The 288358-nt window shown below is 37.3% G+C and overlaps 7 protein-coding genes and 1 long non-coding RNA gene across 13 annotated transcripts; 2 read left to right on the top strand and 6 right to left on the bottom strand.

Moving 5' to 3' along the window:
* Positions 1-32229: 32229 nt before the first annotated feature.
* abhd15a (abhydrolase domain containing 15a) lies at positions 32230-48578 on the bottom strand. Its single transcript, XM_030152952.1, has 3 exons — positions 47658-48578; positions 35538-35890; positions 32230-33988 (listed from the first exon to the last, which is right to left on the bottom strand). Exons 1-3 carry the CDS (start codon positions 48204-48206, stop codon positions 33340-33342), a joined length of 1551 nt encoding a protein of 516 aa, XP_030008812.1. The 5' UTR covers positions 48207-48578; the 3' UTR covers positions 32230-33339.
* Positions 48579-103677: 55099 nt separating this feature from the next.
* Positions 103678-104496, bottom strand: LOC115431469 (uncharacterized). Its single transcript, XR_003937103.1, has 2 exons — positions 104386-104496; positions 103678-104039 (listed from the first exon to the last, which is right to left on the bottom strand). It is a non-coding gene; the product is annotated as an uncharacterized LOC115431469 (long non-coding RNA).
* LOC115431462 (cGMP-inhibited 3',5'-cyclic phosphodiesterase A-like) lies at positions 104410-175967 on the top strand. 2 transcript variants are annotated; one of them, XM_030151838.1, is made up of 16 exons: positions 104410-105350; positions 134282-134332; positions 141649-141894; positions 148414-148559; positions 148647-148762; positions 150133-150376; positions 150617-150693; positions 150928-151124; positions 152423-152560; positions 154614-154725; positions 155576-155683; positions 158961-159160; positions 161221-161424; positions 161593-161754; positions 165352-165634; positions 170769-175967. In XM_030151838.1, the coding sequence occupies exons 1-16, from the start codon at positions 104442-104444 to the stop codon at positions 171083-171085; spliced, it is 3510 nt and encodes a 1169-aa protein (XP_030007698.1). In that variant the 5' UTR covers positions 104410-104441; the 3' UTR covers positions 171086-175967. The 2 variants fall into 2 exon arrangements, with proteins under 2 accessions (XP_030007698.1, XP_030007699.1); XM_030151839.1 differs by lacking the exon at positions 134282-134332 and having other exon boundaries at positions 104442-105350; positions 170769-171085.
* Positions 175968-187418: 11451 nt separating this feature from the next.
* On the top strand, positions 187419-232733 carry LOC115431464 (solute carrier organic anion transporter family member 1C1-like). 3 transcript variants are annotated; one of them, XM_030151844.1, is made up of 16 exons: positions 187419-187675; positions 189922-190094; positions 201375-201516; positions 205460-205592; positions 206638-206759; positions 206832-206978; positions 209289-209387; positions 213302-213550; positions 214621-214785; positions 220086-220281; positions 224417-224582; positions 225202-225374; positions 228611-228675; positions 228844-228961; positions 230755-231037; positions 231084-232733. In XM_030151844.1, the coding sequence occupies exons 2-15, from the start codon at positions 189999-190001 to the stop codon at positions 230990-230992; spliced, it is 2109 nt and encodes a 702-aa protein (XP_030007704.1). In that variant the 5' UTR covers positions 187419-187675; positions 189922-189998; the 3' UTR covers positions 230993-231037; positions 231084-232733. The 3 variants fall into 3 exon arrangements, with proteins under 3 accessions (XP_030007704.1, XP_030007702.1, XP_030007703.1); XM_030151842.1 differs by having other exon boundaries at positions 230755-232733; XM_030151843.1 differs by having other exon boundaries at positions 187419-187836; positions 230755-232733.
* Positions 232734-233059: 326 nt separating this feature from the next.
* Positions 233060-237354, bottom strand: bcap29 (B cell receptor associated protein 29). 2 transcript variants are annotated; one of them, XM_030151850.1, is made up of 8 exons: positions 237247-237354; positions 236690-236795; positions 236462-236562; positions 235687-235834; positions 235439-235574; positions 234716-234818; positions 234448-234548; positions 233060-234304 (listed from the first exon to the last, which is right to left on the bottom strand). In XM_030151850.1, the coding sequence occupies exons 2-8, from the start codon at positions 236779-236781 to the stop codon at positions 234269-234271; spliced, it is 717 nt and encodes a 238-aa protein (XP_030007710.1). In that variant the 5' UTR covers positions 236782-236795; positions 237247-237354; the 3' UTR covers positions 233060-234268. The 2 variants fall into 2 exon arrangements, with proteins under 2 accessions (XP_030007710.1, XP_030007711.1); XM_030151851.1 differs by having other exon boundaries at positions 237303-237353.
* Positions 237355-238039: 685 nt separating this feature from the next.
* On the bottom strand, positions 238040-240290 carry dus4l (dihydrouridine synthase 4-like (S. cerevisiae)). The gene is made up of 6 exons (XM_030151849.1): positions 239973-240290; positions 239702-239823; positions 239384-239501; positions 238969-239091; positions 238572-238798; positions 238040-238441 (listed from the first exon to the last, which is right to left on the bottom strand). Exons 1-6 carry the CDS (start codon positions 240062-240064, stop codon positions 238176-238178), a joined length of 948 nt encoding a protein of 315 aa, XP_030007709.1. The 5' UTR covers positions 240065-240290; the 3' UTR covers positions 238040-238175.
* A 1841-nt stretch (positions 240291-242131) lies between these two features.
* rflnb (refilin B) lies at positions 242132-245522 on the bottom strand. The gene is made up of 3 exons (XM_030151852.1): positions 244885-245522; positions 243764-243858; positions 242132-243480 (listed from the first exon to the last, which is right to left on the bottom strand). Exons 1-3 carry the CDS (start codon positions 245080-245082, stop codon positions 243165-243167), a joined length of 609 nt encoding a protein of 202 aa, XP_030007712.1. The 5' UTR covers positions 245083-245522; the 3' UTR covers positions 242132-243164.
* Positions 245523-246303: 781 nt separating this feature from the next.
* On the bottom strand, positions 246304-270810 carry vps53 (VPS53 subunit of GARP complex). 2 transcript variants are annotated; one of them, XM_030151840.1, is made up of 22 exons: positions 270680-270810; positions 270190-270270; positions 268919-268968; positions 268749-268815; positions 264860-264946; positions 264183-264298; positions 263464-263583; positions 259563-259641; positions 259310-259453; positions 258700-258842; positions 258093-258234; positions 257452-257550; positions 257190-257284; positions 255894-256136; positions 254096-254243; positions 253863-253945; positions 253705-253783; positions 253256-253404; positions 253100-253169; positions 252137-252274; positions 248142-248246; positions 246304-247037 (listed from the first exon to the last, which is right to left on the bottom strand). In XM_030151840.1, the coding sequence occupies exons 1-22, from the start codon at positions 270764-270766 to the stop codon at positions 246867-246869; spliced, it is 2496 nt and encodes an 831-aa protein (XP_030007700.1). In that variant the 5' UTR covers positions 270767-270810; the 3' UTR covers positions 246304-246866. The 2 variants fall into 2 exon arrangements, with proteins under 2 accessions (XP_030007700.1, XP_030007701.1); XM_030151841.1 differs by having other exon boundaries at positions 257452-257547.
* Between the last annotated feature and the right edge of the window lie 17548 nt (positions 270811-288358).

Genomic DNA, 288358 nt, shown 5'->3' with positions numbered 1-288358 from the left:
AGTATCAGTACACCATCTTATATGATATGAAGTCATGCAGGGAGCAGCTCCTCTAGGGGATAGGAAACACCATCATTTGTTTCCAATGAAACCTAAATTGTTTGAGGGTGACTGAGGGTTTGATTTGAGCTGTAATGGTCTTTCTCAGTAAATGTGACTGATGTCTAAAGTATGATTAAGAAAATACACAAGAAGACGGAGAAAGGATTAAATCTGAGAATTGTTGCCAACAATAACATATCCCAACAGGCCAGACTTTGAATGAGCTGGCTGACACAAAAAATGGGAAGCCCCATGAATCATTCTAGGAATGTTACTTTTTGCCCAAAATCACTAAGAAAAATAGCATCCAGACCGTACTGTAGCGTTTGTACACATTATGGGTATTAGTGGAAATACAAGGAGTGCCTCTACGGCACCAGGAAGCAACCAAAACCTAGCTGGGGAAACTACAAAGCAACAGACTAATCTGAAAACCACATTACTTTGCTGTGATTCCAAGTGAAGCTAATACTACACTTCTGCTGAATTCTATATGAACAGGATATTAGGAGCTTGTTATGAGCATGAGAAGACAAGACAGATGAGGAGATGACAAGTAACATCATTCCAGCCTTCATCTCTTTTGCTATCAAAGTAATGTAAAATATTTTCCCTTGAAAGCCGCAAGCTTGGCAGAAAAAATAATGTTAGCTTTAACACAGCAACTTTATGGCACACCCCAGTATAATTAGCTCACTACTAGAATAACAATTGTACACGTCCATGCCTGGTTTCTCTCATTTCAAATGTACTTCTATCACACAAAAAAGGTTGAAACATTTACTATCTATCTATATTTTCCATTTGTAGGATTCAGAGACAGGCGTAAGGACAAAAGAGCAACATGTTACCCAACGAGAAACCAGTTACCACTTAAAAATTACATGAAACAATCAAATCAAAACATGTTCACTTCTAGTCTTTTTAGATTTTACTCCACAATATAAATAATTACCATAACAGTAAGGTGTACACAGGAATTTAACATTTAAACAACGTCAAAAAGACAAAAGTCATCTCAAACTGCACGTTTCACATGCTTGTACATTCTTTCCAAATCTGATTTCCTGTTGACACTGGCTCCATTGTTAATCACATCAAACATGAGGTGACTATCAGTGATATAACCAGTCAGACTGACTGCTGTTACGTTTTTGTACCGTTTCCAAGATCATTTACGTCTGAATTTTTAATCTCATTCTCATCTATCATTTACTTTCTTTAAAAAACACACAGCTCCTTTTCAATATTTGTAATGATTCAAAATGTAAGATTGTACAGTCACATTTAATGAACATCTACTGAAAACTATTTCTGCATGCTTGTCAATGCTGCTAATTTTGCCTGGTATGTCCAAATCATATGTGCACTCCCAACCCCCATATTCCTTCTTTCAAGGCTACAATAAATTGCTATAAAGTCAACAGTGGATCAATATATTTTCCAGTGCTTTTCTCTTACAGCCTTGAATAGGATTAGTGAGAAGAAAGGGAATGATTTTCCTGAGAATTATTGTAAACATACACACAAACACGAGCAAATACTGCTGAAGTATAATTTTAGTAAGAGTCATGCTAACACTAGCACTCTGTCAGAACAGGTTTATCACTCTTAGTGCCGGCCTCTCCAAAAGACCAAAATAAGAAGACAAGCTAGAGGTGACCATTGTGTGTGTATGTGTGTATGAAATGGGAAAATGTGTATGCATGAGCTATGTAAGTGAGGAAATGTATGCATGGGGAGAGAAAGAGAGAGAGAGAAAGAGAGAGAAAAAAAGTCCACACCCTGTTTTATAGAAGCACTCAACCAGCTTGTTCTCACTACACGCACACACGCAATGTGAATTATGAAACACCTCTTGAACAGAATAAGACTAAGCAATATATGCTTTTAATTTGCGTTATCAGTTACTGTTAATCTGACAATTAATTAATGACTCAAACTGAAACCGGTTACTGTTGAAGGTGGATGAACAACTTCCAGAAGTGGAAAACAGGAACATGCATCGGGCATAGTTTAATCGCAGAGTGAAACCCCATAAAAGGCTAATGCATTCCTTATAGGAGGTTTTGTCTAGTGCAGCTGTTTTCCTGGTGCGAAACATCCAGTAATGTCTCAAAGTGCGGTAATAAGAGGTTAGGGGTAAGGAAGTGATGGAGAGGTATGCAGAGCAAGAAACATGGCACAAACAAGTGACTCAGCCACAGACAATTGTATCGCAACAAGGCGTTTTTGCTCCAAAAATACTCTGCAACTAGAAAAATCTGACTGCAATTATGCCGTGTCCATTATGTAGACATGTGATACTTTACGCTCTCCTTTGATCTGGTGAGAACATCTTGTTAATGCACTGATTTCATTCAAGAGCATGACGGTATTGCTGCAGGAAGAAGTGATGTCAATAGGCAGGAAGTCAGCAGGTGGGAAAGAGGAAGAGGAAATGACCCTTTCAGTAGTCTTGGAGAGCGTTTAACAGGATTTTCATACCAAGCATCTGGAGCCAGGAATGCATGGGAACAGTATGGAGTGTGTGTTTGTGCATGTAGAAAGAAGGGAGGAGGGGTGGTATCTGGCTCCGTTATGTCATGAAGTGAGAAGCAGAAAAACCTGGTCCTGGTGTTCCCACCACGCACAGATGAGACGACGCAGCATGAATCTGCTTATGTGTGTGTGTCTGACGCAAGATCCCTACGAAAGACACCAAGTATCACATTTTACTGTCAAATGCACACACATACACACATGCAAAGGGATCAAATCATCTTCTGGAAAATATAACTGAACAAGCAGGGGAGAGAAAGCCCCCCACCCCCCACCCCCCAGACAGTGAGGTACAGAAAAGAGGGGTGGAAGTCAGGGTGTGAACACTGAGTAAAGAGATCCAACATAAAGAAAAGATTTGTGCGCTTCCTCCGGCTGTCATCTCTCTTCCTACCACTGCGAAGAAGTGTGTCAAAGAGTACATTGTCTTTCTCTATGTATCTGTTTGTGTCCATCCCTTGCTTTGGCTAAATGCCCCTGTAGTGCCCATGAATTCATCCTCGTTCTTTCTCTCTCTCCCTCTCTGTATATGTATCCTTTGTCACCCTCCCCCTCTAACTAGCAGTTTAGCTAGCGTGCTGAAAGACAGGAAATGCCTGTAGGGCAAATGAATAAGAAGTGGCAGCTGCCCATGCGTGGTACGAATCCCGAGATTCTCCTCAGTATCATCCCTTCACCCCACCCATCCTCCCTCTAGAGAAGGAGAATAAGACACAGAAGGCTGAAACGTGTCATTGACCATGCGCATCTCTCCACTGACCAATGTCCTTTCCTCTCCAAAGGGTAACATTTTAAAACCACAGGTCGGTGTCCTACCGAAATGCAAAGTTAAACAACAGACACAACTTAGTGAGTATTCCCTGTTTGTTTTTACTCAACACCCACAAGAAACATACTGACGTTGAACTAAAACTGAAAAATTACAACTCTACACTGCATTAAAGATTATCTATGGCGCTAAATCTTGCTGGAAAAGGATGTAATAGGAAACCAAACCTGATATCATATTGGATTTGTTTTTAACCAGCTACTGTAATATTTCCTCTGGGAGGTAAATCTGGTTTCAAACATTTACCATGACACTTGTGAAGGAGACATTTGGTTCTGCCTGACTGTTAGGCCCTTTTACCGAAATAATGATCGACTGGATGAGGAGATGTTACTTCATATTTAGACTTTTTATGACAGTTTTCATTTTATTTTATTTTTGTATTGTGATTGACTAATGGTTCTCTACTGAACACTTTCACATCATTTCCTAAACCAAGTCTACTGCCTTAATTCAATCTTTGACCTCGGCCTTTCACATAACATAACCCAGGCCAAACTGTCTTTATTAAAGCTCCTCTCTGCAAATCAGCATCCATTAAATGTTACAGTGGGAGGATCCCGACATGATACAGCGACTGCACTATGGTCTGTTGGTCCCCGAGCTAAATTTCTGATTACACTGAAAAGGATTAAAAGCCCCATGTCTATTTAATGGAAATGATAAGATGATGACAAGCTGAGGGTCTACTGCCATTTGTCACAGACATCTGAACTGGGTGTTTAGATCTATATAGGGGACGTGGCTTGGTATGTAAGACAAAAAAAAAAAAAAAATGTTTGTATAAGTGTGTGCATTTATGTGTGAGTGTGTTTCCTGCCGTTCTGGCCCCAGCTGTACCCAGATGGCCTGGGAGCAGAGTGTGCTAAGCTAACAGAGACAAGAAGGAGATATTCACCCAGAGTATGTGAGCTGGAAGAACACTGTGGTCTGACACCCCTCAAACAACCACGCTGCCTCATTTATCTTGCAAACCAGAAGTCTAAATGCTCATAATAGTACATTTCACTACGAGGAATTGCAGCTTGACAGAAGAGCCCTATTTCACAGAACTGGGGTTAACATCCTGTACATTACATATCGTGAAGAAGGCTCTGACTGTTCCATTCCCTGAAAAATCTAATGGCATATGTTACCACATGACTGTATAACCACAGGCAAAAAGCACTTCACTGTAGCAGTTGTTTGTATCCTAACATTTAAGGCATTTAATTAACAACTTCTCCTCACAGTTTTAGTCGTGGTAAGGTCAACACTTAAACATATTTTTGGAATCTTGCATCTACCTGTCTTCAGTACCACGTATCCTTTCAGTCCATTCATAGACATTTGCTGTTATCTGACTCTATTTCTCCATCCTTTTATCCATCCGTATTCACCCCTCTTAAAACTCCTCTTTTTAATTCTTTTCTGTCTTAAATATCATCATCCACCTTCACTTCATCCCGTCCTCTCCCTCCCGCCCTGATACTGCTCCGTTCTCTGTGTCTTTAGGTTGGTCAGTTCAGCGAGGCCGAGTTACATTCCTGAGATGCCTGCTACATATGGTCCACATTCCAGCCGGTCTGCCGAGAGGCCCACTGCTCCTCACCGCTGGCCCAGTAGAGACCAGCTCAAAGCCGAGCGCACTACAGCACCACTTCTGCCCAAAATAATCTTAACGCCGTTTTAGATTTTGACTCAGCCTGTGTCTGTTTGACAGTATTTAACCTATGACTGAAGGACCTGTCGTAATGTCTTTTCTCCCTACGCCTCTTATCTTAACCTCCTCTTCAAACAGATAACCTAATATACATAAGTGAAAAACTTAACCTGGATGCCACTTATTCAAGGAGATCCCAACATACACACACACACACACACATTAGGGGTAATCATCCCAAGAAATCATTTCAGCACTAATTATGTCCTGTCTGGCAACTGTAGGTAAAAAAAAAAAAAAAAAATGCTGGCTGCTATTTGCACAGGATGATCTCTGAAGGCCAACAAACTGTCCAGGATAATTTTACTAAATACCTATTCCTTCTTTTAACACCTGCATTTAGAACTGTACATAAAACAATTCAATTCTTGTCAGTTTTGCATTTCTTGTACAGAAAATAACTGCAAGAAGGAACTTTTCCAGTCAGGCCGCAGCTCTAAAAAGACAAGCACACATAGTGCAACATGTGTTATACATATGAGTACGGGGCTGGTTAACCGCACAGCCCTGTGACTGCTCTCTCTCTCCATATGCAGAATTGAAATAAAGTCCGGGACACAGTTGAGCTGTTAGTGCAGCATCACCAACTACTATCTCAGAAATCACCATTCCGCACACACACTCCCATCTTTGCCCTGTTCATGTCTGCACATGCAAGTATACATTGATCTTTCAATCAAACGACGCATACACGCCTACTCCAGCATGACAACACCTGCCGAAAAGCCCCAGTAGTCTTAACCATGTGCAGACACACCCTACTTAAAATGTCTATTCTTGTTAACTACTTGTAAGGGCAAATGGATATTAGAGACTATGTTTTGACATTTAACAAACAATGCAGAGTTCATTGTGGGGTATGTTAATAATTTGTCTAAGCTGGTCAAAGTTATCAGCTCACAGCTTCTTGGGAGCTGTCTGGGTGTGGCCATAAAATGTGCAACCTCACTGCAGCTACCGCATTTCCACCGCAGATCCTCCCCGCTTTGATTGGCCATCAATATCAGTCAATATACAGCCCTGCTCAGTTACACAAAGTCACTCAAAGGCCTGATCATTCACAAGCTTAAATTGGCACAAGACGAGTGACTCAACAAATGACCCCATTTTTTCATTTACATATATTCTTAATCAATGTCAGCAAAACTGATGGGGCAAAGCGTTTCCAGATCTTTCTGTGGGATTTTTGGAAAGTTAAGTAGAGGGCCTGCTCATCATACTAAATCCTGGCCAATTTGCCGACTTGCAAGCATACACATATTTGCATAAAAATGAGGCAAATTGTAAAACACACACACAAATGTATTCACATGCAAACAGAAATCATGACTTTCAGGATGACTTCACATCTGACTATTTCACAAGGCACAGGGGCAGCAAATTACCGGCACAAACACTAGATTCCAATCTTGCTTTCATGCCGTTTCTGTGTGTCTCTGTCTGGGGAGTGGCACAATGGACGGTCTACTGGACGGCTGTATTAATCACATCTAGGTGTGTAGAGATAACCACTGTGCCGATTTACCACTAAGGCACATAGGTCAGTATGATGTGGTTAAATAAGACCACAAAAAGCAAATATTCAAGTAAAATCCCTAAGCACAGAATGAGCAGAAGATGACCCATAAAGGATTAATTTATTAACATTATGGGGGATTTAATGTAATAAAACGGTTTTAACAGTCGATGGCAACAGTGGTGGCTCTGAGAATGCCACATCAGATGAGGATTTTAATCCAATTATTCATGAATCAATGGCAATTATTAAGAAATTTGAAGAATAGATAGATGCCACTGAGTTTGCAGATTAAAATGCATTTTAGTCAGAAAACATAATGATGCTCAACTCTAACCTGCATATGTCACACAGTTAAGAATCACTTTGATTTCAACATAACGAGTCGCAGGATATTTCATGATTTTTTGCATACCAGCCCATTGACCCTCAAGTGACATAACTTTAGTCAATGAGGGATAGACAATGCATTATTACATTTATACTGTACGTCCCAAGATAGCACTTCCCGAATGGAGTGTGGATGGGACTTGTGCTCGGACTCCTACATAATTACAGCGTCTAATTCTCCTTAAAACAGCCAAGGGTCTAAGCATTCAAATGGTGGCATCCTGATGATTCAGATGTGTCTAATGGCCTAGAGTCTGACTAGTACGCAGTATTATGTATAATTCACTGTTCATGTAGCCAAAGGGGGAATATTACAGCAGACTGGGCACTTTTCAGGAAAGGGTGGGCAAAATGGGGGCATCAGTAGTGAGCAAAGCAACTAACAAGCATTTCCAGGGATCTCCAGCCAGGAGGAATGATGAGGGGAAAGAAATCATATTGTTACTTTTGCAAAGCATGCCATCAGAATGTAAGCAGTATGGCTGTGTCTAATGAAGCCCACAGATCTGGGGTGGAGGGACGATTTATTGTCCGGCAAAAATGGCCTTGATTTGCACAAGGTCAAGTTATGAATCAGGGGGTTTCATGCTTGGCAAAGATCAGAGATGACGACGTCTGAGCTCCCGTATGTCTGACATAAACGCCTAATGGTTAAAAAAAAAAAAAAAAAAAAAACATCCTGGAAGAAATCAAATATAATGCGTAGGGAAATAAATAGAAAGCAAAGGCAAGGGGCTGCAGCCAAAACCAAAGACGACATCACTGAATAGCAATGAAAGTGAGCCGATATAATAAAGTGTCTGTCTTAAATTTGACATCTTTAAAGTGAGATTACATAAGTGAAGGTTAGAGGGCCCTGAACACTGCCTGTAAAATTACATAACCCCTGCCACTACAATTCATAGAAAATGGGGGCAGAGTGCAGAGAAAATTTCAACAGGTTGATGGACATGGTAACACAGTGTGAGGAAAAAAAGGGAAACACAAATCTAAGCAGTGACAAAAATGATGTTTGACATAAAAACACAATACATCCTTGAGTAACTTTTCCTCATGCTGATAACTTCTTGATTGTACTGATTCGTCTAGTAAATCAGATCTTGTTCTATACTTGAAACAGGTTTAGGCATTCCACAGGTTGACTCAGATACAACCCAGTCTTACCTCTTGACAACTGGATCCTGGAAGTAGGTCCTGATGTGTGATCCAAACTGGTTAAAAGACAAGACGATGGGTATACTGCAGATGGATCTACTGTGGACACCTGGAGATACTGAGGGGAAAGAACAGCATAAGACAGGCTTGAAAGGGGAAATGAATGACGCGGAGGGAGAGAGAGAAGAAGAAGAGGAGGAGGAGGAGGAGGAGGAGGAGGAGGCGAGGGAAGGGAAGGGAAGAGAAGGGAAGGGGTGGGGGGCAACTCCACATCCATGTTGCGCTACAAAGGGTGGGGCCTTAAGGAATTCACTCTATCTGCTTTCCTCTCGACTTAAAGCTTATCTTAATTAGACTATACAAGGTCAGTCTGCCTGTGCACTCAATTATCACTGAATTATTGTGACATAAACCCATCGCAACACTGGGGAATGACTCCTCCATATTTCACTTCTTTTGGACAAGTCGATCACACTACTGTTATACAGACCAACTCCACTGGATCCGGATCCATTCAGCAGCGCACAGACGATAAAAGACGCACCCTCCCCACACTCCATTTCTGGACATAATATTCTCGCGCTGGATCCGAGACAAGTATAAATATGAAGCTAAACACTCGACTGCAAATAAAGATTTCATAGGCCTGTGCTGACCGACACAACAGCGTATAGTGACAAGTCTTCCTCTTTTCTAATGGAAAATGTCCTAAAAACCCCTGCAAGATAACATCGAAGCACACCCTCTCCAGTCGCCCTTAAATATCGCTACCGTAAAAAAAAAAAAAGAAAAAGAAAAAAAGTTTGCACAACATTATTTGACAGTCGCACTTACTTTGCTTTAGGTATAAATCCACTGGTTCCACCGAAGCACTTGACAGTATGTTTGCACTGAGGCATATATGCGCGATTTTGCGTGCATGGGTGAGATTTGAGGATTATTAGGTTGTGTTCGGAGTGTTTCCCCCACGCCCAGTTTGCCTGTGGCATTCAGCAGGGCTGGCTACTGTAAAGTTGCCACGTCCGTTATATCTCATAGATTTATGAAACCAAAACGACCACTACAAAAAAAAAAAAAAAAAAAAAAAAAAAAGCCCTCCAACACTCGACTTATTTCTTCACTAGATAATGGTTTATTTAACCTCGGTTACTGCTTGGGATTGAAGCCAAAAGGTGCGCACATCAAGATGGCAATACATTTGTTATGTAATATGCTCCTTAATGAAAATGACTGAACATATTGTGAAAAGCTGCCTCTACATATAAGAGAAACGACCCTGGCTTGTCCACTTTCGTCTAAATAGTCGATTCTGAACCCATCTCCAGTGCAGAAGCCTTACATTACACAAACCCTCAGCCACACCTTAACTCTCAATCAATTTTTTTCTGACACGTCCAGAGGTTTCGACGAGACACGAAGACCACAAGTTCACCCTGATACAACCGCCGCTCGTGTGTGTCCTGAACTCCGCTGTTAACGTTTACACACAGAAAATATAAATAAAAAAACCATCCGATGTGAGTTTCCGGTTGGCCGGTCCCACCCCGTGCTGTTCGCTGCTCCTCGGGGCTCCCTCCCCGGTCTCTCTCTCCAGTCCAACTCCTCTCTTCAAACCGGCTTCTCACTCCGATCAGCTGGCAGGGCTGTGACGTCAACGCTCACAACCGTCCAATCACAGCCGAACCGGAAAATCACTGCTGACGCCCACCACGTACGCACGATGACGACCAGGCTCTTCATCCAATCACAATGCGGTATTCTGTGAGAACTAAGGTGGGCTTTAGATGTGTCGACCAATGGGGTTACATCCGCCCATGGAAGGCGTTTTCCCCCTGACCTATTAGGTGTTGGAAGTAGTATGTGTGAAGTGCTGGGAACTTTTCCACACCTCTAGGCCACAGATGAAATTGAAATTTAATATTTTAAGAAGAAGAAAAAAAAAAAAAACGTTTAAAATGTGTTATTGTCAGTCAGTTAATATATTTCATATGTTGTATTTTTGCCTAGGTGTCAGATTTACAGTTAACACCTTCTGTCCGACATTTACCAATCTGACCAAAGAATACTTGCTCTAGTTTTATTTATTTTAGAAATCCACAGCTCTCTGGAAGAAAAGTTCGTATAAAGAGCCTTTGTGTGATCAGGTGCAGGACAGTATATAACATCTAAACCCTTATGTAATGAGAGGCCCCTCATTTATGTCAATATGACCCTTTAAACGGCTCTGGCTTCCACGTTAAAAACTACAGGTGATCAAGCTTTTGTTGCACTTTCTTATGTCTGGAAGCTTTCCTACACACATACAGGTGTCATTACAGTACTTACAGACCTTAAGGAGACTCTGAGAAGCCTTACTGAGAGGTACACTATAAATAAATGAATGTAATTAATGCTATTGTTTCAACTTTTGTGATGTGGTGCCACATTACAAACTATTCTGCAGGTGCATTTGTGAAAAATATTGCTTTCAAATTTATGTTGGCATGATATGACATGGTTGCTGGTTCCTTAGTAGTACAATGCATTATGTTGCTCAGTTTCTTTTTCTTAAACTTCCACTGCATGTTGGAAATGAAACACACACCAGCTGTGCTTTCATTATAAACTATACTGTATGTTTTTCATCCACAATCCCCCCAAAAGTTTCTATCTTCATCTCAAAATGAATATCACTTGAGCCCAAACAGCAAAAACTATAGCAATTTAAATTGTTTTTCATTCCTCAGTTATGCATCTTTTTTAAGCAAACAAAGCATTCCTGTGGTTTAGAGTGGAGTAGGAATCAAGTTCTACTACCAAATAAGTGATTGCGCTTCTCGTGGACGGAAACCTCAATTGGAGGCTTGCTTGTTGAAGTCACTACAATTCCGCATTTGGAAAAGAGAATGGAGTGTGCTCCATTTTCCATTCCCACTGGAGATAAAAATGAAGCATTTGTGTGCCAGCTGTGAAAGTAACTCTTTCTGTAAGACTCAAGGTGAACTGAAATTGCATGTGATGCAATTACATGATAGAATCTTTGTTGAGAAGATTATCCATTCCACTGTCCAGATACAGCCATCTTAGTGAAGCATTTTGAGTATTGAACATGACATGAAGACATGAAGAGCAGGTTTATCCTTAAAAATACAGTGGAGTCTTTGATACTGACATGCACTGTCCAGTGTTGCATAATTTAAGATACCTGTAGACTTCTCAAGCCTCTGCAGTACACGCATGAGAGGAAGCAAGTATTTTTGCATTACTTTTTAATGTGGTGGATTTTCTGGTGCATGTCATGCATGGATATTTGCATAGTAGGGAGGATTTTGAGAGGGGTTTTTTTCATCAGTGGGTTTCGGCAGATGCAATATGTATACACAGATGCTATTAAAGGTGCTGGAGACTTTCGTGACCAATTTTTCATCAAATCTGTAAAACCTCAGTCATAGCCTAAGTATCATGAATCTGCAAGTCTTTCTGTGATTACTCACCTGAATCTCTTGCATTATGGTGAACAATTTCGACTTGCCATCCATCATAAAAAAAATGTGTGTTTACATTCAGAGCCAGTAGGTCACTCGGGCATCTTCGGAATTTTGTCGTGACGTGCACTGTGGGAAACGTCGGCTCGCGCTGCTGTCTGGCAGTGGCAGCTGCTACAGACGACGCAGAAACAGGAGGAGCTCCCTTCCTTCTATGCATATTCCTCCAGCCGTTTCCGCGTTTCAGTTGTTTCTGCGTTGTCTTTCATCCATATATCATACGCCTGACAGCGGCAGTGCGAGGCTTCACTTCCCACAATGCATGTCATGACAAAATTCCGAAGATGCCCAAGTTACCTCACGACTCTGTAAACACACGGTTTGTTTATGGTGGATGGCACGTCAAACTTGTTCACCATGATGCAAGAGATTCAGGTGAGTAATCACAGAAAGACTTGCAGATTCATGATACTTAGGCTATGACTGAGGTTTTATAGATTTGATGAAAAACTGGTCACGAAAGTTTGTCGTGACGTGCACCGTGAGAAGCGGAGCCCCACGCGGGTGCAGAAGCAAGAGGCAATGAAGTCATTTCCATGTTTGTTGCCACTGTGGCCATAATGCGGCTGCATGAGGCTCTGCTTCCCACAGAGATTCATGTGCGTAATTGTGGAAAGACTTACAGATTCGTGATATTTAGGCTATGACTGAGGTCTTACAGATTTGATGAAAAATTGGTCAGGAAAGTCACCCGCACCTTTAAGGTTTACAAGCATTGCAACATCCATGATGTACAAGTATTAATTTCATTCCACTGCCAGAGCCAAGCATTGTTGCAGAACCATATCAACCCATCTTTGGCTGTAGCACGAAACAGCAACCTTACCCAGATCAAAGGTATGAACCTGTCAAGCCTTTTGTTGTAACATATTTTAAACAGGCACTAACACAATGCAGCCTCAGCACAGTGACACAGCTTTTATTCCTTGACTCAATTTATGTTGATGCATTCACAAAGGTGGGCAGGAATGTGCCACAGGCACACATCATTTGGGAAACTAATCCTGTCAGTTCATCTTATATGGTACTAACACATCATGATGTTTCCTTAATTTACCTTTTTCTCTGTCTGTGAACTTCAAGGGCATCAGGACAAGGGGATAAAGTCCATATCTGAGTGATGGTGCATTCCCACATACCCTCCTTTCCCACATCGACTACATAGTAAATACAACTTAGAATATTATACTCTTCATGCAGAGCCAGAAATCCAACTCATGGATACTTTTATGTCTTTGAGAGTAAGTGAACATTTGATATGGAAAAGGTTAGCTCAGCATAGCTTTGTTGTGTTCATTGAAGACTCCCACTTCAAACACTGACATTTGTTAGATTTTATTCAAGTAAATCCTGTATTTTTTCAATCCAGGCTAGTGTAAGTGTGAACATTTGGGGATGTGATGCAGTCCATGCAAAAGTAGGTTTCACTTTATGTTATAGCTCCATAATTACACGGTAACAGTGATGGTAATCATTTAGTACTAAATCACAATTTAATAATATAGCTATTTAATAAAATAATAACCAAGTCAGAACTAGAGGAATAATCTATGACAACTCTTGGATGTTACAATGGTAATTACCATTATATAGTGATGGTATTCCTCTTCCCTTATGTTCCATGCAGGCCCTTTTGCGGTACAGTTATATTGTATAAATTACAGGTTTGGAAACACTTGTTTCTAAAGAAGAATCAGGGATGTAAAATGCAAAACTACCCACTGTTTCAAATTTTCCTGTAAAATTAGACTAAACCAAACTACAATTCAAGAGAAAAGAACCAAGCAGGACTTTGAATCCACTCAAGAGGACCAGTTAGGTTCTGCTTGTTTGAGTGTTTGCAGATCTTGTGTTGAAACAGATCCAGAGACATCTGAATTCATGTGGAGAGCTCTAATTCCAAGTGTGAGCACTCTGGATGCATTAAGGATATGTTCAAATCCAGTCACTCAAGAGACTTGGAGATGTTATAGGATGCATGAGGTTCGCATTCTCTTTGCATTCTGAGAAGGAATGCATCCTGGGGCAGATTGAAATCCTTCTCAGGTGAAATCTTCTGAATCTGTGAAACTCAATGAGCCAATTGATACAATACATCTTCTGATGTGAAGCCAAGGCACATCATCAGTGATGTATCCTGAGGTCATCGGGTGTTTCGGGTCTCTTGAACATCACACGCCCTCACTCAGGCGACCGAACCAAAGTTGATCAGGCCTCAGCATGTGTCATATTCAAGTGATTTAAAGACATCTAAAAAGATCACAAAGGTCCCAAAAATGCTTCATATGTATAATTCTGCCTGAGCATCCAGCAAATATACTTTGACTGTCAGTAACTTTTACTTTTAGTAAATACACAATTAGCATTTGCACATAGCACAGGAGGAGTGAGCTGCCACTGAAGGTGCTCAAAGATGAACTCCAGATCTGGCAAGTGGTATTCTGACATCTCAGGACTGATGTAAAATCAAGGTCTGAACAGAACTTTTGTCATGTCACCACATTGTTCAGTAATGTTTAAGTAGGTAAATTTAAGGATAGAACCACTCATAATTGTATAATTATAATTTATACAATAGGAGCTATAAAATTAGATGTTACTTTTAGTCAGTGTTGGATGACTACATGATTGAGTGTTCATGTTAGGTTTGCTTTTTAAATCATCAGTTGAAAAACAGGGGGCTGATGTTTAAAATCACTGAAGCATGTTAATTAATTCATAATTTTAGCTGCAAAATGAGTCAGAATTTCACTCATACTATACAGCTTTGGTGTACAGAGCCTTCCAAATGGTAATTACAGGCCTTTGATTCTGCATCAAATCTGCAACACATTTATAGGAGTCAATTCAAATGTTTCCACATACAGTACAGTTTGTACTTCCCACATCTCAGTGTGACTAAAAAAGTACTGCAGAAATGAGTGATCATAAAGCAAATTTGGTTTTCCTCTCATACCTAAAAACACACCCTAAAACCACCTAAAAACACAATTTTCAATAATAAGCAGGATATGCATGTAAATCACATCAGTATCCACAAGAATATAACCAGCTTCTGTTTAAAAATATACAGTGAATGAATCAGATATGAGAAAAGGCTTGAATAAGATTCTTTACACTCTGCCTCCGGTGTGATGTGTTTAACTGTACTTCCTGTATTTGTTGTAACCACACTGCGCTGATTCAAGAACAATGCAGGGATTTACAACTTGTTAGCTTAAGCTGCACATTTTCAATTCATGTTTCACACACTTTAACACATGCTTCACTTTTCTGTCTCTTTGCCAAGTTCTCTCTCCCCATTCTTTCTACCCCTCTCTCATTTGTGATCTTGTTCTCAGAGTACATAAATCCCTTTCTTAAATAGATTCGGAGAAGCAATGGGCACCTCCACTGGGCAAGGAGCAGTCTGGAAACAATTCAAGACAGGTAATGGCTCTCTACAGCTGAACAGAGCACACTGCATAGTCACACACAAAAACAGGTGGGGGACTTGGTGCTTCGGGTGAGTGAGACCGACTCTCACAAATGAAATTGAGTGCCTGAAGCCATGAGTCATAGAGTTCAACACTGAAAGACTGCAGAGAATATTACCAAAACCACCCAGGATCAAGGTATTATAGTCCACGAAAGTGCACCTTAGTTTTAAAGAGGTTTCAGCACAGAACCAAGGTAGCATGACTTTCCATCAGCTTTTAGATGAGAGAAATAAACTGAGAAACAGCATGTAGCTGTGATATGATTAAGTATAATGCCACTTAGTTAAGTTCTTTCATAAAATTAGCTGAAAAATGTGAACTCAGACTAATGTTAGACTATCGAGTAGTGGAGTCAGACAGCTTTTAAATGGGTGGCCATGCTGAGAACATTAGGGTGGCAGATACACTCATGTCTCTTTTCTCTTCCACAACAAATCACTGGAGACCAAATAGCAATTAATCTTCTTTTCGGTCACTCACTCATATTATTTCCCTGTGTAGACAACAATGACCATCATGGTGAAATACTTTATGACTCATATACCATGACCTTTTATGTAGTCCTCAATTGACAAAACAAAAACAGTCTGGAATTGGTTAATTTAATATTAATATAAAATTTATGCCTTTTTAATTTAATTACCTGAAAAATAGTAGTTAGTTAGAGGTAATTCCAGTGCTATGAATAGGTGTGTATCCCTCTAATGGTTTCACTATTTATTTTGTTCAGGGGCCAGATTTTAGTCTATGGTGGCCATTGCGACCTCTTGGTTCCACCAGTTTTTACCTTCAGCCCGCACCACAGGGTATTGTCATCAGTTTGTTGTTTGTCCGTCCATCTGTCTAGCCATCTGTCTGTCCATCGTTCGTCCGTCCATCCATATGTGCAAAAACTTTGGTGTCGACTGAGGGCCAAGGGTTTTCAAGTGCAGGCACATTATGTTTAGTATTTATATTGCCTAAGAACAAAAACGTCACACACACAATATTTCTCCAATATTTCAAATTGATGATCACTGTGGCTTCTCCAGCAAATCCCAAAGATTCTTAATGGGGTTCAGGTCTGGACTTTGTGGTGGCCAATCCATGTGTGACAATGATGTCTCATACCCCTGAACTACTCTTTCACACTTTGAGTCTGATGAATCCTGGCATTGTCATCTTGGAATATGTCTGTGCCATCAGGAAAGAAAAGAATGCATGAATATTCAAATGTGGTCATTCAGTATGTTCAGGAGAGTTTGCTGACTTAGTTTTCAGGCACATATTGCTTCTGATTCTAGACCTGACCAACTGAATCAATCTCAAATCATAATACTGCCCCAATAGTCATATACTGTAGGCACTAGGCATGATGGGTAATCACTGCACTACACTATTTACTTACTTAAATCTAGGTGATGGTTTTTTTTTAGACCAGGCATTGTATAAAACATCAACACATTATCAATTTTTATGAGCTTATATAAATGTATATTTACAGCAACTTGATCACATTGACTTCAGCTGATGTCCAGTGATGTCTTGGCCTTTTCTACGCAAGATGTGTCACATGCTGTCCATCTATTCCTCTGTCACTCTCTTTAATATCCCGCTCAGCAGTGGTGTAGTCCAGGGTATACGGCGGTTTATGGAGTATACCGACTTATTTTTCAGTCAGCATTGGGTATACCCACTTCTAAATCCCCCTGATGTGAACCATTCAGTAGTATCTGTGAGACAAATTGCCCATGTTTTCCCCTAGGATGGTGAAGCCATGACCCACCCTACCCTGCCTCTAATTGGCTAGTACTTGGTACCTTCATTGATTAGATTGGTGAACTTTAAGCATGAGGACTAATGAGCCAATCAGAGGCAGAGTAGGGCGGGTCATGCTGAGGAAAATATTGCTAACTTTTTTTTAATTGTTTTTTTTCTCCAAGTATTTATTTATTATTCATCGATAGAACATACAGCTCAGGTGCCAGTACCACCCCAGTTGATTGACAGGTCACTGCATGCCTTGTTGAAAGATGCGCGATTACTGGAAATGCAAACAAGAAAGGCAGGAAAAATGTCTTTCAAATGAGTGACACATCAACAGAACCTACTTTCATGGAATACATAATTCTGAGGTAAGTTTTAAGGTGGTTTCAGAATAAGTCACTGTTTTAAACTACAGGCTATTTTGAGAATAGATTTTGTCGCCAACAGTTCAACTATACAAGTAGGCTAATGTTACGAAAGGCTAACATCCTGTGTTTGCCTCATGTTGAATACATTTACATTCATGCAGCTGCTTGTGTGACTGGTAATACCTACAAACTGCTCCTGATCAAGTCACGATAATTTTATAATAGTGAGCAAATACTACTGATGGATTTTTGGGTAAACTAAATAGAGTAGTCTGGTATGCCACTGTTTCTAAAACTGTGTTTTTCTGGACTACTTAAAAAAAAAAAAGGGCAAAAATTGAAAGTATACCCACTTCTCCAGGGACCACTACACCACTGCCCTTCATTGTCTGATTTGGTCAACCACAAATGTTTTTCTCTCCTCTTCACCACATCACTATCCATTTTCTGTCTTTGTAGTTTTTCTCCTTCTGGTGTCTTCCCATACCCTGATAATTTAAGTCCTATGGGCTGCCTGGGTTTGGTTCTTCCAGACTGTCAGTTAGACGTCAGTCACAGGGGATTTAAGGGAGCACCTCTGTCACTTTAAGAAATGCCTCTGGCAAAAAAGAAACTGATTAGTAGTGCTGGCAGCCAACCGTGTGGAGTGCTGTGTGGAGACTGAAGCCAATGAGAAGCCCTGCTGGGTGGAGGTTACAAAAGCAGCCTGAACCCAATGACTCAGCAAAGTTGGGTGCGTGTGAGATGACACTTTGCAGCGTTTTAAAGGGCCAGTGTGTTGGATTGCAGCCCTCTGAAGGAAGCTGAAAAATGCACTTTAAAAATCAGGCCAAGTGTTCACTCCCTCCCTCTTGTGCAAATCATGAAAGTATGAGGCCCATGTTGTTCTGCAGCATTGTCAGTAAATCCTGTGCAGAGTCCAATTGTAGGGCTACACGTTTCTTTTTACATCCAATGGTCACTGTCTAAGAACATAATGCTTGTTGTCAAGTTACACCACATTATCCTTGGTGACATTTAACACTACTGAACTCTTCTGCTTTTAATGTTTTTAATTCTGCAGGAACAGCATGATGTTTATATATGGAGTATTTATTTACACAGGGGTTCTCTCTTTAGCTAACACTGATCCTCTTGCTGTAATGATAAATGGACTGTATGCCATGAAAGTTGTTAATTTAGTTTTGACCTGATTTATATTTTCAGCCTCTCTCTGGAGATGATCACTCTAAAGATGGTGTTCATTTCTCACAATAAAAATCCATTTCATCTTCCCATTTCCATTCAACTGCAGACCTTTCTGTACAGCTGTTAGTGACCTTGTTATTTCAACACTTTCTCAGTTCAATGACCTATATTGTGAACTTGTCAGTCATGGTTGCTTCTTCCTCTTTACATTGCCAGCTGAAAGGAAAGTCAGGTGTTTGAGCTGTGTTGGAAACTTCCATTAGGCTTTGAGAGAAATGTCCTCATGGGTATTGTTCCGGTTAGGCCTGCAACAGTCAGCATGGCACAGTACACCTCTGTGATAAGACTGGGCTATATATACTGTAGCTAGTAATTCAGCAACTGCAGCCATCGCCAACATCTCAACTACCACTCCACTGCAAGAGGAGAAGGGGCCTCTTAAAGGCACAGGCCATGAAACGATGCAGTTTAATTTATTAACTGGTTAACATACAGGTTGGAACAATATGACCTTTAATACCACAATAAAAAACCATAGTAGAGGTTACATGAGAAAAAGGATGGAATTATATTAACAGCCAAAATAGGTTTACTTGCTCATTATGTGACAGATTATATCAAACTGTAGGTTTTACTGTATTATGTAATCATTATTATGGAAGCAAAGCAAGGCAAGGCAAATGTATTTATATAGCACCATTCATACACAAGGCAATTCAAAGTGCTTTACAAAGGCATAAAATTACATTAAAATCATAGAGAATAAAATATTAAACAAAAGGAAAGTGCAGAAAAAATAGAACATTTTAGCATGAGTGGTTGCTGTAATTTTCATAGCATCATACTAAAATCAATATTACAATGAGAGATGTATGTGGATTAAATCTGAGTCTGCAAAGCACGTACTTAGATTAGTTTAATTACACAAATATAAATCCATGAAAGGAGTTATCTTCACTATTTAATGAAAACTTATATGAAATTTGTATTTTTACTTACTCTTTTCACATTGGAAAAGACATTTGACAACTTGCCCGAACACGAAAGTGCGTTGATCGTGATGTCATGTAGTAGTCTGTGTCACGAACTCAATAAAATCAATGGAATGTTATGCTGTCACTGATGACTGACAAAAGCATCTCCTGTTTTAGAGTTCATGGCTTTGAGAATAAAGTTGAGGTCGTGTTGTCCTGAAAACCACTCAGGTAACATCTGCTGGTTTGAATAGTTTAAGAAATGCTACAGGGGTTGTAAATGCTGAAATCAATACCACTTACATACTGCTGTTTCTTTTTATTTGTGCTACAAGGTGAATGCGTGGTCGGTTTGTGTAATAGTCTTGACAAACTCTGATAAAATGATTCTTGTGCTCCCAGTAGATTAGACATTGGTCCAAAGTGCCTTCCTCCTCGTGCTCCTCTTTCTGTGCTCATTGTACTCTTGTGCAGTCAGTGAACTATAACCGCTGCCCTTGCTCTTTGTCACTGCTCCATGTTTATTTGTTCCAGAAAATCCTCTCCCTTGAACTCTGACCTCCTTTAAGAACTCACCTACTTTCCACTTCCTAGCTCAAACCAGAAAACCAAATTAGCTGTTTCTATGTTGATTTCAGTGATCCATACCCCGCTGTTTCTTTAGGTTTTGATGCATTAACAGTATAATATTGAAGCAGACATTCAAGGTTTAAAGGTAAATCTGACTGTTATATCACTGTTCTGTACTCATTGCCTGTATCCTCAGCAGCGGGCACAGAACTCTGATCCCTTTGCACATGAATGAGGAGGCCATGGCAATGTGCAGTCGTGCCCAAACTCCCAGAGAACAGCATTTCCACAAGGTCTATCTTGGTTGCCTCATAGAGGGCCAAGGCCTACTTACTGATATGATTAGCCTTGGTGGTGGAAAAGGAACACATTATCCTCAGACAGTCTGATCCAGCCTCCATTCTTTCCAAACACCCTTATTTGTCTGATGCTTGGGACGACTAATGATGATAGAATCTGAAACGCACCTCACTCTTAAGTGAAAGAGAAAAAAAAAAAAACAGGAGGAGGAAAGCTGTTGAAGCTAATTGATGCCGACAGACTGGCAGGACTGTGGCTGCAGAGAGTGATGACATCAACCGATAGTTTGAGAGAAGACGTGTTAGTGACAAGTGGTAGTTATTACAGCTGACAGGCCACTCTCAGGCACTTTCCTTTTTCACAGTATCAAAGTGTCGGGGCTTGCCTTTCCACTCCAGCAGGTTAAATATTAATACTATCCAACTCTCTTGTTTCATTGTAACTGAAAATCTCATCCTCATTGAATCAGTTTGTGCCAGTCAGTTAGCACCTCCAGCATTTTCTGACATGTCTGCTTTCCATGCTGTGACGCCATGTGACAGTGCTGCAGCAGGCAAGACCAGCAAGCTGCCTCGGCCCCCGACTGGCACTCCATTTTCTGACATGCACTCTCATGGATCAATAACCTCTTACATAACATTCTGGTTTGGACTGGAGGCGAGATTCCAGCTGACTGGAACATGTGACAGGGCTTTGACTGTGTTGACCCACATTTTCCCTTCCTCTTGAGATCCCTCCCTCCCTTCCAGCCCTCCAGTCTCCTCTTCCCACCAAGTCCTCCATTAGCCCAAACCCCTCTCTACCCCTTCACACCCTTCATGTAAGCAGTCGCATCCAGACCTGGGTAGGTCAGACCCTAATGTGACATGTTCAGACATGTACCCAGACAGAACTAAAGACACACACCAGGGAACTGCTGGTGGCTGAGCAGTAGCTTTTATTTGGGAAAATGACATAAGTGTACAAAGAAAGTCAAAGAAAATGTTCCAGACAGATTCAGTGGGTCAAAGTTGTGCTGGGATTTTCTGTTTTTTGTTACAGTAACTTAACTTGTTAACTTAACTTGATGTTACAGCATAATGAACTCTAATGAATCCTTTTAAATGTTATCTGTCTGCTGTTTGTGTTAAGATGTTGGCATGTTAACTAACAGTGGTGACTAACTATTTCCATTCACAACATGACCTTGTTGTGCCTTCAGCAGACAGGGCAGGCCAAACTGTATGTACGTGTGTATATGCATGCACACACGCACGCACGCGCACACACACACACACACACACACAGACACAAATGGATTTATGGGTATTCACGTAGTAGTAATTTACATTCATTTTGTGGTGGATAACCCTAATACTAACCACAGGATCAACATCTCTAAATCTAAACCTTCCCTTGACCTTAACCTTGAAGAATTAAGAACTCTTATTCCTCAAATGTAATGATTTACATTGTGGAGAACTGTTTTACATCTCCACAATGAGACTGTAAACAGATTTACACCCACACAATACACAAAAAAACTAAAGGGATGCACAAACACAGATACATTAGGGTTTGTGGAGCAGGTTGAAAGCCACATTGTGTTTGCGAAGCTTTGATGTTCCAAATGCAAAGAATCAAGACAAGCTTGAATGATGTGAACACCATCCTGGTTTCCTGCCACATTAACCTGTCTGACTTTGCATTACAGTAAGCTGATTACGTCTCCACAGGTGTCCTATTTAAGTATTTGTTTCGCTAAAACTCCATGTACACAAGTAATTCTTGTGAATATGTCTCCCAAATTGATCAGTTTACCATCAGCATCTGAATGACGAGTTGTCTCTATGACATTCCTTTGGCTGTATTCTTGTTCATGGCTAGCAGAATGTAACTAAACAACCCGGTCAGATCATACCCTTGCATCATCATGACTCATCCCTAAGGAAAAACTTGCTTGATTGGTCCTACATAAGTTAACACAGAAAGATGTAGCCTAAGCCTAATTTTCTTTTCGATAAGTTGAGTACTTATTTTGTCCTTCCGTCATCTGCTTAGATACTGTATGTCGGTAATTAGATGATTGTGAATTGCACTGGGCCTGCAGATACGCAGTTCTTTAAGGAAGTAGCAGTGACTCATCAGAAGCTTGCTTCCTGCTTCTATAAATAGCCAATTATTCACTAGAAACACGAGGTACCAATCAGACCACAGAACCATCTCTTTTTTCCTGTTTTGTGTAAACTCTAGCGTCAGTCTGTGTTTTTTTTCCTCTCTCATTCAAATGGAAAAAATGGACTGTACTTCTCAAATTTAATATTTGAATTTAATCAAATCTTTTCCACATCTTGTCTGATCAGAGACAATCAAAAACTATTATATGGTTTTATTTTTAAACCCTATAAAATTTTGTGATGTTCATTTACATTAGACTTTACAGAAGTCCAATGTCAAATATGTATTCCCTGATCAAACTGTTTCCGGTTTGAGAACATTGATATTGATAAGTTTAAGCACTCAAATATCATGAAATGAAGTATTTTTTAGGTTTCACAGTGGTTCATATGTATTTAAGCAGCGACTGAAGTCAAATCCAGAACAGTGACATCTTGAGGCTGTGCTTCTGTCTAACACTCAAAGAAGGAGAAAAGGAATGAGAGGAATAAAAAACTGGGTTTAGCAGACAGGGTCCCATCACCAGGGTGTTGGGTGAGTGTCCAGCAGGACAGCCAAATGGACTGTGATGACAGACATCAGTGAAGGACGTGAGAAAGAAGGCTGGTATTTTTCCACGGAGGCTTGCTTTGCACGTGCATGCACATACAAATGCTGCAGCTAACACACACTTCTCTCATCTCTCCTGTTTTTCTCTAGGCCCTAATTTCTCACTTTGTCTCTGTCCATTCGCTCTTATTCGTTTTGTTATTTCCAGTTTGGTATAAATATTTGTCTGTCTTTTATATTATCTAAACTGCTTTCCCTTCTCAGTCTTTCCATTTTTATTCTCATCATCTCTTACATTGTCCTCTCTCTGTCTCTGTCCCTGTCTCTTCTGTCTCTGTTTCTGTTTCTGTCTCTGTTTCTGTCTCTGTCTCTGTCTCTCCTCCCCACCTCCCTTTAGTCCCCATCTGGGGCCCTTGTCAGATCCGCCCAGTCCAGACAGGCACCAAGGGCAAGAAAACATCCTCTAGTGATGCTATATCACACGCAGTGATATTTCAGAATTAGCCTGGAAAAATATATTTCAGAGAAAGAAAATGTTGCATCTCAGACTCAGATCAGCTGTAGTTCAGTCACCTACATGTACGTGTGCTTACATGCATGAGAAGAAAATGTTCACTTGAGTCCAGCTGCTCTTGAGCTGTTTGCTTATGTAAGCCTGTACTGTAAAACACAGTGGAACAAGAAGACACTGGCTGCCGGGGACAAAGGCCCTGCCCTTGGTGCTGCACTGTGATGTTTTTCTGTCAGTCTGCATCTACTAAAGACAAAATGAGACACAGAGAAATAAAATTCAGTAAAGAAACGCAGACTGTATAGCGTGATGGTGTTACAGTAGGAGTAAAAACATGATCCCTGTGCCCTTGTTGACCGTCTGCTACACTATAGCCCTCACATCCTGGAGCTCTGACATCCACCACCTTACACCTCTAGCAACTGAGCAATTAAAAAAAAGCCCATCACAGGCTTGAGGAACAGTGAGGAAAAAATGTTAGAGATCATAAAGCTTAATTATTTAAAGTGTGATTCAACTGCAGCTGCTAATTGGAAGACTTTTGGTTTTCTGTTTTGTTTGAACCTGCTCCTTGTACAGCTCTTGAGTTCCTTCAGTCATCTGTTCTGTTCTGTTTGACATTTATTGGTTCATTTGTGTAATATAAGATAATTTGTTCTGTGACCAAATGACTTTCAAGAACCACTGTTTTATTTGTTTTAAATACAGAAAACCTGGACAAAAAGCATTTTGCTTGCCCAACTTCCAGGTAGCTCTTGTTTTGGACTCTCATAGAGATGCTTTGGTTTTAGCAGCCAGAGCTGTTTGTCCTGTGCACAGTTGGGCAGACCAGGCAAACTGTCATGATGCATTAGATCTTCCAGTGTTAGTTGACTCCAATTTAGCCTGAAGGTGAGGTGGTTACCTACCAGCAACCTCAAATCATACAGAGAAAAAGACATGCACATACATGTAACATGTGCAGATCCAGATGCACAAACAGACTTATTAGCATAGTTTTATGTCGAGTAATATGCCTTGTAAATGTCTTCGTCCTTTTTCTCACCCTCATTTCTCTCCTTTGTGTTTGCTTCTCTTGTCCCTTTCAGGCCAAAAAACAATAAAACTAGCGCACATTAGCAAGTGGATAGGCTCCACTACGTTTTGCAGAGAATGGCCACACCCTGTATAACCCATGTAATGTGACAGTTGAGGAATTTGCTCCAGGCTAGCCACAAATACTTGCAGCCTGAGTGTAAGATACTTGTACGTCACAATTTCCATAAATGTCAGGAAAATTGTGTGGGGAGAGTCAGGCTTGCTGAAAACTGTTTTCAGTTTCATGCCTGGCATTTTCAAAATGCTTCAAAGGTGTGTTTAAGTGCTGCACATCTTTTACATTTTATTAAAATGCACCACAAAGGTGATCTCTTTTTAGATTTCTGGGTTAGGATCTGTATCACTGTTAACAGGAAATGTCACTGAGTATATGAATTTCTGTCTCTTACAATGCAGACAGAGGTTTTGTAGACTACCCAGGGGGAGGAAGAATGAAAGTAAGCTTGCACAGAAAATAACCATTTTATTAATAAAATCAAAATAATAAAAAGTATAAACTCTTTTGTTACAGTCAAATTAAATTTGTGGGATATCTTAACTTCCTCTGGCTAGAAAAGTGGAGTCTCACTTTGGAAAAATACAGCACCACACCCACCAAGCCACATGACCAACAAAGCTGACATCACAGAATACAAATACTGCGCAGGTTCAAGATTTTGTAGAATGTATGCCATGTGCATTTTTAACTGCTCTCCAGTAAGTATAAATAAACCTAATCTCTTTCTGGACTAAAATGTGAAAACATGTGCTTTTTAGCTGTATTTACTGACATACTGTGAATAACAACCATCAATAAACATCAGCAAGAATAGTGATGATATTAAATTTATGCAAAGATTCAATGTAAAACTGTACAGTATGGTATCTTAACCCTTTCATGCATGAATTATGAGAACCTTAATCAAGATTTTTTTTCTGAGTGTTTTTATTCCTCTTTAGACATGAAAAAACAATGTGATTGAAATTTTTTTATGAGCCTATTTTTTTCACAAAGTTACAAAGAATGTCCACTCAGCTGGACACCATGTGTTTCATTTTTGAAGCAACATACTGTGTGAAAACTATGAAATAAAACATTTCTAATGCTGCTAATTTGATGTTTTCTCACATTTTAACATACTATAATACTAGTTACTACACACTCAGATAATGTGCAAAAAAACACATCTTTTTCTTTTCAAAAAATGTTAATTACAGTCTAATAATAATTAGCACTTGATTATACTCAAATATGTTACTGCAGGTCAGGTTTATCAAGAACAGGAAAGCTACAGTAATGGTATGAATTACAGTGTATGGGATGGTGCATAAGCGTCCACTGTGTTGGTTGACATGCAAATAAAACAACAAAATGAATATACAAGAGAACAGCTGTAGAATAGCTGTCCACTGTAGTGACCACTGTGCATGAAAGGGTTAAATAGTCTAATCACAAGTTACGAGAATAAATAATTAATGCGCATTTTGTAAAAGTCGGGGGTTTTTTTGTTTGTTTTTTTTAAATTATTTTATTACCTATAACTATTATTGTTGAAGAGCATGTAAACAAGACATTTGTGGTGACTTAATTGACTCCCTCTCCTTATTCTATACTCTCCAATTCTGTAGATTATCTGTTCTTTATACACTGACATCACATGGCTCATGGACAATGACCAGATCATCAATTATCCACTGATTTATAGACCAAGCAACGACACATAATGAGCAGTTTTTATATTCTCTTTTATAGTGAGATGATAAACATGTCTGTTATTAAGATGATTAACGGCACAAACAATGTTCAGTGTAAGATTCTAACAAGTAAAAACTGCACTGAATTTAAATGGTATATAAACAGTTTAGTAAACAATAGCAAGTTCAAAGACATAATGCTGGGGAATCTAAGGAGTCCACTTACATACCAGCATATAAATGAGAAATTAGTTGATGCAAATAGTTAACTATAAATTAGTTGTAGGCTAATTTAAATTATCAGCAAACTATAACAAAAGAACGAAGAAAAAAAGAGCCAAAAATAAATAAATAAATAAAAGGAAATGGCAGTAGTGAGTGCTACAGTCAGTTTTCATTCATTTCTTTATCATCACCCCTTTATCAGTTTTAGGTAAGAATGTCAATTTGATTATGTGGCTGTATGAGTGTATGCAGTTGTCGTAACTAATAGATACACCATGAACAGCACATTTTGTTCACATTGCTTCACTGGGAGTCATGTGACATGAATAACCTTTGTAACACATTTTATGAATGCAGAAGGAAAATGACCCCTTGTTTCCTCAGAAATGGTACAATCATGACACACTGATGAATATGCAGTGAAAAAAAAAACTCTTACAAGCTTCTATATATAACTTCAAACTCCAAGACATGTTTCAGTCCCCCCGTGCATCCACACAGGATTTATGAACATATGTGTGCTCATTTGTGTGACATGGCAGATATCTATTTAGACTGACAGTTAAATGGATATCTGCTGAGCTCTAGTTTTAAACAAGGTGCTAAATATAAAGACAGTTTCCAAGCCAAAAGCAGAGATAGCTGCGTCATTATGTCTGTCAGAGTCAACCCTTGGAAAAGCATGGAACAGGCTGAACCAAGAACAAGGACGAACCCTTGCTGATGCTGCCATCTGCTGGATGCTGCCTCAGGAGGAGGAGACAGAGGTCTCCATGGCGACGTCAGATGACATCCTAAGATAATTTGGATGGGCAAGTAGGTCGAGTAATCTTGATAAAGGCATCATTGTGAAACCAGGTCACAGGGAGGCAGGCAGACCTATGTATAGGGTTGTGGATGCAAAGCTTCACTGAATAATGATGTGATCCAAACACTGTGGTGCTTATGTGTCCTAAATGTTCACTTACCTCGGTCTGCTTCCAAGATAAACTAATAAGTTGCCAGTATTTTCTGCTCCACTCTTTGCCTGAGTAAATATTTGTTGCCATAAAGTTAGCTAACAAAGGCATGATTAATATTTTTCTTGCAATCATATTGATGTACCAGTATATTTCATTTTTCTTGATCAGTTTTGTGCTATATTTTTAATTTACAAACAAAGAAAAATCAGCAAAGTTTTGAATTAATGCGACCATCTACACATGAAAAAAAGGAATCATGTTCTATTTCACTCTTAAAATAGCTCTTACAAACAGGATTCATTCTCCTCCCTTCAGTATCCACAAGATGGTGCTCCTGATCTAAGTATGTTATGTTGAACATCTCCAAACTTCAATAACATATAGAGGTACTTTCTGCTTAAGAATTACTTCAAGCTTATTCTAAATATTTTACAAATCTGCAAATACTAAAGGATAAAACTATTGATTTGTTGTCAACAAGTAAACAAAAGTGCACTGTTACTAGTCTCAGTAAATAACCCATCCCTGCACAGAACAGAGTTCCTCTTTGGTCAAATAACCAAAGGTTTTGTGCTAAACTCCAGGACAAAAAGCCAGAATGTTAAAGAGAACAGCATGGTAGGTTAAACTTTGTTACCTCCTGACAGGCATCCTTTGGAGACTGAGATTCACCAGACACAAAGTGGACTCACATAAATTCTAAAACACAAATGCCTGGGCTTCATGTGTGACAAAAACACTATCTCTGGTGTTTTGTTTAAGTTTTACACAGAGATAAACAACAGCAAGACAAGACATTTTCGACTATAAACATAAACCTTGTGGAGTGTAAGTTTTTGAAGAAAGTGAAGCCAGCAAAGAAACACCAAAACACTCCTTTTCTTTACTAGTTGATTACCTTCCAAACCGAGTACAATTAGAGTGTCAGTGACCTAAATCTAAACATCTGCTTTATATTTTTGTTGGCCAGCTGGTTGCTAAGTTCTCTTCCCATTTTGTTGTCTTGGCTCGAGGGAGACTGATAATGTAATGCCTTTAGCAAAGATATCTTTAAAGAGGCTGCACAAAAGCACAGGCATGTTGGCTTTTTTCCTTGAAACTGACAAATAAAAGGCTGATACACCTAGTAGAAATATAGTAATAGAAAATATGTCCATAAGGAATCATGGAGGGATCTGTGAAGGTAATTTGACAGGCGTTCTTTTTATTTACTGTACTTTTATTACAATTATTGTGACTCTTACTCATAGATAGACCTTGATTTGCATTGTAGATGGGTTTGTAATCAATACACATACACATATACACAGATAGAAATGTGTTTATACTAACTGTTGTTTAATATAGCCAAGGTAAATTCAGATTAAAAATATCTGCATTTATATCTTTAACCTCCACCTCCAAATAAAAGCAATAGTTTCCCCACTTCTATTTATGCTTAAACCTGTGAAGTTCTTTGGCTTCAGCATCGTTAGTGTGATCTGAACGCTATGTCAAGTCATTTATAACACTGACAGAAAAAAAGACAGGGATTTATGAACCTCACAATTCTGCAAATATTTTCTTCTGATACTCATTTTTAGTGTTGTTTTAGACTGATTTGTACTGATGGCCATATATGGTGATTAGTGTTGTTAAAGATACATTATTTATAGAAGCAGATTAACAAAACAGGTGACGATGAAACAAACTCCTGTAATGGCACTTTTTTTCAGGGGAATTTCTCAAATATTCTGGCATTATGTAATGACAAAGGAAATATTTAGGTCTAAAAATGGGGCATGGGTATTGTTTTTTTTTTTTTTTTTTTTTTTTACCTATTTGGAGGTTTAAGATGTAGTGTTTGTATAATTTTTGTCCTGACGCATTGGAAATATTGGTCTTTAATATCCTCCTCTGCTGCCCATATGTAAGCAGAGATTATGTACAATACAAACAGACGCATATGTTTTATATACATTTGTGTGCAGCCATATTTGATCAAATAGATATTTTATTAAAAACCCAAATCTAAGAATTGTCTATTATGCACAATACAGTATATGCAACATATACATAAAAATACGCATGTCCTACAGCATTTGGAAAGTACACATGCCTTCAGCTGTATAATATTTGTCCATTTTTACCACTGTCATGTCACTAATGTTAAAATGCAATATCCACCTTCTTGTTACCTTACATCGACAAATGCGTAATGGCACATGTGCCTCATTTTGGTGAATCTATAATCCATTTTAATCAGAGCTGAGTCTTTGGGCTTTGTCAGGTTCTCTGTTAATTAAATATCAATCAGTTAAATTAAATCACTCTCTGATCACTGAGGCAGACTGTCAGTCAGAACTGAATGAGCAAAGTGGAAAAGGGCAATTCAACTTAATGGCTTAACTGGCCAATGAAAGCAGGCTTTTATTGCAGCAACCAGCGTCTAGTGTTAGACATAAATTATACTGTTTAATGACAACAACAAAGGAGGATGGGCTGTGTACTGCACCCACCCATCATCCATTTTCTAAACATTATGTGTATATATTACTATCCATCAGACTTTGAATATTCAGTATCAGATCATCTGCTGATACACTTTTATATATCTGATGCATGGTTGTAATCAGTTTATAAAATCAGTATCTATGCAACATTTTAAACCTTAGACACTTCCATTTCTGTGCCTCTAAGTTAAAAATACATTTTACCTAGAGAATTTAATACAGTCCAGATTTTCTCAGAAATGAAGGCAGTTATTGGCACACACCCACAGGCTGCATGACAATACTTAACATGATTTTAATGATTTCTTGTAGATCTGAAGATGATCCATAACCAAAAGCACATTTTCATTGCCAAATCTGTAAATCCACCATATTGGATGAGCATTCCTGGCCTCAGTTTGGGATGTATTAATGAAAAAATATAGTATTTCACTCAATGTTTATTCATTTTTCTTAGAAGCTGTAATAAACCTTAATTTATGTATCAATACTTGTACTGTTCAGGCATATTTCTTAGTTTGTTACCAATTTCTTTTTGTGAATTCACAGCATAATGGAATAAAGTGTATGTGTCCAGTAGGAAATAGGAGAAAATGTCAGTTTACAGGTCCAAAATCCAATTGGAACTGATAATCTAACAAATTAAAGGACAAACTGTAAAATGCTAGTGTCAGACAAATACACTATCCATAGTCACTTCCTTGTTTTTTCTGATACAAACTTATCAAGTTAGTTTTGCAGACCAGTAAGAAATTATGTAGTCACATTTCTTTCTGTCACACTGTTCTTTGTCATGTATAAATGTGGTATTGAATATAGATGATATCATATAAATAAGCATCTGTAAGAAATAATTCCATATTCTCTGCATAAATGTTATGGATGTGTGACAGATCCTTAAGCTTTGACACATTTGCATCTTTAAATGTTATGTATTAGTTGTAACCTTGAATCAAAAAGAGCCCTTAGTTACACCTGAGCTACAGCAAATGAAATATCTGCTGTCAAGAAGTCAAATTAATTCCATTATAATTAATAGGGTTGTCGCCTGTGTATGTTTGTCAAAGGAAATGTTTCTTGCATTTTGCATGTGACTGCAAAGAAGTGTGAATGAGAGTACCCTATATGGTATATAAGACAGCTTGTTTGCACGTCTGCATATGTTTATGAGTTTCAATTTGTGTCTTCGTGTGTGCACGCGTGTGCAAAGATGTGTTGACAATGTGTCTGTGCTGTGTACACTGCTGTGTTCCAGCTGTCTGAGTGGATAAGCCTCAGTGGGTGGACAAACACTGCACTGAACATCTCACACACACACACACACACACACACACACACTAAGCATGGAATGGCTGTGGGGATTGTGCTATAAAAGGGTGTGAGTGTGAACATTGATTCAGCAGGGCTTTGACAAGACAACAAATCACAACCTTATTGTGATGAACCTTTATATATTATCTTTTTAAAGCTTAATGGAATAAACAATTAAATGTCATAGGCCAAATCCCAATCCACCCCTTACACCTACCCCTTCATTTTGTGCGTTTACGTAAAGGGGTAGGGGTGTCCCAATTGTCGATGAGTCAGAGGGGAAGGGCTGAGATTTTTCAGGCCCACACTACAAACAGAGGGGTAAGAGAAATTTCCCATAATTCTATTCGAGTCATCGGCAAAACGGAGGTAAACACAGCAAAAAAGTGTTGCAGTGTAATGAAATAAAAAACAAATGTACATATTTTCTTCATAAACAACTTAATCATTTGATCAACCGTTTAATGTTGTTTCAATGTGTTATAGACCACATTTCTGTGGTTTGCAGTTGATAATCGAAAAAGATGACCAAAGCCCATGCAACAGAGACGGTTACAGGCGCTGATGGCATGGTGAATTGTTATTATTATTTTTTTTAATGATGAATTATTCCTGAAACAAAGTTAATGCATCTGTTTATAGCGGCAGCAATGACTGCTGATGACGTAACAGGTCTTGAGGGGTTGTCTCATTTCATAGGGGAATATTTCAACCCCTACCCCTTGAAACAGAGTTGCAAGGGGAAGGGGTCAAGGGGTAGAGGTAAGGGGTAGGGCCAAGGAGTAGGGGAAGGGGAAGGGGTAGGGCCAAGGAGTAGGGGAAGGGGAAGGACCAAGGGGAAGGGCCAAGGGATGAATTGGGATTGGGCCATAGTGTACAGAATTTACCTTAGCAGGACATTATCACTAAAGGAATATTACAACAAAGTCAGTGTGGCCACTTTGCTAGACGTTTATTTAATTCCATCACATAATACAACACAGTTAACATGTGTACAAATTGTTTATAAAACAGAGCACAACTTCAGAAAACAGTGCCAGACAGTGTTGAGTCTGAACTTCAGCTTTTCACTGATCCCAATGGCTTTTCCCTTGTTAAAATGGATGAGTTGCCTTTATAAGAGTATCTTTTCTGAGCCGTTGAAAGTTGTGTTTTATGTGTCTAATATGCAAGAATGAACCTAAATTAACTTTCCTGGGACTCTAGGAATGCTTTATACATTCCCAGCTTCAACGTCTGCACTTCTTTGAGCACAGAGTTTGAATAATGAGACAGGAAAAACTGCTTTCAGCAACCCAGCTCATTAAAACATCATAATCTCATGACACAGACTTTCCTCTGCAATCTGAACGGTGGCAATCCCAAAAGCACTAAAGGACATGGCCCAAGTAAAGAAGAGAACATTTAATATTATATACAATAACCTCTTGTAGGAGAAGATAAAACTCATATGACATTTAAATTAATTTTACATTTTCAGTGGATTTTTTTTTATCGTTTTCTACTCTAGGCACAAAACGCTCATCCTTTTTCTCCACTACTACCCTTAAGTAATAGAAAAACCATCATTGAGATTCTACAGTAAGTGTCAGGGTCTTAAATATCTTACATGTTGCAGCTGTTGGTTGCGAATGAAGCAAACTGCAAGGCAGACGAATAGATGGATCAATGATACAGCTCCGACAGAACTAGTTTAAGCAGCTGGCAGTGAAGAGACTTGTATCAATGTAGAAAAATATATACACCAACCATTTTAAGACTTTAGTGTCAGCAGTGTTTAGCAGTTAAACATAACAACTGCATGCAAATTTGTGGCCTGTCGAGGCTTTTGTGTCCTGTTATGGAAACATCACGTCGGTGAGAATAAGTCCTTGACAAAAGTACTCCATGAGCTCAGCACTTAATGGTGTGTGCACTTCTCAACTTTTGGTTATCATAACCTTTGAGGCTGAGTGTCACCGTAAGGCAAACAACTCGAGTCCTTCCTGTCCCAAATTCAAACTATATTAGACAGCATCGTAGTCCATTAGCGTCCCTCACCGTGTATAGGACCTCTGCCAGTTGTAAATGGCATGGATATTATGGGAACACGCTGGCACTCGTTTACATGTACTGATACTGCGATGACGGAAAGACCTCCCTCCTGCGCCGACCCCCACCCCCCGCCTCCGTGCAGCGAGTTGCTTTGCTCTTTCCTCTGCAGCAAAGAAGTCTGTGGTCGCTCTGAAAAATTCCAGCAGAGTTTTGTGGCTCCAGTTGGTCCCAGGGTTCTCCATCCCGCTACAGGGAACTGCCACAGAACCGGCTGCACCATATACACCAGCGGCGCTCCCCTCGCACTGGGTGGAGAAACCACAGTGACCTCCGTGGTCGGTTAAGAGGAGAAAAAAATGTGGGTTGGTCTCGAAGAGTTCTAAGGGTATAGTGGACTGGGTGTCACCACGGACAGGGTCATCCCGTGCGCACACGCTCAGAACAGGAATAGCTACTTCGTCCACATCTCTTAATGGTTCATTGCGTTCCCAGTAAGCATCCCAAACACCTGAACTATTACAACTACTGCTAGATCCTGTCACTGGAGTGGAGTCTACAGGCTGACAAAACAGTCCCTCTTCCATGCCTCGCAGGGAACAGCTGGAAAACAAGGTTTCCGTCCTTATGGTCTCACCCAGCACCGTCCTGTACCTAACACACACATCAGCAAAATAGAACACACAAACACAGATATAAACACATACAAGGGCTGAAAAACTGGTAAATCAATTAAGCTCTCATACATCCTGCCCACACTGATTTGAAATACTTTGGCTGGGTCACGAAGTCTCTTAAAAATCAATAATCTGACAAGGAACACATCATCGGTTGCTACAGTAACTTCAATGCTCCTTAATCATTTGTCCTCTTCCAATAAATGGCTGTTGAGATCTTGCATCCACTTGTCTTTCGATCTTCTTTTAACTGAGGCTGCCCAATATTTTTGTAAAGTAGCTGTAGTGTTACACATCCTTCAGAGGAAAGTAGAATTCAGAAAGACCTGTTTATTATGTTTGTGATCTACGGTTATTTATCCATCATGTGAATAGGCAATAAATGCACTGCATTCACCAAATTACTTGCTCAGTTCTCGCAACAGTATAATCATTATGTTAAGAGCATCATGTAACTGCAAAAGGGGAACCAAAGATGAGCACATTCATGGAAAAAGATCCACATGTAAGAGAAATGTCACTAGAGATAACAGCAGAGAAAAGGTCTGCACAAGCTCAGTATCCATGTAGGCAATTAAATGGTCTTTATAAAACATTCTCTTTAACATAGACATTTTGATCTGCTTTGAAACAGAGTGCAGACTTTTCTGTTTTGTATGATCTCAAGAGTATAAAGTGAGCCGACAAGCAGACATCTAATTCAAGAAAGAAAATGAAGACTTTAGAGCAGTGATTCCAGCCTTTTTTGGCTCGTGACCCCATTTTAACATCACAAATTTCTGGCGACCCCAGACATTCGAAACAGAAAAATGTTTTTGCTAAAATTAATTTGTTTTTGATCATGTAATAGTTTGCTATACTATGTTGCAAATAAACATTAATTTTAGATGACATTTAGGCTATATAATGTATATTATAATGGATGGAGGCAGAAAAGCCAGGTGTAGATTACTGCACAAAGTGAGTATTTTATTTTCCTTGGTCAGGATATGTACAGTCAGTCCAGCTTGTATTTACAAGGCTGACAATTAATACTGAACAAACAATATCTCAAACTATGAATTATGAAAGAGCTGCAGCATCTGAAACCAACCACAATGAACATTTGGAAGGTAAACAGTACCACAGTGCTTCAGTTTCAGCTTCACAGTTTGTCCTGTCTTTTATGTATTGGGATTGTCTCTCTCAACTCATCATATATTTTTTATTAGTAAGTTTTTTTTAAAAATTTCTATCAATTACTAGAAATTTCAAGTGACCCCATTTGAATTCCAGGCAACCCCACGTGGGGTTCCGGCCCCAAGGTTGAAAAACACTGCTTTAGTATGATGTATGTATTTTTGAGTTTTCCTTGTGTGATTCTAGCAGCATTCAGAGACTCTTCCTGCTCATGTTGCCTGACCTGTCATATTGTGTTCCCGTATCTCAGATAGTTTGTTGACACTTACTATTTGCCCTTTCATCTCAATACCTAAACATTTCCAGTCAGCATGTTTCCCTCCCTCTATAGTCCAATCCCTCCATACCTGCTGAGGCATATCTTCTGGTAGAGCACTAAAGCCCACTGCAGAGGCCAGAACAGTCCGTTCTCAAACCAGCTCTGGCAGCGAAACACTGGTGAAAGGCAGACCGCCGCCGTCACATAGCTGGATGATCCACACTCTCCCAGGTAGGACAGTAGAAGGCCCGATCCGGTGCTCTCACTCACTGCGTACAGTCTTCCTGCAGGTTGTCGGTAGCGGATGTAGCGCACAGCCTCCCGAAGATCTGAAGGGTCACCAAACTGCTGCAGCTTCAGGGTGGTGAGTGGGGTGTTGTTGTGGCTGCGGCGGTTGAAAACGGCTGGCAGGTAGCCGTGGGACAGCGCCGTTTCACATAACTGTAGAGAAAAACGGAAGAAAAAAATAAAAAACAGGAATTCCCACATAAGAAAGATGCTTTTCTTTCCTTGTAAATAGGCCACATGGTCCATTAAGTGCAGCCCGTGGTCCTGTTGGACTTTTGGTTGTAATACCACAGGACTAAACAATGCCTCCTTTTAGAACTAACAGACATCAGTTTCCATTTTGTGGCTCTAAAGGGTTTTGCAGGGGTAACACCTGAAAATGCATAGTTCTACATTTTATTGTATGGAAAAAGAAATAACGAGTTGTTAGGAGAAGTAAGACCATAGTAAAAGTGCATGATTAGGTGTTAATGCCATTAACTGTTTACTTAAACCGGGCATAGTAATATACAATAAGTGAGAGTATCATCATCAGACTGACTTTTTTTCTTTCTCCAATAATATTAATAGTATTGGAGAAAGAAAAAAAGTTACTGGTGCAAATAGCAAATATTTGCTATTTGCACCAGTGTTAGTTGTTAGTACTTATTTTATCATCATATAACCACATGGATTACTTCACTTGAGTCTTTACTGCTGAATAAAGAATGTACATAATTACTTTGCCCCAGACATACAAATAAAACCTTTTTGCAGTTTAATAAGAACTTAAATATGTAAATATTGTAAATGTATGCAGATAAAAAAAAAAGTCATGGATTGTTATGAATTCTGCATGAGTGCGAGCAGTCTTTTAAATACTAACTAACCAATAACCCAAATAAGAAGGATCTGGTTGGGGAAATGCAAATTAAAAAAAGAACGTAGTGATCCTGAAAGTGATACTTGTAGACAGTATAAACAAAACACAGTGTCATGTTTGTTTGGTCAACTTCATTTCATCTTTAAATATATATATTAATTCACCACATTCAAGCAGCAATACATTCAAGAAAAAGTTGGGACAGGAGCAATTTAGGGATAAAAATGAGTTTAAAAAATGAAATATGCAATTCTAATCAAGTGATGTGAAGGAGTCATGATTTGAAGCATCTGAGGAAAATCTAGTCTTTCAAGATATTGTGGTGAGATATGAAGTTGTCTCCACTACCTGGTAAACATTTCTCCCTCTCTTTCAATATTTAAGAGCAAATTAAGACATTTTTTGCTTTCTTTACTCCCAGCAATAATTAATATTTTGTTGTTTTCAGAGTAGATGTATGTGTTGTATATTGTTCAGGTAGTTTTTATTAGTTTTACTTCATAAATATTCAAAAAGCACTTAACAACCCGACAACATTTCAATCCTTTTTATAAGTTTTTTTTTTTTTTTTTTTAATTTTCGTTCAGTATATGTTTGGTTACTGTCTAATCTGTGTGGATTTGGGTGAGATTTTTTTTTGTTGCAGCCAGGTTCAGTTTCCTGTGTTTTGATCTTTTGTTTTTCTCACTATTCTTTTTATATTGTACAAACAAATACAATTTAAAAAAGGCAACTTTGTCAACAAATGTATGAGAAAATTATTCAAATGACTCAAACAAGTGTTACTAAAAGAAAGATGACATTACATTATTCATACCATCCAAACTCTTTTTCTTTTTTTTGAGTTGTATGCAAATGCATTAGGAAAACAATACCTTGACGTTTATTAAACAGCATAGTTTTGTGTCTACCTGCACAGAAATTTATGTATATGGATGTGATCACAATAGCAAATCCCAATAATTACAACAACAAGCCACATTTTACTTTAAGCAGTGCTGAAAGTCACTCAAATAAGCTTACAGAGGTGAAAAATGTCATCATTATTGAGGGCTATGAGGAGCTGCATGCACAATTTAATGGTTTTAATTTTATTATGTGTTCACCGTGAGGTAATGTTGGAGTTAGATTAATCCTTTCATAATTTTGTATCCTTAAATACCCCCACAAGTCATTTTATCTATCACTTTACTGAATGGATCTGAGCTTAAAGAGCAACAGTTATGCCAGAGATGTGAGCAGTGATGTGTGCTCAATTTGTACAACTTTTACAACTTTCATAGTCAAAGAAAGTGACAAAGTGATAAACAAATGGAGGCATTGATGTATTCTCCACTGGACACAACTCTTACGTCAAATAATGATATTTAATGTGGAAATTTTTCTACAAGGGAAAGTTTTAATGGAAATTTAATAAGGTAAGTTATAGGATGTAACTATGTGCCCTAAGTTCTGCATTTATTGAACCACAGTTCAGACTAAACTATGACAGATCTTTAGTGCAGCTACTGACAACACAAACCATATAGAAAACAGAGGTGACTTGTGGTTTTACTGTAGCTGTTTTCTGTAAGATACACAGCTATAATGTAAACTATCAGACAGTGTTATTTTGACTTTATGAATTGTTGTTTTAGAAGGGAAAAACTGTATGATACCATGATACAGATGTGACAATATGAAGATATATTTTATTTTAAACATGTTAAACATTCACTGTTCTTACATGGTGTTTTTACTTTTCTTGCCATGTTTGAAACGGAGTAGGCAGAAGAATGGTATGGGCTTTAGACTGTAGTCAGTGAATGTCTGTGGAGACGTACAGATAAGCGGTTTTGGTAGCAGTGGGTGTGTTCTGATACATGACTTCCACCTGGTTTTTATAGTTGGAATAAATTTTAACCCATATGGACCCAGTGTGACTTCTGTGACTGTTCCCTAATGAATTTTTCTCTCTATTTAACCTTTCCTAAGTGATTTATCACCATTTATTATAATATTATACTCTGAATTTTGCATTTTTTCCAGTGAAAATCATCTCTTTTCCTATGTTTAATTGACTGACTGCGAAGATGTTCATAAAATCTCAGAGTAAAGTTAAAGGTTATTACATCAAAACAGAAAAAAACTGAGGAAAAAGTGACTTTTTCAGTAACATATATCATTAAGTGAACATAAACCAAGTGTCTCCATCCACTGTCATTGATCCAACTCCATGGGTTTTACTGGTGAATCCATGTTGTAGAAGATGACAGTATTTCCACATTCACTACAGAGCCTCTGAAAGTCCAAATGGGTCATATCTGATGACCATGAAAAAATGACAAACTGCATTTCACACTAATTATTTACATGGATTGATAGGATTAGTGGATCAACAGTTTAGATCAGTAGATGCCTTTGGACAACGGTGGATGTTTGGGTCTTTAAGGGTTAATTTCAGTATGTGTATACAGGTCACAGATGTGGCAAACTGGTGACAATGTAGTTTCCTCAAAAACAGGTAAAGTGTAGCAGCAATGAGGACATGGAGCCCCGAGTTGTTGCCCGAGGAGCCTAAAGGTTGTCCCTGGATGCTGATTTCTTATAGTTGTCAGCTGATGACAACATTAAAGCTGCGTATGACTTTGGTCACCAATTTTTCATCAAATCTGTAAAACCCGAGTCATACCCTAAGTATCACGAATCCATAAGTCTTTCCGTGATTACGCATTTGAATCTCTTCCCTCACGGTGAACAATTTCAAAGTGTACTCCGCCATAAACAAACCACTTGTTTACAAGCAGAGACGGTATGTCACTCGGGTATTTTCGGAAATTTGTTGTGACGTGCACCGTGAGAAGCGGAGCCCTACACAGGTGCAGAAGCAAGAGGCAATGAAGTCGTTTCCATGTTTGTTGCCGCTGTGGCCATAATGCGGCTGCGTGAGGCTCTGCTTCCCACAGAGATTCATGTGCGTACTTGTGGAAGGACTTACAGATTCCTGATACTTAGGCTATGACTCGGGTTTAACAGATTTGATGAAAAATTGGTGATGAAAGTCATATGCAGCTTTAACCCTTAAAATAATAAAGTAATTATGGCGTAGCAAGTAAAGAATGATAAAAGAAAACTCAAAAAGTCACTAACAAATACCATTTTTACAAACTAAAACATAAATAAACACCTGTGTGGCTGCTTATTTTTGGGTGCACCATAAATGCTGTAATTAACCCCTTTAAAATGGTGGTTACTACAAAATACATCATCTAAAAAGCAAAAAAAGAAATGATTACCTTTCATGATTCACCCATGAGTGTATTTGGTGGAGATATACTGCATGTTAACTCTGGAAAGTTCATTTAATCTGAACTGAGATTTTGATCTGGAACACAGCGATATATAAATCTTGCTGAAACTGTTTGCATGTGGACTAAAAATGAGGATGACAGTGTTCCAGCTTGAGCTCTGAATATTACCTTAGAATAAATTATCCATTGCGACGTCTGGAAGCACAAGGAGAGAATGTGTCTTCCTTATAAATTTGCAGTGTCACTCTGATTTATAGCAACACAAGGATTAATATTTCTTTGACTGAAGTGCAGCTCAAACTATGGCTGCACCGGTAGCAAAGCCCAATAAATACACAGATTGTAAAAACAGATTAAAATGACATATATTACTCTTTTTACAGAAATCCTCATGGAATGCAGGAATATTTAATGCACATCATCACCGCATTAAATATTTAACAGAAAAAGACTGCAGCAGTATTTATTCAGGGATTCTTATATGAAAAGAGCAACCACCAGATCAGATACATGACTGGGTAATGTCAGGGAAGCTTTAGTGAAAGCTGATTCGTTTATATATACACATTTATTCAGTTTTTACCTCAAGAGCATATAGGAGAAAGAAGGTTTGTGAAGAACATAAATCACTTGAGCTCAGTGTAATTCTATAGATGTAGAGGTGTGTGCTGACATATTTCACACTCTGAACTGTACGCGAGAGCAGGAATAGAGCAATGAATGTTGAGCCAAGATTAAATTAGATGAACTCACAGCGACATGATTTTGTCCTGGTTATGCCTCCCTGCACACGTATTAATACAACTACAAAGAGTATCATCAGACAGTGTGGGGAATCAGCCACAATAACAGGCACACACACACAGTGATGGGGAACAACTGCTCAGTGTTACACTCTAAACACTATCAGGAGGGTGGCAAATGGGAGCTTTTGTTAACAGTTTCAATAGTGTAACCTGGTCAGAAAGAGGACCATTACAGCATTTGTCACAAAAACCCCAAAACCTACTTTTATTGTAGAACTGGAGCAACTCATGGAGGTTATTTTGGACAATTTGATAAAATACTGTCAACAAACTACCTATGATTTGTCTCAGTTAATGCAAACCTTGCAATAGAACTGCACGATTTTGCTCTAAAAACTCAATTTCGGTTTGGGCTGGTGGTGGTGTTTTAGCCGGCATGTCGTTTCTGTGTGCAGCCTGCATTGCAACACATTGTACCCACTCTGGTGTGTGATGATGTTTGATGTGCTGAAATAAGTTGGCTGTGCTGCTGTCTTTGACTGATACACCCTTCAGGCTGAGTTTGTAGCAAAGAATGGTTTGGTCTTCATCAGAAACTTTGAAGCTGTACCAGTTCCACACAATCGACTTGTTCTTGGAGCAACTCATGGAGGTTATTTAGGACAATTTGATAAAATATTGCCAACAAACTACCTATGTTTTGTGTCAGGTGATGCAAACCTTGCAATAAGGCCACACAATTTTGGCCAAAAATAAAACACAGATTTTTTTCCTCTAAAAACTTGATTTTTGATTTCAATTTGGGCTGGTGGTGGCGTTTTAGCTGGCATGTCGATTTCAGCTATTTTTAGCCTCGAACTTCTCACTCTCCTTAGCAAACGACATTTTTGTACTGGTGTGTGGAGACCAAAGACTGTGGCGACTGCTCTCACAGTTAGGAGGAGGAGCCTACGATAGCCTGGAGGCACGAGAAAGACTCGATTTGACGATTTCCCTTTTTTAAACATCGTCCAAATTAAATAATCCGATTCGATTAATCATGCAGCCCTACCTTGCAACCAGTGGCGATTTCTCATTGACTGCAAGGGAAGCCTGGCTTCCCCTAAAATTACGAAAATTAAATGGTTAAATATGCACGGTTGTGTTGACATTTTACTGACTACAAATGTGTTAGGACGCGTTCATCTCAAAGATGAGTTTGTTCAGAATCAGCTTTATCAAAAAATCAACGGACGCGATGTTGTTCACTTCTCCTCCATTCCTGTTGCGCTGTTTTCTCATTCAATCTCTGCTCAGTGCATTTGTCCATAGACTCCGGGCGTCTCTGGGCTTCAATGGGACTGAGTGGAACAGTTTTTTTCATTGCCTCAAAACTGGACGGTAATTGGATAAATGCCACAATGTTGTCCCGCCCCCGGACGCCGGGCGTCTCTGGGGGTGAATGGAGCTGTGGGCGGAGCTCGGCCGGGCTGGACGCCAGAATCCCACATGCTGATTGGAGGATCAGTCGAAAGGCTGAATCCCGTTTGACTGACAGCTATTTTCAGATCTCCTCCTTCACTGACACAGTTCAGTTTAATACCGCCGCACATTCTGCTGTGAATTGAGAGAGAAACCACAATGAAATTACTCGTTCATTTCTTGCACTGTAAATAAAACACACTCATTGGACTTCCTTGTTTCAATTTAACATAATTTCAGCGTTTTCTTGTTTCAGTTCCATAATTCAATCATTTCTTGTTCGAGTTTAATATAGTTTTGTAGATAGTTAAATCAATCATACTGTCGGCGAGGTTGGAGTGAAAGGGGCATCTGTAGCTTAAAAAGGCTGAAGTCTTATACCTGCAACACAATGGGCCAAGGCAATCTAAGCAGCCTAGCTCTGATGGACATTCAGAGGACACTGGTCCAGTCCCTGGAAAAGACGCCTACTTGGTACGATAAGGTCACTGACCATTTTCTTAAAAGGAACGGAGGGCTGAATGTTTGTTTAAATAACTTGACACTTTTTTTTTTTTTTTTTGATGTAAGCCGACAATGAGCTTCCCCTGTCTGAAAGACTGCTTGCAACGTCTTAAACTTCTATAGTGTATTTTACATTTATTTACATTTTTTTTTTTAGATCTGGAAGTTTATTTGAGCTCTTTAGTTCTTTTAACTCTATTTCTGGACATTTGGTGCCTTTATTTGATAGAGTGAGTGGAATGAGGCTGGAAATGTGGAGAAAGCCCCCTGGGAATCAAACCAACTCACTGCTCAGAGCATCTGTATGCTCAACAGTCGGGTCACCAGAGATGCCACTTCACTAAAACCGTCACTAAATACTAGGAGTTAAATGTGTGCATTGAGTGTTGTTGCTGTTTGAAACATCAGCTTTGCTTCACAAACAATAAAAATGGATGATTAGCTGCTCCAGTGGTTTTCTATCGGGGTTGAAAAACTGTCGGGTCAGTGACAAATTCCTTCAGCAGTGAGTCCAGACACTGGAACACATGCCAGGGGAACACACTCTCACAGAACTACACAATTACAACACAACACAGACACATTTACATTTGTCCTCCCTCTTTCAAAGACTAAAAAAAAGGGAGTTCAACAGTACTGTCTGAAAAGCCCATTCATTTAGGTGATGTATTTCCATGTAACCACCTCTTGTGTTAAACAAACTCGAGTAGCTCCAGCGGGACATTATGCATCGAATCAAGTTAAATTAAGGATATCATTTGATTAGAAGCCTTTTAGAGGAAGCAGTGCATCACACTACTGAGCTTGGCCCTCTATTCAGGTCGACAGTTTGGCTAAATGCTCTTCGACAGGTCTGCAACAGAACAACAAATGTGGTGTTCCGAGTCAAACAGAGGCAGCACTTTCAGAAATAAGAGATGGAACACATGTAGCTGTTGTGGAATAATTTGATACCACTGTCTTGTATTGTGCAGGACCTTTTGTATGCAGATCTCTGATAATATTTCCTCGCCGTGCTTCAAACTCATTATAAAACTCTACAGTATATGCAGTTGCTTGTTTGATGTATAAATATCTGCCATCTGGTCGACAAACTGCCAAGTATAGTCGACAAAGAAAATCTGTTCTTGTTTCTTCAACCATACTGCAGGAATAGAGATAAGGTAAAGTTTTAAATTTCTATGTGTTAGAATGTAACAATCACAGTTAAAATGATGAATAGCTTTTAAGACAGTATGTGTTCTGTATCACCGACACAGTCATGGCCAACAGTGATGCATTATTGAATGTCAACTCTTCTGAACTGTTCTTTAAAGACTGCATTTAACATCTAGAAATTTGATAGACAGACCAAATTTTCCTACAGATTGCAAATTATAAGATAATGCAACGGGGTGCAATTAAAGCTGGTTTGTTGTCAAATTCTCTTACAGGAATAGTAAACAGTTAAGGCTTATCATTTTCATATTGTGTATTAAACACAGGTGTAAACAAACAAAGGCCAAAGATGGAATTTGGGCTTTCATTTCTATTTTATCATCTAAATCCAATTAATAAAGTCAACCAATTCAAACATAAATGTAGAAAAACCCCAAAAAACTATTGCATAGTTTCCAAAAATATGTTTGTCCATAATATGCTGACATCCAGTGATGACATTTTCAAAGAAATTATGTGTAGCTTTCGACCGCAACATTGGACTGGACAGAAAATGTAAATCTGACTCACTTCCTTCTTTTCCTATTTCTTTACATTTGTTCCCAACGGAAACACCATAAAACACATGCTGTACAATTATACCTCCTGATGGTGAGACTTTCCAGTTGCTTTTCACTACATCAGTATTAAAATATTGGCCCATCTTGCAAGGACTCAAATAAATCCCAAAGTGCTGTCACAACAATCAGACAAAGGAAGACATTGAAAACATTTAGTCACATTTTTGGGAAAACTACACAGTCACCAAATCCCACTGTGCCGTAAGTTACTTCTACAAGTTATTAAAAAATACCTGAATGAATGCCGAAAGCACTGAGAACTAGGTCACAAAACGTGTGTATATCAGCCCATGAATTGACTTGTTCTGTCAAGAAAGTGTGACAGGTGTTAATCATATGTGTAAAGGCGGCAGCAACAGCTGGATGTCTGCTCCAAGGAACATTTATGGTATTTTAAGGCGTCACACTCCACAGTGATTACAGGCTGCTGAACACAGGACTCGTGTTTTTGCACCTCCATATATTAAACTGACCTTAATGCTGGCAAAAAAAAAGGGGCTGAAAATTGAGTTTTTATGCAATGAAAACAGTGCTTTTCACAGAAGAAAGCTCCTCTGCAGATAGTTTGCTGGGTTAATGAAGATAAACATGAACATAGTGAGAGACCGTAAACATAAAAGTATAGAGTAAAGCAACTCTGTTTAATAATTAACCCATAAAGACCCAGTGCTACTTTTGTGGCCATTCCCGATTGAATTTTTCTCTGTATTGAACCTTTCTTAAGTGATTTATCACCATTTGTTGTAATATTATTCTCTGTATTTTGGCTTTTTTCAGTAAAAATCAGTTTTTTTCTTATATTTAATCCACTGATCATGTAAATGTTCATCAAAGCTCAGATTAAAATTGAGTTATTATATCAGAAACAGACAAAACTGAAGAAAAAGTGGCTTTTTCTGTAAAATATATAATTAACTGAACATAAACCCAGTGTCTCCATCCACTGTCATTGGTCCAACTCCATGGGTTTTACTGGTGAATCAATGTTGTAGAAGATGACAGTGCTTTCACGTTCACTACGGAGCCTCTGAATGTCCAAATGGGTCATATCTGATGACCATGAAAAGATGACAAAATGCATTTTGCACCAGTTATTTACATGTATTGATAAGATTAATGGTTCTGAAGTTATTAAACATTTACATGACTAGATAGTTTTGGTCGCCAGTGCAGGTTTGGGTCTTTATGGGTTAATATAGAGATAGCTGTGATAAGAGGTTCAATAAACACTGTGTCAATATATTTTGGATTTATTGCTATTGAATTTAAATGAGCCAATATTAGTAAAACATTATTACAAAAATAACATTATTGATACGAGTCCCACCAGACTGCATACAACAAAAATGAAACAGACTAACTGGGCCTGAAATATGAATGATTTAAAAGGATATGGCTCATTCATATATTCATGAGATCCTGAAAAGTGCTGTGTACCACAAGCCCACACACACCAAAAGGATCTTCAGCACATTCCTCCTCTGTTTCTTCTCTGTGTCACTGATATAGACCCACGTGGATGTGTATGCCCACGCAAACACAGGCTCTTTTTATCTCCGTCTTTCTCATTTGCACACAGGCAGAGGCGTTCCCACTGCCTGGGTTATGTGATGTGCATCTCAGCAGTGACAGAAGCTATCTTAATTGGTGTTTATCCCTTGCGGTGGCTGAGCCGGCAACCCTCCCATGTGTAACTGGCTGACAGCATCAAAAATACTCTTATGCTTCCTCTAATGGCTCACAAAAATCAAGATACAGATCTGACTTGTGTGATATTTTTAATCCCTCCTCTGTCTGTTTTTCCACTCGTTCTTGTGTTCATTTTTGTTTGACCCTGTCGTCTGTCATCCTCTGACCATCAGATGATGTGTCCAGTGACTAACACTGAACACATTTGGTTTAGTTGGAGTGCCCCTTCTTTTTTACACAGCCTGTGACAGATGTACACACAGAGCTAAGAGGGTAAACTGAAATACTCCTGCACACTGCCAGGTGCCCAGAGTGGTAGGAGAGTCAGTGGTATTCATGTAGAGCTGTGCAGCTCTTCTCCAGGCTTCTCAAGTCAAGCGATGCTTTGTAATCCCTCAGTCAATTACTTCAGTCAGTGTATTGAAAGGCTGGTTCTGCCTCCACATCTGCTCTTTTCACCACTTGGCTTCTCTCCTTTCACTGAGCTTGCCATTGCTTAAGCTCATGTGATTGCCTTTAACCAAATGTCTTATTTCTCTTGAAATTGTCACATGTCTGTTCTCAAATATTGAAAGGCTGGTGTAACAAGATTTCCTTTATTTGTGCTTTTATTATTGTTTAAACATACACTTAAAATCTATTCTCTGAATGATATGTTTATCTGTTATTATCATAAACTTCACTTTGTTTAAACTACACAAAACTGTTTATTGTACTGGATATTTTTGGAGTCTGTCTTGTTCAGTTTGGGTGTCTGGGAGGCTGTCATGAGCAGTTCTGACTTTTCTGTAGTGATGTGACGTTCACGAACGAATCGAATCTTTTGAACGGCTCTTTGAAATGAACGATGGGGATCGAGTCTTTGTAAAGAGCCGTTCATTTTTTTATTTATTTATTTTTTTTTTTTTAAAGGAGGGAGTGTCCGATTACCTGTCAATTTAGCGTCACTGGGGAAAATGCACTACAGTTATTAAGGTATTTAAGTAATTGCAATGATAAATCACTTTTGTGTTTTGTGCATTTTTTCTGTATGTTTACCAACATACTGTTCATGTTCTGAGAATTGCACTATAGTTCAGGTATTTAAGTAATTGCAGTGATTAGTAACTGTTGTGTTTTGTGCAATTTTTTCCGTATGTTTACGCACATTTATTGATCTTGTTCTGAGAAGAATAAAATGTTATTTCATAAGAAAATGTTTTATTTTCTTCTTCATTTTTAGGCTACAGACTAGTCCACATAATGTACCGAGATGTTTTCAGTCAAATTCCAGTATTTGTCTAATGTCACCTCTCATGTCATGTATTTAGCCCACACATTTGAACTAACTTCTTTTTTACGGTAAGATAATATTTACTGCCGCACCAATTAAACACCTTTAAAACGTCATGTCAATCATCACATGTAGCCTAGTTAGTCATTAAAACATTGGTGTTTCAAAATAATGCAAAAAAAATAAAAATAAAAATAAAAAAATAAAACAGAAAAGAGCCAGTCTTTTGAACGGCTCTTTTCAGTGAACGGCTCCCTTCAAAGAACCAAAAGTCCCATCACTACTTTTCTGTGAAACTGAATGAATGTACTTCTTACCTTTATCACATTTCTGGTGATCTTTCCATAAGAGTTTGGGACGATGAGCAGAACTGGGCTGGTGGAATGACTGGAAGTTCTGCGTCTTTTCTGGTAGGATGGCACAGCCCAGTCTAAGGCCACCAGTCCATCATCACTCAGCTGCAGGTTATCACGCACGAACTGGACCGGACTGTCATAGGGCCAGCACGTCTGGTACACAGTCTGGAGGAGAGCAGACGCCCTCCACGTCCACCCGACACAAGGGGAGTAATGGCTGAAAGTCCTGCAGTGTTTAAGGAGATAGTTTGCCAGAGCAGACGGTTTACAAATTAGTGCCACTGCGCGTGTTTTTTCATTTGTCTCGACGCCCTCAGAAGCCGCTTTGAGGCCGTCGCTGCTCTCTGATTCGGACACGCACCTCCCAGCCTTGTCGATAGCTGCCTGAGGTGAAATGCCCAGTCTGTGAAGCAAAGCATCCGACTGACTCTCGGAGCCAAAGTAGTTGGAGCGTGGCCAGATTAAGACCACCAGGATCACAATGCACACAGCCACAAGCCATTCCAACATTGGCACCGTCTGATGGAGCAAAAATGAGCACAGCACGCGCCCTTTCCACACCTAATTCTGGAATTTAATTATTCAATTCTCACATGGCAGATTCTCCAAGGAAACATGCTATTTGTGATAAATGAATGGATCCGTTTTCACTGAAGTTTGGTGGTCGCTCCTCTCCGGTGCCAAAGCGCACGAGTCTGTTGTCTGCAAAGTCTCAGTTACGCACCGGTTCTTTCATTCCAGCTCATTGTTAAAGCGGATTTTACGCGTGCATTTCAGTGGACACCTTTGTTTCACGAAGGAATTCCAGTCGAGTTCCAGGTATTCAGCCTCACTTGCTGCAATAAATGATCCTTTCCAGGGCTGCGCTCGGCTTGTGCTTCAATCCAAATGAGAGCGCAAAATGACTGAGCAACGCGTAACAATGTTGGGAACGCCCACCGTCGAGTCCAGCCCCCGTAGGACTGAGCAGGTACCCATGCACGTGCACTTAGCCTTCCAGCCGAACCATGAAAACACCCACATCATCTACACCAGGGGTGTCGAACTCATTTTAGTTCAGGGGCCACATTCAGTCCAATTTGATCTCAAGCGGGCCAAACCATTAAAATAATAACATGAAAACCTATAAATCAGGGGTGTCAAACATGCGGCCCGGGGGCCAAAACCGGCCGCCAAAGGTTCCAGTCCGGCCCGCGGGATGAATTTGCAAAAATTACACTTCAGATATTAACAATTAAGGATGTCAAACTCGTTTTAGTTCAGGTTCCAATTAAAGGACAATGTGATCTCAACTAAAATAATAGCATAATAACCTATTAAAAAAAGGACTCCAAATTTTCTTAGTTTATTGTGAAAAACATAATATTACATTACACCTATAAATAATGACAACTCCATAATTTTCTCTTTGTTTTAGTGTAAAAACTTACATTAAATTGTGAAAATATTAACATTTCCAAACTATCCTTTAACAATAAAATGTGAAAAACCTGAAATTTTGTAAGTACAATTTTAACATTATACTTCCTGTTGTTAAATATTTTGTGCCTCTGTAGATTCAATTCATAATATGCATGTATAAATGGTAAGTTGAGGTGTAATATTGTTAAAATTCTACTTATTTTTCCTCAAGAAATCTAATTTTTTTTTTCTAGGTTATTCATATCCTTTTCGTTTGGATAGTTTGTAACTGTACGTATTTTCATGATTTCATTTTGACTGCACTAAAACAAAGAGAAAAAAATGGAGTCGTCATTATTTACAGGTTATTATGTTATTGTTTTACTGGTCCGGCCCACTTGAGATCAATTTGGGCTTAATGTGGCCCCTGAAAGAACATGAGTTTGACACCCCTGCTATAAATAATGACAACTCCCAGTTTTTCCTCTTCATTTTAGTGCAATGAAAAACATTAAATTATGAAACTATTTATATTTACAAACTATCTTTTCACAAAAAAAGATGTGAATAATCAGAAAAAAAAAAGTAATTTCTTAAGAAAAATAAGCTAAATTTTAACAATATTATGCCTCAACTTTTCACTTGTACATGTGCATTACACACAATGTTACACAACCATAATATTGTTGAAATTTTGAAGTTTGGAATGTGTAACTAAAATAAGAATGTCTACAATATTATGTGTCAACTTATTAACACAATTTACAAATCCACAAAACATTTAGTAACAGACAGAATACTGTTAAAATTGTAATTAATTTTCAGGTTGTTCACATTTTATTGTAAGGGTTATTAGACTATTATTTTACTTTAGATCACATTAGGCTAAAACCAGTTCAACACCCTTGACTGTTAATATCTTCAGTGTAATAAAATCATGCCGCGGGCTGGATTGGAACCTTTGGCGGGCTGGTTTTGGCCCCCGGGCCACAAGTTTGACACCTGTGCTCTACACAATCAATGTGATGCATGCAGACTAATGAGATTGTTATTAGGAGTCCTCTCCCATCCCTCCATCTTCTCCTCTTTGTCTTTAATTGTCACTCATTTACACAAGAGACAAAGAACATCCTGGTGCTAGTTCACATGGCCATGATTAGATTAACCCTAAATTGATTCTTTCTGGATGAAGCTGGCAAAAATGTGCACACTCTGTATGAACCCATAAAGACCCAGTGTTACTTTTGTGGCAGTTCCCAAATTAATTTTTCTCTATATTTAACCTTTCTTAAGCGATTTATCACCATTTATTACGAAATAATCCTCTATATTTTGTATTTGTTCAGTGAAAATCAGGTATTTTCCAGTATTTAATTTACTATTCATATAGATGTTCATAAAAGCTCAGATAACAGTTGACGGTTATTACATCAAAAACAGAGAAAACTGAAGAAAAAGTGGCTTTTTTACTAAACTGAACATAAATCAAGTGTTTCTATCCTCTGTCATTGATTAAACTCCATGGGTTTTACTGGTGAATCAATGTTGTAGAAGATGATGGTGTTTCCACGGTAACTACGGAGCCTCTGAATGTTCAAATGGGTCATATCTGATGACCGTGAAAAGATGACAAACTGCATTTTACATCAATTATTTACATGTGTTGATAGCATTGGTGGATCAACATTGCAAAAAATTTAAATCTCACCAAGTGTATTTTTCTCATTTCTAGTCAAAATATCTCATCCCACCTAAAATAACACATAATCACATAAAGAGTAACTTTTCAGTGAGATATAAGAACTTATTTTTAGTCAATAGATCTTGAAAATCTCATTTCAAGAAATCTTACCATGATAATTTTCACTTGTTTGATTGGCAGATTAATTATTTTGCTTAATTCAAGAATTTTTTTTTGCTTAATTCAAGGTTTTTTTTTTCTTAATTCAAGCAAAAAAAAAATAAATCTGCCAATGGAACAAGTGAAAATTATCATGGTAAGATTTCTTGAAATGAGATTTTCCAGATCTATTGACTAAAAATAAGTTCTTATATCTCACTTACGAAGTTACTCTTTAGGTGATTATGTCTTATTTTAAGTGGGATGAGATATTTTGACTAGAAATGAGAAAAATACACGTGGTAAGATTTAGATTTTTGCAGTGAACAGATGTTAAACAGTTTAGATCAGTAGATGGTTTCGGTTGCAGGTGGATGTTTGGGTCTTTATGGGTTAAAAGGCACAAGTAACACACGTACATTGATGGGCTTATATGTACTGTACTCTATCAGCACTAGGGGTGTGTATTGGCAAGATACAAATCACAATACTAAGATCACGATACGATATATCACAATATATCATGATACTGTTAAAAAGGCAATGTTTTGTTTGTTTCTTTTTTTAAAATGATGATTTCCTGGAAGAATTGAATTACACCACAAATATGCACAAATACTAAACACATTTTTATCTGATCACAACAGGATCTAATGCTATATCACAAAATTTTCCTGTGTTAAAACTTTCATTATGTTTTACAGACATTGCAGGTTAAGATCCTGTTCAAATGTTCATATTCTATTAGTTCATAACTAACATCATAACATTATTTTCATACAATCCGAACAAAGGAACTAACATCTGCCTCTCAGACAGTAAAAAGTGCTTTTAGGATGCTTCAAATAACCATTATTTAATAAAACAGTGTTAAATAATAATAAATAAGATATAAACAATAAAGAAAACCAAAAAAACATAAGTGAACCTCCGTCATATCTGCATTTGAATGACTACCTAAAGATCTATACAGCACTTTTTAATATTGATACAGTATTGTGAAATGAAATATCACAATATATTGCAGAACAGATATTTTCTAACACCCCTAATCAGCACCAAGACAAGTTCAGTTTCTGGTTGTTGTGTTTATTTAAGAAGTGTAAGTTAAAGGAGTGTGTGAAAGTGGGGCAGTGTTCGCTGTTTGCATGCAGATACTGATACTGCACTCTGAGAAACTGCAGACAGTTTGTGTCAGGGAGAGGCTGTATAGGACTTGTGTAATGTGAAGCCCTTCTCTGATATCACGTCTGTTGTCTCTACTTCATTCTATATGTGAAACTCAACCCAGACTAAAAATATCACTTTAGAAGGACAGGCATCGATTACCAAATCAAAGAACATGAAAACATTGTCACTGTGAATGAAATGTGTTGAAGAATGTAGGGCAAAAAGAGATTATCACCAAATGTGTCTCCTCCTTCTCTGTGACGACAGATTATTGAGTGCCTGGCTAAAATAACATTTGCCTCCAGTTTTAATCACATTACCTCAAACTTAACAGTCTGAGGCACAACACGTTTTGAACCCTTAGAGCCCAAGCTGTTGTGACTCATCCAGAAACATAAGATAATTAATTTAGCCCCTAATAGATCACAAACACACTTTACTCATGAAAAGCTGATGCGTTTCATGGAAAACTGTGGCTCTGTCATCTGTTTTTGAGGAACCTGTTGTTGCGGACATTCATTTAAGTGATGTAACAAAATGCCACAGCCTGCAGAACATAGAGTGCAAGTGAAAGAAAACAAATCAGAATGGAAAGTGACAAGACAGTAGATCATTGTCAGTTTGGTTCAAGTTTCAGTGCTACAACATTCTTGCAGATTAGTCAATGGAATATGAAAATAAATGGCAATGTGGGAAATTCCAAACAAATGAATAGGAATACAAGTGGTGCCTGGCACAAAAACCCCCACCCGTCACACGTATTGTAGCTTATTTTGGCATGGATCCAGCTGATATCATCGTGTCTATGCATGTGCTGATGTCAGCATATCGATTGCATCTATATATGGTTGCGGAAAAAAATTATTAGACCAACCTTGTTTTCTTCAATTTCTTGTTCATTTTAATGCCTGGTACAACTAAAGGTACATTTGTTTGGACAAATATAATGATAACAACAAAAATAGCACATAAGAGTTTAATTTCAGAGCTGATATCTAGACATTTTCCATGGTTTTCTTGATAATAACCAACATCACTTAAATTCTTTCATCAATAGCTATGCCATTGTACTGACAAAAACAGTGCTTTTAGGCATTTCGTGTTTTCTTTTCCGTCTGTTTTAATCACATGATACACACAGGAGTTAATACTTAATTGCATAACCATTGTTTTTGATGACTTTTGATGGTCTAATCACTTTTTCTGCCATTGTATGTGCCAAGTTTGAAATAAATTGAAACAAAATTGATGTTTTTACAGATATGTGAAATTTTGCCCATGGTAAAGGGGGAAAAAAAAAACGATTAAAAAATCATAAAAAATTTGAACTTTGACCCACTCTCCCAAAAATGTAACCACATCTATTCTGGGTCACTGGCAATCTATAAACCTAATTTGGTATGAATTCAACCAATAGTTTTGCTGCTAAAGGGTTAACAAACAAACAAACTAAAAACAATACCCCTTGCCTCCCCTTCAGGGGTCAGGGTAATAAACACATGACCCAGAGTATAGCTGGTAAACTACAAAAGCTAGAGGAGGAAGTTGCATATTTACCCAGTGTTCAGATCCAAACACTGATCATAAAACACTTCCCTTTTGATAACCGTCTCACCCCAAGGGAAAGACAACACTGGTCTACAATATTTTAGAGATTAAATGTGCTAAATCTTACACACTTTGATCACATGAATTGGAAACAAATGACAAAAAGTACTGGTTAGCTGATGTTTTCAATAACTTATTATTGCACATGTACACTGGTTTATGTACATTTATTTAATAGATTTGTAAATCTTCCACTAGAAAAAACCTGAAAAGTGAATGTATTGTGTATTGTGACAAAGTTTTGAAGTAGATCTGTAGCTCTGAGACAAACATTCATTTTGAGTTAAACCCATCCTCTCATTATTTCACAGAATTTCACAATTTGACCCAAGACTGTATCTTGGAAACTACAGCTAACCAGTATTTTGACTTAATTTTTCTTTTTTAATGACTCAAACTTGAGTAAAAGCTTCTCTCCATTTATTCTGGAGATACTTTACTTAGAGATCAGTATAATTAGTCACAATGTATTTATAGATACTGTTTGGTAATATGTAACCATCAAAACTTCAACCAGAAATCTGCGCATTTTATTCTGCAAATTTACATTCAAATAACAACAGTCCAGAGCCCCTCAAGCTCCTGGATGCTAACTGCCTCTAAATGCCTACTACTGAATGTTGCAGCTTGTTAATAAATATGTGGACATTTATATCATATCATATACACCATCAGTATTCATCTAATTTGACATTGCAAGCTGGTGTTTTTTTTTTATTTTGTATTGATTTGCTAAATGTGCCAGTCCTTTATATTCTGTGATCTGATTTAGAATGGATCAGAGAAAGACTGAAAATCCCATTTGTTCGGTATTTACTTGAATGACAACCTTATTTCTGCTTTGCTTCAGCCTTTGTTGTGAAGCTGGGATGAAGGGCTTTTAAGCATTTTGTATTCCTTCTTGAAATTGACTGTGAAGAACAGTAAAAAAAAAAAAAAAAGGTGGCATTCAATTCTGTTGAAGTCAGTGGTTGGAAAAAGGTCACAGAAGATAAAGAAACATGCTGAAGACAAAAATACTAATGAGACTGATGATAGTACAAGAAACGAAAAGGTCAGTGAATCTTGAACAAGGGGACGACACAGCAGATGAGATAAAAGAGCTCTGAAGGTTCATTGGATGTTAAATCCTCGGACAACACAGTCAGTGACCCTTGTCAACACAGATGCCTCCGGAAAATGTCACAAAGGTTGTTTCTAAATAAATAATCACATCTCTCTTATGTTTAAAGACCTCATCCTTAGGCTCAGTGAGAGTAAGAGACTCAGATAAGTTGTTATTATTGTGATTCTACTACTGAATCGGCAGAGGGGAACAACGATTTTCACTTACAGGTCAATTTTTATTTTGTTAATCTAATTTAATTGTCAAAGGGTATATGCATGCAGTGTTGTAAGAAACATAGAGGGATTAATATAAAAAAAAAATAAAATACTTGCATTTATTTTTTCACATACCCTTTCATGGTAAAAGGAGTCATTTTATTCATTTTATATATTTTCTCCAGCTGCTTTAATAAATACAATACTATTCCCCAGGTGCCTGAAAAACTGGAAGAATCTAATCCAGTTCATTTCCCAGTCACTGACCCCGGATGATAAATGCAACCTTGTCTTCTATCAAACATTATGCTTTCACATGCAAAATCTGGAGAGTTTTCCCAAGAGTGCTGACAAAATAGAAAAAGCGCTGGGCCAAAATGAAGACGTAGACCTGGAGGTTGCACTTTGAGGAATACATTTGTCTCTGCAGAAACCCACAGTTTGCCACAGTAGTAGTATTAAGCAATTAAAACAATAGAAGTGTATCACAGTTAAAATCCTGAGCTCTCGATCTATAATTGAAATCAGCCCATGTATCTTGTATTTGCTCTTAATAAAGGATCACAGATGACTATTTCAATACAACTGGTGTATAATGAGAATCCAGCCACAGTGGAGGGAGGATGACACTGAATCCAAGCAGGGGAAGAGTGAGCGACTTCTCAAGCCTCATGACTCATGGTTATACGTTAAAATCTAATTTGTGGGCCCGACCAAATAACCCTCCTCCACATATTAAATCTTACTCTTGCTGCTTCCCCAGTAGAGATGCAAACCAGCTGTGGTCATTTGGGAGGATAGTCGATAGATTTAATACAGAGATTCTGACATCTAGCCCAGTAACGTTTTAGTGAGACAGAGTGGAGACTGCTCTGCTGGTCTCACAGCGTCCTTGGCCCTCCTTCCCTCCCCCTCCTTTCCAGGCTCGGCCCCCATGCCCTGTCACCATGGCACAGCCACAACCTTTAACATCAAAACAAACAGTGACTCTGCCACAGTTTCACACACATTACTGTGATTCGGGGCAACTTGAGCGACACTGTGGCACCTTGTGGCTCATGTGCAATGCTGCTTTTCTCATGTCAGAGGATTTTCTTTCAAGGTTACTGTATATTATGTAAAGAAAAAAAGGAGAAATGTTACACCTCTGTAACCACAAGCATATGGAGAGCTTGTGTAGTGTGTATATGTTGGCATGAACATTTTTAGCCAACACCCACTTATGTGGTGTTACAGTGCGTGCCCTTCCCTTGAACCCGGACTATGACGTAGATCCAGTGTTGACTGAGTAATATCCACGATCAAACAGATGTGTCCACTCCTGCAGGTGATAATGTGATGGGTTGCATGCTGTGAGAAATGGTCACAAAAAAAAAAAAAAAAAAAATCCAATCTATTTTCATAGTTGCTTTGATAACATTCATGTGTCAATATTCACATGAATTTGGAATGTAAACATTACCCTCATATATGTCATGAATATATCAAGCAAACTGCAGAGGTTTCCAGAAATTCATGAGCAGCCCATACAACCACAATGCTGCATTGTCACCTTCCTGCAGTGTGGTGTGATACGTCAATGTATGACCACATCCTCAGCTGCATTTTCTTGCCCCATTTAAACTTCCTGTCACATGAAATTAACATTTAAAACTGAAACCTTTTGATACACTTGAAAGAGTGGCTATTAACAAAACCGGCCAAAACTTGATAACTACTCTTGATTTTGAGCAATGCTGATAAAATGTTTGAGAATTTCTCCTAAACCATTTCTCATAGTTACTCTCAGATGGCAATACTTGATATAAAATATCTGTAATACTGCCAAGAGCAAGAGCAGCAGAAGGACGTACACATTTCAGTCAAATGCAATATGTCAAACCCCTAAGGTCTGTTCTAATTTTATAGTCTGTCAACAGGAAAACCAGTCTGAGAGCTTTATATTCCCTCCGTAAGGACACAAGAAATTAAAGGAAATGTGAGACGAGCTGCTGATTGAGGAACAAAGAGATGCTGAGGAAGCGCGTCAAAAAATAAAACGATGCCAGAGAGCTAAAAATGGCACAAGGATCAAAAAGGAATACACACAAGGACTGAGAATAACAGAAAGTTACCATACAAATAGAATACAAAATATCACTGGATGCTGAGGTGGTTCAAACGAAATAAACCAAATGAATGATGTAATATGGTATATATGTTATGGGTGTATTCAGTTGTTCACTGAATGGAAAATGTTACAGCACCAAACTGTTATATTTCAGCATCAGTCAACTTCTGCTGTATTCTGAGATCTGTTTTAAAAGGTCCTTGGATGTTGGATGTTATCTTAAATCCGCAGGGACATGCAGTTTGAAAGCTCTGCAGGGAACAGTGTGATCTCGTAATATATTATATCAAACATCTGCCAGTGTCTGTGTTTGGCTCAGCATTACATCAGAAAAAAAAAGAAAAAGGTATTCTTTTTTTGACCAGAGGATTCTGGAGCTTGAAGACAGAACAGAATCCTGGAGCTCATCCACTTGACTGTAAAACCTAGAAAATTAAAATTTGTAATTAAAGTTAAATTAAAGATAACGTAACGTAACGTAACGTAACATAACATAACATAACGAGGGCTGTCAAAATCATCATCATTAATCTGATGAAAAATTTTAATGTAATTTACCCATCTGTGGTGCAGAATGACCCTCTGGAAATGCATTTCCAGAGGGTCACAACCAACCACATAAAGATGGCCCTCGATGGGAAATTTGACTAAAAAAAAAACCCCAAGACGGAACAGTCAACCAACACAAACTATTATACACACCTTGTAGGAAGGAGTTTTCTTTTCACGGAAGCACTTCCATCTTAAAATACCACATTAACGCAAAGCATACGTTAGTCGGGGATTCTGCTAGCACTTCGGCTAATGCATCACCCAGCTAGCAACAAACATGTTAAGTGCATATATATTCCCTTCTTTCTTGAGTCTGTTTGCTCATGCAAAATGAAACACGATTAATATAGATTAAAAATGAATATTTAATCATGATCAATCAAAAACAAACCACAGCGACCCTGTGAAGGAGGTAGTTGGGAACCTGCTGCCTGACTTTCAGTTTTTATAATTGTATTTCTTAGGCCTGTAATGGTACACGTACCGAACCAAACTGTTTCACTACACACCTGTTCGGTTCGGTACACAGCTGTACCGAAATGGCACAGTATGATGAGAAAAAGAAAAAGGAATGAAAGACGCCATTCGATACGAAACTTTAAATCTGTGCAAATTTCACACGGACATATTGAAGGACGCACACATTGACCCGAGATATGAAATAGTAGCTGATATAAGGTTAAAACAAAACAACAAATATGATGTGAACCTGGAAGGAAGAGACTGGAGACCCTCCACCATCAGTACAGTCCAGTTTGGATCAGTTCAGGTTCAGGTGAAAGACAACAACGAGGAAAGAGACGTTAATGAGACGGGCGTTGTTTACCACCTATGAGCTACGGTAGTTCTAAAACACTTACACTAGCTCTGTCTGTCTGTCTGTCTGTCTGTCTGTCTATCACGCACGCTGTATAATAGAGGAATAAATAGAACGTTGAAAGTATGTAAAGTTTCACTTTCGTTTCACGACAGCGTTTGTTACGTTAGTTATAGACTGCACCCCCAGGTATATAACTGCGCGCCCCCCCTACCCCCCGGCTCCGACAAAAAAAAACAAAAAACCTGTGCACACAGGCACACACAAATACACACAGTGTCCTAAACAGTTTGTTCTCTGTCCTAAAATAAATAATTTGGTTCATTGTGTTGTAAATGTTTCTCTTCAGTTTGTTTAAACAGAATACCAGTTTACCCTCTTGTTAATGTTGCACTTCATGTGGAATTTTTTTGTTATTTTTATGCAGAATGTGAACTGACAGAACTGTGATTAGATTTTTCTTGTTTGTTCGAAACTACCTTTCAGGGATAAGTGCAATACTAATTTTTAAAATACATTTGGTAATATTAATAATTTATTTTATTTTCTATTTGATTTGTAGCAGCAGAATTATATTATTCCTGTTTTTCTATATTCTATTGTCTCCAAAAACTGGGGGGAAAAATGTTTTTAAAAAATTCATAAATGCATTAATAGACATTTTGAGGGATTTTCTTTCTTCCCATACCGAACCGAAAAAAACCGAACCGTGGCTTTGAAAACCGAAAACGTACCGAACCGAAAATTTTGTGTACCGTTACAGGCTTAGTATTTATTGATTTAGTGTTTTTATTTTACAATAGGAGAGCTAGTGCTATTTATTGTTAAGCATTCTTTGTTGTTGCTGTGATTGTTATTGTTATTTGTTTGTTATTTATTTTTCAATATTGGTTCGAGAGAGAGCCAGGGCACACTGTATTTCATTGCCATGGTACTTGTACCCTGAACGCACATGGCAAATAAACTTGAAACTTGAACCTTGATTAATCTGATTAAAATTTTAATCGTTTGACAGCACTAAAGATAACATAAGATATTTGTCCCACAATGGGGAAATAATAGGGGTAACAATAGTAAAAATAAAGGTTACAGTAAGAAATATAAGAAGTATAAAACATGTTTAAAAAAAAAATGTATATGAAGCAGCACTCAGTAGAAATAGTAATAATAAATAAGTACAGAAAAACATGCAGAATGTAAAAGAGCCCATTATGTGAAGTATTAAGTATTAAAATACACCTTGTACACTGCCATCACACTCCATTTTGTCTGTTAATGCACCCAACATGTAATAAACCTGCAGCTGCAAGAACAGATACAGGTGTATGAATCAGTGTATGACCTACAGTAGATGGAGGTCAGCACGGATACCTTTGACCAGTGTTATGGCCAAATCAACACAATACACTTCCAAGACCTGAAACAACACTAACACTAGTTGTTACATGTAGTATTGATATTCCAAGGTGAAAGTCATATACCAGAGCACACATATGGTCACCAAAGCCACTAGTGAATTAAAGTCACATCTGTACAGACATTATCATTCACTGGTCTCAAGTCTTAAATTCATTGTTTAATGCTACACACATCTGTAGTCTTTTATTATTGAGTTAAAGGAGGATGTAGCAGATTATTCTGACATCCAGTCAAAATAACACTGTGTTTTATAATCTTCATGTGTTCCATCAGCTGATAGTTTACATTATAGATCTATTAGCGTAGCTCTGTTTTTAGACAGAAAACAGCCACAGTAAAGTCACAAATCACCTCCATTTTCTGTACGGTTTGTGTTATCTGTAGCTGCACTAAAGATCTGTTTGGAATCGTCCAAACAAGGTCAGAACTGTCACAGTTTAGTTTGAGCTATGGATCAACAAACAGTGAACTTCGCAAACATAATAACATCACATAATAACTTTATATTTTCAGAAGCCTCATAATCAAAGTCACCCATGTAGAAGAAAAGCTGTGATTTCAGCATCAAATTCTGTTCTTTTCATTTAGAGCTGCATCTGATTGTGAAAACAACAACAGTGCTTCTGGCTTTTATCACTTTGTCACTTAACAGTTCTCATCCCATCTCTTTCTAAAGCCTCTGTGGTGTTAGTTTTCTTCACCATGGGAGACTGGTTCAGATTTCTTCGATCCAATACATTGGCATCTTTGGCATAACTTCAGGACTCCCAATTCTAAAAACTAATGATACTTTTAGGACCTATTTGAATATTTTGAAGTAGAAATATTACATATATCGTCATGTAGCTTAAGTTTGGATTAAAATGTCTGCGTCTGCTACATTCAGTATTGTTTGAAATGTCTTTAGTTTGGCATTGGTTCAGCATTTATATTGGTTTATGTGATTTTTAGATTGTGGTGTGAACAAATATTTTGTAAATATAGGTCATGTGGAAGAAAATATCTGTTTAGAGAAATATCTGCATTCGTGTGGATAGGACATAAGTTATATGATTCTTTACTGCCTTACTTGTTCTGTATAATCTAAAAACATTTTAAATTTTAATTAAACTCTTACTTTTTAACATTGCTTTACTGTGTTCCTTTTATTTTTATTTTTATTTGCAACTGCGGAACAGTGGGGGGTTTGGTGTAAAGCACTTTGTGCTACATGTTACATGTATGAAAAGTGCTATACAAATAAAGTTTGATTGATTGATTGATAAATTACATTTTTTTTCATAAATCTAATATGCTGTCACTGCATTGAAATGGGATTGTTTACTCTCATGTAATAGTTAAACAATTGCTGTCCCTGTTTAGTTCAAGGAGCAGCTCAAGTGTTGGGTTTTTAAAGCGAGTTAACAGATGATGGAAGCTCAGAATACTTTTACTTTCGTTACCATGTACAGAGTTAATGCTGTTCCTGCATTTGTAGTGTAAGTAAACACAACCCAATTTCCAGTACAATAAGTTATAAAACCATGAGAAAAAGCACTGCTATGCCTTCTGTAGTAGAGGTAGCATCATACTAATATCGTGATACGTAGAATTCTTATGAGAAGGTGAAAAATAGATTTATTAGATAATATTATACTGTTTTGAGTGAGAGAAAATATCAAGGCCAAGAACAAAACTAATCTTCATCCTCAGTGTAGATGACAGTTGCAATAATAAACACACGATGCTTGTTAAATTTCCCATAGTTTTTGCCGATGTATATGCAGTCAACAAGATGAAAGCCCTTCCTATATTGCGATGCTGGACCTCATCCAATTACTGCCAAGAGTCAGTGGTAAATCCAAGCTGCTTTGTTTAGCATTTTCACGGATGATCAGTCTCTTTGCACTCCGGGATGACACAGCTGAACAGGTTCCCTTTGCGGGTGCACTGAGTCCCGTTTATGTGTTTGTATGTGTTATGTGTACATGTGTGTGTGTGTGTGTGTGAGAAACAGAGACTGTGGAAGTCCTTTGTGCCAGCATTGAAGGCACAGTAAACACAACATGACCCCTCAGCCTCGGTGGTTGAAGAAGCCTGACAATCCTGAGGGGTTGAAGCAGGATGAGCCACTGGGTTAAAGGTCGACTGAAGCGACTGACAGTAAAATAAAATAAAATAAAATATCACTGCGGTGAAGCAATATGATCCTAGGACTATGGGTAAAGGGCATATTTTCAGTATCTCTGTTATTGGCATATGGAGCCGATGGAGCAGCAACAACAAGCTAAACAAAATACCAAAAATACTGGAACGTGATTTCTCTATATGATTACAATTTGTGGTATAATGTGTTCAAATGCATGCAAATCATTAACAATCAATGGAGCATTTGTTTTTTTATTAAAATGCACAGGTTGGAGGTTTGTAAATACAAACTATGGAAATCAGTTATATTTTAATCAACAGTAATAGTTAGCCAGGGAAATCTGTTCTGACTGGTTAAATTCTACCTATTTGTTAACAGTAAGAATTGCTGCTGAAAATAAAACAATAAAATCTGCCCCATAATATTGTGATGTGTTGGAGGAGCAGCTGGGGGAGTTTCCCAGCATGCATTGGGACCAACTAGTTGGGACAGTTTTTATGTGTTTTACAGTGTTCTGAGTTGATAAGAAGTGTTGTTCTTTTTATATATAGCAGAGTTATGGTGTGTTTGACTGTTTTTATTAGGGTTTTTTTTGTTGTTGTTGTAGAATGAATATTTCTGTTGAGTTCCATATTCTTGCACAATGAGCTAAGTTACTCCTTTGTTTCATTATTCTCTGTAATGGTGTTCCATACAGGGGTGGGTAAAAATAAAATACAGGATTAAAATCTTCACCTCTCATTCTTCACATGCTTCCTAGGGTTTGGGTTGCATGACGAATGCAAATGAATAATTTGCTGGACGTATAGAAGAGAAACTGTGACAAAAGTGTCTATCTCATCACGCTAGTATCGATCCAATACCAATACACACCTTAGTATCGATACTATTGATATTTAGATTGATACACCTGCCCTAAATTAAGTACATGAACATATTCCTATTAACAATTGAGAGTTAATATTTCTCAGTTTTTATGAGTAATTTGTTGTGTAATCTATTGGGATATGTTAGGTGGATTTTACCTCATTTCCTTTAGTGTGTTCTAGCTGTTAAATTTAGTCACATTTTACTCAAAATATGGGGTAAAATCTACTCAACCAAAATGAGTGCAAATTGTTACTTCAGTTTTATTGAGTAGATTCCAAGGGGTTGTTTTTTACAGTGTAATATTAAACAGTTCATCAAACTGCAACATATTTCTGTTAACCACCAAACATACAGTCGCGGAAAAAATTATTAGACCATCAAAAGTCATCAAAAACAATGGTTATGCAATCAAGTACTAACTCCTGTGTGTATCATGTGACTAAAACAGAAAACATGGAATACCTAAAAGCACTGTTTTTTGCAGTACAATGCCATAGATATTGATGTAAGAACTGAAGTGATTTTGGTTATTATCAAGAAAATATGGAAAAATTCTAGATATCAGCTCTTAATTATATGAGCTATTTTGGTTGTTATCATTATATTTGTCCAAACAAATGTACCTTTACTTGTACCAGGTATTAAAATGAACAAGAAATTGAAGAAAACAAAGGTGGTCTAATATTTTTTTCCATGACTGTACTTAATGCTGAATGCAAGCATAGTAATGTAACAAGATATTTATTTTTGCACTAATTTAACATGTACAAACTTTAAGGAATGTAATATAGAATAGAATAGAATATATCTTTGTCATCATTGTACATTGTACAATGAGATTAAAAAGTGTGATCCTAAAAGGTACATTCATCTGACATAAAAAATATAGTAAAAACAAACACAAACTACATAATAAATAGAATAAGAAGTAAAAAAACACAGACACAATCACATTCTATTATACTATTGCTAATATTGCTAATATATTTGTTCTTCATTATTAGTCATTATTATATTTTCCCATAGTTAGAGAGGGGAGCTATTTTGTGGGACTGCACTGATAAGGATTGTTTCCTGGATGGAGGGATAAGCTTTGAAAAAGAAAAAGGATGCTCTATGGTTCGAGTAGATCGGGGAAAAAAAGATAAAATGAGTTGAAGGTGGAGTTGATTTTCCCCATGCTGTGTTGTTGCTGATGACCCTCATTTAGTTCAGCAGCATTAGATAACACTCCAAAACAAGACAAACCAGTAGGTGTTCCAATCATATTCAGAGAGCCTTAGACTCTCAGTCAGGTCACACACACAAACACATGCAAACCCACATCTCATCCATCTTGAGTTAATTAAAACTCTGTCGCCTGGCTGCTTCTGGAGTGAGAGGTTGGACCTGATGACATTTTCAAGGACCTGTCACTCAAGAGGGTCTGCAGTTCATTTTCTTTTGACGCTAGTGCAGTGAAGTCAGAGCATGTAATCATTAATTGTAATCAGTCAACTGTTATCTTTACAAACAGGTAGGAGCCACTTAAGGAAAAGGTCAAAAGACACAAACTGTTGGGTTTTCCACATTTTTGTTTCCAATAGACACTGATGTTTTTCACTTCTACTTCTCTTTCTGGTCTTTCACTGCAAAAATCAAAATCTTACCAAGTGTATTTTTCTAATTTCTAGTCAAAATATCTCATCACACTTAAAATAAGACATAATCACCTAAAGAGTAACTTGTAAGTGAGATATAAGAACTTATTTCTAGACAATAGATCTTGAAAATCTTATTTCAAGAAATCTTACCAGATAATTTTCACTTTTTTCCTTGAATTAAGCAAAAAAAAAAAATCAACAACAACAACAAAATTGCCAATAAAGCAAGTGAAAATTATCTTGGTAAGATTTCTTGAAATAAGATTTTCAAGATCTATTGTCTTGAAATAAGTTCTTATATCTCACTTACAAGTTACTGTTATCCCCAGCTTGTATGAGAGCATAACAAAAGAAGGGAAGGTCTGCACAGTGACAATTAAAGGTAATGTAATTTTAATAAAGATACGCAAATCAAACTTACTCAGGTGAAAAAATCAGTAATCAGTGGTGAGGTGTATGATGTGTGGATGCATGTGAGAACAAAGAAACCAAAAGAACCAAACAAATATAACCAAAAATCAAATGGCCATGCTGGGAACCCCGGGTGTCATCCGCCAGGCAGGAGGGAGAGAGCCATCTTGGTTTCCAGCACACTTATATAAGGTCTGGTCAGGTGTGTCAAACGAGCAGGGCGGAGCCAACCAGAGCTAAAATGGAGGAATACAAGGAGAAACACAGGCAAAATGGCCGACAGCCATCACACCCCCCCAATAAACACAAGACCCCTCCAACAGGGTCTTAGTGTAGCATCAACAAGATGCCCTGGAGAGTGCATCAGCCATCACATTACTCTTTAGGTGATTATATCTTATTTTAAGTGTGATGAGATATTTTGACTAGAAATGAGAAAAATACACTTGGGAAGATTTAGATTTTTGCAGTGTTGTGTATGTTTCGGCAAACAAAAAATAATTTTCCTTACCCTGTTTTTCTTTGTGCAAGAATACGATATGTGTAAAATTTTTCTGCTTTCTTGCCGTGTTCTTAAAAAAAGACCAGGTATACTATGAGATACAAGAATGCCCTTTGATTGTCAGTTCTGTGTGCAGGGAACAGGAAACTGATTCAGTGTCATTTTAGAATTTGATAGTATCCGCAAACCTGTGCAAACACAGCGACCAGATAACAGTAACTGAAGGTTGATAAGCAGTGTGATAAGGTCATGTGTATCTTAAACTTCATGCTTTTAACTTAATTCAACATTTGTTCATTGGTTGGAATATCAAGGAGTGAATAAAACCAGGCGTTCATTGTTCTTGCTCAGATGCTTTTCACTGATGGGTCCAATGAAGCGATAACACATGGACACATTTGGTGTTCAACAGTCTCTGTCATGTAAGCAGAGTAACTTATATGCATGTATTATACATATCTGAGTAGGTATTTATAAGCACTTTAACATTATGTATAACAAAATTTGTGGAGATAAAATTTTTAGATGAAAAATGTCAAATTACTGCTCGGTAACACATGGACTTGAAACAGACTTGAATCAGTTTTTTTAAAAGCTTTTATAAGCTTTCTCAACATAAATTGGTAAAAAATAGGACAAAACCTTTTAGATATTATGTTCAACCATGCTGAAAATAAATTTTGAAGTAAAATATTGAAAAGTCTCTTGACATGAGAATGTGGTAACACGTGTACAGGTTGCCATAGTAACATGTGGATGACTCTTTACCATTGTATGCATCACCCAAAATGTGGACTTATTTTTAAAACAACAAGCCAGATTTAATCACAGTGTTTTAATTAATGTATTTAATACTAACACAGTGTTATTTACAACTTCTGGTGGTCCATACTGATAAATAAAGAGTAATTTCTCAGTAACAGTTCACAGATTGTCTTTTTAAATGTGACCAGTGTATGAATTCACAAACTTCATCATTCAGACTCTTAATTTCTCAGAGTAATAGACAGTCTTTTGCATGTCTTTTTTTATTTAATGCAGCCTAATGGAAGGTGCAGAACTTCTCCTGTTCTGTGTAAGTGGTATTTTAAAAAGGATAACAGTTCCATAACATAGAGATCTTTAGCTAAAAAATGATGTGTGCAAATTTACTTTTTCATGTTGATGTTTACTTTCGCCTAATCAGATCCTGATGCAAAATTAGGAAATAATACATCAATGGTACTCAATTTAGTTTATTCCTCTGACGTATAATGTCTGTGCATAATCATAGTCACTACTTGGTGAAGCCCCCTCTGGAGGTTTAACCCCACCCTACAACATTTGTTTCAGACTAGTCGTATTTACAGACATACCCATTTTACACAATAATGACAGTCTCAAGTGTGCTCTTGAAATAGCTCCAATGACATAATGAGTGAATGTCAGGAAGGAAATCCTAACATGAAGTGATGAATACACATAGAAAATGGCCTTTAAGAGTCTCCAACAACAATAGAGCCACATGAACCAACCCCAACCCATCAGTGATGTGATAACAAAACAATAAAGGCCTACAGTCATTTTGCGGCCGATGAAAAACAAAACAAAATCACAGACCCTTTGTTAGAACTGCACTAAAGCATTATGTTTTATCTCAGATATCTGGTATATGCATATACACTATGACATGCTGCTTAATGCATTTCACTGTGTGTTCATGCCAAAAATGATAGGATCTGTCACAAGGCCAATATCTTTTCTTCATATGAAATCACATCCAGCTAAATGTCCAAATATCTTTCCTTAGCTGAACACAAACACGTGAACTCCAGCGTCGAAAGGCTGTAATACGGCCGTTTTTGGCCTCCTGCCTCGATAAACAACATTTCCTGGGATCTCTACGCTACACACTCTGTCTCTACCTCTCGTTCTCGCATTTAGTATACTGTCTGTGTATGCAGTGTTTATATCATTTAGCAGCCATTAAAAGTGTAAACTATATGTAAACACAAAGAGATCACACAAATCAGCAAGGGTCAGCATGGGAATTAAGTGTCTGTTGTGATAATGAGATGGTTTATTGTACTCCAGATGTATAAATATTGGGTTTCTGGTGAAGTAGAGATATGAGATCCATGTACTGCTGTTCTCTGAAGTAAACAAAGCACTTATACAGTTATGAGAATTCATACATTAACATTACCTAGAAAAAGCCAAAACTCAAAGCATTTAGAAATCTGGAAATTATAAAGTATTTCTTTCCCCCTCTGCACAGTAGATAAACAGTTACCATCCCAGTGCACTGTGGGTTTTCCTACCTTGCATCCTGGCAGCTTTAATGTAATATGGGAAATGCTTGCACAATGCATTGAGGTTAGTGAAACTGGGGGTGGGAGTAAATAGGTTTTACTTCTTCTCACTCCCTTTCAGGCAACTAGGGTGTGAATTATTGTATATATTTATTTGTGCTGACATAATGATGTGCATATTCATTCATTCATTCATTCATTCATTCAATCATAACCTTTATTTAAACTCAGAGATATATTGAGGATGCAACCTCATTTACAATATAGCCAAGACAAAACAAAAACATTTAAAACATGCAACGGACATGTCAGAAATACCGAAAAGTAAAAGTGACAGAGACGAATTAAAAACAGAGAAGTCTACTTAAAAACAGGAACAGCTGGAGGTAAAATAAGACAGAATTATGGATTTAAAACACAAAATATTTGAAACATTCAGTGCTTTATCAGAAGTACCTAAAAGTAAAAGTGATAAAGACTAACTAAAAACAAAGACATACACTTAAAAATAGGAGTAGCCGGAGGTAAAATAAGAAGTGATTAAGGATTTAAATTGTCCTAATGATAAAAGTGTGGTAAGTTTAAGATGGTTTTGGAGACATGTGAATGTTATATTATCTTTGTCTGTTTGTGAAATTGAAACAACACTGTATCAACGTTATTATCGTTAACGAAAACTAACGAAATGATGAAAACTAGAATTGTAAAAATATTTTCATTAACTGAAATAAATAAAAACTATAATTAAAAGAAAAAAACAATAACCAACTGAAACTGTACAGTGTGCTTACAAAACTAACTAAAACGTATAAAAATTATGGATAAAATTCCCTTTGTTTTTGTCTTTGTCAATGTTGGATTGGTACGAAATCGATTTATTTCGCTCTAGCAATTTTAGCTGGCGGCACCATATGACACTTCTTGGTCTGTCACTTGTGGTCATTTGTGGTTTACTGTCGTCTTCTCGTCCCCACTCTACCTGGAAACATGGAGACTAAAGTTGGGAGAAACCAGCGTCCTGTCTGGGATTTATTTGAATACGACGGAGAAGAAGAGAAAAGATACAACAAAACTAAAACTAAACTAAAACTAAGCATTTAGAAAAAAAAAAAAGAGAACTGATAAAAACTAGCAAACCTGCTCTAAAAACAAATTAAAACTAACTGAATTAGAGAAAAAAAAAAAGTCAAAACTAAATAAAACTAAACTATAATGAAAAATCCAAAACCATTATAACCTTGCACTGTACATAGAGTGCACAAGCTTGAAATAAACCAAACCAATCAAGGTTCAGATAGTGTGCATGATGAAAGAATATACACAATATGTGTGTTTTGTGGTTCATACAGATGTAAAATAGCTCAGAGTGAAACACAAATAGTGCTTGAGGATTCATGGCCATATCAGTGTCTTGCTTTCCTCACATTAACAGAGTTAAGAGAGCAGGACAGACTGGATAAAAGGAACTGTGAGAAAGCTTTATTTGGACTCTACAACCACCGTTCAGCTCAGGGAAACGGTACCAAATATGTCCAGTCTTGTTTACCTACAGAGAAGCCAGTACAAGGCTAAAGCCATGAATAATAAAGTTGCACAAGCTGCGAAACACACTGTCACATTTGACACCTGATGATTTATTTAAGTGTTTCAGTTCTGCGGCCTAAAAACCTCATATGGTCGATATATCTGATACAAAATGCATGACTGGAGCACAAAGTGTTTAGCAACCAGGAATGTGGGAACTATACCTTTTCTTGGTCTTGTGCCATAACAGGACTATGCATTCACAGCTTTTAAGATTGTAAAAATGTACACAGTTCAGATAAGTGAGTCGCAGTGCGGGACCTGCTTTGTATCATTTTCCTATCATGTTGGGAAAAGTTAACAGATAGCCACCCACATTTAGAGCCTGCACAATAAGATTGTATTCAAAGAGCTACTTGAAGGATATAAGTATTAAGATGTAAAGGGCAAACAGTGAAATTCAGATAACAATGACCTTGAAAAGTCAAATAAAATCTGAAGCCTGGGTTTCTTGCCTTATGATCTTGTAAAAAAAAAAAAAAAAACAGCTTAGGTTCAAAGCTGATTAATTCATAAAGACCCAAACATCCACTGGTGACCAACAGCATCTACTGATATAAAATGTTTAATACCTGTTGATCTACTAATCCTATCAATACATGTAAATAATTGGTGTAAAATACAGCTTTTCATCTTTTCATGGTTATCAGATATGACCCATTTGGACATTCAGAGGCTCTGTAGTTACCGTGGAAACACCATCATCTTCTACAACACTGATTGACCAGTAAAACACGTGGAGTTTAATCAATGACAGTGGATGGACACAGTTGTTTTTAGGTTCAGGTTAATGATAGATTTGCTGAAAAACTCATTTTTCTTCATTTTTTTCTGTTTTGATATAATAGTCTTTGAATTAACTCTCAGTTTTCATGAACATCTAACACAAGCATAGGAAATTAAATATAGGAAAATACATGATTTACAGTAAAAAGTGCAAAATATAGAGAATAATTTTAAAATAAATGGTGATAAATCACTTAAAAAAGGTGAAATAGAGAGAAAAATGGGATCTGGGAACTGACACAAAAGTAGCACTGGGTCTTTATTGGTTAAACACCCAAACTGTTATTTGTATGTATCTGTTCCATCATATACTGTACAATCAAGATCTATATAAAATGATGTAAAAAGTGTTGTATGTACTCACCCAAATCATGATATTTTAGACAGCACAACTTTACTTTGTGGTGAAACATTTTCACTTTGATTGTAATCATTTTAGTTTTTAAGAGCGTCACAGTTTTGCTCTGCTTTGAACACTGGTAATCTTCCTGTTGTGCATTGAAATGTACTTAGGAAGTGTGTCAGTGTAAGCTACATAATGAATAATAATATATATATATTTTTTTTTCTTTACCTTTTTCTTATGAAATGATAGTGACAATGTGATTTATTCTTGATTCTTGAGTCAGTGTGTAATCCTTGTACCTGCTCAAATGTGATTACTGATGTGTATAAATAGGAAAAAAGAGGAATGTATCTGAAAACAAAATTATTACAACCTAATGGGCAGCAGTGACAGTATTTTTGCTGATCCTTTGTTGAATTCATTTACATACTGTATATATATACATATATATATATATATATATATATATATATATGGATTCCCAGATACTGTCCTCCCACACCACCTTGCAAAGTTGTCTTACCCCCCTTTGCCCACCACCCACGTAAAATTTTCTAGATCCGCCCCTGACTATTATTGTAGAAGTCCAAGTTAGCACAATGAAGACAGCTTTCTCTTGTGTTATCCTAAAGGATTTCTACATGACATTGATACAGACCCTAATATCTTACAAATATCTCATGAGCGCTGACTGAAGATCAACGTACCTATAATGGAAAATGAAGTCAACTGCAGTGTGTGCGTAAGAGTAAGAGTGAAAATGTGAGGATAGAAAACATTTATCAAAATTAAAAAGACATGAGCCATGCAAACCTCCCCAGCTCAATTGCACCATAAATATGACCACCACAGTTAACACCTGTTAAAACAATTCATATTCATGGACTTTTGTTCCAACTATTTAGCTTACAGAAACAGATGTTCATTAATAAACTGCAGTCTACTGTTTCCTGAGCTGACAAAATGCAGGTTGTAAATTATATGCTGTACTGTTACATTCTGAAATAGTATCCAACTGTTTTTTTTGTTGCTGTTGTTTTTTTTTTGTTTTTTTTATAACCAAAGCATCCTACATCCATTGGATGATTGTGCTTGTGTGTATTTGTAGCTTTTCTCTGGATTCAGAAATATTCCACTTTATAACTAACTAAAAGCACATTCTGCTTCTCTGTTACCCCAGTAGGAGACAGACTTCATTGGGAGTAAAATGTAACACTAATATTAAAACAGGTCTGTCTTTCTGCACAATAACACAAGCTTATAATTTAGCTGTGTGTGACGGCTAAATTATAGGCCTGCAATTTTTTTTATATTTATTGAAAAAAAAAAAAAAAGTCAGACCTCATTTCTTCTAATTGTTGTGTTACAAAAGCAAGGGTTTCTCTCTGGCTCATGCTAAACCATAATTCAGGTCATTTAGTGACACAGAGGTCAAGGTAATGAACTGGAAAGGGTCTATAGTTCACTAAGAGCTGTGTTCGCTGTGGGCAATGGCCCAGACATCCTCCCTCCTGCAGCATCTCTGAACAGCGCGATAAGGATTCCATAATTAGGAAGACAGATAGGTATAGGATGGACCACAGATTGTAAAAACTAATGGACTCCCTCGATTGACGTGCATTAACAGGCTTTCTGTAGGCTGCTCTCAGTGGTGCAGTATGATGAAAACCTGCTCCCCTGCCTGACATCTTTATATTTAATCCATGTTAGGAGCTGAAATGTTTAGTTTTATCTAATACTGAATGTACAGACTCAGTACGAGCACTATCATTAATAAATAACAACAACAACGAAGCTCTTAAAGAGGTGATGTTGTTAATCTGAAAAATAATTTATGCAAAGTGAAATCAACCCTGCAGCAACACTGTAAAATATTTAAGGCAGCAGCTATGCTTGGATGCATTAAATTTTTATTCTCTGATTCACCCAACTTCTTCTCTTTTAAAAACTCATATCCATATTAAATACATGCTACTCAAAACAGCCAGAACAGGGAAGAGTGAAATTTATTTGACAGCATTTTGGCTGCCTGCAGTGCATTAACTCTTTAAACCCCAAGCTTAAAATGGTCCATATGGACTTTTTTTTCTTTTTTTTGGCTATAAAAAGGTTAGAAAATATACTGTTAGTCCTTTTGACCATTTCTCCAGAGAACATTCAAAATCATTTACAATTTACTGAATTTTATAATACTGCTAAAACATCTTATTCTCCAGCTTCTAGTACAAGCATGAGTGAAACTGCAATGACTCAATAAAGCCTATAAAGTGCAACATCTCAGGTTTCAGAAACCGTTGGAATTTTTCCATTTGCGCAAACAGTGAAAGAGTTACAGCCATCCAAACTGCATACGCTCAGGGTGTGTCAGGGGTGGCACGTCAGGTTTTAAAGAGTTAACAAGATCCCAGAACTGCGGTGTATTTGTCAACTTCTTCGTAATGATCAGTCTGGCTGTGTGTTAGCTGTGTTGAATAATATTTACCTCCACCAAGGAACGGCGGAGGTTATGTTTTCATCAAGGTTTGTTTGTCTATCTGTCTGTTAGCAAGATAACTCAAAAAAGTTATGGACGGATTTTGATCAAATTTTCAGGAAATGTTGATACCGACACAAGGAACAAATGATAAAATTTTGGTGGCAATTGGAGGGGTGGCGTGTGGGGGGGGGGCTGATCTGCCTTGGCGGAGGTCTGCAGTCTCTGAGTGCTTTTCTAGTTTTAGCATGTTCTAACTTGAAAACATGTGCTAAGTGGCTACACAACTTCAGAATTTCAAAGCTTTGATGGATATGACAGCCTTTCAGTGTCTTTTACGAGACAGACCTCGTCAATCGCTGAAAATACGACAGAGCTAAATGAAAAAGATGCATGAGATCTCAAGAGTCTTCCAACTACTATGAGTCTTTTATAACATCAGAGAACAGACTCCTGCCCCTCACAACTGACTGCAGAAAAAAATGGGTTAATATCCAGTAGATAAAGAGCAGAAGACACCATTGATGTACAGGAGCAGTGAGTGTGCTTGTTGATGTGAAATGACAGGCTGTTTACTGAGGCAAGAGAGGGCAAAGGGAAAGCAATGGGGAGCACTTTGGCCTGCCATCAGGGTGTCGGCTGGAGCTTTTAAGAACCTGAATGAGGGGTGGTGTAACTTCATTAGTGTCCCTGGGTAGCAGAGGGAGCAAGTGGGAAGCAATGACAGACTCAGGGGAGGAGGGACAATCCCATCTGCAGCCAAACAAGCAATTAGACACACAGAGACTCAGCCACCTGCCTCAGCGATGACAAATAAACGGTGGATGAAGACTGCAGTGTAATTATGATGGCTATCTAACCTGTGCATGTAGTGCATTTGTACTGTTGGTGTTTGCTTTTGTGAGCGTGTGCACGACCGTAATAGACAAATAAAAAATAAAGAGCAAGGAAAACATTATTCATTCACCAAAAAAACATTCAAGCGCAGGTCGACTAATGAAATAAAATGTCTACAGAACAACAGGAGATGAGGGAGGGTACTCATTGATCTGGACGTAACACACACAGAGCCAAAGAGAGAGAGAGAATGATTGAGAATTTGATTAAAACCAAGCCATTAAAAGAGTGCTCAGTAACACAAATTTCCACCCATGCAAACAAAACAGGAAACACAATACTGGTGTTTAAAACTGTGGGAAAATATCAAAAGAAATATTTATATTTAACCCTTTCATGCATGAATTATGAGAACCTTAGTCAATATTTTTCTCTTGAGTGATTTTATTCCTTCTTTAGGCATGAAAAAAACAATGCAATTGAAAATTTTTTATGAACCTATTTTTCATGGCATTACAAAAATGTCCACTCAGATGGATACCATGCGTTTCATGCAATTTTTGAAGCAAAGAAACATGTATTTAAAACCCATCATCAGAAAGTGATATACTGTGTGAAAACTATGAAATAATAACATTTTTAATGCCACTAATCAGATGTTTTCTCACATTTAACATACATAACATACTCTAATACTAGTTATTACTCACCTCATGGAGATAATTTGTATAGTTTTTTTTGTTTAAGGAAACTGTTTATTACAGTCTTATAACAATTAGCAATTGATTTACACTAAAGCATGTTACTGTGGATCAGGTTTGTCAAGAACAGCAAAGTTACACTAATGGTATTTGTGATGATGCATAATCGTCCACGGTATTGGCTGATATGCAACTAAAATAACAAAACCCATGAATATACAAGAGAACAGCTATAGAATAAGTGTCCACTGTACTGACCAGTATGCATAAAAGGGTTAAAGTACTCTGCTTGCATCTTAATAATCTGATTAAGTGACTGATTCCTACAGCAAAATACAAGTTAAAGTTAAACACCTACACAGACCACACCCCCTGCAGGTTTATAAGTCCAGTTTCCCCCATCAGTTATTAGAACTGAAGATGTCTTTTGGATGAGAGATGAAACATTTTCAAAAGAGCTAAACCAGTCCAGTTGAACCGAGAAGAACTACCAAGAAGAATCACGACCTGGACAAATGAGAACATACACAGACGACTAGCTAAAGGTATTTTATGCATCACTTTTTATACAGTTCACATGGTGTTTTTCCAGATTCACTTTTAAAACTTGAAAAATGATGGAATTGAAGAACTGTCACAGCTTTTGTGTCTGAGTCTGATTGGCTCACTGACAGTGTTTCATGTATTTTGTCCTGTAGCATCTCCTAGTGGTCACATATTGGCATCACATCTTTGCTCTTCATCCATTCTGAGCCAAATGACAACACGTCAAGCATTGAATGAATAGTTTTGCAAAGTAAAAGTTGTAAAATGAATTCACATGTGTAAAATCATTCACATCCTATATTTTTAAACCTCTTTTCATCAGAAAGTCATTGAGGTGTTCAACTAAACTAAAGTCTAACTATGACGAATAAAATACACCTTTAAAATCAGGTTTATAGTTTTTGGTGTGTTTTTGGTTATATAATAGGTTATATTCAGAGCTAGTCCTAATCAATCAACCATTCACGGTTTCATGATGCATGACGCAGTTTTTCTCGCTGGCTTTTAATCAATTAGTGAGATTTTTATTATTATTATATTATTATTATTATTTAATTTATTTTATTTTATTTTATTTTTTTAACTACCTATGCTGTTCTTAATCAGATTTTGATTTATCTTTGTTTTTGTGATAATTGTATTTTATTGTTCTTAGCCCACTTTACACCCGGTGTTATCGCTGTTTTTACTTATTTACTTATTTATTTCCTTGTTTTACAGCACTGTATGGCACTTTGGCCAACTGTAAAGTTCTTAAAGTGCTTTATAAATAAAGTTGGTATGGTATGGTATAGTTTCACATTAAAAGTCAAAATTAAATTTTCATTCTGTAAACATAGATTATTCAGATCAAGGCTGACTCAATACCATAAGTGGTCATTACGTTACAGGACTATGTTCTGTGTGTGACATCTGCTGTGAGTGTAGTAAAAGATTAATGCAGTGACATTTTCTGAGGTTAAATGTACTCTGACCCAAGAAAATGTCACAGCATGCTTGGGCTCCTCTTTGAGTATAGATACCACAGAGATAAAGTTCCACAGTTTAAATGATAATCCATAATTCCTAAAGCACCAAACAGGGAGTTGGTAACTGTACTTAGTTGCAACTTTGATCCATGTGAGTGCAGCTGCGCATGTGCAAAAGGGCTGGATGGAGTGGATTAGACATCTGAGGGTATATATCAGCTGAGACAGTCACTCTGGAGCTGGACACCAAGCGTTCAACTATGGACTGACGCTTCTCTGGGAGGTTATATACAGTCAGGTCCATATGTATTTGGACAGTGACATAGTTATTTAAAATTTGCCTCTTGTACACCACCACAATGGACTTGAAATCGAAGCAAATTGAAGTGTGGACAGTTTTAATTCAAGGGGTTTAACAAAAAAAAATTGCATTAACCCTTTAGGAATTACAATGATTTTTAAAAGTCATACTTCTGTTTGAGACAAATCCACTGTTATGGTGTTCTTTCCATCCATCCATCCATCCATCCATCCATCCATCCATCCATCCATCCATCCATCCATCCATCAATCCAGGCTCACCTGTTCAAAATTGCCTATCCACCATAATAATTTCACTTACATCTTACCTTGCACTACATATCTTGTACTTCTTTTCCTTTGTATTTTATTTATTTATTTATTTTTTATTAGTGATACAGTTAATGAGACGTAGTGGAAAGAAACAAAACAACAAACAATAGACAAATCAAGCAAATAAACAAACAAACAAAAAAATAATGACAACAATGACAACATCCTATTACAATGAAAAAGATAATAAACATAAAGAGTAACTAAACAATATAGATTGATTAGGAGCGATAGAGAAAAGGGAAGGAGGGCAGAGTGAATGAAAGTGAGAAAGGGAGAGAGAGATAGCGGGAAAAGGAGAAAGTGAGAGAGCAAATAATTATTGTATTATTGTATTTTTATTTATTGTTCTTTGTATTTTATGTCTTGTCTTTTTGTCCTCTGCTGTACAGTGTCCTTGGGTTTCATTCAAAAATAAAAATAAAAATAAATAAAAAATGTATTATAATTATTATTTATTTATTTATTTATTTTTATGTATATTTTTGTTAGAGAGATAAAATTACAAAATTGTAATCACTGTCCAAATAATAATGGACCTGATTATACATTTTTGTTGAAACTGTAGTCTTTTGTTATCTGCAGCCAAGAGGAACAATAATATCTAACAGATACAGTCTTTACTTCTCAAATATTTTTCTAAATACTTCCTTACTCCTACTGGCTGACATTAACAACAAGCGAGAAGGGACAGAGACAGACTGGTACAAATTGTTCCCTTCCAGGGGGTCTTTCCCATCAGACATTTAGATACATTTTATTTTTTTCCCTTGGTGTAATCATACTGTATACCACACAAACTGACTTCTACATTTGACCTGTGCTTTTTAAATGCATCACATTTAAAATACAAATAGCAGTAATTTTTGCCCCATGTACAGGCATATTCCTCAAACTCCCTGCCCACCAAAATATCTCACTATTATGGGAGTAATGCATCTGAAAATGAGCAGCTTGAGCAGATAGCTTCATTCATGACGGACAACTGGCTGCCACTGTCTTTCCGTTTGCAGGCTATTGCCCCTTCATGCATGTTATCATCTTGTGCCATGCAAACATTTACTCTCATATGCATCACTGCTAAAATAGACACTCATGCAATGCACCTCTCATGTAACATTCAGACACGCAAATGCACCATCACCCCAGTACAAACCCCTTCAATAGAAGCTAAAATGCACTGAAGCAAAAATAATGCAATCCTCCTCATCACTATGTGAAAATAAGTAGGACACAAAGTCAGACCATATGATCTATATGTACATAACAAGATAATAGGAAGCACTGGAATTATAACCTTAGATCAAATCACTGATGCATCACTCTAAAATTCTTAAATCTGCTCTGAGTCAGTCATGCTATTAGCATGGGATACAAATCCACTTACACATGAACACACTGCAAGAAACAATAGTGGAATGCATTTGATTGGCAATAATGTGAAGTTGTCCTCATCCATTCAAGCGTAAGTTCACTTTCATCCAAGGAGCTGGTGTTTCTTGAAAATGCGTCTTGTACAGTTGTGCAGAGTCTGAATGACATGTTCAATCTGTTTTTGCCTCCAGGCCTGCTGTTAGCTGGTTGTTAATGGGCTGATTGGCTGTTTCTGAGGAGCTGCAATTCTCGAAGTCTCATCAACACAATGAACTACTATGATACCACATTAGAACATACTGGTTTACTGTTCAGTAAATTTCATTTTTATTTTCATTGTTTACTCTTTCTATTTAATTGAAGGTTCACACCCTTTTTCTTGGGTACATGTTAAAAAGTCACCCTAAAACAGAAAAGACCACAGTATAGACAAAGCCAGACCACATTCTACTACATCATTTGCATCTAGTGAAACTTACACAGTAGATGCACAAACACAAAATGCACACATGGTATACATACAAACAAAACAAAAACACATATGCATGCTCTGTACATGGGAGCAAATTTTCAACTTTGTCCTGATACAAACTGTGTCTTAACAACAGCTGCCAATTTTTTTTTCCGAGCTGAACTGGATTAATTTAATTTGAGCAATAAAAAATGCACTGTTTTGATGTAATCAACAACTTTATTTACAATGTAGTAAAAAGCACTCAACCACATGCATGTGTGTAAAAATGAACATTCCAGCGTTGGGGATTTTCTTGGAAGAGCTGAGTTGTAGTATTAAATTCAAAGTTTATTTTCCTGTAGGAACTTCACTGCTCTAAGAAAACATTAGTGCAACCACAACAATACAAAGCATACACTCGTGCAAACATACATTCAGTCAGAGATACATGTGCGTTTTTAACCGTCAAAGACTTAAAACAGCCACAGGCAATCAAAAACATACAAAAATGTTTAAATACCTTCTGAACCACTAATCAGATCAATATATTTAAATAATTCAGGTAAAATGCAGTGTTCCAGCTTTTGTCTGTGGCATCAGATGTGTCTTTTTCTGACATCCAGAGGCTCCGTAGTGAACATGAAAACAGTCATTTTCTGCAACATTGATTCACCAATAAAACCCATGTAGTTTAACAAATAATAGCGGTTGTAGACACTTGTTTTTCAATTCAGTTAGCTGAAAAACACTTTTTCTTCAGTTTTCTCTTTTCAGATGTGATAAACTGAAAATGTTTTAGTCAGTATACTACAAATAGGGCAAGACCCTTTTTAAACTGAAAAATGCAGACAATAATATTACAATAAATGGCAATAAATCACATAATAAAGGTTAAATGTAGAGGAAAAAAATAATTTAAAAAATTCTGTTCAAGGTCTTTAAGGGTGAAGCAAAATGATTTAAGATGTCACCAGTAAGTGCTAAAACTAGAAAAATTTAATGTGTTCTTGATAATAGTAAGCACATGAATGACTGCACTGGTAACAGGTCAAAAACCCAGACTAGTTCATGTGTTCAAAGCCTGTAGATGTTGGTCTAAAGCTGATGCATTTTGGAACATTTTGTTTAGACTGGTAGGAATCTGTATCTGCATCCTGAGGGTAAGTGTCTGTAATAACAGTGACTGAGGCGTCAGACACTATTTGTGGTCTTCTCTCTGTAATCCATTTGTGATAGATGCTGCTCAGGATTGTTTAGGTTACAGCACAGTAAGTCATTTGCTTTAGAAGCAGTAAAATGAGGAAAAAAGTCAACGAAAAATGACTGAGGAAATTTTCACTATATGGACAAAAGTATTTGGACGCATTGAATTCAGGTGTTTCTTTTCTAAAGGGTCTGGGATACAAAACAATAATGACAAATATCACAATATAGTTTTATATTGCGATAAATATCATTGCATTGCATTGATTAGTTTAGTGTAATTGTTTTCTTTGAAATGCCTCAGAGATTATTTTTCCTTAATTTCTCTCCCATGTCTATGATTTTAAATGTTTCTACCTATTTTTCATTCTCTGACTGTAAATAATAAACTTCTACTACAACTAAGTCTACTTCCTTCACATCTCACTTAGGAAGAAAACTCTCTCATTAAACTTTAAGGAAATATTGATGTTTATAAGCTATATGGACAAAAATATTGGGACACATCATGGCTACAGCTCGTAAGATGTCCTGTCCATGCTGATTTCAGATATAAACATTGAACCATAAAGACCCAAACAGCCACTGGTGACCAAAACCATCTACTGATGTAAAATGATTAATACCTGCTGATCCATTAATATTATCAATACATGTAAATAATTGGTGCAAAATACATTTTGTCATCTTTTCACGGTCATCAGATATGACCCATTTGGATGTTCAGAGACTCCATAGTGAGCGTGGAAACACCGTCATCTTCTGCAACATTGATTCACCAAGAAAACCCATGGAGTTCAATCAATGACAGTGGATGGAGACACTTATTTTTATGTTCAGTTAATGATAACTTTGCCGAAAAAGTCACTTTTTCCTCACTTTTATTTGTTTCTGATAGAGTAACCCTCAAATTTACTCTGAGCTTTTATGAACGTCTACATCATCAGTGAATTAAATATAGGAAAATATATGATTATGACTGAAAACAGACAAAATATTGAGGATAATATTATAATAAATGGTGATAGATTACTGAAGAACGTTGAAAAATAGAGAAAAATTAATTTGAGAACTGCCACAAAAATAACAATTACTGTATATATGTCACAATAGTATGTTGCCATACAAATAATTAGTGCAGACATTAAGGCAAAAATTATTATCTCAGGAAAATAGATAAATGCTGACCCATAAACATACATTTCCAGTTAATGTAATGTGTTTGGTAAAACATTAATAACAGTCTGTGTGCTGGAACATAAGAATGAAGTAGAAACATTGTGTCACACTCAGATTGTGTTGCCACCTGTGCTCATGAATGCAATACAAACAAAAATGGTGCACGCAGGCATGTGCAAATATATTCAAGACTGGCTGTATTGAGATGTATTCCTGTTCCTGACATATATATATGCATCACTGGGTTGGTTTTGTCTAAGCCAATCAGCAAATGGCTCACTGGGTGTTTCCTTTTATTGCAGCAGGAGGGATGAGGAGCAGGGCAGAAACAAATGACAGGGAAAAGAGGCAGCGGTGCAAGGTGTGAGCGAGAGAGAGTGTGTGGGAGAAATCAGACCACTTACTACAGTGATGCGAATTTGTTAACTGTACGTCAAACAGGAGAGCCATGTCACACTGGATGGACCAGTAGGAGGCAGAGAAATGGGGCCACTTATGACATCACTGCTGGCATGGGATGAGAGTTGCCTGCATGAGGGAGCTTTCCAATGAGTAGACAGACGGAGTGAGCTTAAGATACCCCCGTCAGCAGCAACATAAAAACTCAACCCACACACTGTCGTCTCAAATTCACAGTTATACAAATATTTTGCATATGAGCCAAACACGCCGGCTTATTATTATGGTAATAATATTATAAACCCTGCAAAACACCAGACAGCATGTGGATTTAACATGTAATGTCTCTGCGTCGTATGTGTGGAAGTTAATTGAATATATGCTCATTGATAAACAACTGGGTTACTGTTCTAAAACCCAATAAATGACAGAAAATGAAGCTATTTAATGCAAAATACATATGCATCATGCAAAAGAAATCATATATTTAGTGCGTAGTAGCTGGGATGCCCTTGGTGTTATTTGATATTCATAATGTAATTGTTTAGTCAGACATCTCTACAATATATACGTAAATGAAAAAATGAAAAGACTGACACCTTTGAATGATTATGGGACTAAAAGATAATTAACACGGGTTGTTGGAAGACTGGTTTGCAGTTATTATCATCTTTTGTAATATGTATTTTTAGATTATGTGTATTTCATTGATTTTATTTATTTATTTATTTATTTGTATTTTTAATTTTATTTTATTTTATTTTTTTACAAATCCAATCCAGTCCACTTTATTTATATAGCAATTTAATCAACAAGAACGTTCCCAAAGTGCTGCACATAGGATCATTAAAACAATAAAACAAATAAGAGAAAATACACTAAAACCAAAACAAGTACATATAATTAAAACAATGCTATAAATAAAACAACAAAATGAAATAGTTAAAAGTAGCGTACAAACGTAACATACAAAAGGTAACGTATGTAAAAGTATAAAGAGCAGATTCTCCACCTCCAAATTTAATGCAGAAAAAATGAACCATGGGGTCAAACGGTGAAGAACACAATGGAACAGTCCAGGTTGTTCTCAGCTTGACCTGATGAATCAAAGCTGTATATGTTGCATAGATCCTCTTAATACGTTATGCATGTAAAAACAGATGAATGCACGCACATACACACACACACACACACACACGCAGAGAGAGATGGAGGATCCATATGAAGGTAGATTTGTTTCTTTATTACTCAATCAAAAGGGAAGTTGCCTTAACAAAAAAAAAATATTTTCAATCAAAAAAACTTCACTTCAAATAAAAAAACCTTTTCAGTCGAAGCAAAAAAGAAAAAAATACATTTTTTTTTTTTTTAGGTGAGTTATTTTTTGACTTTATTATTTGTGTCTTTATTATTCAATCCCCAAAAAATATCATTTCCATCAAAAAAAAAAAAAAAAAAAATTCAATCCAAAAAAGCTTCACTTCAATCAAAAAAAAAAACAAAAAACATTTTCAATCAAAGAAAAACGTGTTCAGATGCAGTTTTTTGGGCCTCTAACATTTTTTTTTTGCATTCACACACTTTTTTCTTTCATTGAAATGGCTTTTTTTTATTGAAGTGAATTTTTTTTGATTGAAAATATTTTCTTTGGTTAGGGCAACTTTCCTTTTGATTGAATAATAAAGAAACAAATCTACCTTCATAGATCCAGGGCATTTGTGTGACATTTGTGTGTATTTGTGTGCAAACCCTTTAGAGTTTCTTTCACAGTGTTCCTAATAGTGTCATATTTTAGTCGTTATTAAAGGATAGATACTTAATTTAATCTTTCAACAGAACCTTTAAAGTTCCTGTTATTTATTGAAGAGGTACTCATTCTTGTCTGGAGACTGGAGGGGCCTAGGGGCCTATTAATAACCCCTGGGCCCCTGGTATGTATGTTTCCACTGCACATCTGCAAGTGTGAACATGTGCACATACATCATGCAGGAACATTGATGGACGTGTGCACAGAGGGGGTGTATAGTGTATACTTTGTGCTGGGCGGCATTACTGGTGACTTTATTGATCTCAGAAATGGGACACATAGAAAGGATGAATGAGCTGTGATTGATCTTAGACCTTTACTTTTAAAGACTGACAATCTGTAATGACTCTAAATTCCACCCATTATAAAAGTCGCAGTTACATGCTAACCCCTGGCGTATTGGCGATGCCTGCCTAGACAGCGCACATATTTTATACATACATTCAGTCAACTATCCGGACCTGACCCCACAAGAACAATTAAATGTGGGTGTTCTGAAAAAGGAGTTGTGAACATCATAGAGCAGAGGGTGACTACTGAATGATTAATGACTGTGCTCTGCCTTTCAGCGCCACATTAACGTCAGCTGATGCATTCAGCATTTTGTCTTCTGTTGTATATTCAGACATGTGATACATACAGTTGCAGAAAAAATTATTAGACCACCTTTGTTTTCTTCAGTTTCTTGTTCATTTTAATACCTGGGACAACTAAAGGTATATTTGTTTGGACAAATATAATGATAACAACAAAAATATCTCATCAGGGTTTAATTTAAGAGCTGACATCTAGACATTTTCTATGTTTTCTTGATAATAACCAAAATCACTTCAGTTCTTACATCAATATCTGTGTCATTGTACTGCCAAAAACAGTGCTTTAAGGCATTCCATGTTTTCTTTTCTGTCTGTTTTAATCACATGATACACACAGGAGTTAGTACTTGATTGCATAACCATTGTTTTTGATGACTTTTGATGGTGTAATAATTTTTTCCGTGACTGTAATAACCCTCAACTATAATATGAGCTTTTATGAACATCTACATGTTCAGTGAATTAAATACAGAAAAAATGACTGATTTTTACTGTAAAAACACAAAATACAGATGATAATATCATAAAAAATGATGATAAATCACTTAAGAAAAGTTAAATATAAGCAATTCAGATATGACTGTTGAATCATCTCTTCTGCAAAAGACAAGCAGGAGAAAAAAACAGAAAGCTACAGGGTAATATGTGTCTGGTGGATTACATTTTGTGCACATCTTTAATCAAAGAGATTTTGAAATCTTTGTTTTTGCTGCATCAGTGTGAGTGGTACATTTTCAGCATGTGTTGAAATCAGATTTATCCAAAAGCCTCAAGCTCCTCGGCTCCTGATGACGCTCACACAATTGGAAGAATGGAGTGAAATTGACAAACTAAGTATAAATTTGCTTCTGGGAATTGTGGGAAATTTATGACGTTATAATAGACCACTGTGAACCCGTCACTCTTCTCTGGAGGGATGTTGCTGAATGAGAATGTGGCCAGGATGTGGCTAATCAGAGAAGCCAGCCAACTTCAGCGGATTTCTGCATACAGTGTGTTCCCACATTGTCAGTGCATTAGTTTAGTTTATTTACATGTTTTTATGTAAAGAAATTCAAAATGCCATTTGTCATAATCATTCCATATCATTTGAAAGACATACACAAACATCAAAATAAATGTCTTTCTTGAATTTACACATTGTTTATACAGTGACTGACTCATTTAAAACTGCTTACCTCAGCTTTCACCGTGTGAGTTCACTGTGAAATACCATGAGTCCAGAGGCAAAATGTTACAAAACACATGGTCAGTGTACAATTGGCTCCCATCTTTCTGCACTCACACTGGTAAACAATTGTCCATTAAGTGCAGATCCAGTGTATGCACCCTAGAATAATGATGTGAATTTTCCATGGGCACAAAGTGATGTGATTGTTGGAAATAGTACTACTCTACAGAAGAGACCCCCTGGGATTTAACTGTGCATTAATCCACATTTCCAGCTACTTTCTTTCTTGCTTTCTCACCCTCCCACCCATTCTCTGTTGCTATAAGCCCACAGCTCCTATGGGAAGGTGTTGGGACGATAAGAAACAGACAGTCTGGAAAGCAGGGAGAAGCAGGAAGGCAGTGGGGGAGTGGAGTAGTGGGGCCTTATGCCCTTTTTAGTTAAGATTTCCACATTTTCTTAAACACCTACTGTTTTAGTGGCACTCTACATGCTCACACACAGACCTACACTGACGGACATACAAGATAAAACGGTGAACATTATCGCTTTTATTATCTTTATAAAATTAATTATCTTTATAAAAAGCAGTTTTGTTATATCTTTGTTAGTTCAGGTTAAAAACTTACAGTTGCACAACATTGCCACATTCTTTTCTGTCTTCGTCACCGGTGCTAGCTGTGAGACCTCAGGAAGAAATGCTCATTCATTTTCCCAAAGTGTTATTTGTTGCTTTTGCTTTAGCGTAAATGACTGTGACCTTCTGAAGTCCAGCGCTGTAACCTTGTGTCCACTTCCACCTCACAAATTAAGCATTATGTCTTATGTATTGTAATTTTCCTATATATCAGTCTAATTTTATTCTACTTAAAAAAGAAATGTCACAGATTAAAGATGAAAAAGACACAAGATTGCATCATACAGAGAAAAATGCACAATAATGAAATATAATTTAACATCCAAAGTGAAGGATTTTGTTAGATCTATTTGGAGACACTGAATATAATATTAACCCATAGAGACCCATTGTTCTTTCTTTCTTTCTTTCTTTCTTTTTTGCTTTCTTGCTTTCTTATGTTATTTTATTTATTTGTATCTAATTTTGCTTTTGCTATATTTTCACATCTAGAATTTGTGTTAATACTATGTGCCTCCTGTTCATATTCCTGATGTCTTTTGGTATATATATTTACATGTTCATGTTTATTTCTGAGTTGGGGATGGGGACTTTTTAAGGACAGCAAAAATGTACACAGTGTATGATACATCCATGTTATGCTGTTGAAAATCCATAAATAAAATTATTATTTAAAAAAAAAAAAAAAAAAGACTTCCACTAGTGACCAAAAGTATCTACTGATCTAAACTATTTAATACCTGCTGATCCACTAATCCTATCAATACATGTAAATAATTGGTGTAAAATACAGTTTGGCATCTTTTCGTAGTCATCAGATATGATCTATTTGGATGTTCAGAGGCTCCATAGTGAACGTGGAAACACCGTCATCTTCTACAACATTGATTCACAAGTAAAACCCATGGAGTTGGATCAATGACAGTGGATGGAGACACTTGGTTTATGTTCAGTTAATAATATATTTTGCTGAAAAAGTCACTTTTTCTTCAGTTTTCTCTGTTTTGATATAATAACCTTTAAATTTACTTTGAGTTTTTGTGAACAACTACATTAATATATAAAATTAAATACAGGAAAAATACATGATTTACAGTAAAACGTTCAAAATACAGAGGATAATATTATAATAAATGGTCATTTTAGAAAGGTTAAATAGAGAGAAAAAATATTTGGGAACTGACACAAAAGTAGCACTGGGTCTTTATGGGTTAACATTGATAATATGATTCTATTTTCATATATAACTATAGCACATTACCATTAGTAATCACCTGAAAATAAAAATGACTTTGTTTCTTTAGAATGAACCATTAATATTTACAGAGGTCCCCTTCCACATAGGCCACCATGTTGCACATTTTTCACATTTTCTGTGTATTTTTTTGCTTTTCCATGGCCACTGTAGGTTTGTTTTTCATGGGTGGAAGCGGAGGTATCCACCTGGTTACAATCTGCAGCTTCAGTGTCATATGTTATTCAATCCACATTGGTCCTAAAATCACTGTACGCTGAAGTAATGTCACATGTTACTGCAAACATATTCAACTATCTGTGTAAATATTCTCCAAGTTCCACTTAATTTATGATAGTTCTAATCAAAACATTTGTGTCAACTCTGGTTTCAAGGACAATGTAAAATACGTGGCACATAGAGAAAAACCAACAGAGCATTGTCATCACTTTGCAGTTCCCCTCAGCTGTATTTCTGCAATATGTCTTACACAATGGTATCTTTTATTGTTGAACTTGAGTTTGTTTCAGTGTCATAATTGTCTGTTGTTTTTTGACCATGCCATGCCAGATGCACAGCACCAAATTGGAGACAGACAAAGCTGTTCAGTATTTAAAATAAATTATCTCTTCCTGAGAGGCTGATAAAGTCAACAGAGGAGATAGAAAGGAAATTAATATTGGAATTAATTACAACCATGTGGCCTGAAACATGCTATGAGTACTACATTTTAAACACTGTCGGGAACTGTTTCTCACAGGTTTACCAGGTTTAAGAGGTGAAAACTGTCATAACTGTTGCCCCTATGTGGCCAAAAATCAAATAATGAAACATTTTTTTGTTAATTTGCAACAAAAGCAACTGGTGGAAGATTTTACATCCCTGTTGTTGTGTCACAATGTTTTCTTGTCTTCTCTTTCCATTACATCTTGTTAGAATATATAAGATCCCTAAATTATTCAAAATGACTTAAAAGGGTCTTTTTTTTTCTCACCTCTATGAATACCCGTTGGAGTATTTATGGGTTTTACAAATAAGACCAATTACATACGCCTCCAGATATGCCTGTTCACTGTGAGCCAGCATGACACTGGTACAATGGTCCAATAATGGCTCTCATGCTGGGCAATAAACCCATAAAGGATGATGACTAAATGCACAGGGCTTTTCCTCATGTCTCTCCACTTGCTCACTAAGGATGGGAATCGACAGGAATTTAACGATACCGATTCCATTATGGATTTAGCTTATTGATCTGATTCCTTATCGATTCTCATTGGGTGAGGGAATAAAAGAGTTCAAATGGGTGTGTTTGCATTAACTGTCTTTTATATTCCCATCTCTGCACAGAAAATACACCATATAAAATAGATAAGTAATTTTATATGGTATATTACTTAATTACTTACTTATCTATTTTATTTTTTATTTTATTTATTTATTTCTTTTTCTTGAGACCTTCCACGCTTTGTAGTTTGTTTGTTTTTTTGTTTTATACTTTTCATGTATGTACAGAAGCCCTCAATGTTATTATTAAGCAACATTGTATGAATGTCATGATCCAAGTGAAAACTCTAATAAAAACTTGAACCATAAAAAAAAAAAAAAAAAAAAGAAAATATACCATATACAGTATGTACAAATAATAATCACAGATGATGCCCACTTTTACTAAGATTTTGATTGCATAACATTTGCAAAGTTGATTTTGGTGACATACAGATGCTTTCAAGGCTACAGAATGAACATGATGAATCTTCACCATCACGTCTCCATTTAGTCTCCTCCACCTCTCTGTGGCTGTGTTTTAACAGAATCACACAGCTATTGATGCCACACACAAATCAGAATGTTATCTTATAAGGCATGTGAGGCATTAAAAAGGCAATTATGCTGAGTGTTTAAGCCGAATTAATTTGATTAAAGTAGGTTTTTGGTTTAATCTCAGTTCAATGACCAGCGGCTGCTCTCAACAGTCAACGGCACCAACAGTGAAAAGTGGCTGATGGTCAGACAGTCGGATTTAGTGGCTTATTTCAGTACAGCAGTGGTCAGTTGATTTACGTGACAGAAAAACATGTTACATCAACCCCTGCAAGTTAAGATGGAGTAAGATAAGAGACTCTAAAGACTGACTAGAAACCGACTTACAGTATAGGATGGATTTTTAAAGGTTAATGTTATTTTCATTTTTAACAAATAATGCACATCGTCAGAACTTTGCAAGGGCTGTTTTTGTTGTTATTTTGTAGCATATTGCTTAAATTATTTTGGAATCATGAAAACAACTCAAATTGATGGATGACTAACAGTTATTAGTTGCTCAAAAAAATAACTATACCAAGTCAACATGTACAATATCAGCTGATATATATATAACCACTAGACCACTATACTACAGAAACCACGATTCACAATACAGATCATCTTTACTTATCTTTACTTTATTTTACTTTAAAAACAGGGGAACCCCTTCACCATGTGCTGAAAGAGAAAAGTCACATCTCTTTATTCCACAACTCCATCGGCTTTAAATGTTAATAGATCTCAGAGGACATCTCTAAAAGGTCTACCATTGATGGGAGATCTAGTGAAATATTTGCAGTAATTTAAGAAGTATGAAGTCAACACCAACAAACACTCAACTCATATGTGGCCAATCCAAACTGTCTGCAGGTCATCAGTCATATTTAACAATGAATACTTAAAATGCTTTGGTCAAAGTCAAACTCAGTTTTCTTTCAACTTGTGTAATGCAAAATGACAATAATATCAAACGAGTTTATGAGTTTACACCTAAATTTTAACTCTGACCAAAGTAAGATTAAAATATCTTCAGTAATACAGATCTCATATTGTGTGCATGGTATCCAAAAAATCATATTATGACAAATGCAAGATAAGTGTGATACTGATATGTATCACAAACGTGTTTTTATAAAGATTTCCTTTCCTTTTTTGTCAGACAGATGGAAAAAAGTTGATTTTTTTTTTTTTTTTTTTACCTTGACATGTTTCAGCTCCAACCTGTAGCCTTCCTCAGAAGGGTCACTGGATGTTACTGTGACATGTCATTATCAGCTGTTTTATCCAGGTTTGCAAAAGGAAAAGGAAATCTTTATAATTTTGGTAGACAGTATGAACCTAATCGGACTAATTGTGTTTTGACTTTTCTTTTTGGCTCCGTTGTCAGTGTATAATAAATGACTGCAATAAAAGAGTGTATGATGGGATTCAGCTTTCCACACATAAGTATATCAAAGCTTTTATGATGGAAAGCATAAGGCACTGAGGCAAATACACTCAATACAGAAAAGATAAATACACAAAGAGGAGTAAGAATGTTTCCTGCAGCTCCCAAACATGAACACTAGCAGACATTGGATTTAGCTGGTGTTGGTGATGAAAGTCCTTAGTATAGATTATCAGTGATGGTATTGATCAGAACCAGCTTAGTGTGTAAAAGTGTAGTGCAATGCAGCACTTTAGACACTTGTGATCTGAAATTAAATACAGTAACTCAAAACATCCGTAGGCCGGTCGCACAGCAGTGTTATTGGTAGCTGTCCAGAATAGAAAGTGCAGCAGAACCCTAACCACTACACAGTCCCTGAGGAATGGTTTCTATTTCAGTGTAAGTACACTGTCTGCCAATGGATATGGATGAGGTGATTGGTGGAGGTTTGCCTAGGACAGGGACAGGCAGATTTTATTCCAGAGTGAACCTGCTTTGCAAGTCTTTCTGACTGTTAAGCTTTGATCATCTCAACATCTATCCTGGACTGAAAAGCTTAGAACTAGAATATGCATTACGTATGACTCGACAGAGTGCACAACCAAAAAGAGATTATAAGGACAGAACTGCAATGCAATGACTGTCCGAAATCTTCTAAACTGAAAATGATTTTACAACCTATTTATAATGACATATAAACTTATCATAGCTCAAAATTAACATACTGTTAGTTGAGTAATGAATTTTTTTTTTTTTTTTTTTTTTTTTTTTCAGCAGCAGGGACAAACAACGTAGGAAAAGTAGTTATTTTTAGGGCTAGGGATTAGTGATAAAAATAAACAAAAGACAAAATGCTCTGGGTTTTCTCTACGGACTCTGCCCTCAGAACTCAATGTACTGAAATTGTTGCAATCCATAGAAAGCAATAGTTGATGCAGCTGTAAATAGATTCCCTTAAGAGGCTTGCCAGAGACCTTAACCTCTGTATTTACAGGGGAATTAAGCAGGTCTGGAATGTACCCTTGATAGTATTTTTCATGTTGCGCCTGCCATTCAGAATTTCAGTTCAGGGCTCTTCATATCACATTACCAGTTGAAATAAAGCTCCCAGTGGAATGGAGTATGAGTATTAACAACATTTTTTTTTCTTAATTTAATGCCATATCCGTTGTTTTATATAGTGATGCATGTGTAAAGCATTGTTGTCTGTAGTAACATGTAAGTGTCATGGTGCCCCATAAGGAGGGAGAACAGAACAGTCAGTGTCATAGATGGATCAGGCCAGAGACAGCAAGAAAGACATGGATGGTGGGAGGATTGGACTAAATAGAAAAGATCTGCACATACAGTACGTTCAGCAGGGATGTGAGGTATGTGCTCCTTCAGTAAGGACGAATCTTGCAGACAAGCATCAAAGATCACATGAACAGAGACTCGAAGAAATATGCGCACCTCTTTGTCAGGATAAGTACCACCGAATGACAGATGTTTAGTTCAAAGACCCTCAGTCATTTCTGACATTAGAAACACTTAGCTTCATAAGTATTTGGATGGTGACATAAATTTGATCATTTTGCCTCCATGCACAGCCACAGTGGACGTGAAATGAAACAGTTAAGATGTGACTGAAATTTGGACTTTCAGTTTTAATTCAAGTAGTTTAACAAAACTATTGGATTAACCATTTAGGAATTCCACCCATTTTAAATGCAGTAACTTCATTTTCAGAGGGACAGTAACTGGAGTGGCTACATCAACAATTTGGGCCATGTCCACACGAAACTGCATCTTTTTCTATCCAGTCTTTTTCTTTGTTGTTTTCAAAAAAGTGCTAAGTAAACATAGTCAATACAGGAAAATATCTGTGTCCACACGAAACCTCTGAAAATGACTAAAAAGAATGTAGTACAAATGCCAGGCCTATATGTGGTGTTGTAATGTTCTCACAAAAAACTGAGGAGAAGACATGGAGCATGTGCATAAAGCTTGCTCGGTTCTGCCAGGTCAGATCCAGTATTTCCTTCTGGTTACCCCTCTCTGTTGTAGATCCAAGAGCATGTAGTAAATATTGTTAGCTATGGTTGTTTGTTGTTCATTGTAAATAAGAGTAGCCAAAGATTTAGATTCAATGTTTCCAATTAGCTCATTAGCTGTTATAGCAGAGGCACGATTCTGTAGTCCACCATTATTGTTGTTCTGAAGTGGTGTCTTGCTTCCGGGGTGAAAGGTTAGAGAGGTGGGGCTATGACATCATCATTTTAGAAAAATTGTTTGTACACACAAAGACACAAAACCGTTTTTTTTTGTTTTTTTTTTCAAATTTATGCACTCTGGGCCTGTCCGATACAAAACTTTTGCTGATATGACTGAAACCGTCTTTGTATGGACAGGACCTTAGTATATTCTTCAAAAGACAGAATCCACAAGTGAGCTCAGCCACAAAAACCCATTTACAACATCAAGCCAAGTCAAGAGCACAATTCATGAGAGACAGTAGGTGTGTCGTTATCAGACTCTACAATCGAGAGACGCCTTCACGAGTGTCAATACAGAGGGTTTACTATAATGTGCAAATCACAAGAGTTTCAGCTGCCAAGTCAGTCACCTGATCTTAACACAACACAGCTTCTGTTTAGTTACTGAAAGCAAAACTGAAGGTAGAAAGCTGACGCATAGGCCTGGTAAAGTGTCAGACTTCAGGTAGAGATGGAGTCCAAAGGATTTTTTATGAAGTATTAAAAACAATCCTTATATTTATAAAGTTTGTTCAATTACTTTTGAGCAACTGAAAATGGAAGGACATTGCATAAAAATAGTTGTTATACCTAAACCGTTAAAATAATACTTATAGACCTAACTGTTGCCACACCTCATTTTTTGTTATATGCATAGTTGTGTTTGTCTCATCCACGTGTTGTTTATTGTGTATGCATTACTATGCGTTAAAGTGCAGCCATCCATGCACATGTACACATGTCTTTACCTGTCTGCTTGAATGCATTTAGTACATTTGTGCATTTGGTCTAGAGTATCAGGGAACACTTGAGAGTTACTTCTGCATTCTACACATGTAATTGATCAAACTTGTTGGGATGGTAAATACACAAAGGATTGGGAGTGACTGGATGCAACTGGTTTGATGTGAAACTTGATTTCTCCAAGTACAACTTTTACTCAGTTTATTCCATTCGTGTGTGTGTGTGTGTGTGTGTGTGTGTGTGTCTTTATGTTGATTTATTCAGTCATTTAGCATTTATTTCAACTTGGAATAGATGCTGAGGTGGAGGGGAAGGCCTCAAAATTCAATATAGTAAGACATATGATAGAAGACAATAGAAGAGTAAAAGGCAATTTGGTAAAATTGTAACATCTAAGCGTACACAAGTATAACCAGTCATTAAAATGCAAAACAAGTAAATGAACTAAAACTAGAAAAGCTTGGAATAAAATATGACCGAATTACAAATTCAAATGTTCCACAAGATCCCTAGTCTGTCTGTAATTACTCTGAAAATTGTTCCCACTTATAGATGAAAAAAGACTAAACTAGACTTTTCAATTTCTAAAAAAAAAAAAAAAAAGCAAATGCCCTGAAACCATTATTTTTGTGTACAGTAAGGGTCCACTTTAAAAAGCTCTGAAGTGATACTGGGGTGTAAAACGAACAAACAAAACCCTTTATAAATAAATAAAACACAGCATAAAGATGTATATTATACCCAGTTACAGTAGAAAAAACATCATCTACTGTATAAAAGGAATGAAAAAAACAGGCCCTGAAACTGAGCCTTGTGGGACACCTTTTGCACTTTCTCATGATTGTGATATTGTCTCAATGAGATGAAAACGTGAAGCAGATTGGTGCATTCACACTGTGGGGTTCTACTGCGAGACAAGAGCAGAAATAATGTGCTTCTTTTTCTAAACAAGTTTTGAAAGAAAATGTTACAAAAGGAATGATTTATGCTGATAGGTTGCTAGTCATTCAACACTTAATAAAAACAAGTGAGTCATACAGTTTCCAACCCTGTCATAACCAATATAAGAATTTCACTCTTGTCTCATCTATGGCTCATTAACACTACTGACAATCTTTGACTCACTTTTCACTGTACTGTCATATTACAGACAAGTCAACAAACAATTTCAAATTACAGCAGTACTGACATGAAAATAAAACAAAAATTAATAGCTCGGTCAGACGTTAATTCTTATATTATATGACACTATTTACTTTTCCACTGGCCCGAATATTTCAACATATTCTGTCTCATCTTGTAGTCAACGATGACGTTTCCAGCTTAATCATTTCTATTGCCTTGGTTAACCCATCTTATGTGTTTGGTTTAAAGACACCCAATATTCATGTTTAACTTTCATTGTGACCACACATAGCGAAAGAGAAATCATTTTATTCTTTGAACATATGCTGCTGACGTTATGCAAACGCCCCAGCATGCATGACTGTGGTGTCAGTGGGATAACTACATTAGTGAGGATCAGTGTGTGTTTTGTAATGTCAAACCACAGATCTTTAATTTAACTGCAATCACAAATAAGTGACAATGAGTTTACACTTCATACACATGTTGTCATCCTTTGTGCCCATTTTAATGACTTGTAATATAATCTATTTGTTTCTGTAAACTCTTCTGAAACATTGCATATGTCTTGAAATAGTTATTCATACTTTGAGTCAGTATCATGTAGAACCTTTGAACGAAATTTTTATTGAATGGCAGCCTATATGACTGGAGAGTGACCAATGTGACTGATGAGTTGCCGGTTTGATTCCATGGGCTGGCGGAGAGTTATTGGCTGATGTGCCCTTGAGCAAGGCACTCAACCCCCGCATTTGCTCCCTGGGCACCTGATATGATGAACTCACTGCTCCTAGTATGCAGTATGTGATGCATGCATACATGACCTAATGATGGGTTAAAGGCAGAAGACAAATTTCAGTGTGTGGTGCATACATGTTTACATGAACCCCTAGTGGCTAAATAAATAAACAAATAAACAAACAAATAAATAAATAACAGGCGACATGGTAGTGCAGTGGTTAGTGCTTGTGCCTCACAGTAAGAAGGTCCTGGGTTCGATTCGAACACCAGTCGATGAGGGTGGGACCTTTCTGTGTGGAGTTTGCATTTCCTCCCCATGTCTGCGTGGGTTCTCTCTGGGTACTCCAGCTTCCTCCCACCATCCAAAGACATGCACTGATAGGTTAATCGGTTAATCTAAATTGCCCATAGGTGTGAATGTGAGAGTGATTGTTTATCTCTATATGTCCACCCTGCAATGAACTGGTGACATGTCCAGGGTGTACCCCGCCTTTGCCCATCAGTAGCTGGGGTAGGCTCCAGTGACCCTAGTGAGGATAAAGCGGGTTCAAATAATGAAAATGAATAAATGAAGTAAACAACAGGTAGTCAAAAATTATGCTTTCTAATGTGTGTGTCAAATTAAATTTCTCTGTGGGTACATTCTTTTTAATAGGATGATACTAGAATTGATTTTAGCATTTTTGCCAGGCAGCAAAATTTAAAGTCAGGCCCACAATTATTGAGGTCAGATGTTTCACCACACATATGTAAAAGGATAATTAAAAAAAAAAAAAAAAAAAACAGTCAAAAGTGGACGAAGAAATATACAGAATATGTTACAGTATGCTATGTTTTATGTTGCAGTAGCTGACTACAATTGATGGATAAGGTTTTAAAATCGTGATTAACTGTAACTGTTTAAATGTAAATAGTCAATCGTACAGTTACCGGCAGTAGAAGAAATGTGTCTAATTATTGGACATCCACATTATTAGGTAGTCATTGTATACTGTGGTGGGACAAACAACAAGCAAAAAAAAATCATTGTGAATAGCAAACAATTATAAATACTCTATTAGCATAAGGTTCAAAAGCAAACAACTCACACTGGTTAGCGTACTTGTCTGGAGGACAACAGGCTCTTGAAATTATTTACACATAAATGCATAATACACAGACATGCATACATGCATACGAGTGATCACTGTGAACAACACTGTTTTGATAAACGTCTAAGGGCCTCTGCTTTCTTATTCATTTTCTCCCCCTTTAAGACCCCTTTTTTCCTTGTTTTTGTTATGGCCCAAATTACCTAGATTTCAGATTTTTTGTGATAAGGCCTTTTTGAACACATGTTCCTTACATATGCAAAATATGACTTTACATAATAATAGAAGAGTAGGTGCTGCATATTATTTAAGTTTAATTTGTCTTGATAAAAATCCTTGGTTTTGAATGCTTCAGGCTTGGCATTTAAGTGGCAGAGCAAGTCAGTATTTTAATACACATTCAACTTTGTGTAGACAAAAGTCACTGGTAAATATGGAATTTAAGTTTTGTTTTAGTTTATGTTTTGTTATTTATTGTTAACAATCCACACATTTGAATGAAACTGTGTCTGTGAGTGCCTTATGTACAAATAGAATCTCTCACTTTTTCAGAAGCATCAGTATTCTGATCTTGTATCTATCATGTAAGGTGACAGACTGTTAAATATTCATGACATCAAGCCTTTCTATATATCTCAGTGGTGTGTTCTGGAGACAACCACACCTTAGATTCTATTAGCGGTGTAAAATGAAGAGACCTAACCAGGCTAGGCTTTATATTTGGTCTGTTTTAATGGGATTTGTAAAGTGCAGGGGGATGAAAAGTGTGTGGTTGTGTTCCCAGTGGATCGCAGCGGTTGGGAGATAGCTGGACAAACATAGAGTGAGAGTGGGTCAGTCAGAGGTGGCAGATGTGAGGGAGACATACTGTAGACATAGAGGGATTGTGTGCAAATAAATTGGGCTGAGACCAGCGGTGAAGCACAGGTACAAATCCAGATAAAACATCTTTCCACTTCAGTCTCTTTATACATTGAGGTCACAGACAGTGCATACAAAAAAGGAATGGATTAATACTAACATCTCCTTTTCAGCTGTCAAAGTGTGGATTTAAATATTTCACACAGAGGAATGTTATCAATCCCAGATGCCGTGTGCTTACATTTATAGAAAACATACCTATACATGCAAAATCAGACATGCAGACTATTGTGAATTTCTCACCCTTCAGTCCTTTTCCTCTTCTCAGGGGTTTTACTCACCTGAGTAAGAAGTGACAAGCACAGACTCACACAATAAGGTCGCTATCAGAGCCCTGATAAGTAAGGTTTTATTCATGGATTCCTGAAGGGTTAGCAGACATCTTATCACACTGCTGACGTAAGACCATCCTACCACCCAGGAAAGAGACTCTTGAACTTGAGCAACAGGGAGTGATGGGTTTGTTTCTCCTGTTTGGCCTGATGAAATCTGTAAATGACAGTATTCTGCAAAATAGAGGTTTTGGAACATATGCAGTTTTATTATTGGAGTCACACTTCCCTAAAAACTATGATTCTGCTGAAAAATCTTAGATCATACATGGAGGAATGTCCAAAATATTTATGTGCATATTTTAAAATGTGGATTTAAATGACTTATCTCTGCTGGCATTTATGACACACACACACATACAACACTTATCACACAAGGATTCAGTTAGCTGGTCCAAGTCATTACTGGTGTGAACAGGCCACTAGTGGGGATTTATTCCTGGTGGAGAGAAACAAACAGGATATGGTACAATCTGTGCAAACTCATAAACAACTCCTATTCTATCATATGGTAACAATTAAGGAGAGACAGCTCTAACTGAACAACGTATGTGTGCGTGTGTGTGTGACTCAGACGTGGGTTGGGATATTGCATGTGTCCATATCATTGTGATTTTGACATTGGCTTACAGAGCAAATTGTTTACATCTAATAAAAGAGAATACAATGAATTCCATAATTGAGTAATAAACCCATTATGGTAGACCAAACCTATGGGACAGCTGTGGCCTAGATGGCTGGAGAGTCAGCTGGAGGGTCAGCTTGTGACTGAAGGGTCGCCGGTTCAATTCCCTGGACTGCTGGAGAGTGGTTGGCTGATGTGCCCTTGAGTAAAGTACTTAACTCCCTGATATGCTCCTAGCATACAATGTGTAATGCATCATCTAGTGATGGGTTAAAGCAGTAATTTTCAACCGTGGGGTCGCCTGGAATTCAAATGGGGTTGCCTGAAATTTCTAGTAATTGATCAAACATTTTAAAAATTACTAATAAAAAGTATATGGTGAGTCGACAGAGACAATCCCAATCCATAAAAGACATGACAAACTCTGAAGCTGAAACTGAAGCACTGTGGTACTGTTTATCTTTCAAATGTTCATTGTGGTCAGTTTAAGATGCTGCAGCTCTTTCGTAATTCATAGTTTAAGTTATTGTTTGTTCAGTATTAATTGTCAGCCTTGTAAATCCAAGCTGGACTGACTGTACATATCCTGACCAAGGAAAATAAAAATTCTCGCTTTGTGCAGTAATCTCAGCTTGGCTTTTCTGCCTCCATCCATAATAATATACATTATATAGACTAAAATTCTAAATCTATATCTAAAATCAACATTTATTTGCAACATAGTATAGCAAACTATTACATGATCAAAAACAAATTAATTTTAGCAAAAAAAAGTCTCCGTTTTGAATGTCTGTCACCAGAAATTTGTGACGTTAAAATGGGGTCACAAGCCAAAAAAGGTTGGGAACCACTAGGTTAAAGGTAGAAGACAAATTTTGGTGTAAGGTGCATGCGCATGTTTACGTGTGTGAACCGCTACTGACTGAATAAAGATAAATAAATAAATAGTAGGTAGTCAAAAATTATGCTTTCTAATGTATGTGTCAAATTAAATTTCCATGTGGGTATATTCTTTTTAATAGAATGATACTTGGATGGATTTTAGCATTTTTGTCAGGCAAGAAAATTTTAAGTCTATTCTATTATAGTTTGTTCTACATTGAAGTTACAGTGCATGTACTTACACATGTGTGATGAAAGGAAAGAAAAAAACCCTGATAGGGTGGTGTCTTCCAGGATGACAATGCCTCTATCCAAAGGGCACAACAGGTCACTGAATGCTTAATGAGCATGAAAATGTTGTGAATTATATGCCATGACCTTCACAGACACCAATTCCACCCAATTCAACACCTATAGGAGAGATCCCTTCCTCATCCTTGAGACACCAAATGAGGGAATATATTTTGGAAGAATGGTGTGCACAGAGAATAATGAGCCTTACACAGACACTGTTGGTTTTCACTTCAATTTGTCATGTTTTATCTATACATATACACAATGAGAACCAATGTATTTGTGACACATATATACAATATACATTTTGTATAATTTACAGTACATTAATACGCATCTCTGGAATGATCTTCCCCTACACCTACGGTCCATGGGCTCTGTTGAGACTTTTAAAAAAACACCTTAAGACACTATTATTCAAGCAGGCATTTGAAATCCAAACTGACTGCACTCTATGTATTTGTCGCATTTTAATTGTATTTTAATCGGATTTTAAAACTGTATTTTTAACTGTAAAGCACTTTGTGACCCCCTTTCTGTGAAAAGTGCTCTGTACATAAAACTACTTACTTACTTACTAAATGTATTATAGTAAAAATGATTTTTGAATTTATTTTCTTTATGATGTGGAGATAAATATAATAAATTGCTGCATGGTATCATCATCCATGTTATTCTGTGGGACTAAAAACTCATAGCACATGTCCAGTACAGTTTTTTACAGAAGCGATTTTGCTGTTTTAAAATTAAATTGAAAATCCTTGTTTTTCTGATCAGTGATCGATCTATCTATCTATCTATCTATCTATCTATCTATCTATCTATCTATCTATCTATCTATCTATCTATCTATCTATCTATCTATCTATCTATCTATCTATCTATCTATCTATCTATCTATCTATCTATCTATCTATCTATCTATCTATCACAGCCACTGTTTTTTCCTCTGAGAAATTGCAAGCCTTGAGTAAGAGCCGTTTTACTCTCAACTTCTCAAATGATCAAACTTTTTTTCTGCTACATTTGTGGGTAATCTCTAACTATGGAGTTCATTGTTTAAAGCAGTAACGTGTCCTTGGAATACACACTCTCCTCAGATGCTGTTGAAGTGTGCCACTGAACCTAAGCGCCACAGACTTTCCCTTTTGGTGCCAGAGCAGGGTCAGAACAGTACCTTCAAATAACATTTTTGGTGCTTAGCAAAACACAGGGAGGGAGGAAGTGAGAACAGTCATCATGGTGCTGAACAGTCCCCACAGACATAGTTCCTCCTCACATTCACACATGCACTCAAACACATGGAGTCAGCGGTACACACATGTACAGACACACACAGTGCCATAGCCTACTTTCTCTTTCAGTCTGTTGTCCCTGGCAGCCAAATAACTGCCTAATGACGTCTGTTTGATCCAGTGTGTCAGGACATGATGAATGGTTCTATGTGTTATTATCCAAAAAGGTTATGACAATAGGAACATGCTATAATGTCTGAAAAGCAGAAGTTTACATAAGATCAAGTAGGATGATATAGTGATGCATCGGTATGGAGTGGAACAGTGTTGAGTGAAGAAATCAAAGAACACTTTTGGAGAGTGGTTCATGTTTTGACCCACCACCCTTTAACATTTGTATTGGTGTGAAGGGTGGTATTTTTAGTGTCTTAATATGTACCCCTGCATCTCTCGCTCATTCTCTCTCCATCTCTCTTTGCAAAGTGAAAGCCTGAGGCCCAAGTTAACCATGTCAAACCTAATTAGTCAACTATAACAAAAATGAAAAACTGTTATCATTGAGTCACCCCATGGAAAGTTGCAGTGTTTTCACCATTCTGGCTATTTATAATTTGTGCTCATGGAAATTATGCATCCAATTCTGTTGAAATAATTGCTTAAGGAAACTATTTTCATAACTTTTTTGGAAGGTCACAGAAAGTTGTGTACCACATTGTGCACTGATGCATCTTTTTTGACAATTTAACCCTGTAAAGCCTGAACCATTAAATCATTAACAGAAAATTCCAGTTCATTGAAACTGGAGCCTTTATTGGTCCTTCTGAACAACCAAAAAATTTTTTTTTCAAATATCAATGTCCATGTACGAGTTTCAATTTTGAATCATATTTGATACATGGGGTCTCAATGCTCAAATATTGTTATTTTTGAACAAACAAAAACTTATTATAACACAAACATGTCTAACAAATTGGTAATTCCTTTTCAAAATTGGTAAAGTTTTGCCTCCTTCGTCATTAATGACAATCTTGTAGTGTCACTGGAAAGGCCTCTGGTGAACGATTTCCTCCCCCCTGGTGGATTATCTGTGTATTGCATGTGTCTAGTTGTATACATCAGGTTTTTCCAGAAAAAAAATTCCACTGATCATGTAGAGGGCTTCAGAAGTCATGAGTCAAATATGATATGTTTGGTGTTATAGGGTTAAATTCATTGAGTAGCAGTACTTTTACTTGTAATTTATTATTACTTTTTTTTATCATAGCTTTCCTCTTAATTTTTTTTTTTTTTTTTTTTTTATTAAAGATTTTTGGGGTGTCTTCAAGTAAATCCAAGAACAGATAAAGTACCCGATTTTATAAAGTTTTTGGAAATTGATATTTGTTCAATGAACATTGTGTTTTCAGTAACATAAGAAAAAAGAGACATTTATTCAGATAATTAATTAAAAAAAAAAAAACCTGTGCAACAAAACAACCAACCTGTTTCTGTTTTTTTATTTCACACTTCTTAGTTTATGTGAGCTTTTACATTTTCAAGTGCAGCATTTGTCCTGTATCGTATCCAATGAAAGCACACCCAAACATTTCACAAAGACGTCCTGTCATCCATAGATTACAACATTAAGCAGAAGGATCACGTGTACTGTCAGTATAAACATTTGTTATAAGGCTGTAGAAATGCATTTTTATAAGTACTGCCAGTGTAAACATATACTACAAGGATGTTTAAGTGTGTTTTTACAACCACCGTCATACAGATAACCTGACAAGAGACAAAAATTAAACACACACACGTTCACATCCCCTTCGTTTCATGCACCTCATAATGATAGATAATAGTGTTACAACACTTCCTCAGTACAATTGGAGGAGTGTGTCTGGACAACTTCTACAAGGGCAGATGTCATACAATGTTATTATCATGGGCTACCTATGCCAAAATGGGATTTATAGTATGTGAGTGGTGATATACAGCAAAGACAGGCTGAATCCACATAAGCCCACTCCTCAGGTACATCAGCAGATTTTAGACAACAGGGACAAGGCTGGTCTTTTGAGAGATGAAGTAAAACCTGGTGCAGAACATCTACAAAATACAAAAAAAAATGTGTTGTATAAAGTACTGAAGAGTCCCATTTGAGTAGAAGTACAGGTACCCTACCAATAAATGACTTTGGTAGACGTTCAAGTCACCAACTGAAATACTACTAGAGTTAAAGTCTTTAAGTATCTAGTATTTACTGTCCTTAAGTATATCAAGTAATCTACAATTAAATGTACTCAGGTAATGAACACAAAAGTACAAGTAAATGTTAAAAACAACCAAAGGCAGTCAGTATTTTGAATATTACACTGACGCTCACATCAACAGACCGCCAACAGGTTGAGTGTGGACCGTCATTTGTACTTGCGCATTACCTGATTAGGCCCAATGACAAATCAGCTTTCTGACTTTGTTGCCATCACTGGTAATCTCAGCAGTGAAAACACCAGAATACCTTTAATTTATTTTTTGTGACGAGTAATGATACTGTGCATTATAAAAGTATCGGTGTAGAAATATACAATTGAGTTTAGAAATGTAGTGAAATAAAAGTGAAAGTAAACAGAATAAAAAATACTCAGTAATGTACAAATTCTCCCAAAACATACTTGAGTATTTTAGTGAAGTATTACTACTTTTTTTTTTTTTAATTACACCTTTATTTAATCAGATAAAATCCCATTGAGATTGAGATCTCTTTTACAAAGGCGACCTGGCCAAGAGGTCAACAGCACACACCATGAAAGAAAACAGGTTTTACAGACAGGTAATAACAATAAATTAAAACAAACAGCAATATAGTAATAACAGAAAAGATTACATTACTTTGTTACTATGCAACACTGTAAAAAATGAGGTACAACTCTAAGTCGGATTTTGTGCTTTACACGCTCCTCTGTCAACCCCCTTCTCATCAAAAGTAGCTTTCAAAAAGTCTTGAATAAGAATGAACAGTTTGCTCTGGCAAATGTCCATTGTCCATTGTGACAGGATGACTAAAACATCAGATTTATGCCCTGATTGCACTGACCCATGTTGTGTAACACAACTGCAATAAAACACAGTTTCTATGTTACGTCATAACTCGAAGTACAAGCCAGGAAAGGAAAGAGCTCATACATTTCTGCACATACAAACCCCAAACAAACAGCACCCAATGCACTGTTATAGAGCATTTATAATCAGTGTACTGCTTTAAAAACTGCATTTATGTGATTTTTTTGAATATAATGCTGCTGGAGGAGATGAACACTTAAAATAGCTTTATGTGATTGCACTGCATCCTTTTAAATCCTCTCATAAAATGTAGGGCAAACAGGTGAAGGCTGCTAACTTGTAGGCAGCCAGTCTGTCACACAGGAGGCGGAGGATGATGTGATGTAGGATTTTAATCTGGAAAAAGCGCAGAAAGTAAGAGTATTATGACCACAGCCAAAATTTTGCTTTTTTTTTTTTTTTTTTTTTAAATTGTTCTTTTCTTTTCCTATTTTCTTGTGGGACATGTAGAGTTCACGTGTCAGTATGAAGAGTGCATGTAATGAGTGACATAACACATGGTAATATTTGGTTCCTGTGAACAGAAGTATTTATCCTCCCCTGTCATCTTTATTCTGTAGCCCTTTATTATAGGCTGGCTCTAAAATATATTACAGGATTACCATTGTTAATTCTTTTAATGGGCTGCTCCATCTTACAGAAAAGGCCAGGAAATCTTCATGTAAACATGGCATCCATCCACTGTGAACTGAGTCACATCCAGAAACACGGGGAAGAGCTGACGCGTGACGGTGTATCCACCGGAGCGGCACAAAAAAGGGGATAGAGTCTAGTGGGAGGGGAGAGGAAGGGAGAGAGGGTAAGAGAGAGATTATGTGGAGGAGTAGAGGCAGTGGCCTAGATGTGTGAAACGCCAGAGGTTACTTTTTGGTTCATTGGTTGACTAACAGGGGCAACTCAATACTAGATCAAATGTAAGAGGGGAGTTCTGCACCACCAAACTAAAACTACAAAAGTTGTGAAACCCAAATCTGGAAGGTTTTGAACTCCATGCATGTGTAAGTTTGTGTTGGGTGCAGGGATCATTAACCAGTATTGATCGTCTGACAGATGCGCACAGGTCAAATGCATCATCATGGTAATTAATAGGTGGAAAATGTAACTGGAACACTCACACAACGTCTGAAATCTGTTATTTTCCCGGACGGTCAGAGCCGCTTGACTGATAGTGATGGCCTTGGAGGCAGACAGCGACAGAGGTTCATCAAGAAGCGCTCATGAAAAATATCCCCGGGCTGCGTTGGAGCGCAACGGCTACGTGAAGACATGTGTCACCCCGTTGTACCAGGACGCAGGGGGCCGGTCGTGGCTCAGACTCGCCGTGACATGGACTTGCCGAGGAGTGTCGTCTGCGGTGTGCGTTGCCTCCGTCTCCGTTATTCTCGCTCTGCTGCTCAGATTGGTCGACTGGGATGCAGGCAGCGGCAGCAGCGGAAATAACAGCGGGTCCGACTCTCGTCTTCATTTCGCTGCGGGCTGCGCAGTGGAGCTGCTTTTGACTGCGTCTTACTTGGTCTCCCCCGTTTTAACACTCGTATGTGCCTTCTTCTGGATCGGACTCTATCTGATTCGTTGCGGGGTGCTCATCCGTACCGCGGTTTTCCTCTTAGCGGTGTGCCACTTGGGCGAAGCCGCGGCGCAGTCGTTCCTCCGCGGCGCAGAGGAGCAGCTGTTGTCCCTCCCCGCGACCCTGGTAGTCCTCGGCTGCCTGGGCGGCGGGGCTCTGCTGGTCGTCCGGCTGGGTCAGGGAGTGTCCATCCTCGTCTTCATTAGCGTCATCAGGGCCGTGTCTCTCGTCTCTCTGAGCAGGGTCCGGGCCAGCTGGAGACCCTACCTGGCCTACCTGCTGGGGCTGCTGGGGGTTTTGCTTGCGAGGTATGCTGACCGGCTCCTGCCGGCCTCAGGGACCAGCGGGACGGGGTGCTGTGGGTCTGTGACCGGGGCGAAGGAGGAGGACATCCCTGTCTTCAAAAGGAGACGGAGGTCCAGCTCCATAGCGGCCTCGGAAATGATGGCTCACAGTCAGAGCAACAGCAAGTCCCACCGCAGGACTTCGCTGCCTTGCATTCCGCGGGACCAGGTAAGACTGTCCGGTGTGGGACGGCGGAGCTGCACCGCTGCTTACCGTAGTCTGTCAGGCTTTTACACATTTATGTTGCATTTCAACCTTTTGGTGTTGTGTGTTTTTCTGTGATGGCATGTGTGACAGCTTTATGCGCGTTTCCCTCGTGGCAGTGGGCCACCACGGAGAACAGACATCCTAACAAGCTTTATTATCATATCACCCATTTAAGTAGGCCAGCCTGCACACTTTACCTGTATTCTGTCACACATTTTCCTGTTCCATCCACATTTGTGTTTTCTTTCTTTCTTTCTTTCATTTCCTGCTCGTGCACTAAGTGCTGTTTAGCTGTGCTCGGACTGCGTTTGGTCAGCTTCATGTGTGAGCTGGCTTCATTTTACTGATAAGCAAATGGATGGTGTACTCAGCATGCCAAGTTACTTTGCAGCTGTTTGTGAGGGAAAGCATGCATAGGTGTGAGGTCCCATCTAAATATTCCTCAGTGCACGTGTTCCTCGGTACACGCGCGCGCACACACGCACACACTCTGATACAACCGGACCTTTTCTTACATTTCATACTGCAGTGAGGATGTAAACAATGAGTAGTGAATAGCATTATAGCACATGGGACTTTGTTCTTGTTCTGAAATTTCATCCAAATGTCACTGCTCTTCTCCTGGGAGGGGATGTTTGTGGAAAAAAAACACACATCCGTGGATCAATGATGAGGATAGATGGTTTTTGTCTTGACAGCCTTGTTTGTTAAATCAGGGTTAGTTTGTGGAATATTCAAAGGTCCTGCAGTATTGGAAGGGGTGATTGGCAGTATTTTGCTGATTTTGGATTGTTGTCTGTTTAGAAATATGTTGTAATCCTGTTCAGCATTTCGTAGAGATTTATGCCAAGTGTTTTCTGTTGGTTTTACAGTTTTTTAGTCTGTTTCTGTTAACTCACTGCCATTTTGGTGTCACAATGAACACTGGGCAAAATTACACAAAAGCTTCATTTTGTCATTTAACTAATGTCCCATATTTAGCTGACACAATACCTCTAAACTGAGGAAAAACAAGCAAGCAAAAAAAAACAGTTGAGCTATAATAACTGACTATATGCTAACGCAAATGTGTGCAGGGGAATTAGTGAGTGAAAAGGTATTTGTATGACTGTAGTGACTTGTATGACAGAACTCATACAAAAATACAATAATCATTTTTTGTGCTCATGCCCTCTAGTGACAAACTCAGAAAAAAACAAGAGATGTTGGAGGACAAATTAGGAACTGGCAGTGCTGTTGCAACATGGGAGACAGAGTGTATAAATAAATGCATGCATGTATTACAGTCTCTCTCATTTTGAGTGGGTGAGTTTGTGTGAATCACCCTTGTGTGAATGTCTTAGTTAAACAAGCAGTGGAATCTGTATTGATTACACTTCTCACTTCCTTCCTTTGGCAACTTTGACCTGATCACATTCACAGATTTTGAGACAAGCAAAGCAAAACAATGGAGCAAAAAAAGTCAATAAGTGTGTAATGTGTGTGTCTGTTTATTTTATTATTGACTTAGAATTTCTGGTTAATTATATGTTTGCCATGCATCTTCAAGTAACAAATATTACTTTTTTGGTCCTGCATATTTGTGTTATTCACCATTTTTACTGAGTAATAACCTTAAATGCTATCAAATGTCCTGATATATGAACACGTAGAGTAAAATAATTCCTTTCTTAGCTCTGCAGCTCAGTAAAAGTTGCTCAGGTAGTGTCTTTAATCAGGATGGTGTGAAGCCACTTTTTAAGTGTTAGACAAATCACTCCTCTAGAGCGTCATTATTTTGTCACTGTGAACTTTCACTGTCTCTGTAGATCAAGCCTTTTATGGAGATGTGAGGTGCAGCTTAACTGAGACACAGTCAGTGTCTGTGGGGGTGATGCTGCAGAACATACGTCTTTGTGCACGCTCTGATCTGTTGGATCACATACTTTCTTCCATCTCAGAAGTTTCATTTGGTCATCCTCCAACAGTAAATCCTACCCTGGATACTTGGTTGTTCACTGCTAATGGGTATCCAGGGAACGTTCAGTTAGTGGACTATCTGCACTATTAGAACAGCTCCATTACCCATTCTACTCTGGAACAGCAGTGATGACAAATTGAACTTTAAACTCAAAAAACCTCTCAATTGACCAGTTGCTGAGGACAGCATGTCCTCCAGTGGCCTGTCCTCACTGTGTAATGTGTAGGAGAGACACAGTGAGAGGAACATGAAGATTAATGTAGGGCACAGGAAGAGCAGAACACAAACAAAGGCACATCACCTTGTGTTTTAAAGCAGTTTGATGAATTGTTGTCATAATGTATGGTATATATCCATATTATTAATCTGGTATTTTGAGTTTTTATGCATGTAGTGATAGTGATATTGGGATGACCTATTGGGTGACCTGGCAAAAAAATTCAAATGACGATCTTTTGAGGTAGAATCACAATCTGTTATGTGAATCATGATTTTCTAACCTCTTGTAAAATGTAGGTGAGTTACAACCAAAAAGTAGCAAACCTTTCCTGGTTTCTGGAAGACTTAGGCTGTGTGAGACTGCTTTTTTGTTACATTTTGCATTATTTTTGGCCAGCATTGCCATATTTGGACAATATCTAGTTGAAGTCAACACAAATCCATATTTTTCCTGACCGCACATACATCTGTGACACTGCAGATTTATTAATTACCTTGATTGTAGCAGCTATGTTTGTCCCTAATGTGGCTCATAATGATATGAGCGTAATTCTAAAGCATTTGTGTAAATCAGGCAGGCCTTGATACTGCTTAATCCTTAGGTTAACAGGATTCCAGGGTTAAAATTTCTGCCCTTTAGCACATGTCAATGTGGAGATACAGGCTGTGACACTTGGGAACCCTAACGTTAAATAAAAATGTGCAAAATAACAAGTGATCAGAATCTAAAAGCCTCTCCTATACTTTTCTTGTTGAAACTGCTTAATCCTTAGGTCAGTGTTTTTCAGCCTTGGGGTCAGGACCCCATGTGGGGTTGCCTGGAATTCAAATGGGGTTGCCTGAAATTTCTAGTAATTGATATAAAAAAGAAAAAAAACAAAAACAACGTACATATATGGTGAGTTAACAGAGACAATCACAACACATAAAAGACATGACAAACTGTGAAGCTGAAACTGAAGCACTGTGGTACTGTTTATCTTTCAAATGTTCATTGTGGTCAGTTTCAGATGCTGCAGCTCTTTCATAATTCATAGTTTGAGTTATCGTTTGTTCAGCATTAATTGTCAGCCTTGTAAATACAAGCTGGACTGACTGTACATATCCTAACCAAGGAAAATAAAATACTCACTTTGTGCAGTAATCTACACCTGGCTTTTCTGCCTCCGTCCATAATAATATACATTATATAGACTAAATGTCATCTAAAATTAACATTTATTTGCAACATAGTATAGCAAAATATTATCTGATCAAAAACAAATTAACTTTAGCAAAAAAAAAAAAAGTCTCCGTTTTGAATGTCTGGGGTCACCAGAAATTTGTGAGGTTAAAATGGGGTCACAAGCCAAAAAGGTTGGGAATCACTGACTTAGGTTAACAGGATATACATATATATGAGAGAGACTACATATTGAAGTTCAGCAGCTCACAGCCTTACTGTAATCTCTCACCATCTGAAGTCATCAGTTCATCAGTCATTATTTCTTCAGCATAATAAACAGACCTAAATAGATTCACTACTGTAGACTAGTAAGAGTAATGCCATGAAGTTTAACACACTTACAAACCCCGCTCATGTAAAGTGAATATTAGCTAAAAAGGAAAGTTTTTGACAAAGCTGTTATTATATACAGTCACAGAAAAAAATTATTAGACCATCAAAAGTCATCAAAAACAATGGTTATGTAATCAAGCACTAACTCCTGTGTGTATCATGTGACTAAAACAGACAGAAAAGAAAACATGAAATGCCTAAAAGCACTGTTTTTGGCAGTACAATGCCACAGATATTGAATTAAGAACTGAATTTATGAGCTGATTTTATGTATTTATTTTTTTTATACAGTCCTTGTGAAAAGTAAATCACACGCAAAGTTAAGAGTCACCACTGAGCCCATCTATTACATTTACACTCTATCTTCTTGAATATGATTTAATTATCTGGCTTCACTAAAAAGGTAAATGAGCATTAAATGACTGCCGGTGATGATGCAGAATGATGATGGTTCCCAAGAGTTACGAAGTCCGCTCCATAACAGTGTAGTTCATTTTTTAACAAACTGGTGAATGAATTAAATCTTCCTGATCCTCTCTCCGTTCCCCTCTATTTTAAACTAAGTTCCACACAAACAAACACACAAGCACACAGTTTGTAGGTACAGTAGATAATGAAGCTCTCCAGAGTGCAGTTGTACCTGAGAGGAGCGGGGGTTTTCATCAAGCATTGGTTGTGCAGTATTTATGAAGCAGGCTGGTGCAGCCTGCCAAGCCAGAGGCAAGACAGGCACTCTGCTGAACTGGAAGCTGGAAAATAGCATCGGCTCTGCTCCATGGCTTTAATTCTGTATTTTTTTTCCCTTTTAAGGTGAATGGGGTGTCTTGTTGTCCTGTTGTAGTGCCATGTAGAACATATGACCTTATATTTAGGGCTGCAACTATGGATTATTTTCAGTACCCATTAATCTGTGAACTTTATCTCAATGGAAAAAGCTACAAAAGTGATGTTTTTTCACCAATAAAGATGTTTTATTGATTTTATGACACAGAATACAAAAGAGGAGTTGAAAAATGAGCAGAAAAGATGATTACTTATAAACACGGTTGCTTTGTAACCTATGTAAATAATCACATTATTGCTATTATTACTGCCAGCACAGTGAACTCTTCATTTACTTTGGCTTCAATTTCCTCCATTATGATTTTTCTGGACTAGATCCCCATAAAGGCCTTGTGTTTTGACAGAAGTTGTTTGTCTTATGACCAGGCTCTCAGTGGAATGGGGATTTCGGGGGGAAAGGCCTCGCTACTCGTGGTTTTTGGGTCACATTCAACTGAAAAGCATTCGCTCTATACGAGATAACAACAGCCATAAATAGAATGCCTAAAAAAAGCAACAATATTTCAAAGTGTTTTGTTGTTTGTTGTTTTAGCTTGCCATTTCCTTCCTTCCCTTCTCTATTACGCTGTGATATTATATCCATTCAGTGTGCAAATGCTTCCACTCACACAAGAAAAGACAAACATCACATGGTTATTAAGAACCACTTTGCACAATAAACATATCAAAATGCCTTCATAGGCCAAAACGAGTATGCTTTCTTGTGATTCTGAATCTGGGCTCCCTTAAAAATGGAGGTCATACTGTTAATAAGCTGTACTGTGTTCATATTCATCATCTCAACATCATATACAGTTTCTGTGTCAGGAAGGAGGGGCAAAGCGGCGAGGGAGAGTTTCAGACAGACCTTAAAGGAGAGACGTGTTCAGAGATCTATTTGAGGGAAGGCCCACATTCTCTCATTGACGCACATACATTTCCAGGGAGACACACAACCTGTTCCGGTCGCCAGTGCTATCAACTTGGTGTGGCATTGAGGCTTATTATATCTTTCATGAGATAAGGGGAGTATTGTTTTTACTCTTTAATGAACAGATAACACGTTGAGGTTTTAACAGCCGTGATTCTGCAAGACCTCAAAATACTGCTTATATAATGAGTGATTGAATGTTGATGTTAATAAGACAATTTTTATGAATTTATTTAATTTTTCAGGAGAAGCAGGTCAATATGGCTGAAAGCATTATCACGATAAACATTTTCATGTCGCTAATAATAATAATAATGAGACAATGCTAAATCTAACCTTGAAATCTAACATTTAAAGGCTGAAGTGGACATTATTTGTGGTTCTAAATAACTGTATAAGACACAACAAGATAAAATAGCATAAAAATGGTCTTAAGGGATGGAAATAAATGCAAAAACGTACCTATAGCCTCTTATTTTGGGATCAAGTGCTAAGTTTTTTGCTAATTTTCTTTATTTTGACTTAATGTTGTGCAATCTGACTTCTTATTCCAAAAGACAAAGCGACGTAAAAGATAGTTACTTATGATTGTAAAGTAATCTTTATGGTCAGAACATGACAAACACAACAAAACACTGGAAATTTTTTGAGTTTTTTAACTGACAATATAAACAAAACAGACCCTAAGAGACAAAAAGTCATTATAATGCCACATATAACTATATTATATATTATTATTATTGCAAATATGTAAATAATATGTATGTATGTACAGAACAAGTAACATAAATAGCAGAATCTCTTTGATATTTCCTGTTTCACATCTGTCTTTCTGCACTTTGTTTTTTGTATTTTGCTGCTGTAAACACTGCAATTTCCCCACAGTGGGATCATTAAAGTCATATCTTATCTTATCAATAACAAAAAATATTGTCTTATATGCCAGTCTTTCTTTCTAAATGATTTAGATTTCTGGTTTAGTGTTTTATATTAATTTTATTCCATTTAAATAGAGCAACAATGCCCTAGATATTAATGTATCACTGCCTCAGTCTCTATTTTGTTCCTTAAAAACCGAGAATGTCTATTAGACATTTTAGTGTGAAGATGTGTAGAAATGTGTATGTGTACTGAATCGACCTAAAAAGAGTAACAATATTAATTCATCATTAAAAAGAGGAATTCCAACTCAATTTTGTGCCAAAAACCACTGCACAATCAAATGAAATATCAATGGTCCAACTAGGCATGATTGATTTTTTTATTGGAAGTTGGGATAAAAAGAAGTTGTAAAACTGAAGAATGAGACATGCAGAATTAGACCAAGATTAAAGCAATTGAAAGGAGACTTTGGAGCTTTTAGGAGGTGACTGACCAGATCCCTGACCCAAAATGTGCAGCCTGAGCTTTTCTGAATGGACTGTTTCATTCAGAAGAAACTCAGAAAAATGGAGAGGTCGACAGAGCGACGGACTAAAGACAAACGATAGATTAAAAAAAACGACTGAAAGAATAAAAGACAGTGGCTGCATCGCACACCGAGCAATCAAGAAGCCAAATGTGAGTGAGTGTATGAGAGAAGGGGGAACAAACGCTGGAGGGGACCTAATGTAGGAGCTACTGCGTGAGAGCGAAGGAGCAAGGGGAAAGAGAGAGTGTTGAAGGATTTGTTGGGGAGGGTGAAGAGAAGAGGGGGAGTGAGAGGAGGTTTGCTGCCAAGCACAGCAGAAGTGTTGATGGTCAGGGACAACTATCTGGTCCTGTGTTCAGCCTCTGTGCTGTCTTTCTAAACACACCACTGATCAGAGTCCTCTTCCCATCACACGAGTAAGTTTGAGCCGATCTCATGGTTTGTAAGACAGAGGTTGCATGTGAGAAAAGTGTGTGTTTGTGTGTTTGTTTCCACATAATGTTAAAGGAGAGCAAGAGTGAAACTGTGTGTGAAGATAGCATCCACAGAAAGGTTGCAGCAAATAATTTTAACCTGGCCTGGCCACTACTGTATACACATACTCACACATACAACACCCTCACACACATACAGTGGCTTCCCCGCTGGCTGTCCAGGTGAGGTTTGGTGGCTTTGGACAAAGATTGCCTTGTTACTAGACTCAATGGTGTGTTTTAGCTCCAAAATATGCTTGGTGAGAGGCGAACGGAGGGGAGGGCGGTTGGCCTGAACAGGGGGCAGCATCTATGAGCAAAATCTAGAGCTGTCCATACATCTGTGCATCTGTTCCCCTTCCTCCTGCTCCGTAGTAAATACCCATGCAGTGAACTGTTAGCAGAAAAGAGTTGAAAGTTGTTATTCATCTACACCTTCTGACTTCTCAGTGCCCATACCGGCTCTGCTTCCTCACTGTGGTAATGAGTAATTACCTTCCATAGTCCATAACAAGATAAAATGAATTATTTCCTTTTTGAGGTTTGTTTACACGAAAAATGAAATACAACCATACAGGCCTTATCATTAAAAGCAGTTTGCTACTTAGTTGATCATGGAAGAAGAAGCATTACTTATTCATTATTCTCGCACAGTGACACCATTTCCAGCACCAGTGTTAGTCTTCATTTAAACATAGACCCAATTAAAATCTTGCCTTTGGCCTTTATCATGTGTTTTGATGACAGTTTCTCCAGACCTGTGTTCTTCTATTACATATAGGTAATTTTATTCCTGACACTTCGGAACATTCGATCAGTGTTTCAGTGTTTCAGTTGACATTTTAGTAAATACAATAAGAGGAACTTTTGTCTGATAGAGACATGTATAACATAAGAATGTCACCTCTGTTACAGGTTATTGTTATCATTAAGATTATATTGATACTATTATTGTTTTTTATTGTTTATTTAACAAGGACATTGTACATTGATTTTTCATCTGCAGTCCCTGAATAGATGTTGAATTGTTACCCTAAAAGGTAGCACAAGGTTATAAACATACAACTTTTAAAGGAGTGATATTTTGCTTTTCTAAATGGAATTATGCATTTTAAACATTTCCCTGTGGTCTACATAAACTGTAAATGCTCTGCTTAGGTCTGAATTCTTCATTAATTCAACTCCACAGGTCCATCTTCAAGCCTATTTCTGAGTAATGACACCAGAAAGGTAGTTTTGAGCGCTGGCCCTTTAAATGCAAATGAGCCACTTCACACCCCACCCCACCCCCAGGTTGTTGACCATGCTTTCTGTCCCGATCAGCCACTTGTGTTTGTTAATACCACCAACAACTGAACATTTTATGTATTTGGCTTGAAATTTGGATGTATTTTCAGTATGGACTACAACCACTGCTGCTGACAAACAATTATGTCGTACTCAGAGAAACGTTCAATGGAAGTCTTGACCTTGTATATGCAAATGTCATGACATAACTGGTTATAAAACGTAACAAATTAAGCAGGAATTAGAACGAGTTGTCGAAATCCACTCAATTTTTGCCAAAATGAATATAGAAATAGCTTTGCAGCACCTGGAGGGTTCAAATTCAAACTTTTTGAACTATTACTGTCCAAATACACAAATAAATGTACCAAAGACTAATAAAAGTGGGTTTAGCACAATTTTAAATACCTAAAACACAAACAGTGCAATCCAAGTTTTGCAATACAAAATTTGCAATTAATAACACATTAAAGTAAGTAAAAAATTATTAAAATACACTTGGCACTTTACATATTAAAACAACAACAAAAATACAACAAAGACAGGACTAAAACTTTACTCTAATCAGTACTGCTCATTGATCTGATACTTTAATGCTATGGTATATTTATGGTATGGTTATCAATTTTTTTTTTTTTTTTTTTTTTTTTTAGATTAGGGTTAGTGTTACATTTTAAATTGTGATCAAATTATTTCCAGTTTGTATTTTAGGCGTAGACTGTCACAGATGAACATCTTAGTCAGAAACAGAGTTGGTGAGAAAAGTTAACCAAACAGCTTTTGCATTATTCTTTTTCTTGTTTCAATTTTTTTTTCTCCAGTACACTTAGGAAAACTGATAACGTCTTAACCTATCAATCCTCCAGTCTTTAATAATTTGGCCCCAGGCCTGTTTAGTACTGGGGTTTCAGTACCCATCCCTATGCCTGTGAGTAGGGAGGTTTGACCAGGGTCATTGGGATATACAGAATGTAGCAGCTAATAAGACAGTGAGAAATATTTGCTTTGTTATTTGATATTTAGACAATTAGATTGATTTACTGTAACCCATTGATGTAATTAATATAGTATGTTGTGTTTAAACATGTATTATGAATAGATGAGACAAATACATGTTTCCATCTTAATTATGATATAAATATGAGCAGTAAACACACAGCAAAAGGCTGCCTGAATCATAATGACGAAGAAAAAACATTTTATTTACACGCATTCACACTTAACTTATGAACATTTGACTTGTGAGTTAGCAGTAACCTTTTGATTAACTAATATTAATTTATTGCATGTCACATCATCATCACAATACTGAACAATATTATGGCACATTGTCATAATGTGATCTCTTGTAATTGTAGATAGTGATTTTGTGTAGTTTTATGAAAAATTTATTCCATAGGTTTTGCACTTAATCAACAAATTTTCTCAACTGTCTTTGCAGTGTGGTCTGCACAGTTAATCATGTGTATGTAAGAAACACTGCATGAAGACCAAATAAATAGACTTTAAGGTGCGCACACAGATAAGGAGCCAGGCCTTGGTGAAGCTCCCACATGTGCTGTGTCCTCATAATGCAAGACTTCTATTCAATTTGAACTGATGTGTCATTGTGAGTTTATATCAGTGGCCCAGTCAAGCAGTTTCTCTCTCTCTCTTTTTCACAGACACACACGCTGTCAGCAGCCATCTTCATATATGGAAGTTCATCAGAAATGTTGCAACATAATCAGCAGCTTGGTTTCCTCAGTTGCTTTCTTTCATCCTGGACTGCTTTCAGGAAAAACACTGTCTTCCTCTCCTACACAAAAAAAAGATACTGTACTGTTTGTGTAAGGCACGAACACAAATACTTATGATTGTGATAAACACCAATCTGTGATGCTTCCACTGCTGTCTGTTTACCTGTACATTATGCATCGGTGATCACATGCTCTCATACACGGGTGTGTGTTCGTGTGTGTGTGTGTGTGTGTGTGCACTTTCTAGTGGTTTATGCTCGGTCAACAATCCGCCGACAGTGTGTTTGTCTTGGACGCTTCCAACCTGCCTGTAGATTACCCAATCAGATAATCAAGGGCATAATTACATCACATGCATCTGTGAGTGTTTTTCCCTTCCATTATCCCTCATAATGCACACATACATGTTTATGTTCACACACACCGGCTGCAGACACACTGTGGTGACGTCGTGTGCATGTAGCAGCTAATTGCCTGAGGCTGTCTGTGTTGAGACACAATAAGTCGTGGTCTCATTTAAACATAAAAATGTTACATCGACCGTGCCGTAGTCAACAGCAGAGTGTTACTGAACACTAAAAGTCTATTTTGAGATAGGCTTTGGCACACCTGCTCCTTTGAAACTGGGTCTGAAGTTATTATAATGATGGGGATGTGGACCGTGAAATGATGGATAAGAGAGCACAATGTTACTTTGCCTCTGATGTTAAAATAACTCACTAGGGACATTTCAGTATGAAATGAGTCCTCTTTTCCAGCGGGGGATCCAATGGACTCATTTTGTGACATCGTCACAGCTGGAGGTTTTTCCACATTTGTACCATTTGGTCACAAGGAAACAGGAAAACATTCATTACTGCAGTTGGACTTATGCTTATCTTATCTCATGCATCATTAATTACCATTGTAATGCAGTTTTGCTAATTTAATTAGCTTGTAAGTATGTGGATTTGATAAAGGTTACATAACTTTAGTTTTAGTTTTTTTTTTTTTGTTTTGCTGTTGCTTATGCACTACGGAATTTGGTTCACTGAAACAAAGCTCCACAGAAAAGCACAATAACACATGACACTTGGAGCTAAACATTCCACTTGCATGTCAAAACTCAACAATGCTTTTTCATAATGACATTTTGTCAACAAAATAATACAATTACTTGATACAAACACTCCTGTTTTTAGTGCTTTCTTTCTAGTTCTATCATACAGGCATGTTTGAAAGACTGTTCCAGTTTAACACACTTCAGTAAACGCCAACTTTGAAAAGCTGTAGGAAAAAGAAATGCATAAATAAAAACAAAAATGCATCTATGAGTATGAAAGCCCTGTGTTAGGTCTGGGTGATCTTACAGTCTCAGATTGGGATTGTTCCTAAATTGTCACATGACCTTCTTTTTGAGAGGGATTTTATAGATGTAAGATAATAATAATAGTAATAGTAATAATAATAATAATAATAATAATAATAATGATTTTGTGGAAACTTTGCTGTTAAGATGATCTTTATTATAACGGCAAATCAGTGGATTTGCAGTATTTTACATGACATTTTGCTTGTAGGCATTGTAATAACCAGTGGGTTTGAAACATAAATGTCACTAGCATAGTTTGCAAGGCTAGTGAATTTATTTCTTTTTATAGCATTACTAATGCCTGTCTGTGTTCAAGAATTTTGTCTGCATTCATTTGCACAGTTTATGTAATGTGTTGTTTTGCTGCTGCTGAAGAAATAATGACAAAAAACAAAATGAATATATGTAAGACAACCTGCTCCTGGTCTGTACTCATGCAGGGATATGCAGGGAAGTCATTATTGAAACACCACAGCTGTATGAACAGGAAAATGTGAACATGTATTTGCTTCATCTAGATATTGTCAACATTGGTATAATGTTGATCCAAATGATACAGAGTTTCTTGTCAGAGTTTCTAATAACAACAAAAGCCATCACACACAGATTAGACCAACAGTAAATAGAGAAAATTAGAGGTCAAACTTAGTTTGGTTGTGACTTGCCTAAATTAATAGGAGATGAGAAGTTTTTGATTCATATGTGGGTCATGATTCTTCCTCGAACAATCCTCATTTGAGCGTTTATAAGATATTGTTTTCGGAATATCAGTAATAGACGAAACACCCACCCTACCCCGGTGGTGGTGGTGAAACACACAGCTGTGGTACCTGACGATTTTCATTGTGATGCAAAAGTTAATGTGAGCCAAAGAAAAGATTAGTACGAGCCAAATGAACTTCATGAAAGGTGTGTGTGAGGTGGGTTAAACATCACTGCAACAACACTGTTGTAGAAATAAAGAAATAAAAAATAAGAGAGATGCCTGTTTATCACATGAGGTAACCCAGAATAGGAAGTGAAAACTTCTGATAATCATGATTAAGAAGGTCAACTGACGTAATCATCCCCATGGGGAAATTCAGCCTCTGCATTTTACCCATCCTATAGTACTCAGAGTACTTAGCCTTAGCATTAGTGAATAGCATTAGCACTAAGCACAGCAGTGAGCCGCCACTGAGGGCATTGTGTGATCTACTCCAGATTTTCATCAGTGCTCTGGTCTTGGGCATTGGCATGAGAACTAACTTATGTACACCTGTTTTTGATGGTGAGGGAAAGACCAGAAGACCTGGGAGAAACCTGTGAAGTGGAGTCCAATTTACAGAGAAAAGGCAAATTGAATACAGAAAATTTACCTGGGAATGAAACACAGAACCTTAAAGCTATGAGGTAAAAATGCTAACCAATACCCCACTGCACCGCCTCATCATTATGTCAAATTGACATCATACTAGCAATATTCTACGTAACTTTAAACTTTCGCTATAGTTTCAATTTCTCAACAAAAAACATTCCGGTGCACAAGATCGCTCAGTCTAACCTTTGTCTCCTCATTGTTACTCAGAGGATGAATGAAAACCATACCACAGCTTGAACTCTTCACTCTTTGTAGAAACTAAATTTCTGATTAAATTAAATCATTGTTAGGCTGTTGTCACTGGTGTGCTGCCGGTATGGAAATACATGCAGCACTTCAGTGAAATGGTATAAGGCATCATCTTACCTGTGTGAGATGGTTGGTCTCATATAGACTTTGCTCTAATATATTAAGGTTGGTGTTAAAAAAAAAAGTACTATTAATGTGTCTGACGTACACAGGTAAGGTAGGTAGTGTAATGCAAGTGTTTATAGTCCCAAAACCACATGAACACAAATCGTTAGCCTCATAGCATAATTGCCTAAGTGTTTTTTTTTTTTTTTTTTTTCTGTTCATAACCAATAATAAAAAATGATGCAGCAGTGTTAGGAGAGTAAAGTTATGCAGATATCATAATTTGGCTAAAAATATGACTAGGCAATTATCCTACGAGACTAAAGAAATGCAAATCTTTAAGATCAAGTTGTAGACTTTACTGGGAAACACAAAGTTAAAATGTTTTTGTGACCTTTATTAGAGACATGCTGTGGATTCACAGACGTCCACAGCAGGGCTGAGTCAGGGGCTCAAATAACCCAAAATTCAGACAGAGTTCAAGATGCTGAGCTGTCGAAAAAGAACATCACATCATACAAATCACCTTTTATCTAAAGCAGTGAGTTTTCTGCAACATGTCTCAACATGTATTGCAGTGATCCTCACTATTTTTTGCACAAAAGCCACATTGACAGATTAAAGTTAAGGGGGAGCCACTTTTATGACAATATATCAAATCACCCTCAAAAATGAGCATTTCTACACATAAAAAAAAGAAACAGCCAATACATTTTCCATTTATATCATATATTACTCACCTTAATATTGGGATGAACAGAAGTTGTCATGCATGTCCTTGACTTTCTTCATGTTGTATTTGTAGTTTGTTGCAATCACAGTGAGGCATTCAAGATGAGCATGGGTCTGTTTCCTCTTGATGGTCTTCATGGTTGAAAATGTTGAATCACAAGTGTATGTGCTCACAAAGAAAGGCATCACTTTCTGTACAAGAGGTTTCATTGTGGGAAAGTCCAAACTCCACAAGTGGCCAACCCCTGCTTTGAGTTCAGTTTGGAGAATATCATTTGTTTGCAGCTCAATTATTTCACTTTCCAGAGCAGCATGACCAACGGGGCAGAGCTGTGTGATAGTTGGAGTGAGAGAGCACACATCCACGAGGAAAGGGTTTTCAGTAAAGTTGAAAATCTCCTTATGTTCATTCACATCACTGAATCTGGATTCAAAATCACCCTTCAGCTCCTCTGAAACCTCAACAAATCCTCTGTAGCTGAAATGCTGCTGTAGAGATGGGTGACTTGTGGTTGTTGCACTGAGTTTTGGGAAGTGGATGAGTGCTCTGTCAGGTATCCACAAAGCAGCTACCTTATTTTGGAATGCACTGACTGGCCTCAGCATGTCACTTGGAAGCTTGTCTTTCCCTTGGAGCTGCAAGTTGAGAGCATTCAGGTGAGAGGTGATGTCAGTAAGGAGGGCCAGCTGTATGATCCAGTGTGGGTCTTTCCCTTTGCTGGCCAGGAAAGTGCAAATTTCAGGGAGGAGGCTCAGGAACTTCTCCAGAACCTTTCCACGGGCCAACCACCTCACTTCACTGTGCATCATTAAATCACTATAGTCTGTGTCATAGGCTTCAATTAACTGTCTGAACTGTCTGTGGTTTAGTGCTTTTGAAACGATAAAGTTCACCACGTGCACAACTTTTTGCATCACATTTTGGAATGTGTTGTTTTTGAGCTTTGATACTAGTGGCTCCTGATGGATGATGCAGTGAAAACTGACAAATTTGGGTATTTCATCTCTTTTATTCATGAGGCCAACAAGACCCCTCTCTTTGCCTCGCATGGTCGGAGCTCCATCAGTACACACACTTACCAGTTTCAACCAGCTTAGGGTGGTGCTCTTCAAAAAAACTGGATTCAGAATATCCTCATCTCTTGTTTGGCTGTGAAGTGGTACCAAGCACAACATTTCTTCTCTAAAAGACTTTTCTTTTGGGAACCTCACCCAGACACACAGCTGAGCAACATCAGTGACATATGTGCTTTCGTCTGCTGCGATGCTGAAACAAGGTGCCGTACACAGATCAGCCAACAACTGGTCCTGTAGGCCAATGTCCTTTCTGATGTCTTCCATGCATCTCGTTATTGTTGAATCAGACAACTGTCATCCTTTTATTTGTTTAAGAATTGCGTCCTTATTGTCAAACTCTGAAAAAAATATTCATGCTGAAGCCAAAAAGCAGTCTTTTACTATTTTTGAGTCTGAGAATTTATTTTTTTTTTTGCCCGTGCTAAAATCCACGCAATTTCAAAAGATGCCTATGTTAAATGCTCTGCAGTAGAGGTTGTTCTGTGAATAAGATTTTGCTGCTCACTAAGTGAAGCAGTTAGCTGTTTCTCAGTTCACTGCCAGGTGAATAAATGTCATTAAATTTTGGATGTGCTGATATGAAATGGTGAATGGTGAAATAAGAGAGGGTGTGTTTGCATATTAGACACAAAGGGTTTGAGCCATGAAGAACAAATAAGAATTTGTCTGTCCATTTCTCTTGGAATTTCCTGTGCTCATCTTGTATGTCTCGCACCTTTCATTTTTCACTCTGAACATCTGGCGTTTGCTTGCTAGTCCCCTCTCCGACATCTTCACGTTGATTTTCATTTGTTGCCTCTTCAAACTCGTTGTCCTCACTGTTCCTTTCAAGACTGTGCATCAGGTTTTGGTCTGTTTTTGATCAGAAATCGTTTCATTTTGTGTCCCGTGTTTGTCATGCTAGCTATCATAAGATGCAAGCTCACACTGTGACCTGCACTGCCAACACAGGTGAGCCAGTATTGTAAACAATGACAGGAGCACGCTATGTTGCCATGTTTGACAGTTACCCCCTATTTGAAAACAACATTAAGTGAGATGAAAGGAGACATTTAATGTGGGTATTTACATGTTTGTTGCGTAGTGTTCATTGTATAATTATGTAGTAGAATATTTTTTAAAAATGTATTGGCTGTGCTATCATACTGTTCTAAGTTGCCACGCAAGCCGCCAATTAAAGCTTGATGAGCTGCATGTGGCTCGTGAGCCACACAATAAGTGTGACTGCTGTATAGTCACTGTTTCACAATGGAGGTTCTGTCCAGTGAAACACTAGAAGGTTTTTTATTTGGAAGGGTCCCATGAAGTGCTGTTTGTATTAACTGTGCAGCTTTACTTGGCTAAATAGAGTTTTGGATCCCACCTCCGTTTTGGGTTTGGCCAAAACACCTTCCGTACATCACAACCAGCATCGTCCCTGATGGACTAGAGTCCTTCTTTGTTCTGTCTCCCTGCCCTCCTCCGTCTCCTCCCTCAATTCCTCTTCTTCTCAGTCTCACCGTCTTCAGATTTGCAAAGCTTCCCTGAGATCTATTTGTAGCGCTCAGACTCACATTGATTGGTGTTCAGAAATAGTATAATGTATTTTCTTGATGACAGATACAGATTTAATTTTTTAAAGGAAGTATCTGATATGAGAAACAATGTGTAGCAGTTTGCAGGAGCAAAAATTAGTCAGATTTGCTAACACTCTGGCACTGTAAAGGGGGGGTAAAGAGGACAAATTCATGGACCCAGCATTTGTGGGGGGCCCATAGAGCAATGGAGGGGGTCCACTGGATACAGTTTAGAAGTTGTGAAAATTTTGTGTAAGATCCACTGTATAATAGAGGAATAGAAGTCAAGAGTCGGACGTTGAAAGCATGTTAAGTTTCAGTTTGGTTTCACACCAGCGTAAGTTACGTTAGTTATGGACCGCACCCCAACATACCCCCTCCGACAGATCGACAATTTTGATGAATTTTCTAAAGGGTCAACAATGTTTACCTTTCATGGGGCCCACAATTGCTAGCGGCGCCCCTGCTAACACTTAGCAAACTGTCAAAAAAACAAACAAACAAAAGAAACAAAAAGACAGTGTGAACAGTGTGTGGACACAGTTACTTTTGCACCTGACTTAATGGCATATTTGTAGGAGTTTCCCTTCCAGTGTGCAAATTTTTGGAGGAGAGTGAGGGAATGTAATTTAATAAGGTTCACAGGTGTTGATTTAGTGTTAATTGCATCATTATTTAACACCGGAAACAAGCATGTCTTAACCCATCTGCACCTGCCATGACTGTGACAGTTATGCATGGGGGAGGTGCTGCCAAGAACAGAGAGCAGGTGGTAGAAGAGAGAGAGGGAATTTTCTCAATTTTTGTCAGTTTATTTAAGAGGGGAGGTGACATGGTGGTGCAGTGGATAGCACTGTCGCCTCACAGAGAAAAGGTCCTGAGTTTCATTCCAACCAAGGACCTTTCTATGTGGAGTTTGCATGTTCTCCCTATATTTGTGTGGGTTCTCTCTGGGTACTCCGGCTTCCTCCCACCATCCAAAGACATGCACTGATAGGTTAATTGGTCAACCTAAAATTGCCCATAGGTGTGAATGTGAGAGCAATTGGTTGTTTGTGTCTATATGTCAGCCCTACGATGAACTGGCAACTCATCCAGGGTGTACCCCGCCTTCCCCCATAGGTAGCTGGGATAGGCTCCAGCACCCACCGTGACCCTAGTGAGGATAAAGCAGTTTCAGAAGATGAATGAATGAATTTGGAAGAGCAAGATGTTATGAGAGCAGATCATTAGACAACAGTCCATATTTTCACCTGTGTTGTAACTGTTCTTGAACTCATTCATAGAAAGAATTTATAGACATACAACATCGAAACCAAAGGCTCAGCAAGGTAAGCAGAGATTCTATGAAGTTTTCAGTGAAATCAAAATTACCAAGTGTTTGCACACTTGTCTTAGACATGGTGCAGTGTTTCCTCTATTACTGATATTACAAAAACAATAACTTATAAACATACACAGTGAATGTATGAGCCACTCAGGTTTGAGTTTGTGAATTATGGTAGTGATATGTTAACCTACGAGTATGACTTCTCTGCATCTCCTTTATGTCACACATCATGCTATCTTCTTTAATTTCCACTGTGGAACCCACCATCCCCCTCCTGTATTTACATCATTGGTAATAATGATCCCGATGTGGCTTTGTGAACAGGTTGGATCGTTTTAGCCTAAGTTGCATTCATCCACTAATACAGTGTTTTTCAACCTTGGGGTCGGGATCCCACGTGGGGTCGCCTGGAACTCAAATGGGGTTGCCTGAAATTTCTAGTAATTGATAAAAAAAAAAAAGAAAAAAACTTACTAATAAAAATCTATAGTGAGTTAAGAGAGACAATCACATACATAAAAGACATGACAAACTATGAAGCTGAAACTGAAGCACTGTGGTACTGTTTATCTTTCAAATGTTCATTGTGGTCGGTTTAAGATGCTGCAGCTCTTTCATAATTCATAGTTTGAGTTATTGTTTGTTCAGTGTTAAATGTCAGCCTTGTAAATACAAGGTGGACTGACTGTACATATCCTAACCAAGGAAAATCAAATTCTCACTTCGTGCAGTAATCTACACCTGGCTTTTCTGCCTCCGTCCATAATAATATACATTATATAGCCTGAAAGTCACAACATTTATTTGCAACGTAGTATAGCAAACTATTACATGATCAAAAACAAATTAATTTTAGCAAAAAAAATGTCTCTGTTTTGAATGCCTGGGGTCACCAGAAATGTGTGAAGTTCAAATGGGGTCACAAGCCAAAAAAGGTTGGGAACCACTGCACTAATACCTCTAGTTTTACTGCAGAAAACTCCTGCCTTGAACTCCATGTGTGTAAAACCCATACTTGAGTGCATCAGGTTACAGTAACAAACAGTGTCTATGTTGTTAGTAGAATCCCCCACCCTCATTCATGTGTGTGTGCAATCTGGCACCGCATTAATTTGTGCTGCTCTTGGTGCTGGTCAGTACTGAGATGACCTGGCTGCATCTGTCTTCATAATTTAATGCATTGTTAGTAGATCATCTTAACACACTACCCACTCCCTTTGGTGCTTCTTTTAAATTGTAGCCTCTGTAATTTGTGCTGCTTTGGTGAATCCCGCTCTTAGTATGTTTATTTCAACCATGTTTAGAAAAATTATATTTTTGATGATTTTGTCCAGGCAAACAACTGGCAAAAAGTAACAGTTACTTATCACTGAAGAAGTGCAAATTTTGAGATGATGAGAACTTTCCCTGACAAAACAAAGCTCCATAACCTCAAGTGTGTTGATGTTTCTAACTTAAAATAATAGCAGGTTAAAATCTGATAAGGCTCCACCTGACTCTGGATTTTTCTTTCTTAATGACAGCTGTGAGACACCAACAGCTTGAACTTAGAGTTTCTTTTAGGAATGCAACAATTCAACTTTTTCAGGTGTGATACACATACTGTCTGGCTTTGGGGAGCAGCTGATATCGAATACTAATGCATTAGTGTTAAATTGAAAAGCAACATACTTTGCTGTTTGGAAGACACCCCTCTAGATCACTCTAGAATGTACAAAGCAACTTCAGGCTTGACTTTTGACATTTCTTTCAAACTTTGTAAAAAAAAAATCATATGTTGGTAGAAGCTATTGCAAGGGTAGCAAATTGGAATATGTCCAAAGTGGACATTTATCCTTGTAAGGACTTATTTTATACAACACTTAAGTAATGAGCTACATATGCTATGTTAGTTACCAATCATAATATTCTACAAATTGGGAGTGTTTTCTGTAATTATTTACACCAGCGGGGTGATGTTGTATTCACACATAGAATGGTGCAGTGGTTAGCGTTGTCACCTCACAGAAAGAAGGTACAGGGTTCGATTTCATGTTCTCCTCATGTCTGTGTGGGTTCTCTCTGGGTAATCTGGCTTCCTCCTATCATCCAAATACATTTAATAGGTTAATTGGTAAAATCTAATGCCTTTAGGTGAGAACGAACACTTGTTATATGTCAGCTCAGTGATGACTGCCTGCAGCTGGGATAGGACCCCCGCAACCCTCACAAGGAAGCAGTGGTTTAGAAAACAGATGGACGGGACTAATATTAGATACCAGTGTGAATAGTGATGCAGCCCCAGTTACTGCAAAACCTGATGTGCATTATTGGGATGCAATTATTCTGGGATGATGTGAAAAATAACAAAGCTCAGATTTCATATTAAATGTCATTTTTGCAGTTTACAAAGCCCATATCTTAAATAACACGGACTCTAACATGAATACATTGAATGGTCAGTTTATCAGAGGAATTTACATGACAATGTTCATTTGTTGAGTTTTAAACATGTTTCCGTTTGAGTTTTTTTTTTTTTTTCAGCTCTGAGCAGTTTTTTAATGGCGCCAATATTCACCCATGAAAAAACTACTTGAGTATGTAGTCCTAGGGGAAAGGCAGTTGCTCTAGCAACTCTTGATGAAATAGAAAATGAGACGACGTGAAAATGACTGGACTGCAGCATTAATTTGGGTAATATTCTCCCTTGGGGCATTTTTCTTCAGGCCATGTGCATCTGTAGTTGAAAATCTTCCTTTTTCTCTGTATCTCTGCCTCTCTCTCTTCTTGCCCTCTCCCACTTTGTCACTTTTTTGTCTGCCTGTCCCTCTCTGTTCTCTCTCCAGCTCACCCAATTCCCTCTCTGTCCAACTTTCAGAGGACAAATGCCAAAGGCTGTATTATTGTGTCCTCAGCTGCCATCACTCACTGTGTTATGTAAGACACTGCTGAAGTGTTTGTGTGCCTCTGTGCGTGTGTGCTTGTTTTTTTTTTCCTGGCTTCAGTCCTGATATGCCTTCTCTGAATTTATAATCATCCCAGAGTGTTCAATCTGAGGCCAGATCCAGATCAGCTCTTGTGTGATCTGTCGTTTTTATCTTGACCTTTTGCTCCATGAATTGTTCAGAACATACATAGGAGTGGCAAAAGTGAAGAAGTGTTTATCTGAAAAAAACAAGGCCTCTTGTTGTAGTTCAGTGTAGTATTCTAACAGAAAAACATGTTTGATTCTCATATACACGTGTTGTTATAAGGTACACAAGGTTTTTAACAGGGGCATCTTAATAGTACTTTTTGATTGTTATGGTGTCTTACCAGAACACAAAGCAACTACTATTTTACAGTTTTGTGTTGCAATCTTTTGATCTTTTTTTTTTTTTTTTTTTTTTTTACTGATTCCTATTTATTGAACATATAGAAGTGTTGATAATTCAGATACATTAAACAAATGATATCTTATTGTCCTATTGTGTTTTATTATATAGTAAATAAGCAGACTTCTGTCATCACACCTGTATTTTGAATTTTTTTTTAAATATTTTACATCATTTTGCACTTCTTGAAAACGATTTCAGTTTCTTTGACAATGTATGGCAATTAGACAATATAAAATAAATAGTTAAAAACAAGACTGTGTGCAGCATCTCAGTTTAGCTGGTCCACATAACAAACAAAACATTTTTTTTTAACAGACATGCACCTCACCTGAAGCTAAAAACAAAGTGAAAGTAGCCTTTCTTCATCACATTCCTTGCAACTTTCAGATCACATTTACACATTTCAGATACACACTTTCATGCCATCTCAAACGTCTCTCAGGGCATGTGTAACCAGGTAAGGAGCAGAGAGTTTATTTCAGGTCAAGTTTCAAAATTCAGAAATAATTGGATTCATTCTATAAATGGCACCCTGTTTTCTCTGAGCTGTGGCGAAGCATCACAAAGTGAGCTCTTGGTTCTCATCTGAAGAGCAGACGAAGGAGTTGGCCTTGGGCTGTGATGTGCATACAGGATGGTAAACACATGACTCCATCTCCCCTTCTCTCTCTCATTCTCTAACAAACACTCAGATCTTTAAATGCGCACACAAACAGATATGTGTGCACACATCGTGGCACCTTTAGCTTGTGCTGGTATCAGTTTGTTTCCTCCTTTTATTCAACTTTATCCCCCCTGTGTCTCATTCTCTGCTCCTCACACGTTTTCCCGTCTGTACCACTGAGCTTCCCTCTGTCCAATCTCATTCACCAAGGGATTCAATGAATACGGCCTTATTAGATGAAGCTGTTTTTGTGCGGTTTAGCCTGGAGACAAGGCTACTTAGAAGAGCTGCTTCCTTTCTATGGATTGTTACCTAGTACATGGTTTCTTCCCTTTTGTTGTTGTTCCCTCAGACCGTGTGTACACTCCACATCAAAATGAGTCATTGAGGAACATAAAGACTATATGGATCGTACAATGCCCATATAACTGATGAGACATTTTATATGAATACTCGTATCATCCTCACTTTATTTTATTTTAACAGTGGATGTTTACAAGGCTGCACTAGGGGATCTGGGGTAATGCTGAAATGCTTTAGATAAACAGCCATAAAATGGTTGTTTCCTGTGGGATTTGCTAATGGCATCAGGCCCAATATCTATAAATAATTTGTCCATTTTGTTGCAGAGAATATTGGTTTGAATATTTTTTGAGTCATGAGACCTATGTAACTATGTACAAAGATTAACCCAAAAATATTTGAACTAAGTCAGTCTGAGGGAGTATAACTACAGTAATTCAAGCAGATTAATAAGTGCAAAATAAAACACTAACATACTCAAGTATCTTTTATGATAACTAAGATGAATAAATTCTAATCATTAACCATGTTATTTTCATGTTTTCTTTTGTTTTTTAACTCCTTTAGAATAGGTTTGTGTTGCCAGATGTTATGATGTGTGTTGCTGAGATAAAGGCATTTAGAAAATACTGTTGATTTTATCCTGATCTGTGTGTCCGAAGATGTCATTATAGTGTCTCACATACATGGCTGGTGAAAAGGGAGCACAATATTTGTTGGAGTGACTATGATGTCATTATCCGTGTTCATCAGCTTTTCATGTCGGAAAAACATGGGACAATGGAGAAAGCCTTGTTTGCTGTTTTATTTCAAAATTTTCTTTGCTAAAACTATTAGTGCTTCACACTGGAATGTCAGCATTTATTAGTACATACTTATTGGCATGTTGAAGACTGAATATAGTAGCAGAATGGTAAATCATTTTATATCGTTTTATAATAGAATACTATTAGAAGTACAGTATGATGGTAAAACCTCCCTCAGACTTTTACTTTCTATAGTACACATAAAGTGAAATCTAAACAAAAGTACTAAAAAGTACTTCTGTGTATGTCTGAATGCTTTTCCACCACTGATCTGATATGTCAGACAGTGTTATCAGTTTATCATCAAGAACATTTTGGAGCGGCAACATTAAATAGCAAAACTTTAAGAAGTACAGGGACAAAATGGGATGGAAGTCATTATGCATGCAGCTCCAAATGGAAGACCAGTGTCTGGACGCTCACGTTGTTCCCATGGGACTAAGCCTGAAATGCTAGTGCCCGGCAACGTCAGTGTCAATCAGCAAGAGCAGAACGCTGACAGAGAGAAGTGGGTTGTGGGAGCTGTGACGCACGCCCCTCTCACAGTAATAGGAGTACAGAAATGACAAGCTGGCGTCAGTAGCCTAACATGGGTACAACAACATGAGGGAAAAGCACTCCACTTAGCCGTCGAGCCTTAGAGGGAGGGAGACTGACGAGGTTAATATGGTTTGTGTGCACCTATGTGTATGTGTGCGTGTTGCAGATGTTTTATTTTACATGCATGAGGGCATATTTGCATGAGAAGCAGCTTATTTAGTGAAGAAAAGATGACCAGAAGATCAGAACTGCACAACTGAACAATGCTGAATGGTGTAATGGTGAAGTATGTGTAATGTAATATTGCTGTAGTGAATATGTGCAAATCATTTTTAAGGGACAGTCAACATAAACAGCTTTGAGAGTGACTGATGAATTACATTTGCACAGGGTGGTATTCTGAGATGCATCGGCTAACTATTAGGGTGCACATGTATGTTAAACATCAAACAAATAATTGAATGGAGGTACCAAGCTCCAGGGAACATGATCACATGCATCTACACACACAGCAGTTCATGTATCGCACATGAAATGTATATGCAAACATGAGATGTCGGATTCTAAATTTGCTGACAGATGCATGGATGCATTTACTTGACAGTTCGTGCAATGGCTTAGTCATGCAACTCTGCTGCGAAACACACACATTTGCCTGTGGCTACATTGGTGGTTGCTATCAGCACAATCCATTCACAGTACGCAGAAAAGGGTAGTGTTTAGTATGAAATTATGCAAATAATATTTCTGCTTTTCTCACATCAAACCATAATATTTTGTATATACATTCTCTGGCAGTGGTGCCTTATATCCCTTTTTAGCACACGTGTATATTTACAAGACAGTATGAGAGAGGATTTTGAAAGCTGTCTTTCCCCCAGCTCCCTAGCCTATTTTTACTTATTCATAGCTACTATAAACAAGCCATCTTAGTGTGACTTCTGGGAATGCAATGAATTCTGGGAACCTTGTGTAGGCCATTAATGATATAAAACAAGCAGCTGTCATTTTATGCCTTATGATGACAAATTATACATTGCATTCAACTATAATGTCTTCCTTAGGTTTATTTTTTTTCTCAGTGCATGTATGTCTTTGGCTTTGGTTTTGTCACTTAAAGACACAGAATTAGAGATTTGATGATGCAGTTAGTGTTTTTTCAGCCATACTCTATGTTTAAAGTCAGCAGATGTATACACCTATAAAGTCTAAAATAAAGAAAATTGTAAAAAAAAAAACTTTTAAAAAACGTAATTTCCGTATGATGATGATGATGACGATGATGATGATTATTATATTGACTTGTTTGTCAGATTTGTTTGATTTTATCAGCATCAGGCTTCTGGAAAGCAGTTTCAGGTCCAGGTGCAGGAGCCCTTCTAGTGTCTTACATACATACACACAGATGTATGCTTGATGGAGTGACGTGAGCGTGTAATGAGATCAATAAGCAATCGTTGCTGTGGTCTGGCTTCACGGTGCATTGACAGGGCCTGTGATATGCTGATTGGGAAAATTAGCATCAGCGAGTGGCACTAACATGGTTTTGAGTGATGATGGTGATAAGTGCATGTCTGCTTGTGTGACTTTGTGTGTGTGTGTGGGTGGGTGAGTCATCATCGTCCAGCCCAGGAGTCCCGTCTCTCTCTCTCTCTCCCTCTCTCTCTCTCTCTGTCGCTTACACACACAATCACACAGTCACATGAATACATGCAGGCAAACTATGCATACACAGGCAGCTTTGCCAAATCCATTTGGCAAGCTAGATGTGTTGAGTGGGTAAATGGTGATTCTTGAGGTCACTGTGCAGCAGCTTGTATTGAAAATATGTGTGGTACCATCAGTCAAACACTGATTAAATGTGTTAAATACAATATGATGAATGTGCTAAAATGGAGGAAATGCAGCACATGGCAAATATAGAAAATATAGAGCAGCACTTCCAGCTAACAAGTTGACTATTGGCAGTGAGCTTTTGTGTCTTTGTAGAGATACCGTAAAATAAAAAGCTGTTCGGGGGTGAAAAGATTAAATAAAAGACACAATTACTGATGGCCTCTATATTCTCATGTGTTATTTCTCCCCCTCTCTCTCCATATATGTGTTATGTCTTTCCTGTTTCTGCCTCAGCTGGGATCTAGTAAGAACAGTTGCTGGTCAGTAGGGGATTGGTTCTGGCTTGCTGGGTTCTTCAGGACTGGAGTGTCTGAGTCGTGACAAACAGGGAGGAGAGCCGGTGTGTGTGTTTGTGTAAATACGTGTGTCAGTGCATGTGTATGCACTTGTAGTTGCTCCTGCCTATGTGTGGGTGTGTATGTGTTAAGAATGGTTTACAGACATTCATGAAAGCAGATCTTATGCCCCTTCAGCCTTACATGGTTTTGTCACAGTATGTCCTAACATACACACACGGCTGTTTAAATTACAACCCGGGGTTAAGGACAGTCACAGTGTGTTTCAGAACAAGATCTACAGCTCCTGTAGTCAATCACAAATGGTTTTATATGGTCCAAGACTGTCACTACAGTATGCATTACTCAGGAGAAAATATATGTTTTTTGTTTTGCTTTTGTAGGTTAAGGAAAAAAGATAAAGGTCTGAGAAGAAGGTCGAAGTAGAATTATATTGACCATATTGCTATTTTTAAAGCAGTTTTCTTAAATCTCTCTCTCTCTCTTTACATTGTTGCAGTAGAGATGTGTAACCCTAAAACACTTGTGTAATGTGTATTGTACAAAGCATGCACTGTAGTGTCAATATCTATCCTTTATTTAACCAGCTAAAAAAAGCCTCATTGAGATTGCAAATCTCTTTTTCAAGAGTGGCCTGGCCAAGAAAAGCAGCATAACACACATTTTCCGACAAGACAAGACATAATCAACACATAATACAAAACTTACAATTGATTGTTACAAAACAATCATTTGAGCAAGTTTAAAAACAGTCACATTAACCAAGCTGATTACATTACATATTGTAATACAATATTACAGAGCCTAATCAGTCATTTGTCGCTGGTGGCAGTAGTTTTACACTTGGCAGTTTCATCAAATAAGTCCCTGATGGTCCCACAGTGGAATTTTTCATGATTGTCTTGCTTTTTTTTTGTTTTGTTTTGTTTTTTTACTTCACATTTTACAAGTCTGTTGGAGCATCTGTGGTATAACTATCAGCAATATGACTCTCTTCAGTGTATATTCTTACATCAGATTCATCCTCCTCTATTATACAATACAGTTCAGATATAGAAGATGTTTCAGCTTTAAGTACAAACTGCTAACCTTGTATGAAATCTAAGCCTTATTTCTTTTCAAGTTATGTATAACATGATTTCTATGGATGTCATATGTTTGATGTTTTCATAAAGTTATAATAAACATATAGGGCTGCTTGTTCTTATGAACTGTTTAAAGCTTTGCCTGCTGCATTAACACCCTTGAGACTCCTGTGTGCATGTTAAAAAAGAGCTCCCTCTGCAGGTTACATTGTGTACATTCATGTGTTAGTCTCCCCTAGAGTTGGAGTCAGAGAAAAGAAGGTGTTCTCCACTTGTAACAAAATAATATTTTTTCTTTTAGTTCAAGTACTACTTAGACACTGTATGAGTGTAATTAGATGCAATTTTAGGACAGAATGATGGAAGTGTCAAATAATATGTGGGTCAGGAGTGCATTAGGCTTCTTTGAGAGTTGACATAAGAAGTATATTTGAGCTGTAATGGAAAGCAGAGCACAGAGGAGGACTTAAAGGCTCGGGTGAATGATGGATTCTGAAATGCGTGTGTTGTTTATGATAGACATAAAACGGACTCATTTGGTTCCTTTCAATCCGAGTTGTGTCACGGTGGAACAGTTTAACCGCATGGCGTAGCTTTGCCAGACTCAAATCAGTCTCAGTGTTTCAGTGATTATGCATTTTTACATGATCATGGAGTTCAGTGTGATTCAGCATTCCAGATTTTTTTTCATTCTTCAACAACAACCTCTTCCCATCCCAGGGCCTCACATAAAACAGGAATCTGCTGTATTAGGCAGATTATCTCATCTGCCATTCAAGATGCAAAGTCAACTCCAGTTGCTCTGTCAGGTCATCTCATTTTATGACATCACCCTACAAACTATGACAGCCAGAGCAGTGCACAGAGGCAACCAACACATATATAGACACACTTAAAAGCACAAAGACCAATTATTATATTTTCTTGAGGAACGTGCACTGTCTTTAAACTGTAAATAATATAATCCTGTCATCTTTAAGCAGAACATCTTGAAAATTTAATAGAAGATACGATTGTGCTTAATCGTATCACTAATAATTCTTATCTTTATCTTATCACTAATAACAATTAGCTTGTTTCATCATTGTAATTCATACTGTATTCAAATCCAGACTCAAAACTCACATTTTCAGAATAGCTTACCCACCATAAGTTTTACTCTCCATCTCATATTTTCATTTCTATGTATTTTAATTACTCTTATGTATTTGTTTACTTCTTTGTATTGTATGCATTGTCTGTTTTATCCTCTGCTGTACAGTGGCCTTGGATGTCCTGAAAGGCACTTATAAAAAATGTATTATTATTATTATTATTATTATTATTATTATTATTATTATTATTATTATTATTATTATTATTATAACATTTCAGGTTTAGTGATTTGTAAGGATAGGATGGGTTACCTTTATCTCAGAAAGGTGCATTAAAATCTCAAAGGTGTATTATTTATGAAAAGTGATTTGGAGACCCATCATTAGACTGTGGAATCAAATTCTGTTTTTTATTTTCGTTGTGCAAAAGCCATGGCGGTCTGGGAAGCGATGAGGATGTTGGTGCAGGGGAGGCGTATGCATGTAGATCAGCCCTCCAGCTGCAAGTGTGTGATGTGTCATTTTCTCTTTCTTCATCAGCAGCGTCTGCTATCTTTTTATTTTTAGATGAGATGATGGAGAGAGGGATGAAGTAAAGATGAAGTAAACAAGGAACAGAAGTAGGAGAGATGAGTGTCACCGTATGGACAGGTCTCTGACAGTAGCTTCTGTTTGTATGCTTCTATCTGCAGATTTTATACCAGCCAGAGTGGGACTACAAGAGAGCTCTGAGCAGATCTCAGGTCAGTCCAGCATGGGGTGAAGAGGAGGAATAATGTGTCTTTTGTGTTTTGCATTTTTTCCCCCCTCATTTACAAACCTGTTAAATTAAATGCTTTATGTTGTACAATTTTTTCAGGGTTTGTAAAACTTAAAAATACATTTCAATAGACTCTTTACTATACGAGTATACTAATATCCAATATGTACACACAACTTTAATTTCACATGGATCTCTTTTTTAAATGTGTTGGTTCATATACCATGGATCTAAGTTTTCTGGGAAACATGTTGCTTTCATGCCAGAAAACTGATTAAGATTCAGATACCAGCACGGCATGTAGAGTATTAGATTTTTGACAGGAAGGACTAGAAAAGCGAGTTGTTGCTAGACTGCATTTTGTCCGTTACAGTCATTTTTATTGAGTGACGTATGAACTAGTGAAAAAATAGATCAACTTGTCTATTATGTTAAATGATGCAGAGGGTTTAGAGCAAGTCAAACTAAATACAGTAAAAGACATATCCTTCACTGAAGAGTTTAGAAGGGAGTATATGGGGTTATATGTGGTATTGATATTCCAAATCCTCAGCAGCAGCAGGAAGTAGTGCATCAGAACACATCTAGGATGATAAAACCACAAATAAATCAGTGCTATCTATCTATAGACTATCACTCACTGAATAAAGTATAAAGTTCTTATTTACTCACATCTGTATTATGATATCATCAAGTTTTTTTCTTCTAAGCCATAGTCACCTCTGTTTTCTGCGCAGTTTGCATTGTCAGTAGCTGTACTGAAGATCAGTTTGGAATCGTCCGAAACAAGGTCAGAAGTGTTACAGTTTAGTCCAAACTGTGGATCAACAGTGAACTTAGCAAAGAGTAACATTATATAATAACTTAAAGTCTTCATAAGCCTCAGAATCAAAGAAACTCTGTGATTTCAACATCAGACTTCATTCTTTTAATTTAGAGCTGTGTCCAATGGTGTAAACAACAACAGTGCTTCTAGCTTTTATTACATAGTCACTTTTTTTTCATTCCAAAGTTGTTTCTTAGGGTTCTCAATGTCACCGCGGTCATGGTGACAAGCAAGTCTATAAAAAATATAACATCACTTTGATACGTCTAGGACATTTTTTAATATTTCAAAGTAGAAATATTATATGTAACCCCTTTAATGAGACTTTCAAGTACAGATAGAACATTTGGGAGGGACTGTATTGATGAATCTCAGAAGCTGTTTCTAGACTGGCCAGCCTGGTGTCGGAGCCAGTTCCCACACCAGTTACACTGGGAACCGAAGTGCTTGCCCATGAACGGCCAACATTCATACCATTATGAACCCATGAGCCCGTGACACGTCATTGACAGAGGGCGTTGCTTTGCCACCCCCCAAAAAAAAAAAAAAGGAGATGTCGCATTGCTACTGTTTTGTCCCTCGACATTTACCGTAAATGTAGTAGGACTGATGCACGATGGGATAGGTTGTAGGAGAAAAACTGCATGTCTGCAAGTGAATGTACGAGCAGCAATAAAGATGACACAGAACTCCTGAAAAATGTTTTTTATTTAATACAACTCAGAACATTACAACTCAGTTTCTCTGCCATTTTCCACGTTTTCTTGGTTTGCTTATTTTTCTGCTTCTAACCCGGATCGATCTGGTGACTTCCACTCACTCCATTTATGCATGGTGTGTATATTTAAATGTTAAATGATCAACTGTCATTTTCCAGTTACTGTACATGCAGCCCCAGCTTCAGCTAAAAACACATCCTTCATGTTAATAGACTTTTAATGAATCAATATGTACCCCTGTTTCCTGATGTAGAAAGCCTGGCTCTGATAATACACATTACTTACTGCTAGGTTGTCATGCATCACCTGCTATCACAGGAAACACTTGACAAGTAGTGGGCGTAGTGCAACTGTGGCCAACTGAGCCCCGAACAACTATTTTATGGTCCACTGATGAGTCACTTTGATCTTTGTCCCGATGGATCCTAGCAACCAGGCATTTTCAATACAACTGATTTCTGTGTACTGCAGGTCCTCTCATCCTTGAACCGCTGGTGAACATTTGCAATTGGCAGATGCAGAAGTAAGGGGCGGGTGAGAGGACAGAGGGAGGTCCATGAAGCAGCAGAGAAGAGGAGAGCAGTGTAGTGGATAGGAGAGTGTTTGTGGTCTAGGTTGTATAGGAGTCAGCTGCTGTGAATTGAGACTCTTACAGCTTTGACATTTGAACTTGACTGTTACAAGAAGAAGAGATTTCATATATCATCTATAGGAATCTAGACAGCAACACTGGGATTGACTTGTGTTCAGATGAAACACAAATGATGCAGAGGAGGCACTCAGCAAGCACCATGGGACGCCACCAGGACAGTACACATCCTCCCAATAAACAGGTTCAGTATTTCTTTAACTTAATAAGATCGCTGCTTTAAGCTCCGTATGGAAATGTATGCACCTGGGCGCTACGTGTGTGAGCGTATGCCCGTGCAGCCATGTGTGCAGAAAAAGGAAAGCCATTTAATCAGTAATGATGAGATGGTTTAAATAGGACAACTTGAAGCAATGTCTAAATTAAGCGTCTTGATACAGCCTAGTTTTTAGGTCAATTACGTATGTGAGAGACTGGTGTTCGTAAGCAGGAGGGTGATGCCACTGTAGGGAGATTTAGTGTGACTATTGTTTTTTTCTATTGACGTAAATTGAGCTGCATATCCTATGAGGGTGGTTGTATTATCTTCATGTTACATCTTGATAGTATCACCAGACACCACAATGGTTTGCATAGTTTCATTATCTGTAAAACAAACACAAAGAACAATCGCATTCACATTTATTAACTTTGTTCTCACCATTTGACACATAAATATGGGCAAAAAGTATTGATTTATTAGAATATGACAGTTGGAAAGAAATGGTTCATCAGTGGATTTGAATGATTTTCAGTAGATCAGATAACCCAAGTAGCCTGAACCTACTGCAAACACATACCTTTCTGTTCATGATGAATAAGTCAATGCATATTTGTTAATGATTAATGGGGTAGAAAATGTGAATTCTTCTTTGTAGTCCTGTCACTGATTTTCCTGTGCCCACAATGTGAATAAATGCTCTGGCTTTAATGTGTGACTGTTTCAACATTAATACTTAAATGGGGATGGTGTGGATATTCCCTTTTCTGTGCTATTGATACAGTTGTACAGAGACACAGAGCAGCTCACTACTGTACTGCTGTACTGTACAGTTGTTGTAGATTAGACTGTAGAGGAGCTCAGCTGGCCTGCTAGAGTGAGCTGTTCTCTTTTTCACTTGACTGGCCATGGGCTGCCTGTGGACTCAGCTCAGCTCCTCTCTTTCTCTGTTTCTGTCTATCACTCTATTTCTCTCGCTCTTTTTCCTCTTTATCTCTCTTTCTGCTCTCACCATCTGCCTTTATGCCTGATCTGCCTACATATCTCCAAACTGTCTCTCAGGAGAGAGCTGGGGGGGATGGGGGAAGAAAAGGAAAAGTGAAAACAGTGGGCAAATGCAGACACAAGAAGGATGCAGAATGATAGGAAACAATAAAGAGAGAAAGGACTGAGGAAAGGTGAGAGTTGATACCATTATTCCAGAGAGCTGGGCTCAGCAGTAAAAATTTGGTTTTCCATTTCTTTGTCTATGGAATTTCTCCTGAACCTGCATTTTGTGGTGTTGTGTCACCGATGATACATATACACGCACACAAATCGGGTTACCTTGCAGCCAAAATAAATGTGTGACAGTATGTGTAAAGGGTGTAGAATATAAAAAAAACAAAGCAGGAGAGGGATTTTTGTATATTTCTTACCACCTCTCTCTTATTCTGACGCTGATGATGTTACATTCCCTGATACAAATCAGTTCCTGCATTCTTAGTGGCTTGATGTGTGTACACAGATCTTATTTGACTTATCTGTGTACATCATCATAGACGATTGTTTAATTTTGTCTTCTGTTACACTGCTCTGCATTTGTTAAGGGATTATGACCCATCTCTCTGTACTGTATTACCCTGGAAGCACTGACAGCCTGATCCCAAGGGGCAGTTCTGGTACATGCATGCCTGTATGCGTGTATACACACATTTCTACGTGTGTGTCCACTGTTGATTTACTCATTGACCATTGCTCCCCCTGCTGCCTCCTGTGGGCTTTTGTGCTGGGGGGAATCGATAACCTTCTCCCTCGCCTCGCCTATCCACTGAGTCTCCGCCAGAACACCGCTCTATAGAATTACATCAGCTCAAATGCTTATGCGTGTCACACTGAGGGCACTTGCAAATACACAAGCACACTGTGCATTGAAGGTTGGTTTTCAGTCAGTTTAACGTTGAGAATGAAAAGTTAATTGTCGCAGTTGTAACTGTGGAAAAGTTCTACTCCTGACTATAAAAACAGATGCAACACACATGCACACACACATGCACACACACACACACACACATACACATACACATACACACACATTCAACCTGTCTCTATCTGTCTCACTCTCTCCCTGACATTAGCTGAACAGAGTCCATTACTGCCAGGTAATGGGTGAATGTCACAATAGCAGGATGTCATAAAGCTCTGGAGTGGTCTAATGGGTTTTGTTCAGGTTGAGGTGACACATGCACACTCACACATGCACACATACAGACGTGCACTTTTCCAGGAAACTATCTTTGTATGTGCTTGATGCATTTACTCATCACATCACAGCCCTGAGCCCTGACATGTTTGAAGAGCTAATACAATCTGTTTAAGGAAGTGAATTATGAGGATCATCTGTCACTTTGTTTGAGTACAGACGGGTCGTTCTGTTGTTACCTGTTATGTTTCACCTTATTAAAGCTGCCCCTTGTTTTAATTTTCATGTAAAATGAAGCTCAGATCAGTAGTGTTAAAAGTATACCAAACAAGTCAGATGCTCGGGACATCTATCTATCTATCTATCTATCTATCTATCTATCTATCTATCTATCTATCTATCTATCTATCTATCTATCTATCTATCTATCTATCTATCTATCTATCTATCTATCTATCTATCTATCTATATATATATATCTCTATCTATCTATCTATCTATCTATCTATCTATCTATCTATCTATCTATCTATCTATCTATCTATCTATCTATCTATCTATCTATCTATCTATCTATATATATATATAACCTTTGAATATAAACCAGGCTGAGGTGGAAAAGTTAGGCACAGATACAGGCAGAGTGGCAAGAGCAGAGGTTGATGCCAGTCGTCAAGTGTGTTGGCCTCAGGGGGCAGCCAGATGGGAAAGATGAGGCTTATGGGTGGAGTGATCATGTGAACTCATTTGCTTCATACATAGGCACAGTGGGAGAAAGGAGAAAGATGGATGTAGGAGGAGAGCAAAGTAGAGTACCAAACATCAGAACCACTTTACCATATGCTCATATATATTTGTAAGCTCTTATGGTACTTGTATTTCAGACTTTATTATTTTACAGTATGGCAATATTAACTATATTGTAATATTTTTTTGTTTTCTGGTGGAATTTAATTTTACTTAAAGGCATAATCGTTATATAGCTTCTATTCTCTGTGGAACATGTGTATAGACTGTAATTCTAGCAAAATTACCATCAGATTTTGTATTATCAAAGAAAACTGTGTCCAAATATTAGGCAGCATATTAATACTGTAAATGTTGCATAGAGTGCAAAATGTCAATATGACGGCCGTTATAACATTCTGTATTTGTAGCCAACAGATCACATTTTGATTTAATTATTTGAAATGTTTCCAACAAAATTCAAATTCAGAGAAAATTGTAATTTCATTCAAAGCAATAGACAATTTTCTTTGGTTGTCGGTCCATTTCATCATATTTCTTTTGCTCAGATTAATGTTGAAATTTCTGTTTCAATAGAAAGAAGAGCAGTGACAGAAGTTGTTTTTGCAAACTTTGTTGTGCCAGACTTACTGGCCAATATCACATTTATGCAGTCAGTTTGTGTGACCTCGATGATAAAAAAAAAAAAAAAAAAAAAAAGAAACAATCTTGTACATCTTATATATCTTGTATATTAGTAGATTTCTGCCTTGTCAGTTAGATTTTTGTGGCAATAGTCAAAAAAATCTCCCATGACATACTTCACACAGTCATCTACTGCTACTTTTTTTAAGTCCTGTTCTGACCCAGATGTACCTTATTAATATGACCATAAAGTTAGTAATGTGTTTTTTTTCAGACACATTCCTATTTATAGACATCAGTAATCAGCATTGACCAGGTACAATGATTACATACTGAGTCCCAGTTACACTTTATCTATCAAGAATCATTTCATGAGAAGAGGTAAAAGTAGTTTTATTCCAACTTTACAGAAAACAGTGTATATGAAATTAATGAAAAAAATCCTCAAATTCCAAGCCTATTATGTTTAACAAGGATAGTTATTAATAGTATTGCTTCATGTGTGAAGTTGACACCTAGTAAGACTTAAAAAAAAGACTTATTAATATTTAATGTGGAAAAAAACCTTGTCAAATCTTTGAAGAACTCGTATGTTCAACTGCACTGTCTCTGAAGCTTTCTTCAGACTCAATGAAGTGTAATATGCATACAGATCTATGTAAGGCACATACATAAATGTGTATGTGTGTAGAAATTGATTTTAAGGTCAAGAGGAGCTGATTAGCACATGTTGACATTAACAGTTAAATCTATTACTGAAACCAGAGGTGGGTGACCTTTGACATAGCTGAGCCTTTGAGCTTATCAGCCAATATGTTGAACCAGTGAATGCTAAATAGAAGTGGGATTAGGTGTGCCATTCCTCTGACGGATATTTCAGAACTTCTTTCATGTGGTAAACATCATCATTTATTAATATGTTTTATATGAAAACCAAAATGCCAGAAACATCACATTATATGATATGAAATGATCTGCTGAAATAATATTTGGCCTCATTGTTTTAAATGTTTTATGTGCTTTTGATCTTTCTAGCAGTTGTCAATCAAGTACTTTTTACTTTATGTGAATGTAATACTTTCTATATTTGGTTCAATCAAACAATAAGTAGACTTGCGTAATTGACATACATACGGGAAGTTTTACTTTGTAAAGTAAAGACCTTCACACATCACACATACGGTGCATGTGTCATCTCAGCCTCCCTCATCTCCCAGGTATAAAGATGAAAAACCAGTGTGCGTCAGTGGAGCATGACGTTTGTTTACTGCATCATCATTGCATTACAACCAGAATAGAAGAGCGAAGAACGACAGTCGTCTGTAGTGTAATTTTATCTCTTCTTTCCTTCAGTCTTCGGGCACCAGTGTGGTGGTGGACATAGCGGTGATGGGTGAAGCCCATGGTTTGATATCAGATCTGCTGGCGGACCCCTCGCTGCCCCCTAACACCTGCAGCTCTCTGAAGGCTGTGAGCAACCTCCTCAGCACCCAGATCAGCCTTCAGCCGCTCCATCGGCCTCGCATCCCTGCAGACACGCATACCTGTTCTGACTCCGAAGAGGGACCTGAGAAAGTGGACAGGCTTGCGATTCCTAAGGTAAGTGTTTTTCTCTAGATTCCTCTGCCAAGGACAATATATGATCACTTGTGTCTGTCAGTAGGATTACGTAAAAAAAAAAAGTATGTGACTGTTTCCATGGCACTCGGTGGAACAGTAGGACATGGGTCAAGGATGAGCCCTTTAAACTATAAGAACAAATATATAAAAAATAAATAGGAAAAATGTGATTTATGTTGAATAGAATAGAATAGAATAGAATAGAATAGAATAGAATAGAATAGAATAGAATAGAATAGATCTTTATTGTCAGAGTCACAGGAACAATGACAATCGATTTTAGAAACTCTGTTCTGTTTAGCAGCAAAAAAGACTATAAAATTATCATGCAAAATATCACACAAACTAGTGTGTTGACCCATGGGGATCCACAGGTCCTAGATGTAGTAGTTTTTATGCTGTTGTGTATTTGTACGTGCTGTACCAAATTTGTCCAGCAGTATGTTGAATTAAGCCAAAGGAAGCAATAAAACTTCTAGTTTTATCACCTGGCATTAGACAAGCAAACGTGAATATTTCCAAAAAATGACAGTATTGTAGGTTTTCCAATAAAACCTTCCACTGGAGCTTATGGCTGACTCATGTTGTAAAAAGTGTGTTCTCCACAAAAGTTCGTCTTCTCAGATTTATTGAACAAAAATACAAAAAATAAAAAGTACATACATACAAGAATCCACTGCATACGTTTTCTGTCCAAACATGGCGAAAATACATACGAATTTAACTACACAGCTCTAATGCTGTATACCCCCCAGGCATGTAGCACCCCCCAAGCTCAGCGCAACTTCTTAAAGCTACAGGCTCCCACATCCATCCCTTGCAACTTGCCTGTACACTGACATGAAACAACTAAAACACCATGACTGTGCAAATAATAATGCAAATATTAAAATACAATCATGTAACACCTGTTTAAATGCAGTTAAATTATAAAATTACTAATCACTAATTAATAACAGAACCGAAATTGTCATCAATTAGACAAACCATGCATACGGCACCTATAAATATTGTTAGATACCCTGTACCGTAGCTGATAAGCATTAGTAAAATATCATTTAATGACTTAAGATCTTCTGCTTTACATCTCTGAGAGTGACAAAAAGCTAAAAAAAAATTGCACCTGCTCTAAGTCTGTGATTGATGCAGCAGAGAACATGGCTCGACTCACCTATGGCACAGACTTACCTCCTTGAAGAGAGGGCTGAATCAGTGCTAAGAGGAAGAGTCCACAGAAGAGCAACAGAATGTTTCTGTTAGCCATCTCGCTCCAAAATGCACCACCCCTCTCTCGATCAGCTGGTTTTATTCTCTTGTAGCTAATTACCACTAACCTGTAGTCTTAAAGATGAGAAAAAAAAGGTGAAAAAGGGAGAAGATGTGGAACTAGATGTCTTGGGATTTGTCCAGCAGGTTTTGGCGGTGACTGCTGGACAAGTGTTCTGGCCATTGGCAACGAGATTGTAAGGCTATTGTATTCCAGAATTTCTAATATCTCCCAAAATATTGGCCCTGTCAACTTGTTGTTTTCACTAGTCTGTTCCTTGACCAAAAACACATAAGGATGACAAACTGCAGCAGTCAGCTCTTTCTGGATTTTGTGTGAATCCCCAGACACACATACACACACACACACACACACACACACACACACACACACACACACACACACACACACACACATTTGGCTTTTATAATATAGAATAAGTTAAGGCATAATATTGTCAAAATTGTACTTATTTTTCTTAAGAAATTTTAGTTTTTTCAGGTTGAGTTATGTTATTATTTTACTGGTCCAGCCCCCTTAAGATCAAATTAGGCTGAATGTGGCCCCTGAAAGAAAATGAGTTTGACACCCCTGTATTAGAGGTTCCAAATAACATGAATGAATGTTGACTTCAACAGTGGCTTCATTTTCTAGCCAAGGTTCTTAACCCTTAACTGTTACATATGTCAGTGACCTGGCAGATAATAAAAGGTTAAACATAAATGTAAGCTAAGAGCTCTTTTCTATAGAGATTAAAGCATAGTTTCAGATCATTTAGAAATAAACTGAGGTACTCTGTAGAAAAGATCACAAATCCATGAGAAAATATTAGAATCAAACCAACAAAAAACAAAGCTGTCTCATTAATAGCAAACCAGCTTACACAGAGTTCACCTCAAATAAGCAGTCTTACATCCAATCCAAACAGTGTTTCTAATTTAACCCATAACAACCCAGTGTAACTTTTGGGTCAGTTTAGAAAAAAAAAAATTCTCTGTATTTACCTTTTCTTAAGTAATTTATCACCATTTATTTATAATATTACCTTCTGTGTTTTCCATTTTTTCAGTGAAAATCATGTATTTTCCTAAATTTAATTCACTGATAACGTAGATGTTCATAAAAACTCAGATTAAAGTTGATGGTCATCATGTCAAAAACAGAAAAAACATCTGAAAAAGTGACTTTTTCATTAAAATCTGTCATTATCTGAACATAAACTAAGTGTATCCATCCACTGTCATAGATCCAACTCCATGGGTTTTACTGGTGAATCAAAATGTAGTAGAAGATGACAGTGTTTCCATGGTAACTACAGCACCTCTGAACGTCCAAATGGGTCATATCTGATGAGCATGAAAAGATGACAAACTGTATTTTACAACAATTATTTACATGGATTGATAAGATTAGTGGATTGACAGTTTAGAATAGTAGATGGTTTTGGTTGACAGTGGATGTTTGGGTCTTTATGGGTTAATAAACACCATAATCAATAAAGAAGGAATTGCTGGATGGCTGTAGTGTGATTTTGTTGTGTTGTTTGCGTCAGTGCATGCTAATACACACACAAGCTGCACGGAGCTCTAATGTAGCTAACAATGATGCGCATGCTTCCAGAGGGCTTTTTAATGTTTTACAAGGCCAGTGCTTCAAAATGTATGCAGGCACTTAAGGCGGCAAGGAAACTAAATAAAGCGTGTGATGCAATGCAGGATAGCCTACCAGGAAAGTAACTAGCAGCTTTAACACTGCCTGAGTGCACTCAAATGCTCGGCCCATATAGTGGAGTTCAATGAGACGCTGCCTCATTTTGGCTCATTGGGGATCTGAGTCTGCATGTGGCAATGGGTTAAACAGGATGAATCAGCTCACTTGAGATTTTGTGTTTCTCAGAACAGAAATACTGGTTATATAAAGGTAATCAGAAATGTTAGTGACTGTGAATGTGTTACTCAGATCAGCGGCAAATGACAGATGGACTTTTCTTGTTAAGAATTTGCACACAGTTTGTAACTTTGACTGGACTTTTACTTTGTTGGAATGCTTTTTATTCTGATTTTTATTTTAACAGATATGAGGTTAGTAACTTTCTATAATGTCTGAAATCAGTGAGTTCAGACCAGCTTCTGCGCAGAAGTTTTGCATGATTTTTACACGATTGCAATGAGTATCTGTATTATAAAAACCAAGTGGCCGCTGTCTGCATGTGTGTGTGTCTCTGGATTCACACAAAATCCATACAGAGCTGACTGCTGCTATTTAACATACTTATGTATTTTTTGGTCAAGGAACAGACTAGCAAAAATGGCAAGTTGATAGGACCAATATTTTGGGAGATATTAATAATTTTGAAATACAACAGCCTTGCAGTCATGTTGCTATGCCCAGAACGCTTTGGCGGTGACTGCTGGACAAATGTAGTACAGCATGCATGAATACACAACAGCATAAAAACTACCACATCTAGAACCTGTGGATTCCCACAGCTCAACACACTAGTAATATTTATTTCTCAGTCTCTTTTTTCAAATACAGCAAAAAACAAAAGGGAATATTATGCACATCATCAAATACTCACAAAAATATACACTACATGGAAACAGTATTTAGAGTGATGACAAAAAGTAGCCAAAAGTAAATAAGAAATAAGAAACAATGGACTGTGTTGAATTAAACCTGGTGTAAAACACTGGAATTTAGTTCAGTAAATCTCAGAAAAGTGCAAAGGACGGTCCCACTAAATACTGGATACTTAAGTCTGTTTTTTGTGAAATCTTTGTTTTCAACACTGTTCAATATTTCAGTTGTTTCTTGTGACAGACACTGAATAATGTGTGTGTACATCATAATATATCATGATACTCTTGCTAAAACAACAAACCTACTTGAGGCCTAAAACCTTAGCACAGTATTGCATACATCGTCTTCAACTTCTTCAGGTTTTACATTTATTTACATTTATTGCATTTATTATGACATCTTTCACTGCATACACATACACTTATTATTGAAAAAGTGTTGTATTTACCTTTACATTGCTGCATAATTATGCGATACAGACTGCATTTTCATTATGCGTTAACATCTGAATTTATTAATGCCATGTCTAATTTTTTCTGCCTGAGGAGTTAATTGTAAAGCATAGATGGCCATGATTTTCTTCAGCAGTTGATGAAATGTGAGCCTTTGCTGCCATCTATATTTATTTACTGCATGTACTGGAGAAAGACGGAAAAAGAAGGAGACTGTTGGAAAAAACACCAGGTATACAAAGACACAAACTGACAAATAAATTATTTTAGCCAAGATCATTACCACCAAACATTATTTAATAGATGCCACAGGGGGAAAAGCTACCATCAGGTCTTCCATATGCTTAAAAAAACTGAAGAACAATGATGAAACAGTTCTGTGTCATGTTCAATTTTAAGATAAAATATGTTTGTGGGAAGAATAATAGTTTTTATTCACTAAATCGAGCTACATTTGTCCACAGATTAAGTTTAGTGTCTGTTTTCTTTCCTCCCGATGGTGGATTTAATTGGCATTTTGTCTAAAGCTACTTTAGCAACTTTTTGTAAGTTTGTACCTATACAGCAGTCAACTTAAGAATAGAATGTGAGTAAAACTGTCATTGTTGTTTGAATTCTGAGTTAAAGCTAGCTTGATGAATATTGGTATTAGTGATGGGAAAATGGACCCACAATGGATAGTAAAACAAATGAAGCATAAAAGAAACATAAATCACTTTGTAATAAAGCTTGATTTTATATGTGCTTATTGTATAATTTGTGTAACATTTGATTAAATTAAATGCAAGATATGCTACTTGGACATTACAATATTTGTATTTCATAGAATAGGAATGAAAAATGATTCTAAATATTGCGTATAGAGGAATTTGTGCAGAAACAACAAATAAATTACTGCTTTGTAAATGAATGCTTTGTAAAGAGCTGCAACTAATAATCATCACTGATTGATCGGGTGATTAGTTTATTTTTCTTACTTGTCATTTCCCTCAGACTTTGACTATGTGTGAAACCTTAACTTTTAAGCAGTTATAAAAAAATCATAATAATTTGAAGAAGAACAATGTTACATTATGAGTGTGTCAAATCTGATCTTAGCGTCTATTCGTGACTCAGATCATTTTCTTAATGACATTGTGAACAACACGAATCACATGAAATCTGATCTTTTCAGTTCTCATCTGGGTCACTTCCATACGTTGTCTTGAATTCAGTAAAGATCTGATCTTTGTAAATGTGACCTCTGTCTGAGCATAGGGAGTCACTCAGATGCTATAAAGAAATTCAGACTTAATGTATGATTGCGGGAGTAAAATGAATCCAAAACATAATATACTGTATAATGGGCAAGGTAATTATCGTTAACGAAAACTAACGAAATGACAAAAACTAGAATTGTAAAAACATTTTCGTTATCTGAAATAAATAAAAACTATAATTAAAAGAAAAAAACAATAACAAACTGAAACTGAATTATGTGCTTACAAAACTAACTAAAACTGATAAAAACTATGGATAAAATTCCCTTTGTTTTCGTCTTTGTCGGATTGATATGAAATCGATTTATTTCCCTCAAGCAATTTTAGCTGCTGGCACCATATGATATTTAACGGTCCGTCACTTCTTATCACTTGTTGTTTACAGTCATCTTCTCGTTCCCACTCTACCTGGAAACATGGAGACTAAAGTTGGGAGAAAGCAGCAGAGTCCTGTCCGGGATTTATTTGAGTACGACGGAGAAGAAGAGAAAAGATATAAAAAAAAAAAAAAATCTAAACTAAAACTAAGCATTTAGAAAATAACAAAAACTAATAAAAACTAGCAAACCTGCTCTAAAAACTTATTAAAACTAACTGAACTAGAGAAAAAAGTCAAAACTAAATAAAACTAAACTATAATGAAAAATCTAAAACTATTATAACCTTGATAATGGGGACCTCTATACGACACAGTCAGCAGTGAGGACACTTAGACATGTTTACAAGTATATTTTTGAGTATTTTCAAATAATCTGAATACTTCTGATTCCACTGCTTTTATGATTGTGATTCAGTTCAGGGATGCAACATCTGATATTTGCTATATTAACAAATAAAAAGGCAAATGACAACCAAACGAGTAAATCCGAATAGTGAACGCTGCCTACTTGTCTCATCTACACCTGTATAACATGACACTGGTAAACCTACCTTTCAGCGTCTAAGACGGAGCCTGCCTCCAGGATTGCTGAGGAGAATTTCATCAACGTGGACCACCACCACCTCGGCTACTGGGCTGCCAACCATTGAACCAGGCCCCGTACGCAGAGACCGCTCAGCCAGCATCAAACACACCACAGAAAGGTAACATGGTGGACCCATCACACTGTGCTTTGTCACTAAATAATATACATTAATAATATAAGACTTCTATCTGTGTACGTTAAACAGTGAGTCATGGAATAGCTCAGTAATGATGACCATCTCAAAGAGCCGCTCCATGTCCGCTTCCTGTGCAGCCTCCATCACCTCCAACCACCTCTACAGCAAACCACTGGGAAGACCAGGTGTGTGTGAATATCAACATAACATGCAAAACATTAACCCATAAAGACCCAGTGCTACTTTTGTGACTGTTCCAAAATGAGTTTGTCTGTAGAGTTAACCTTTCTTAAATGATTTATCACTGTTTATTTTAATCCTTTCATGCATGAATTATAAGCACCTTAATCAAGATTTTTTTCCTGAGTGTTTTTATTCTCCTTTAGGCATGAAAAACAACAATGCAATTTAATTTTTTTGATGAACCTATTTTTCTTGGAGTTACAAAACTGTCCACTCAGCTGAACATCATGTGTTTAATTTTAGAAGCAAAGAAACATATATTTACTGATATACTGTGTAAAAACTATGAAATAAAAACATTTTTAATGCCGCTAAGATGATGTTTTCTCACATTTTAACATACTCTAATACTAGTTATTACTCACTTCATGGAGATAACATGCAAAAAAATGACAACTTTTTCTTTAAAGAAAAAAAAAGTTAATTACAGTCTAATAACAATTAGCAATTTTTACACTCAAACATCTTACTGCAGATCAGGTGTATCAAGAACAGCAAAGTTACAATAATGGTATGAATTACAGTGTTTGGGATGATGCATTAGTGTCCACTGTGTCAGCTGATATGGAACTAAAACAACAAAATCCATGAATATACAAGAGAACACTTTTGAACAGCTGTCCAGTGTAGTGACCAGTATGCATGAAAGGGTTAATATTATCCTCTGAATTTTGCTTTTTTTCAATCAAAATTGTGTATTTTCCCCTATTTAATTTCCTGATTATGATTTATGTTCATAAAAGTTCAGATTAAAGTTGAGGGTTATTATATCAAAAATAGAGAAAACTGAAGAAAAAGTGACTTGATTGATTAACTTATCAACATGTTCAGCCTATTCCCTTTTTTGGTCACAACACCAATATGATGCTTTTGTGTTTGGTTTTTTTCAAGGGGTCTTTATATTATTTCTTTCCTGTTTTGCTATCACATTGGTGTTACATCGATGAACCCTGTATTGTATGTACTGTCTGTGTTTCACGACCAAAAATAAACAAACAAACAAACAAACTGAACATAAACAAAGTGTTTCCATTTACTGTCATTTATCAAACTCCATGGGTTTTACTGGCAAATCACTGTTGTAGAAGATGACAGTGTTTCCATACTGAATGTCCAAAAAAGGCACATGTGATGCTGTTGAAAAGCTGAAAAACTATATTTTTAAAGAATTATTTACATGTAGTGATTGGGTTAGTGGATCAGCAAGTATTAAACATGTTAGATCAGTAGATGCTTTAGGTCGCTAGTGGCTGTTTGGGTCTTTATGGGTTAAAAGAGGTATATATAATAAAAGTGTTTTTTTCTTTTTCAGGTTTCCCCCCCTCCAACGTATCACCTCTGGGCTCCCCGTGCCCATCTCCACCCATCCAGGGCACTCCTGCCTCCAGCCCTACCATCAAGACGTGTTCAGTGCAGCTTCCTGAGCCTGCCGGGCCCCTGACAGAGCGGACCACTGGCTCTGTGGCCCCCAAGAGCCACCACAGAGCCTTAACTCACAGCCAGAGCGCTCCAAGCTCCACCACCCCTCACTGGCGGCCTCCGTCGCTCTGCAGCAGGTAATTACATTTTGACAAGTAATTCTAAACACAGCGGGATTAAACTCACAAGTACTGACAATGAGGCTCCGTCTGAATGTGCGAGTGAATATTCATTTGTGTGCAAATGAGGAAAATGAGTCACTTCATTAGTCTTCACAGACAGAACCTGTTTCATTTCTCAGATGAGAGAGAACACTTTGGTAAGGACCAGCATCTATCCTCTCAACATATCTGCTGTTTTTCTGCTCTCTCTGTCAGCTGTGGCAGGCCGTTCAACAATCGACTAAACCATGGGGTAGAATCTGTCGACAAAGGAGACAGAATACCCCATCCAGGTAATACACAGCCTGACAGTTTTTTGTATTTAGTAATATCTATATCTCCTGTATAGTTACACACATTAGCTGGATTACATGCCAGTAACAGATATTTTCACCGCAGAATGTGTACCAAAATGTGTCAGTAGAAAGCAGTTTGCAATTTGCCTTATTTCACATGCTCTTTGTTAATTACATCTTAAATACAGTCGGTATATCGTAGCACTTCTAATAATTGCACTCTTTTTCCAGATGAGCGTATAGTAGCTTCTTCAGACTATGACAGCACCTACGACAGCACCTATGAGACCAACCACAGTGACAGCAGCGACTTTGCACAGAATGAAGAGGAGGGAGAAGGAGGCAAGAAGCCACCTGAAGTAAAGGAGACTTGCAGGGAATATCCAGCAGAGGGCATTGTACTTCATCCTCTCCTGCCATCACCAGAGGTAAATGGATAGGTTTAATGGGATACAGAAAACTCAGGTGACTGTGTCATACCACAAGTGTAACTGTCAATATTAAAAAAAAAGAGGTGTAATTTTCACAATACTATAAGTAAATTAATGTATTTTTTGTACAGCAGAGGAAACAGAAAACATAAGCAGGGTACATCTATCAGGGGTGTCAAACATAGGGGTGTTCAAAAATATCGGTTCTGCAATATATCGCGATATTTCATTTAATGATACTGTATCGATATTAAAAAGTACTGTATCGATATTTTTAGGTATTTATTCAAATGCAGCTATGGCAGAGGTTCATTTTGTGTTTTTGGGTTTTCTTTATTGTTTATATCTTATTTATTATTATTTAACACTGTTTTGTAAAATAATGGTTATTTGAAGCATCCTAAAAGCACTTTTTACTGTCTGAGAGGCAGATGTTAGTTCCTTTGGAAACTAGGAGAATTAGAAAAATTTTGTGATATAGCATTAGATCCTGTTCTGATCAAATAAAAATGTGTTTAGTATTTGTGCATATTTCTGGTGTAATTCAATTCTTCAAGGAAATAATCTTTTAAAAAAAGAAACAAACAAAAAACTACCTTTTTTAACAGTATCATGATATATTGTGATATATCGTATTGTGATCTGTATTGTATCGCCAGATTCTTGCCAATACACAGCCCTAGTAAAACATATGGCCCGTGGGACAAAACAGGCCCTCTGAAGGGTTCAAACCGGGCCATTGGATGAATTTAAAAGTGCAAAAATTACACAAAAGATATTAACAGTCAAGGGTGTCATTGAGTCTTGACATGTTGTTTTGATGATGAAGTTAAATGGTATATTTTTCAGTTCCAGATGCCTGTTTCTAAATGTTTTGGGCCTTTCTAGATCCACTCTGTCTATAACTCTGTGTATGTGTAAATGATAAGCTGAGGCATAATATTGTTAAAATTGCATTTATTTTTCTAAAGAGATTTCAGGTTGTTCATGGATGTTCAGGTTATTCACACTTTTTGTGAAAGGATAGTGTGTAAATATAAACGTTTTCATGCTGTAATTTTACTTTTCTTGCACTAAAACAAAGAGATGATCTCTTTCTTCAAATGTTTTTATGCTATTATTTTACTGGTTCGACAAAATTAGGCTGTCTGTGACCCCTCAACTAAAATGAGCTTGACATCCATGATCTTGATAGTGAAGTTCAATGGCCTTCAACTCTGACCTTTGCTCTTCTTTTGGCTGCACATCACGCTGTCTTTATAGAAACCCTAAAATCATTTCCCTTCACCCCACAGGACAAACCAATCGTAGCCCTGGAGCCTCTGATGATGCCGGGGCTGGAGCCTCTGATGAGTCAACTCGACAGCTGGAACTTCCCTATTTTCAGTCTCGTTGAAAAGACTCACGGCAAGACAGGCTGCATCCTAAGCCAGGTATACATTAATTAGGAAGCAAATGTCACCACCTATATGACATTTACATATCAAGACATATCAATACTGATTTAATTAAATGAGCCTCATATTGACATTTCCATGTGGGAACAGCAGTCAATGCAGGCAGCTGGATGAGCACACTGGTATTTTTAACTTTAACAAATAAACACCAAGGACTGTTTTACATGATGTTGGTGTATATGCGTTTCAGCTTTGTGCATGAGGTGGTTAATTAAAACAGAAATCAGTGACAGCTTCAGTTTTTTTTTTACACATTTTAATACAGTATATGGGGAGATTTTTAGCCTCTGAAATGTTGTCCCTACTGACATCAAACCGTAGTCAGATCAAACAGAGATGTGACAGTGTGAGACCAGGGATGATTTGAGGATCAGACCTTCAGGGAGGCTCAGCCTTTAACAAAAATAGGACATGCATACAATGTCCTGCAAAATCTCACTGGATAACAGATTACACATTACATTGATGTATTCCCATTCAAAACAGTACTTTTAATGAATTATTAGTAGCATGAGAATGAGATTATGATGATAATTGTGTGAGTGTGCTTTATAGATAGATAGATAGACAGACAGACAGACAGACAGACAGACAGACAGACAGACAGACAGACAGACAGACAGACAGACAGACAGACAGACAGACAGACAGATAGATAGATAGATAGATAGATAGATAGATAGATAGATAGATAGATAGATAGATAGATAGATAGATAGATAGATAGATAGATAGATAGATAGATAGATAGATAACTTTATTGCCTGTTCCAAGTAAAAACAGAACTGCATCTTTTGTCATGGCTGTAAGACAAAATCTCCACTAAAATCAAACAACCACTGCTAACCAAAATCATCTATCAATATAAAATGTTTAATAACTTCTGATCCACTAATCCTATCAATCCATGTGAATAATTGGTGGAAAATGCAGTTTTTTATCTTTTCATGGTCATCAGATATGACCCATTTGGACGTTCAGAGGCTCTGTAGTGAACGTAGAAACACCGTTATCTTATACAACACTGGTTCATCAGTAAAACCCATGGAGTTTGACAAATGAAAGTGCATGGAGACACTTGGTTTATGTTCAGTTAATGATAAATTTTGTTGAAAAAGTCAACTTTTCTTTATTTTTCACTGTTTCTGATACTATGACAATTAACCTTAATCTGAGCTTTTATGAACATCTACATGATCAGTAAATGAAATATAGAAAAATACCTGATTTTTATTGAAAAAAAAAAAGCAAAATACAGAGGATAATTTTATAATAAATGGTGATAAATCACTTAAGAAAGGTTAAATAGAGAGAAAAATTCATTTGGGAACTGCCGCAACAGTAGCACTGGGTCTTTATGGGTTAAGGAGCCACAACACAACCACAGTTAAACCCTCAAAGACCTAAACAACCACAGGTGACCAAAACCATCTGCTGATCTAAAATACTTTTGAACCAATAATCCTAAGTCTCAGTTTTTCAAGGTTATCAGATATGACCCATTTGGACGTTTATGGAAACACTGTCATTATGTGCAACACCGATTCATCAGTAAAACCCACAGTTTGTCAAATGATAGTGGTTGTAGCTGCTTCTTAGTGTGTGTAGTTAATGATATATTTTGCTGAAAAAGTCACTTTTAATATAATAACCTTTGACTTTACTCTGAGCTTTTACAAACATCTACATGATCAGTAAATTAAATATAGGAAAATTCCTTATTTCACTGAAAAAGGCTAAACACAGAGGACAATTTAGTAATAAATGGTGATAAATCACTGAAGAAAAGGTAGATGTAAAGAGAAATAGGTGCTCAGTTAATAAACAGCATCCAAAAATGGCAAGAAAAGGAGACCATTAGGTTTTAGATTGATACTTTTTGTTTTAACTAACAATTATTACCTTTTTTATCCTACTGAGCAGTTAAATAAAACTGAATATGAATTAGCAGCAAGTTGTTTTTGTGGTTATTAGCTATGTCTACATTTCACAACATTATTTCATGTCCTTCTCATGTTGTGTCTTTTAGGTTTCCTATAGGCTCTTTGAGGACACAGGCTTATTTGAGGCCTTTAGGATTCCTGTACAGGAGTTCATGAACTACTTTCATGCTTTGGAGAACGGATACAGGGACATCCCATGTGAGTAGAAAATTCACATTTTTATACACACTCAGCATCATCTTTTTAGCTTTTGAACTTTAGTTTGTAGCATGCTAATGTTAATTGTCTCTTTGTTAAAAAAAAATTCACACAGGTGACTGAAGATGTACAGGGATCCTACACATTTGAAATTTCAAAATTCCATACTTTTTCCAGACCCTAATTTCCAAATGTCTTGTTAAAAAAATTCCAAAAAGTCTTTATATTTGGGATTTATGAGCCAGTCGTCAGAGAATTTCCATCTACCCATAATGAGTTCTGCCAGTGATCATACATGGCATGTTGAATAACTCGCTCACGAACAGTGTGTGGACATCACCTGTCCATCAAAGCAGCAATGAAACTTGACGACACCTGGGCGGGCCTTAAAATGGGTTGGAGGAGGATAAGAGCAGAAGGCTGGGCATTCAACTTGTCAATCTGCCCAAATGTTTTCTGGGACGAGTAGCCTACTGTATGTGCTCTCACACAAACATTTTAGCTGTGCTAGCAAGCACCTTAAAAAAACAGACGGATCCATTTCTTTTTTCAGATATTCATAATTTTTTGTTTTAGAAAATTGAACAGCGGTAACAGTCTTGGAAACATGAATATTTTTCCATACATTTGTTTCCATTTCCCATACTTTTCCAGACCTGGAAATTTATAAAATCAAATTCCATACTCTTCCATACCTTCTATACTTGTGTAGGAACCCTAGATGTACTATCAGTTGAAACAACACTTAGAGCTTAAATAATTCCAGGATTTCACACAGGATGTAATGATGACTCAGTAACTCGTTAGTGCTTAATGTTCTCTTCTCTGCTGGTTGTTTTAATCTCCCCAGACCACAACAGGATCCATGCCACTGATGTGTTGCATGCTGTTTGGTACCTCACCACTCAGCCTGTGCCAGGCCTGCCCACGCTGCTGACCGAGAACGGGATACACACTGGTACGGAATTTTTTCACACATAGTGGTAACAAACAGCAGTGTTTGACTGGCCACAGTGGCATAGATTATTACCTACATATCTGGTAACAGTAGTTTTAAAGAACAGATCATTTTGCCTCCTTCCTTAACTTCCTCATTAGAACCTTTTACACATGACCGTCTCCATTTTAACCACTGACTCATGTGATCTATCTATGAACACTAAATTAGTCCTTCACTCCTGCAAGGCCCTCACAGCCCTGCCTCAAAATAATTTTCCATGCATACCTCAGCCTCCTCCACCTGTTACCACTGTCCGCAGCCCCCTCTGCTGGTCATATCCTGTTAATACCACCCTAGTCATTAACAGATCAACAGACTTCATTGCTCTAAGAAACCACATGGAGGAGCTAATGTAGTTTATGTGCATGGAATCAGCTGCATGCATCAACCCCCCCCACTTAGCTGTCATCCAAAAAGGTTTCTTTTTTTTTTTACTTTGTCATGGTAACAGGGATACAGGGGATATTGGTTCAGGTAGAGGTAGTGGGTTAGTTGTGTCTCATTAGAAATATTTTGAGTATCTTTATATCTTATTTGGTCGTGTTAAATTCTATTTCTTGTTAGAGTTGAAATTTGGAAGTTTTTTCATCTCATTCAATTGGTTGATGGTTCTGCTCACTCTAAAAGACCATATCCTGGACCTGATATTTGCTCTTGCCCTTCTTCCTGGAAACCCACAATTAGAATATGTCTTTATCTCCCACCACAGAGGGAGTAAGTCCCTCCAGCTCATTCTAATTTAAGAATCTGCTGTTCAACTACAGCTTGTATTTTTTACCCCTGATTCTGTGTGAATTTATGGCAGATTTTTCTTGAGTGTCTATTAATATTTCTTCATCATCTTAAGGCTCTCTTACTTTATTATCCACAATCAGTACTCTCAGCACTCTTGATTATGCTGCTCCTCATGTCACTGACCACACCATGAACAGTACAAGAGACTTGACATTTTTCTTGTAATTAGTAGCCAATTTTACATTTTTAGCTCAAGTGTTTTCAAGGTAATTTTGTCCTCTTTCTTTCTTCAGTACAATTTTTCTGCCATGTTAGATGACTCATATTCTTCCATACCACAAATGCAGTTTGGTTTCATCAAGGGTCACTTATGGGATTACTTTTATGTTCCATTTACCTGCTGCCTGCTGAGTCACATTATTCAGAAAAAGAATATAAGACATACAACCCTCAACTCCAACATTTTTATTTATTTATTTATTTTACAACTTTATTTATCATTTTATAAGCATATTTTACAATGGACCGAAATACTTTAATTACACAGGTTGTTATCCTCCAATCCCACCCCCCTCCCTCATCTAGGTGGTACCCAGATAATAATAATAATAATAATAATAATAATAATAATAATAATAATAATAACAATAATAATAATAATAATAATAATAATAATAATAATAATAATAATAATAATAATAATACATTAAGAAAAAAAAGGGTATACATCTAATGACAAGTTGCATCAGTGGCTCAAACTGAAATTAGACGGGACATTTACAGCTTCAACATTTCTAACAGTTTTGATGGTGACAACGCTGTCATTCTGTACTGAATGCTGGATATAAGGAGGTAGAGCAGACTGTCTGATAACCAGAGGGTTGGTGGTTCGAAACCCACACCACCATGAATTGTTTCTTTTGGGCAAGACATTTCATCCACCTTGCCTCCAGTGTCACTCCTGTTGGTACATGACTGTTTAGTGATGGTCGAACAGGCTGTTGGCACAGATTGGCAGCCATGTTTCTTTCACTTTGAAAATGCAATATGAACCCAATCCATTATTATAAATTAATAATGAATGTTAGTTAATGTTAGAGGTAAAAAACTAAAAAAAAACTTTCGGCACCATTAGCAGAAAATATGTTACTTAGCCTAAAATAGAAAGCAGGCTTCTTGTAATTTATGTATTTATTTACATACTTTACTCTCATACTTTTTGGGGATGGACTACAGCACTGCAACTCCCTTGTAAGTGATACCAAAAACATGCACACTTTAGCCTGTACTAGCAAAAATGCATTGGCTTCCTATCCAGCAGCATCAGAAGTAAACTACCTTACTTGACTAGTTTACTTGACTAAAAACTTAATATTTTTGATGAAGATTTCTGATAATGTATAGATAGTCTAGTCAAAGTGTCTGCCATTTCTGACTAGTACCTGCAGTGTAACTGGGACCAAAAAACATGAACATATCAACCCACAGTAGCAAACTCATCTTGGTTTCCTGTTCCTGAAGTTTTTAAAACTATATTGTTCAATTTTAAAGTAGTAAGAGCCAGGTGCTTAGTGCTCTAAAATGGGTGGATAGAGGTCTTCCTGTCATATCTGAGTGTTTATTGGTATCAAAGGGATACAGTGTTTGTCATTAGAGCTCTTTTCATCTATAAAGTGACTTGATTATTGAAATCAGACAGACTACCTCTGAATAAACTTGTAAATCCCTCTATTAATCATTCTGTTATTTTCTCATAATGTTGTTCTCTTGCTCTGTAAATTGTTTTATCTGTTTTGGTTTTGTTTTAATGGTTTTATTGCTTAGTTCTCCCTCTTTGCCTTGACTTTTTTGTCAATGGTTCTGGAAAACACTTTGTAAATCTGTTTAGATTGTTTCTTTTTCTACTTTGTCCTCTTACTGTTGAATTGTCATTCTTTTCCTTACCAGTATTTGGAAAACACAGAATGTTAGTGTCACACATGCGAAATTCACCATTAGATAAACAGAACCTACACACACTGATTTGTTTTGTCAGATATCAGAAAAAAATGAATGAGTCCAATAATTGTACAACTTGATGAGAGTGTAGATAAGACAGAAATAAGGACGTTATCTAAACAACCAGTGTTTTTCATTTACATTACACTTTATCTACATACACTGTTAAATCATCAGTGATGTTCCTCAATAATCAGAATACTTAATGGGAAAATTGTTTTGCTACAATTGTTCATATAGTGCAAATATAATTAAAAAAAAGTAGCTGAAAAGGCTAATGTGCCTTCCTAAGTGCAATATAATATAGTGCATTTTTACATTTTAGTTAGTTTTGAACTGCATGTTTTGAGAAGAGAGAACACTTAGTACTTTCGCTGTACAACCAAACAATGTTAGTAATATAACACCTTTAATCAACACCAATCACCAAGTGCTTCACAGTCATATAATTAAACCCTGAAGACTAACACTGAGGTTGAACCTGTTTTCTTTCTGTCTGCAGACTCTGAGAATGGCATTTCCCCAGGTACAACGGGGTTCCTGATATCCAAGTTGAACTCTGTGCAGGAGGAAGGCTATGGTTCCTTAGCTGGCCTTATCCCAGGCCTGGAGCTCATGGCCCTGTATGTAGCTGCTGCAATGCATGACTATGACCATCCAGGAAGAACCAATGCCTTTCTAGTAGCTACCAGTGCACCACAGGTAAAAAAAAAAAAAAAAAAAAAATGTACAAAGTTATCAATGTTTTCACTGACCAAATTTGCATTTTATAATTACACATTTACATTATGATGCCTCCAAGACAGAAACATAGTGACTGAGCGATGTTTACCACTGGGTTGCATCATCCTATTCCTTTTTATTGCACTTTTTCATTATTCAGGAAGTGAGGACAGTAATTGTTGCACTTTTGCTCATTCTTACTGTTTACAAAATTTCAAGGGTTTCTGGTTCTCCTCTACCGTATACATTTTCACTTGGAGATTTGGACGCTGTGACTCTGAAGACATGCAGTTGTAACTCAGCTGCTGCTTTTGCATCTTACATTAATAATAGTCTGGATGGTCTCTGACATATAGGACACAATGTACATTTTCTTGCTGTTAGTAGCACACATATCCATTTTTTTTTTTTTTTTTTTTTTTTGGTCCATGTGAGGGGACACTGGGCCCAGAAAACTCAGCTGCATTATGCACAAAACTGATATAGGTTGCATTTTCAGGACATTGACTGTTAATTGACAACAGTTTTCTAAAGAACTCCCAAGCCCATAAGGCCTTATGCATCACAGTAACATGTGTGTCTCATTCAGTTCCACTGAGGAGCTCAAAGGCCACACATTTATTTCTTCGTCTCTGCCGCACAGAGATATCTGCAGACATCCTAAGTCTTTTTAAAATATGCTGTAACTGTAGCTGGAGAAAGACCTGTTGAGAAATACCGTTTTAAAACTGTTGGCAAACCACAAAGGCTGTTCTTGCAAAGATGCTCATTTTATGCCAAACCTTGATTCTCTCCCCTGTTGCCAATTAACCTAATTGTAGAATCTGACAAAGCAGTTTTATTCACATATGCTATAAACTGTTTATTTCACCTCTGTCCCAAGTGTTTTCTTTGAGTGGGTTGCAGGCATTAAATTCAAAATTTGTTGATATTCAGAGAATACAACTGTAAGTTGGTCAGTGAAAACATTATGCAATCTTTATTCATTTGTCTATTAAATGAAGGTTTCAAGCAATTCAACAATCACAGATTTCATCTTTTTTGTGTTATAAGCCCCTTTTACACAGCAGTTCTGTTACGGGGATATTTTGCCTTTATTCCAGAACAACATCTGTGTAAACGAAATGGTGGATCATTTGGTCCCACCTTTATAGCAGCTCTGTAACTCCTCTGGAGGTAGTAACAGAGCCATGATAAAGATGGAATCATGATTCTGGAACGCTATGTAAAAGGAACACCACTTGTTCCACAACCAAGTTGTGACATTTGATGATGTATTGCATGTGCGACCTCCATGCTGGGGCAATTTAAAAATGAGCGCGGGCCGTGTACAGTAAACATACATATCAACATGAACAAAAAGATGTCGAACTGGGGAGACACCGAGATCCGCGAGCTGTTATCACTTTGGGCGGAGGACTCTATACATGCTAACATTTGTTAAACAGTGAAAAAGGTTAGCAACACCACTCTGCTTGGGGTATTTCCGACGTGCAAGTTTTACATCACACTATATGCTGCGCTGCGTCACCACCCCTTTGATTCCGGAACGCAGGTCCACTGTGTGAAAGTCCAGCCTGTCTCACCTCTGTTACTCTTTTGGCTTGGCTGTGGAAATCAGTAAGTGGTGGAAAAAAGGTGGAATCACCATCTTACCTTTTTTCAGGGATCTCTGTGTAAAAGTGGCTATATACAATTGTACATGTTCTCTGGGAAAGGGGGTTGTAGGTTTGCATTATAAAATAACACATCAGTTTAGACTTCTTTCTGAAATAAAGAATATTGGAGTAAGTAGTAACATTTATGTTTTTTGTGTTTTGCTGAATATGAACTAAATGCAACATGTGAAAATGTAAATGTTACTTTTATCATAATTTTCTTTAAAGGCTGTTTTCCACAAAAATCATTGTGAATATAATGTTCTCAATTTGTCAACATGAGCATTTATTTACTATTTAGTCCTCAAATGTCACTAGTCATGTCATTTGTAAGAACAAGATCAGATTCAAGTGATATATAAAAATATCCTAACATTGCAGGCTCTTCTCTACAATGACCGCTCAGTGTTGGAAAACCACCATGCAGCATCAGCCTGGAACCTCTTCATGTCTCGACCCGAATATAACTTTCTGGTAAACCTTGAACATGTGGAGTTCAAACGCTTCCGTTTCCTAGTCATTGAAGCCATCCTGGCCACTGACCTCAAAAAGCACTTTGACTTCCTTGCAGAATTTAATGCAAAGGTAAGTGTTGAACTAATCTGTGATCCCCTATACTGAATAAGTGTTGCTTCTCTTACTGAGAAGATTGGTCTTGTTAACAGGATTAAACATTATTCTGTTGCTGTAATATAAAACATTCTGTGGGATTTTCTTATTTTTACACAAAGCTTCCTCTGTACACTTTCCCAGGTGGGTGATGAAGGAGTGTCTGGTATTGATTGGACTAATGAGAATGATCGATTGCTGGTGTGCCAGATGTGCATCAAGCTGGCTGATGTCAATGGACCGCTCAAGTGTAAAGAGCTGCACCTGCAGTGGACAGAAGGCATCGTCAACGAATTCTATGAACAAGTATGGATGTAAACTTGTGCAATCTGACAGACTAAGTAGTATCTGGATGGTCTCATAAAGACAAAAATAATAAAATTAGAGTATTTTTTTTACAGTACTCCACCTAAGATCCTAAGTTCTAACATACAGTATGACACATATCTGCAAAATTTATACTGAAAAATATAAAGACAGAACAAAAGCACGAGTGTAATAAATTACCCTTTGTGTATACCATCAAAAGAACAAAAGAAATACAGTAATCATAACCCTTACTTTCTAGATCATGAATTTCTTCATGACCCACTGCAGATGGCTGACACCAAATCCTGCTCTCAGCTAACAATAGCTCTGATTGGTCTGTTCATTGAGTGCAGAGAGAGACATAAAGATAAAATCTGATTAGCTGGACAAGTATGATTACTTACCTAGCAACGGCACATGGGCTGCAAATAGAACAGGACGCATTTTAGACCTGTCATAACTACATTCATTAAGAGGCACGAATGGGAAGGGAACATGAAAGGAAGATGTTAAGTAAATCTTGAACGACCTTGGTGCTATTCATATATTTGTATCTTATTATGAAGTGATAACCTGTGTTTCTGTTCAGATGTTCACACTGGAGCATGGTTTGGTTATATATGGTTCCTGACAATTAGGAAACAGAATCAGTGCAATGTTTATTATCTAGTTTATTTTTTCAAAGGTTACTTGTATTATCTGAACACTGACAACAAGAAAGCTCTACTTAGGGCTGTAGTGACTGCTCAGGAAATCGTACTACCTCTGATTCTTTTGTATTGTACTGACGTGCCTCTTGGTCAGGTCTCCCTCAAAACAGAGATTTTGTCTCAAGGGACATCCTGGTTAAATAAAGATGAAACTGAAGAAAAAAAAAAATAAATAAAAAAATTAAAATAATAACAATAATAATAATAATAATAATAATTAATAAAAATCAGGTCTATTCTGCTATTTCATTCAAACCTCCTGCTCATTTCTCATGATAGCTTTGACAATTATGTATGTCCTTTGAACAGGAGCATCAGGGGGTGGATGGAGCAAGAGAGTGGGTGAGAGACACAGATTGTGTATATGTTTATCATTTCAGAGCGGAGATAGATGACCTAAATGTGTCATCCTTAACAGCGCTCATTCACAGATGAAGATCACAGGGATGCAGCTGAGGTTTTTAAACGGCAACAGAGGCAGCGCAGATGCACACAAAGTGCATGAGCATTATTCTCTGCATTGAACCACTTAAATATTCAGAACAGATGACATTACCGGCCATGACAAACAATTCTGGCCACTCTCTCTGTCTTTGCCTGCATTACTCAAAATACATATACACATCCACATCTCTCGCAATGATGTCAGGTTGCCATAGCAATGGTAGCCCATGGCCCAGTGTTCACCTATAATCACTTTAAAAGGCCTGTCACCTGAAAGAAAACACAAAAGCACAATACATGAGTGCCACAGTGTATGAAAGTACCATAGATGGAACGATACAGGCTCTTCAGAATTTATAGTGTTTTTTTTCTGTAGGAAAAATAATCAGCTTATTCTGTTTTATTATTATTATTATTATTATTATTATTATTATTATTATTATTATAAATCTTTTTTTATTGTATTTTCTTTTTTTTTTTAATTTGTATTTTATTTCACTTTAAAAAAAGAAATTATTTTACATTTGGAAAATTACCTTTTTCAATACAGATGTTTCCATATCAAGGATATACCTCCACATACACATGTAACCTGACCTAATCATTCCAACAAGCATGTAAAATAAAATAAAGAAATAAAAAAATAAATAAAATAAATAAAAATAAAACAACAACAACAAAAAACACAAACTTTGTAGCATCGAACCAGGGTGTAAAAAGAAAATCAGTTTCCTTCAACTGGTCTCTCACCAAGTTGCATGTAGAATGTTGGTAAGTACTAATGCCTGCTGAAAAGGAGCCTACATAACCAACAGTAAAATCATTTCCCCTATACAAAATCTGATCCATGTTGTCTTACATATTGTAGCCATCCTTCCCATATATCTCTGAACTCATCGACTTCCAACCTAACATATGCAGTAACTTTCTCCATTATATAAATATTGAGTATAACATCCTCCCATTCCTGTATGGTGGGCTCCAGACTCGTTCCCCATCTCCTGGTGATTGCCTTTTTACTGGCCAGCAGCATTATTCTAGTCAATTTGTAGTCATCCCTTCTTAACAGATTTACAGAATCAATGTTTCCCAAGTACAAAATTTCAAATATTAAGGGGGTTTCAATACCTGTTACTTCATCTATAACCTTTTTTATTTCCCTCCAATATTCCTTTATTAAATATTTTTATTGGATTTTCATACACACACGGTAATATCTAACGTACAATATTTCCAAGTGTCCTAGTTGAGAGGTAATAGACAGTTGTCTATTATGTTTTATTATTGTGGTATTTTACTTTCCTGTGAATGCGGAAATGGACATAGAAAAGGTGTATTCTAAAGGTTACTAAAGATATTTTGTGGTCTGATGAAAAATTTCTACCAAGGATGCACTCAATAAGTCTGCATTCAACCATCAATGTGTTGTGACATCGAATGAAAAAGGACTGAATTGAATTACAGATAGTACAAGAATGAGTGACAACCTTGTTGAACACAAATAGAAAGAGCATATGTGCCGTTACAGAGGACAATCTCTGCTGACACAGTACATTACATGACAGATGCCTATAGATCAGTAGTTTGAATTCATGTTTTTCTAACAGTCATCCTCTTGGCCTACTTTCAGCAGATTGTGTCCAGAGGCACTGTGTTTGGAACTGATTGTGTCTAAGAATATCATCATATATTGCATTCCACTGTGACAAATCAAACCATAAAATTCACATGAAATATAGGGAAAAAACACACTCAAACATACATACACAGAAAAATGGCTGTTATAGATTATTAAAGCCAGAATAGTTGGATTCACTTGCAACATATAACTGACCTTTAATTTTGCACCGCAGCATTGTTTCAGTAAGTTTATACAATATTAAATCATGTATTTCAGTCATTTTGTCATTGCTGAAGATAGACCTGAGCAAACAAACACTGCCTCCACAGCCTATAGGCACTAGGCATGATGGGTAATTACTTCATCCACCTCTTTTCTCACCCATCACTCTGAAACAGGGTCAGTTTGGAATCATTAGATCACATGACCTTTTTCCATTGGAGCACAGTCCAGTCTTTATGCTCTCTATCAAATTGATGGTTGTTTAAGAAATGAGAAGCTTCTCATTGCATCAGTAAGAACTTGTTGCAGCTGAAACATTGGACAGTAAAGATCCTATATTTTAAGTTGAACCCAGGTGGGAACTTTTTTAAATATATATATATATATATATATATATATATATATATATATATATATATATATATATATGTATATATATTTTTTTTTATTTTATTTTTTTTTTCATTTTATGTTTATTAAATCCTTCAAAAGGTACAAAATTGACAACATGTAATCGCAAGGACATAAGTGCATATTTTAAGCCTTTACTTATACATTATAATCAGCTTCATGTTTATCTTTTTTGATTGTCTTTAGGGTGATGAAGAAGCCAGCCTAGGCCTTCCCATCAGCCCATTCATGGACCGGTCTGCTCCACAGCTCGCTAAACTTCAGGAGTCATTCATCACACACATCGTGGGGCCTCTGTGCTCCTCCTACGACTCGGCTGCTCTTATGCCAGGACATTGGGTCGACCCCCCTGAAGGAGAGGCTGAGCCAGAGGAGATGAAGGAAGAACCTGATACAGAAGAAGAAGAAGTAGAGGAAGAAGAGGAAGATGTAGCCGAAGAAGATGCATCAACGGGTTCTGACAATTCTCGTATGTCAACATATAATATTTCACCTTTCATATGTATGTATGTAGACCAGGGGTCTCAAACATGTGGCCAAATGCGGCCCGCAAAGGTTCCAATCCGGCCCGTGGGACGAATTTGCAAAGTGCAAAAATTCCACAGTCAGGGCTGTTGAATTTATTTTAGGTCAGGTTCCACATACAGACCAATATGATCTCAAGTAAAATAACAGCATAATAACCTACAAAAACTAATGACTCCATATTTTCTTCTTGGTTTGATGTGAAAAAAAATATTACATTATGCCTATAAATAATGACAACTTCAAATTTTTGTCTTTGTTTCAGTGCAAAAGATAACATTAAATTATGAAAATATTTACATTTACAAACTATCCTGTAACAATAAAATGTGAATAACCTGAACAAATATGAACAACCTGAAATGTCTAAAGAAAATTCAGCACAATTTTAACAATTTTCTCCCTGTTACTAAGTATTTAGTGTCTTCGTAGTTTGGTTCCATAATGCACATGTAGAAATGATGTTGAGAAATGTTGAGAAATAATATTGTTAAAATTGCACTCATTTTTCTTAAGAAATTTCAGTTTTTTTTCAGGTTATTCACATCTTTTTTGTTTGAATAGTTTATAAAAGTAAATATTTTCATAATGTAATGGGGTTCTTTGCACTAAAACGAAGACAAAAATTTTGAGTTGTCATTATTTATAGGTTATTATACTTTCATTTTACTGGTCCAGCCCACTGGAGATCAAATTGGGCTGAATTTGGCCTCTGAAAGAAAATGAGTTTGAGACCCCTGATGTAGACCATGGATTCAGATGATACATCTCAGAAAAGAATAGATTTGATCAATGTGCTTTAACTTAAAGGCACCAAGGATACATTTTAGAAATAAGGTTAAAAAATGAAAAATGGTGGTCAGGGTACTGATGAGATTGAACTGAAAATCTATGTCTAAGTGGGGCATTTCGCAAAAATGAAAGATGATCTTTTGAGGTAGACTCAATAGCCATGTTCAGAATCACAATTTTCTCGCCCTTAAAAAAATGCAGGTGAGTTACAACCAAACTATCAGCTTTCCTCTAGTTTTCTCTGCTTCCAAGAGGCTTCGGCTGTGTGTGATGGCTTTTTGTTGATGTCATCTGACTAATCTTGGAACAACATTATCACACCAGTCCACATTTTTCTGTGCATATGTACCTGTAGTGTGTCAGTTATGTACTTAGATTGTGATGACCTAATTTGTCCCATTATAGTTTTATAATGAACCAAATATGTCTTTACACTTCAACATAATTCTAAAGCACCTGTGTAAATTCAGTTCAGGAGTCAGACTGACAGATTTGGGGTAATTCTTCATTATTTTTTCAGCAACATCAAACCAGTTACACAAACTCTGCAAGTTTATGTGGACTAAAACCAAATAATTTAATACAGACAAACACTTACGTATCGCAATAAACAGACGTAACCCATAAAGACCCAAACAGCCACTGGTGACCAAAACCATCTACTGATGTAAACTGTTTAATACCTGTTGATCCACTAATTCTATCAGTATATGTAAATAATTGGTGTAAAATGCAGTTTTTCATCTTTTCATAGTCACACAGTAAACAAAGTGTCAATTTAACTCTTAGAGAGTTGAACTGAACTCTGTTTCAGTTAACATTTGCTCCCACTCAAAATTAGAGTAAAATGTACTCTATGGCCAGTGTCAGTTGATTCTACTCAATTCAGTGTCAAAATTAACAATGTAATGTGTAAAAATATTTAACACCCTGGTGTTTTCACACTGTTAGAGTAATATGATTAAACTTTATGGAGCTAGTTTTACTTCAAATTTAGTTTTAAAATGACTATAATGTTTTAATAATAATAATAATCTTTATTTACATAGCACTTTTCATACATTAAAAACTGTAGCACAAAGTGCTTTACATATCAGTTTAAAAATCAGTACCGCCCCCCACCCACACCCACCCACACACACACACACATACACACACACATATATATATGCAAACCCACAAGCTCACACATACTTAAGAAGACTGGCTGAGCACGGGTGGACCAGAACAAAAATGTAAAAGTAAAAGTAAAAGGTAAAGAGGAGGTGCTGTCTCAGGGAGCCATCCGCACCAGGAGGCTGCCGCTGACCCCGGCAACCAGGCACCAGCAACACAGCCCCGCATCCCAACCAGTGGGAGAGGGCCAACTGGGGCCCCACACCCACCAGAAAGGAGCAGACCTCAGTGAGAGAAGGCGCCACAGCCCCCGGAGTCCACAGCCGCCCCCCGGCATGGAGGGCTCCCTCTGATGAAACACCAGAGAATAAGAAACATTAAAAAGATATAAAAGAATTGATTAAAAGAAGCTAAATTTAAGACATATATGAAAATAATAAAAATATTAAACATTAAAATGATAAAACAGAAGCACTGGTTAAAAGAATCTTAAGACATATATATATATTAAATATAACTATAAAACCTTTGAGTAGATAAAACAGAAGCATCAGTTAAAAGCCAAATTAAAAAGGTGGGTCTTGAGCCTCGTTTTAAAAATTTCTACATTCTCTGCGGCCCTGAGGTTCCCTGGCAGGGTGTTCCAGAGGCGAGGAGCATAATGCTGAAAAGCTGCCTCGCCATGAGTTTTTGTGTTGGCTTTTGGAACTGTTAAAAGGCCAGTGCCAGAGGACCTCAGGGTCCGCAAGGGTTCATAGGGTAAAAGCAAGTCTAAAAGATAAGAAGGCGCAAGACCATTAAGACATTTAAAGACTATTAGAAGGACCTTAAAATCAATCCTGAAACACACGGGGAGCCAATGCAGTGATTTTAAAACCGGTGTAATGTGAGCCCACCTTCTGGTCTTCGTCAGCACTTGAGCGGCTGAATTTTGAAGAAGTTGCAGTTGTGAGATTCTATCTTTGGGAAGACCAGAAAGCAGGGCATTACAGTAGTCAATCCTACTGGAAATAAAAGCATGCATCAGCATCTTTGTGTTGGCTCGAGAGAGAACTGGACGGACTCTGGCTATGTTCTTAAGATGGTAAAAACCTGTTTTTACAATAGATTTAATGTGTGGGATGAAAGTGAGCTCAGAGTCAAAGATAACACCCAGGTTTTTTACCTGTACAGATGGGTTGAAAGAGTATGCTTGTAATTTTGGTAAGTATTTCTCTCTCGTAGCCTCAGGACCGATAACTAAAACTTCAGTTTTGCCCTGGTTGAACTTTAAGAAGTTTTTTGCCATCCAGGTTTTAATATTTAAAATACAGTTAAAAAGGGCATCAACTGGCCGAGTGTCTTCAGGAGACATGGTAATATACAGCTGTGTATCATCAGCATAGCTGTGAAAGTTGATGCCATGTCTCCTGATGATATCCCCAAGTGGGAGCATATATAAATTAAAAAGTATGGGGCCTAAGATTGATCCTTGGGGCACACCACATCTAATTTCATGGATCACTGAAGAGCATGTATCCATACTTACCAAAAATTTCCTGTCTGTGAGATAGGATTGAAACCAGTTAAAAACAGTACGAGAGAGGCCCACCAGGTGTCTCAGTCTGTTTAAAAGAATTGGGTGATCTACTGTGTCAAAAGCAGCGCTCAGATCCAGTAGCACCAGGACTGAGAGTTTGTTTTAGTTTGTTATTTCTCTGCACTGTTATTTTCAACTTCAGTCTGCACCCTATGCCAAAATTGTAACAGTGTAGCATTGCAGGGGTCCCCAAGGTGGGGGTCATGAAGGGTGGAAGTTTGCTCTGTTGGTTTCAGTTCACACAAGGACTTAATTTTTGTTAAAGCAATCATACCTTTCCCCGATCTCCATTCAACCATTTTGTAGCAACAATCAGGTAAGGCATTGTTCTGCCTACAGGTTTGACTAATGGTGTCACATTAATTAAAAAAAACATAAAAAGGCCAATCCACGTTGTAAAACAGACATATTAACCTAAACAAACATTAACACAAAACTCCCTTGAACCCCTGCACATAAAATAGAACACAAGCAAAATGTCCAGTACCCCCAATGCAATGCTGCAGCCTGGCACTAATCATCACTCTGCAGAGTTGAATTTTACACTGCATCTGTGCAGAACTTTACACTGACTTTTAACTCTACTGTTAGATCTGGTTTTCTTTCCATAGAGCTATAAATACTCTATCTAGGTTAAAATAGCTTGACTCTGAAATATTGACACTGCATTTTTTTGCTGTGCAGCAGATATGACCCATTTGGACTTTCAGAGGGTCTGTAGTGAACGTTGAAACACCTTCATCTTCTACAACATTGATTCACTAGTAAAACCCATGGAGTTGGATCAATGGCAGTGGATGGAGACACTTGTTTTATGTTCAGTTAATAACATATTTTATTGAAAAAGTCACTTTTTCTTCAGTTTTCTCTGTTTCTGATATAATAAAACACAATTTTAATCTGAGCTTTAATGGACATCTACATGATCAGAAAATTAAGTGTAAGAAAATACAGGATTTATATTGAAAAACACAAAATACAGAGGATAATATTATAACAAATGGTGGTAAATCAATTAAGACTGATTAAATAGATAGAAAAATGCATTTGGAAGCTGCCACAGGAGGAACACTGGGTCTTTATGGGTTAAATCAATGCTCTAAGCTAGCAACCTGTGGTACACTATCTATACGCCCAGGGGAAGTAGATCATATGAAAAATTAAGATCCATCATAATCTACGACTGTAATACATTATACATAGCACAATACATATCTAAATAAAAGAGTAGATCGATAAAAATGGATTACTGATTATTGCTAATAATAATTAGAGTCAAAGTGACTGATCAATAAATTTACAATTGAGTATCAAAGTAACTAGGTATGGATTTGTATTTGTTGATTTTTTTTTTTTTTTTACTTTTTCTTTGTTAACCCCAGTGGAGAAGCCTGATATTAGCATCAAATACCATTTGATACTAAATTCTGTCGATACCTATAGTTTGTAAAATGTCCTGTTGGTACTGATTAGCCAGTTTCTTGCTGTCTCTAGCTTCAGTGTTTTACATATTGATTTGTTCAGCTGTAAAATGTCACCTCTTAGTGTCTGAGTTTCCTTCTCTTTTTGTTTGTTATGCTTTTTTTGACAGAGCTACAAGAAACCAAAAAGAAGAGCCGGAGGAAAGTGTTTTGCCAGATCACCCAGCATCTTCTGGAGAACCATGAAATGTGGAAAAGAGTCATTTCAGCTGAAGTCCAGGTGGAGGCTCAGCCAGAGGACTTGAACGGCATCGGTAGCACCACTGAACCAATCACAGCCATTCACGAGGAAGAGGAGGAGCAAGCAAGCAAGGAGGAGGAGTCAGCTGACTGCCTTGATGAAAGGGAAGAGGTGGCAGCTATTGAGGAAGAGGAAATCCTCCCTCAATCCGAGACTTCAGGGGAAAAAGAGGAGGAGCCAGAGTGATATGAACTTTGACCTCCTCTTAAACCAGGCATCTGAACGTTGTCTAAAATGATTCTTTCCTAACTAAACTCTTGATATGGTAGCCAGCACATCACTTCGACACAACACTGTAGAAGATGTTTTGGGTAATATGTGCCTAACAAAAACAGGGTTTGAGGACAGGGCCGATGCATGCCCAGTGCGTCTAACAAAGGGAGAGAGGTGAGATGAGCAAAAGATGAAGTGACTAGAACTAGCTGAAAAAGAAAGAGAAAGAACATGAGCTGTATTTGTTTTTACTGTAGTGTTAGTTTGGTCTGGATCTGGTACCCTGCCCTCACCCAGGCTGCCCATTCTACTGTATGGGCCAACCGTGCTGATTCCCACATTCACCCCACCAGTGATTAATACACTGTCACACACCCATCTTGTTTCTCCCATGCTATCAGCTCACTGTGGAGCCATCCGTCTGGTCAAGGATGTGCAACAAGCCCCCTCTCCTTGTAGACAATGGGATGAAAGCCAGGGAAAAAGTTGTGTTCACTGAGATTCAGCTCTGTGGATTTCAGCAGGAGATGGGGAGGGGGGGTGTACAGAGATGGTGTACAGACATACACCCACACAAGCATCGCACGCACCCACAGACACAAGCACTCACACAATATTACAAATAGGAAATTTAACAAAGAACCCTGTAGCTCTAAAAGCTTTATTCTCACTCAAGGAAAAACATACAACACAATTGATTGTTTGTCCTTAGTCACGTTTTCTTTTCTTCTTTCTTTTTTTTTTGATATGGAGTCAGTCCAACACACCTACATGTTTCCAGGCCACATAACTCAGGAAGAAACTGATTGAAATACAAGGATTTGCAGTGTACAGGCCCTTTCACTTGCCACTGATGATGCTGTCTGGGATGCTTTTGATTTACTAGTAATAAGGGAGTAGAATTTAGTAACATTATAACATATATTATATTTATTTTTCCAGTTATCTCTGTCTGTGTCCCAAAGTCTACTGACATTGGTTGACTCAGAAGACACATACTGTAACTAGGTAATAAGGTGGTGCATTTGTTGACTAAATATTACATCTATACATTATAACCCCCAGATTTTCTGCTTACATGTTACACTAAACAGTAGAGTACTGAGGGGAATTATTGCATCTTTGCAATATACAGTAATAGCCTGGTATGTAGGCCAAATCTTCAGAAAGGAAAGTAATCCAGTAAGCTATAGTGTTTCAGGCCAGAGCTGACTCATAGCTCTAAATCACCCTTGGGATTTATGTCAGTGAGACATAAAATTATTGTGGCACCCTTTGCAAACCAGGACCCACACACCTGCAACAGATCTTGAACTTTCATTATTTTGTTGCACAAAGCAAATATTTCACTAAAATATCCTGAGTCATGAAAGCAGCTACAAAGCCTAATACAGCATATATCTAAAATTTACAAGCAATTAATAAAAAGTATTCATTATGAATCTATTATTTGAGTGCAAGCTTTATAAGTTATTGTGTTTAAACTAAACCAATGCAGTCAAAGTATTTTATATATGTAGCAGTAAAATATGTAAGAGTTATTAGTAGTAGTGAGAGATGTGATTGTCACGGCAAAGTCTGAGTTCATAAGTTTGCCAAAAGTGCAATATAGAAAGCTCATGTTCCAGTGAAATCAAATCATTGTCAGCCTGTACACAGTTTTATTTCAATAAGTAGTTCTTACGGTTGATAGAGCCTATGGCCTGACAGGTTATGGTGTTGTTCACCTTTGATGTCCTCAAAGATTAATATTAGAGATGGCAGAGAAAAGTGTGAAATGGAAGAACAGCCTTTGTAATGAGGCTTAGTCATAACAGAGAAAGGCAAAGCCTTTCAGCTTGACCTGTAGCTGCTAATGAAGGGTTAGAGGGGTCTCAGATCCTTTCCACGTTTCTCATTCCGCACATTCCTCTGGATGTATCTCTCTGAAGATGAGCCAGATAGATCGGATTTAATATAATGTGATCTTCATTTCCAAGTACAGATATATTACAGGTATGTAGACACCAATGCAATTAAACCGTACAGTAAAGTTGACAGCACTTTTTTTTTTACCTCCTTACACTTAAGCTGTTTAGAAAATGTTCCTTCTGCAGTAGCAGTAGCTGGGGTAGATAAATATTTAATAGTGTTACTCCAGCTTTTTAGCAGGAAAACAGTCAGTGCAGATTAAAGTAAGTCTCGTTCCTGGAACAATGCAGGTACAAAATCCATCAGCAGCGGGGGTACATGCAAAATGACAAGATGCCCAGTCCTAAAATTTGGTAAATCATTGTTTTCCTCTTCTGAGGATAAAGAACACATTATGCAACTAGTCCATTACACTTAGACCACAGACGAGCCAAACAGATTTGTTTGCAGACATTGTCTAAGTTTATATTGGCTTTAGCTACACTACTGTGACCCATTTTCTTTACTCAATTAGCGTTTTTCTGTTAATACTGTCTAAATCCTCAAGTGTATCCATTGCACTGTTCTTAAAATGCCAATTGTGCAAAGGAGGGATAAACTGTGCAACATAATGCCCTTGACTGCTTATTCCCTGCACTTACAAAAGGGTGCAGTTGTTGAGCTTGTTTTTACTTCTAAAAAGAAAAAGACAGCCTGTGCTAACCGAAGCATGAGCTTATCTGTGTTCAAGTTCAAGTTGAGAGTTCTTAATCGATGTTTAAAGTCTGATTTCTTTTTTTATTATTGTTTACTGAACTTAACTGATACATTCATAGAAGAAATGTCAATTTGAATTAAATAATAATGATAATTAATTGAATTGGACAGAAAAATCACCACAAAATGAAAGAATAAAAACTTGTTTTTATAGATAGTGTTGCTTAGAAAATGAAATAAAGGGAACCTGAGATCTGACTCACGGAAAAATGCATCTGCAAATGGCAGCAATGCATTTCCAGTAAATGCAACAAGTTGCAAGTGGATTTATGAATCCACTTAACTGGGACAAACATCCTCCAGAGGCCTCTTGTTGCTTTGCCTTGTCATGCGTGCACCTGTACCAGTAGACATTCTGTATTATCACCAGCTGATGAATCACTGCTCTATATGGCTGTGGCTCATCTGAGGCAATGACTTGGGTCTTTGGGCATTTTTAATATTACAGCAACTTAGATCTCAAAGTTGTGCTCTCTAAAATTAAGCAAGCTGCACAAACCTCCTGTACACAACATGCATTTAAGCACATATGTATGAATGAGCTTGAGCTTTGTGCACTGTAAATACCCTACCTGCCAGTACTGATGCCTCACATGCAATATAATATACATACTAATGCAATGGACATTTGTCTCCTAATTCACCCTTTTACAAGTCCATTTCCCGCTATTATATTTGGGATTGTGTATAGACTATGAATTGTGTGTGATCAGAGGAAGCTGAAGCTCACTAGGGAGTCAGTCATAACAGGCGCTTCCCTCCTCTGATGTTCCCTTCTCGATCCTGCCTCACTAACTGTGTACACTACACTACAGCAATCAAAGAGACTTAATCAAAGCTGTGATAGACGTCGGGTTAGCTATTTTTGTCACAAACAGTCTATGGTCACAAACAATACTAAACATTTGAGTGTGTGTCTCGCAAAGCCATGTGGGATGAATGAACTGGCCAACTCGCCTCTGGTCTCAGATACAGATATTGGAAAAGAGATGTTTGGCCTCCACAGTATGAAGATAATGTCCTCTTTGTTTTTCTCATTGTGACTACACAGGTCAGCGGTTTGTACCAGGCAATCCCATGGCCATCATAATGCACGTCTTTACTTTCAAACTGTTTTATTCAATATTAAACTGGGTCACAATGTAACGGCAGTCCATGGTCCAACTGCAGCTCAACCGTCTCTCAGTCAGTTTAACCTTGAACACAATCGTAGCCAGTATCTGTAGTTTCTAACAGGAAGAAGGGGATTGCTGCACACTGGATTACCTTGTGCAAACCAAAGAAGCTTTCTGAACCTTTTTTTGTGATCTGCACAAAATGAGCCCTCAAAGAAGCATGTTTTCTTTTTGTGTCGATGTTATCCAGAAGCTGACCTTTGTAACAGTTCATGTATAGGGACAGGACAGAAGCTAAAGGGGACGCATTGGCTTTCATTTAACAAACCCGAGTTCACAGGTTCTGCCTGTGTCTGTTCTTTTTTCACTGCCATCATTAAGCAGCAGTAGCACTACAATGGTACTGACCAAATCTTCTGTTCTCAGACTGAAGCCCGTGTACTTTCTTTTGATGGTTTGAACCAAAACATTCCTTTTTGTATTGTTTGTTGTTTCAGCCATTACAAAAGGGGGCTATGCTCCTGTGCCATACCATTTTCACATGTATGTACTGTGTGTATACATTGTTTGAATGCTATATTCTTCAGCTTCCCTTGTTTGTCACGAAGGAAACCAAAACAAATGTTTTCACCACCTTTAAAGCAAGACAAACAAGAGTGACATGTTTTTACCTAATATAGCTAGCGCTTCAGAGACTCTGTTCTTTTCTTCTCTCCAGTATCTTGCACTTAACACATGTAGCAATACCTACAGGATGGGGAAATCGTGTGATTCACCAGTATTTAAGTACAGTAACATTTTATTTCTAGTATTGTTTGACTTTGTATAAAAATATATACTGTACAGATTCAAAACTATAACATAAAAGTTTTAGAAAAATATTTATTTTTACTGTTTTGTAATTTAGACACAATACTGTAGCTCCTCTATTGCCAGACATGCTGGAAGTGCCTCTTGATAACGTACTACAAAGTAACTATACAATATATTGGGATTATTAGAACCTGTCACTAGCAGAACAGTGTTGATGTTGTAATGTGAATATTGTTGAATAATAAGATTTATAAATGCTACACTTGTGTCTGCTTTGTTCTTTAGTTTTTATAAAGCTGTGTTATGCTGTGATTCTGTCAGGTAAAAAAAACCCTGAAATATTTGAAACACTTTTAAAAATTAATGTCTTGGATATTTTAATCAGTGAATTAAACCTCTGTTCCAATAATGTAGCATATAGCCAAGTTGAATCTTACATAAAGCCCATTTCTGTGCCTTCAGACTCTTCAACTACAGCTCTGCCTGTCTTTTTTATCTTCAAAATTAAGAATGCTGTTGGATATTCATGCATTTTCTATGTTGCTAATTATTATAGTTATAATTATCCTCTTAGCAGCAAAACCAGTACAATTAAGTGAAGCTATTCATCATGGTATCACAGAAAACCTTGGCTCAGAAGGGGACAGAGTCAATAGAATAAAGAGCAGGCCATCCCTCAGAAAGAATCTATTATTATAAAGGCTAAAGGAGAGAACATCAAATTTCCACATCCCACAGAAGGAGCCAATGACACACCCTTGCTGTGAGAACCAGTTTATTCATTTTTCAGGTCCCAACAGTAAAAAGCCATTTCATTTCACCTAAGGCTGGCAGCCAGAAATACAGCAAACACTGCATATGTAGTAGTCTATATTTTTCAACCCACACTTCATAATATTACATTTTGCCACAAAACTGTAAAGTGTTAATTTTAGATGTTAGATGTTTGATATATACTAACAGTTAGGTCACTCTGCACTGTTTGTGAACTACTTTTATCCACAAACAAAGGTATCAATAATTGCTTTAGCTGTTTTCATTTAGTTCTTTATGTGTTCTGTGTTGCATCATGCATCTAATCCACAGTAAAGCTTAAAAAAAGGTAGAGAGATGTGAGATGTGTTACAAAACCAGGGCCTAAGCTGAGTGCAATGAGTTCATTTTTCAGTCAGTCAAAACTATGCGTTGCCACAGGCGGTTCTGGTTTGGGGGTTTGGGGACTGCGCAGAGTTTGTGCTTTTGTCTTTAATGATTGTTTTTTAAAAGCTATGACAATACCATCAAAGTAATCCCCAAGTTTAGTCTGGTCCTTGAGTTTAGTCTAGCTGTAAGATAAATTTAGGTATAGAGAGTTTGATAATTGGCCCATATGTTCTGTATTGTACGGACTGAAAGTAACACCCACTGATGTTGTTTTGAGTGGACTCTATATGTGATTGAATTTTTTTCAACCTTGGAATTCACTACTGAGTATGGGACACATCCAGACGCTTCCTCTTCATCCACTCAATGGACTCACCAAATTTGTACACTTAGACCTTTATCTTTATATACATTTTATCTGTGGTTGTTGAGATCGCTGCTCCTGTTTATAGGCTCACTGCAAAAAATCTAAATCTTACCAAGTGTATTTTTCTCATTTCTAGTCAAAATATCTCATCACACTTAAAATAAGACATAATCACCTAAAGAGTAACTTTTCAGTGAGATATAAGAACTTATTTTTAGACAATAGATCTTGAAAATCTTATTTCAAGAAATGCCACCAAGATAATTTTCATTTGTTCCACGGGCAGATTTTTTTGCTTAATTCAAGCAAAAATACCTTACATTAATTTTTTTACTTGTTTTTACTGGGGCATTTCTTCCAGTTAAACCTCTAGATTTGTCAGGAATCTCACTGTAACGTGTTAAATTTCTTTCTGAATCCTGACTGTTCATCTTGTTCTCTCTGTCACGGTTCATGTCTGAGAATGTTAACGTCATTCAGTTTCTCTTCCTGCTAATCCACACTCTCCTTAGATGTGACCCTTGGACCTTTGTGGATAATGAGCATTCATGGGGATAAAATCTACTCTGAGATCAAATGACCGGTGTAGATGGTCTATATTCCCTCTGCAGTCTTCAACCTGCCTCACTGAAGAAATGTCCACACTACGCTGGCTAAATCTGACCTGTATTTATGGTAAAACTGACTTTCCTCAGAGAGAAGATGCACATTTGTTTGAATCAAAAAGACAAGAAAAAAGGAATCAAAATTTTGAGATTCAACTGGCTCATATCTGACAACTGATGGTAAACGATGGATATATATCTTAATTTTATGTTTCACCAACAAAAAAACACAGGAAGAGAGGGTATTACTCTGAACCTGAAACAGGACTATTAACATAAGGTTTACTTGTACATGGTGTTTTCAGATTTTGGCCTGCATAGTGAACATAGTAGACTAAACCCAGTCCTTTAATCCCTATTAAACTTTCACAGGGGAATGAAATTTGGATGTAAGCTGTTTAACATAAGATCATGCCAGTATCCTCTGACCCTCATAAGATCTGTATCTTCCATAAAAGAAAAAGAACTTTGATTAGATAGGCAATGGAAAATAAATGAGGAAATATACAACAAAATATGCAGTATGCATCTCGTGTAATATCAACATAAAATGTTGATGTATCAAGATTATGCTGCTTCCACTTTAAATATAAATGCATCTTGAGCGTGAGTAATCAAAAAAACAAACAAACAAAAAACATGCAATTTCAATTATATTTCAAGAATAACACCGAAAAACATATATAGTCTGTGTTATTTGACATGACAAGTGATATTTTTCCCATTACTTTACCACAATTAATTCTTCTGGGTTTTCAGCTCCTAAAACATGTTGAAACTGCAGTAATATTCAGTTGTTATTCCTGCAGTAGGAAAATCACATGATATTACAAATTAACTGTAATGCACACACTATGACTTCACATTGCTACATAATGTTTATGTACAGTGTCTCCACTGTACAATCGACAAAAATAAACCATTAATATAAATATTAAGATTGATCATAAGGTTCAGGGTGGGCTGAAAGTAGGTTTACATGAAGCTCTGTAGTTTCTTTAAGTTGCAATATTTGTGCTGAGAGTAGTGACAAACTATTGTGAAAACAAAGTGTTATTGTTACCACCTATTAGGCTACTAGGCCTAATACAGCCCAGCCAACCAAAAAAAACCTGTTCCAGAGGCAGATAAAGTGATTACCCATCATGCTTAGTGCCTACAGTATAGGCTTGTGGGGGCAGTGTTATGATCTGGGGTTAATTCAGTTGGTCAGGTCTAGGTTCAGTAGCATTTTACATCCATTAAAAAAGGTCAGCTGAACCTGAATATAGTGAATGATCAAATCTGAACACTAGTGGATTTTTTTCATCCTTGAAAACAAAGATATTCCAAGATAAAAATACTGGGATTCATCAGACTCAAATTGTGAAAGAGTGGTTCAAGGAGCATGACACATGGTTTTTACATATGCACTGGCAGGCCTGAAGCTCATTGAGAATCCTTAGGATGTGATGGAGAGGATTTTACGTAGCGGTCCAACTCTCATCACACTAGTGGGTAAAAATGTGAGGCATCACTGGATGTAAATAAACATGGCATAAGCACTATGTGATGGAAATGATTCCACGGCAGATGCTTCCTGCACTCAAAGCAAACAGCAATCCAACAAAATATTGTGTGACTTTTTGTGTGTGTGTGCAGTGAATTTCCAAAGAATCAGAAATACAAAGAAGCATTTTATTCCTCAAATAATTAAAAAAAAAAAATCCTTGTAATGTTTATCTCACCTTAAAAACATGTTGTAAAGGGCTGCATTATTTTGCATAGGTTTGGAACGCATACAGTTATTTTTTATGTATATGTTTTCTGAACTGATCTAAGCATCATGAGATGGCTATTAAAAGCTCGAACAGCTTTCTTTACCCTATGCATATTTAATCATTTTGGTCAGAGATAGTTAATGAACTCCCATTTGATGCCACTAATTGGGGCACCATGGCAGTATATAGATATTCTGCAAAACAACAGGTGACTCGTTAATGTTTTAAGACATGAGCTTCCAATGGAAAGCTTAATCTGAAAGAGTTGATTACAGTTGGTCACCTAAGAGGAGGAGGTCGTGTGATGGCGTTAGTACAAACACTGAATCCAAATGCAGGAACTCGGACACAAAAATAAGGTTCAAAAGATTTATTATTTACACAGAGGTGTAAGAGTAATAATAGTGACAGAATCTTGAGGATAATGGTTGGAGATATCCTCCTCTGATTCGTCCTCCGGTTCGAGGGCAGCAGCCCGTCTCCCCGAGCGGCGTTTGGGGTATTTTTCCCGACTGGGGAAAAGCAAAGGGAGGTCAGGGACAGAAACAGGTCATACACAGGCAGGCTATCACTCAGGCAACAGGACATAAGGGCTAGACAAATACTCACGTACCAAAAAGTCAGGGCGAGAAGATCGAAACCAGGAAATCAGATGAGGCAGACAAAACCGACAGGGAGCAGGCAGAAGGCAAAAAACCGAGGAATCCAAAAAGGGTCACAACAGGCAGACAAAACGAACAGACGAGGTCAAAACGCTGGTTAGAACTACGAGAGTTACAAACTGGCATCTGACTAGGGGAAGAGACAGGGTTTAAATACACAAAAGGGAGGGAAGACAACTAGACACAGGTGGAGCAAATCAGGGCGGAGACAGGTAATCAGGTAAGAGGTCAGGGAGAACAGGGAACAGGAAGTAAAGACGACAGACAAGACACATGAGGGGAAACTTAACAGAATAAAACAGGAAATGACAAACAAAACATAAAAGACAGACAAAACCAGACTAACGTCTGGCTGCGGGTATGACAGGTCGTGCCATCCAGGATCCACAAGACTGATACCACAACTGTAGTTAAAACCCATATAATACCTGGAATCTTTAGATTTCAAAGACTAAAGGCAAAGAAGATTCACACTGACAAGACAATGATCACATACCTTACGGTTGTATGTGTGTATATTATGATTAGACACCTCTGTGTAGATATTTATGGTGTATGTATATATTATATACATGGACACTCAAAGCTGATGTGTGCAGGATAAAAAGCCACTATATCAGTGGTTCCCAACCGTTTTTGGCTCGTGACCCCATTTTAACATCACAAATTTCTGGTGACCCCAGACATTCAAAACAGAGATATTTTTTGGCTAAAATGAATTTGTTTTTGATCATGTAATAGTTGTCTATACTATGTTGCAAATAAATGTTAATTTTAGAGGACGTTTAGGCTATAAAATGTATATTATTATGGACAGAGGCAGAAAAGACAGGTGTAGATTACTGCACAAAGTGAGAATTTGATTTTCCTTGGTCAGGATATGGACAGTCAGTCCAGCTTGGATTTACAAGGCTGACAATTAATACTGAACAAACAATAACTCAAACTATGAATTATGAAAGAGCTGCAGCATCTGAAACCGACCACAATGAACATTTGACAGATAAACAGTACCACAGTGCTTCAGTTTCAGCTTCACAGTTTGTCATGCCTTTAATGTATTGGGATTGTCTCTCTCAACTCACCATATATTTGTTATTAGTAAGTTTTAATTTCTATCAATTACTACAAATTTCAGGCGACCCCCATTTGAATTCCAGGTGACCCCACGGGGGGTCCTGACCCCAAGGTTGAAAAACACTGCACTATATTGATATGAAGACCCCTTCTGATTACAGGTGGGTAATTTACCAGTGCTCTAATGTTAGTATTTGATGTGTGATGATGTGATATGTTTGGAAAAAATGAATAAAAAATGCAAGTCATTAAAAAACAACATATAATTAGACAATTTGAGTCTAATATCAGGCTGTGTGGACAGAGTAATGTAGCATCCACAGTACTCAAGGACATGACCATGTGTCGGTATACTCATATAATATTTACCAACTGACGGCTGCCAATGCCAATGCAATCAGATACAACTTGGCAAGACAGGTGCTGTAGAAGCATGATGGAAATATGCTACCAGTCACCTTCTATGTCCACATGTTTACTTAACTTTGGTCCGTCCTACAGCCATAAACCACTGTGAAAGAGGAGATGTGCAGTGTCGTCAAGCAGAAAAATCTCCCTATTTAGAAGTCACAACACATACATCAGCTGGAACATGAGGCATTTACTAACAGGAATGAAATACAGAGACAGTCAAAAATAGGAAAGGAATGCATCTAAACATACCCAAAGAGAAAATCCAAGAAAATGTCACAAAAGCAAAACATGTTTCAAGCAAGAAGCTCTACTGTACTCTCTGTTGTACTCACATGATGCTAGACTTTTTCTATTTAAAGAACTCGAAAGTCGAAAGGGAATAATAAAGTCAGAGCAGACACACAAAGAGGGCTACTGTCAGTCGGTCTGATAGTGCTATAGCCTGAAAGATGACCAACAAAAACTATGCGCAACAGTGAAAAGAATATGTAGGAGTAACAAGATCATTCCAGTCAATGTGTCACAGAGGTCAGGACCATGCAACAGTCTATCCTTTGTTATTTATGATTTGACTTTATTGTTGTTTGTGCTGATCCACAGAGACAGAGCTGAACCAACATCATGGATAACACTTACACTAATACAAACAAAACTAATATTTGTATCATCTCCTGAATGTGATCCTGATGAAATGTATTTTTATCTTCTGTCCTATTTTTATACACATACTTACATATTACATACTTAATTTCATAGATTTGCAGTAATACCACAGCCTTTTTTACAATCATTTCTAAAACAAGGTATGGTTGGAAGTTAGTTTATTTAATTGTATTTTGTTGTTATTATTATAGTAACTCCACTTTTTACTGTTTTTATTGTTATCTCTTTCCCTCATGTTTCTGGCTGTTGGTTGTTTTGTCGACAGAATTTATATATGACAAATTGAAGTCTGGACGAATTGATACGGAAATTTTGTGTGTCACAGTATTCATTTCCACCAATAAAGCATTGAAATTACAAACATAGCATGTCATAGATTTAGAGAATATGGGCAACAACAAACTAGACTCAGTGTTCTGTGTTTAACTCTTAAAGACCCAAAACGCCACTGGTGACCAAATGCATCTATCTCAAATGTTTATTATATATTGAACCACTAATCCTATTGATACTAATAGTTATTCAGGTAAAATGTAGTTTCAGCTTTTCATTGTCATCAGATATGAACCATTTGGACGTTCAGAGGCTCCGAACTATCATGCTTTACAGCATTGATTCACCAATAAAACCCATGTAGTACAAATGTACTGCCAGCTTTTATGAACATCTATATTAGGGGTGTCAAACATGCAGCCATGTGGGCCAAAACCAGCCCACCAAAGAGTGCAATCTGGCCCGTGGGATAAATTTGTGAAATGAAAAAACAACAACAAAAAAACAGTTAAAATCACTTTAGTTCAGGGGTCACATACAGCCTAATTTGATCTCAAATGAGTCAGACCAGGAAAATACTGTCACAATTAGCTATGAATAACAACAATTCCAAAATTTTCTCTTTGTGATGGTGCAAAAAATTTAAATAACACAAAAATATCAACCAATCCTTCAGCAAAAAGTGTGAATAACCTCATCAAATATGAACAACCTGAAAGGTCTTCAGAGAAGAAAGTGCAGTTTTAACAATATGATGCCTATTACCAAACATTTTGTGCCTTTGTGATCTGTAAGTTGTAATGCACATGTGTAAATGATAAGCTGAGGCATAAAATTATTAAAATTGCACTTGTTTTTCTTAAGTAATTTCATATAATTTCATTTTTTTTAAAAACATAGTTTGTAGATGTAAGCATTTTCATAATGTAATTTTACTTTTTTCTCTCTAAAACACTGGGAAAAGTTTGGAGTTAGCATTGTTTAGGCAAGGCAAATTTATTTGTATAGCACCATTCATACACAAGGCAATTCAAAGTGCTTTACTGAGGCATTGAAACCCATAAAATGACACAGAACAATAGCAGAATAAAACATTAAACAGAAGGAAAGTGCAGAAAGGATGCTCCACTCCGGTGGAAACCACCACCCCTGGGGTTACCTGCCTCACTGTGAGTGCAATTCACTACCTGCGCCCCCAGTGACTCAAAGAATCCCAGAAGCTCAACCAGTTGTTAACAGCTTCTCTGTGAACAGCAGGTGAACCTGGTCTGAAAAACCATGAAACCCAATCCAGCTGTTACCCCTGCACACATTGTGAAACCCTGGCAGCTGTCTGAACTGCCTGCTAGCACCTTTAAACCTGGTATACCACATTTTTTTTAAACCTGAGTGGTGGAAAGAAAGAAATAAAAACAAGAATACGAGACAGTTAAAACAAAAGCTAAAAACAGTCGTGACTAATATTAAGAATTTAATGTTAAATCAATCAAAACAGTTAAAATTGTGAATTGCAGTGCAGGTAAAAAAAAAAACAACAAAAAAAAACCTCTAATCAAAGGCAGCTGTAAACAAATGCATCTTTAACCTTGATTTAAAAGAACTGAGAGTTTCAGCAGTTTTAGTTTGTTCCAGATGTGTGGAGCATGAAAACTAAAAGTTGTTTCTCCCTGTTTGGTTCTGACTCTGGGGACAGAGAGCGAACCTGTGTCAGAAGACCTTAGCGGTCTGGATGGTTCATATGGTAAAAGGAGGTCACGGATGTATTTGGGCCCTGAACCATTCAGAGCTTTATAAACTAACAAAAGTATTTTAAAGTCTATCCACTGAGAGACAGGAAGCCATTGTAAAGATCTCAGAACTGGTGGAATGTGGTCAACTTTTTTGGATCTAGTGAGGACTCAAGCGGCAGCATTTTGGATCAGCTGCAGTTGTTTGATCAGACCTGTAAAGACGCTGTTACAGTCATCGAATCGACTGAAGAAAAATGCATGAACCAGTTTTTCTAGGTCCTGCTGAGACATAAGTCCTTTAATCCTAGAGATATTCTTCAGGTGCTAGTAAGCTGCCTTTGTAATGGTCTTAATGTGGTTTTGAAAGTTCAGGTCTGAGACCATGACCACACCCAGATTTCTCGCCTGACAGCTGGTTCTTAGTTGTAATAACTGAATCTCTGTGCTGACTTTTGATCACTCTTGTTTTGCTCCAAAAACAGTGACTTTTGTTTTGTCCATGTTTAGCTGAAGGAAATTGTGGCACATCCATACATTATTTCCTCTATACATTTATCCACGACCTGTATGGGACTATGGTCACCTAATGACACTGAGATATAAAGTTGTGTATCATCGGCGTAGTAATGATAGCTTATTTTGCTGTGTCTTATGATCTGAGCCAGTGGAAGCATGAAGATATTAAATAAAAGAGGGCCCAGGATGGAGCCTTGGGGAACTCCACACATTATTTTTTTTCCATTCAGATTTAAAATTGCCTGTTGACACATAATAGTCCCTATCTTTCAGATAAGAAGCAAACCAGTCTAGTACCATGCCACAGAGTCCCACCCAGTTTTCCAGTCAGTCTAGTAATATACTAAGGTCCACAGTGTCAAACAGAGCACTGAGATCCAACAGTATTAGGACAGAGGTTCTGCCACAGTCTGAGTTTAAGCGGACGCCATTAAACACTTTGACCAAAACGGTCTCAGTGCTGTGGTGAGCTCTAAAACCCGACATGAAAATATCCAAGCAGTTGTTTAGGGTTAAAAAGTCATTTAACTGTTCAAAGACAGCTTTTTCAAAAATTTTGCTTAGGAATAGCAAATTTGATATAGGCCAGGAATTTTGCATTAAGGCTTTGTCCAAATTATTCTTTTTTCAGCAGAGATTTGATGACTGCTGTTTTTAATGCCTGAGGGAACATGCCTGTTAAAGTTTACAGGTTATTATGTCATTATTTTACTGGTCTGGCCCACTTGAGATCAAACTGGGCTGTATGTGACCTGTGAGCTATGAGATCAACATGATCTATGAATTAAATATGGGAATATACCTGCTATTCACTGACAAATGCAAAGGAGTGATAGATCTTTCAGAAAGAAATATAGTAGTGTAGCGGGGTGTCCACAAAGTTTCTTTACAATTTAAAAATGTCTTACAAAAGCAATTAATGAGATGAGTTGATCAGATTTGTTTTATGTACTCAGTGGTTATCAAACTTTTTAATCACATTGTGGGATCATGTGCAGTCATATCATTGGACCACACTGGGTACTGCATGTTGGTGGGTTCCTAAATCAAACATTTCCAGACCGGTAGATTGGAGGGGATGGCCCATTGGCCTCTGGACTTCTTTCTATGGGGTTACGTTAAAGATATTAAGTATCCAACAAAGCTATGGGACATCAACAACCTGAAGGAAATGATCACTGAGGCCATTGACACCATTGGTGAGGCTACGATACAGTGAACATAGCAAGAAATCCAGTACCATGGCAGTAAATGAGTACTTTTCATTTTGTAATCGTTTCACTGTAAATCATGTATTTACCATATTTAATTTTGTATACTTAATTTAGATGTTCATGAAAACTCAGAGCTAATTTAAAGGTTATTATATCACAACAGAGAAAAGTGAAGAAATGTGACTTTTTTTTTTTTTAGCAAATGTATCAATAACTGAATATAAGAGCAAGTGTCTCCATCCACTGTCATTGATCCAACTCCATGGGTTTTACTGGTGAATCATTGTTGTAGAAGATGACGGTGTTTCCATATTCACTATGGAGCCTCTGAACATCCAAATGGGTCATATCTGATGACCATGAAAAGATGACAAACTACATTTTACACAATTATTTTAATAATAATAATAATAATAATAATAATAATAATAATAATAATAATAATAATGGATTAGATTTTATATAGCGCTTTTCTAGACACCCAAAGTGCTTTACATAATTGATCCATTATTCATTCACTCTCACATTCTCCCTCTGGTGGTGGTAAACTACATATGTAGCCACAGTTGCCCTGGGGCAGACTGACAGAAGCGTGGCTGCCAATTCGCACCTACGGCCTCTCCGACCACCACCAAACATTCATACGCATTCATACACTAGTGTGAGTGGCACTTGGAGGCAAGGAGGGTGAAGTGTCTTGCCCAAGGACACAACGGACTGACTGGGATAGAACGGGATTCGAACCGCCAACTCTTCGGTTATTGAATGACCTGGTCTACCACCTGAGCCATGACTGTTCAGGATTAGTGGATCAACAGGTATTAAACATTTTAGATCAGATGCTTTTGCAGGGGAGGTGTAGGTCTTTATGGGTTAAATGAGGCAAAAAAAAACCCAAAAAAAACCAAAACTTCAATATCTACTTTTCATTTTGTAATAATTTCCACAGAATTGTCTATTAATTTGATTTTGTAATAAATGTGTTCAATTGTAAAGAGACTTTATGGACACCCTGTACTTCAAGGTTTTTAAAGGTCAACAGTGCACCACATAAACAATGGATAAATAGGATAATATTGTTTAGATGTACAGGTTTGTTTGCTGTATTGTGGGTAGGAGTGCTGTAGTACTCATGTAAAGCTTTGCAGGATTGTGCTGAAAGGAGAAAGTGGGTGGGAGGGAGAAAAGGGATAAATGAGAATGAGAGGACACAGAAGGCTGGGGAGAAGGAGAGGGGGGGAGAGAGAGAGAGAGAGAGCCGCAGGGAGACAGAGGGGCGGAAGAGAGAGAGAGAGAGAGAGAGACGGCAAATGAAGACAAGCGGCTTTTCTTTGTGTGGAATCCTGATCCACTGACTGGCCGTGTCACCAGCCTGTGCAGAACCCACGAGGAGCAGACAGGACCGGATCTGCACCGACACAGCCTGGCATCACCCGGAAAAGACATGTTTGAGGAGATAAAATGCCTGTTTGATTGGATTAGTCAGTCTGAGAGTTTCCGTGAAGTGGGCTGGAAATGAACTCTGAAGATACGCGTGGATCTGGGTGAGTTTGTGATAAGAACCAGCGTGATCTCGTCCCTTTTCCCATCCACATGAGAACAAGTTTGGCCGGAGCGGGCTGAAGGGAGGCTACCGGTGTTTCCCATTGGCTGTTGAATCCTAAAGCTCAAGTCAAATTGGGTTAACGTTTTACAGGACACTGAGGTGAGTGTCTTTAAACGCAACACGCTTCAGTAACTCATGCAGCCCCAGTTTATGCCCCTCATGTGAGTCATATATAAATTAAAATACAACCACATAAAGAAAATACACACTGTTCTTGACTTGTCTCCTAACTCAGTTTCATGCTTTTTTGTAAATACAGTCTTACTGTACTGTGTAATAACATTTCCTGTTTGTCATGTTCTTGCAACCTGCTCCAGATTTGCAGACAGATAAAGCAAATGAATGAATTGCATGAATTAAGTAATAGAGTGTATGGAATAAGACTTGTACAGTATGGAATGATATTTGTATAGAAACATACTTCTATTGTCCCTCTTTAGATATTAAAAATACAAATACAGATAATATGGCAACACGTGGACACTTGGATTCCTGTATAAAATAACCCATGGCCCAGATTCACTGCTGAAAAATGTATAATAGCAGCACATATAGATTATAAAACAATTTCCAAGCTAATAGCATAAATGAACATGAATGTACTTCCTTTAGACTTCCTAAATGTCAGTTACTTGATGCCTCCTGGTCCTTTTCATCTCTCTGCCTCCCAGTGGAAGGTTATACCTGACTGCATCCCTCTGTAATTGGCTATGTTTCAGTGTAAACAAAGAAGACAGTAAACATTTAAAAGAAAAAAAAATCCTTTTCTTGTATGCAAATTCTGCTGCTTTTGTCGCCTTTTGCTCTTTTTTTTGCATAATAAAGGATGCTGTTGGTGTCTTTCTGTAAATGTAGGTCAAACCTATTGCGATTAGCCAGCTCCTTTCAGTCCGCTCTGGTCCTTAAGGAAGAAACAACATTCTTTGAAATGCAAACTTCTTACACATAACCCCAGCGATGGTCTCTCTGACAGTAATGGCACTGGTATTATGATGGTTTTCTACTAGTATTTTATGCTGCATAGCAGTCACTAATCCCCAGGAGCATTTCACATGACATTTATAGAAGCAAATAGGCTCTGCCAAAGCAGAACCGTAATGCTGTTGTGTGATGGCTCAGAAATGTCTCGCTACAAATGCATAATGGAAACATATTGTAGGACACCCAAAGTATGTTTTATTTGCAAGATTAAAATATTAAAGGGAACTAGGCCAAAGAAGTACACACAACATTTGCATTTTCCTTGAGAATGCTTAAAGTAAATGCAAGACCAGACAGTCTTTTTCTTTTGTATATATTCTACCTCAATATTTATATCTTTAACACATGTAAGACACAAAGCATACATTTAAGTAGCACATACTGATCCAGTAAAACATGCAGGGAGGCACTAGAGGAGCAAAAATGTCTGACCACAACAAGGTCTGGCTTACTACAGTAAACACCACATTTCTCTGACTCACACAACAAGTAGTATCTTCTATTTTCAACAGGTGTAACATAAAGATTTGACACAAACAGCTTGATTTGCTGGCTTGTCCTCCCACCAGTTCACAGCCAGTTAGAAGATGACTGACAAGGGATGAAAATCTTGATTTGTTTGAGGATGCAAAGTTTATCCAGCACTGCTAATAATACTCAACAAACACTGGATTTATTTTGTTGACTCCAGCTGCTCTGTGAACTGATGCTTCTCCAGTCTGACAGCATTTGTTAGCAAAGGAGACTAGTTCAGGCCTCCAAACAATTTAAAGAAAAGCTCACTCAAAAAAAAAAAAAAACAAAACAAAAAGATTTAGATTATGGTTTTACCACTTAACAGCTCTGGTTCATGCTTGATTGTATTTGATCACATGATGGGTGAGTGAACAAGTACAATTTGCTAAATAACTATAGGTATAGATACACAGCCTAAAATAGTGAAATGGGGGAAAAAATACAATTTTGTGCTTTTTTTTTTCTAAGCGTGTGAAAAAAAAATACACATGCTGTTCAAGTGCTGAAAGTTATTGAGTGTTTAGCTGAGATTTAGGAATTAGAATCTTAGGACCAGAAACAGATATTATTCTAAGCCCCGCTGTGTTTTTGTGTGTCTCACCTTCTCCTCTACCAGCTGGTGTAGACATTTCTGCGTATGTTCTAAGGATGAGAAGTGGGTCACATGCTTGAATTATCTATTTGCAGGGTTGCATGCATCAGTGCCAAGAAATTGCATTGCGTGGGAGACTTGTGCTAAGGAGACACAGAGACATTTCTTGAGGATGGAGGTGGCAGCCGAACAAGGTTGTACACAGGAGAATGGACGCTGTGACGCCAAGGTCAGAACAGCGCGCTCCACTTCCTGTTCCAGCCTGAAGGTACACAAATTAACACGTCTTAATCATAGGATCAAAGCGAAACACTCTAGCTGGCACCTATGTATGTTACAGGATGGAAGTAATGTGTGTGTGTTTGAATTGAAGTTTGGTCACATGCTTGCATTTACGTAAAGCCCGGTACTAAGTAAATAACAAAATTACAGAGACAATCCTCCAAGTCACTACCACAAGACCAGTGTGTCTGTAATGTAAACACATTACAAGAAAAAAGGCAGGAAATGACCAAATTATTCATACTATAATTCATCTACTATTATGACAAAGATAAGTCCATTATTATATCCTTTATAGTACATACAGCCTTGCATTCTCCCAAAATGTTTAGTGCTTCTTTTTCTGTTTTTGCTCTCACATCAAAACCAAACTGGTCCATTTTTCTTTTGTTGACTTATGTAAGAAACAAAATAAAGCTTCTTTTGTCCTTGCAAATTGACTTCCTTATTTTCCAAATCCACAGAATGAGAGTGAAGATGGGAAGCACATGTAAGAGTGATGTAAGCGCTGTATCAGCAGTGGCTCTTACGCATCAGCATTAGCTTACTGCAGCAAATTATTAAAGCAGAACCCAAGACAAAACAGAGATAAGTAGATATTATGTAATTGTGAAGAAAGTTTCAGTGCATGAACAGGATCTTATTTAAAGGAGTGATATTTTGTTGTTTTAAATGGAATTATGCATTTTAAAACATTTCCCTGTGGTCTACATAAACTGTAAATGCTATGTTTGGGTCTGAATTCTTCATTAATTAAATTCCACAGGTCCTTCAACCCTATTTCTGAGTAATGACACCAGAAAGGTGGTTTTGAGCGCTGGTCCTTTAAATGCACAAGAGCCACCTGTTGGCTGTGCTGCTCTGTCCCGTTCAACCAACAGCTGAACATTTTAGGTAATCGGCTCGAAGTTTGGACATGTTTTCAGTATGGACTACAACTGCTGCTGCTGACAAACAGTTATGGCGTATTTGGAGAAATGTTCATCTGAAGTCTTGACCTTGTATGTGCAAATGTCCTGACTTAACTAGTTATAGACGTAACAAATTAAGCAGGAATTAAAATGGGTTGTAGAATCTACTCGATTTTTGCCAAAATGAATATAAAGATAGCTTTACAGCACCTGGAGGGTTCAAAATCAAACTTTATGAGCTATTAAGGTCCAAATACACAAATAAATGAACCAAAGACTAATAAAAGTGGGTTTAGCAAAATATGACCCCTTTAAAGCTGCATTAGCAAGGAAAAACTCCATGTCAACTATCCTGAAAAAAGAAAGCACAAACACTTTAGGCATCCACTCTTAACAAATCGATTATTAGAGGTCTTAATGTAAAATGTTGCCATTCAAATTTTACCTAAAGTGCTTGAAACATTGCATAAATCTTGTTAGCAACAAGTGTTTATTTTTCAATATTTTTTTTTTATAAATGGCACAATATATAATTTGATAATTCTGCTCGTTTCATGATTATTTTGATGCTAAAACCTGAAGAAGAAGGTTCATTAACTAAAACTTTAGCTTATGAACATGATCATACAGAAATGATGTAAGATCGATGTAAGCTTATGCATTTAACTCTTTATCGGGCAAGTGACTATTTTTGGTAATTTCTGCAAACATTAAATATGGGGCCAATCCCGTGCCTCAGTGAGGTCAAGAAGCATATTGGTTTTTATAAGAATATACAGTAATTCAGAGAGGTTTTATAGAACTTTTGAAGCCATAAATAATGAATATGAGTTATTTTTGTTGGTTTATGTCCTTATAACAGTTGTTTTATTGCATGTGTTTACTTTTTAGCAAGTGCTGCAGGGATGTTTTATGGCAAGGGGAGGAAGACTAACACATTAGGGTTGAAATTTTGAATTTCAGAGGATTTCAGTGAGTGCCCTATAAAGGGTTAAACAAGAGAAAATAATAAATCAAGATCACAATCGCATTCACTTCACTTGTTTCTAATTATTATCTTACTACTGATAGTAAGTTTTGCAAGAAATCATTATTGTCAGGGCTTCTGGGTTTTCTCAACTAGAATTACTGACTTTGAAAGAAAATAGTCACTCAAATAATATAAAAATGTACCTAAAATCACTTTGTTGTTGCAGATGCATTGGTTAACTTTTATATCTGCAGACAGTTTAACAAGCTAGAAAACATCATCCAGTGTACTTTTACTTTTACAAACTTTTTTGCTTGATATTTCTCATCTTGTCGGACTGTAAACAGACGGAGCCTGACTTGATCTGACTGGACTAGATAAACTGTCATGTCTAAATAATCTTCATAATGGGCTTGACAGTCATGAAGTGTGTACATATTTACACTTTTTCTCAGTAGCTGCTTCTAGTTTTCCTCCAAAAAGTGATGTAGTAATTAGATGGACTGTGACCATGAGGTGATGCTGGTTCAACATAGGGTTGCTGCTAAAGATGCATTAGCCCCTCATCAGCATCAGTGCTTGTTTTAGATAGATAGATAGATAGATAGATAGATAGATAGATAGATAGATAGATAGATAGATAGATAGATAGATAGATAGATAGATAGATAGATAGATAGATAGATAGATAGATAGATAGATAGATACTTTATTGATCCTTTGCAGGAAATTATTTGGTTACGGCAGCAGTAAAAACACACTGACCCATCCCAACAGACAACCCCACAGACAACCAACATTGGAGATTATTCATTCTGGACTTTTCTGGTGTAGGGGATAATATAACTGGTCTACACATAGTCATTCATGGTAAGGCATCTTAATGTAGGGGAAAAAAGAAGACGCTGACTGAGCTGTTGAAAACTTTGTGGTGCAACACTGCAGACTATATGGAGGGGAGATATAAACACTGTACAGCTACAGGTATAAATGGCTTATTCTGAGCTACATAACAATAGACATTTTTTCACAGTGGATCATTTCCAGTGTCCCACAAGACATGCCAGGGAGCCAGCATGAATAAACCAAAACCCTGGAACTGATGCACCTGCATGGAACACAGCCAGTGTGAATCAAAGAACTCACACTCACATGTCTGCCGTGAAAAAGGGCTATTGTTGGCATAAACATTTACCTCCCAGTTTAGTGTGTAGCTGTCCAAGTCTGAGTTCCCAAATGGAAAATCTAGTGCATATGGTGTTTCATGGGTGTCACATTAAGGGGCGCATTCACACTGCCCTGATTGTGTCCAGACTTTTCAGTTTGATCTGAACGAAATGTACAGGAATGAAACCTCCAACAAAGCCAAGTGTGAACTGAGCTGCTCTTTAGTACGACCAAAGCAGATGGACTCAGCTTGGATCAAACCAGAACTTTGGTTCTTACTTCCAGGTGTGAAAATGCCATAAGTTCTTCTCTGTGTTGGTGTCAGATCTATCCATAAAAGTCTATAAAAATATCCTTTTCATTAGGGCTGCACGATATTGGAAAAAACTGACATTGCAGTTTTTTTTTTAACCCTGCGATATATATTGCGATATGAAAAAATACTCAGGAGGATGTAATAGCTGTGTGGTGCCGACGTAAATGATCAAACAAATTAGTTGTGTTACCTCTCGTTATGGCAACAATTGCAAGGCACTATCGACACAGAACACGTGTTTCAATATCATCCTTCTTGAAGCCAAAATAATTCCAGATAACTGATGTTGCTTTTTTTTTGGCACCGAGTCTTTGTTTATGGTGATTTTCTCTTGTTCGTTGCTCATTTTTCAATATTGTTACCAGTGACTCACTCCAAACTGAGTAAGAAATATTGTTATTAGTGATTGTCGCGTGCAGTGTGTATCAGGTACCCTTGAAATTAGATGAGAACACAATGAGTTCATTTGCCTCCTACATTGTGGGACCTGCGATGTGACTATTGCGCACACGTACATCGCGATGACAATGCTCAAACGATATACAGTTATTAAAAAGGAATGAACCAGTTTCATTGAGCAATATTTTAATAAGGAAAAGCAATCGAAATCTCCAGCCAAGTTACAAGTGTTCTACTCACAATCAACTTTTATTTCCTGTCTTACAAGTGTTCAATGTGGCCACCACCTGCAGCACAGACAACGTCAATGTGGTAAGAGAATTCCTCCCAGACTCCTATCATCATATCACAATCCACTGAGTTGATCGCTGTTGTTAATCTATGTTTAAAGTCATTAAGGTTAGCCATTCAAAACTTAGAAAACTCCTCTGTCAAATGGTCACTGACTCATTCCATGACGATGCTTGAGAACTGAAGCAATGCATCATGAAATTGGTTCATTCTTTTTGAATAAACCTGTATTGTGCAGCTCTACTTTTCATCTTTATTGACAAATGCTGTTGGATTCCAGTTATCCAGATTTTATTCTCTATGAACACAATTTTATTTCACATTTTACTTACCCACTGAGTTGAGACAAAGCAATAAATCCAACCATTATAAGAGTAATAGATGACATGGTTCTGTAATGTATTAATGATAACAATGACCGTGGAGACCTAATTACTTACGCAGTCAATACTTAACATCTCCTCTGTACTTTTTAAAAGTAAAAAATAATGCAATTCTTTCTTAACATGTACTGATGTTATGTTAAGTTTTGCTTCAAGTGAAGAAACTCAATATCTATCCAACAAGGGCCTCTTGAAGTTCATCAAAAACCTTAATTTCTATACTAATTCATCTGTGCATAACAGTCTCAACACTAAGCTTTTTTATTTATACATTCATGGAAGTAAAAGCTCTAAAACACACTTGACATCCTACTTTAATCACTACATGCTTTCTGATAATAGTCTTATTAATGTTTTCTGTTGTTGCCACAGTGAAAATATTAACATTATTCTTTCTGAGTGAAGATCAAAAAAATATATCAAAACACCATATGGATCTCATGTTGGTATTATTAGACCACCTCGGGCTTTTCTGCACTCTTTTTTCTTTGTCCCACCTTATACAACCTTTAAAACTCACCCCAGTGGCTGAAAGCATCTTCTCCTAATAACATGAAAGTTTATAAAGCTCTAAATGAGATCAGTCACTCATGTTGGTTTTTCTCAACATGAAAGTGATGTGAGACAATGGTGTTTAAGCAGCTTATAATAATACAGACAGCTTATAATAATGGCAGGACAAATCTTTATTTCTTCTCAGAATTGTTTGGCTCCCTAACCGGCTGGGTGGGACATGGCACAGCCCGTTTTATCTCTAATCCTGTGCACAATGTTATTTTCTGCTTTTTGTTAATTCCACACATAAGACTAGTGCTAAAACTTTGGTGTTACAATGCCCCAGCATTTGTTAATTTCTCCTTCACAGACACAGACCCCTCCTTAAAGGTGACTGTGTGCACCAGACTCCTGTGGTAGTCTAAGCATCTTATATGAGTGACATCAACAAGCTGAGAACAAAAGCAGGTCACAGGTCACAAGGAGGCTTTGCGAATATTTTCACACCATTTGAAGGCAAAATCTCTTTGAATTGGATTGTGTATGAATGGTGCTATACAAATAAATTAGCCTTGCCTTGCCTTTATTGGTACGGTCTTATCTCACAAGAACATTACTTACTTGGCACTTCATTGAAAAATCGAAATAAAGTTCAGCGTAAATTTGTACAGTACACCATTGCACAATAGATTGAGTATTTATTCTCACCATGATCTATGAAGGATTTTTTTTCTGTGACATAAGCATGTTCTCTGGTCATTCTGTTCTGGACATATTGTATTTAGTGTGATATTTGTGTTCTCTTAGCAGGCTTTGCTGTACGGGAACTCATTTTTCTTCTGTACACACATGCTCAGGCACAATACCTTTCCTTGGGAGATACAGTAACAACACCTAAAGTCACGGAAAAAAATATTAGACCACCCCTTGTTTTATTCAATTTCTTGTTCATTTTAATGCCTGGTACAACTAAAGGTACATTTGTTTGGACAAATATAATAATAACAACAAAAATAGCTCATAAGAGTTTAGTTACAGAGCTGATATCTAGTCATTTTCCATTTTTTCTTGATAATAACCAAAATCCCTTCAGTTCTTACATCAATATCTATGGCATTGTACTGCCAAAAACAGTGCTTTTAGGCATTCCACGTTTTCTTTGCTGTCTGTTTGGGTCACATCATACACACAGGAGTTAGTACTTGATTGCATAACCATTGTTTTTGATGACTTTTGATGGTCTAATATTTTTTTCCCGCCACTGTATATCATGGATATAAAACAGACATAGGAAATCTACATCTACATTAATTATACAAGTTGTTACTGAAGTTACTTAGGAGGGGGCGACTATATAAACATGGTGCTCAGGTGTCTGATTTTTTTTTAATAGGGTGATTAGGAGACTAATGACTGATATACAGATACAAACATCTGAGTCAACGTAGCATTGATTGTTTTCATATTTGATGAATAACTTACATGGAATGATATGTCGAGAATAATTTATACAACTCAACCACTCAGGCTACTCTGACTTGGTCACATGACTCTAAACATGGTGGTTCTATATTTAACTCTTATCTATGACATACCCAGCCTGTCTAAAAATTGTCCCTACCTGGGTTTGACTAAGCAAATAGAAGACAAGATCCTTCCATTGGAAAAGTACTGCAGTCATTAAACTGTTTCAGCTGCAACAAGTTCTTTAACTTTTTACCTGATACAATGAGTAACATCTCATTTCTTAACCCATGAAGACCCAGAGCTACAGTTCCCAAATGACTTTTTCTCTATATTTAATCTTTCTTAAATGATTTATCACCATTTATTATAATATCATCCTTTATATTTAGTATTTTTTTCAGTGTAAATCAGATATTTTCCTATATTTAATTTACTGATCATGTAGATGTTCATAAAAGCTTAGATTACAGTTAAGGGTTATTGTGTCAAAAACAGAGAAAACTGAAGAAAAACCTACTTTTTCAGCAAAATCTCTCATTACCTGAATATAAACCCAGTGTCTTCATCCACTGTCACTGATCCAACTCCATAGGTTTTACTAGTGAATCAATGTTCTAGAAGATGATGGTGTTTCCATGTTCACTACAGAGCCTCTGAACCTCCAAATGGGTCATATCTGATGACCATGAAAAGATGACAAACTGCATTTTACACCAATTATTTACATGGATTGATAGGATTAGTGCATCAACAGATATTAAATAGTTTAGATCAGTAGATGAATTTGGTCGCCAGTAGCTGTTTGGGTCTTTATGGGTTAAACAGCCATCACTTTAGTACAGAGCACAAAGATTGGACTGTGTTTCAATGGAAAAAGGTCATGTGGTCTGAGTCCAGATTGACCCTGTTCCAAACTGATGGGTACATCGGGTGAGAAAAGAGGCATATGAATTGATTACCCATTATGCCTAGTGCCTACAGTACAAGCCTGTGGGGGCAGTGTTATAATCTGGGGTTGCTTCAGTTGGTCAGGTCTAGTTTCAGAAACGTGTGTCTCAAATAACTATCGGAATAAACATTGTGACTTTGCATCTAAACAATACTGATATCCATAAAAATAGGTCATTATGATCTTGTGGGTCCTCTGCAGTTGTGGGTCACATTACAGGAAACAGGTGTGGAGCTACAGGTTCTATGCAGGAAAAATTGCAGCTTCATCATTTACTTGTATGTGTCCACAGAAGTCTTTCAGTGGACCTGTATGGCAAACGCATTGATGCATCTATCCAGTGATGAATATGGTATCTATGTATGCATAGCTGTGGTTCAGACTGTTTCCCATGCAGTTTCTGTCTGCCTCCCCAGACACACCTGTTCCCAATACACCTTTTTCATCTGAAACACTTTGGCTTGCAAAAGCAGGCAAATTTTTGGTGTTACTGATAACATCAGTGAAAGCTCTGTTCCACTTAGATTCCTCAGGAGGCCATTACAGTGACCAGCATACATGAGTCTATGGCTTAAAACTGACAGGTAAATGGGATACAGTTATTAGGAATGAAAAACTTACCTTGTCTAAATGTCTCTTCCTACTGAGTCCTGCATATATACATGCCACTTTCCCTCAGTGCTTCACAGATTGTTTTGTTCCTATTTGTCAATCACTCATTTCCGGCCAGTCAATACGTTTCGACAATGCTTATATTTCACATTTACCAGATTGATTGGCAGCCCTTAGATCAGTCCCTAAATTGTCTTCTGTCTACTTCTGTTTAAATTAGTTTACCCATTTCCTGCCTGCTGTTGATTTCGACCATGGCTAAAAAAAACCAGACATGATCCAATGAAAGGTAACCATTAGCCGCATTGTTGAAGGACAGTCAGAACAGTCTCTCAGTGTATGGCAGCTGTACAATGAACCCACATATCTAAATGAACTGGTTTTGAGTTTTATTAATTAATCACTTTTAAATATTTGATGAGTAGTTTTGCATTTTATAATCTATGTTATGTCGACTCATACGTTTGTATCAAGACATCAGTCGCCATTGAAATTCTGTCAGAACTGTTAGCATAATAGTCTCATAATTGTCCTATTAATAAACAATCCGACAGCTGATAAGCTTGTTTATGTAGCTGTTAGTTTCTAAATGGCATGACTGTGGTAACAACTCATTTGTAACAGAGGTTTCCCATCTCCCTTTTGGATCTGTGGTTTCTTCCCCCTTCCCTGTTTAACCATCTGCTGCCTGCAGAAGTGGCAAAAGTATGAACTTACTATGAATGTGATATGTAAATATATGAATTTACTCTGGCAGAAGTACAGATACTTATGTAAAAAATACTTGTAATCGTAGGAATGTTTTACATTTTCTCAAAAGTGAAAAATTACTGTCTCTGAAAAGAACATAAAGTATAAATGTAAAGGTAAAGCAAAAATCTTGACACTACTAATGTATTATGTATGTATATAGATATCTTCTTATATGAAACCATAAATCTGTTGAAAGGAAAATCAATGTCAAAGAAAACATTGATAAACCTGAAAATGAACATCAAACTAATATAGAAATATACTTGTAATTGTTATCTTTTGAGTAGGGGTGCGTATTGGCAAGAATCTGGCGATACGATACAAATCACAATACTAGGATCAAGATATGATATATCACAATATATCATGGTACTGTTAAAAAGCAATTTTTTGTTTGTTTCTTTTTTTAAATTATTATTTCCTTGAAGAATTGAATTACACCAGAAATATACACAAATACTAAACACATTTTTATTTGATCAGAGCAGGATCTAATGCTATATCACAACATTTTCATGTGTTAAAACTTAAATTATGTCTTACAGACTTTACAGTTTAAGATTCTGTTCAAATGTTCATATTCTGTTAGTTCATAACTAACATCATAACATTATTTTGTCCAATTCCAACAAGGGAACTAACATTATTTAATAAAAGAGTGTTAAATAATAATAAATAAAATATAAACAAGAAATAAAAAACAAAAATGAACCTCCACAATATCTGCATTTGAATAAATACCTAAAAATATTGACACAGTACTTTTTGATATCAATACAGTATTCTTAAATGAAATCACAAAATATTGCAGAACCGATATTTTCTTGCACCCCTACTTTTGAGTTATGTCCAGATTAGAAGCCTAATATCAGCCATCATCTATTTGTAACTTCTACTGATAGCTGACCTATAGTAGCCTCCCTTATTTTGCTGGTCTTCACATGTACACACAAGGGGATGAAGAAGAACAGTTTCCCTTTTCTAATGTGATACAGTAATAATGGTATAATCAGCTGACCTCTGTGTAACTTCCACTGAATGAGTTTAAGGTCAAAGTTAATCGTCAGTTTACCGCCACTGACTCTGACGTCCGTTCTATAGTCATATTTCCAGCCTCTACTCTGACAATAACCACAGTCTGTCTTTGCCTGATTATTAGTGTAATGTGACTCTCATGTGCTATAGGTTTCTCATGATAGTGCTGGATATCCAGCATTGGGGCAGGCTGCAGTACAAGAACTGTGACCAAAGCCACAAACCATTACTTATTTCCAAATCTTTGAAAACAAAAAGAGATTTATAGTCATTGCAGAGAACACAAAGTATGAATTCTCTGGTTTTGACTGATGTAAAATAGTTGTCACATCCTTTATGGGGAGTTTTGCTCTAAATGACCAAATAAAGTTAAACAAGTAATATTTTGCTTCTTTTTTTTTTAATGGAATTATGCATTTTAAAACATTTCCCTGTGGTCTACATAAACTGTAAATGCTCTGCTTGGGTCTGAATTCTTCATTAATTCAACTCCACAGGTCCATCTTCAACCCTGTGTCTGAGTAATGACACCAGAAAGGTCATTTTGAGCGCTGGCCCTTTAAATGCATATGAGCCACTTCACGCCCCACCCCCTCCAGGTTGTTGGCTGTGCTGCTATGTCCCGTTCAACCAACAACTGAACATTTTAGGTAATAGAAGTTTGGACATATTTTCAGTATGGACTACAACCGCTGCTGCTGACAAACAATTATGGCGTATTCGGAGAAATGTTCATTGGAAGTCTTGACCTTATATGTATTCGGCTTTTTTGCGTGTTGTAGCAATCGGTCTCCTTACGGATTAACAGGGGCACCAACATGATGGTTTGCTACTGGCCCCCGTTGGGCCCTCATTGCTCTGACCAAGACCTTTGGGAAGTAAATAGCACTGCCCAGGAATGGATTTGGCATTGGCGCTATAAGACATGATGATGACCTGATATGTGCAAATGTCATGATGTAACTAGTTATAGACATAAAAAATTAACCAGGAATTAAAACAGGTTGTAGAAATCCACTCAATTTTTGCCAAAATGAATATAAAGATAGCTTTGCAGCACCTGGAGGGTTGAAATTCAAACTTTTTCATCTATTAGTTTCCCCAAATACACAAATAAATGTACCAAAGACTAATAAAAGTGGGTTTAGCAAAATATTACCCCTTTAAACATTAATTAAAGAAGATGCAGGTAACAGTATGGCTCCTTAGACACATCTCTGAAAGATCGTTCACGTTCATCTGAGCATTGCTCCTGTGGTGCTAGCACATATTAATTAGTGAATGCTGGAATTTTAGATAAAAATAGGTTAATGAAGGGAGTTCATGCACTGCACCTCTAATCTAATATGACACAGCTGCCTCTTAACACTCCTTACACTGTCAGTATGAACATAACAAAGAGATGACTAAAATAAATACTTGCAAGATAATGAGATTAAAACACTGCTTCTGTGAATAAGTAAAACCCATGTGTTTGTTTCTGTCTCTTTCTCTTCTCATCTCACTTCCATCTTTCAGATGTTTCTCGTAGCTTTGTCCTTTGCCTATTTTGCAAAGGCTCTGTCGGGAAGCTACATGAAGAGCACAATAACTCAGCTGGAGAGGCGCTTTGACATCCCCAGTTACCTAATAGGTGTCATTGACGGAAGCTTTGAGATAGGTGAGTAGGACTGCCAGTCACCGCTGTTGTTTTGTTGTTCTGTTTGCATCCTCTATGTCATGGCTCCCCTCCCTTCTGCCTTCCTGTCTTTAGGACGGAAATATGACTGGGTCAGAGAGGTATTCAACCTGAAGATAAAACCTTCATTGGGGTTTCTAAGAGGAGGACAGGGGTGTGTGTATGTGTGCCTGCTCTGAGTCACAGTGTTGGGCAAGGACAGAACAGGCGGTGAGCGTTTAGGTTATGGACACCAGAAACAGAATTTGTGAGGTTTTATTATGCAATAACTTCGCGGTACTACTTATTTAACCTCATAGGTGGTACTCATAGAGATTAGCAGGCATTATAAAGATCATATAATGAAAATAACCATTGGTGTGAATTCAACACAAAGCACCGTATGTACATAAATTTAATCAAAATCTTATTAATATCTTTTAAATGTATTTATTATTATTATTATTAATAATAATAATAATAATAATAATAATAATAATAATGGATTACATTTCTATAGAGCTTTTCAAGGCACCCAAAGCACTTCACATTATTGAGCCATTATTCATTTGCTGATGAATGATGTATCTTATTATATGGGTAGAGTACTTAATTACCAGAGGGCTGTTCTTGTAGTTACTCATCATCTTTTTCATGTTATGGACTACAAATTTTAGATTACAAAAGAACTCCCAATGTTTAGGATAACCCAATTCTGCAACCTACTTCCTGACAATGTAGTCCACCATAAGGACTGTCTACTAGTGCAACACAGCAGCTCCCAGGCTAAAGACTGTCAATGACTTTTACCTGTTTTGTCTATGAGTCTCCTCAGCTGCACTACTGCACAAAGGTCTTTACCTGACTTCTTAGATCTTAGAAGATAGAGTACATCACCAAGAATGTCATTCATCTCATTGAACGTGATGCTTCTGTTACTGTGCAAATAATATTCAGAAAAATATCCTTCCAGTGTTTGCTAGTTTCTAGGTCACTTATGTAAAACTAGTCCCTTCAGCACCGTTTCTCTTGTAGGTTATAAATCTTACATAGATTGCAGAGTGAGAAAGAGACATGAATCAGGCATCTTTCTTCTGCGCTTTTACTATCAAGCAGGTAGTTTAAGCTCATGGTTACAGAAAAAAAAAAATCTTCGTTAAAGATATTTTGGTGCAGTGTGCAAACCTGTTAATGGATAGGGTGGGTGTATCTGCTGGAGGAAAGGGTGAGGATGATTCTCCAGAACTGAATGCCCCAGTTCTTTCTTCCTCCATCTCTCCATCTTGTGTGAAAGCTGTTTCTCCTGTGTGGCCTAGGCAACAAGCTTTTTTTCTATAGGACGGTTGCCAGGGTAACATAGAAGCAGAGGAAGGCAGTGTAGAGAGGTGGGGAAAAAAACACAAGTATATAACAGAAGAAAGAAGACAAGAGAGGAAAAGTAGGAAGACAAAAAGAGAAAAGTGAGAGGGAAAATGGGAGATAAAAGGGTGAAGGACAGTGTGAGCTACTATTATAATTGTTATTATTGTTGTTGTGTAAAGATCAATATCAATATGGCTGATCTCTGTACATTATAGAATAGACTAGAATAGACTAGAATAGACTAGAATAGAATAGAATAGAATAGAATAGAATAGAATAGAATAGAATAGAATAGAATTTATTTTCATTACACCAGTTGTGCAACAAAATTGCAGGCGGTCTCTGCAAGTGACAGTGCACTTACATCTAAATAACACAACAAGATACAGATATACAGTCATGGAAAATAAATTATTAGACCATCAAAAGTATTTGAAAACAATGGTTATGCAATCAAGTACAAACTCCTGTGTGTATCATGTGACTAAAACAGACAGAAAAGAAAACATGGAATGTCTAAAAGCACTGTTTTTGGCAGTACAATGCCATAGCTATCGATGTAAGAACTCAAGTAATTTTGGTCAGTTATGAAGAAAACCATGGAATATGGCAAGATATCAGCTCTAAAATTAAACTCTTATGAGCTATTTTTGTAGTTATTATATTTGTCCAAACAAATGCACCTTTAGTTGTACTAAGCATTAAAATGAACGAGAAACTGAAGAAAACAAGGGTGGTCTAGTAGTTTTTTTTCCACGACTGTATATTAGAAAAATATAAGATATAAAGTAGTGTGCAGTGAAAATATGTGCAAATTAGAGATATTGTGTATGAAAGGGCAGAGTTAAGAATATAAATGTAGTATAAAAATGTAACAATGTAAACATATGTAACAGTGTGAACAGTGTAAATGTAGCAGGGTAAACAATGTAAGTACAGTATATTATATATACTGTAGTTCTGTCAGTATGTGAAGAATTGTTTATACACTTTTATATCGAGACCTGCAATCTTTTACTATACACATGCATGAGTATCATCACCATCAACTAAAACATAAACCCAAACATTATCGTCTTAAATCGAACATGGACTCTTCCTTACTTTTCCTGCTTCTCTCCAAGGTTGCACAACACTATACTGTACTTAAGGCTTTTGTCATCATTAATAATCCCTAGCACATGAGGATACTAAGAAAACTCCAAACATTTCATAGAAATTCTTAGAAGCACACAGTACAAAAGGTTATGGACAAATAAATAGATAATTACTTGACATTTCTCAATGACCTTCATTCTCTTTCGCATACACACGTGGCAGACAACTACATAGAAATGAGGTCACTTTGTGAATGGAGCCTTTACAGTGAATGAAAGGTCAGGTTATATAGCATGAGCTTGTATTTCAGTGCCCCTTTTCCACATTAAACAATTGCCATGTTGCTGAATATGTCTTTAAAAAGCAGCACATGGTGACAATAACATAATAGTTTGGTTCCCTCTTATCTTTTCTTATGTCCTTTCTAATACATTTCCTGCTACACGCTATAGATAAGGAGAATGTCTCGGAGCTTGAAGATAATGGATCACATGTGAGCACACCACGTCATTTGCCATTTAAGATATGAATGTATGAGACTCAAACACAACTCATGATGAAAATGAAAAAGTAATGACGAATTCCTTTTCCTTCCTAAATGTTAAACTCATTCCAAGGGGCAAGAACCTTAGTTTGTTAAGGAAGCCAATGTGGAAGTACAGTTTAAAGTTGTTTTTCAGCTGAATGTTGCTCTGGTTCCCTGGATCTCATAGATTTACACTGAATATCTCTCTAAAAATAGAGTCATTCTGGTTAAATCCATTTTATTTAGAGCCTCTAATGAGTTTTAATGCTGTTAATTAGATCTCAGATTGAATAGAAGTGTTGATATCTGCCATCTTGAGTTTTGACTGACAGGTCTGTATGACAACTCACTTGCCAGCCAAGTCAGATTTTCAGAGTTTCTGTTTATTGAACAGAACACTTCTTTTTCCCAGACAGACTGATCCTCTGTAGTTGTGATTTCCAGCATCCTCTAACAAGACTGTAAATAACTTTGTTATGCAATGTTTGTTGGGGTGTGATGTTTCACAGTCAGTAAGATAGCGCAACACATCCAGGGTTGTCGATAGGATGGGCCCCAGCATTATCTACAACCTTCCCCATGTTAAAGCGGTTGAGATGATGCATGAATTATCCAGTATGGGGATGGCCAAATTGCTATTGGCTTCAAAACAGTCGTTTAGAAACCAGTGGGTGACAGCAAGGTTCCTTTGTCCTCTACTTACTGTATATACAGACTATGGATCAATGTCATCTGTGCTTCCATTGAATTGTGTACATCACTGACTGGAAGTGAAAGTCACTGCCTACTTCTATCAATAGACGTATTCAAAAAGAGAAAAGAATATTATTGCCATGGGGTTTTGAAGCAAGAGCTCTGCATTTTATCTAGTGCTGAACCCGAGCAGAGCCTGATGACATTAATATGTCTATAAACACCGTGGCCTCCCTGATGTTTCTCACTCTGATTCACTCCTGCCAGGTAACCTGCTGGTAATAGCTTTTGTCAGTTATTTTGGTGCCAAACTCCATCGGCCAAAGATTATTGCAGTGGGTTGTGTACTGATGTCCATTGGCACTTTCATCATTGCTCTGCCTCACTTCATCATTGGTCGGTGAGTAAAAGAAGACAGCGAGCTTTAATGTTGTTTGACTTCAGCTATGGATTCAATTTATATGTCTATCTATTTTCATCTGCTGCTGATTTGATGTACTTTGCATTTCAGTTGACTGTAGTAAAGGTGAAACAGTCTTACAAAATGCATTAACCCGGCAGAGACATTTTGCAGTGCATTTTTGCATGTGCTTATAGTTATTAACTATACACACGATATCCACGGAGAACAGACTTATCATGCACTTTATTCCTGATTTACTCAGATGTCACTGGCACAATATGTAATCTAATCTAATACATATAATGTCTTTCATTCAAGTATCAATAAGTATCAATGCAGAAAGCTTTGTTATATATATATATATATATATATATATATATATATATATATATATATATGTGTGTGTGTGTGTGTGTGTGTGTGTATATCAAATACTAACTCCTAACCCCCCACCCCCATCCCAGCCTTGTCTGTGTATGTACAGTCATGGAAAAAATTATCAGACCATCAAAAGTCATCAAAAACAGCGGTTATGCAATCAAGTACTTACTCCTGTGTGTATAATGTGACTAAAACAGACAGAAAAGAAAACATGGAATGCCTAAAAGCACAGTTTTTGTCAGTACAATGCCATAACTATTGATGTAAGAACTGAAGTGATTTCGGTTATTGTCAAGAACACATGGAAAATGGCTAGATATCAGCTCTGACATTAAACTCTTATGAGCTATTTTAGTTGTTATCATTATATTTGTCCAAACAAATGTAGGAGGCATTAAAATGAACAAGAAATTGAAGAGAACAAGGGGTGGTCTGATAATTTTTTCCGCGACTGTATATAGGATGAGGCGAGATACACATTGGACATAATATTATTTTTTTTAAAAAACACGTTATACACTCTGTTACAAGCATATAACTCTTATAATCATGTAAATGTCTCACTTTGTTTCACTCGTAAACTACTATATAACATGAGCAAAAATAGAGTGATCACTGTTTCTTCTTTTTTAACAGTTTCATTTTTGCTTGCATACTACAGCTATGAATTTGAAACATCTGTACGGTGGGTAGTGAACTCCACACTTAACCCCGCTCCGTGTCCCGTGGGCTCCCCCCCAGACCTGGCCCTTGATGGTAAACAGCTGGAGGTGCCACCTAAAGGTGTGTATCGCATGTTTAAACTCGTACACTAGAGTAGACGAGTCGACCAGTAACACTCGTTTTTGCCTCCAGGTTGTGAGGGAGAATCAAACCTGTCTATGTGGATCTATGTGCTTCTGGGAAATGTCCTGCGTGGCATCGGAGAGACGCCTGTTCAGCCTCTGGGGATCTCATATATAGACGATTTTGCAAGTGAGGAGAACGCAGCGTTATATGTCGGTAAGAAAAAAAAAAGTCAAGTAGAGATGCACTACTGAATTCATGCTGATCAATTTGACAGCATTAAATCTGAGCACACAGAGTAACATCCTGAAGGCATTATTATAAGCAGCTGCACATCTCTGCATCCACCCCAGTCTGTTTATACCCACAGCACAGATGAACAATACACAGGGGAGCCTAGAGCAACTTATATACACATTTATTCAGCCATTTTTCATGGAATTTGCAAAATGATGACCTAGATATTGGATTTAAATATCTAAAGGGCTCACTCAGTGGATGTTTTGTAATAGTGTCATGGCAGTGACTTTTTTCCTCCCTTCACTTTGAATTCTGAGTTTATCAAGCATGACATGCATTATGGTGCATCATTTAACAGTTATTTGGTTCTGGTCTAATTTTATTCCTAAGATCAAAGTACTAGTACTGACTCTTCATTCAGGAGATCTGCCTTGAGGTTGAATATTTTAGCTGGTGTAGTGTAGTAGTTCCAGTAAGACAAGGTGTGTCAGTTATGATACAATACCTTTTTCACAGCAGATATCTGGACTTTTAAAAGGCAGAAAATACACAAATGTAATTGATATAAACATCTACTTCTCATGTAGGTGAATCAGTTTAAGTCCTTGGCATTGTACAAGCTGGTTCAGCAGAAGGACCTTGGCTTCATTATTGACTGATATCACGCTACAAGACCAAGCCAAGTAACAACCACTGCCCAGGATTCAGATGAACACAACCGTGCATTCATAATCATAACAGCCAGATTCAGGTTACCTGATTCTGACTTTGTACATTTTCTATTCACACGATATCTTAGTATAGCTATATTCATCTTTGAGTACCTAGAAAAGTGCTATATAAAACTGATCTATTATTATTATTATTATTATTATTATTATATTCATCTGTAATATATGTTTTGAAAATGGTACTTTGTGACTTAAATTTATGCATAAATTACTTATTAAAACTAAGAACATTCAACTTTATTTTCTGACTTGGTTAATGTGTTACAAATTAATTTGAGGAATGAATTATATTTTGTTATATTTTGTTTCAAGAAATTAAAATATGTGTATTTTCGACAGGAATCTCAGTTGTTAATTTTCAGTGCTTGGTGGGCCACTTATGCCACGTTTCCACTACATGGTACTGACTCGACTCGACTCGGGTACCAGGTACTATTCCTGGGGACTGTTTCCATTACAGGATATTACCAACTGTAGAGTACCTGGACGTCATAGCGACACTGTGTGTAACGTCTGTGACATCTGCTCAGAGAGTAGCTGATAAACTCGTTTGTTGCATGTTGGCCGGTCAAGCTCACGCTGAATCTTTTCATCGGCCACCAAGGACAGAAATGTCTGAACCCTCTTGACTGACCACAGTGTCGTTTTGTTGGCTGTCATCATGGATTAGCCTACCACTATATTTACTGTAAACTTCTGAATGTGGTTTTTTTAGAATGGTGTGTCTTGCGTTGATGATGAAATGACACAGAGACCACTCTCTGACCAATCAGTGGTCTGCAATTTTAAAAGTCACATGTTAGTATCTCTTCACCCGTTTTGGAACGTCAGTTGAGCAAGTAGTAGAAAAGTAGTACCAGGTACCAGATTCCAGGTTCTTTTGAGTAATGGAAACGCAAAAAGGCTGAGTCAAGTCGAGATGGTACCACATAGTGGAAATAGACCGTGGTAATATCAGTCTACATTTTGACACACAAGATAAATTGTGGAATAAATTTAGGAATAAATTCTTTCCTTCAACATTTAATCAGCTTTTGGAGTGAGAAAATTACAATGTCCCTGCCCTTAATATTCCATTAATTTACGGTCCATCGTCATTGAGCCCATAGACCGAGTTAAACAAAAAAGGTGAAAATAGGTGAAGGCCCACTTTTGTAGCTACCACCCACCTCTCAGCAGGGATCAAAACAGCAGACGGTTTTGTTTTCATGGTAAATTACTTTGAGATTCCAGTAAAATTAATGATAATATGGGCTCACAGGCCTAATAGAGCTGAAACAAACTCTTCTTCAGGGAACCTATCACAACAATACTGTACCTACATAAACAGATAAGGCTAATTATATTTACAAATACTGATGTAATACAAATAAGAGTATGCTGTCTTTGTTGTAATAAGGTATTTTATTTGGTTTTAGTCCTCTTATTGCATAAATTTGACAAAATGTGCATAGTTCCAGGTTGCTCACCCTCTCCATGACTCACAGTCACTCATGTCTACCCACTGTGTTTTTTTTTTTTATGTGTGTCTTTCTGCGCGTGTCTCGTATCCTAGGATGTGTGCAGACCATTTCAGTGGTTGGTCCTGTGTTTGGCTACTTACTGGGCTCCCTTTGTGCCAAAATCTACGTAGACATTGGATTTGTAAAAATGGGTGAGTTTACACGAGTATATTTAGCATTTTTTTTTTTTATTCTTTTGTGTTATAATCCCTGCAAACACACAGTTAAAACACTGGTTTAGTTTGTATTATATCTGCAATTAGAAGTGAAATTGCCCATTATGGGAAATAGGTGTATGTTGGTTTTGTCATTTTAATTTCCCTCTAAATTTGCACATTTATTAAGAGCACTTTCAAACAAAATCATAGAAACAAGGCATTAGCAGATACACACATGCTGATGGAGGAGCTGGCAGATGCTAAACAGGTGTCCAGGGTCAGGATCAGTTAGCTTATGAATGAAAATAGGCGAGGGGGAGGACGCACAAAACCCAGAGTTAGACAACAATTAAAGAGAGTGCAGCCAAGGGGGAGAAACAAGATGGAAACAAAGACTCATTATACTCCTACTGCTGTCCTTGAAGTACATTTTTTCAATGATGCATTTGTTTTATCCTTTGTATTTCAATTGTTCAACTGAAGCAAGAAAAACACTGGTTGTTGGGGTCATTCGCTTGGATTTTGTCGATGTACTTTAATATTAAATCTGTAGATATAAATCCCTTTTATTTGCTTATTCACCCAAAATAAAATGTATTTTGACACATTCTGGCAAAAAAAGAAAAGGCTACCAATTGTAAGTTATAGGTATAGCTAGGAATAGTTAAGAGCCTTCTACTAGAAAACCACAACAATGAATAGTATGTTAGTTTACCTTAACTGATGCAGTGAGTAGCTTTTCATTTCTTAAACAACCATATCAGAAGACACATCATGGTCATGGGAAATATTAATCTCTGTTTCTGAAACTACTAGAATTTGTTTTAGGATTGTCCAACTTAGAGGAAGAAATATGGTTGGGAAAAAAGTGATCGGACATTACGGGGTAAGGTTGCTGTCAAATATTTGTGTGTGTAAGATAGAAATGCGTGCATATTGGTCGATAATTGTGCAAAAAATAAATATATGTAAACTGTTGAATGAGTTGTGTCGTACATAAAATGTATTGTGTGTATTTTATCCGTCAGAATACGAATGAATACATTTTCACAACAAGAATTACAAACACAAAATGCAACTTTATGCTTGGGCTTTCTTCATCACGAATACAAATTCATCAACGTGACTGTACTGTCAAAAATGCATCACCACTTCACAAGCATTATTTATTCAGCAGAGGATACATCGATTCCACAAATAGCAGATGCATTCAGGTTCTTTCTCTGTGGCAGCAAGACTGCTGACGAAGGAGCGTTACAGTGTTTTACAAGTAACATTATATCAGAACAATGTACAAATGGTTTGATTTGACCTGATTTCGTTCTCTGACTTCATCAGCCATCTTGCACACTGATCCTGCCCGATCTTGCTTTGATCTTACAGCGGAAAGGGAACCTGAACTCATGCGCAGTCTGTGGAATCTATATATCTTCTGTTCGATAAATGTCTGTGAACTGGTGAAGTATTTTTGACAATCACGGTGAATTCACATTTGTGATAGAGAAAGTGCAATTGTAAAGTTGCATTTCTTGTTTATAATTTTTTTTTTTTATTAATAATTTCTGACAGACATAAAAATATTACACATACATACACAGACAATGCTGGGTGGGGGGTTACAGAGCTTACATTCATACAATTTGTTACACAAAAAAGTACAGGACCACCAGATTAATACATTTTTTTAAGCAAACAAGATTTGACAGTGGCCCATGGTCCTGGTGTTTTAAAATTATTGGGAAAGTCCAAAAAAAGTGAGGCCTGTTCCATAGAAAGGAGGTCCAGAAACTCCCTGTACCAGTAGTCTATACTAAAACAGTTGTGTGTGTTCCAGTTTATCGTTATAAAGCGCTTTGCTGATAGGAATCCCAGTGACAGTATTTTGTTCATTATATTTGATTTTACATCTTGTTTGTAATTCTTGATGTCAAAACTTATTGATTTCTATTCTGACAGATAAAATACACAAAATACATTTTATGTACGATTGAACTCATTCAAGAGTTTACAAATATTCATTTTTTGCACAACTATATTTATTTTTGCACAACTATAGGCTAATATGCACATATATCTGCCTGTCTTACACACACAAATATTTTGACAGCTTCTTTACCCCATAGGACATCACTTACATGTTTAGTGAAACATTAGAACTCACATTAATGTTTTATAGTGAAAGTAAGAGCATTTCCACACACATTATGTGACAAGAACTAAAGGGACTGGGACTAAACAGCTGTGGAGCCTGCAGAAAACCCCTTATCACTGAGAACTGTAAAAAGGCCTCAGTTTAGTAGGTGAGCATAAAGATTGGACTGTATTTCAATGGACAAAGGTGGAGGGATGGACGCATCAGGGTGAGAAGAGATGTGAATGAAGTGATTACCCATCATGCCTAGTGCCTATAGTACAAGCCTATGGGGGCAGTGTTACAATCAGGGGTGGATTCAGTTGGTCAGGTCTAGATTTATCAATGTTTCAAATCCAGAAAATATGACCACCTGAATATCCTGAATGACCAGGTCTGAACATCAGTGGATCATTTCCTGATGGCACACACATATTCCAGGATGACAATAACAGGATTCATCATAATAAGAATATGAAAGAGTGGTTCAGGGGACATGAGGCATCATTTTCACACATGGATGAGAGTCCAGACCTGAACTAAAATGAGAATCTTTGGGATGTGATGGAGAAGACTTCACACAGTGGTCCAACTCTACTATCATCAATACCAGGTCTGAAAAGGAAAAAAATACAACTGGGAAGGAATAAATGGTGTAGCATTTCATGAGCTTATTAAAACAATGGTGAATGTGTGTGTTATCAACAGTGTTGGGCAAATTACTTTTAAAAAGTAATTAGTTATAGTTACTAGTTACTTTCCCAAAATTAATTGAATTAGTAATGAAGTTACTCCTTCATAAATGTAATTAGTTACCAGGGAAAGTAATTATTGCATTACTTTTGTTGAAAAACCTTCAAATATGTAAAAGGAAACTGATTTTTGAGCGTGTTTCACTGGTCAGTTGCACGGAGTAGAACAGCAGACAGGTACTGAATACCATAACTGTGGTGAGGCTGGGGTCCACCAGGGCCCGGCTGGGGTCCACCAGGGCCTGGCTTTTCCACCACATAAGTGCATATCTGCATTTATAGGAAGAAGATGCTCCTCCAGTTAATCCCACATCTCCACTTTTTTCAGTTGCTCCTCCCTGATCCAGCAGTAACTGTCTACAGTCATGTCAGTCGGACTCACTGATAACTCTTCCCCTAAATTAACTGCGCACATAGTGGCGTTTAAGTGAATGGGGTGTGCTGCGGACAACTTAAATTCAGACATGTCATTAGTCGTTCAGGTGAAGGTAGCGTGGACAACTCAGACTCATGGACACACAGGTGAAGCATGAAGGCAGTGTGGGCAATTTGAATATAAGAACGACTCGTAAACGAATGGCTCGCAACGAATCAGTTCTTATCGTTCACTGAAAAGAGCCGTTCAAAAGACTGGACTCATCCGCGACTGTCACACCTCTCATGCCTGGCTGAGTGAGCCACGACGGATAACAGCTGTTAGATATCAGTGCATAGTAATGCACCACATAGCGTTGTAACGTTTCAAATAGTAATTCACTAGATTACCCGTTACTGGAAAACAATAATGGCATTAGCTATTTTTAATGCCGTTATTCCCAACACTGGTTATCAAAGATGACAACCAACCAAACAGTACAGTTTGGGATTTTTTTTGTATATGAGCAATGTACTTATGGCTGTCTAGAAAAAAAATAGCATGCAGGGAGGCATTGAAAACAAAATACTACTACTATTTGTCCCCTACTGCTGGTGACCTTTGCTTGAGACGTATTTTTCACATGTCACTGCCTGTACTCTCAACACAGAGACCATCTCCATCACACCAGCAGATGCTCGTTGGGTCGGGGCCTGGTGGCTCGGCTACCTCATTGCCGGGGTCATCACCTTGCTCTCTGCCATCCCATTCTGGTTTCTGCCCCGTTCACTGCCCATATCTGGGCCTCAGAGCCCAGAGAAGTGCACACCAGAGCAGACAAGTTTCATTAAAGACTCCCCCCTTCTGAAGCACAAGTACCCAGCAGACGAACACAGCAGTTTTATAGAAATGGCCAAAGGTAAGCCTGAATTATTTTGACATTTAAAAATTATATGGATTTTTCAGATGTTCTACAGCCATACATTTCATAGCTGGGTCATTTTGTGCTGAGAGTGCTGAAAATTAACACTGGCGTTAAGATTTCAATGGTTTGAAAGGTTTCACCATCTAAATGACACAAAGTAGTGAATTTCTACAGCCATTTTTATCTGGATTTTCTTTTTTTTTCAACCAGCAAAAATCTCAAGCATTGGCAAAAATGTACATAATAACTTACAATTTCTACATTTAGCTGTTAGTGTCTGTTAACTACAGTCCTTTGACAAATTTCACCCTACTATCTAGAAAGGACAGTAGGGCTGTACAACATTGCAATTTTTTTTAACCCTGCGAAATATATTGCACTAAGAAAAACTACTCAGGAGTATATCATAGCTGTGTGGTGCTGACGTAAATGGTCAAACAAATTAGTCATGTTACCTCTCGTTGTGGCGACAGGTGCATTAAGGCACTATCAACACAGAACACGTGTATCAATATCATCCTTCTTGTAGCTGAAATAATTACAGGTAACTGATGTTGCTTTACTTTTTGGTACCAAGTCTTCATTTTCTGTGATTTTCTCTTGTTCGTTGCCCATTTTTCACTGTTGTTATCAGTGACTCACTCCATGTGCAGGGGCGTGGTCTGCCTCAGCAAACTGATTAAGAATGATTGTGATTGGTGGATCGCTGTGCAGAGTTTGTGTCAGGTACCCAGGATGAAATTCGATGAGAACACATTGAGTTCATTTACCTCCTACATTTCAGAACCTGTGATGTGACTATTATGCACATGTACATTGCAGTGACGATGCTCAAACAATATATTGTGCAGCTCTAAAGGACAATTTGTTTTTAATTGGTATGACACCTCCATATAATACATTTTATTTTGCGTAAATACCACAGGCAGTACTGTGTATCCTCCATCATGTTGACAACAATGCAAACCTTGTATTAACATAATAACTAGATATTATCTTACCCTCAATTATCACAATACAAATCCTGTGTTTTCAGACAGATGTGTGTTACGTCTCTTCCACAGACTTCATTCCTACCCTGCGAACTCTGCTGGGCCATCCTGTGTATCTGATCTACCTGTGTGTGACAATCATTCAGCTGAACTCCCTCATTGGCATGGTCACCTACAAGCCCAAATACATCGAGCAGCATTTCCGACAGTCTGCTTCAAAGGCCAACTTTCTAATGGGTATGGTACACGTAACATACACGTGTAATACTTAGAAACACACTCAAACACATTTTTTGTTTGAGAGATCTTGTATTGTACCCAAATGTGTTTATTTTAATGTCATGTACACTACATATACTCTACACACACTTTAGATCATTATGTGAAGCAGAAAAAGGCTTTTGTTGAGTGGAAATGAAATAAAGGAGGAATAGGTTGGTCATGTTTTAATTCAGGCTGCAAACTAGAGCAGCTGCAAAGGCTGTAGCTTTGTGAATATGAAAAGTGCTTTGCATATGAAATGAAATTTGTAATGAACTTGGGAACATAAGATGAAAGTCTCTATATACACATGGTCTCATCATGGGAGACGCCTGCACTGACCAAACTGGCTGCATATGAAAGAGAATGCAGTATTAGAGAGCACTACTAATGACGTGGGTTTAGATAAAAGACCCTATCTTCACATTGATGTTCCGTAGGTATAAGAGAGGAGATTTAAAGGCCAGAAGTAAGAGCTTATTTTCTTTATTAAAGCAACTTAATATGTTTTCATTCTTTTCTTTTCAAGTGTTTCAGGAGTAAGTTACCGGAAACTATTCAATTCATGCGCCACATGTAAACTAAACTCTTACACAATATTTAATCATATTACCGATTGTATTGGCAAAATATTTATTAATCTATTAACTTTTATTTATTATATATTATAACCTTAAGCCTTATGCCCCCCTCAAAAAAATTAAATCTGGTTGTCCTCGTAGACAAACACGTCCATGCACATGAAAACTACTATAAAATTATCATACGTCAACATTTTTTCTTGTTTTTTTTGTTTGTTTGTTGTTTTTTTTTAATAATAAATCTCTTAATTAACTTCCGCCCTGCTCAAAACTACCAAGCATTCAACAGCCTTGGGGATTTTAACCCTTTAAATGCTGGTTTAATCATTTGAATTCTGAGTGATTTATTAAAAAAAAAAAAAAAACACGCAAAAAATGTTATATTTTCCATATAATAAATAGTAGGTGGATGAAACATTGGTTGTGATTAGAGCCTTGGATAGGTCAAAAATTAACAACAAGACTGACTTGATTGCTTAAGTATTTTTTCTGTAATGCCAGATACTCCCTCTGGTCACCCTCATGGACAGAAATGTACATGCACATGAAAACTATTATAAAATCCTCATTCATCAACTCTTTTTTTTTTTTAAATAAATCTCTTAAAAAACTTCCACCCATAAGTAACTGGGACAGGCTTCAGCAACCCCTGCAACCCTAGTGAGGATAAAGAGGTTTCAGATAATGAATGAATGAACTTTTCCCCTGCTCAAAACTGCCAAACATTCAACAGTTTTCAGGATTTTAACCCTTTAAATGCTGATTTAGTCATTTGAATTCTAAGTGATTTATTACAAAAAAAAAACACAAAAAAATGTATATTTTCCATATAGTAAATAGTAAGTGGATGAAACATTGGTGGTTATTAGAGCCTTGGATAGAGTGCAAAATGCATCATAGGAAAATAAAACACATCTAAGAATAAAAGACACTGGATTTAAAAAAAAAATAAACCTAAAAAGAAACATTTCTGCTAAATTTCATGCCAAAAGCTGCAGCAAAGCCAAAATGATCAACAAATGAAAAAAAAAACAAAACAAAACAAAACAATTCCAAGGGGGACCTAAGGGTTAAATTTATTATAACCTTTATTAAGAGTCTGGTTTCAAGTAAAGTGTCATGAGATAACTTTTGTTATGCTTTGGAGCTATATAAATCAAATTTGATTGATTGATTGATTGATTGATTGATTGATATTTAACCAAGAAAAATGTCCTGACCAAGACAGTTGCAGCAGATGTGACAGAAAATACAAATTTCATCCATACAGCCACACTAAAACCATACATAAAACACTATACTAGAACATACAGTACATATAAAGCCCCATCAATAAATTAAAAGGTACTAAAAGTAAACAATGCTCTTTAAAAGCATCTGAATGCAGAACTTGATTCAGTCAGTTTGAAAAACATGTACATCCAGATTTGTCCTTTTCCCATTCATTTAAAATGACTTTGAATGTATTTACAGAGACCAGCTCCTTCATTTTTAGCTCTTTCTGTAGGTTGTTCCAGTCAGTGGAAGCAGAACATTTAAATGCTTTCTTTCCCAGATCTGTTCTGACTTTTGGAACACATACAGATAACAGATCCTGGGATTGTAATTATTAAAGTTATTCCAACAGATGTAGACCAGTAAATATGAAGGAAGCAGACCTAGAATACATTTATAAATAAAAGAATGTGTCCCCATAATCCAGCACAGACATGAAAGTGGCAGCAACAAGACTCTTTTTTAGCATCAAAAGAAAGGCAAGTAGAAGCTCAATTTTAGCTTCAGTTTCCTTAAAAGTTACTGAATGTGAGGAGGGAATGACAGTAACTCATCTATTAAAGTACAATATATCTGTACTCAAATACGCGCTTGATTTGATGGCCATGAGTGCATGGTGATTAATGGAAGGTCCAGTAGCTTTGACTTAGCCTTTGAAAGTCCTGATAGGTGAATTGGTTAATCTAAATTGCCCATAGGTTTGAATGTGAGAGTGATTGGTTGTTCGTCTCTATATGTCAGCCCTGCGATGAACAGGTGACATGTCCAGGGTATACCCCGCCTTTGACCTTAAGTAGCTAGGATAGGCTCCAGTGACCCCCATGACCCTAGTGAGGATAAAGCAGGTTCAGATGATGAATGAATGAATGAATGAGTGAATATTAAAACTGCCTTGGAGCTGCAAAAATATACCCAACACCTTCACATGTGACCACCAAGGTTATAATAGTTTTAGATTTTTAATTATAGTTTAGTTTTTATTTAGTTTTGAGTTTTTTTTTCTCTAATTCAGTTAGTTTTAATTAGTTTTTAGAGCATGTTTGCTAGTTTTTATTAGTTATCGTTTTTTTCTGAACGCTTAGTTTTAGTTTAGTTTAGTTTTAGTTATTTCATATATTTTATCTTCCTCACCATCCTCTTCAAAGAAATTAGTGCGGCGCGAATTAGCAGGTTACTCTGGACACTTTATTTGGGGGTCAGGTTAGGGCAGCTCATTGACTGAGCAGAGACACAAATACATGTTCATTATGATGTATAAATTCCCTGTAGCAGGTTGGGTGTGTGTGTGTGTGTGTGATCCATACACAACGTCACTTACGTGAAAACAATGCGAAGATGTGCAAGGCGTGAGACGAGATGCACAAAGCAGCCAGCAGTTTAACCAGATAGAAACATATAAACCAGCTAACCAGCAGTTAAACCAGACAGAAACATATAAACCAGATAGAAACATATAAACCAGCTAACCAGCAGTTAAACCAGACAGAAACATATAAACCAGACAGAAACATATAAACCAGATAGAAACATATATATAAACCAGCTAACCAGCAGTTAAACCAGACAGAAACATATAAACCAGCTAACCAGCAGTTAAACCGCACAGAAACATATATAAACATATATAACCCAGTTCCTCATCAGTAAACCACACCTTAGCAGATATCTCATCTCTTAATCATCTCCAGTTCCATTATTAGCCAACTTTGCTTCAGTTCAGTTCAGCTAGCTGTAGCTAGTAACATCAAACGTTTTTTAACATTCTAACAGGTTCCATACCTCTGTAATTGGATTAGTTTTCATCCTCCTCTTTTCTCCTCTTCTAAACTGTGCAGTTCAGGGCTTGGAAGGCCTTTTCATGGTGGCGCCACTCTCCAGTTTTTAACTGGATGCTAGTTCAACACTGACTCTGCCCTTTAACTCCACTCTGTCTCTGTCACTCACGCGCACACACAGTGAGCGCAAAAAAAAAAAAAAAAAAAAAAAAAACTCGACCCCACGCATCACTAAAGTCAATCCCAGACAGGTCTCTGCTGCTGTGTCCCAGCTTCAGTCTATATGTTCCAGGTAGAGTTAGGACCAGAAGACGAATGGAAACCACAGTGAGCAGACATGACAGACTGTGACGTGTTCTATGGTGCTGCAGCTCAAACTGCTGGAGTGAAAGAAATCAATTTGATATCAATTCGACATTGACAAAGAGGAAAACGAAGGGAATTTTATACATACTTTTTTATACGTTTTAGTTAGTTTTGTAAACACACAATACAGTTTCAGTTAGTTATCGTTTTTTTCTTTTAATTAGAGTTTTTATTTATTTCAGTTAACGAAAATGTTTTTTTAATTTTAGTTTTCGTCATTTCGTTCGTTTTCGTTAACGATAATAACCTTGGTGACCACAGAAGTGACATCATTTTAGCACATTTCAGTAATTATACAGGTCTTACCCAGACATGTTTATGCTTGTAATTTATTATGTATAGAGGGTATGCACGTGATGTCACTGAGTGGCAGAAAGAGGGAAGTGAGTGGCAGTGTTGGCTTCAATACTGTCTAAACTTAAGAACAATATTTAATAAAAAAAAAATATATATATATATCGGTATAAAACACGTAATTTTATGATAATAAAGTCAAATACAAAAAGAATCACAATGTCATGAGAATAAAGTCATAGTTATAAAAAAAAATTATAATTGAACAAAAATGTCATTCGTTTATGAGATTAAAGTCGTCATATTCTGACAATAAAGCCATAATATTACAAGAATAATGCCGTAATTTAAAAACAGGTGGGAAAAATATCATAATTTACAAGAATAAAGTCGTACCCTGCTCGTACAAAGCAGTAGTATCTGTGCTGTATAAAGTACTTGGTATGAAGTAGACATAAATCTCCGCAGTACCAGTAGATCATGCATATATTCACTGGGGTTAGTACACGGTCTACTGTAGATGGACTTTGGATCAGCTGGCTCTCTGCCTAGTTTTGGACCCTGGTTGTCAGTAATGATGAAACTATGTATATTTGTTTCAGGTAAAAATAGCAATGATCCCCTACACTCTGGATGTCCGGATATGCGATTTCGGGCCACATGTCAATGTTCGTGGACCACTTGTTCTTTGGTAGCTCGTACGGATCCATGTCCAGTCCAACTGTCCTTAATTTAATTTCATATTTCACATTTTCCCGGTCTGGCTGTGTTTACTGCTATACTCCGTCATGTTGAGCAGGTTGGTTTTTGCCACTCAGTCTGATTTAGAGGGGCGTGGCCCAAGGGGGAAGTGACATATGTGCATACCCTCTATAGTGTATCTCTATCTATCTATCTATCTATCTATCTATCTATCTATCTATCTATCTATCTATCTATCTATCTATCTATCTGTATCTTTATTGTCTTATCTAATCTGTTTCAGGCGTGATCAATATCCCGGCTGTAGCACTGGGCATGTTTTCTGGAGGTCTGTTAATGAAAAGGTTGAAGTTGAACATCATGGGAGCAGCCAGGTTTGCCTTTGGCACATCGCTGATTGGGTACATACTGTCACTCTTCTTCTTTGCTATGAGCTGTGAGAATGCAAAGGTAGCCGGGGTGACACTTAACTACAACAGGTGAGTCATGAATAATGAGAATAATGATAATCAGGTTCAAAGTCAATAGAGTGTGACAAGATATAAAGTAATACAGGGTGTCCATAAAGTCTCTCAATAATTTAACAAATTTATTACAAAAGCAAATTAATAGACAAATCTGTGGAAACTATTACAAAATGAAAAGTAGATGTTGAAGTTTTTTGCCTCATTTAATAGACCTCTATATGGGCACCATTAGTTGCATGAAGCACACGAAGTACTGGATTTCTTTCCATGTTGGCTGTAGCATAGCCTTATCAGTGGTGTCAATGGCATCAATAGGCGCTTTTCCATTGACCCTCAAATTGCGCAAAAGTTTATGTGCTGGTAAGAGGTGGTTTTTAGGGTGTAGCGCAAATGGTGTATCATGCAAAACTGCAATTGGAAAGACCTTTTTCCGCAACTAGGGTCGTGTTACAAAAAAAAAAAAAAAACGGATGTTGACGGACGTGACAACAAGAGAAGAAGAAGAGTTTTAAAAGAAACATGGCGTGGTTTGTGTGGACACACCAGGAAACTGAATAATTTTTTAATTTAGTATGGGATAGAGGGGTAATATATAATAATAATGAATATATCTGTAAATCAACATGATATTTACGTTTGTTGCCATGTTTATGGAATGACTTCTCGTGTAATCTCGTGAGAATAAATAAACAAATCATCACATTTGTGGTTTTATGGGAAAACCGACATTACGTACTTCTGTTTTTTCGATGTTTAATAAATATTGGTAAAGTTTTACGCAGATGTCCAATGGAAAAGTGACTAGTGATCCTTTCCTTCAGATTGCTGATGTCCCGTATCTTTGTTCAATACATGATATTTTAAACATAACCCCATAGAAAAAATCCAGGGAACAGGGCAGTCCCTTCCAATCCACAGATCTGGAAATGTTTGATTTAGGAACCCACCAACATGCAGTCCCCAATGTGGAGGTGCACCATCTACCTGGAAAATCATAGTTGGTTGAAGGTCATTCATTTGTGGTGACACAATCTAAAGATCAAGGTAAACATTTGCAGTAACTGATCTCTTATTGAAGACAAATGCACCAATGATTCTATTGCACATGATCCCACAATGTGATTAAAAACTTGGATAACCACTGAATACATAGAACAAATCTGATGAATTTATCTCATTAATTGCTTTTGTAATTAATATTTTTTTAATTGTAAAGAGGCTTTGTGGACACCCTGTATAACAGATAGGTCGTTGCATTACCTTTACTACCATGGGTGAATATTGAATGTAATTTTTTTTTTCTGTATTATAATGATTATGATGAGTTTAGAATGTCTATATACAATAAGGTGTTTGTCTCCAATCTGGAAATGTTTTGGTGCTCAGATGATAAAAGAATGGAATGGTTGTTTAAGGTTAGTGTAAATATAGTCAGGTCCATAAGTATTTGGACAATGACACAAGTTGTGTAATTTTGTGTCTGGGTTTGAAATGAAGGTTGGACTTTCAGCCATAATTGAAGAGATTTAACAAAAATATCACATTAACCATTTAGGAATTACAACCATTTAAAATGTTAAATGTTAGTTAAAAGGTTAAATGTGGAGAAAAACAGAACTAGTTAGTTTAGCGTAAAGGCTAAAAATGTACCAAATTGATGATTTTGTCACTTCTAAACTCCTGTCTCTCTCATAGATTTTAATTTTTTAACTTTTTTTTTTTATTTGAGTGTCAGCCTCCTTCATGTGCATTGAAGGAGGCTCTTTGTACCTCATATGTTTGAGCCTCTGAAAATGGAGGACTGTGTTTTAAATGGTTGTAATTCTTAAGCCGTTTTGTTGCTGAAAGTCCACATTTCAGTCACATAAGTTGCTTTATTTCAGAGTCCATTGTGCTGGTGTACAGAAGCAACATTTGTGTCAGTGTCCAAACATATGTGGATGTGGCTGTGATGTAGCTGCCTTTGTTTGGATTAGTTGTTTAATATTATATGCAAGCTATGTCTGTGCTCTGGCTTTGGTTTTTTGTTTCTTTGTTGAATAATGGTGTTTTATAAGGCCATCATGGGCGAAGCATGTGATCTGCATGACACAAAAATCAATCAAACAAAATCACCATTACAGTGCACTATAGGAACAACATGCTCATTATATTTTGTTATTGTAAATGTTAAAAAAGCATTTCAGTGATAACAAATGTAATATTTTCATCTGCAGGGGTGACAGTACAGTGTATGTAACTGCCTAATATTCATCCAAAATCTAAAACTGAACTGAGTAAAAGGTAAATAAAGAGTGAAAATGTGGAATGGCTTTAGGGGAAAGTGGTTTGTAATGAATCGTTTTTCTAGGGAGAGGCACACATAAAAGAACTGCATGACAACTACTAAAATAACATGGAGCATGCACACTGCTGTGAAACATTATCACAAGCTTCAACCCAGCCAGAAATAGCTGAACAACTAAACAGCAGAAGCCTTTACCCCCCTCTGTGTGCCCAGTGCACTGCTGGGTCTGAAATCTGACGTTCAGAATCAAACGCAGAAACGAGGGGACATTGGTAATAAAACAGATTAAACACAACCAAACGGATGAAACATTCTAATTAACCCAGAATGAAAGTGATATCTCTGACAACACAATTAACAGCTAACACTGCAAGTGATAAATTGTTTTTCTATTTCCTTAGAGCTCATCAGGTCTGTAATTACTTTTATACAAGAGTGAACTGTCTTCAGTATATTTTCGTATGTGAGGAAGGTACACGTCGCAGCTTCCAAATGAAAGCAAATCACATGATGACCTCATTTTGTTTTAAGTTTAATGGTCTATATATACTGTATGTTTACTTACATGAAGTGTGTTCTGTATCATCAAGAGTAAATGAACATTTCCCTCCCTATATCATTTTCTACCTGATTCTTCCACATTAGACTATGTAAAATATAAGCCAGCACATGCTGTTTCCTTAACCCTTAAGGCCTTTCGTGGCAGTTCCCAAATGAATTTTTCTGTCTATTTAACCTTTCCTAATTGATTTATCAATATTTATTATAATATTATCCTGTGAATTTTGCATTTTTCCCCAGTGAAAATCATCTCTTGTCCTGTGTTTAATTGACTAATCATGTAGATGTTCATTAAAGTGCAGAGTGAAGTCAAATGTTGTTATATCGAAACTGAAAAACAGAAGAAAAGGTGACTTTTTCAGTCATATACAGCATTAAATAAACATAAATCCAGATTCTACATCCACTGTCATTGATCGAACTCCATGGGTTTTACTGATGAATCAATGCTGCAGAAGATGATGTTTTTTCCACGTTTACTACGGAGCCTCTGAACGTCCAAATGGGTCATATCTGATGACCATGAAAAGATGACAAACTGCATTTTACACCAATTATTTACATGTATTGGTAGGATTACTAGATCAACAGTTTAGATCAGTACATGCTTTTGGTTGACAGTGGATGTTTGGGTCTTTATGGGTTAATGTTTAATGCCATTGTACTTCACGTTGAATGCATTAAAGGTTATGCTGATCTTATGTCCTTTACACAGACTATTTATTCCTTCATAAAACTGCTAGTACAAAGACCTAAACAGCTACCGGTGAAGAAAAGCAGCTACTGATAACCTTTGAACTTCTAATCAGAGCAATACTTTTACATAATTCAGGTAAAATGCAGTTTCTTTTTGGCAGCATCAATAATAATAGCAATAGGTCTTTTTTTTGGATGTTCAGAGGTTCCGTAGTGAACGTGGAAACACTGTCATCTTCTACAACATTGATTCACCAGTAAAACCCATGTAATTGCACAAATGACAGTGGTTGTAAATGTTTGTTTTTACATTCAGTTAATGACATATTTTTATGAAAAAGTCACCTTTTCTTAAGTTTTCTCCATTTTGACATAATAACTTTGGAATTTACACTGAGTTTGAGAAAATATAATATAAGAAAATACCTGCTTTTCACTGAAAATTGAACAATGTACAGGATAATAATTTTAATACATATAATAAATAAGATTAATGTAGAATGTGGAAGTCATCACAAAAATAGGGTTAAAAGTGTATATATTTTTACTTTTACATACTTGTTTCCTACTTCTTTCTTGTCTTTTTGTCTTTCTCATGTTTAGTTTGGAAGGGATATCTTATGACAAACACTCTGTGTTTACGACCTGCAACTCAGGCTGCTACTGTTCAGCGACTGAATGGGACCCAGTGTGTGGAGAGAACGGCATCACATATGTTTCTCCCTGTCTCGCTGGTTGCACCAGCTCTGTTGGCTCAGGGAAAAACACAGTAAGTTGACAAGGTACTAAAATTATATATATTTATGAAGAGAAACAAAGAAGAAACAAATGGTGCCAGGCACAACAAACCCTGCCCTTGGCACATAGTTCGCCCATTCTAAGTAAATGGGAAGATTTGAAAAATCCCTAAAATTTTTTTACTTTGACCTACTTTTCCCAAAAGTTAATTTGGTATGAATTCAACCAATAGTTTTGCTGCTACAGAAATTTTGCCTATTATAAGTAAATGGGGGGGGGGGGGGGGGGGGGGGGGGTTAAAAATTTATTAAAAAATTGAACTTTGACCTACTTTTTCGAAAATGTAATGACATCTATTCTGCATCACTTGTAATCTATAAACCACATTTGGTATGAATTTAACCAATTGTTTTGCTAGTAGAATGTTAACAAACAAACTGAACCAAAAACAATACCCCCTGTCTCCCTTGGGGGGGGGGAGTAAAAACACCTGCTCCCTTTTTCATCAGTAATAAATGGTTGCATATGAATGTTTCTTTAGTGAATCATTGTATTATATACATGTATTGTGTGTGTATTGAGGTATTTTTATGTGTGTCTTTGTTCTGGTATACATGGTCACATGTATGCGACTATGCATGTCTCTCCAGGTCTTCTCTAATTGTAGCTGTATTGGTGTGGATGGTAACTTTACAGCCAGCACAGGTCAGTGCCCCAACAAGGATGACTGCGACAGGATGTTCCCGTACTTCCTGGCTCTCTCTGTCATCACTTCCTTTATCATCTCATTAGGGGGAACACCAGGATACATGCTGCTCATCAGGTCAGATTGAGTAAAAATCCTTAATGCATAGAACATCAAAGTGTTTCCTTTTAATAGTACTGCTCTCAATGGTATATCTGTATTTGATATATGAAATATAATGTGTTATAGACAGCTTTTTTTTTTAAAGGAAAGGCATCGATCACTTATATACTGTTTACATTTTCAGTGTTAATCCATGAATCAAATGTGCCTGATATGCTTATTTCCTGAAATCATGAGAAGTAAATGTTTCATTTATTTTCCCTTGAGATGAAACCAGGATCAGAGCATTCAGAAACAATTCTCTGCTTCATTTAAAGCTGAGTAACATTTATTAGTAACATATTTTTGAAGGTTATATGTATGAACAGTAGATCTGTTTAAAATGACACGTTTTAATGGAATCATATGATGCCTCAAGGTTTAAAATCCTGTAATATGACAGTGATTCTTCGGAGGACATGGTAACCCGACCTCTTACACCGATGAAGAACAGGCTGTAATTTACTGCTCATAAATGAGGTCATACAGGCTGTTGAGTCTCAAACTGCCAAGTGGAAAAAAGTCACACACACTTATAAACAGATTTGTGCAGATGCAAATGATGACCCATCAAAGTTATACATAATGAGTGAGAGGATGGTGGAATGGTGCTGTTCGGGTTCAGATGCCTTTGTTTTAGTTAAGTTTGAAAAGGTTAAGATAATAAATTAAAATAAACTCACACATTACGCTGACACATATTGAGAGTAACTGTACACTCTAAGATTTCTATTTTCAATCAATTTTAGCAAATATGAGCGGGTTAGTGTGATGTAACCATAAAAACTATGTATCAGATTCAGCAATTAAACTTATTAAAAAAAGGTTTTCTTAATTCATAATTAAATGCTTTTCATAAGTTTTATTTACTATTTTATACCAAACAAAACAAGTAGAATGCCTCTTAATAATTAATTTGAGGAAACATTTCTTATTCTTTTCTGGTTCTTTCACATTCTCTGATAAATCCAGACTCATTTTTTTAATTAAAAGTGGTGCAAATGTCATTTTAAATGATGAGAAACTAACATAAATACAAAACTTACATTTTAGCAAAAATGTCTGATGCTTTAAAGCAGGTTTGTGAAGGAGTTTTGAATTGCTCATCTTGCTAATTCATATTTTTCGCCAACCCATTAATGACAAAAATCAATCGTCAGAGGTTGAAAACATGAAGTAAACTAACTACACACTCATGATGATCATTGCTTTGTATATGTACTCATGTGTCTCAAGGGGTTTGTGAGATAAAAGGTTGATTATCTGTAATTTTTATGGAAACATTCATCCAAAGTTTTGTAGTAGATTGCTGAGATTGGTATTGCTGTTTTATTTTAGTTTTAATATCTGTAGAACATGCATACCGTGTTCTGTTGTTTTATGTCATGTGCAACACACCAATGTTAATGGTAAGACTGAATTAGATAAACTGATATTACTCATGGACATGAAGCTATTTTAAGAAAATAACTGCAAAAATACAAATGATTATAAGTAGGTTATGGTCTACTACTTAATTATACAAGTCTCTAAATAAGCATTAGCATTAGCTAGTCTGCCAACTTTCCCTCCACATGCCACTTATCTGTGTTAAATATGCGTTGTTTTAATAATAGCAGTTCTGTTGAAAGACATACATGCACACATGCAAATCTCCTGCAGGATCTCCTAAAGCCATATCAGCTGATCCTGTTGGAATTCACTCACGTCACTGGACTGATATTAGGTTACTAGCTGTGTTTCTATGACTTATTGTACTGTGTGGTGCGATTTCTTTCATATGTTTTCTCAACATCTGAATATTGTTAATTTTGGAGATTTTTGTCAAGAGAATACACTCTCCTTCCTCCAATAAATTTGACATAAACACAAGTTAACCTGCCTCATAACATTAACCCATAAAGACCCGACATCCACCATTGAACAAAATCATCTCTTGATGTAAACCATTTGATACCTGTTGATTCACTAATCCTATCAATACATGTAAATAACTGGTGTAAAATGCAGTTTGTCATCTTTTCATGGTCATCAGATATGGCCCATTTGGACGTTCAGAGGCTCCATAGTGAACGTTGAAACACCATCATCTTCTACAACAGGGGTTCTCAAACTTTTTTTACACCAAGGACCGCTTTATCATGAAAAAAAAAAATCACAGACCAACTAACCAGCTGGCCAGTTTCCCACTCCCACTCTAAAAAAAACAAATTAACTCTGCAGTATATTACAAATGGTGCTAACAGCTCGATGCAAACAGAATGTCTTTGCACCTTGTTGCTAACATTGGTCGTCGTTTCTCCAGCTTTTCTCTTCAGTCACCGATCCATTATCGTATTTTAGAACTGTTCAAGTCACTCTTCATTTCGTTTCACTCTCCGTTTCTGATTAGTTAACTATTCTACTTCATTTCCACCACAATTCACAAGTCACGAGAGGTCTTTGATATGACAGTAGGCCACCCAGGTAACCTAACTGTATAGAGATGATGACACAAAACATGTGTTGGCATAGACAAATTCAATAAAAGTCTACTCTTAGGCTTCTTTTGGCTACATTTGATTTGCTTTTAATTTAGAAAACAATTATCTGTACTCGTAACTTTGCTTTGGAAGTCAGATGAGGGTGATTTGAGAAACTGATATAAATTTGACTTTTTTATGACATCCTCTCATGGACCACTTGGGGGACCACACTTTGAGTATCACTGTTCTACATTGATTCACCAGTAAAACCCATGGAGTTGGATCAATGACAGTGAATGGGCACACTGGGTTTATGATCAGTTAATGATAGATTTTGCTAAAAAAGTCACTTTTTCTCCAGTTTTCTCTGTTTTTGATGTAATAACCCTCAACTTTAATCTGATCTTTTATGAACATCTACATGATCAGTGAATTAAAAAATAGGAAAATACCTGATTTCCACTGAAAAAGCACCAAATACAGAAGATAATATTAAAATAAATGGTAATAAATCACTTAGTAAAGGTTAAATATAGAGAAAAATTTATTAGGGAACTGACACAAAAGTAGCAGTGGGTCTTTATGGGTTAATAATACTTAAAGATAGTTTTTATGTCCTACAAGATGCAGCTTCCATTCTGTATGTGTTGGCTTTAGAATGTCTGTTTTTAGGTTCAAGCTTAGTGCTAAAATGATCTAAGTAGTTTTTCAAGAGTGCCTGTCAATGATATTTTTTTTCTCTTACAGATGCATTAAACCACAGTTAAAGTCATTGGCCTTGGGTTTTCACGCTCTGGCGACACGCACTCTTGGTAAGTCTTTTTCAAACCTTATCCTCTTATGGTCATAATATGTAGAGGTGAAACGGGTTTTGAGTTTCACTACAGATATTTGTCAACTTTATTTCGATATCTGTTGTTTGTATGGACCTGAAAATGCTTGTGTAGGGTCCTCTGCTTCACTGTGTTTTGAATCTACAGCAGGGATCCCAGCACCCATCTATTTCGGAGCGATCATTGACACAACATGTCTGAAATGGGGCCAGAAGAGGTGTGGAGGCATGGGAGCCTGTAGAATCTACAACACCACAGCATACAGGTACTCCCACATGCACCTGTTCATGCCTCATATGTCACTTTATTGCCAGGGTGTCAAACTCATTTTAGTTCAGGGGCCACATTAAGCCAAATTTGATCTGAAGTGGGCCCGACCAGTGAAATAATAACTTAGTAGTATATAAATAATGTCAATTCCAAACATTCCTCTATGTTTTAGGGCGAAAAAAGGGAAATTATTTGATGAAAATATTTACATCTACCACCTATCCTTTAAAACAATGTAAATAAAATGAACAAACTGAAATTTCTTTAGAAAACTAAGTGCAATTTTAACAATATTATGTCTCAGTTTATGATTTACACATGTAAACTTACAGATCACAGTGGATCTACAAATACACAAAACATTTAACATGCAGAATATCGGTAAAGTTGCACTTCAGACGTTTCAAAATGTTCATATTTGTTCAGGTTATTCGTGTTTTTGTGAAATGATAGTTTGTTTTAGTGTAAACAGAGTAAAATGACATGAAAATGTTTACAGTTACAGATAGTATTTTACTGATCTGACCCACTTGAGATTAAATTGGTCTGTATGTGGAACTTGAACTAAAAGGATTAATATCTTCAGTGTAATTTTTGCATTTCACAAATTCATCCTATGGGCCAGACTGGACCCTTTGGCGGGCTGGATTTGGCTTCCGGGCCACATGTTTGAGACCTCTGCTTTATTGATTAGATTAGATTAGATTAGATTAGATTAGATTAGATTAGATTAGATTACATTACATTACATTACATTACATTACATTACATTACATTTGATTCGATTCGATTTGATAGATTTGATTTGATATAGATTAAATTAGATAGATTAGAACAGAACAGAACAGAACAGAATAGAATAGAATAGAATAGAATAGAATAGAATAGAATAGAATAGAATAGAATAGAATAGAATAGAATAGAATAGAACTTTATTGGACCTTTAGGCAAAGCCCTCAGTAAATTGAGGTTCCAGTTGCAGCACAACAGCAGATATACACACAAGAAATACTACAAGAAAATAGCAAAACAGTAACTCTAAAAAAGAAAAACAGTATTGAAAAAAATAGGCAAATGCACATCGTAAAGTACTAGAAGAAACAACAAGTAGCAAGGTGGTAAAAATAAAGTAGTAGAACAGGTAGCAGTAAGAAAAACTAAATTACCAGCAACAAGAAAACAAACATTGCACATTTGGAATAAGCAATAAACAGCCTAAACAACATTGCAGCACAGAATATTCCTGGTGTTTTATGAGATATATATTTATATTGCTGTCTCAGAGCTGTCTGTCTCTGACTTATTTGAAGCAAATCAGAGCAAATAATACCACTACAAGCCTTGAAGTTGCTCCTGATTCAGTGTCAGGGGAAAACAATGCACCATAAACTCTGAAGAAACAAGATCACTGCTTTTAAACTATCGCTGCCATCTCCTGTCTGCCATGGGCTTCTGTTATGATGATAAGCAGAGCAGATCCTCATAAGATATACTTCTGTAGCTCTTAACAATGTGCTTTTACTAATAAAATGCAAGAAATACTCTTTGTTATTGTTTTGGAATTTTTTTTTTTTTTTTTTAAAAAGGATGTAAACAAGGAACATGTTGTTGAAGAAACTGATGTTTTTGTCAAGAACACATTGAGAACCATTGATAATCATTTTCCAGTTCTGGATTTTGTGATTCATGAATAGATGCTTGTGCTTGTGTGTTTTTAAATAGATCCCTCTCGCTCTGTCTATTCATCTCCTCAAGGAAAATATGATAATTTTATTTTTACTTTTCCAGGATAGCATATCTGGGCCTGACTCTGAGCCTGAGGACTATCTCGTTTGTTATTTGCATCCCGGGTTTCATTCTACTCAGCAGACAGCTGAAGAAGGAGGAAAGAAATGCCATCCACGGCACTCTGGCCAACGGAGGAACAGAGCTGGAGGCACTCAGGAAGCAAGAGTTATTGATGTGTAATTGTGACCAATCACAACAAATATCAGACAACAGCACTGACAGGGAGACACGGCTGTGACGGATCCAGCAGAACTGACCCCTCCTCCAGTCACATTACAGATCAACACACACGCGCACGAATGCACGCACACACACACACACACACACACACACACACACACACACATACACACATATGCAAAGACTGACTGTACACAAAAAAATAAAAGATATTTGCAGGGAATTACATGTCGTATCTGAATAACTAATATGAAGCATAAATTCTATATTTGTATTACTGGACCTGTGAAGGCTTTATGAATTTGACAGAAGGTTAATATTGCTGAGATATTTCTTGAATGTACATGCTGTTATTTTTCCTTACAAAGTCAAACAATTTTTTTTTTTTTCAGTTTTAATGGTGGCACAAAAGAATTGATGGGAATTGTGTCTTGTGCAAACTACTGCAAAAACAATATAATTCTAAACACCAGCAATGATTAAGCTGCCTCTTTGGATTTTTCCTTTAAAGCAAAGTTTTTCTTCCTGACATCACTGTTCCTGAAGAGAAAAAGAAAAGTGGCCTTACAAACCAGAGGCACAAAGCTAAATTTAAACAATATACCAATATATATATGTATTTTCAGGAGGAAGATTAGGCCTTAAAAAGATAAGTCCAGAGATTATGATGGTTTTAGTTCAGTTTAAACATGGAAAATAAGCAGGTTGTTGAGGAAGTACATGTATGAACATGTGTTTCCTGTGTGGGCGTGGCAGATTGGACGTATGTGCCTCATTCACTCAACAGTTACCTCTGTGTCATGTGTACATCATCACTGTTGCTGGATACTACACAGCAATTTTGTGACGTTTTGTCTGGATGATATCCACATACAGTTTTATTTAAGACTTCAGTTACGCTCAGAATGTAAGATTGATGAGTGTCGAATACTCGTGTTTTGTCTTTACTTAAATCCCACAGTTACATCTGATTTTATGACAATTTGTGTTATTAACAAGGAAGTATTTATTCAAGTGTCCTAACATGCTGCTGTAATATCAGTTATGTCCACAAGATGGCAGTACAACATGCATATTTATTTTTATCTGAAATCAGCCTCAAACCCTTTAACCTGATGTGTAAATGTGAGGAAATGTTTTTATTAAAAACACACAGTGCACTGAATTTTTCTTTGGCACCAAGAATTGGCTTTTGGCATAATTTATTCAACAATTTCATAGTTGTACACAGCTAACTTTAGCCATTTTAGTAAGAAACAAATGCACAGTATGGAATACTTGCTGTTGTGCGCTGCAGACTATGTGTTTTGCTTTGAATGAGAGTCTACAATGTTTACATGCACATTCATATTCCATTATATTTCCATTTATAACAATACAGTATTTAATGTATTAAGCCTTAATCCAAATATAGGAGTTTTAGGTGCTGTTTTTGGAAATACATATGAGATATACATTGGTGTTTCTACCAGTTTTGGAAAAACCACCCACACATTTGTCTTATTAGAATATTTTGTGCATGTAAAAGGATTGTGTTGTTTCACTGTGTGTGCAGAAAAACAAGTACCAAGTGTTGCTAAAGTGTATATGCTCTGCTTCTGTTACCAGCCGCTGCTTATCTGTACGTATCTCTGCTTTTCTGTTCTACTTGGTGTCTTGATGTATTTCATGCCTGTGATCTGATCATCCTGGTTTATACTCAGGTTTTCTATTACTTTCATTCTCATAAACAGCATCATCCCAAAATCAGAACACATTTCCTTGAAAAAATTAAAAAATCAAATGAGTCATGCAGAAGACTACTGTATCTCCAGACAACTGTTGAGACAATATCGTCTTTGTAAAAGTTATATTATTGTAAGTTTTGGCAATTTAACACTGTGTTGTGACTATATTGTCTTTTGGAATCAGGTTCCGTTTCAGGCACAGGTGGCCAAGTTCAGATGTAGAGATGAATAGTGATGTTTAGAGAAAGTGAGTCATCTCATAAATGTAAGGCATTTACTTGCATTAGAGAAATCAGAATGTAAATAGTTTTCCTTCATTATTTTTGTAAAATTTCAAAGAATAGCTTAATGTTACACAAATAAATATTTTAATATCCAATGAAATGTTTTGGGTTTTTTTTAATTTTATTTTAAATAAAAGTCAAATACAAATATTCAAAGCATTGAAACATTAGGAAACATGTTTTATTACAGAAAATCAACTCCTGAGGCACTTCAACCAGGTGTCTGTCAACAGCAGAAACATGACACAACTTAAGACTTTTTTGTTTGCCATTTTATGCCCAGAAAATAACACACTGATGCAACAATCATCAAAAAGATTATAAACCACAAAAAGTGCCTTTACATCAGGTAAGAAATACAACACAAACCATACAACCATTTAAATGATTCACACTTCAACCCCAGTGAAAATGTAGAACTAGAAAAAAAAATACAAGTGAACAATAAATGCAATTTAGAAAAAACAAGATTTCCTGTGGCTCAAATGCACACAGAATTTTAATTTGAATGTATTTTATGTGCATTTTGAAAGAGATTTTGATTGCTTTATATTCACAGAAATACTACGGTAAATTTTCTGTGACGTGTTTACAGTATATTCTGATGAAGGTAGAAACAAGAAAGCAAAAAATGAAGTGGGTGTTGGTTGGGAATCAATATTTACCGTCTTCATCTAAATAAAAACATAAAATGGAATACAAACAACCCATGATAATTCGTTGAAGTGCATCTGTACCTGCAAGTGCCCCCAGCATTCATTTACAATATCAAAGGTCAAAGTGAGTAAAGCAGCTACAGAGACACAAAGAAGCAGCTCTAGTATCAAAATACATTCACAGCTGTTTACCACAGTAACGGAGAAATTAACTTTCAATCTGAAGTGAACGGTCATGTTTACACCGTGTACCCAGCTAAAAAAAGAACAAATCTAAAATAACTGTCATTATTGCATATTCTTCTACATACTGAGTGTGTGTGACTAGGCACTGGCTGATTGTGGATTGAAATCTCTCCAATTACCTTACAGTTAAATCAGTCTGATAGAATGCACACTTAGAAAAAACCAATCCTCTTAGTCACACTGTGCCAGGAAGAAATGTGAAACTATCAGAAATCCTCATTCCATTTACCCCCGCTGCATGTTTTAGTAAAAATTCAGCTTCATGCTTTAAAACCATAACTGATATGATCCAGAATCTGCAAAGTCTTGCAGAGGAGCCAACCCTAATTATGTGATGCACGGTAACACATCGTGTTACATGCAAGGAAGCGTGTGTAGTGGCTTTCTTGTGTTTTTTTTTATGATAGAAATTTAACAAAAGCTAGTCATCCTTCTTGCTTCCATCATCCTGAAGATTCTGAAAAGAGAAGATGGATACATGTTAAGTGAATAGAATTGTTTCCATTTAAGCCCAACTACTAAACTGTTCACCTATTATTTGTTATGACAGTAAATGTTATAAAATTGAATTATTGTGCTGTATTTTGGTCAGAGTCTCACCTGAAGCTCCTGGTGTTCTCTCAACAGCCTGTCGTATTCCCTGGTGAGACCATCCATCTGCTTCTTCATTACATCCGCCTCCGACTGAGACTTTGCCAAAGCTGAGTGGACAAAAATCACATATCACCGCAAAGCATCTTCATCTACTGAAACTCACAACTCTTGATCTAAACTATCCCAAGTTGAGAGAACAAAAACACACTCAAGTATGTGTAAAAATAACTGCAGTATTTAGAAGACATATGTGGACATCTGTACAGGTACTAACCCTCTCCTGAGGCGTTCAGCTCTTCTTTAAGTTTGTTCAGTTCCTTCCTAAGTATCTCCATTCCTTCTGCAGTGGCCTTGTCACCCTTCCCTTCCATCAGAGCCTGAAATACATCAAGTGATGTGAATCTGAAGTAAAGAAAATGGAACTGCAATTTTTAGGAAGAAAAGAAAATGAGAAATACATATGTATGATCATTTCATCCCTGCAAAAAAAAGCAAAGCTAACGGTGCCTTAAGTCTTTTGCACAGTACTGTACATGAGTGTCTCATATAATAGTGGAACAGTGATCACATGCTATTCCCTGAGTTGTAAAAAGTACGATGTACCCGTGTTGTTTTGTTTCTTTACTTCGTGGTGTTTTTGTTGTTATTCATCCCCCATTAACAGAAGACATCTTCATTATAAATATAAAAATACAAATTTAAAGTCTTTCAGTCCATTACACTATCACTGTATGAGAACATTAAAAAAAAAAAAAATATATGCAAAAACCTTTAATACAGCACAACAGGTAAATATCTGCCACTGCCATCAGTGAAAAGATTTTATATTTTAAATGTAAATTTTATATACTGATGCCATTATTGGACAATATCAGCAAATATCACCTGATACCCATGTCTAGCTAATATCTGATACATTCGTGATACACCATCCCTATTTATGAACAGTGTTATCTTTGAATCTTTCTCCAACCATTGTGATCCCTGTGGAGCTTACCTGTTTCAGCCGCTCATTGTCCTCTATGTATTTCTTTGCAGCCTGGTTAGCACCATCAGCCTGTGCCTGAAGAGCAACCGTAGTGTCAGACACTGATGCCAGTTGGTTAATCAAAGTAACCACTCGCTTCATCACCCTATAAAAAAACAATAATTAATGGAAACAGATATGCAATGTCAATGAATCCACTGACAAAAATGTGAAGGCATTAATAATAATGCCTAGGTGGCCTTCTGTGTGAGACTCACAGCCAGAGGAAGACAGCAAATCCTGATATGTAGAGGTTCCTCTGAGCTCGGAAAAGCTTCATGTGCAGGTGATCAACCATGTTTGGCAGTAGCTTGGCATCTGGACCAATTTCTTTGTTTGAATATTTCCTCACCTCACGCACTGCATCTGAAGTAAAAAGGAAGATGACAGAATATTTAACTGAACACATATTTTGTTCTGTGTACTGCCTCCTTAAAATATTTACACTGGATGTCTGATAGGTTTTGTATTGGTTTTAAAATCAATTATTAATTTATAAGGGGCTATGAAACTTTACTTAAACACTTTTTGGTCTACTGACAATCAGGTCCCTCAAATCCTCTGGTTATTTTCTTTTTATGGTTCCAAAAAGCTTGGGAAACTACTGGAACAGCCTTTAAGAAGATTTGGCTGGATCAGAAAATGATGTTTGTAAACAAAAACTCAAATCCTATCCATTTAGTCTGACTTTAGTGTTTTAATAGACCTTTATTTTCATCATTTTTCCTGTTTGGTTTTATCTGCATTACACGGTTGATCACTACCTTTGATTTCATTTTACAATTGAATTATTTGTACTTTATAATTCCGCTAAAATAGATTTAATAATGATGTAATATTTCAGAATTTTCTTTTGCTTGTATCGTAATTATTTACATCAGATTTTAAATATCAGTCAATTGTAAAACACTGGAATGTATTTGTCTGAAAGGTGTTATATCCATATAGACTGACTAATTAACTGCAGCATTGGGTAACCAATGTAAAACTCACCTAGGAAGAGAACAATGAGTATGATGATCATGGTGAGAAAAACTTTGTTCCAAAACCTTGACATGAAACTCCAGATCCTCAGCTTGAAAACTCTCTGCCACCTGGATCCACATGAAGAAGCATTTAAGTACAAATGTACAGTGACAGTTCAGGACAGTCACATTTGATTGTCTGCTTGTGTTATATTTGGTTGTAGTGACTGTAAGACCATGCTTAAAAGTAACCCACCCCCTGGCTGAGATGAATGGTAAGCACAGGATGACAAGAACCCCAATCTCCACATACAGGAACAGGGCCACAGCAGTCCATTGCAGCGTCATCTTTAGTTTTGGGCCTTTCAGGAAAATGTGCGTATGTTAGTGCAACTTCCAACCAAAGCCGAAAATAGTCTAGAGTAGAAAGCTAGCCTAAACGGAGGGAAATTCTCAAAACTTTTATTTTCCTTTCGACAACAAAACCCCTTCTGTTGAGATAAAATATTTAAGCCTTAGTCACTCTGTTCTCTTTGCAGCTTACATACCTTAACACAAAAAGAGACATACCCATTAGGCTATAGAGCATGAAATAATGATTTAAACATTTAACATAGCCAAATATTCGTCATTTTTGTATTATTTTAAGTCCTTTGTTCATGCGGTAAACGAGTACTAAAACTACATACTGCTGCGTTAAATCTTCCTGACTTCCTGAACTACAAAGCTAGCTTAAAACAACGAATTTCAAGAGCGCTTAAAGCTGATACTAAAACTCATATGACACCTTGTACAAAAACACTGACAACTTACCAGCAAACCGCCAAATTACTGACTAGCACAAAGCAAGAACTTAGAATAAAATTAACGTGCACAGCGTTGACCACTTTCCCCACACTTCCGGCTTCTTCAGCTCGGCGCGTTTCCGGTTTGTCCTTCAGAATAAAAGAAATTATAGCATTTAGTCGAGGATTATTGAGATGTATTCACTGGACACACCGATAAAATTGCATGGATATGGATATAAATGTCATTTAACAACTAAATTACCGTATCATATAATTCTACTGTTTGTTATCACAAATGTGTATTCACTCCACTTAAAACGTTATCTTTATTTTGAAGGTCAAGAAGCACTATTCCGGTTTTAAGATCGATTAATTCTACATTTACACACTATCCGTATTATCATCATATATGGTCATGATAAGGAAATAAAGTACCATTTTGCTGATTTTCTTGCTGTTAGCTGATGGATAGGCAAACATAAACAAATAAAACAGCAACTGAAGAGGCATGATTTTAATGGGATGATTAGTTTGTGTGCTACTCTATTGAATGTTTTATTTTTTTTCCCTTTTGGTTTGGAAAATAAAATTTATAAATGATTTGTAGGCCACCACAATACTTCCTTTATATCCAAGTATTTTGTCTGAATAGACGAGACAGGTTATATCTGATGACATACTGAATATCACAAACATTTCAACTTCTGCTATTTGGATATATTGTACTCAGCTATAATGTGATTTTGATATTTCAGTTGATTGTTCAGGCTGAAGATACAGACATTTACATTCACACAAAGAAGACAAGAGTCAGGATGTACAGCTGCGCCTTACTTTATAAAGAAGACTCATAACAGTGATATAATTTACATTTGTATTTGGCACAAAAATATTATAAAAAGAAGTCTATAAAATGTACAAAAACAAAACAAAAAAATCCACATTCCACTATACTCATGCTGCCATATCTTGCACTGTCCCGTATGTGTTTTGGAGGTAGTCCATTACAGCTGAGGTACTGGACAGAGAGTTGAACACTTTTCTCTCAGGCTGGGAGCTAACCCTCTCCAGCATGTAGATAAGGTGATGGTGGAAGCAGGTGAATGGAGTTCCATGCTCTATGGAGATATCCACCCAGTCCCATATACACTCCAAAGGTGTATCCTCATAGCCAGCAAACATGGCAGGGTTAGCAAGCAATCCCCGTGCAGCCATCACTCCTTAACAGCAAATCAATCAAAACAAATAAGAAAGAAGACATAAGCAGATCCATTATGACAACTGTTGAAAATTCATGAGTGCATTTATTCAAGAGTATGGATTTGTTATACGCAAACAGGGCAAACATACCATCAACACCAGTAAGCTGGTGAGTGGACTCCACATCACGGAGGTACTTTATATCCCCATTAGCAATGACAGGGATGGCTACACTGTCTTTGATTGTTTTTATAGCATCATAGTGGACTGGTTGGTGGCGTTCTTCTGCTGTCCGTCCATGGACTGTGATCCATGACACCCCTGCTGATTCCGCTTTCTGGCACAAATCCACTGTCTGCCTGAGGTCCTTGTGAATTCTATGATAAAGGAAAATATATTTGTCTTTTACTGATATTACAAGCTCTAGCTGTAACTTATAAAATCACAGTATAATGAGACATTGTATTTATTCTGAAAAGCTGAAAAGGAAGCAAAATCTGGGCACACCATTCTACTATCAGTTACATTGAGCTCTATCAGACTATACCTTATTTTGATGGACGCTGTATAGTTTGGATTGTCCACCTGGTTCTTGACAGTTCTGACCATTTCTTTGACTAATTCCGGTTTGTTTATAAGGCAAGCACCGTATCCAGCTGACATGGCCCATCTGTAAATGAAAAATATACAAGACCTTGTAAGAACAGCATCATTAAAGCAGCTAATGATTTCAAAACATACTCCAGGCAAAACATTTCTCCTTTATGTTTGTAGTTGTACTAAGTCAATCAATTACAAAAGATGTTCTAAAATAGCATCAAAACACCTAATGGTAGAAAAACATTGGTCTAAATCAGTCTCATTTAGAGCTGTTAATTAATTGCGAATTTAAAATGTAAAAACAAATGAGTAGGAAGTGACTGGAGGCCAAATGGATCAGAGCCAACTGTTAGAAATTGCACCTCTGGGGGCAGCCACAGTTGAGATCAACTCCATCTGAGAATGGTGCTACGACACAGGCTGCATCGCCGAGAGTCTGAGCATCATGGGCAGCAAACTGCACAATCAGAGGCCTGTCACCTAATGAAGTAAAAGAAAAATACAACAGATGCTGAAAGTCAGATTTATCACCTTGCATCACATTTTAAACACAAATAGTGCCTACGAAAATATGAGCACACCTATAAAAGTGTGTAGATATTTGCCAATGGATAATGGAATTGATCTTGCAGATAAGGTTGATGTACTGTTGCTCTTAAAAGTGCAATGCTACTACTCACGCTCACTGGTTGTGAATTCACTGTCTCTGGCTTTAACCGATCGCATGAAGTCAGCAGCCACTATCATCGGAGTAAAACATATATCACAGTTGTACTTCCTCACCAAAGATCTGAAAGCCAGCCTGTAAAGAAATGTATGGAGATCCATGTAAACAAAAGTTAGCAACACATGTATCCAGTTAGCTGCTGAATCTGTTTAACAACACTTAACTCATTTAAGCAAAATTTAGAATAATTGCGTTGTATACCGAGATGACGACATCCAACTTACTTTGAATATCTAACCATCGGGGCGCATACTTTCACCACTTTTCCTTTCTGAAACATGTCCATGACACTGGTATTACCGTTAGAAGTCTTCATGTTCAGCCAGCAGTGATGTCGGTCAGCTAGCTAACAAGCTAACCGGACAAAAGTTCAAGTTACGTAAAGAAAATATTAGTCTTCTTTCACTGCCATTAAAATCAAACGTATGTATCACAAAACACTATCCTAAGAGGAGCTGAGTTTACAACAAATACAAACAGTGTTTTAAGCATCGAAGTATTACAAGAGATTCCATGTTTCCACCACCATGCGGAAAAGTGTGGGCGTGTACTTACGACCTCTGACCCTTTACGTCACAACGTTTCACTAAATAAATTACACTTTGCATAGATCTATTAACGTTAAACCTGAAGGGCAGTGAATAAGTCAGTATTTGTTGGTTAAAAACCTCTAAAACATGTTGAAATAAAAAAGAAATAGTATTCAAAATGAACAGTGAATAGTCGTACGTCACACAACTGAAGTATGGTGCGTTCAAGTACTGAGAGAAAATGGTACATCATACAATTTCTTGTGGGCAACTCGAGACCCAAATGATCAGTTTGACTGGAATTTCTAAACAATGTCTCGTAAATAGCAAAAACTTCCACTGTGACAACAATGTTGAATAAATGCACTTGTAAGATCATTAATCCCCAATTAAAAAGTAATGCTAGTTTAGTGGCAACACACGACCAACAAATAGACACACGAAAGAAATACTAATTTAGATGCCAAAGTACACAAACAGACCCACCCCCCTTATTTATTTATATATTTTTTTGTTATGCTTTATTCATGTCATTAGTTTTTGCATGGCTTTGGTCATTACTCAACACATTTGGTGACCCATTTTGGGTCTCATCCCTAATTTGGGAAAGGCAGGTGCAGAGTGAAGAAAACCCACATGGACTGAGCGCTTGCACTTTTGGGGTCTATAAACAGATTCAGGGCAAGTGAGGACATTGCAGCTTCATCACACAATAAATACAGTCCAGGTAGTTTTAAGATAAATAAAACTGAAATTACATTTATACCTGGATGTTACTTTTGGCACAACTAGACTTGGACAAATATCTACAACACAGTAATATGATCAGTGAAATAATACAAAGATTAAAAAGTGGACACCGTAATTAAGCTTTTAAATTATTGGCAGTATGGGTAATTTGGTGAAATGACATTAGAAACACAGCACTGTGAAAAAGCAGCCTTTCATTTTGTTTTTGCAGGGTTGTGATGAGCGTGTGTCTTTATTTCTAACAACAAATATGCAGGTAATGCATTTTTGATATTCATACTGTTCACATATACAAGATGCTTTATATTCCAGTTGTAAGTATATTACTACAAAAACTGAGAAATGCACATGTGCGGTCATGCATTTCAGAAAGAATATGAATAGAAGTGATATGGGATCATGTGGACAGAGAAAAGGATAAAAGACCATGAAAGCCTCTGGGACACTCTAAAGTTGTGTAATTATTTCAGTCTTTCCACTGTGTTAACATAAGAAATCAGCTTTAATCTTAAAAGATGTAGTTTAAGGAGCTCTACAACACTGTGTGATTCCAACTGTGACCACTAGAGGGAACAAAAGAAGCATGATTGTACTTGTGTCACTCCTTGGTACAGGGGTCAGCAACCCTGGTCCTAGAGAGCTACTATCCTGCATGTTTTAGATGTATCCCTCTTCCAACACACCTGATTCAAATGATCAGCCTATCATCAAGATCTGCAGAAGCCCGATAACAACTGTCAGGTGTGCTGGAAGAGGGAGACATCGATAACATGCAGGATAGTGGCTCTCTAGGACCAGGGTTGCTGACCCCTGCTGTAGGAGAATGAGTGTTATAAAAAGAAACAAACACCTATTTTATTTGTCCAACTCCAAACACGGAAAAAAAAAAAAGTCTGGGAATGTTACAGGTACTTATGAATCAGCAGGTCCTTGTATAAAACACAAGCCATTCGACTGATTTCTGCAGAGTTGGGAAGGAATGTCTCATACACATAAATTCACAAATATTATTCTTCTGGTTGATGCTTGTGTTTGTTGGCCCAAACTGTGAATAAATAACCCATTGTCAGAAAAATCATTCTCAAAAAATGAAAGAAAAAAAAAAAGTTATTGAATTAACTTTATTTCAAAATTGTGAGTGTCTAAAAGAAGCATCAACAGATACATCAATAAAGGAATCAAGGTTATTACAAAAAATATTCCTTGACCAGACTGGGAAGACCCATTACTCAGCTGATAAAACCTCTTTAAGAATAAATATCATTTTCAATCCACATCAAGCTACAGACGGTGATTGCAGTGGAATGCAGCTCATTGTCACTAGTAAGCTAGTCAAAATACTATACACTTTTCAGTAAATTTCTCACTCACAATCCATCTATACTACCTACTTAATCAGTTTAAGAGAAAACATAAAACTGAACTGAAGACTTCCCTTAACTGCTCAATATCTACACAAAACATTTTTGCATCACAGCCTTTAAGAGCGGCCTGAGAGAAGGTCCGGAAAGAGCTAATGTTGTGCCAATGCTGTGCTGAACTACATAATACCCTGTGAAGAAACAAAACATGTGCTAAGTATTTTCACCATATCCTTTTTACAGCGTGGATAGCTGTTAGTGAACTCCTAGCATGCATCCAAACTCCAACATTACATTAAACCGCCATTAAATTAGCAGTTTTAAAAGTCCCTTCACTGTGATTACAAATAATATGAAGTGAAGCAGCTCTCACCGTTCAGATTAAAACCAATTACTTTGCACATCTGATCAACTTTTGACTCCAAGGACTTATTCAACAGTCATTAAAATGAAGTTAACGTCTACATGCCTCCTAAACTCTTCAATAATCTACAAAACACTGAATCTAATGACGCATCCAATTTTATTGTTTATTAACTGGTAGGGATATAAACACGTCAAAACAATGACTCATCCATTCAGCCTACGTCCTGTTGTCTCACCTATTCATAACATCACAGCACAGATGGTTGATGTAGACCTCTTGGGGTGGGCACATTAAAAATATAGCAGGCTACACAACTGTAAAAAACACAGCAACACAGCAGGTCTATGGCAGCGAGCCTCAGGGAAGCTGCTATGGGAATGACTGCTCTTGCCACTGCTCCCCGTCGTCTTACTGAGGAACCTTTTTGCAACCAGTCTCCAGCTCCACACTGGAGAGGAAACGTCTGGCTAGTCGGTGGCAGTCATAGCTCAGCTCTGTGGTGTAGACGGCACTGGTTTTCTTGGGGTAGATGATAGTGGTACTCTTGAAATTCCGCGGCCGGTGGCGAGGCTGGAAGTCCAGCTGTGTCTTGTAATGGCGCCAGGTGCTGTGAGGCACGGCCATGATGGTCTGCCTGCAGTGTTCGAGGCCCTGGCCCCATGGTTGAAGGGCCACGTTCTGGATGAAGTGGCGGTCTGAGTCATAGTGAACAGAGGACGTGTATCTGCAACAGGGACGCCATGACTTGATATGATGCAAAGTACTTGACCTAAAAAACTGCATGAATATGTTTATTTACACTATAGACTGAGGTTCATGTTGACTACAGACCAGCCCTGTAGCATCCACTATTAATGTGTTTTTTTTGTGCACATATAAAATGACTTATCAATCCTGGTGCATACACTTAGTATCCATATTCTACTGATGCATCTGAAAGTCATTAACACCCATACACCACAACAGGTCACATAATGGATGGAACTGGTCATTCTTTAACTACCCACCTTATTTCCTTTGCTGGTAATGGGTCAAGTGATATGCCCTCTCCAAATGACAGTGGGTGCAGTTGTGGGTACGTCCCAGTGGGTAAAACTGAGACCTGCAACAGAATTGCAACACATAAGGAGCCAATAAAAATTATCTTATGTTCAGTTAAGTAAAGTGACCACTTTAAACTAATATTATAGATAGATAGATAGATAGATAGATAGATAGATAGATAGATAGATAGATAGATAGATAGATAGATAGATAGATAGATAGATAGATAGATAGATAGATAGATCTCAGCAGCTTTGCATACAGCACAAGAAGACAAAACAAACAAAACAAAACAGGCAGGTTAGTAACCACATTAACATTAAGGTTAGTATATACTCTAAAAAACTTGCTAGAAAACTTACTCTAAAAATAACTCTGTAAAATACTGTAAACAAAACACTTGTAACTTCAAATCACAACTTAAACATTGGATGAATGAAAACCAAGCCTGTGACCATCAGTAGATCATCCTCAGTGTTGTTCTGTGTGTTTTTATGATGTTTTGCATTTTTGTCTACTGTCTTTTTATGATGTCTTTTACAATGTTTTGCATTTTTGTCTACTGTCTTTCTCGTCACCTGCCTAGGGACTACAGATGGAAATTAGCACTGCTGCTACAATCTGGCATATTTACAGCAGCAATGGTTGTAGATGTTCATTAACATGCACTGTCCCTATTAAATAAATAAATAATAAATAAATAAATTTAAAAACCTGTAGAAAACTAAATGTATTGTCAGTGTACAGTATTTACACATTTCATGGCGCAGTAATTTAAAGTCAAATCTGTGATTTACAGTGATACATGTTAAGTCTGCATGAATGGATCACAGAGGCTTGCATAAAGTGTTCCAGAGGACTCTGTGCAGGAGGAAGATGCATTTCCAAAGAATGACCAGTTGAACCCATATTTCATGATGATGCAGTAGAACACACACATTTATCAATGCAAGATAAATATTTCATGTCATGGCCTAATCTTTCATACAGCTCTAACTGAACATCCCAGTGCAGCCAATGGGAAAGCATGTCATTATTACTGGATGCTGACTACAGTTTGTGCTCAGATGAGCCCAGTACCCACCAGGGAGCCCCTTCTGTCCTCCTCAGACCCGGGGCTGACTCCGTCGGCTCTCTCCGCGGCCACAGGCAGCAGCCAGGCGCTGGGACTGGGGCTGGGGGGTAACCCGGAGTCCGGGCTGTCAAGTCCTCTATCAGCCCTGCAGCTCATGTCCAGTGGATCTCCTTCACATACATTTGGCAAGTTCAACCTGCCAACCATTTCTAGTGAAAAGTTACTTCAATCCAGCGAGTAAGACGCAGATTACAAAACAGGATGAGCTCCAGATTGCAGATCCTGGTGTCTTCTTCTTCTTCTTTTTTCTAGTCCTCGGCTTGTGTTTTGTTGTTGTGCTGCTGATGACCTCTTCCTGGACAGCACACACACACAAGCACACACACACAAACACACACACCAGCAAATATCGCTTCAATTTAGTTCCACAAATCGCACCAAATCCAGATCTTCAAAACGCACAAAGCAAAACAAAAAGTGCGCTTGACTTTCACATTCTAATATCTGACAACATAAACCCATTCCAGTCTAAACGTGCACAAATACCATCTGTGAACTGAGTAGAGAAAGGATGTGAGGAATGACTACCCGCGGCTCGTCTTCAAACTTCTTTTCCCTCAAAGAGGCCTTCAGGTTCACAAACACAGGGAAGGGACCCGCCTTTTCAAGCGGCTCCTCACTCCTGATTGGCTGAAGGATAAACGGCAACCAGAGACCAAGCCAGACATGGGAACTATTCCAGCCCTCATGCTAGACTTCGGTAAAAATCAGGTTGCTGCTTTTTCCTGGTATTGTGCAGAAATGTGGAAATTTAAGCAGTGCACCCATTTGATGAAGCACGAGGGAAAATCTATGGCTTTAATAGTCTTTACACATTGTATGAGATACAGTTTAAGGCACCCAGTACCCAGGAATGCGCACACCAACTGCAGATATATGCAAATAATTTACCATTACATGTTAAACTAGAGGCACATGCATCTGAACCATACTTAAAATCTTACTGTTATATTTTATGCTGCATTCGAAATGAAATTACAACAGTGCAATGAGTGATATTTTGTTCAACCTGGTGTCGGTGCATTTCTACTTTAGATTTATTGAGTGAGTGGATATTAGACTCATTTGCAAAACTAATCTATGTGTTAAAATCCGGTCAAAGCAAAAGTAGAATTAATTTATCCACAAATAATTTGGATTGTTTCAAAGTCAAGTCTGATAAGGCCCACATACTCAGATTTCCCTCCTCAGGAAAAGGCCCAGGTTAGGTTTACATACTAGAGCTTAGTGGTTGTTCATCTGCCTCCGGGGAGTTTGGGATGACAGGACAAAGCCAGCCTTGTGTCTTACAGAGGATGCAGGGAATCCAGCCTTGAGGACTGTCAGTGATTTTAGGCCTCTGTTCACACAAACACTCAAAGACACCTATGACGCATGTCCACTTTTAATTAATGGCAGAGATTCACACACATTTCAACCCAATTCCCCCAACTACAAATGAAGATGACTGACGAAAGCCATTGCTACCCTTGAAATACACGGTATTCAGGAAACTTTAATTAAAATCAGGCTTCCTGTAATCATCCTGGATTAGACATGTCCCAGGGAGGCAGCCAGTGGAGTAGATCTACGTTAACAGCACAACATTTGTTCTTACAAGTGGAAGTATGCTGCACAACAATGCATCAGTGTTAAAAAGTTCTGACATTAGTGTCATGAAAATAAAGTCAGGGAATCTCAGAAGTAAATGACATACAGTATGTACCAACAGGAAGTAGCAGTTGAGGAAGTTTCTTCATATAATCGAGCGCAGCCTGGGTTCATTCATTCAACCGTCAGTCAGAAAACTCAGTCGACTTTTTGCTCTTTCATTAATTCTCCATGACAACCAAATGGAGAATAACAGAGTGTTTGAGATGAATAACTGCAGGACAGGTAAAGACAACCTGGCCTTGCAGACTGTTTGAAGTATGAGTAGCCACTGTGTCTGTTTACAGTCTCTTCTTGATAAGTTTCTCCAGTTTGCGGATGCGGGAGGACTCTTGCTCAGGAGTGGGAGCGCTGAAGGACAGAGAGGGTCCGCCATCAGCCCCTGAAGGGGGAGTGGGTAGCCTCTGTCTGAAGAGCTCCAGCATGCTGCTCTGTTCACTACGCTTCAAACCCTGCACATCCACACACAGGTACACACACACACAGGGGGACAACACAGCATTAATATACTTTACACTTAATATGTACAATATCTGCTTAAATGAGTCAAAATGAAAACGGGATAATCAGGGGCCTGTATCACAAACCGAGTCCAACAGAGGCAGGGTCTCTTTGTTAACAGGCTCAACATTCAGTCATCACAACAAGTGGCATCACAAAGGTATTTATCAAGTTCTTCTGTCAACTCAAACCTTGTTACTGTGGTTATGAGTGTGTTGACATGAAACAGGTTATCAATCACAAACACTGACAGGTTGAGATCAGATGCACGTCTCATAAAAACAACAAACTATAAGTCTAAACAGAGAAAAGGGGTTTATAGATGTAATAATATGTTATAAACAACACTGCCACTGCAACGAAAAACCAAGACGGAATGAGATGGTACACTGTCAGAGTGTGTGTGTTATAATTACAACTATTTATTCAGTTAAATTAATGGGTTCTTATGGTGTGTAAGAAAGTTTGAGTCTTACACACCGTAATTAATTCAAAGCATAAAGCAGACACAATGGTAAATATATTTTCAACAAGTCAAGTGCTTTAGTATTTTAATAACTGTTTTCAGATTATATATATTGGGCCATGGCACAAAGCAGTCAACGTGAAGGCCGAAGGGTTTGGATGGTCTATATAACTCTTTCCGTCCTTGTAGACCTTCTGTCCACACAGTTCACCCCAACCACCCTGATTTTTTCCTTTTTATTCTCTCACCAAGGCCTGTAAGATCAAGGAGAACTGATTCATCAGCAGAGGTAAGTAAGTGGTGCTTTTCGATATTTTGATCTGCGATCTTGAACCTAACCTGCTCTAGAACAGGTTTGGTTTGTCGCGTACGTTACCTCATCTCCTGGTAAGACATAAACTGCCTATGTGACACAGAAAATCCTGAGCTGAACCAGAAGATACCTCACTAACTACTTCATCCAGCACGTTGATACAGACCCCAAGAATGTGTTGATTCCCTGCACCAATTTTTACAGCACATGCAAAACAGAATTATGGGAAAACATGAAACTGGATGAGAGCCAAAAAAAAAAAAACAGTTCACAGACCTTCATGTCCAGAATCTTCTGGAAGGTCTCAGGGTTACCATCAGCCAGGAGCTTGATGTAGTTATCAACAAACACCACCGGTGGTTCATGTGGGGCCATCACCACCTGCAGAAGAAAGGAGGTTAATGTTGGTTTCCACCCCTCCTCCCCCTTTTCCTGTGAACCAGCATGGCACGACCCAAGAGATCTTTAAATGATCCCACATGGGGTGGCTATGGCCCAATGAGGGAAAGGGGGACTGCATCTGACAGAACCAAGCAGCTCTAGCTGCAAACAAAGTGGAGACTATGGAACTATATTTAGGAGCCCACTCCTCACTCTTTTTTTCCTTTTACACACCAATTACTCCATGCATGAGTGGGCAAGAATTAGCTTCACCGGTAATTATTTTGGTGGTATAATGAGTCTGGGCAAAAATCAGCATTAGTCAAGAGCAGGCAGAAAACGTTTAATGGGGCACAAGTCTTGTGGATTGGATTCTCTCTCTTTTTTCCAACAATAGAGTCTGGGTGGAAAACGTGGATCAGATAGCAGTTCTTGCAGCCGCTACAAAGCAGGCAGACGAACACATGGCTGACAGACCTCCACCACCCATTTCATGCTGATGCACACACACAGGGACTGTCTCTTAAAATGTTTCTCCTTTCCTTCCTTTCAAATAAGACTCAATCGTTCCTTTCATGTTGTAATACTCTGTGTTTTGCTCAGGGTACAGAAATTTATGAGAAGGTGAGCACGGACAGAGTGTGTGTGGTGGATTCAGGAGCATGAAAAGCAGGCATGAAAGGCTCAGGATTGTGTGGAATTCTTTGCTTTCTTACCAGCCCTGCTGACTGAGTGATTTACTTAGCAACTGTCCTGGAGCCAGGCCAAGGGAAGGCCTGTAGGGACCTTGTAAAAAAGGAAAAGGAAGGGGGGAGAGGGACTTTAAGAATGAAAAAAGGGCATAAACAGGGAAAGAGAGGAGAAAAAAAAGAAAGAGTAACAGAGTGGGAGGGTGGGTAAGGGAGGCAATCCAGGCTGAACAAGGGTGGGGAAGGGGGTTGCCTTTTAAATGCTCCCCAGAAAAGACCTTCAGAGGTGGGAGAAAGATGGAGCTATGGTGGGCTGGGCTGGGAAAGCGTGGAAAACAGCCACGTCACACAGGCATCGTATCGGCCAGGCCCGGCAGACAGAAAGACAGAATCCTATGTAATTTGAACAGAACTGTGCCCTGGCTTACATGAGATACAGCCCACATTTATTCATCCTCAACACTTAAATGGGATAATCTGACAAGTATATAGACAGAAATAAAAAGGAATGGATCTTACATGTGTGGAAATGCAAGAAAAGTCACTATTTTCTTGTCAGAACAGACCATTAATTTCTAACTTGTACCTTTTTAGGAACATCCACTTAATTTTCGTGAACTGTAAAAAGAGCTGATTTAAGAATTAAGTGGGTAGACGACAGAGATCTGAACATTTTACAAGAGTATGAACAGACACTTTTCTTAATGCACTACTTCGCCCTCTGGACTTTTAATACAATACCTCCTGGGAATTAATCAAAACATTCAAAAACACTGACTCTCATTCAGAGAAGTTATACCGAGCTTAATTATTTGGAGAGTTAAAAAAATCCTGAAGTTAGTTACTTGCTAAAATCTAAAGAGCTTTGAAAAGCGTAGAAATGTTTCTTACTGGAGCTCGGGCAGATTTGATTTCAAGTCACTGCATTACAGAGTGTAATTTAAAACCATTGTTGAGGCTAGGTAGAGGAATTCTTGTATTGACCTTCTCAGGGGTTGTCTTTCAGACGCTTCAGTCTCAGCCTAAGGTGGAAGCAATTAACTATGAGGAACCTTGATGTTGCATAAATTCGATGGTGAAAACACAGCCGCACAAAAGACTTTCTTTACTTACATGAGCTTTCTCTTTCATGCCCAGAGAAGAATTCTTTGTATGCATCTTCAAAAATTTCCTCATACAAGGTGAACCGTAGAATATATTTTTTAAACCTTGGTGTAAGTACAGGAAAAATGCTATGCTTTGTTGTCTTCTGCAGCATTTTTTTTTAAAAACAATTTTGTTAGGACTAGATGTTTTTGTTATGTGTACCTCTGGGAAGTGTTTTCAATAAATTGTTTGTCATGATGTTTTTATCCTTTCATACCTCTAGTGTTGGATTTCTAGTTGCAACAATGATTACGCTGTCTTCTGTTGTCACAGTAATGCATGTGAATTACTCATAGGCCTTGATGCAGTGTCAGCTGTATCTGTGAGAGTTCTTAAGAAGCTATATAGATCACATTCCAGCTGAAGGGGCCCACTGGCAGTTAACCTCAAAAGAAGCAGACAGCAGTGGGCTGATCTAAATGCATTCTCTATCTTTATAAAGTGAAAGCTTCTGTAATGTGTGGTGGATTCATATATTCCAAGTAACAAAGAAAAGTCTTAAATACCAAAGGCTATTCCGGAGCAGGGTTCCTTCTAATAGAAAACAGTCAAAAGGGGCAATCAAACATAAAACGCTCAGCACAGTTTGCCTGGCTATCGATGTCTGAAGGCAGAAAATCCGAGTGAAGTCAAGGTCCACATCTCAAATATAATACCGTAAGGCGTCTGCCGCTGATCTTAACATTGAAGGAAGGTGTGGCGCAGTACGATTAGAGCAGGTCAAACTGGCTGATAAACAAGACAGTCCAGCTATGATGAATTCAGGAAGGAAAGAAGGTCTTCTGGGAGTTAAGGACAAAGGACGAATCAAAGGACAGCTGGACATCCACTGCGTGTGTCTCAGTGTGTGTACACATTTCTCTATACTCAGGGGACAGTTAATTAGGGTGGAGTTAATTCTTTGGCAGCCACATACCAGTGTCCTCTAGGGTCTCAAAAGGTAATTCTAGGGCATGGCTGACTGGATGGATCCTGTGTTTGCTTTGGGCAGTGAAAACAACATCCAACACACACACTGTTATACAGCATGAGTGTGTGTGAGTTTTCGTGAGTAGATGCATGGTTGCATGCATTTGCTTATTTACTTACTCACACCTTTCCATTGGCTCAAGGTCAACCACATGCTGTGTAAGTAAGTGAGTGTGTGTGTGTGTGTGTGTGTGTGTCTCTTATTGGCCAGTCTCACTCATTAAACCAGTAGTGTTCGCACTGTGCTCCCATTCGCTCCCTACCTCTTGTGAGGTGGGTTAGTTTATGGAAACATGCTCATAAAGTGCTATAGTGGGGTTAAAGACACAATTAAAGGGTTATTCTGCCGAAAATAAACTCTAAGTAGATAATCTGCTCAACTTACTCAAGACAAACATCTTAACAGTGGCTCGCCAGTCAAACCACAAACACTCAGTGGAGAAATGTTTTGTTCACTCTATTGTTTCTCCTTACGATGGAGCCTCAATCAGTGGAAAAAGCAGTTAGCTGCAGGTTGTGCCAAGCTTTTCTTGGTCCAGCATTAGCATTCACACTGAAGTTCATGCTTAACTGGGGATGTCAGAGTTTCAATGTTACTTCTGTTAAATGGCAATCACGAGATAAAGAGAGCCCCCTGAGATAGACTTAACATAAAAGTTTTTATCTAAGGTTCCAAGCCTTTAAAGGTCACAAACTGAAGCCCTGGTTGTAAAAGTGGCCGGCACAAATTTAACCACACAAGTTAAATGTCATAAAATCTGAAGTATTCTATAAAAACAGACTGACTGTGATAATGTGTTTAGCTTAAAGTATTTTATATTTAGAAACGTTTAGAAATTAACTCAAGTGCGTAGTTAAAAATCATGGGTTAAAGATACAAGCTCAGTCCGAGTTTACATGTGATAGGTAAACTGTTTACAAAAATCTCTGCTTGCTTTGGGAGTGTTTTATGCTTTTTCCAACATTTAATCTAAGTAAGGCAAGCTCAGCACAAGTGCAATGCATTTGTCACAATTTACACATTCCCATCCACAGCGATTGTTTGCACTGAGGCTTAGTTTATGTCAGTTTAGTGGCCCTCCTTACCTTGAGAATCATCTCGGCTCTGGTCATGCCTTTCACCACTATCTTAGTGTAGCTGGCCGGTGCTTTGCGAAGCACCTGCGAACCTATTGAAGGCAGATCCAGCAAGACTGTCTTCAGAGAGTGAGTGTCCAAGAGGAGCTGATGGATACAAAAAAAAAAAACAAAGAACTGCAAAACACTGAGTGCATTTTATTAATGCCACCTTGTATCATTATACAAGGGCCGTTCAATAAGTTCACGGCCTCACCCAGAACAGAACAACACAGACTGATAATTTATATTTTATTTTTCAACATAATCTCCATTTACAGCAATGCACTTGGTCCATCGATGTTCAAGCATCACTATCCCATCACGAAAGAATGTAACATCCTGTATTATAACAACCAGTATTTCTGGGTGAGGCCATGAACTTATTGAACAGCCCTCATAGAAGATTATGGTATAGAAAACTATGTAATACATTAAAAAACTGCTGAAACACATATGATTCCACACCGAGCAAGCAATGCATAGTATTTCTGACTCACTTATAATGAAATAACACACACTGTAGTGGAAAAACTTTTTTGAACACCCATGCATTTGTGACATATTTCATTAAGAATTACTCTTAAGTCACTGAACTCCACCAAGTATTGTGCCATTGTTGAAACCCACATGCTCCCTTCTGTACATGTACAGTTCCATTGAGGTCAAAACTGGATGTTTCAGTAAAACAATGAACACATTCAGGGCATGACATGCTGAAACTGTCAAGAATTTAGTTATTTAGTCAATTTTTCTTAACAATAAACAAAAAAAATAATTTGCATTTGTTTGTCTCTGTCTAATGCAGTGACACCTTTTGAATCACAAAAAATATATTTCATGATCATTTTAAGGGTGTCTGAAAACTTTTTTTTTTCCCACCACTGTATGTGTAAATGTAAAATGTACTTAAGCATTTGTACTAAAACTTACTTGTTCAGCTCCCACCATGCTGATAGGTTTACATCTAAACAGGTGGTTGATAAATTTGGGGATAAAGGAGCTACAGAAAGAGAAACAAACATATTAGTATCGCAAATCTTTGCTTTTTTCCTCGCGGATTGTGCGAAAGTGTGTGTTTGACTGTACTTTGTGAACTTGATGCAGAATTGTGTGAAGTATTTGCGTGTTGAGGCCAGATTGTCTCTGATGATCGGCACATTCTGCTTGATGTGCATGATGATGGACGTAACATAAGGACTCTGGTCTCCCACGTGCTCTACGCTCTGCCACGGCATCTGGAAGGCAGAGATAAGAGATGGAGGAAATCTTTAGCATCAGAAGCTGAACAGAGAATAAAGTGTATGGTTTCTGCCGATAATTTAACTTAATCACCAAAAATACCTCACAGTTTTAATCTAGAGATTTATTTTGATCATTTTCTGCAGAAAGAGGCTTGCATTTTTTATATCCTGGAGGAAGATCTTGTAGTGTGTAATGGCACCATGTAAATATAGTGTATAATATATGTATATAACTATAATATAAATGATAACTTGATAAAATCACAGTTTCACTATTGCATAAATGTGACCAACCTTGCTCATAGCAGTGAGAGCGGGATCACAGGCAGCATCGAGATCTTGAACAAGCAGTTGGATACTGTTTGAGATTACACTGAAAAACAGGAGAGTAATTAAATGAAACAATTAAAAAAGTGCAGGCTCTTATTTACAAATGAAATATTGTTGCTTACGTGCTGAATGTATCCATCTCCCCAGTCAAATTAATTCTCTCCACAAGGACTTTATCTACTTTCTCCTTGAGCTTCTCCTCCAGCTACAACACAAATAAACATGTGAACACCCAAGAAACACTAAAAAAGCTTAATAATTGTAGAAATGTGTACAGCAACAGAAAAAGGGCTCTGGTTGTACTATAAGTCATCAGTATATGTGCATCTCTGTGTGTTTATTTGCAGGTACATGCCTGTTGTGTGGTAGCCAGGCAGTACTCAGCAGTACTGAGGATGCTGCAGATCAGGCAGAGCTCGTCGACGGTGAACTTTGCTGCTTCTGAGCCTTCCTTTTCCTTCAGCAGACTGCTGATGGTAAGACCCCCACTGTTACTACTAGACCTGCAGATGGGATAAAATAGATAAAAACAGAAAGAGGGGGAGAAGGACGGATTGCATAAATACAGGTACAATGAGAAGAAAAGTCATGAAATGTCGCTTTATGAATCTAATACAGAAAAGGTAGTATTTCAAAATAATGACGATAAAAAGCCAGTTTTGTTGATAACAAGTACATATAAAAACAACAGACATTGGAAAACAATCAAGAAACAATTATTCCAATAACAGAAGTCACTCTATTGAATATCTATAGAAAATCACAGGTGGTCACATAATTATTTCCAAAGCAGCATTTAAGAAAACTGTTTGTGCTACATGTATGTTTTTAGACCATAGGTGAAAAAAAATCATGTTTATAAACTTAGACACAACAGGCCTAACTGCAAGCAGACGTACGTAAAGGGATGCTGTGCCGACAAGGCTTCGACGGCAACCCAGTCATTAATAAACGTCATAACAGAGACATGTGGGTAAAACCACAACATAGCTCAAGCTCTTTTCCAGGGCCCCTTTCAAAACCTCCCAAAACCAATTCACAGCATATTGAACAAGCGTGTGTGCATGTGTCTGTAAGTACACACACTTCCAGAGCATCCGAGTGCATGTTTAAATGAGTGTTTGTATACAGCTTTGAATATGGCATATATTACACAGTGAATGCACACAAGTGTGCAATTAGCATGCATGCATATCTGAGACCGAAACAGAGCATGCCTTAGAGTGTGTGTGTGTGTGTGTGTGTGTGTGTGCACGTCAATGCCAGCAGTGCGTTCTAATGTGGCCAGTGAGCTAGATATGTTTTTGCTGGTGGCGTATTATGGTTTTTTTGCCACAACATAACCAACTCCAGATCCTTCAAGTATGCTAATCCAATCCTTCAAACACGGCGAGGGTTGAGGATGTTATGTTTCAAACTACTTCTAATCAGCACCATCATCATACAAGAATAATGAAACAAGGGTGTAGCGTGTTTGTTTATGAAATAATTCCAAAATAATAAGTGTTGCCCAGTGCCCAATTTTTGTTTTCAAAAATGAATTAACTGTAATTAACAACACGCTAACAGCTAGTTAAAGATGATGATGATGACGATGATGAACAATCATTTTTGTATAAATTTTTCTAAAAAAGCTCAGAACCCATATTTCTTACCATCAGCCCTTTCTTAAATATACATATTTCTGGAGAAAAACAAATTTATACACCAGGCATGTATTTAAATTGCTCTCTGAAATAATAATTTGAATAAAGCCACCACCCACAACTTGTGGGAAAATGTACTGACGTATCTGAGCAATTTTACCAGTCACTTCAAATCAAGCACATTTGTTTGGGCCAAGCATCTAGAAGTATCTTCCATGTTGGTTTCAGTGTCCTCCCACATTCAACCATTTAAGTAAAGTATATGTTTAAAGCAAGATGAAATCAGTGATGGACATTTTATTAGTGCTGACTTGGCATTGTGTATATTACAGCAACACTTATTTGATATTTTCTTGTAGTTTTAGTGTTTTGAAACACATATTAATTCAGTGACAAAGTTTACCTAAGATAAGTTTAGATAGAGTTTACCTAATAGGAAGCATCCGTACAAGGCATATGTAATGAACACATTTTTGAATAATATGACTGAAACGGAATCAGTCTTACTTAGGCAGGTTGCCAGAGAGGATCTTCCAGGCGTACTCCCTCAGGAATTTCTGGAAGATGGTTGTGAGGGCGATCATAGGCTCTCCAGTGCTCAGCTGGGAGCACTGCACCATACACTTCTTGTAATAGACGAAGAGGTCAGCGCAGCTGGGCAGGACTGCTCCGCCCTCTTCTGTACCCGCCTTGGGTGGGCCTTGCGTTCGAAAGTCAGCTACAAACCGGTCAATCAGCTCTCCCAGGTTCCTGCAGATGCACAAGTACACACAGACATACACAGAGACACACACACACACACACACACACAGGTGGTTGGATTAAGGCCACATGAAAGAAATTGAATGAATCAAGTCAAAACCTCTAAACATTAAAAACATATGATTACATCAATCTTTCAATAAACAAAGGGATGAAATAACAGGCAGAGAGACAGATCCAGAAGGTTAAATTGGAGAAAAACATTACAAGCATATCAAAGTCCTCAGCACTATAGTCAGCAGGCCCACAGTCAGTTGGTGTGGCCCAGTTCTACTGAATCTTGGAACTAGCTAAGAACCAAACAAGCAGGCCACTGTTCTCTCCTGCTATGTCCCACTAGGGACACACTGATCTGGCCATTGCCTGTTTCAAGAACTGAAATGAGGTTGCAGAAGGATAATAGGTCAGTGCTGTTTCCTTGGACAGACAAATAGCAATTATTGCTCGAAAAAACAAGGGGCAGGGGCTGCGTGCAAAACGCAAAAACTATGTTCAGTTTCAGGAGCAATCGGTATTGGTGGGGGAGGGGATGGACTGATGGAAGAAAAGGAGGAGGTGAGAGGAGAAGAGGAAGAAAACAGAGACAATCAGATTGGATGGAACCAGGGGGAAAATGAAAAGATTAGAAACAACACATTAAGTACAATAAAAGTGGAATAAAAATGACGCACAGATAAAAGAGGAGACTGGGTAAGAGAAAGGAGAAATACAAAGTAGTGGGAATGAAAATAGGCAATTCTGCTGTAGCAGCACTTTCAACCCCTCTTGCTTTCTTTCAGCGTCTGTGGTCTTGTTGCTAATGGGAAACATTTCTGCCACAGTGGAGACAGAGGTATGTACAGGAACAAGAGATGGAAAGACAATGTCAAAGGCATGAAAGAGGAGAAGGAGATGGAGGTGGGGATGAGACTGATTAATGAGTGATGGAAAAAAGACCTGCTCCTGATTCTGGATCTGTGTACCATGACCCTATTGGATCTGTGTTTACATGTATATACAATACCTACTCATCTATCTACTGTATGTGTGTAAGTTACTCACTTGTCTTGAGATTCTATGTAGACATAGAGATGAGGTTCAAAGCACTTGGATACAATGCCATGGAAAGGGTTGTCTGGAGCTTTGGGCTTCCTGGGCTGAAAGAGAAATGAAATATTTGTTGAAATTCAAACATATCCTTGTATTTCAACAAACAAAGGTTAACATAAGACTATGAAAAGAATCACTTTTCAAAGTGCTGTGGGAAATGCTCAATTGCCAAAAATAAATACTGAACATTCCAGACCGGTGTGGGTCTACTCACCTTGGCCAGATCTTCATCCTTCTCTGTGACCACATCCTCACCCGGTTCATCCTCCAGAAAGGGGTTCGTGGGGTCTAAAGGGCTCTCTGGTCTTTTCTGCTGTACACACATAGAAACAACTTAATAATACAAGTACTGTGTGATCAATTCATGAGCATGGTGACCAACACACAAACAGCATCTAGTTCTAAGAGATGCTCAGGAAACAGAAGTTTTCCCCTGTATGACAAACTTGAGTTTTTGTCACATTTTGGTAACATTTACATAGAGCATTTTTGCAAGTATCTACTGAAACTACACACCAAATGATAAGACTCCACTTGACCTGATCCCTGATTTGATTACAGAACTCAATAGCCATGGGTGTAAACAGAAGTGAAAACAAAAGGACCTCTGTATCACCTAAATATCCACACGCCTCAAACTCGGCCTAGTTGTGCCCAACAAAGCTAATTGTGCATTTCGTGATCTATCCTTCCTTGGTTTACATCCAAATCTACCCAACGACATGCCCTGGATGAACATGTAGGCTACGGCTGAGACCACATTATAAAATACTTTATGATTCTAGGTTTGATTTCGCGGGTTGAGCCTACTTGTGTTGCTGGACGTTCAGTGTGATTTGTGAGTGTATGTCTTACTCCAGGTGCATCAGTCAAGGTGCATCCTGTGAAGCGTTTGGCCAACAGACCCTCGAAGTTTGTCGTCCTCTGAATAGCGAACAGAAGCAGCTTCACCTCAATCTCCTTTGCACGAGTTCTCATAACTTTGGCCAGCTCCGTCCTTTCAAACATACAAACATATGCACACATAAAAATACAGCTCGAGCATATTACCTGTAATTTCAACATCCCAAAATACTCCCAATGTTTCTTGTTAATACATAATTGTGTTCATCTGCTAGATCTCCTATTACGATAGTAGTATGATTACTGCCACATGTTTTTTTATTGATAATTGCAGCTGGGAGCAACACACAAATTGCACCCACTCCTTTAGTCTCTTGTGTAGACTGGAGAGTGTTGACATTCGGTCACTGCTCATGTAGGCCACCTACGTCAATTGAACACAAACTTAAAGCAAATCACAGACCAACGCCAGGCATGCCATATTACTGTGGTACAATTCAGAATACAGGAAACGCCCACAATCAGTGTTGGATTTCTGGATGAATTCGCAACCTGAAGCTAATGAGCAAAGTTGGCTTTTACTATTATATACAGTTCAATACAGCGTGTTATACTTTACCTTGTGATGTGACAAAATTCCACAGCAATACGCTCTGTCATGCACCACTCCTCAGGAAACATGCGTCCATATTTCTCCTCATAGTCTACCAGCTGCCGCTTGATCCAGGCGTACCGGCGATCGATCTTGTCCAACCAAGCAACCTGAGCAACAAAGCGGGTAATGAACAATGAACGTAGGGGTTCATTAGAGTTACAACAGAGGTTACCCTTGGAGTCAACCTCCCTGGCCTTTGGTGACAGAAAACATGAAGAAAGGAAGCAGCTATTGATTAGCTTTTTGTCACATTTCCTGAAAGTAATTTCTACTCTTATAAATATGTGATTTCATGGAACGCAGTAAAAAAAACAAAATACAACACAGCCCCCCACCCACCCCCATCCTTAATATCTGTCTAGTTACAAAGCATAACTGGCAGATGAAACCTGATATCAAGAACTGTGTCTAAACTGACAAAACCATTTTAGTGCTTGGATAAACTATTTTTTATATCTTTAACCTAAAGCCATCTTTTTTTAATTAAGCACTCATTAATTATGTCCTGCTTAATAAAATCTGACAGAAGAGCAAAGTGGCACCATTTATCTTATTATTTCTAATTCTTACTTACATCTTGGTTTTCCTGGAAAAGTACCAGATACTCTGAGAGGTGCTGTCTGATGAACTTTTTGATGATCTCCTGTTTGATGCGTGGGTCCAACACGTTTGCCACCAGACAGGCATCTCTTAGTACATTACTGGGACCACCAGGTCTCTGAGGGAAGAGATTGTTACAGAGGTCACATTAGTTAGAAAGGATATTATATTTAGTGTGTCAAGACAAAAAAAAAAAAACATTCCCCATTCCACTGTAACATATATACCTTGGAGCCTTGAGAGGGAAAGGCTTCTTCAAAATCTGCCAAGATCTGAGTTCCCAGCTCACTTTGTGCTGCTTTTACTCTAGACAGGAGGAAAAAAACAATGACACTGAACAAAAAGCCAATAATCATTGAAATATTAATAAAAACATCTTAAAACCTTCATTGCAACAAATGACAAGAGATGGAATCTTTTGTGATTCCCGTCCTCTGATTTATGCACCGCAAACCTTTTATTTTTGTCAAAATTTGTGGTGTTCTCATCCTTTCAGTGAACCTGATTATACCAGCTTCTAAAGCAAAAGTTGGCTGGTAAAAATTAAAACCTCCTCTGTGTTTATGTTGCAGTGTCAGTCTAAAAAAACCATTACACGATCAACTTAACACAGACTCAACTATGTATTTATGTCAATGAATCTGCTGCTCTTATAGCATCCACAAAAATATACTATATACAAAAAGCCTTTTCATGCTGAGGTCTAAGGCTATCGGAGGCTGTATGAATTGAAAGCATCCAGGCCAGGTCCAGGACAAGGACAGCCCCCAAGGCTAACAGAGTGCAGACGGACAGTACCACAGGGCCATGCCAACTGAACTGGCAGCCTTAAATTTATGTACCTGCTGCCAGCTGCATACCTGGCTATTCATCTTGTGGCAGTGTGAGAGTCTAACTGTGGCTCAAAGACAATATTTTTAAAAACACATCAACCACACCTTCTACATCCTCTCATACTCTGACATGTTGATGTAGTATTCTTTCAAGAAACCTCTGTAACAGCTTTATTTGACCAGGCTGGCAGCAGTCACCATGGCTGTCTGTTCCTGCATTTTGTCCTGTCATGTTCAGTCCAATGTCTGTGCTAAACACAGAAGATAACTGTTTTTTTAGCTAACACTAACAGCCATGGCATGGGAACACAGGAGAATTAAGCATTAAAAAAAACAGTGTCAAACTCAGTCAAAGGTGACAGTGGACTTCATTCAGTGAAGTTCACATTACTGGAGCGACAAAAGGCAAATTTCTTTCAGTTCATTTAAATAGTAATGACAGCATTGGAGAAATGTCAGTTGGAAGCTGTGAAAAGCTCCAATATCCCTTTAGCCTATGACATTATTAAACAGATTTAAGTGGAACCAGATTTCATTTAAGAACCAATGAACCAAAAAAAAAAAAAAAAAATCAGCCTTTTTTAAGCCTATACACCTATCCAATAACACGTAACTGTGTCAGATTCATGGAAACAAGCCGCTTATTTGATGATAATTTTTTTAGCTACGTTACAAAGTGAAAACTACCTCACTGCTACAAATATTGGTATCATTTCCATCTGGTTTACTTCAAAAACATTAAAAACATGGGGTAGTCCTTGTATGATCTTTTATCCTGTCTCTTCATCAGCTGTCACCTACATTAGTCTGATCTATTTCTTTTCTGTGCATCTGTCTCTTGTCTGTTAAAGCTATATGTGCTAGTGTTGAGCTGGCTGCTGTTAGAGACTCCAAACATTTCATGCTGACAAGCCCTGATACTTTCTATTAACTGTTTGTGTACAGCTGTCTGCCCTGCCTTCATAGCTTTTCCTACCCCATGCCGGTACTATTGTCTGTTTCTCTTGCAGACTCACTTCTTCCACACAGCTGTTATTCTGTAGGAACGCCTCCTGCCATACCTCAGTCAAAACAACACAGAAGGTCATCTTTTTTTATTTTCTTGGATCAGCACCATTTTGAACTTGACCATGAATTTGGCCAATGTATTAAATTAAATTCTGATTTTCCTGTAACATGTTTGTAAAATTGTAATTTAATCTGTCAGGGTCGTGGGAAACACGAGTTTAACTTTGAGAATGGGTGTGTTTCTGTGGTTAAATAAATAAATATTAAGGGTTGTTTTGCATGAGACTGTCCTTAGCACTCAAACTCTCACAGTAGGTAGGTTTCATCCAAATGTCTTGCATATTTTAAGCAAATTTTCATAAAACCTGCAAAAGTCCCACTTATAACATTTGGATTGAGAAAGTGAGGGAAACCTATTAGATGGAGCAAATTACTGATGTACTTACATATATTGTAATTCAGGGAGAACTATTCACAAAGAAATGGAGTCCCATGATTAACCTTTTAATACGATAAGAATTCAGAAGTGGTCATATACATGTATACTGTTTTTGTTTTTGTTTTTTTTGTCTCTTTATAGAGTCATTCATGTTTCATTTTTGACTAACTGTAATCAGTATCTACTGGAGATATCCATTTTTTTTTCATATACTGTATGCCATATGGGGATGTTTGATTAGATATGTTTATGTATGTAAAATGTCTTATATATTTGTATGAGCAAAACTAAATAAAAATTAAGTAAAAAAAAAAAAAGAAAAACCTGCCAAAGAAAGCGCACACTTACGTGCATTTCTTTCCACTGCTGTGGTGTGAATATTAAGAGCTGGTTCTTTATAAGCACCATCACCATGGTCTAAAAATGTACCCGTTAGATGTAGTATGACTGTAGAGATGACAGACATAATGGGTATTTTGACAAAAACCTGCAGCTGACTGCAGCTTTTGCACCCAAAACCTAACCACCAATCTGAATCACATAATCTTTCCTCAAACTCTTCAATGGTTTGTCTCTGTCTTTAATATGTCTGTCTGCAGATCTTCATACTTCGTGGTTTTTCTTTCTCCCATATAATATGGCAATTCTGCTTTATTACCCCGCACCCCGAAGTGGAGGCAAGGGGTATTGTTTGTGGCTCAGTTTGTTTGTTTGTTTGTTAACACTTTAACAGCAAAACTATTGGTTTGAATTCATACCAAATTGGGTTTACAGATTGCAAGTGATCCAGAATAGATCTGATTAAAGTTTGGGAAAAGTAGGTCAAAGTTCAAATTTTTTATGGATTTTTAAAATATTTTTTCTTGTCCCATTTACTTATAATGGGCGAAATTTCAAATGTCCATAAAAACATCAATTTTGTTTCAATTTACTTCAAACGTGGCACATATACAGAGGCATTTGATATGCTGACATCACCACATGCATAGACATAACATCAGCTGGATCAATGCCAAAATAAGCTAAAATACGTGCGAGGGGTGGAGTTTGTTGTGCCTGGCACCACTTTATCGTGTGTTAATTCAGTTAATTCCATGCAAGCACACAACGGTTATGACGATTCGATGAACATTCTTTCGATGCACTATTCACCTTGTACTGATGCACAAGCTTTCTGCCTTTCCCAAAAAAGTTCTGTGCAAAATTTCAAGTGTTTCTGGCATTTCCAAGCGAGTTTTTCAATCTAGATGGAAATGCACCTACAGATCACCCAATTCACTACATTAGTCTGCCAAATCAATTGTATATCAATTCATGTTATAGACAATATGATGAGTTGCAAACTCAAATTTCAATAAGTAATCCCAAGTGTATACTGTGTTTCAAACGCAGACTTAAACTGACACAGACAAACACACCCTAAGAAAACTAAAGCCCCAAGCGGTTACAATGGACGAACTGCAGGCATAATAGGACTCTATTCAGTGTGTTTCCTTCCTGCATGTTCCTGTGTGTGTATGTGTGAATGTGCATAAACAGGATGTGACTCGCAATACACCACGTACTGTAAGCAGTTTTCCAGCAGACTAACAGTGGAATATTTCAGCAAAAGGGAGAGATCACACTCTGAATAGACTACTGGAAATGACTTGCTTTAACATCAAAAAGGGGAGCTCAAGTAAGGCATTAAACCCCCAGATGCTGAAAAGATTTGGGAGGGCAGAACTTAAAAGGCAGTCTTGGACAGACCCATGAAGATATGGTATGCAAGCAAAATGCACCATTAACGGAGGACGGTTTTATGTCATTTTATATATGTGCATGTATTAGTGAGAGCATACTCATTACCTTTCAGACAGCTGTCTGATCTGGGGTATGCCCATGTACTTGTGAAAATGTTCAAGCACGTTCACTACACCCTGTAGCAGGTTAGCCACTTCCCCGTACTGCCTCTTTCTGGTCATGGCCCTGGACAAGACACATTCAAAACATAAGAATTAGATCAATTTTCATATTTTACTGAATCATCCACCTATTCTAGCTCAGGAGGGTTTAACATGTAAACAAATTACAAGCACAAAATCAGTGATAATAAAAACCAAACTGCACTTAACAATCAGAGGGTAAGTGGAAAAGAGGGATACAGATGTTAGAAATTCAGACGATTAAAGGGAAAATGTGTTAGCTGTTCATCAAGGCATGTAGATAATTATGTTTTAAACCGAGTATCAAATTTCAATTTTTTTGGCCATCTAAATTAATATGTGGGCTGTAATTAAAAAAAAAAAAAAAAACACCCAATTTTCTGTTTTTTTTTTTTTTTTTTCAATGATCAATCATGAAACACTTTGCTGTGTGCATTTGATGGTTGGAATGTTTTTAATGTAATTTTACACACAACTCTGATGCTCTGAAAACTATAACTATTAATCTCATAATGTTAATGTCTATCTATTTAATACCATTTGCTCTGATCTTGCCTTCGACAGATGCAAAAATAATATCTACATGAACAAACTTGAGGGAAACTGTGTATGTCTTTGTACATTAACCATCATTGTACCCACTCTAAAGAATCCACACCCCCTGCCAACATATGCAGGTGATTGAGAGTGGTGATGGATGTAGTGAGGTGGCGCTTGGCGTGGTCTAATTGCTTTATGTCCCTTGTGATCTCCTTGACCTGTGAAGGAAAGAGAACAAGACAGAGACATTAGTCAAATGACACAGGAGCAATGACAGAATGTTTGTGGAAAAACAACCCCAAGAAAAAAAACAGATGAGGTGAAAAATGCACTGTGGAGAGAAAGTCAAAAGCAAGAAAAGGTGAACAAGTGTGAGAGAGAATAACAGTGGACTGGTGGACGGAGCCATAGGACAAAGGGAAATAAAGTGGGATGAATGGCACACCCAGTGGTTTGAAAAATAATTGCTCTGACATGCCTCTTGAGGGAGGGGTCTGCTTGCCAGGCTCCCCCCTTCACCCTTTACCCATCAAGCCTACTGGCCTTCCTTTGACACTCACCAGCACACACACACAAACACACACACTCCACAGCGAGGAGCAGACGAACACATGGAAGGTGCATTATCCTGTGCTTTAAATAACTCTCCCAACTGTCCTGTGTTTAACACAAGGGGAATACAGACCACATCTCCTCTGTTCTGGGGTCATATCCTTGATAAGCTTCAGACAAGTTGCTTTTGTGTGTGCGTTTGTGTGTGTGTATTCATGCGTATGTACCATTTGTTCAGATTTTTCTGCTTTATCCTTGATGTCTTTGATTTTGCCAAAGAGCTGCTGAATGGCTATCTGGGCCTCCTCCAGCGCCTGCACAAAGCAAAGAGAGAAGACATGCAGAGAAGACACATTTTTAATTAATACACAAGTGTGTGTTTAACACTTTTCAATCAAGAGTGTGATCGCACAGTTTAGGCAAAAAAAAAAAAAAAAAGGTAGGTCAAGGACTTCCAAGGCCAAAGCGTGGCCTGAATCAGGCTTGATCATTTTAGTGCACTGAACAGAGACAGCTCTGCCTCCCTTTTTTCTGTTAGGTCTTTGAATGCAACAGGGCTATAAGATGTAGACAGTCTGCAGGAGGAATACAAAAACAGTTTTAGTAGTTGTAATGGCAAAAAACAAAGGTTGAATAAAGTCCACATATTTTTCAGCAGAGAACATGAAAACTTTGCTGCAGCAGATAAGACTTCTATTTATTGAATTTCCCTTTTTATTTCTTTCTAGGCCTTGAAATAAGCTAGAAAATGGGTTTCCAGATTCAAACTAATTAGACGTCTAATTGACAGGCTATGTAGATGTGATACATTGATACGACTTCAGTTCACATGAAAGCCTTAAGGCTAAGCTCTGTGTAAAGGCTGTCACTATAAAAGCAAAGATCATTAGTAGTTTTAACGATCTATAAAGCCAGACCTGATTAGATAACATTCGACAGTTACAACTCTAAGATTGCTGAAGTGTTATTCTAATATTTCCTCATTATTTGACATGACAGCTGGCCTTTGATGGTCCTAAACTGAGATTTGCTGTGACATCTGATGCCAGAGTAATTGGTTTCACTTGGCCCAGTGCTCTGAGTGGCAGCGCTGCAGACACAGACAGACTTTTTGACTCTCTCTTTCACTCTCACACACAAACACACATGCAATGCTAACAGCTGGCACCAGCCGTGCAAAGAATTTACCACTTTTACAAGCACCTCGAAGAAACAAGTGGACAGCAAACACACAAAGAACTTCTGCGCACACACACAAACATAAACGCAACGATAAAGAGAACTGCTTAGTGACAGATACATTATCCACACAGAGACATACTGACAGGCTTACACGCTTTTAATTAGCGTAAATAAGATCCAACTAACTTCTGACTCATACAGATATTTGCATGGAAATTGACTTGCTAAACTGGAAAAATGAGGGCAGGTTATGGGACCATTCTTTGATCTGATAATCATGAGGAAGGGAGTGCCACAGAATCTTTAAAAAGCTTCCCTGGAGGAGATGTAGAGCAAACAAAGTGCATACAGAAGAGGCCCTAACTCCAGTGCCGCAATTGTCGCTCCTGCAGACTCAGCTGAGTCAATCTGGCTTGCTTCCTAGTGCTCATTTCCTGTATTTAGCCTTGAGGAAAGTATAGAGAGACCACTGCCCAGCAGGCGCCTCCATGCCCAAGATGTTATCTTCTTTCACACAAACATGAACACACACACATACCAGTGTATTTCTATTACAGGCATTAAGTAGCACATGTTCCATGGCATAAATAGGCTGTATTAAGTAGTTTAGTGAAAGAAAGACCAGATTCTTTCAAGGCTTTGACAGACTTTGGATGTTCTCATGAAGGCGCATTTCACCTTTACCTCTCACATTTTGGATTTCCAAGTGAAGGTACATTAAATAGTGTTCCTAAGTTACAGCAAAACATAATACATCCAAAGAATTCACACAACTACTTTAAAAGTTGATACCTGGTTCCAATTAAATATTTCATGTAAACTTCTTTTTCAGAGAATCACTTTTATTGAGGACTTTTGCTTAACAGAAAACAAAAATGACAAAGAATATGATTTGGAGAGAATGAATTTGTGAGGGCTAAAAGAAAATATTATAAGAAGCAATGATAACTGTATTAAAATTGTAATATCGTCTCATTGCATAATTGTGTAAGTCATATTTTTGGCCAAATTGTGATATCTGCGCAACTTCACTCTCCTAACACAACTGCTTCATTTGGCATCATTGGCCATGACCTGAAAAAAATATGACTTAGGCAAATATGCTATGAGGCTAATGGTATATTGTTCTCTTTCAGTGCAGTTCTGTAAAATTAAGCAACACATTGGTACATATGGGTAAAACCATCAGATTTAATTGGCTATATAACGGTTCATAGCAGAAAGAATTTGAAAAATAGCCCAGATTTGGGTAAAAAAGGCAAAAAATACAAAAAGGAAAAAGTTGTAAAGAGACAAAAGAAAAAAAAGATGTTGATTAGATGGTGCAAGACAAGAGTTTGGAGAAGATGAAAGCATGGAAACTGAAACAAGCTGTGAATTGCTTTTACTGAGATGAAAGTAAATATTTGCATTGAGTGGAATCTATAAGAAGACCACCTGACACTTCTTTAAACCACTCACACACTGAAGAAAAAAAGCATTTGTGTGTTCCACTGAGCACGTAAACCACTGTGGCAAAAGCTGAGCCGCAATAAATTAAGAGGAATGTGAATGGCAGGAAGTAATTGATGTCAAATGTTTGACTTTACTGATGAGCTTCTCTCCTCATACATGAATTTCAATTAAAAAGTTTTCTGGTCCTTCATTGTCAAAGAAAACAAAAAAGAATCATGAGGATCATAATGAGGATAACAACAATAAATACAATGTCACTCAGTTGTATTAACCAACTATATTAAGACAAGGGTCCTTTGATCTTGTCTTACAACTGAAACAAATACAAAATATGTTCAAGATTTTTCAAATAGGTAACGTAACTGCTGTGCTGAAGTGATTACCGGGAGCTTTGATAAATTATACCACAGAGTGCATACAACAAATTCAATGCAACACTGGCAAGAGAGCAAATATCCTACTACTATACCACAGCTTTGACCAAGCACAAATATCAGCCACTGGAGACCGACCAATTCGTGTCAGCGTATTATTACAAGTTGACTCCTAACAGAAAAATGACTGAAGGGAAATAATTCCCCACACTTTCTATACTTACTCTCTGCACCTATTAGGCACTCTCTATCCTTCTCCATAAATGCTACCATCTATGGTTTCAACCTGTGGATTACATTTAGCTCAGTGATGGCGTTCAGTCAGCAGCAGGAAGAACTAAACTGCTGATCCTGTTGGTTTTATTCTATTGCTCTTTATGTCTAAATTGCCATTTTGAAACAAACACCTCTCCATCTTTCCATCTGCAAAAAGGACTTTCCCTCTGGAAATGTTGGAATAGTTCTGTGGGGTTGGAAAAACAAACTGAAATTATTGTGTGTGACTGTATAATGTTATTGGTCTGGAGGGGATTTGGAGCGTTTCCGCTACTAAACAGTAGCTAACTGGGAAACATGGGGCCACCAGGCCAGACACCCTGACGACAACGCACACCTAATTGTGTCAACCAGTCAGAACACACACAGCTTTCTCATCAGGTGTCATGTTCCCTTTAAACCACAAGTTCTTGACAGAGCAAGAACCTGGATTGAATCAGCAGGGGCTGTTCTTTTCCGTCATGTAGCCACAAGAAAGGGCAAAGACTCAAAAGCCTGGGTTTAAAAGAAATCTAAGTATTTACATACAGGAATCTATTTCCCAGACATGTTTTCCGTAAAGAGGGGCAGTTTGAGCACTTGGGATGGATCTGAGTCATCCTGTCCTTTTCCATGGAAGCAGTGTGGAGAGAGGAAAGAGCGGGCGAGGGGAAGGAACATGTTTTTCTGGGTTGGGAGCAAAAATTGGCACTACTCTAACTGCAGCAAAAGGATGCTAGTTTGAACACTATAACTGATGATTATACTGATAATTATACAGTATAACGTGCACCAAACACTCTACGAGATGCCTGCAATAGCTTTCTTTACAACCTGCAGCTCAGCTCACCTGTCTGCCATCCTGGCCCACATTAGTCTGTCCTCTCACTACAGTCCTGATGTTGTCATCCAGGCGGCTGGAAAAAGCAAACATTAACAACACTTGGTCACATTATGGGTTAAAGTACAGTGAAAAAAAAAAAAAAAAAAAGGATCATTATATTATTTGTATCTACTCACCGAATCTTAAGGCGAATCTTGTTTACCACATCATCGATATTAGCCAGAGACTGGAGAGAAATAAAAAACATTTTTAAAAAAATCAGAAAATCATCAAATATACTGATGTGAATAAAAATCACAATATTTTGACCTGAGGGATTGAATGATGCTGTAACTGTCTCTAGTCTAGTTTGTTAATTTATTACACACAAAACTTAATTAAGTGAAAATGTACAACAAGGGCTCTTTTGGCTGTATATACAAAGTGCAAACTACAGGGTTACACTGACCCCTTATGGAGACAGAGTACATGTGCACGTACACATGTACAGTATGTTATATAAAATTACTGAAATGTGTACAATTTATTAAATGAAAATGCAATACATTTTTGATTCCACATACTAAACACGAATATACATCTACATATCAGTATATATGTTATTTGTTTGAGACACATATAGAAACCATATACTTTACACATAGTCATCTGTGCCAAACAATATGTGGAAAAATATATACACCTTTGCACATGCTGTTAATATGCAAAGTGTGCGATGTTTTTATATCTATGAAAAACAAACAAACAAACAAACAAAAACAATTATCAGTAATACCATTAACAGAATTTTTGCTATCTGAAAATTTAAATAAATAAATAAACACATCCAAATCCCAAATCTGTCCTGTATTTTGTTTAAAATTACTTTTTATTTTTACCAAATATTGCACACGGACATCCTTGCAAGCGCTGCTTCTGTGTTTTTTGCTACTGTTGATGTTCAAGATGCATATGTGCTATATGATGTATAGTTAGCACTTCTAAATCATGTTTTGCCTTGAGATTATTTTGCCAGAAAAATAAATCAGTTAAAACTGGGAATTACCCAAACTAGTAGGGCAAAAAGGTTCACTTTTTTGGCCATAAAGTGTTGTCTTTGTCCAAACAAAATTCATAGCATGTCAACTCAGTGTCACAATTTAGCTCTTCAGGTATATCTGTAAAGTATTTCACAGATACACACACTTCCACTAAATAATTAAAATGAGTATTTGTATAAAAAGCATTTTGGCCACAGATCACAGTAGTAAAAGCATAGGTAATATATAAGATTAATAATGTAGATTGCATAATTTCCTGCTGCTGAGACTAAATGTCATCAGTTGGGTCACCTTATAAAATAAAAAAAAAAATACTAAAACTCAAAAAGATGCAGTTCATTTGTGTCAGTGCTACCTGTAACATGAGGGAGCTCTACAATGTGTGTTAGTTTAGCTGCATACAGTACCTGCTCGGTGGGGAACAGTGTGTTGATGTACTCCACAGCATTGAAGTCTGCTCTGTCCAATGGATCCTGGCTAGGGAAAACCTTGCACAGAAAAGACAGCTGCCGGTTAACGAGCTCCTCGGGAAATTACGGCTTTCAATAAATATGATTTAGGACGATGGCAACCAAACAAGGATAGCTTTAAACGTTTATGTGCAACTACGAATAACGTTGCTAGCAATTACTGACATTACTGGAGTGTCTCTGCAAATATGACATTGCAAACAAGTACAGCTTTTTGATTACGTTACGTTAAGTCAGTTGAAGTTAATGGTAGGGTTTTCTTCTATTGAGGTTATATGAAAAACTTAATCAATGACATAATGGTCGTAACACAGCGGTATCATATCCAGTGATTTGGTTTAGCAAGCTAAAGCTAAACAAACAACTGACAGTCTGTTAGCAACAATAACATCTAAAAAGACCGACGTTAATGTTGTCAATTGTCTACCTGCTCAATGGCAAGTTGCACCTCAGGAGTGAGATGCAAAATCGCCTCTAAATCCTCTGCAAATTCAAATTCTTCCTCCTCCATCATTGTCAAAACAAAACCAGAAACCTCTCGACCATTCCACTTCCTGGTGAGAGGAATTCTGGGAGAGGCGGTGACGTACGACGGCAAGAGATTTACGTGCCGTCGGAAATCTTAACTTCAAGTATGATTCAGAGTCCTGCTCAACTTTACTCTATTGGACACTTGGACAGCTTCACAAATCTGAGACAATATACATTTTGCGTTTATTTCATATAGATTTAAGAAAAGTCATTGTTTACAAAATTAATTTATTGTGATTTCTTAATTTTGCGGATAAATTGCTCTGGCTTGAAAGGTTAGATACAAAAAATGCTGGTGGAAGTCTAAATGATTCACATATAGCTCTCTAAACAGGACATTATAAAAACCCTGAAGGTTCTATAAAACTGCATATTCTTTGTGATTTAAAAAAAATAATAAATAAAGTCTTTCTATTAAATATGTCCATTCTCAAAGTGTAAAATTCTAATATTAAATGATCCAGGTGAATCTTGATGTTGTCCTGGATAATATGATGTATGACACCCAATCCTGATTGATACTATAGAAGAGGAAAAACTGAATAAAATAAGTAAAGCACGGGTCAAACACGACAACTGTCCTGGGTCTGTGAGGGTTAGTCAAAGACTTTTTAGCTGATTTTACTCCCATCACCCTTTTCTTAAAAAACAACTTTTCCCAATTTCGAGGTTCTGGGTTTACTTTACTGTCATTTGTATGCTGTACATTAAATGAAAAATATATCCAGGACTATGACCAAATAAGTCTGCTAAAATTGAATAAATAACAATACTATAATAAAACAATAATAATACAATCACCTTTCACACCTTGGAAAGGACACTATTTATGGATTCTACTGGATAATAGGAAAGATGAAATCCCTCTTAATAACATTCATATTTTGGGGAATTTTTATACGCATATATCAAAAATATTGGAAGATGAAGACCTTTGAGACCTACACTTTGCATATTTCACCATGACTTTCAGAGAATATCAATTGAATCTCACAACACAGGAGGCGATGTACAAGATTACCAAGAGGAATCCACCAAACCCCCATGAGTAAGCACTTGTCTGGGCCACAATAAGAGCTGAGGACAGAGGGCTATTTCATAATAGTCCTAATAAAACAGGGCTTCCCAAACTTTTTGAACTTTACACCCAAATGAGCAGTTTTGCGTCTCTTCAGGCCCCAAATTTACAAAAAAAAAAGACCACAAACTGTCTTTATGTCTATATTTTTAAGGAATCTCTCACCATTTAAACAACATTTCCGAAAGCTTCTCTTCTGTAATGTTTCTTTCTGTCTCATTATATCTTTTACATTGTTTTCACCTTGTTTTGTCTTATACATTATTTTTGTCTGTTTCATCCTTCATACTATTTTTGTTATTCTCATCTTGTTACATCTTTGATGTTTGCTTCTCTTCAAGTCATTTTTGTGTTGTTTGGTCTTTTAGCTGATTTTTGTTTCATTATGTTTCTGTGATTGAAGTCTCTCTGCTGCACTTCATATGGCTTTGCTCAGCATTTGTAAACTACCCCTGAGGAGACTCTTCTCCTCTTTTAAGTTGGAAAATAACTCATATATCACAATACTTCAATGTGTTTTACTCATGTAAAAAAAAAAAAAAACATCTCTGCAACACCTTTTGTATCATTAACCCTAAGTTTTGAAAATGCAGATACTATTACTACTACTAATAATAATAATAACAATGATGATAACTTATTCCATGAATAACACCACAGTGGACATCCAAATGGGCCCAAACATGGTTGGCCTCTGTCATTGCCCTTCACCATTTAAGGAGCACCAGTGCCCCCTGCTGTTAGAACATGAAGCATCAATCAAGCCTCTGTGAACACACAAAACCTTGTGAGTCATGCATTCTAAGAACACTATTCCAACTAACTCTTAGAAAAAAACATAAATATTTAAGCACCTTGAACTGCAGTGTTTAAAGGACCAGAGGAACAAAGAACTGAAGGAAAACCAAGAAGAGAGATGAAAACGCTATAGTCAAAGAAAGAGCTGGGAGAGTAGAGGACAAAAACATCCTTAGGAGAAGCATGAGTGGGGTTTGTAGAGAGGAGAAATAAGGAAAGAAAAGACAGGAAAATAAAAAAGATGCTGTATCAAGTTTAACAGATTATTTATAGCGATGAAAATCAATGGAGTAGAGGAGAACAAGAAATGATGTGATCAGGTGAAACAAGCTCTTGATGCACCTCTAGGATTAAATAACCTCTTCATGTCTCATTTTAATCTAAAAGAACAGACATAGTTCCAGAAGTCTGAGATCTTTGAATTCATGAGATAAAGCTGGAAAGGGAAACATTTAGTGGCAAATGAGTTTCACACTTTTAAAAGATGTGGGATTGTGCTAAAGACATGTGTAATATGATACAGAGAGCAGGAGGGGTAAAAAAAATCTCTCCCAAAGAGGAAACACATTATGATGCATGAGTCACCAGGCAGACAAACAGTGTCCATTAGTGTGGTAGCAACATTGCAATGGGCTTTTATAGAAACCAAAAGGAAACTATAAAATGATAAAGTCAGCTCAAAAATGGGTGCTTCTATGAAACTGGCTTCATTTTGGTATCTGGCATTTTGTCAGCTTTTTAGACCCAATAATAAAAGAGAAATTTCGACATATTTCCCCCCCAGAATGTCTCTAATGATGACCTCAGATAAACGCAACAAAAAAAATTACACTCTTGCTCTGAACCATCCCAAAATTATGAATTTTTAATAAAATATTGGGGCCAAAAAAAGGACCCAAATTGGGACATGAAAAGCTACCAAAGTATCAGTGCATTTGATCTGGAAAACATGGCTTGAAATTTGACAATCCCTGTGGTTTTTCTAATCCAGACATGTGGGTTTTTCATAAATCTGAGTTTCATTCCAGGTTTCACGTGTAACCCATTGTGTCTACTTGCGTTACATGCAGAACCTGCCAATTTAAACACAAATAAATCGTGATTTTGCAACAGTGGTCATTTTTGTGAAACACTCTGCCTTGTATAATTAGTTTGATTTCCAAAATGTACCTGTGAGTGAATAAAAAGATATTTGAAAAAATAGTAGCGGGTAATTTTCGTGTCTGTTTTAGCGTGTTACATGTGGATTTGCGAAATATAAAAATTTATAAAAATGTGTTTCGTCTGAAAAATAGCTTCTTTTATATCTCAGTAAATATTTACTTTTAAAATAGACCCAAAGTGCTTCCAAACTTGCTTCATAACATTAGTCTACATTTGGTTTGAATTTTTAGTCCCTCTGTCCTGTTTTTCATAGAACCCCCAAATACAAAATAGAAATGTAATTCCACAACAGCATTATAATTTTTTTCCACATATCTAATTTAGTCAACATATGCATTTAAATAAATATAAAAATTTGAATGTTATTGTCCAGTTTTCTATTAAATATTATCCTCGTCTGGATCTTCTGATATTCCATATTAAAATGAAAAACTGTTCACATGACATGAAATCTTACAAAGGAATCAAATGGTCAACTTTATTTTGTTAGCGCTGAATATATTTAATACTCTTTCACTGTGCTACAGTTAAAAATTGTAGAATTGTAGGGCACTTTTGTATAGCTGTCTGAAACGCCATGCCTAAAGCACTGTAATTGAGGAGAGGAAAGAGAAGTGTACAGTATAAAGAAAGCAGCTTCTCAGTCTAAAAATGTCTAATCGTACAGACTTGTGCTAATTTACTATAATTTATAAATCTGACAAAAGTTACTGAAGCAGTTCTCTGCCTTGCAATGTCAAGTTGTTCTCATTTTAACTGTGCAAATTCGTACTCGTAACATGAACATTTCAACATTTAGACAGGACCCAGCATTAGACTAGTAGATCTATAGTACCCCCTTACTACATACTGTTAAACTGAAGGTTTAAGGTTTAAGTTTATTCAGTCATCTACCATAATACAGAACATACAATCAATGAGGTTGAATTTAAGTTAACCGACTGTGACTTCTGTTGAGACTGAACACGCTTAGGCAGAAGATAAATGCTTATATACACCCCGTCTACATTCAAATCAAAATCAGTTTTAGGCTACTGATCAACACATCAAAAATCATTCTTGTTTGTATCCCTCGAAAATATCTTTAAAAATCAATGTTTTGAAAACCATTAATGAATTACACATCTTTAAATGTGTATTTATGTCATTCCATAATTTAACTCCAATAACAGAAATACATATTATTTTTATACATTTAACAGTTTTTTGTACAGTAAACATAGGAACACCTCTGAAATCATACCTGCTTTCCTGTGTCAAAAAGAGTTTGGGAGTATCCCTTGTTTGGCTCTGAACATTATTTGCACAGGTTTGTAAAAAAAAAAAAAAAAATAAGTAATTGAATTTCATAACATGGGAATTTAGAAACAGTGGATCGGCTTGGTAGTTGATTGATATGGCTCGTTTCTGCAGTACGATTATTGGATCAGTTATTGTTTTGAAGGTGGATCCCCATATTTCCACACATAAGACAGGTAAGGTTGAAAAATTGAACAATAAATGGTATGGGGTGCACTATAATTTAAAACTTCCCTAGTTTACATAAACTGAAGAACAACATGGATGAAATGACTGACTGAATTTTCATTTTTATTTTGGCACCAAAAGATGTAAATGTCAATGCAGCAGAGTGGGGCAGCAGTGTCATTTAGTGCATTTCAATACAGTCCACTGTAAAGGAAGTTCAGTATGTGAAGCTTTGACACATGCTGTTTTCCTTTTCAGATGGTCAGAACTGTAGCTTGAACATCGCTTAAAAAACACTGTGAAATATTTACATTATGTTTTCATTTTTTTAGTTTAGATTCGCATTCAGATATAGTCCACTGTACAATGGTATATTAATCTGAAGACTAAACTGAAAAACAGCTTTTTCCATTTTTATTTTAATATGGTCATAAAATGCCCATAGGAGTATGTGAAAATGGAAATTGGATTGCTGCAAGTCAAATAACATAAATGTGGAAAACCATAATGCTATTGTGGAATTACATTTTCATTTTAAAGTTTACATTATCATTTTAATAGTTCCCTATAGGCTTCCTTACATTTTAATGCTTATTGTAGTGTGAGGATGAGCTGTAATGTCAAGTTGTGTTTTCTGAAGATGATAATTGCGTTAATGTTGTTTCTAAGTAACCACTGAGATGGAAAAACTGAAGTTGATTTGTATGAAAAACAAATGAGTGGTAAACATACACAAGGTTGAGGCTTAAAAGGTCTAAAGGAAAGTGTTATAGAAAGAAATGAAACATTAACACGCTACAAAAATTAAACAGACAGGCATGAATTAGAATAAAGTATTCAAGGGTGACACAGATTGAAGCATAAAAAGGAGCAAATTGGGAAAAATAAGGATTTTGTAATGTGTTGTCTATGGTGGCATTAGTTATCACACAAATATACGCAGTAAGATTGTAAAAAAAAAAACTGGGACAGAAAGAATGTTCAGGAAACTTTAGGGCCGAACAAAAGCAAGTGGCTCTGCATGATGACATATAAAAGAGCAGCAAAAAGGCAGATGAGATGAGCACATGTTAGAATAAGGTCATCACAAGGTCTTGGGCTGTTCTGTAGCGTGAACGTGATGTCTTATAGGTTGTGCAGGGGTCGGTATTTAGATTATAATACATCCATTTAAGTAACATTTATGAAAATCTGTTTGACCCATAAAGACCCAAACATCTGCCGTCAGCCTAAATCATCTACTGATGTAAAATATCTAATACCTGTTGATCCACTAATTCTATCAATAAATGTAAAAAATTGGTGTGAAATGCAATTTGTCGTCTTTTCATGGTCATCAGATATGACCCATTTGGACATTCAGAGGCTAGTGAATGTGGAAACATCGTCATCCTCTACAACACAGGTGTCAAACATGCGGCCCAGGGGCCAAATCCAGCCCACCAAAGGGTCAAGTCAGGCCCTTGGGATGAATTTGTGAAATGCAAAATTACACTGAAGATATTAACAATCCTTTTAGTTCAGGTTCCACATTCAGACTAAACGAATCTCAAGTGGGCAGGATTCAGTAAAATGCTATCATAATAACATATAAATAATGACAAATCCAAATTTTTCTCTTTGTAAATGTAAATATTTTCATGTACATACACTAAAACCAAGTATAATTTCACAAAAAATGTGAATAACCTGAAATGTCTAAAGAGAAGTACATACAATTTTAACAATATTACGCCTGTTACTAAATGTTTTGTGTTTGTAGATCCATTGTGATCTGTAAGTTCTAATGTACGTGTGTAAATGATAAACTGAGGTAGAATATTGTTTAAATTACACTTATTTTTTCAATTTGTTCATGTTATTCACATTATTTGAAAGGATAGTTTGTAGATGTAAACCTGTTCATAATGTAAATGTACTTTTTTCACTTTAAAATATAGAGAAAAGCTTGGAGTTGACATTATATATACATATATATTATTTTACTGGTTCGGCCCACTTCAGATCAAATTTAGCTGAATGTGGCCCCTGAACTAAAATGAGTTTGACACCCCTGCTCTACAACATTGATTCACCAGTAAATCCCGTAGAGTTGGATCAAAGACAGTGGATAGAAATGCTTGGTTTATGTTCAGTTAATTATATATTTTACTGAAAAAGTCACTTTTTCTTCAGTTTTCTCTGTTTTGATATAATAATCAACTGTAATCTGACCATTAATGAACATCTATATAACCAATGAATTAAATATCGAAAAATACATAATTCTCACTGAAAAAAATGTAAAATACAGAGAATATTGTATAATAAATGGTGATAAATCCGTTAAGGGAGATTAAATAGATTCATTAGGGAACTGCTATAAAAGTAGCACTGGGTCTTTATCAGTTAATGTGTATCTGAATATGGATGTAAGTGGACATTAACACTTAACAAGCTCATTTCAGCATGCAGGCTCTGTAGAAAGACCGTCCACCAAAATCAGCAGCTTCATGTATAATCAGAAAAGTGATGGAGTGACTGAAGATTTACAAAATGGAAAACACAATCTGGCTTGAAATGTGGTCCAGAGATTTAACTACTGCTGGAAGAAAACAAGGAAAATCCAAAGTGAGTTAAACCCATTTCCCTCAAGATCCAATCCATGAGGTTCTGTATGATTACACTTGCTAAGAAAATACAGAAAAATGCTTCTGACAAGTATGATTAATGCACAGTAGCAATAATTAATAAAAATGAAAAGTTTCCCTGAAGGCAGTAAAGAGGCAGAACACATCTCAATCCTGAGGTCATGTGTCAAGTATCAATGTCTCCCAGAGATTTTGCCTCTCTTGCAGAGTTCAACATTGCACACTCTCCCGTGAAGAACATGTTGTATTAATAAACCAAAAATCTTTCCAAACCTTGTCTGACCTTGGAAGTATTTTCACTGATTAAATCCCATAAGGTCTTTGCTTTGCTTTGCTTTTGCAGCATCTCACCAAAATCAATGTGTGGAAGGAATGCTGCAAAAATATACTTCACTGAAAAAGACACAGACTAAGAACACTGGTCTACAAGTAAAATGCTTCCAGAATAAAAGTAGTGAAATTTTAACCACGTGTGAGTCACTGATAAAGAAAAATCAAGTCAAAAATGCTGGTTAGCTGAAGTTTCCAAGATATAGTCTTGGGTCAAGATGTGAAATTCAATAATTAATGAGAGGATACGTTTTACTCACAAGGAATATTTGTCTCAGAGTTACAAGATCTACTTCAAAACATTGTGTGCACATTACAATATATTCACTTTACAGGTTCTATCTAGTGGAAGATTTATAAATCTATTGTATAAATGTACATAAACCGATATATATGTGTAATAACACTTTATCATATTCCTTGAAAACATCAGCAAACCAGCACTTTTGTCATTTGTTTTCCAATTAATCTTATTAAAATACCTAACATTTAGCATATTAAGCCTCTTAAGCAAATAATTAAAAAAAAAAAAAAAAAAATGCAGACCAGTGGAATAAGTGAGATTATCTTCCAGTAACATGATTACACTTTGGAAGAGGGTAATATTAAAACTGAAATTAGCGACGTTGATATACTTAAGGCTTTAGAAAAATGAGAAATCTCTTATTAATATTAATATTAATATTAATAATAATAATAATAATACATCGGTTTTATATAGCGTTTTTCTAAGTACTCAAAGACGCCACAACGCCACACCCACAAAAACCCAGTGTTACTTTTGTGGCAGTTCCCAAATGAATTTTTCTCTATTTTTAACCTTTCTTGAGTGATTTTTGTCACCATTTACTCTAAGATTATGTTCTGTATTTTGCATTTTTAAGTGAAAATCAGGTATTTCCCCATATTTAATATACTAATTATGTAGATGGTCATTAAAGATCAGATTAAAGATTAGGGTTATTATATCCAAAACAGAGAAAACTCAAGAAAAAGATACATTATTGTGCAAAATATATCATTAACTGAACATAAAATAACCATCTCCATCCACTGTCATTGATCATACTCCATAGTTTTATTAGTGAATCAGTGTTTCCATGTTCACTACGGAGCCTCTGAACGTCCAAATGGGTCATATCTGATGACAATGAAAAGATAACAAACTGCATTTTTCACCAATTATTTACATGTATTGGTTGGATTAATGGATCAACAGGTATTTAATATTTTATATCAGTGAATGATTTTGGTCACTGATGGATGTTTGGGTCTTTATGGGTTAAAGTTAAGTGGTACTGCACATGTTACAAGCACTACATACTGCTAATATTTTCTTTTCTTTTGAGTGAAAAGATGTCAAAACCAGAGCTAAATGGGCTTAAGGAGCCAAGGATCAAGCATCAACCCTGCAGTTTGTGACTGATCCACTCCACCTCCTGAGCCACAGCCGACACATGGGGTTGTTAGAGTAGGAAGCAAAGACAGATTACCAGTTGCTTTTCAGTATGTTTGATTTGTTGAGTCTGTTTGTATGACTATACTGACATGAACATACTGTTGTGGATAATTCAGTTATTGCATTATGGATTGTTGTGGTACGATGCTAAAATTAGGGAAATAGTATAGACTGATTGCTGTATAAAGTTAACGATAAAGGTGTAAAAGCACTGAGGGGTAGGATTAAATAAGTTTATACTTCTTCCTACTCCTTTTCGACCATGCAAAATTCAGATTTGTTTGTGCTTGAAAGATAGATTCTGTCCATTTAAATGTTATTTTGTTTATGTCTTTTTTTCTTTGTTTTGTTTTATTTTCTTTGCATGTTAGAAATAAAAATTTAAATAAAGAAATAAAGAAATAAAGAAAGATAATGTTAGAACTCCTGAACATACCAAGGTTATAATCGTTTTGGATTTTTCATTATAGTTTAGTTTTATTTAGTTTTGACTTTTTTTTTTCTCTAATTCAGTTAGTTTTAATTCATTTGTAGAGCAGGTTTGCTAGTTTTTATGAGTTTTCATTTTTTTCTAAATGCTTAGTTTTAGTTTAGTTTTAGTATTAATTCCAGTTTTGTCGTATCTTTTATCTTCTTCGCTGTTGTATTCACAAAAATCCCATACGGGACTCTGCTTTCTCCCAACTTTAGTCTCCATGTTGCCAGGTAGTGTGGGGACGAGAAGACGACTCTAAACGACAAGAAGTGACGGACCACATGGTGCCGCCAGCTAAAAACTGCTAGAGCGAAATAAATTGCTTTTGTATCAATCTGACGTTGACAAAGACGAAAACGAAGGGAATTTTATCCATAATTTTTATACGTTTTTGTTAGTTTTGTAAGCGCACAATACAGTTTCAGTTAGTTATAATTTTTTTCTTGTAATTAGAGTTTTTATTTATTTCAGTTAATGAAAATGTTTTTTCAATTCTAGTTTTTGCCATTTCGTTAGTTTTCATTAACGATAATAACCTTGTGACATACGAAATAGTGGACTCAAATGCACGACTCCGAAAACTGAAAATTAACAAAAGTATTTTAATTATGAAAAAGTGATTTTAAAAAAGAGCTCTCAAGGAGGATATATAAAACTACTAACAAATCTCTTTGATAAACAAAAAACTCTTACAGAAAAACTTGAAGCAATAAACAGGCAAACATGGGAAAAACCTGGTTGGCCACTTGACTTGAACACAGTGATGGATTCAGACGAACTGGCACAAGACAAAGGGAGACAGGACGATTTATACATGAGGTAGGGGAACACAGGTGACAACAATCAGGGGTGGGGTTAACCATCACACTGGCGGGAAAACACTCAAAGGAAGGAAGTCAGAGTCTGAAATGAGAGGGAAGAGATGTGTACAAAATAAAACAGGACCAAATGTGAACGACTCTAACTTTACATAGAGTGACTAATCAAACAAAGACAAAACACTGAAAACCAAAGACAAGACATGAAACACTAACATTAACATGATTAACATATCTGATGAGACATGACAAATAATTAACGGACAACTAGTTAAAACTTCATGGAGGCAATTGCAACATAAAATATTCACAGAGGTAAAAAAAAACTGGCTGTAATAGAAGTAATGTGGTGTTACATTATTAACGAAGTCTTCATTATTCAACACTGAATAAAAAAATCCCTGATTCAGGCGAGTAAGTCAGTAAATACTCTACATGTGTGTGACTTGTGTGGTAGACTGCTTATTGCTGTCTTGTTGTTGATTGGCTAGAATATAACGCTGCTGTATCTAATCTTTTGCAGAGTTAGTTGATCATACATCATGTTAAGCAGCAGGTTTCGATAACAGTATGTTTGTTTTGATAACTGTGATCATGGTGTTATACCAGAAAATGAATTATTATCCTAGATAAGGCTCAGAAGGAGTGTCATTAGTCGATACTGCTGACACTTATGATTTGTTAGCTATAAATTAAGCTATAGTTGTAAATAAATGCGTTGTTCTTGACACATCACCAGTATTTGGAATAATTATGTGATAAGCTGTTGCTGGACAATATTGAAACAAGTCCTTACAGCTAAAATGTCTTCAATATGTATGCAGTAACTGTATTTTAAAATATTCATAAATTATCTAAAATGAACATTAGTGTGTTTAGAACAGAAGTGTCAAACTCATTTTAGTTCAGGGGTCACATACAGCCCAATATGAGCTGAAGTGGGTCATACTGGTAAAATATAATATAATAATATATAAATATTTTCAATTAAACTCCAAACTTTTCTCTGTGTTTTAGTGATAAAAGTTAAATTACAATACAAAAATGTTTACATCCTTCCTATGGTGTTAATAGTTTGGAATATCAATACTACATGCAACCCCTTTGCAAGACATCAAGCCTCTGTTGTTACATCGTTTATTATTCTCACATATAAGACTGTTTTGATGAAGACTTTCTGCAGTGTGATAAGTGCGTGAACATTCTGGCAGGTGCCATCTCTTAACAAAAAGATTGGAGTTTTTGGACCTGCGTGACATGGGAGCTGCCTGCTCACAGACAAGATGCTTTCATCCTTCAGGATCTAAGCAGCTTGTCTGGCCACTTCAAGATGATGACAATACATAAATGGCTGTGCAGGATGGGAAAGAAGTGGCAAACAACATGAAACAGGTGAAGTGACTAGGAGAAAAAAATCACAAGGCAGAGATCCAATGCTGGCAAGACTAGATGCTTCACACTCCAACCAGTCTTCTTGTTCCAGACAGGATTCTGAAAACTGATCAACTGAATATGCAAATCTTGCCATGCATGAGCTGCATCTATCCTGTTTCTTCCCTGAGTGTTGTGTGCTATTTGGCCATGACATGACTAAAATGTGTCACTTAAAACTTTACAGTCACTTTTGTCATGTGAACTGTTGAAATATAATGTTAACCCATAAAAACCCAGTACTACTTTTGTGGCAGTTCCCAAATGATTTTTTTCTCGCTTTTTAACCTTTCTTAAGTGATTTATCACCATTTATTTTTATATTATCTTCTGTCTTTTGCATTTCTTTTCCGTTTAAATCATTTTCCTCTATTTAATTCCCTGATCATGTAGATATCCATTAAAGATCAGATTAAAGATGAGGATTATTATGTTAAAAACAGGGAAATCAAAAGAAAAAGGGATTTTTTAAAAATCTAAATATATCAGTAACTAAACACAAACCCATAGTCTCCATCCACTGTCAGTGATTAAAGTCCATGGGTTTTAATGGTGAATCAATGTTCTAGAAGATGATGGTGTTTCCACATTCACTACGGAGCCTCTGAACATCCAAATGAGTCATATCTGATGACCATGAAAAGATGATAAACTGCATTTTACACTAATTATTTACATGGATTGATAGGATTAGTGGATCAATAGGTATTAATTGTTTTATAGCAGTAGACGATTTTGTTGGATGGTGGCTGTTTGGGTCTTTATGGGTTAAATCAGCCCCACACTGCAAATAAGGGATTCAGAGAAGTTCTAAAGAGAAAAACAATCCTATTAAGCATATTTTTCATTAAAGTAATCTGATTTTAAGACATTAATTACAGTGAGATTACTTATTAAACTAATTGGTAAATAAATGAAATGTATAAAATATTCTGTCCTGTGGTGTATCTACAAGAGGTTTTGGCAGGGTGACAAACAGGAATGGTACATGGAAATCCCAATCAGAGAAATATTCATGGGGTTTATTAAACTGGATATAAGGTGGTTCAAATAGCTTCACCTCCAGCTGAAACATCAGTAACATTACATGACAACACCAATGATGAACATATTCATTGATAATAACTAGAATGATGTCTTTTATACACCAGTACCTTTTGTAAAGGCTTTCACCTTTTTCTCCCATTTTTTCTGTTCTTTTATAAATAGCATGTTGTAACAAGACTAATGAAGAATCTGTAAATGAATGGTTCATAGAGGGGTCAGAGTCAGAGGGCCCAGGGCTGTGACTGAGGATGGGAATTGATAAGGATTTAATGATTCCAATTCCATTATCGACTTTGCTTATCGATCTGATTCCTTATCAATTCTTCTATCGATTCTCATTGGGTGAGGGAATAAAAGAGTACAAACGGGTTTGCTTGCATTAACTGTCTTTTATATTTCCATCTCTGTACAGAATATATACATATGCAGTATGCACAAATAATAATAACAGATGACGCTGGGCCTGGTTCCAGATAGTCACATATGAGTTGGCAATCGGGGGGGCACCATAAGACCATACAAAGTGAAAGTGAAGACTCTACTAATTCCTCTATGTCTCCCACTGTTGTGCACCTCATTTTCCTTTTCCCTACCCTTGGAAACTTTTATCTGAGGGGGAAGGACATTTGTTACCCCCCCAGAACAGGTCTGGATGACGCCCTGGTGTTTGCTCTTCTGCTAGATTCTCAAGCGTCACTAAGTAGTGTATCAAACATGTGACATACCTGCAAATGAATTGCATTCTGTGTGGACAAATGTTTGAGCATATTGAAGGTACATCCCTCCTTTGAAGAAATAGAAACTTTGCAAGTGTTACAAGTGGACCTGGTGTCATCTTTTTACGTGAAATATAGCCATATCTTGGAGCATTTCTGTCTCGACACCATGTTGGCTACCTTCTAAACCCAAAAAAAACAATGCAGTCATCACACCTGTGCAACAAAGGTGGAATCGATAAGCAGAATTATTAAGCAGGCAAACAATTCCATGGAACTGAGCTACTGCGAACCAGTTCTCAAAAAGAACTGGTTCTTGATTCCCATCCTTACCTGTGACTGCAAATACTTTCATTACATTCTACTGGGAACATTTATGTACTTTAGTTTGATTCTTTATCAGAGGTGACAATAGTGCATGTTCTTTACTCAAGTAAGATTAAACTTTTTACTCATGTAAAACTCCAAAAGCACAAGCTCTAAAATGTACTCCATGAGTAGAAGTACTAAGTATTGCTCTATTTTTACTGACTGCATCTGTGCTGAATCTTACATCATCCATGTTGGTATCATGGATGGATTAAGAAAACACAGCCAACCTCCCTCTGACACTCCAAAAACACAACCCAGCTTTACAGTAATAGGTTTTCAGAATAGACCACCAGCTGAAACACCTGTAGCTCAGACAGGATCCACAATGACAGACAAAGGCCCATATGACCACAACCCAAAAGAATAACTCAACACCTGGAGATGTTTTCTACCATACATGATTTGCAGCACATGACAACAAGGATATAAACACATGCAATTTAGGACAGACCATAATGACATACGAGAACAAGCCTGAGCAGGATGTAATAGGACAGTTTATTCTTTTGAATATATAGTTTATATCTGTCATAAATTCTCTCCCACAGACATACACTCAACACCAGACCTGATGTGGTGTCACCTTTCTGAGGCTGTTTAACAGTCAAATGAATGAATTCAAAGTCAAACCTTTTACTTCAGTTGCTTCACCCTGACTAATCCAGACTGAAATAGTTGAAATAGGTATGAGTGAACAGATTGGCTGTGGCTCTGCTCGGCTCTCTGGTCCAATTTGGTGTCAGTTTCAAGCGTCAGTGATTGACTTCTCTACCGATTATTGACTTGATCATCCTCTGGAAATGGATTTAAAAAGTAGAAACATGTGAAAACTTGTAATTAATGGAAAGTACAGATATTTATGTTAAAATCTAGGGAGTAAAAGTACAGATACCTGAAGAAACTACTTCTGGTCAGTAACCAAGTATTTGTACTTCATTAGTTCCCACCTCTGTTCTTCATGTAGGACTTTTAGTCGGGATGATGTAATATTTTACACAGTAGAATAAACAGTCTGAATATTTCTTTCACTATTGCTGAACCAAACAACCTCATTGTGGTCCATCTATGTCTGTTTTTGATTTGTAACAGTGAAAGATACACTGAGCAGGTCAAACCAGCAGCAGTGGTCATGTCCACCTAGACCAGCAGGTCCACACTGGTCTGTTACCAACCATCACATCCCCTGAACTTACAGGGCTGTTTATTTCTTTCTTATGTTAAGGGTTAAAGTCAGTTTATGACCTTGTGACTGTGAACGGCTCCTGTTGTGGGAACTGGGAGTGGCAGGTCATGCTGACTTCATCTGCACTCAACTTTTTTTGTTTTTTTATTGTGAGCAACACCAACTTTTTTGTAAATATTATTGGCCAAAACTGTGGTAGCAACTGGTAAGCAAATTTATGCTCAGAATTCACGAATGTCCCCATGCTCTGGGATGCTGTAAAGGGGGGGAAAATGTGACAAATTCATGGGGCCCAGCATTTGTGGGGGGGCCATAGAGCAGTGGAAGGGGTCCAGTGGATACAGGTTAGAAGTTGTGAAAATTTTGTTTAAGGTCCATTGTATAAGAGAGGACTAGAAGCCGGGAGTTGGACGTTGAAAGCAAGCATGTAAAGTTTCACTTTCGTTTGACACCAGTGTTAGTTAAGTTAGTTATGGACTGTTTATAACCACCCCACCCCCCCGCTCCAACAACAGCAAAAAAAAAATCTAATCACACCCTGCGCTTTATCCTCATTAAGGTCACGGGGGTCGCTGGAGCCTATCCCAGCTACTTATGGGCGAAGGCGGGGTACACCCTGGACATGTCACCAGTTCATCGCAGGGCTGACATATAGATACAAACAATCACTCTCACATTCACACCTATGGGCAATTTAGATTAACCAATTAACCTATCAGTGCATGTTTTCGGATGGTGGGAGGAAGCCAGAGTACACACACACACACACACACACCTACACACACACACACACACACACACACACACATACACACACACACACACACACACAGAAAGGTCCCACCCCCATCAACTGGTGTTGGAATCAAGTTGAAGTCTGGCCTGATTGGCCAGACTTTTACTCCATTATTAAAAAATACAGCAAAACTAAATGTGCAGCCCCCCTCTGGCTTATTTCTGGAAGGCCTGTTTTTGCAGCCTAGTGTTCTTACATCTTCAGCATGATTAATCTAAGCTAAATGTGATCTTAAAATAGAACACTGTAAGCATCAGTTCTTTGTAGTTCAGTACTGTGGCCATATTATCCACATGCTCTCTGTGACACAAAGTTTAACAGAGGCATTTTAACCCTCCCTTTATCAGCTGTAATGCACATGTAGATTTAAATGTCAAGGTTATATTTAATATGAAGATTTTAGAGGCACTGAAACCCTCTTATTTTGCCAAGATTATCTGTCATGGTAGATTTAGAGTCTTATTTGTCTTGGAGCTGATGAATAACATGAGGGAAAACACAGAAGATCAAGGGTTAATTTTAACTCTTTAATGAATCTCACCACGGGGATTGAAATGGTTTAATTGTCACTGTTGCAGGTAAATTTAAAATGATTGCATTTATGTCCTTAGGCCTCCTCATAACGATGGGCTGCAAGAAGCTGAATCACTAAGTAATATGAATTATTTAATTACAGATGTGAATTGTAGGTTTAAAAGCAGGATGTCAGCGCTTTGACACACTGCTGTAAGATATGAGCGTAACTTTTCATTGACAGAGCTGACAAGTTTCTTTGCAGGGTGTTTATTGATTTAGCAACAGCTACAGCAACAGTAGCAGTAAACAGAACATTTAAACAGAAGGTGATACATGTGTGCAATTGTGCAATACAAAATGAGATAAAATTAACATTCACCTAACCCTAAGGACCTAAATGAGCACCTTGCTTCTGTGGCTAACTGAGCACTAATTTGTGTAAGTGCATTTATTGTAATGCATGCGTATAAGCTTGTATGTGCAAACACTTAAGCACTAGGTTGTGAGAGAGTGTGAGTACCGACAGATGGTCCATTTAATAACCTTGCTAGCATGTTTGCCTGTGGGGTTGGCATGCCCAAGATGTGGGGAGTGACCTTGTTTTTTTATGACCACACAGAGAGCAACCTGTTACAACTGGGAGTGTGTATTGTGCGTGTACTGTGTCACCAAATTAAAAGTCAGAGCAAAACCCCTGTGTGTTCTCATGCTTCATTTTCACAACAGATGCATTTGATTTTTCATATTTAAAACATACTAATGCAACATAAAGGATGTTAAAATGACAAACTTCAAATGATTGAACTCATATTATATTGAAAAAAAAGAGAAAACAAAACAGAACATCTAATCTGTGAGGCTTAAGTAGCACTGAGCATTGATTCGCAATTTACATGAGAGACAATAAGGACAAGCCAGAGAACAAATTGCGAAGGGATCTATCAGCACATGAGAGGATGTGTCTCATAGACAATACTGGTTTAACAATGAAGAAACATTTTTGCACAGCCTTGGTGCCTGCAGTTCAGTGAAGTAGATCCATGAAGTACATAATAAAATCAAGCATAAAAGGAGTCAGAACGTAAAAAAACAATAAACAAGAATATTCACAGTATCATATAGGAGATGGAGTCTTCTGGTAAATAACAAAACAATTTCTGTTTCAATAAAATAAATCCTTTCAGATATTTGTGTCTCCCAATCTCATTCTATCTGTCATCTGTCTGTATTTCTCTGCAAATTCTTCATTTTTGTTTCATTTCCTCCCTCTGTGTCTACCCAATTCCCCCTTTTTT

The sequence above is a fragment of the Sphaeramia orbicularis genome, chromosome 13, assembly GCF_902148855.1.
Source record: "Sphaeramia orbicularis chromosome 13, fSphaOr1.1, whole genome shotgun sequence".
Lineage (NCBI taxonomy): Eukaryota > Metazoa > Chordata > Actinopteri > Kurtiformes > Apogonidae > Sphaeramia > Sphaeramia orbicularis.
Note: the sequence above shows the minus strand (reverse complement) of the source record. Positions and strands in the feature narration are given on the sequence as shown.

Bases quoted from the DNA above. Each gene is read 5' to 3' on its own strand.
- abhd15a (XM_030152952.1), bottom strand. From the start codon at position 48,206: ATGTTGGAATGGCTTGTGGCTGTGTGCATTGTGATCCTGGTGGTCTTA. The intron at 35,891-47,657 runs GTAAGAAGTACA...TTTTCTCTACAG, and splicing joins TCACCAGAAATGTGATAAAG to TTATGTGAAACGGCGCTGTC. The intron at 33,989-35,537 runs GTATGGAGGGAT...TGTGTGTGTTAG, and splicing joins CAGAAGATATGCCTCAGCAG to GTACAGGACGGTGCTGGGTG.
- LOC115431462 (XM_030151838.1), top strand. From the start codon at position 104,442: ATGGCCTTGGAGGCAGACAGCGACAGAGGTTCATCAAGAAGCGCTCAT. The intron at 148,560-148,646 runs GTAACATGGTGG...TACGTTAAACAG, and splicing joins ATCAAACACACCACAGAAAG to TGAGTCATGGAATAGCTCAG. The intron at 150,694-150,927 runs GTAATACACAGC...CTCTTTTTCCAG, and splicing joins AGACAGAATACCCCATCCAG to ATGAGCGTATAGTAGCTTCT.
- LOC115431464 (XM_030151844.1), top strand. From the start codon at position 189,999: ATGGAGGTGGCAGCCGAACAAGGTTGTACACAGGAGAATGGACGCTGT. The intron at 214,786-220,085 runs GTATGGTACACG...AATCTGTTTCAG, and splicing joins AAAGGCCAACTTTCTAATGG to GCGTGATCAATATCCCGGCT. The intron at 224,583-225,201 runs GTAAGTTGACAA...ATGTCTCTCCAG, and splicing joins TTGGCTCAGGGAAAAACACA to GTCTTCTCTAATTGTAGCTG.
- bcap29 (XM_030151850.1), bottom strand. From the start codon at position 236,781: ATGACGCTGCAATGGACTGCTGTGGCCCTGTTCCTGTATGTGGAGATT. The intron at 235,575-235,686 runs GTGAGTCTCACA...GTTTTTTTATAG, and splicing joins TTTGCTGTCTTCCTCTGGCT to GGTGATGAAGCGAGTGGTTA. The intron at 234,819-235,438 runs GTAAGCTCCACA...GATGTATTTCAG, and splicing joins ACAATGAGCGGCTGAAACAG to GCTCTGATGGAAGGGAAGGG.
- dus4l (XM_030151849.1), bottom strand. From the start codon at position 240,064: ATGAAGACTTCTAACGGTAATACCAGTGTCATGGACATGTTTCAGAAA. The intron at 239,824-239,972 runs GTAAGTTGGATG...ATTTCTTTACAG, and splicing joins CCGATGGTTAGATATTCAAA to GCTGGCTTTCAGATCTTTGG. The intron at 239,502-239,701 runs GTGAGTAGTAGC...TTACTTCATTAG, and splicing joins TGAATTCACAACCAGTGAGC to GTGACAGGCCTCTGATTGTG.
- rflnb (XM_030151852.1), bottom strand. From the start codon at position 245,082: ATGGTTGGCAGGTTGAACTTGCCAAATGTATGTGAAGGAGATCCACTG. The intron at 243,859-244,884 runs GTGGGTACTGGG...ATTCTGTTGCAG, and splicing joins AGGACAGAAGGGGCTCCCTG to GTCTCAGTTTTACCCACTGG. The intron at 243,481-243,763 runs GTGGGTAGTTAA...TCCCTGTTGCAG, and splicing joins TTACCAGCAAAGGAAATAAG to ATACACGTCCTCTGTTCACT.
- vps53 (XM_030151840.1), bottom strand. From the start codon at position 270,766: ATGATGGAGGAGGAAGAATTTGAATTTGCAGAGGATTTAGAGGCGATT. The intron at 268,816-268,918 runs GTGAGTAGATAC...TGCTTTTTCCAG, and splicing joins AAGATTCGCCTTAAGATTCG to CCGCCTGGATGACAACATCA. The intron at 264,299-264,859 runs GTACATACGCAT...TTTCCTTCACAG, and splicing joins CAGAAAAATCTGAACAAATG to GTCAAGGAGATCACAAGGGA.